Source organism: Lichenostomus cassidix, chromosome 15 (assembly GCF_008360975.1).
Source record: "Lichenostomus cassidix isolate B80296 chromosome 15, HeHo_3.0, whole genome shotgun sequence".
Classification (NCBI taxonomy): Eukaryota; Metazoa; Chordata; class Aves; order Passeriformes; family Meliphagidae; genus Lichenostomus; species Lichenostomus cassidix.
Window position 1 is genome coordinate 10,336,242 of NC_139496.1, and position 275,223 is coordinate 10,611,464.

General features: G+C 51.2%; 13 protein-coding genes and 1 long non-coding RNA gene across 25 annotated transcripts; 8 read left to right on the top strand and 6 right to left on the bottom strand.

Moving 5' to 3' along the window:
• Positions 1-1,094: 1,094 nt before the first annotated feature.
• On the bottom strand, positions 1,095-3,504 carry LOC146430417 (uncharacterized). The gene is made up of 3 exons (XR_014855364.1): positions 3,281-3,504; positions 3,038-3,181; positions 1,095-1,996 (listed from the first exon to the last, which is right to left on the bottom strand). It is a non-coding gene; the product is annotated as an uncharacterized LOC146430417 (long non-coding RNA).
• A 13,269-nt stretch (positions 3,505-16,773) lies between these two features.
• On the bottom strand, positions 16,774-34,087 carry SUDS3 (SIN3A corepressor complex component SDS3). Its single transcript, XM_085076136.1, has 12 exons — positions 33,849-34,087; positions 32,314-32,383; positions 31,328-31,383; positions 30,927-30,998; positions 29,179-29,198; positions 28,508-28,664; positions 26,540-26,635; positions 24,792-24,853; positions 23,869-23,890; positions 23,102-23,207; positions 19,161-19,245; positions 16,774-17,532 (listed from the first exon to the last, which is right to left on the bottom strand). The coding sequence occupies exons 1-12, from the start codon at positions 34,006-34,008 to the stop codon at positions 17,434-17,436; spliced, it is 1,005 nt and encodes a 334-aa protein (XP_084932262.1). The 5' UTR covers positions 34,009-34,087; the 3' UTR covers positions 16,774-17,433.
• Positions 34,088-37,684: 3,597 nt separating this feature from the next.
• On the top strand, positions 37,685-110,056 carry TAOK3 (TAO kinase 3). 2 transcript variants are annotated; one of them, XM_085076122.1, is made up of 22 exons: positions 37,685-37,951; positions 38,672-38,734; positions 69,594-69,683; positions 70,833-71,043; positions 73,154-73,225; positions 74,173-74,274; positions 74,567-74,612; positions 75,222-75,318; positions 77,046-77,159; positions 77,870-77,961; positions 79,671-79,764; positions 81,158-81,239; positions 83,669-83,836; positions 86,588-86,794; positions 94,704-94,838; positions 102,369-102,605; positions 103,126-103,254; positions 103,948-104,151; positions 106,357-106,596; positions 107,699-107,911; positions 108,280-108,462; positions 108,543-110,056. In XM_085076122.1, the coding sequence occupies exons 4-22, from the start codon at positions 70,924-70,926 to the stop codon at positions 108,702-108,704; spliced, it is 2,697 nt and encodes an 898-aa protein (XP_084932248.1). In that variant the 5' UTR covers positions 37,685-37,951; positions 38,672-38,734; positions 69,594-69,683; positions 70,833-70,923; the 3' UTR covers positions 108,705-110,056. The 2 variants fall into 2 exon arrangements, with proteins under 2 accessions (XP_084932248.1, XP_084932249.1); XM_085076123.1 differs by lacking the exon at positions 86,588-86,794 and having other exon boundaries at positions 37,686-37,951.
• A 907-nt stretch (positions 110,057-110,963) lies between these two features.
• On the bottom strand, positions 110,964-113,322 carry PEBP1 (phosphatidylethanolamine binding protein 1). Its single transcript, XM_085076138.1, has 4 exons — positions 113,122-113,322; positions 112,725-112,834; positions 112,030-112,130; positions 110,964-111,780 (listed from the first exon to the last, which is right to left on the bottom strand). The coding sequence occupies exons 1-4, from the start codon at positions 113,254-113,256 to the stop codon at positions 111,563-111,565; spliced, it is 564 nt and encodes a 187-aa protein (XP_084932264.1). The 5' UTR covers positions 113,257-113,322; the 3' UTR covers positions 110,964-111,562.
• Positions 113,323-113,581: 259 nt separating this feature from the next.
• On the top strand, positions 113,582-120,051 carry VSIG10 (V-set and immunoglobulin domain containing 10). Its single transcript, XM_085076131.1, has 8 exons — positions 113,582-114,233; positions 114,441-114,725; positions 117,302-117,580; positions 118,324-118,617; positions 118,739-118,849; positions 119,112-119,124; positions 119,239-119,399; positions 119,516-120,051. Exons 1-8 carry the CDS (start codon positions 114,167-114,169, stop codon positions 119,584-119,586), a joined length of 1,281 nt encoding a protein of 426 aa, XP_084932257.1. The 5' UTR covers positions 113,582-114,166; the 3' UTR covers positions 119,587-120,051.
• Positions 120,052-120,156: 105 nt separating this feature from the next.
• On the top strand, positions 120,157-123,086 carry CFAP73 (cilia and flagella associated protein 73). 4 transcript variants are annotated; one of them, XM_085076134.1, is made up of 6 exons: positions 120,157-121,355; positions 121,513-121,617; positions 121,685-121,885; positions 121,986-122,207; positions 122,446-122,604; positions 122,700-123,086. In XM_085076134.1, the coding sequence occupies exons 1-6, from the start codon at positions 121,086-121,088 to the stop codon at positions 122,751-122,753; spliced, it is 1,011 nt and encodes a 336-aa protein (XP_084932260.1). In that variant the 5' UTR covers positions 120,157-121,085; the 3' UTR covers positions 122,754-123,086. The 4 variants fall into 4 exon arrangements, with proteins under 4 accessions (XP_084932260.1, XP_084932259.1, XP_084932261.1 ...); XM_085076133.1 differs by having other exon boundaries at positions 120,157-120,728; positions 121,220-121,355; positions 122,446-123,086; XM_085076135.1 differs by having other exon boundaries at positions 122,684-122,873.
• An 86-nt stretch (positions 123,087-123,172) lies between these two features.
• On the bottom strand, positions 123,173-128,717 carry DDX54 (DEAD-box helicase 54). 2 transcript variants are annotated; one of them, XM_085076129.1, is made up of 20 exons: positions 128,589-128,717; positions 128,119-128,254; positions 127,963-128,033; positions 127,695-127,880; positions 127,547-127,596; positions 127,410-127,451; positions 127,070-127,165; positions 126,835-126,956; positions 126,600-126,661; positions 126,342-126,473; positions 125,844-126,054; positions 125,396-125,530; positions 124,964-125,185; positions 124,801-124,874; positions 124,517-124,720; positions 124,212-124,357; positions 124,025-124,138; positions 123,834-123,938; positions 123,551-123,654; positions 123,173-123,462 (listed from the first exon to the last, which is right to left on the bottom strand). In XM_085076129.1, the coding sequence occupies exons 1-20, from the start codon at positions 128,628-128,630 to the stop codon at positions 123,239-123,241; spliced, it is 2,478 nt and encodes an 825-aa protein (XP_084932255.1). In that variant the 5' UTR covers positions 128,631-128,717; the 3' UTR covers positions 123,173-123,238. The 2 variants fall into 2 exon arrangements, with proteins under 2 accessions (XP_084932255.1, XP_084932254.1); XM_085076128.1 differs by having other exon boundaries at positions 128,119-128,299; positions 128,589-128,637.
• Positions 128,253-132,111, top strand: RITA1 (RBPJ interacting and tubulin associated 1). The gene is made up of 3 exons (XM_085076137.1): positions 128,253-128,940; positions 129,131-130,027; positions 130,474-132,111. Exons 1-2 carry the CDS (start codon positions 128,534-128,536, stop codon positions 129,663-129,665), a joined length of 942 nt encoding a protein of 313 aa, XP_084932263.1. The 5' UTR covers positions 128,253-128,533; the 3' UTR covers positions 129,666-130,027; positions 130,474-132,111.
• Positions 132,112-133,335: 1,224 nt separating this feature from the next.
• Positions 133,336-174,083, top strand: TPCN1 (two pore segment channel 1). Of its 4 annotated transcripts, XM_085076127.1 has the most exons (27): positions 133,336-134,081; positions 148,094-148,192; positions 150,796-150,920; positions 153,308-153,484; positions 154,315-154,428; positions 154,659-154,789; positions 155,310-155,398; positions 155,956-155,990; positions 156,568-156,626; positions 157,314-157,413; positions 158,325-158,441; positions 159,311-159,435; positions 160,588-160,636; positions 160,835-160,898; positions 161,716-161,760; positions 162,504-162,560; positions 162,652-162,705; positions 163,056-163,128; positions 163,365-163,472; positions 164,713-164,784; positions 166,025-166,114; positions 166,825-166,940; positions 167,600-167,646; positions 168,080-168,233; positions 169,549-169,685; positions 170,395-170,475; positions 171,512-174,083. In XM_085076127.1, the coding sequence occupies exons 1-27, from the start codon at positions 133,940-133,942 to the stop codon at positions 171,632-171,634; spliced, it is 2,583 nt and encodes an 860-aa protein (XP_084932253.1). In that variant the 5' UTR covers positions 133,336-133,939; the 3' UTR covers positions 171,635-174,083. The 4 variants fall into 4 exon arrangements, with proteins under 4 accessions (XP_084932253.1, XP_084932251.1, XP_084932252.1 ...); XM_085076125.1 differs by lacking the exon at positions 148,094-148,192 and having other exon boundaries at positions 133,923-134,051; XM_085076126.1 differs by lacking the exons at positions 133,336-134,081; positions 148,094-148,192 and adding an exon at positions 137,600-137,618.
• A 941-nt stretch (positions 174,084-175,024) lies between these two features.
• SLC8B1 (solute carrier family 8 member B1) lies at positions 175,025-180,542 on the bottom strand. Its single transcript, XM_085076130.1, has 15 exons — positions 179,945-180,542; positions 179,367-179,519; positions 179,216-179,268; positions 179,052-179,110; positions 178,722-178,826; positions 178,435-178,602; positions 178,232-178,339; positions 178,094-178,150; positions 177,753-177,883; positions 177,485-177,626; positions 177,127-177,248; positions 176,779-176,932; positions 176,611-176,691; positions 176,053-176,117; positions 175,025-175,969 (listed from the first exon to the last, which is right to left on the bottom strand). The coding sequence occupies exons 1-15, from the start codon at positions 180,065-180,067 to the stop codon at positions 175,772-175,774; spliced, it is 1,719 nt and encodes a 572-aa protein (XP_084932256.1). The 5' UTR covers positions 180,068-180,542; the 3' UTR covers positions 175,025-175,771.
• A 1,643-nt stretch (positions 180,543-182,185) lies between these two features.
• PLBD2 (phospholipase B domain containing 2) lies at positions 182,186-186,101 on the top strand. 2 transcript variants are annotated; one of them, XM_085076141.1, is made up of 12 exons: positions 182,186-182,461; positions 182,592-182,685; positions 182,780-182,938; positions 183,346-183,446; positions 183,837-184,051; positions 184,120-184,214; positions 184,284-184,444; positions 184,547-184,642; positions 184,888-184,959; positions 185,037-185,189; positions 185,300-185,462; positions 185,584-186,101. In XM_085076141.1, exons 1-12 carry the CDS (start codon positions 182,223-182,225, stop codon positions 185,749-185,751), a joined length of 1,716 nt encoding a protein of 571 aa, XP_084932267.1. In that variant the 5' UTR covers positions 182,186-182,222; the 3' UTR covers positions 185,752-186,101. The 2 variants fall into 2 exon arrangements, with proteins under 2 accessions (XP_084932267.1, XP_084932265.1); XM_085076139.1 differs by having other exon boundaries at positions 184,120-184,444.
• Positions 186,102-186,516: 415 nt separating this feature from the next.
• Positions 186,517-190,549, top strand: SDSL (serine dehydratase like). Its single transcript, XM_085076145.1, has 9 exons — positions 186,517-187,714; positions 188,434-188,480; positions 188,745-188,930; positions 189,034-189,073; positions 189,161-189,300; positions 189,536-189,624; positions 189,729-189,956; positions 190,038-190,162; positions 190,260-190,549. Exons 3-9 carry the CDS (start codon positions 188,763-188,765, stop codon positions 190,451-190,453), a joined length of 984 nt encoding a protein of 327 aa, XP_084932271.1. The 5' UTR covers positions 186,517-187,714; positions 188,434-188,480; positions 188,745-188,762; the 3' UTR covers positions 190,454-190,549.
• Positions 190,550-193,730: 3,181 nt separating this feature from the next.
• On the bottom strand, positions 193,731-200,891 carry LHX5 (LIM homeobox 5). Of its 3 annotated transcripts, none has more exons than XM_085076143.1 (6): positions 200,638-200,891; positions 198,645-198,868; positions 197,916-197,969; positions 197,181-197,458; positions 195,896-196,061; positions 193,731-194,968 (listed from the first exon to the last, which is right to left on the bottom strand). In XM_085076143.1, the coding sequence occupies exons 1-6, from the start codon at positions 200,808-200,810 to the stop codon at positions 194,601-194,603; spliced, it is 1,263 nt and encodes a 420-aa protein (XP_084932269.1). In that variant the 5' UTR covers positions 200,811-200,891; the 3' UTR covers positions 193,731-194,600. The 3 variants fall into 3 exon arrangements, with proteins under 3 accessions (XP_084932269.1, XP_084932268.1, XP_084932270.1); XM_085076142.1 differs by having other exon boundaries at positions 197,916-198,101; XM_085076144.1 differs by lacking the exon at positions 197,916-197,969.
• A 5,567-nt stretch (positions 200,892-206,458) lies between these two features.
• On the top strand, positions 206,459-210,710 carry LOC146430430 (uncharacterized). Its single transcript, XM_085076340.1, has 4 exons — positions 206,459-206,524; positions 207,761-207,932; positions 208,255-208,362; positions 209,732-210,710. The coding sequence occupies exons 1-4, from the start codon at positions 206,464-206,466 to the stop codon at positions 209,988-209,990; spliced, it is 600 nt and encodes a 199-aa protein (XP_084932466.1). The 5' UTR covers positions 206,459-206,463; the 3' UTR covers positions 209,991-210,710.
• Positions 210,711-275,223: the final 64,513 nt, after the last annotated feature.

The following is a 275,223-nucleotide window of genomic DNA, read 5'->3' on the forward strand; positions in this document are numbered from 1 at the left end:
CCTGGCTGCTCTGCAGGCTGATCTCTCCTCACCCCCTGCTAGCCCAGACCCTGAGCCAGTGTGGGACATTCCTGCCCATGGCAGGGGGTTGGAACTAAATGGTCTTTAAGGTCACTTCAAACCCAAACCATCCTGTGATTCTCTTGATCTCTCCCAGCCCACTCCACAAGGAGATCCCTACCCAGGGCAGCACACAGGAGCTGCTCTGTCAACCAGCCCTGGGTGCAAAAAAGCCAAAAAAAAAGAGAAAGAAAAAGAAAAAAACCTGAAAAAAATTAAAAGCAGAGCCTGGGATTGATGAAGATGCCAGAGGGAAGGAGCAAGTCACAAAGGGAAGTGGAGGAACAATCCCTGCACCCAACAGGGATGTTACAAGCGAGAGAGACAAGCTGACAAATTAAAACAGACCACGAGAACCCCTGATATGTTTTAAAGCCTTCTCTCAGCTTTCTTCTTCCCTTTTGTATGTTGAAAATTCATCTTCAATTGCAATCGTAATGCCCCCAGAGGGAAAAACACCCCGGCATAAGGCAGACTTCCCTCTAGGCAATGTGAGTCTGTATTACCAGAGCAAAAAGCCTTTCATCTCAAAATCATTCCTTTCCAGAGCACTTGACCCGAAAGGAAAGCTCCTTTATTTCTCTAAAAGTCACTTTCTCTCCCACATCCCTCAGAAGGGAGCTGGTTGGCAGCTCCCTGCCCTCCCCAGTGCCTGCCCCATGTCCCTGCACAGCCCCACTGCCACCAGGGCACTGCTGGGACAGGGACAGCAGCACCAGGATGGCAGCAGATCCCAAGGCCAGGAGCTCAGGAACATCCCCTGCTCCCCAGAGAGCTCCACAAGCTTTTTCCCCCAGAGATGGGGTGAAAAGGGGGATTTTCTCCAAATGTTTCCATCCCTCAGCGAGAGCCAACACAGCAGCCATTGGCATCTGCCTCGTTTCTCCACAGCTGCTCCAAGCCAGGAGCTCTCCTTTCCCAGCAGGAAGGCACAGCCAAGGCTGCATTCACAGCACCAGGGTGGGTTTGGACAGCTCAGGGGTGGCAGCAGCCCTGGCAGACAGAAATCAGCTTGTGCAGGCAGCAAGGGAGCTGTGGTGACTCCGTTGGAGCCAGCTGTGATCCATATCTCCAGGAGTTCCCAGAGCTGGAGGTGTCCCTGTGATGGCTGAAATGGAGGGGAAATGGTACCAGCAGCTCAGCAGGAGGGAGGGGAGAAGCTGTTTGCCACAGGCAGGGTGCTGGTGCAGGTGGGACAGGAGCTCCTGGCCCCACTGCCATCTGAGATGTGGGGAAATTGCCACCGTGGACAAGGATCTCTGAGCCAAGGCTGCCAGGCCAGCTGTGCCCTGGGACAGTGCCAGGAACACCTCTGCTCACACGGGACACAGCTCAGCAAAGCAGCCCTGGGCTCAGAAAGCCCAAGCCCAGCACAAGTCACTGTTTCCATGCTGAGTTTTGCAATGGATGTGCAGCTAATGTCAGGAATTCCAGCACATTTCTACCCCTCCAAGCTGAGAACTGCCTGAATCCCAATGTGCTGGAAAAACCCAGGGCCTGGCTGTGCAGAGCTCTGCTAATTCCATGTTTTTGAGGCAGCCCTTGGGGCTGTTGGAAGCACCTCTTGTTGGGATCCCTGCCAGCAGCTCCTGAGCACACACAGGTCTGGGCTGCTGGCTGGGCTCAGCCATCCTGGAGGGAGCAGATTTATCAGGAAATAAAGATAACAGTGCCGGTGGTGGTTCCTTGGGCTAAATTGCTGAGTTCTAGAGAATAAAGACAACCTGCTTCAGTTCCCACAAACCAGCCCCACAGAAACAGTAAAAAACTGTAGGGCCATCAGCTGTTTCAGGCTGGGCTGATTTCTGCACACCTCTGGCAGCATTTTTGGGAGGCTTTTTTGAGGCTCTTCCCTTCAGCTGACAAGTCCCTCAGCCCCTCTTTTTCTGAACACCCCAAGGAGAGCGAAATCCTTGAAGGAAAATAACTTCCAAACCTCTCAGAGATAAAAGTCCTATTAGACTAATTTTTAGGATGCAGGGAGGAGAAGGCTTAAGCTAAACAAACTAGTGGAAAAATTGATTTATTAAAGCGCTGGATGCTATCAGGGAAGCAATTTCCTGCAAGCACCATGGCCCATTGTAGTAGAACAGATCTGTCTCACCTTCCTGGCAGTGTTCCCTCCACCTGCCCCTCTCCCAGAGCAGCTCCAACACTGTGATCCCCTCCAGTGACCCATTAGCAGCCACGGCACATTTGCCACGGTGTAAGTGGCAGCAGCAGCAGCAGCAAACATAACACTCTAAATAAATTTTCAGCGGCTGCAGAGCGGTGTAATTAATCACAGGGTGTTCCACGGGCAGCAGCAGGCAGGGGAATGCACAAGGCTGTGGGAAAAGGGACACCAGGTCCCCTTTCTGCTGCCTGTCCCCACCCTGCCCTGCCAGAGGTGACACAGAGCCGAGGGCTGAGAGCAGGCAGCAGCTGGAGCTGAGGTCAAGCTCTGTTCCACAGCTCATCCCAGTCTGTGAGCTCCAGCAAGTGGCTGTGTCCCCAGCCTGCCTGGTTTGGGTTCATCCTCCACCAGCAAATGAACAGCCCTGGCTGCCAGTGCCTGCAGAGGTGTGAAGTTCACCCTGCTCCAAGCCCACTCCCTGCATCTTCCCTTTGCCACATTCCCTGAGGATCAGGACCTGCTGACACAGGGGAAGGAACAGCTTTAAAAACCCTCAAGTGGCTCCCTGACTCCTCCCTTGGCACACAGGCATCTCCCTCCCTGCCTTCCCTGAGAACACACTCCTCTGGGATGCTGCTTCCTGCTGCCCACCCAGCAGCTCAGTCGCTGCACCAAGGGACACAGAAGTCTGGGGATTGCTTGGGAAACCTCAAATGTTGCTGAGTTTAGGCATAGCACATTCTGTCAGCGTGCCTTGCTGATCCCAAGGTCAGCAAATGGAACAGCTTGGTCCTGGGAGAAACTTCACGTAAAACTTGCACCACCACCCTTCAGAAAGTCACCAGGGACTCTTGGACTCACCAAGATGGCACAAGTGGCAAGCTGGGAGCCAGGAATCCTCCAGGAGGAGGTGGCAGATGCCTTGGCCCTTTGCTTCTCCCATCACATCCTCCCTCATCCAAGGACAGTGGCCACACTCCTGCTTCAGAGGGGCACTGCCCTCACCTGTAGAGACAGAGACAAAAAAAGAGGTTTTGTTTCCTCATGCTGAACAGAAAACTAAAGTCCTAGAGGCTGTGGTGGAGTTGAAGGGTCAGCACTCACCCTGAGATCAGCCCACCTGGGACAATCCTCCTCTTCCTCCCTCGCTTCAGCCCCACTCTGCTCTTTCCTGAATTCTAGCACCCCTCCTGCTCTGACTGGCTGCTGCCTCGCTGAGCAACCCCAAAGCAGTGCTGAGCAGAAGGAAAGAAAGATAATGTATATATATAGCAGCCTTTGAGCCATGCTTTTAATATTTCATCTTGCTTTTTCTGCCAGAGGAAAGGAAATTCCTTCTGCTGGCTGGGCTGCAACCTCAGCACCACACCCCTGTGCCTCAGCCAGCCCCTCCAGGCAGATGGGGAGTGCAAGGCTCAACTCCCACCCACCCCAACCCTTCTGCTCAGGCATCCCCTGGTGCCAGTCAGGAGGTGGCACTGAGGGGACAGGGAGGGCTGGGCAGCTACAGAATTCAAGATATTGCAGAGAATCCCTGCACCGAGCTCCACAGGGCACCCAGATGCCTTCATGGACTGATTCTGATGGAAAACCTTCCGGGTGAGGTGACAGGTCAGGTGTCACCAGGTCACCCCGAGTGACACCCGCCAATCCCTGCCATCATGCTCCGTGTCAGAGCCAGCCACCATCCCACCAGCTATCCATCAACCATCATCTGTGTCAGGCCAGCTTTTATTTTTGAATTTCATGTCTGTGGAGTATTTTGGCTTTAAATTATTCCGCAGCCTCCCTCGGCTCGGCGGCGCTTCCCCGTCTAGACAGAACAATCTCGTTGTCAGTGAAACAGATTCGCCCTGACATCCCCGCCGAGATGCCACTGCTGCTTTGGGGAAAGGAAAAGGCCTAAAAAAGCTCTTTCTTTACACTTTTGGAATGTGATTCGTGTCCATTCAACTTCAAACAAACACCTCAATAAATAATCCCGCTGTCTCGGGTTTGATCTCTCTGTGTTTGGGAATGGAGAAAAGGATGGCTCAGCATCAGTGGGATCTGGAATCTCCTATTTCTGCTGCCAGTGTGCCTCTCCTCCTGGGAGCAAGGGATTCCTCCTGTCCTTCCAAACCTACCTGCTTTGGCTCTTTTCCAGGCTGCAGAGTAAGGACTGGAATGTGGAGATCCCTGTGGCACCAAAATTCCTGCTCCCAAACACTGAGCTGGATCCTCTGTGGCTGCAGGACAAGCTTTGGATGGCTGGATGTGAGATGAAGGAGAGGCATCAGCAGCCTGAAAGAGACATTAAACCAAGTCAAAACATGTCTTTCACACCAGTCTGGTTGCCAGGGCTCTGCCAGCATGAAAGACTAGAAGTACTTCCTTTCTAATTAAAAAAGCACTTTTCCCCCTTCTTCACCAAGGCAAAGATAAACCAGAGCGAGCATTCGGCAGCACCTCGTGTCAGCCTGTGGTACTTGGAGAGAGAAAACAGCCTGATCCAGCCCAAAATAACATTGTTCCCCTTTAGCTCTGCCGCTGACACATCCTTGATGTCTGCAGTCAGAAGTGACAAGTAGCAGGTGGGGATCTTTCCATCTCCTCTCCCGGTGAGACAGCCACCCATGGGGCAGCAGGGAGGTGATCTCCACCTTGTGAGAGGCATTCCCTGCCTGGCACCACCCAGGGGAATGGTCCAGAACTCAGCCCTGGAGGAGCTGGACATGCACACAGTCCCACAGGAACAGAGGGTTTTCTCTCTGAAGGGAAAGAGCTCAGCCTCAGGGATGTTTCTCAGGGGTACCTGTGCCTGGGTAGGGGGCTGGAGAAGAGCTGAACACACCAACAGACACATCTATAGGGTGGCCAAGAGCCACATTAGCTTGTTTTAGTCCCCAAATGCCTCTAGACCCCCAGGAGGTGCCCAGTTCAGAGCAGACTGTATCAGTCCTCCTGCGTTAAGATTTAATCCTAGCCCAGAGCATCACACCATAAATCAGCTGCGAAAGTGCCTTACGCAGAAGGAGACACTTGTCTCTAAATATTCAAGCAGGAAAAAAACTGCCTGTGAATATTCAAATGGGGAAAGTGAAGCCGTGAAGCAAGGAGGGCTCTGTGTGCTCTCTGCACAGGCACCCACGTCCAGCAGCGCAACGAGATGAGCTACAGAGGGAAGAGCTGCTTCAGGGCAGCTCCACGCCTGCTTCCCACTCTTCCTGTAGTCTGTAACCTCGTGAATTCATCCCCATCCTGACCTCCATGGAAATATGGAAGTTGCCTTCCCCCAGCTCTGGGGGCAAGCTGGCTCTGTCCCACAGGGAGCAGCAATCCTGGCTGTGCCAGAGCCAAATCCCCACATTTGGAGCAGCCCCCAGCACTCCCACCCCAGCCAGGAGCAGATGGCCCCAGGATCCAGAGAGGCAAAGCAGAGCGGGGGAAGCTCCCACCATCCCAGAGCTGTGCAGAACCAGCCCCAAGGACTGCCTGTACCAGGGAAAATAGCACCAGGAAAACATGGCAAGCAGCAGATGGATGTGGCCTTTCCTGGGAGCACAGAGAGCATCCCACACGAGATCCTCCTCAAGCACAGAGCCCAAGGATGGCTGAGAGCATCCCGCAGCTCAGCTTCCAGTTTCTGCCTCCCTCTTCACCCACAGCAGTGTTCCACCAGCTCATTCATTCAGTGAGAAGGTTTTGCCCCAGATGTGGGGGACCAGCGATTGCTCCTTTGAGGTGCCTTGAGGACCTGCTCTCTCTGCTGATGGAGAGCTGAGCAAAGTCCTCTCCTCAAGCCCTCCACCCGCCAGCCCTGCTGCTGCCCAGGTCCCTGATAAATGGAGTTCCAGCTCCCCTGGAGTGTTTGCTGTGCTCCCGGCATGGAGGTGTTGATACACAGGCTGAGCCAAGGGATGCAGTGCTGGAAAATGATGCAGGCAAAGCTCATTAGCACATCCCTAATGGCCCTGAAATTGCTGTGAGGGCCTCTGGCAGCTCTCCTCCCCTGGATGGAAGGAGCCATTCCCATCAGGGCACCTCCGTGCTTGGAGCCAGCATCTCCATGCCAGCATTCCCAAGGGAACAGCACTGGCTCAGCTCAGCACATCTGCTCCAAATCCAATGGCTCCAGGAGGGGCTGCTGGCATCAGGCATCCAGATTTTACTGCCACATGCTGCTTCTGCTGTCTGGGAGGAGAGGCAGGCTGTGCCTCAGTTTCCCTGCCTGTATGGAAGAGCTGTGACACCTTCCACCCACCTCGGTGAGTATCTCCTGCTCTTGATTCTTGTTCTGCACTCACAGAACTTCATTGATACATTTTGGAGGATTTTCAGCCAGTTCAGAGGTGCTGACTGCATTTCCAAGGTCACCCAAGCACATAAACACATCAGAATCCCAGGATGGTTTGGGTTGGGAAGGACCTTAAAGCTCCTCTCATTCCAGGGACACCCTCCACTATCCCAGATTGCTCCAAGCCCCATCCAGCCTAGCCTTGGACGCTTTAACACATCCTGGATGTCCCAGGATGAGGGGATGTGGACCTGCTCCAGGCAGGTCTCCTTTGCCACACACCGAGCAAGCTCAAAGAGCTCAAGGATTGATGAAAGGACCAATTCCTGGTTCCCCAGACCTGGGGCAGAACCTCCTGTCGGAATTAACGAGCTGCTAAAATGCTAATCCCTGGGCAAAGGAGGGAGCACAAGGCACCAGCAGGAGGCTGCACCTTTAAGCAGAGCACCGCAGTTCCACTTTCCATGGCACCTGCACCGAAGGGATTTGATGGCTCCCGGGAAATGCCAAGCCGAGAAGCTTTTAAGAACTCCTGAACTGCCTTTTTGAGAGGCAGGGCACATGTGCAACTAATCCAGTCTTAAAACTAATGATTTAATTTACCTCAGGAGAAGCAAACCAGCATAAATTAATATCTCCCAGTAGTATAACATAAGCATGTTTTATCTAGAGATTATGTTGATTAAATCGTCAAGTGCCATAATCTTCCCTTCGTACCTCAATAAGTTGGAGAGAAAAAAAAAAACCCTAAAAATGTAGATACAAGCCACAGGAGGGAAGTGCAGATTCAGCTCCAAGCAGTCTCCTGGCTCAGGAGAATTCCCACCCTGGGAGAAGCTGCTCCAGCAGGTGGGGTACCAGGAGGCAAAATAAAGCTCCTGGAGGAGGTGCCCGGAGCTGGAGGAGCTCAGAGGCAGCACAGGAGTGGCTCCTCTGAGGTTTCACTCTGCAAACGGAGCTGAAGAGGTCAGATGTGGCTGCTCCAGGCCACGGATCTCCTTTCAGGATAGGAGACACCAGGGCCATTAGCCATGTGAGCTGGAAATTCCAGTAGCTCAGCCCCAGCACGCAGGGAGACAAAGCCTCGGCAGAGGGGCAGAAAGCACAGCAGCCCCTCCAGAACACCTCCCTCATCTCACTCCTGCCTGTTCCCACGTCCCTCACTGAAGTCCAGCCCTCCCTGAAGGACTAAACCACCCGCCCTGGTGAATCAACAAGCCCTACCTGGACTTTTCCCACCTGCCGGGGGTGGTTTTGCACACAAAGGCAGTTCCTGCGGGACTCAGCTGCAAACCTCTCCAGGTAATCGTGCCCAGGCACTCCAGGTTGAATGGCTTTGTGTGCTGCCTGTTTGGATTGCTGGAGAGCCCTCGGGTGGGCACTTCAGGAGCACAACACCTTTTATTCAGAGCCAATTCAGCGGTGAGTTTGAGAGCTTCCCTGGAGAAGGACAAAGGAGCTTGTTAAGAGGAGGTGTCCAAGGCCAAAACAACACCTCCGACAACAGAAAGTCCCTCCCGTGAAACAGCAAACTAGAAAGGCTGCTGGTATTGATCCCCAGCTCCAGCAGCAGGGCTCCAGCAAGAAAACTAGATTTACAAGGTCAAACTTCAACCTGAGCAACACGTTCACCCCTCCTAGTCCCTTACGAAATAAGTAATTTTGCAAAGAAATGGCAATTAACAGACATTGTTGTGTTTGGTTGTTGGTGACAACCTGCCAGCAGTGCAAGCGCCACAGCTCAGTGCCTGTTTCCTCACAAACAGGGTAATTTCTCCACTCTTGTAAGGGCTTGAGAGCCTTCAGAAGAAAAACTGCGTTATTTCAAGAAACATTTTAAAAACAACGTGAAGCTGGCAAGAGGAACACTCTGCTAAGTGTCACAGGCAGAAAACACATCTCTGTCCAAACACTCTGTCCTTGGCAGGAAAAATACACATTGTAAAGGATCCATTTTCAGGTTCTGAAAGGAGGCACTTTCTGAACACAAGGTTTTTTCCTCAGGGAGGAGATACTGTGTGCTGGCTTGCAGCATTACAAACATGGAAGCTTCAAGAAGTTCCTGACTTCGGGTTTTTTGGGATTTTTTTTTTTATTATTACTCATCTCAGTGGTCCTGCAAACCTGCCTGATGATTCAGAGAGCGGAGGAGGGTTGTGTTTGTTTCCATGAACACCTTTAAACTAAAACTCAGACCCGAGCCCTTTTCTCCCCTCGAAGCAAACCTCCAAGTCTTACTGGATAAGAACTGACTTCCCTGAACTGATCCAGGCAGAGGAGTGCAATTTAGGAACAATTCTTCACATCCTTCTGCTGCTGTTTTACAGCAGAAATAACCTATCTGACCCTCTCCCCCTGAGAGTGTCTTTGCCTGCCCAGCATTTCCCTTCTAGGCTTTATAACCTCTTCAGTTCAATTAATGGGGCCCCCAAAAGCCTGGGGACTCCATTACTCCTAAATGAAACATCTTCAAAGACATTAATGCCACTTGTCTTCTGCAGGACCCTCGTTCCAGGCAAGCCTGACATTTTGACAGATCTTCACACTCCTTTTCACCGAGGAAATGCACCATTACACAAGGTTAATTTTTTTTAGGGTTGATAGAAAATCTCTTCCTCTAGGTAAACGCAAGACAAACATCTTCACACTGTGTGGAATTACATGTCAAGCCACTCGGTAAAACAACTTATCTGCCAGGAACAAGGCTGACAAATCCTTGGTACAGGTGTCTTTCTTCCCCCACTTTAAATTGCACACAGAGGCCTCAGAGTTCAGGGGAAGGGAGGGAGTTCCCCTCATGGATTACCATGGATCACAGTGACCAGCAGAGCTCTGTCCCTCTGCTGCTGCTGCTGCTCATTCTCCAGGAGAAAACTCAGCTGAGGGATTTGTTCCTTACAAACAGGACCTCTCTGGTTTTGAATTCATTTCCCTCTTCTCCAGCTGTGGGCAGAAAGCTGTGGCAGCAGATCAAAGCCCACAGATGCCAGACAGCTTCTCTTTTGCAAGCCTTTAGCTGCTTGAAGCCCTGGTGGAGCCAGAGGAGGCAGAGACAAAGCCCACAATGGCTACAAGATGGACTTCATTGCCCTTAGCTAATGAATCCCACCTTGGAGGGAGACATCCTCCTTCCCAAGGGTCTCAGGTTCTCTCTGAGCTTCACCTAGAATCTGTATGGACACTGCCATTCCACACTCAGCATCCTGGACAAACAAATGATTAATTATCCCCAGGGAGCTGCCATCTGCCAGCCAGCCATGGATGGATCTGATTAACAGAACAGCCCTGGGATCTCCACCTACTGCCAAGGGAAATGTGCTCTTTTCCAATGGTTTGTGCAACCAGCTTTTCACACTCAACTGCCAAATGGAGCTGCTAAGCTCATTTTCCAGAAATCATCCTGTCCAGAGTGAGCCTTGGCCTGTCCAGCTGTGTGGAGAAGGGACAAGAGGGTGACACTGAGGAGGTGATGCTCTCAGAGGTGTAGGTGAAGGTCTGACATCGCCAAAAACCTACTGCAAAACCTTAAGAAAGGTTAAGCTGCTCTCAAGCCCAGAGTACAAGCTAAGTTGAGGAAGGAAAAGGTAATTCCTAGCTGAATTACAGAGCCAGCTCTCAGTCTTCGGCAGATCACTGCTCTCCTGTGCCTCAACCTCCCTGGCTGACTCCTCAAGCTTGTTCTCGTTTACTCCTCTCCGCAGAAACCTTTGAGATGTGTATTTCAGAGCCACTCTGGGGGTGAAATTAGTGGTGAGACAGGCAGCAGCAGGCTCTGGATGCCCTTGCCAGCAGTGCCCATGCAGGAGAGGAGGAGAGGAGCAGAGGATGCTCTCGCACTGATGCTGGGCTGGCTCCTCCCGCCCGCTCTGCTCAGCAGCCTGCGATTGCCACAGCAACAGGAGACCGAGAGAAAAGTGTTCCTGCGGAACGGATTCGGCTGCTTTCGAGTGGATGAACAGAGGAGAGTTTGTTTGATAGCGTCAGGAGCAGGGCGGTGTGAAATTGGAAAGGCGAGAGGGGGTTTGGCTCGGGGTGGAACAGCCAGGTGTGGATCCGGAGAGCTGCGGGGCTCAGCGCTCAGAAATTTGGCACTAAGGCAGTGCTGGGGCTGCTCAGCCCCTCTGTCCCCAGACCCCAGCACACGGCTGAGCTAGAGGGATGTGCCTTCCCAAAAATGTCCCCAGTGTTGGTGTCTCAGCCCCACTGCCAGCCGAGCTGTGTGAGCAGACAGCAAACAGGGGCAGGAAGGTCGGCAGGAGCCTCTGCTCCGCCCCAAAACCATTAGAGAGGCTCATTAAACCGGTTAATGGGGCAGGAGCAGCACTGCCACCAGCGAGCTTCCTTCGGAACAACAGGACTCCAGCATTTGGGACACATCAAGGGTGCAGCAGAGCTGTGCCGGGAGTGAGAGCGGCCAGCTCACCCCGAAAAACACAGAAGGTAAAAATCCCAGTTTGGGCGAGCAGCGAGGCTTTCCCCGTGCTCTGATGATGGTGATGGCTGGGTTAAACACCGGGCAGCACAACTCAGCACCTTCCTTCAGAGCTGTCCCTTCCAGCAGGCATTGGGGACACAGCTGGTCCCAAAAGGAGCCCCCGGGGGAATCAGGGGAGAGCTGAACAAGCCCTTTGAACAGTCACGTTTTGGTGATTGTCCTGGCAGCCCTCAGCTCTGGGGACAAGTGCAGCCAGACAAGTGACAGGCAGGGTCGAGGACCAGGAGCCCTCCAGGTCAGAGGCACCACATCCTGCAATGCCAAGTGACAAACAGAGCACCCAGAGCCTGCCTGGCCCTGCACCACATCCCTCTTCATCCGAGACATGGATTCAAGCAGGGATTTGCCAATAAAAGGCTGCAGAAGCAGTGGAAAGGCTCACCATAATACATTAATTAAATAAAGAAAGGCAGCAATGGCTCAGAATTGAAGGGAATGTGCAACAGCCCACTGAACAGGGTGTGGAACACTGCATGCTTGGGTGGCTGAAGGAGAAGCCTCTTGCCTCTGCTCGCCTGACTGGCTGCAGCCATTAATTACAGCCCCATTAGGCAGGCAGGAAACACTCAGAGCAGCAGCACCTTGCTGCTCTGTCACTCAGCCCAGCAACATGACAGATCGAGCAGAGCTGAGGCATAATCGAGATGGAGCACCTGCCAGCAGGATGGATGGGGAGAAAGCCCTGTGCTGGGAGGCTGGGCAGGTGATTGATACCTTGGGCTGGTGACAAGATAAAGAGGCACTGCAGCCTCAGGAAGGCCACAGGCAGTGTCTGAGGCTGTTCACATCCATTACAGGGCATGTGGGTGACATGTTCCCCAAGGCCCTCAGCACTGGGGAGCAGAGATTGGCACAGGCCAGCCCAGCAGGTTCTGCTGCATCTTCCATGCTTCCTGTGGTGCTCACTGTGGGATTTTGGAACAAATGAAACCTTTGGGCTTCTTGGAGAAAGCCAGATGAGCACTGAGAGGAGCCCAGCCAGGGGGCTAGGAGATGATCTTTAAGATCCCTGCCAATGCAAACCATTCTGTGATTCCTTGATTCCCTCCAAGGACAGTCCAGGATCTGCATCCCTCAGCCCACCTCCCTCACCCAGACACAGCAGCCCAGCTGTGAGAGCACCAACACTGCAGCTTTGCACCCCAAAACATCTGCCAAACCCTCCACAGCACCTGGAAATGGCAGACAAGCACCTGTCTGCTCAGGTGGATGAAATCCTCCAGGAGCAAAGCCACGCACTGGATTGCCTCCAATTGTCCCTTCCTGGTGACAGACAGGGGTTTATCCATCATCAGGGGACTGACACTTCATTTCTGTATTTCACCCAGGCTTTCAAAGCTCTTCCCAAAATAGTTATTTCAATGAAAGAGGAAACAAATCAATAGTTTTGAATTCTCTCAGGGGAGAACGAGACCAAGAGGCTGAGGCAGGGCTGGTAACAACCCTGCCATGTTATTTCCCTTCCCTGAGCTGCAAAACTCCACACTTGCTCCAAAATGAGACCTAATCAATACTCAGATCTGCAATACCCTTACAGGCAGAGCATCTCTGAGTCCCAGGTTACAGGTCAAACTCTATGTCTCAGTTTTCAAGACAGTCAAAACCAATTGTTTTAGCAATTCTCCATCTCAGTGGATGAGATTTTTACTGCCCCAGAAATCCTTTCCCTACAGAATCTTTGCCTCCTGCATTTATTCTCATTTTGTGCAACTGCATCACATGATTTACTATCATCAGTATTCAGAGTCTTCCCCATTATGTGATGCCTCATGATGTGCAAGGTTTGGAATGTTTCTTCTCTAATCACATCAGAAAAAAAAAATCTTCCTGTGGCTATTAGGCAGTGTTACTAAATTTTAGTTCAGGGGCAAAAGGCTATTTCTTCTGCAAAATGAGTAATTCTTCAGTGTTAACAAGAACTTGACATGACCAGCAGCTGCCTTCAGTGGTATAACAGAAATTAATGAATTATCAAACACCCTTGGGGGAAAAAAAAGGAAAAAATGCAAAACAAACAAAACACTTGACTTACCTCCTCCTTTAATGATGGAAGCAGACGTGGAGCTCCATCCATGTGTCCTGAGCTGTCCTCCAAACCCATGCCAGCCAGTGCCACCAGTCTGCTCACTTTCAAACCCTTCACTCACCAGCTCCAAACAGGATTTAAACCATCACGCAGAAACCTTGACTGAAGACACCAATTTTTATCCCTGGATTTGCATTTGTATTTTATTTTTGCTAAAGTTCATCAGCTTTCATGAGCTGGGCTGGCCATTAACCCTGCAGAGATCTGCAGGCAGTGACCACCCTCAAAAGAACGCTAAACTCAATCAAAATAAGGAGCGTTAATAAAGTGAAATGAAAAATATAGATTTCATCACTATTCTGCTTTTCCCCCCCCTCAAGATTTGGGGCAGAACATGGGGATGCAAATGAGAACGAAATGAAAAATGACAAAGCTACCTGAGGCATCCAGAGAACTGATAGCTTTCAAATGTGAGATGGATGGAATAAATCAGCAGCAGCTTCCCGTGGGTTACAGCTCTCAGTTCCAAAGCCCTACAAATGCCTGGCTTTGCTCAGAGCATTGCTATTTTAGAACCAAAGGCTTAAGGAACTCTTCCTGTGCTGCTGTTCAGCATTTTAATTATGTGAGGGGAGTTGAGACACCCATCCTGTTTAGATACACACCATGGAGAATATTCTGCAGTTCTTTTGTCACCTAAATGTTATTTAAATGTTGGCCCCAAGGTTTCTTTAAGCCACTCACCTCTTCTGCTTATTTATTAGCATCACATTGGAGGGGAAAAAAACCCCCCAATATTTTGTGGTGGTTTTGGTTCTCATAAACCCAAACTGTTCTTTTAGCCTATTTAAAAATTAAAATCAATATTTTACAGAAAAGCATTCTTGCATAAAAAGCAGGAATCTAAATAAACAGAATTGCTCCACTGTAAAGTGATAGGTACTTAAGTATTACAAGATGTTTTGGCATCCCCAAAGTCTGAGCTGATGTTAAATATTAAAGGTGTGTTCCACATTCAGCAGAATGTTACAAGAGTGGAATTCTTTAACAGTAGGAAATTTGAAGTTTCAGTGACAACAGGTTCTCAGCAAATCACAGAAAAACAGAAGCATGCATTCTTTTGTTTTCTAAATATTTCACTATATATTAAATTCTTAGCTTTAGAATTGGGCAAACTAAAAATACTAACAGCAAGCCTTAGATACCTATTCAGATTTTCTGAATCTTTCAGTGTTTGCTTATATGGAACAAGAACACAAAACCTGCTTTTTCTTTTCTCTGAAGGAAGAAGAACCTCATTTATTCACAAGGGTCACAGCTGTTTCTTGCTCTTTTAGGCTTTATTTTCTGTAAGTTCCCCAGAAATTTACAAAAAGCAAGGCAAACAATGAAGGTTTCTGTCATTAAATCCCTTTGTCTCTTTACAAAATTCCAGGCAGAGCACATAAACTAAAAAAAAAAAAAAAAAAGACAATTTTGTTTATTAGCATTTGTCCTTGGAAAAAGCCTCTTTGGAAACCTTTCCATGAGTATGATGTCAAAAAGCCCCTGGAATTTGGCTCCCTGATCTGACTTCCTTCCATTGGAACATCTAATGGCTGGGGGGAAAGTCTTTTTTATTTTATGCATATCAACATCACAGTCCATTTCTCAAGGCAATAAAAAAAAAAAAAAGCTTAACATGAGTCAACAGCCAACTGCAATTTAACCCTCAATAAAAGTCTATTTTTGGCAAAGGTTCACCTTGCTTTAAAATGGCTGTAATGACGAGTTAAAGCCATTTCCTAAATTTGCTTTGAACGCCGTTCATAATGAGGATTAAATTGTTTCATACCTGCAGCAAAGCTCTCTCTCTCTTCAGAGGGTTGGGATCCTTCAAGACTGATGATAGGCAGGCAAAGAACAGACAGAAAAGCCAATTTTCTCCTAGAATTCAAGCAAGGCCTTGTCCATCTCCTTGAGTAACTTGTCTCTATTTTTCCAACCCGTGGCAGGAAATCTTCAATTCTTCAGCTGATGTCTCTACTCTTGATCTCCACATGCCTCATCCTCGCCACAGAATTACTTGTGCATCCTTTTAGGATTAAAAAAAAAAATGCACTTGCTTCCCTGAGTGCACAGCAAGGCACTGCACTTTATCACTTCCAGCCTCACAAATGGCTCAGGCCATTACAGAACAGCCTGCCAGGATATAAAAAACCAGGATACAAATATTCATGTACTCTGAGAGACAGATCTACTCTTTATGGTGATCGACAAAGGCAAGGCAGACTTTCATTTCATTAAGAAACTGAGGATTAAGTGGCCTATAAACAAAATTCCTTCCGTGTAGCAGTTAAGTTTGAGCTATTTACAACAGAAAAAGCCCATTCTCAGCACTGCTAAAAGCAGAAATTAACAGTTCAAAGGTTGATCCCGGGGGCACTGGGGAAACTGGCAAGGAATTCTGAACCTCATATATCCTTCCTGGAGGCCCAAAATTGATGTGAGAGAGCAAGAGAATCCAACATACATCACTGGGATGCCACCCATCCACACTTTTATTCATGCCCAAAATCTCCCCAAAACAGGGAACACCATGGCAAAGTATCTCCCCAACAGTGAACCCAAGTCCTCAGCCTTTCCCACAAATATAGGTATTGATAAAGTGATACAGACAGGAAATAAATCCTGCTACTTCCTCAGCACTTTTCATTATTAGAACGATGCTCATTTTAAGACTCAGTGACAAATCCTGTCTGGTACATCAGCACCTTATCAAAAACCTGTGACATGTGCAGAGAATGTTCAGTTATATTAAGTAAGCTGTTAACTTGCCAAAATGCAGCCTGCTGCTTTCTGCCTGCCTGCGCTGCAGCAGAGATGGCACATTGTCAAGGGGTGGGAAACACCCTCTCCCTCCTTGCCAGAGCTCCAGATCCAGTCCAAACTCCAAACACAGCAGGAATCAAGTCAGGTGGCTCAGTCACAGCAGAACTCAGCCATCACACTCCAATCCAGACCCACGTACAGGCAGCAGTTTTTGGGGTGTGACTGCCACCCAACTGCAGGAGAGAAATGGGCACAGGAATTGCAACTCCCCTCCCTTGACTGCATTTATCCAGACACCAAAGAAAGGCTCGACTGATGTGGAACAGAAAGGCAGCTCAAAAGCAAAACCAAAATATGCCTCAAAGTGACAGATATTGAAAAAGAATTTACAACTTTTTGACTAGTATCGAAAAGGAGCAGGAGGTTGTTCTGCACTGAAGGCAGAGAGGTGACAGCACTGCCAGGGCACCATGTGGCTCCTGCCAAGGCAGTCACACGTGCCATGGGTGGTTCCAGCCATCAGCAAATGACTGGGGATAAGACAGGAATGCCAGAGTCGGATCTTTGAACACCTTGGGAATGCCTTAACATCATTATTGGAGCATTTTCACTTGTGCTGCAGGAGGGCAAGAATAGAAACCCAGTGTTAGCTCAAGTGATAAAACAACCTTCAAGGGGAGCCCTTGGCACAGCATTTTAGGGAATGAAGGTTCCAGATAACCTGGCATAGCAATGCCACCTTCCACACTGTACCAGGCTCCTTGGGAAGATACAAGAAATCAGGATCTCCTGTCAGCAGGATCCACCATAACCTGTTATTCTGAGCATCAATGAACAAAGTGAAATTGATCTTTCGCCTCTCTAAATCTCTATGTGTAAACACAGACTTCATACAGCCCTGCTATCTGCAAAAATCCAGGTAATTACTCCTTTAATTTAGTCATCCACCTATTCCAGGTGATCTGTATCAGCAAACAGACATACTCTCCTTGTTCATTGAAGGGCTTTTTAATGTGAAGAGAAATGGAAGCTTCTGACTAACCACGCGTGACTCTGAGCTACATTAAAATCAGTGCTTTCAGCAGTTTCTGAGCTGTTCACACCATCCTAGAAAAGTCTCAGCACTCCAGTCTTTCAACAGTCCATCCAATAGAGCTGATGTCGTGCACCAGGTGTTCTGGAGGCATCTCTCAGCTGCAGCTGAAACCTGGCAGGAGTCATCTCTTGCCCAAAATCCTGAGCCTTGCAGGAAAACAAGGCCAAAAAAAGGATGGATAACCTCAGGTCTTGACAAGCAAAGCTTCTCCCACTGGTCTGACTTCCAACAGAAACATGATGATGATGTTTTTGACACACAAGTCCCATCTGTGCACCACGAAACAACAATGAAAAGGAGGATGATGCAAAGTCTTCTCAAACAGTCACCCAAAATACAAAGAGAGCGTACAGAAGCTTGATGCAAAATCCAGAAATAGTCCAGGGCAGTGCTTGGGCATCACTAAAGGTTTAAGGACTACTGGGGATTATGTGGCCAGCCACAAATTGTCTCATCAGAGGTCAGGGCTGTTCCCTGCTGCTGGGAGGAGTGAGCAGCCTGGGAGAGGTTTGGTGATTTGTTAAAAACCAGGAAAGGGCCAGGGAGAGCAGAGTCAGGCAGCTGATCGCCGGCGGATCACAAACACACCCCGCTGCAGCTGCCCCAGGTAGATCCTCATCTTGGTGCTGTCGCTGGTTTTCCTCACCCAGATCTGCAGGAGAGAAAGGGCAAAGAGAATGGGGCAGGGAGAGGAATTAGGGGAGAAAGAAAAAGGCAGAACTCACAGCAAGCAATACCCAGACAAATTAACTGCGTATCTTTGGCCTTAGAGCTAAACACCTCAGGGGGCACAGATCAGTGAGGTTAATCCCTTCCACTCCCCACATGAGGCATTTGCAACCTGAGTAGAAAATGAAATAAGGTCTCTAACTTCACCCCCTTAACTTCCTGCTCAAAACAGTCCTCAAGAAAAATTACCCTTTCAAGCACCATCAGCAAAGCAGGCTCCTCCTGCTCCAGCTCACAACACAACTGAGGCACTGAGCTTTGCCTAATCAAGAATAAGTCTCTCTAGATCCACAGATCATAAAATAATCTGTCCTGGGATTTGCCCAGACAGGTAACTATTAGTCAAATGAAAAGCTTATTCTGACTCTGTTCTGTGGAGCATTTCCCACAGTGTGCCACAGAAATTGTGTCTGGAGATGGAAGAGTTTCTCTCTCAAACACCTGCCTGGAAGGGTTCATGTCACGAGTCCCAGGGGACAAACTGCTGCCACCAAGGCAGCCACTCCACAGAGATTTTGAAATCACTTTCAGGGTGTTTAGATCTAAAAACCTGTGCTTTAAAAATCAAGTCTGAGCAATTTCCTCTGCATTATATCCTTCTAATGCATATCAACATAATTAAATAAATACTTAAACTAAGAATTATCCAGCTTTTAGCACTGGAGCATTTTAGGAGGGAAGTACAGTATTTCCTGCTGCAAAGGATTATAAAGTTATATTGGCTTGTGATTTACCTTAAACTATTTTTTGGGGTATATTAGCTGACCTGGCACAGTAGATTGATTTAACTCTATTATTTTAATTATAAATTTACTTTGTTAACAGGACCCCTCAATATAAAGGAAATTTAATATTTGCCTTAGTTTCTACTTTAATTATTTCTCCAGAAAAATTTAAATCAACATTCACTGATAATTATCCTTCAACTGCAACATCTCCAAGAATTTGGCATGTATTGCTTGCCAAAAGAATTCAAAAATCCACAAACTTTGAGCAACTGTAGGAAAAAAACATGTCCAATTTTACATTCTACCACAGTATTGCAGAATGATACATTAGTTTTGCTAAATTACAGCAATAACTTTTAACAAATTTTAATGCATCCACAAGCACACTACCACTGCTTTATCTGATCAACCACTGAGTGCCACAACTGCCACTGTGAGGGAACAGCTGTGACACACACAGAGCCCACATGCAGCTCATTCTGGGGAAAATAAAGTGTTTTCCCTTAGCTGCCACAACAAATTAAAGTTCTTTTATTGGTTGATTGAGGAGAAGTGCACTCAAGTCTATTATTTCTCTCCCTGAAGTGTCTGGAATCTGCAAGCAGAGAACAAAGTGCTCCCTTTGCCTGAGTGCTGCAGGAGGTTGCAAAATATAGGATCATCCTTCACAAACAGAGCAAGTCTCTTCCCACCTCAAAACCAGATTTCTCGAGTCAGTTTTATCTTGGATTCTTTACACACCAGACAGATATCCATCTATCTTTAGCCCTTACTAGAGCCATGTCTTTCCCCCCTCTCTGGATAAATAAAAGCAGCTCCCCACCTCGTTGGCACCCACAGAACTGATCACACAGCTGATCTTCGTGTTCTCTTTAGACTCCAGGTAAATAGCTTGGCTCTTGTGGTACCTGCAAAAAGAAAATAAAATAAGAAAGTTTAAACAAGGAAATATGTGAAACCATTATTGATAAAGCCAGACAGAATAAATCTGAAGTCTGCCTCTCTTTGCACACCACTTTCTCCATCTTCACAACACAGTGGGTGAGCTGATCACACACACAGACACACTTTGCATTTAATGGTATTTTGAAATACAGCAGGGTCTCAATTCACATTCAACTCTGCCCTGAATGTTACTGAAAACAGATTTCACATCTGCTGCAAGGGGGAGAGGCAGAGCCCCAGCCACAACCCAGAACAGTGACTGACAACACACTCGTGCTTCAAGGGTTAATCTGAGCAGCCTTTCCCATTTCAGACACAGCATGGAATTCAAAAGGCAACTCCTTACTATGCCTGATAAAATATGGCAGAGAAAATCACAGATATTCAAGTTATTCCCCAACACAGAATTGTTAGAGCACCACCAAAAGTGAATTGCCCTCAATCTGTGCATTGTTTAATCAGACCTCCAATTTCTAAGGCTGTCCTGTTGTGTGAAAATACCCAAAATGGTAACTGATGAGTAACTGTAATGAGCTGTAAATATCTGCCATAAGGAGACCATGACTAAGCAGATAAATTTCTCCCCATTTTAGATCATATTTTAAGCTCTGTATTGTTCTTAATGTGTTGTGTATAAAACAAAGCCTTTGAAATTCATAACTCTGAATTCATTCCATGGACTTGCCTCCTTCACAGCCCACATTTCTCCCAGTGCTGCAGTGTGCCAACCCCAAAACCCCAGTTTCTGTTCATTCTGCCTCATCCTGTTCCATAGGCAGAACTAATTACACTGAAACATGTAATTTAGAAGTAAATCATCTTAATCAAGCAAGCACCAAAATACCTTACAGTTCTAAAAGCATGACTGTATTTTCACCTTTACTCTAATCATGATTTTATCTGGGCAATCCAAGCTGCAGAATTCCCTGCAAAGTTATTCCTTTAGTAAACACTCAGTGCAACCCCCTGCAGCCTGACTGCCATTTGCAAAATGCATGGATTTATTTAATCTTTACAGTTATTTCCACAATAACCATACTGTACATGTGGAAGTCTTCCAATGGTTTATTCCACAATCTCTTCTGACTGGCTCATGCACTCAGAATTTTCACAGTGCTTGCCAGTAACTGAAATGAGTGTCAGCTTTGAGCCTTCCAAACATACACAAGAGCTGGGTGAGGGAATAAAAAAATCCCTAAATCCTGCAACCTTTACACACATGCCCAACCATTGTTCTTTTTCCTTCTTTTTAGGAGAAAGGATGTCAGTAGTTTCCAGGGCAGTGCAACAGCAACTATGATCTGAGCCAAAAAAATCTCAGTTTAGAGAGTCCAGATGTCATTAAATGATACAAAGGAACTCAATGAGCTACTACAAACCCCAGGCCTTACTAAGATGAGACAAAAATCTCAGTCCAGCGGTGCTCATGCCATGCTGTGAGTGCTTAAGGAAGGAGAATTTTGATCCTGATACAATCAGGAGGAGTGCAGGAGATACCAGTGCAAACAACAGCTCTCGAGTGTTATCTGTGCCCACACAGAGAATGGAGTATTATTTCCCCACTTTCAGTTTTTGATTACCAGCAAATTCCAAAGCTGATGACACACATGTCAGAGGCTTCACTCAGCCCTTGGATTTCACATCATGAATTACTGTCCATCAGTAAATTAGTGTTAATTGTGCACAGGAAAGGCAAAGCACCGAGTCAGCAGTGTTTCACTAAGAGGTGTCTCAGCTGTCTCACGCTCCATGCCCACAGAGACAGGGCAGCTGAAGGCACAGCACCCTGGTGCATCAGTCACCTGCTCATGCCTCACCCTTTTGCAAGGTTTATATATCCAAAGAGACACAAAATTGAAATTACCTGAGATGAAAAATGCAATTGGTTTTAAGCTGGCTTTCAAGAAAGCAAAGAGCCAAACAACTCTCGCTGTTGCAGTAGGTAAAACACACCAAGTGAGGCAAGCAGAAATAATTCCATTTCCAATATTTTGCTGGAAGGCCAAGATTTCCAACTAAAACTCCATCAGGAGACTGAAAGAAATCCCTCTGCATTATTGTATGCAGCAAAGCTAAAAGCACAAAGATAGTTGTTTTACAGTGCATTGGGTTTTAGGATTTGATGGGGGAGCACAGAGCTCTGAGGATAAAAAACCCTGAGTCTTAATTCCACATTCATCTGAAACACTCCACTTTGGAGACGTGTGTGAAATGTCTCTGCAAGACTTCAGGGGGTTCATTACTGCCCTTAAACATTCCATTTTCAGGTAATTGTCCTGAAGGGCTGCATCAGAAACAGAGAAAAATCACTCCTGGGCTGTCAGGTTTAAGATTTCTGTGCATGCCAGCATTCTTTATGCACCTGAGAAGGAATTACCCTCCCACTACCAAAAATCACTTCATTATTTCAAAACACCAGCTACTTTGCACAAGTACTATTAATATATATATACATATATATATTTTAAATCTAGGCAGGATTATTACAGAAAAAAAAGTAAAATACTGATCGTAACGTAAGAACAAGGCAGCCAGGAAAGGCAACAGCTGGAATTCCTGACAGCAAGACCCCTGTGACAACTGAATTCAGTAAGATGAAAATAGATGTAAAATGTTTTATGTCCCAACTAGATACCCTTTAGACAGAGGTGGTGCTTTTGTGAGGTTCATCTGGGCTCACTGAAGCTCTTCCAGGTATAATTTAATGGGAAGTTTTGATCTTTACTGACAGATTACTTCAGATTCCTTGGATTTTTTTTTTCTTTTTTACTCATGAACCCTTTTCAGTACTCCATATGCTTCAAAATTCTGAAAAACAGTTTTTACACAAAAAAAAAAAACCCAAAACCTTGATGAAATAAGTAACCTATTCAGTTCTTATCTGCTTTATGCTTCATGTTTAAATTTCATGTTTAAACTGAAGTTTAAACTTCAGGCAGCAGCTTTTATCAGAGCTGTGTACACTGAAATATCAATTCAACTTCAGTCAGAAGGAAAAACTGACCAACTGACCAATGCAGTGGTTGTGTAGAAAACTAGCTTCACACTTCTGTGATAAAATTACAGCCTCACTTGTTATTTTGAGCCACCAGAACACTGAAGGAGGCTACAAATAAACAGACAATTTGCAAATTGCTTTCTGCTCAAGGAGTTCAAGATTGCCCCCTTGATTATCCAGGTTTGCAAGTCTCATGGATTCAGTTTAAGACCTACCAAGATTCCAGTGCAGAATTTAATATTTTCCTTGTGTTTTGTGAGGCTTGTACAGCTGTATGGCCATAAAACTCAACAGAGATAAATCCAATCAGCAATTCTGAAGTTGCCTCTCCCAGGTGGGTTTGATCTTTAAAGGTTATTTGGATTTATTAGAAGCATTTTTCATCCTGAGCAGCTGGTGGACGACGTTTCTCCTGCCACCTTGTGGAACGCTGGGAAAACTGAACCTCAGGAATGTGAGTTTTGCCGGCAGCAAATCATGGAGTGTTTGTATCCAAGCTGGGCAGCTTCAGTCACATCCCACCGTGGCTGCTGCTGCCCCTCCCACCTCATATTAGGTTTGACTTCCTGAGTGCCACAGTGGGCCAGGGAAAAGATTCAAGTCTCCTTTTATTGGAGCCACCAGTTATCTCTGAAAGCCTGCAGGGTGTAAACACTCCATCATCACCTCTGCCTTACTGGAGCAGCGGAGGGAGCAGCAAACCTCTGCCCAACAGCATTTTGTCCACCAGCTCTTTGATCAAAGCCATTTCTCTTGGCTGGCTCTGCCTCCTCACTGCACAACCCTCAGACTGATTAGAACACAAATTCCCCAGGCCTCACCATCTCTTGTCATAGTAGAGTTTTCCATCTTCTATCCGAGCTTCAAAGCGCTGTGCTGGAGACTCTGCTGGTGTAGCTGGGAGGTGCTCAGGAGAGGAGGGGGAGGCTGGGGACAGGAGAGACATTCTGGTTAAAAACCATCATGTGTCCATCACACTGCAGCACATCTGACTGCAAAACTACTGTAATGAGGTCATATGTGCCGAAATAACAAGCACAGAAAGCTGCAAACTCAAATATCTATCTGAAAAATATTATACATTGTGATGAGAGACTCGCCCTCTGCCTTGAATTAAAACAGTCACTGAAATACAGCCTTTATCTGAAAAAACATTCATGGGTAAGTGATGGACAGTATGTCCTTGATTTTGTTTTAGTTATAATCTACAGTAGATAAATAGGGTGAAAATTACTCAGGCAAGTTAGTCCCACTCTGTCTTGAAATAAAAGTGTACAGGGCACAGCTAGAGAGCTGCAGGCACAAAACCACAAGTGCTCAATCCCTCCATGGACTTGGCAATCATGCAAGGTGCCCAGATGCACCTGAATCTAATGGAAAATCCCTGTCCACAGCTGGATTGTCCCATAGCAAGTGTTTCAGCCACCAAAGATGCACATTCCCCCTTCCCATCCCTGACAAAAGAGTGCTCATTCGCCCACACAATGAACAGCAATTTCACAGCCAAATTCCACAAGCAAACATCTCCAATACCACCCTCTGCTCAGAACAGCCCCCTGGGAAGAAGTTCCAATGACCTGTAACTCACCTGGTCTCTTGGGTGATTTAAGCTACATGGGGAGAAAGCAAAGCAGAGTTAGAGATCTGACAGGAGCCACAGAAGCTGCAGTGATAATTTCAAATGTCGTACTTTTCAAATGTCTTACCATGCTCTGAATATTTCTATTTTAAATGCCCTGTTAAGTGGCATAGCACATAACCACAGCAGTGTGCTGGAAACAGCCAAAGGTGCAAATAATCAGGGTAATGAAACAAAAGGCCAAAAACCTGAACTTCAGAGCATTCAGATAATCCACACAAATAAGTCAATCCCATTTAACACACTATTTTTGAATGTGATCCAACATTTCTCAGGGTACACAGAATACAGGAGATAAATCATTAGAGACACCTCAACAGCTGGCACAAAACCAGTGTTCCACTACCATCCTCAAATGACTTAATGAGCAGCTTATATTCTGAGAAATTAGATAAGCCTTCAAGTGCTCAGCAAGAAAACAATATGTTAATCAAAACTAGAAAAACTATAAACATGCACACTGCCCCCTATTCAGCTTGCTGAAATATTGTGACAGCAGGGAGAAAAAAAAAGAAATCAATAAAAAACCCCACCCAATACTAAGGCCTAAAAAAGCCTGTGATCTCCCAGAAAAATACACTGACATCTGTTCAGCCACGAGGAAGAAACTCCTTAACACAGCTCATCCCTTGCTTCAGACAAAAGGTAACATTTTTAGATGACAGTCATTCTAATTAGGTTAATTAAACCTAAATAAAAAGGAGGAGATACCATCTTGCTAAATCTTTTATTGTGCTACTTCAGAAAGCCTAGGGGGATGAAATAGTCCCAACATCTCAAAAAAGAACATAAAAGAGAGCTCTGTTCTCTTCAGGGGAAAGCATTTGCCTTCTCTTTAAAACAAAGAAATACAATCAAGCAACAAGCCCTACCTTATTCAGAGTTCTCAGGTCCTCCATTATTTGCTCATCAGTCAACAAGTAATTTAGCTGAGGTATCCCCAGTTAAGGTTTCCATAAGCTCTTGACAACAAGCAAGGCTAAAAATTAAAGGTCAATGACATTTCACTTGACTAAAGTAAGCCAAAAGGTTTCCAGGATTGTAATAAATGTCTTACTTGAGCTTTTTTTTGGTCATAGGAATTATTACAAGTGCACCCCCACCATCTTAGCAGCAGAGTGCAAAATCATTTGAACTTACTAAGATACAACCATCAGTGAAAAACCTTTAGTGCACTGACATTTACTTCACACAGGCATCAAGCACCAGCATTTTCAGTGTTTTTCACTTCGTATTTCTGTGGAGAACAATCTGGGAGCTGAAAAATACTCACTTCAGGTTTTCTGCAATGAATGAATATAAATCCCACCTAAACCTAGTTAAATAAAACTTTGTATGGATGGGGATAAATAAGAGCCTACAATGCACCTGAAAACAAAGCCAAAACCTCAGAAAATAGAAATTGGTGTATTAGAGTCTTATTAGAGCTCTGCTGTCCTTTTGTTTCTTCAAAACAACTGTTTAGCCAAAAGTATCCAAAGTATTAAACTAAAGTTAACAATTGCTGGGCTGCATTTGAAGGATTTTGGTTCTGATGGACTTTAATCCTCTCCCAGTGAGCAAAGGCAGAGAGTTTCACACTGTGGCTGCTGTATCATGCTCAATTAGCAGGTCATGTTCACTATGAAACTCATTTATTTTGGATGAGATAGGGGCACTAATAAATGACTTTTTTTCTTCCCTGAAAGAGTGAACAGAATCTCCAACCAGAAAGAGGTTAATTGAAACTGGAGGTGCTCATGACCATCCAGCCTGAACTCCAAAAGTTCAAGGTTTGATATTGCCTTCAGAAAATGAGAGTCACTCAGGCAAGTTTTTTTAATCTAAGACATACAAGTTTAGAATCTAATAAGAAGCCTCTGGAAAGCAAATATCTTTGCCTTCCTCTCCAGGTGAATTTAATACACAAATAGAAAAGGTGCCTATTATCACAGAGGAGCTAAAAACATATTTCCAGAAGCCAAGGAACATTTTAATTCTGAGACATGCAGCAAGGCAGATCCTAAGGATTACGTAGAAATGTTTTTCTGTCTCTTGTGATACATGAAAACAAGATGAATCTTCATCTTTTCTTATTCAAAGAACAAATCTAGCTCTCCTTGCTTTTGCTATGCATCTCTGGATTAGAGATCTGAAGCCTTTATCAGAAATAGAGAAACCAGTTTGATATGATAAATATGATCTTTCTGGCAAATGCTTTGTCACGTTTTGAAATGAGAAAAGCTTTGGTTCCTGTAAAAAGCCATTTACTACCTATGGAATCAATTATCTCAGGATATATATATATATAAAATGTTCTTTTAAAGTTTTTATTTTATGAAATAAATTGCCTGTAGAATTCAGACTGTTCTCACTGACCAAAAAAAAAAGTTATCTCATGATACTGTAAGGTTTAAGTAAGGATACCAAGGGCTCTCCAAACCCTGGTTTCTATGGATGTATTGTATTATATAACTGCTATATTGCTTTAGCACACATTACACACGACAATCGTGCTTCAGTGTTTCCCAGGTTAAAATCTGATCCAGGCATTTAATTTCATTTTCCTCACTGTACAAAACAACAAAAGTGTTGGCCACAGAGTGGCTGCAAATGCAACAGTGACTCCAAGAAAGGATATCAGGGGCAGGTTTCCTCCTCTTGTCTGGGATGGGAACTGGATCATTTGGTCGCCGTCTCAGTTTCCTTGTCATAATGGGCTTCACTTCCATCGAATCTGTAGAGTAATGAAGTTGGAGAGCTGATAAGACCACAGAGAAAGGAGTAAGCAGCAGCAGCTTTCTACACAAGGCACAAGGAAAATAATCTCTCCCCTTTCATACAGCAAATTGGATTTCTTTTTTTTTTTTGGTGATAGCTTCCAGCATGGAAGTGCTGACAGTGAATCCAAGTTCTCTCTCCCATCAGGTCACTGTTGCAATGCCATGGTTACAGCTGCTCCAGGTACAGATAAGCTGCACAATGATGCTACAAGGATTCAAGGCAAATTCCTTTCATGCTAATGCTATCTGCTTGGGAACAGAGCATTTAAAAGGCCAAGTTCAGCGAGTTCTTTGCCAACCCAACTTGGATCGTTAATAGCATGTAAAACATCAGCCACAAATCAATTGCTTTCTCATCTTCAAGGCAGAAAAACAGCTTTGTCAAAAGATTAGAGAAAATTCCTGCATGGAAGACTGATACAAGTCTGCTGGAGTGATTTCAAACAAACAGTGTTTAAATTCAGATTATCTAAGAGTGATTAATGAAATGAGCCTAATTAATAACATGCAGAGCAGCAGCTGACAGGAAGCAAACTGCAGCATATGCACTGGGGAAAAAGAAAAAGTCTGCTTAAAACCTAAACACCAATCTCATCACCAAGTAATTATGTGAACTTACTTGTCTAAATGTCTACAGGTAACCTTTACTGAACAACTTCACTGAAACTCTCACAACTCATTCCTCAATTCATGAAGATATGTTGAACTGGCAGCCAAGACACCACATCATAAAAGCCAAACACCTCATCCCACCTCCCTTTCTATGTGCTGAGATTTATTTGCTCATCTCTAAGTACCCCCAAATCACATCTTGGGTAGCACTTCAATCTCTGAAGCCCCTTTGTCTCCCTCCAGACATTTAAACCTTGAGCTGCTCTGCATGTGCAAAATACACCAAATTCCTTCTCTCCTCGTCTCAAGAGTGAACAAGGATGACCATCAGACCAGACTTCATAAATAATTCAAAGAAGTTACCAGGGGAACAGCATAACTCAAGCTGATTTCCAGTCCACATCAGCCTAAGAGTTTCTACTAAGCCAAGAGCACCACTGAATATGGCAAAACAGAGTTTAATTCTGGCTTCTGAGTATTAATTATTAGTTTATATAAAACCTGTAGATACTATGCAAGAAATACACGGAGGGTGTAACTCATGGATAAGCCTCAACAACAAAACCAACACTATCAGTCCATGAAGTGAGGGAGTTGCTCTCAAAAACAGCATCAAATCAGACTTTTGGTTCAGTATACAGCAACAGAATTCTGCAGGAATAATTAATCCTTGTCCACTACCACAGAGCACTGCAAGGCACCAAGAGTACCAACTGCCTCAAAGAGATCTGTCCATTTAATGTTAATTTTACACAGTCTAGACACAAATGTAACCCACAAATCTATTCCTCTGGCTTTAAGCAGTGTATTTCAAACTTTATTGTTTGGCTTTCTTCACCTACTTGACCACCTATTCCTGTAGGAAGAAAAGGACACAGCTTTACAGCCTGGCATCACTGGTTGGGTCAGTATTGTGACATATCTCAATGGTTTTATTGCCAGGTCACAGGGACTAAAGCAGCCTCTTTCCCTGCTCATCTCTTTCAGAGAAGAAAGCCCATCTGCTGCTCCACTGGCACTGCTTGATTCACCTGTTAGCAATTCAGGTCACTGAAGTTTATTTTGAGCTGCTTTCTCCATTAAAAGACCATCAGTTTGTGTTCTGCCCCCTTGGCACTTCCCACTTGCAGAAACCAGCATTGCCACCCTTACAGCTTTCTTCCTAAGCAGTAGCAGAGTGGATAACACAAAAATCAGGTGCTTTTCTCATTTACCTCCTGTTAATTCCATGGTTAGCTTTTCATTCTCAATCATCTTCTTCTTCTCCTCCAACTCTGCAATCAGATTTTCCTTAAGCTCTATTTTCTTATCTTCAAACTCCTTTGCTGCTGCTTTCTTTTCCTTCACGTAATTTTTCTCCACCTGATCTGTCTAATGCAAACCCAAAGAGCAAGAAGGTTAATTAAGGACTCAAGTTAATGATATCCCAACAGCTTTTCAAACAGCTGTATTGATCAGCTTTTCAGTTCAAAACCATTGTGAGTTCTAAAGATTATCAATATTCCTCATCTACAGAAAAACATCCAAATATGACTTAGTGCTGTTATATTGGCAAAAGAATTATTTGCAAGAAGACATTTTAATGTTGTGTAACAAATCAAGTCTCTAGCAGAGAGATCTTCACTATCACTTATCACCTTAAACAACCTTTTTAGACCAGCCCAACAGCAAATATTTAATTCTATTTTAACAACAAAGTGCAGAAGTTACTTGAGGTAATACCAGCAGTAAGCTCTACTACATCTCAAGTGTAACAAGCCAGCTAAAGGAAGAAAATTTCTTTTAAGCCTTCTGGGAAAACAAGCCCAAATACTGGTTGATGAAACAAGGTTTATGTCTCTTCCATCTAATTAATGTATATTTTTGATAAATTAAGAGTACTTACTTCCAGCTGCAGGAACAGTTCTGAAACACAAGAAAGATTTAATTTACTACCTTCAAAGCTGCACAAAATTACTTTCTTAACATTTTAAGCCATTGAATATTGCTGCCAAGACAGGCAGTGAACCAAATAATGCATGTTTAATTATCCAATCCATGTTTTTAATTACCCAACCTCTACTCTGACTTCAGAGTTGTATGCTGACTATGAAAAAGTTCCACAAAACTACACTGTTACTAAAGGTTTTTTACACATTGTCACTGCCCTGAAAAGCTTCCAATAAAACCTTTAACAGCTTGAGGTTAAGCAGGACAGGACCCTTTTGAGTTTCTTGGATGACATAATGCCCAAAATAAAGTTTTTCCTCAAGACAGTGGCAACAAAAGCAAACTAAGGCACCTGACTGACCCTCAAGTCACCACATATTAAGCTCTGGCAACAGCTGAAATAGTAAAAACTTCTGTAAAGGTCACAAGCTTCAAACATGTTCTGGAGAAGGCTGTAGTAGCAACACTGTACAACTCCATTACTAAAAAAATATTTTAAAAAACAATAACATATATACCAAATAGGAGAATAATGCAATAAAACCCAAACTTTCTATTTGCAAAGCATGAAAGCTGTCTTCTGTAGATACTCAAATACAGGTAAATCTAAACTGTGATTTTAATAAACCTCAACATGGCACAGATAAACATAAAAGACCCTAATTCCTGTAGCACAAGGCAGTTGGATTTTTTAATCATGAAATTCCAAGCGATCACCACCTGCCCTCCTGTGGAAGAACTCTGCTGCTGCAGCACTGCTCGTGGCCAGCCAGAAACACCAGTTTGCTGGTATTTAATACTTCATTTTATCAAGGCAGTCCAGGCTTGCAGCTCTAATGCATATGAAAGGTCTTTTTGGAGGTCTTTTCCAACCTAAATCATTAGTGAAATTCATCTCAGGAGACAGAGTCCTCTTAACAAGAAGTTGTTCAAACTACTTCATTTCCTCAAGCAAATCCTTTAACTTCCCAAGCACTTTCAGAAATACAGAATTCATTTCTTTTTTTAAGGAGGAGCAGCTACGTTTCCTATTTCCACATAATGCCTTCTCTAAAGGCCCTGCTTCAATATCTAAGGTAAGAAACTACTGGAAAGAGAATGGGCAGGCAGGTGGATCTGATTCCCAAGCCATTCCTCTGCAGTACCACAATAAAACCACCCAGAAGGACAAGCACTGAGCACTTTAAAAATTAACTTGGGCCTTTGCTCCTGAACCAGAGCAGGACACAAAGTCCAGGCAGCCCATTCCATGTCACAGCCATGCAGAACAACAGTTCCAGCAGCAAATCCCTCTGCATTCCTTGTTCCATTGCACAAACAGATCTTTGTGAATGCAAGTCCTCCTGACTTTCCACTCCTGAAAAACTGAAGGAGACAGGGCACCCAAAGGAGCACAAAAAAGCAAACCAAAGTGGGAGACTGGCAGATAAAAAAGAAATTATCTTCTTACTTGTGCTGTTTCACACAAATGAAGACTAAAACTGTTTGTCAGCCAGCAAACAATGCTGATCAAGGGAAGAAAAACCAGGTAGATCCTGTTGTGTTTGGTGAACTCTGAAAAAACTCTACACTGTACCCAAAGAGCCCTTTGCTCCAGCAAGTTCCTTTTCTTTAAAGGACACAATTACCTCTTTTTTCCTTCAGGTGTTATACAAAGCACATATTTAAGTTAATTGCAGTGTCTTAGAGAGAGATTCCACTTACCTGCATTTCGTATCCTTTCTTTGTATTGCTGGTCCAACTTTTTCATCCTTTTCTGATATTCCTGAAGAGTTCCTAGTATAAATAAATGAACTGTAGATTCCCATTGAAATTTTTCTCCAAGTATTTAATATCCTCAAGGAGCCATATACCACTCAAAGCACATTCCCTGCTTTGTAAAAAGTACATTTCTCCTTTTAAGAAATGTTTTAGCACAGAGGCTTAACTACAAGTGGAGTTAAGATGGAGAAGAGATGGGAAGTAGCTGACATTTTTAACTCTGCAGCACAGCTGAGAGCCAACATGCAGCAAAGGCTGCTGCTCACATCTTTCAAAACCCCCATCCCACTATGACATTTGAAGAGTGCTGAAAATAAAAAGAAAAGCTACTCTTCAAAGCTTACCTTCCTGCAATTGCTGTAACTGCCTCTTCAGAGATGCCAGCTTGTCCTGATACATCCTGCAAACACAGCATGAAACTCTGAGCATCAAGCACATGTAGTTTATTCCACCATCTCTTGAAGTTAACACGGGTTTACAAAAAAATTAAAAACTTTTCAGAACCTCAGGAAACAAACAGCAAACTAAAAGAATTTTATTCAAATGAAATGTTCTCATTCTGTCTTAAAAATTCTGGCACTTCTTTGGTTCTACAATGGGTTTACAATTTGGGATAAAAGAAGATTCATGGTTTTTTTTGCTGCTGAAATCTAAAATGATATTTAGATTTACAAACACCAGAAACTTCACAGCAGAATCATTCTGCTACTTTGTCAAGTCTTATTATCTGTGTGTTAGCTCCCCACATTATTTTTAAAAAACCACCAAAGTCTATTCCTGGTGCTGCTGCTGCAAACTTGCATTTCTTTTACCACATATCTGTGGTTTAACACTGGCCAAGTCTTCCTGACCTGAATAAAAACAGGTCTCTACTAGCAAGAAAGAACTCAAAATACTGCAAATGCTCCTAAACATTATGGGGAAACTATTTCAAATCTCCAAAAAGTCCATTTCTGGTTCAGGACTAGAATTGTTTTTATCGCATTTGGATAGGCATTTTGCTTTTCCTTAGCTTATCTAAAGCAGAGTCTTTATTTTATTTAAAGGATCTCCCTGCAGCAGGATCCATTTGCAGCTCCTCCCAGAACTCATAACTATTTCTTTGCCCAAAACAGCAGCAGCTCTTAATTCCCTGAATTTATATAGAACAGAGAAAGCAACTGGGGACAGCAGAAATACAATGTATGGAGTCATGAGCTATTCCACTGGGGTAGGCACTTAAAACCCCCAATCCTGGCCCAAAACTCTGCCAAGTTTTAGGCAATAAACACCCCCATACCCACAAATGAATGGAATATCACCTTACTTGTGAGTGAAATGGGTTACTTACTGTTCTTTCATTTCTACAAAGTCCTCCTCCTCGTGCTTTGCCAGGTCTGTTTCGCTGGCATCCTCAGTGTCTGAATGAGGCAAAAAAGAACTCGTTTAAAATGAAAAAAAGTATTTTAAAAAATCTAAGTAGTAAATTATTTAAAAACAAGGGAACACGCAAACAAAAAAAATCCCCAAACCTCACGCAATTTAACATCAAAGACACAACCTGAGAGATGAATTCAGGAGTGAAATAAACCATTTCATCTCATTCCTGAAACGTTACATCAGGTCTGAACACCACCAACATCAGAGAGCCTGGGAATTTATTCCCATTTAAGACAAAGGGCTCTACATTAACACTCACACACACACAGGTGAGGCACAAACAGCCCAAAGACTCTGAAAAAACATTTCACAAACTTGTTACTAGAGTTCCACCCACTCAGTGCTGCTCAGGGTGACCACAAAGGTCTCACCAAAGAGAGGAGTTACTGACTGGGATCTGAACTTCTCAGCTACACTTCACTCAGAAGTACTTCAACATTTAAATACCAGCACTGCCATAAAGATAGCTGCATTTTATTAATAGACAGTATAAAGTACAAATAAAGTAAGCCACTGTGGAACTGCTAGTTTTCTGCTAAGACTTTTCAGGCTTCTATTTATAACCCATGGGTAGCCAAGAATTCGTTACCTTTTCAAAGAGGGGTCAGTGTCTCCAGACTTTACAGGGTGCAGCTGAGAAACCTAAACCACAGCTAATTCCCTACACATGGAAGGGGGACAAAGCCCTTAAACCTTTCTCAGATTTTTCTTGAACTACATACAAACAGTTTAAGCTTAAGATAAAATTTAATGCAGCAAAACCAACAAAAAAGTTTTTTAACTGCAGTGAATACACTTACATGTCTGGGCCACCACAAAGGACTCTGTTGGGAGAACCTCCAGTGATCTGTATCCTGTCAGATCATGACATTATGAGGCCTCTTAACCTCATCCCATCCATAACCAGGCCAGAAGGGATGGAGAGCTCTGCTGACAGCAACAGGCACTGCCCAAGGGTCCTTCTCAATCACCCTTATTTGTTATTTTATGCACTCTGCACTTCTGGATACGCTGCGTTATACTTAATTTCCTCTTCGTCCCTGCTCTCTGGTTCTTCTACTGTCACATCCTCCTGCACTTCTATACTTCTGTCCACACCGTCTCCTCCGTCAGCTGCCTCCTTCCCACTTCACACCACGGAAACAGAACCAATACACTACATTTCTCCGCTGTTTTCCCCCTGCTGCTCCACTCAGTCCCCCTGCTCAGTGCTCTCCCGTCTCACCTGGGAAGCCACAACTCCACGTCTCTGTCCTGCTCTCCAAAGGAACCGCTGCAACCCGACAGGTCTCGTTTCCTCCGGCTGTTCGCGCCGCTTGGGACCCTTTAGCCACACAGCCCTTCCCCAAACACGGTGCGGAACGGTCCCCTCCACCCACAGCGCCCCGAGAGCCCCCCGCTGCACCCCGCGCTCCCAGCGCCCCGACCCGCCCCTTCCCCGCTCACCCTCGTCCGAGTCGCGGGCCCGGGCGCTCCGCTCGCCGTCCTCCTCCTCGGCGCTCTCCAGCTCCTCCTCCTCGTAGTAGTCGGGCGCGGGGGCCATGGCGGGGGCGGGCGGCCCCGGCGGGGCTGCGGGGGGCGCGGAGACGAGCCCGGCAGCGCTCATGGCCGCGGGCGGGACGGGACGGAGCGGCCGCCGCTCGGCAACCGCGGCGGGAACCGCGGCCGCGCTTCCGCTTCCGGGGGGCGCCGGGACCGCCGCGCCCCCGCCCGGCCAGCGCGGGGAGGGAAGCACCGCGGGTTCGAGTCCCGGCCCCGCCACAGCGGGAAGAGGAGGACCAAGGGTTCGAGCCCCGGCCCGGCCAACGCGGGGAGCGGAGAGGAGAGCGGCGGGTTCGAGCCCTGGCGCCACCCAGCCACCGTGCGCCCTGAGGGTGAGAGGTTGCAGGTTCGAGTCCCCGCCCCGACCCGGTGCACCGCCCGCGCTGGCGGTGGGGTTGAACTCCTCAGCGGATTGTGGCCACCTGGGCTCGCGTTCAGGGAGCAGGCTCTGCTTAGGGGTGCCAAGAGATAGGAGAGGCAACGGGCAGAAACATGCACAGGAAGTGCTACCTGCACATGAGGAAGAGCTTCTTCACCGTGCAGCGACCGAGCACCAGAACAGAGACCAAACAGGGTGTAGAGTTTCCCTCGGGATATTCCAGACCTGTCTGGACACAATGCTGTGCCATGTGCTCTGGGGTGAGCCTGCTGGAGCACATGATCCCACCATGGTACCTTCCAACCTGACCCATTCTGTGATTCTATAACGCAGAGCAGAGCTGTTCCCCAGGCATGGAGCAGGACCTGGCCGTGCTGGGGATGGACTCATTAGGACACTTTTATTCTTTAGAATTTTATTATATTTTAATGCAGAAATCACTTCCCTGTTGCTCCATACTCTCAGCACAGCCCCACCACAGCACTGTGATCTGTCACTGAGGTGAATCAGTTGCTTCCTGCCAGTGAACAGCAGCTTTTGCACAACACGTGCCCTACATCTGCCGGGGACAGGTTATTCTCCTGACTAGACACTGCCACAAAATTAGGGACCAAGATACATATCCTGTGGTGAGAGTCATATGCACGATCCCACTCCATCTGAAAATGCCTCACACACTGATGTCTCAGACTGACTATCTCGTGTATCTTATTTCTGCAGCTCTAATTCACCTGGGAACGACTAATTAATCTCATTACCTCCAGAACAGCCACACTAATGGCTCACCTTCAGCTGTGAGGTGCATTCCTCACATGCACAGCTTATTGACTCACTGAGGCACTACAAACACCTCACCGAGGGGAAGGAAATGGGTTTGATCTGAAAGCACTGAACTCCAAAACCTGCAGCACATCACCAAACCCGCCGATCCGGGTGCTCAGCACCCAGAGCAGCACCAGGTCACACTCTGGGTTCTGAAAGGAGCTGCAATAATGCAGCGCAGCCACTTGGCTTTCCTGCAGCTCACCCCAGAGGTCTGTTTGCCCAGACTGACAATTTTTAACTCGGAACACCCATGCCAAGTATGCTCCGTGCCTCTTTCCATAAGTCAACATTGCCTCTTAACAGGGGACTAGGCTGAGGCACGGCCAAACGTCGCCACCACCCCAAGCAGCTTCCAGAACTTCTGGGAGCGTTTTTGTCTCAGGGGAGAAACACCACCAGAGCTGCTTACCACCTCTCCTTTTCCAAGGAATGCGGGGGGTTATCAGCACTTTGGAAAGCTCTCCTTTTCCCTTCTCCCCACTCAGGCAGTGAGGCTGGCAGGGCTGCCCGCGGCCACGGGGTGAACAGGAAAGGGTGTGGCGGCCGCTGCCACATCGCATGAGCTGCCTGGTGCCCACGGGTTTGTCCTCTCCGCACACTCGCACCTGGCTTGAGCTCCTCAAATCGCTTCCCAAAGCCATCTAGTCACTGAGCTAAAAATAGAAACGGGACTGGAGGACTGATGAACTAACCAAAGCCCCCTTAGAGCTTTACAAACACTAATTTTCCCCCTTTTCTCCCCCATTTCCTGTCTGTATCTGTTCCATCCGTCCACATGGTCGGCTCACCAGCTCTCGCTGCAAGCCGGGTTTGTGCTGCTGGGGACACCAAACCAGTTTTAAGTGTGTCTGAACCACAGCTGCTCTCCCAAGGATCATCTGCCCTGCCTCACTGCTGCCTCAGCACTTTCCGTTCAGAGCTGATCTGCCCTCCCAGCACTGCCCTTCACACACTGGGCAGGTGCACACACCAACACGAGGGCACAGGAACCCCTGAACAGGAGCTGTGTGCAGCCAGGGGCTAAAAAACCGGCAAACTGCTGCTGTTGCAAAGCTTCTCAGCTCGTTCTGTGGTCAAAACTGGTGTCTCGCTGTTGCTCCCTTCGTGCTAATTCCTGCTGTTTAATAGGAGCCTTCTGGAGACACCCTCTGCTGTCATCTCTCAGGCATTCAGTGGGAACCCGAGGGAGGAAGCTCAGCTTTAAGGAATGCCATGTTTCCCTTACAAACGCAGAAACTTAACTGTCTCCGCCCCAAGGAGTTGTCAGGGAAAGTGTAAAGTTCCCTGTCGAGCTGTTGTTCTTGGCTCGTGCTTCCATCAAGAGCTGTTGTTCTCGTCACAACTCACTCAGTGCTTTATACACGCTCAGTTTGGGGAGAGATCTCTGCCTCCTGCTTGGTCAGCACCAGCTTTTCACAGAGCTGCTGACAGATGAGTCGTGCTCACTGTGCTCTTCTTTCCACTTGTAAGATAGAGAGGGGGGAAAAAATGGTTATGGAGCTCAGCTTATAAACAGGAAACTCATTGTGTGAATTACTGGACCAAAATGAGAAAACCTGGTATTGTACCTTGTCCTCTGAGGAGCAGGACACACCAACACCCCTCACCTGGAACTTGGGGTTCTCAGGCTTCTGTAGCTGTGGTTTCACACAGCTCTCTGAGGATGGTTCTAGAAGCCCAAGAAGGGGAACAGCTGTCAGGAGTAAGCTGGCAGAATGAGGCTGCACGAGGTACTAGCAGATAAAGCTCTGCTCCTTCAGTTTTATTTAGGAAAATAAAGTAATTAACCCCCCCACCCCCATCCAAAAAGCCTCTGCAACAACAAAGCCGTTAGGTTCAGAGGCTGTGGGGAACCACCAAGTGTGGCAGAAATGGCATGAGTCCACCTTACCCTGCCTGTGCCTTGAGCAATTCCTAATCCAGAGCTCTGAACTCCTGCTACAGCTCCTTCCCCTTTGGGGCTTTGCTGCCAAATCACAGCTGCTCCTGTTTAGTTACCAGGGGCTTCTTCCTGCTGGGACCTGCCACAGGACACAGAGTCCTTGTCAGGGCTCCTCCAACACCTGCAGCAGGGGCTTGATGGCTCAGAGCTGCCTTTTTACTGGGCATTAACACTGTCCCTGACACACCTGAGACCACTATAGACCCTGACAACTCACACACCCCACTGAACCCAGTGTGGACCCTGGCACCCCTTCACTCACACACACCTACCTGAGCCTGCTGTGAGCCCCAACACACCCCTTTCCCACACCTGAGACCAATACAGACCCCAACGCACACCTGAGGCTTCTATAGGGTGCCCTCACCCCTCTGAGACCACTATGGGTCCATGTGTCCCTCACATACACTCACCTGAGACCGCTGTGGGCTCAACCACCCCTCACACACACCTGAGACCACTATGTGCCCTAAGATCCCTGACACACAGCTGAGCCCCGACACAAACACTCCCGCCTGAGGCTCCTTCAGCCCGTAATACCCTCTAACACCCCTGGTCTCGCCACAGCCCATCCCGCACAGCCCATCCCGCCCTTCCCTCCCTCAGCCTCCCGCGGGACCGCGCAGGCGGCCCAATCGAGCGCCGATGGTGCGCTCCGTGAGGCGGCGCCGCTCAGCGGCCCGGCCTGAGGCGGCAGGCGGTGCAGCCGAGCGCCGAGCGGGGCCGGGCAGGAAGCGGCGGTGACGGGCACGGCCCGGCGGACACGCTCCGTGCCTCTCCTCCTCCTTCTCCTCCTCCTCCTGCCCGTCCCTCCCCGCCAGGGCCCCGCGGACGTGGCCCGCTGCCGCCGGCCGGCACCAGGTGAGGCACGGGCAGAGGGAGCGGCGCCGCTGACAGGCGGGTGGCGGAGGGCAGGGGGCAGCGCCGGGGCTGGCAGCGCGTGTGGGCTGCAGAAGGCACTTTGTGGGCGCTCGCTGCCGGGCCGGGGGTGCCGGGGGGTGCCTGCTGTCCCGGGGTGTCTCACGGCGGGGCCCGCCCGGGGCTGCTCGGGGACGGGGCAGCTCCCGCGGGGCTGCGAGTGCGGGGTCTGGGGGGTCTGAGAGCGCTCGGAGAGCGCGGCTGGGGGCAGGACAGGGCTGGGATGGGGACGGGATGGGGCAGCACGGCGGCAGGATGGGGACAGCTGCCCCGCACCTCGTGCCGGCTCCGTGGGACAGCCGCTCCTTCCTTCCCTTTTCCTTCGCTCGCTCCTTGCTTCGCTCCCTGCCGGGTGCCGGGAGCTGTCCCCGGGAGCTGTGTGCGAGTCGGAGCGGACGGGAACGCCCCGGTGGGAGCGGGAGGAGAGCCGAGCAGAGCGGCCGGCTGCCTTCACCCGGAGCCGGGCACGGCTCGGAGCAACGGCGCTGCTCCGCCGGGATTACCCCGGGAGCCGTCTGGGAGCAGGAACGTGACCTGCTGAATCCAGGGGAAGAGGGAGCTGCGTTTCTGTCAGCTTTGAACGGAGTTGGAAGCAATGACGTAGGTCTGGTGCGAGCAGATGTCTCTGTCCTCTTAATGACACGGGGAAATGATTTGCTGTAGGTGCTGGATGCCATCGAGCAGCACTCGTACTTGCGTGGGAAGGAGAAGGAAGGAGGACACGAGGCAAGTACTAAGCCTTCAGAATTTTGTTTTGTATGTGTATATATCTCCTCGTGTTTCCTCATTCCCCCTTCCCTGGGAACGTGAGTGGAATGAACTCCCTAATCCTATAACTATGGCAATTCTAAACTTTGGTAGCCACTGAGTAGCCCTGGTAGCATCCAGGTTTTCCCTGGTCACTTCCCGAGCCTGGGCAGAACTGAGCAGCTCAGTGCTGGGTTTGCTGTCCTCAGCTGGGCTGTTCTCCCCAAGGTGGGGGAGAATCCAGCGGGACACTGCTCTGGGAGGTGTGTGGAATGCTGGGCTCACACACAGTCCTGCAGCAGCCCCGTGTTTGTTTAAAAACAGCAGAAAAAGCACAGCAGGTTGTGCTGATCTGGCAGGACCCTACCCTGGTTGTACCAGAAGGATTTGGAATCCCCCTGCCCACCTTTGTGGATAGTGATCCACACAAGAAGGTGGAAGCAGTCAGGGCTCTGGATCCATCACGATGCTGTTCCATGATTTAAAGTTACCTGGGTACAGCAGTGCTGGCTGTGGTTCGTGGTGCTTATGTTGTTTGAGGGTAACTGGGCTCTAGTCTGTTCTCCTAGGTCTGCTGACATATATTAACAAACGTTTAGAATGCAGCAGTGCTGACAGTGATGCAGCTCGTTCTGCCAGTGGTCATTACTTTGATGTATGCTGGACCAGATTTATGAGAGGACACATGTTGGTGTTTCTGTGTTGATAGTGGATTGTTTGTGGAGAGAGATAATACACCATGCTTGTCCTCTCTGTTTATGTGCTTAAAATTGGGCTGTTTCTGGTAGGTAGCTGTTTCTGAGTTCTCAGGGGATAATACAACAATTTAGGGTGTGTTTTAAATGTAAACACCTGTCTGCAAACTCTCTTTTAACCCTGAACTTCATACAAATATCTGACGATTCTTTCATGCACCCATAGTGAGGCTGCAAACTGTTCCTATCTACATAAATATCTCATTTATCAAATCCAGATTTCTTATTTGCTCTCCAACTCATCATATAACTTCCTCTGACATCTGATTTGAGGAAACCTTGAGCTGGGTTATTTCCATCCACCCTTCTCTGTACTAGGGCTTTCAGATTGCAAACTAATTCTTGTTTGTGTGTATTACTTACAGTGATTCTCTGCAAGCACTTCCCTTTTGCTTAGTTGCATCATTATCAGTTTAAAAGGATCTTAGCAAGTCAAAGCCTTTAAAGATGAGGTATTTCTACTTGTGTGCATTCTAAATGTGGCTCTTGCATCAACAGGGTTTTGCTGTTCGATTTCTTTTCCGTAACATGTTGCAAGATGGGGGAGATCTTTCAGCAGAAATGAGATCTGTCCTTTCTGAGTAATCTGCTGCCTTATCTTAAAGGAAAAACCCTGTTTGTATGGACTAGAGTTTGCTAGACTGCTGGGGAGCAGAGGCAGGGCAGTGGTCAGTGAGTTTGGACCAGGACACAGACTTCTTGTTTTCTCTACTTGCAGGTTTTTATTCTAGGTTGTTCTGCAGCCTTGTAAAATGCTGCAACATCAGGTTAGGAGAAATGGCAGGGGAGGAGGTGTTTGGGGAACACTGGAATTTATTTGTTGCCTTTACATGAGAAAAAGTGTCTGAGGTTAATGTTTTAAAATAGGAAACAGATCTCTTGTTTTAAGACAGAGCTCAGAGTCTTTTAACAGGACCCCTCTACAGTACAGTAATAGCATTTACAGCAAACTGAGTTGGAATATAAGTGCAGTTTTGGCATCGAAAGTATTCAAGGAGTAGATTTCTGTAAAATTCGGTTTCAGCACACACTCAGCTTTATTAATAGAAGCGCTTTCACGCATCAGGGAAAAAATTCAAAAAGTGAACCCAAAAGAGTGTTTTGTTTTATGCTTATTATTTTCAAACTACTTCCTTATTTGAAGGCCATTGATTAAACCAGAAGGATCTGACTGCCCTCGGCTGTGTAATAAAGGTGATGCAATTGCTTGGTGCCTGCTTGGTCATCACTTCTTCCAGGGGCAGCTCAGTGAGCTCCTGACAGTCTTTTTATCACTCCCTGAAATCACTCTGGCAGCTTTGTTTTAATTTTCTGAGTGAAGTGTGTTTCGGAAGGTATTGATCTGGTAAATTTGGGTAAAAAGAAGGAAATTTTTCTTGATTTTTAAATGGGCAGCACAGGTGTAGTGGGCATCACTTAGAAGTCATCACTGGCATTGTGTGCCAGGAGCTCTCATCTGTGAGAGCCTCAGCTCCTCATTAACCAGGAGGAAAGTTGAAATAGAAATTAAATTAATTGGGTGTGGTCATCCATCTCTTGAGCTACTGAAGGATGTTGGATATCCGAGTTATTTATGGTATCATGGCAGTTTTTGAGTCTTTATAAAGCCCCACTTCCAAAATTAAAGAGGAATGTTACTAACATGACATCTTGCCCTTATTCTGTAGAACTAAACCATGGGAATTCACTTTTAACTTCCTGTTGGAAATATGAAATATATATATTTTTAAAGTTCAGGTTTTGCTCTAAGATTCAAGAAACATGGAGTACTGCTAGTATTCGTTTTTTTATTATTTTAAAAAATTATTTAAATTAATTAAATTCTGAAATTAGGTTGGCTAATAAGCTTGTTCTCATTGAGGGTGGCAAAGAACACATTGGATTTGAGCAGGTTGGAAGATTTCTTGTTTATATACTCGTGTTTGGTTGCTTTATTGGACTTTCCCTTTGTGTTAGAAATCATTAGTTTAATTTGTAAGGGCAGGGAAATTTCAGATTTAATATAGGGAGCTTACAAAACAAGTTTGTCTGAGTTGCTAATGAACTAGGCACTTATGCCCTTGGACAGGTAATAGCTCGATGTTGATGTAATTAGTATTTTTTTCCCCACCCTGACTATTAGGTCAAACTGGACTCTGGTTTATTTCGAATTTAATGAAACCAATCATTCTGTGGGAGTGTGTGGTTGCTCCTGGTCCCTCCTTGGCTACTAAAGGCTTTCAAATAGGGACATTATCACACTTTGGTCTCCAGTTGCACCTCCTCCTGCTGTCATTGTTAATTATGATGCTGAGTTACCTGAGAGCCCAAGAAATTCCTCAAAAGTAGGGCAAATGATGACCTTGATGTGCCATGACTTTGATTAGGGTTAAGCAGGTTTGTGCTGCAGGTGATGCTGTGTTTGGAAAGAGATAGAAAAAGCTGTTTGGACTTATCTAAGAAATTGTCAGTGTAAGAATGGAGATGTTAACCCAAAATCCTGGGTAAACTGTGCACTTTCATCTGCATTTCCCTGGAGTGTGAAACACACAGGTGGGTTTGGTTTGGGTTTTTCACTTTTCCACAAACTAGTCCCCAGGATCACTGTGGTGCAGAACCTGGCACTATGAGGAATGAATCCTGTGTGCAGTGTATGTATTTCCACACATATGAAGCAGTTTAGGATGAAAGGTGTTGGGACTACCAGATACCATCAACATTTTGTGAGCAGGATGTCATTATTAGACTGGAACTGATGAATGTGTGCCAAACCTCGTGTGCGACGAGTCTGGTTTTGGAGAGATGCAAACCGTGCTCACTTCCTACATTAAACCTCATTTTTCCTTGTGTTTTTTAATATGCGAGCTGCGATTCTGTTGCACAGAATCTGGCAGAATATTGAGCAGATTTATTTAGGGTTGCCCTTGAACGTTGTGAGTGTTTAAGCCAGATTTACAGGAACGCACTCAGTGATGATTCATGTTGCGATGATGTTTCTCTCCCTTGTAATGGAACATATGGGACCACGTAGCATATGGTACCACTGAAAATTGTTAAACGTGGAGCACTGATTTATTACACAGCAAAAAGGGTTGGGGTTTGCAGGCTAACACTGAGCAGGAAGCTTGTAAACAGCTCTGCCTGTTGGTTTGTATTGGGTGCACTACTGTGTCGTGTGGTAATTTCAAAGGATTCCTTTAAATGGAAAACAGAATGCTTCCAAAAGTTGTGTATGTGCCCTTTTGCTATGGTTAAGTGTTGCTCTGTGGGATAACAGCTTAAAAAACATGTAAAAAAACCTGAAATACTTTCACATGGGAAGCAGAGGTATTAAAATGTGTCAATAGTTTTCTTCCAGTCTTACTACCCAAAACACCTTATTTCTGTGTTTTCTTTGGGTTTGGTTTGTTTTTTTTTTTTTGTCTCTATGTGACTTCTGGAGGGTTGTTTTGTTGTTTTTTTTACTGAGTCAGGGAGAGGAAGCAAACACACACCTTGGTCCTTCCACTGCACAAGGGAAAGTGGACTAAAGTGCAGCTAGAGAGAACATAAATTCCAGTCACCTATTTCCTTGTGCCCTCCTGTGTTTCTTAACTGTTCATCTTTTAGATGATTGTAATCTCTCCAGAGCAGGCATCTCTTCTGCTCTGGCTCTGTAGGGTCTTGCTACAGAGTTACTGAAGCTCCTGGGTCCTGTGGTCATGCAGGTAATTAAGAGTTGGTAACAAAATTACATTGATTAATCTTTTTCAGAAATTATTTAAGCAAGAAACTTCATTTAAACCTTAGAATGGTGCTTGTGTTTGTTGTGGGGTTTTTTTTTCCCTAATGACTTCATGCTGAATTTGGTACTGCTTTTGTTAGGCCAAAGAGACCTAATTAAGAAAGAATATATATTGTAGATTTTTGGCATAAAAATCAGGTGAGCCTTATTCCCTTCATACTTGGTTAGTGACAATCTGCCTTTCAGCTCAGGGTTTTTGTGTATTTCTGCTTGGCTCAGGTGAAGTCTGTGTCCTTTAGAATGGCAACAGATATTTGACATCATTAAAAAGTGCTGTTATTTAATAAAAGGAAGTCATATCTATCCTTGAGGGAATTAAATAATGACCTCTTGTTACCATCGCCTTCAGGATCTTAGATCCTCCCTTTGCTTGCCTCATTCTTAGTCATAGATTGGAAGAGGAAAACAGGCTTTTTTCCCCTCCCTCCCAGCTCTTGAGCAGTTTCTCAACTGGAGATGAACTGATGGTTGACCTAAAGCCTGTGAGGAAACTGAAGTGGGCAACACACTCCCTTTCCCCTTGTGGAACATTCTGCTGGTGGTAAAACTTACACACAGCATCTCAATTAACTCTAATTCCCAGCCTTAGCCTGCACATAAAATATTTTTTTTAAAAAGCATTAGCCCAAATGAATTTTAATTTATAGCATTTCTAATCTCAACACTGGCAGTGGTGTCAGTTTTAGCTCTTCAAAAGAGGGGGAAAACATTTCTTATCTGGAAAGTATGCGAGTGGCAGAGCAGATAAGATAATTGAGCCCTAAATGTGAGCTGGGATGGAAACAGGCTCTGTTGAGAGTCAGGTCTCATCCGCTGTGCCACAGTCCAGTGGTGCTTTAATGCATAATAATCCAGGGAGTCTGCTCTTCCTGGGCAGGACACAGGGAATTTTCTCTCTGCTGCTTTTTCATTAAGAGACACGAGCCCTTAGCTCCAGTGTGAGACGTTCATGTTCTCAGAGTCAGGAGTTTTCTGTCATTTGGGAAGCAGGCAGCCAAATATAGGATTTTATGGCTCTCCTGCCTGTAACAACAGTTAGCTGCTAAAGTGAGGAATAGAAATAAAAAAACCTTCCAACTTGTTCGGCTCAGGCAGCTTTTTGTCCAACTTTCTTGTGTGTTTTTTAGCTGTGGTGTCTTTCCTCTGTGGAGGATCCCCACAGAAGATAACTAGATAACAAGTATTTGGCTCAGTATTTTAGCTGCAGAAAATATAGATGAGGAGTTAGACCTGCTGCAGGTATTGAAGCTGTAGTGCAGAAAAAGATCTGCTTCTTTGTAGTGCCATATGGAAATGCCATAAATCAAGATCTACCTCATTCAGGCATTTGAGAGCTGCAGAAATTACAGGTAAATACAGTTTGAATACAGTTTGAGCAGTTTGAATGACCAACTTGGACAAGTGCTGCAGATTTTAGGTGTGTTGGGGACCTTTTCTACGCTGCAGCTTTCCAGTTCTTATGTTCCAGGGAGATTTCTGCCACTCTGACTTGATGCCTTAAAGTAGCAGAAAGTTGCTGACTCGGGCTTCTTGTTAATTTGCTTTTTCCTGGCTACCTGAGTATTTTAGAACAACACTTCATATTTTTAGAGCAACCTTACATTTTTTTGATATGCTGAGCCCAAACTGGAGGCAGTCAGATAGGATTGTGGTTTATCTGTTGGACAGTTCATGCTGGATCCAGGCTCTGGGGACATCCAGGCAGGCAGAGGGACAGGATGGATCCCTTTTCCTGTGCTGTGCAAGCTGCTGCTTGGAGCCCCAGGCTACCAGTGCAGCTCTGCTGGTGTTTAAGGTCAACTCCTTGCAAATATTTTAGCAAGGCTTATATTCAAATGCTATTTATAAGACCAGACTAATTTCTTTCCTCGTAATGATGGCCTTTTGGCTGATGACAGAGCTGGAATCTGGAAGATCTGGATTCTGTATGCCACTAGTCAGCTGTGTATCCACAGGGAAGTTGTTTGCCAGCTTTCTGCCTCACTTTTTATCTGTACTTAAATGAAGAAAAAAAAAAAAATAAAGGCTGACTAATACCTGCCTCACAGGCTGCGAGAGCACAGTTAGTAACCTCCTGCTGTAAGATCTTTGGAAAACACTGCAGGAACGTCCAAGGGGTTTATTATGGTTAAGGTCCTGCAATGACAGAACTGGTTAAGCCTGGCTTATTGTTAGACCCTTCATTAAAGCAGCCTTAATAGCTGAAGCTCTGATAGTGGCTGTTGCCTGGCTTCACCTGCAATCACCCCGGGCAGATCCAGGCTGCTGCAGTTCCAGAGCTCTGGAGTGGTGTGGAGCAGAGCTGGAGCATATGCAGGGATGGCTGAGGCTGCCTTGAGCGCTCCGCTGCGATTTCACGGCTGGCTTTGCATGCAGGTCATGCCGTAGCCTCAGTGAATTTTGGCAGCTCAGCATCGTGATGATGACTTATTCTGCCACTAGTGAGCCCTTAGCACCTTCATGCCAGAAGAAATGCTCTATAATCAGCTGGATTTTTGCTGTGTGCCTGCCTGACTCGGAATTTGCACTGCTTTCGGTTTGTAAATGGAACAAAACGGAAAAAAATCTTTAAAAAATGTATTCGACAACAGGAATTTTAGTATTAAAGGTGTAAACCAACCTCTTTGATTTGGTGATCTTCAAGCTCAGATCTTTTGATGATCTGTCAAACTTTTGTGTGAATGCTCATATTGTGGTTTTTAAAATTAATTTGATAGTATATTTAGAAAGTATCTATCAGAACTTTATCCCTTCTGGCTGCCATTATAATAACGTAACCATGCAAGGAAAGGAGGAATCCCCATTTTTGGAAAGTTTAGATATCAATGTTTTTTTCCCCCAACCAAGTAACCTTGTTAGTCATTAGCAATATTATCTTATTAAACTTTAATAACTTTCCTAAAATTCACACTCACTTAAAAGTCAAGACATAGCCTTGACAGCTGGAGGTCCAAATCCAGACAGTTTTATTTATCTTTGCAGTTTCATCTCTTTATTATTGTGTATATAAGTTGTTTTCTGTGTCTTGGCAGATTTGAAATGTATTGACTGAAAGAAAAAATAGAAACTTGGGGCTGGAGGAGGTTGAAATCAGGGACTGGGAGCAGGAAATGGATTGGTTGTGAATATCAAATCATGAGTCTGTAAATGAATATTAATTTTGAGCTGGCTTTAGTGCTGAATCAAAGCCAGCTGTTATTCCACCTCTCCTTGCTCCCACTGAGCTGGGTTGGCACAAACCTTTGTGCTACCAGAGGTTATTATAGATGAAGAGACTTGTCCAGCTCTGGGAAAACCATGGGTAGCAAAGCCAGAGGTTTGCAGATGGGAACAGACAGAGGGAGGATGAGGATGGGGCTGGAAGGTACAAACTTCTTCTAAATTAAACTGTATTTTTCTAAAAAAAATTATTTATTTAAAAAATAAACCAAACAAAAACCCTCTCATGCTACCGTTGACTTTCAGTTAATGAGAAAATTAATGAGTTTCACTTTCTGTTTCTTGGGCATGGGTTGGGTCCCGCAGCATTTGGGTTGTCTGCGGAAGACTTGAATCATTGTTAACACTCCCTCCTTTCACTGGGTTTTACCTTATTTCCTGAAGATTTTTTTTTTAAAGAAACTCATGTTTGATACTTTATATTACTGTTGTATTTAATATTTCAGGTATACAATGGCTTTTTTAAATGTCAGGCCATGGCATCATATGACAGGAATCACATGAAGGTGGAAAGTTACTTCTTAATATCCTGTTTGTTCTTAAAGTGTGAGAATTACTTGCAGCATGTAACCAAGATCCTAAAGTTAGAAAAGGAAGCACCAATTTATACTAATTGTCTACAAATAGACTGTTTCGTTAATACAAATGAGGAAAGTTTGTTTTTTCTTCAGGAAATCATTATTTTGGGTGAATGGTGGTGCAGCACAAGAGAAGCCTTTCTGAGCACTGCTAAGCCCACCTGGCTTCCAGAGCCATCCAGGCAATTTGTGGTGGGTTTCTAAAGAATAAAACACCTCAGTTGAGGAGAATTTGGCTCCTGGTGCCTCCCCATCCAGAGAGAGTTTGCAGCTGCTGTCGGTGAAGTTGTGGGTAAGAGCCTCAAGGGTGTGGAGAGAGGAAGTCAAAAAACTTTCATATTTATGATCTCTGTCTCTGCACAAAGGGGACCTTAATTGGCGTCATCGTTCGTAAATTAGGAACTCGCGCAAAGCAGAGCTGAAAGGCTCAGCCTCAGGGTGAAAACCCCTCTGTATCCTGTGCCTTTGTGTTCCAGCAGCTTGGAAGTTGTGTTGGGGATGGTGGGGCTGTGAAGAGTCACCACTCACCCTGGGCGCCTGGCAGGAGGAACTTCCGAGTGCTGACGGCACAGAACCACAAGGGTTTGCTGCTCCTGTTTGTAGCAGGGGGATGTGGGGCACAGTCTGCCTCCCCCAGCTGAGCACTGAGTGAAGAAACCCTGCAAAACTCATTTGCTTCATGAGTTGTGCTCTGTGCTGATGGGGGCAGCTGGGGGAGTAGTGATGGTTGGGTTGGTTTTTAATAAATTGGGGATTTAACCACCAAAGAGTAAAAGTTGGTGCTGTTGGGTGGCCAGGGAGCTGCATGTCTGTGCAGTGGGGAAGGTTTTGGTTCCTCTTTGGGGATGTCCACACCCTGGCCAGGCTGCTGTGCCCAGCAGGTAGTGTTCCCTCTGCAGCAGGATGAAACCAGCTTTCTCCTGGGCTTCCTGAGGATTTACTGGGCTTTTTATTGGCAGGATGCCAGTAGACAAAAAAATTATTATTTTTGAAATTTTGATTCCATAAACTGTCATATGATGTATTCTCTCTTCTCAGGGGAAAATCTGTAGGCAGTGTAGAGGGGTTTTCTTGTTCAGGAATTTGTGTGCTGCCTTGTTTTTAGGTCAGGTCTGGGTAGAACACTTTGCCTTTTTATTGGAAGCTTGCAAAGGTTTTGGAGGATCTTTGCAGCTTTTGTAGATTATTCTGATGTCTTGGACTACCTTTGAGTGGAACATCTGCACAACTGGGTTTTAGTTTCACATTATCCTACGTTTCCTTTTTTTTCCTCTCCTCCCCCCACTATTGCTATCATCCTTTATGTTTTATGTACGAAAAGTAAATATCAAATACACCTAAAATCTTCTTCTTAAAAGTTAGATATTACACCTAAAATGTTCTCCTTAAAAATTAGATATTCAGGGGTTTGATCCCTATATTGGCATAGCAGTGAGATAAATGAATATGCTGATGTTCTGCAGTGAGATTGGGGGGGGAAAAAAAAGAGTCAATGAGACATCTGGGTGGAGGGAGCAAACCTCAGCAATGAAAATTGCTTTTCTGTTTTACGACAAGTCAAAATATTTTGGAATTAAAAGCAAAACCGAAGCTGAGTAAATTGATTTTTTTTTTCTTTTTTTTTGGAACCACTTAGAGCTTATTTTATGTAATTACTGGGGCGTGACTTTAAGTTCTGGGCAGGACTTTGTGGCTTGTTAGCATCGGTTTGAGCCTCTGATGTTGCAATGAAGAAGGAAGTGAGTGTGTGTCTGCTTGGGGAGGAGGAGAGCAAAGCAGTTTTGCCTGCCTGCACAAGGTGGGAATTGCAGCTGGCTGGGTATTTTTAGCTTCAGAATACCTCATTCTGAATGTGGATTTTGTTTTTTTTCTTGTTAATCAGAATTTTTGGTAAATTAAGCTCTCAGTTACTGTTTTAAAGAGGTTTTTTCCATACCAAACTGCACTAAAGAGGTGAGTTCTTCACTCCAATTTTATTCATTAAAGATTTAAAGTTTTTCTTAAGCCTCCAGAACTGCAGGACTGGGTGTGAAGCTTTGTCACAAGTGTCTTTATCTGCTGGTGGTTTTTGCAGTTGGGCATCCATAGCTAAGGATAGAGGCATAGTAGGGGTTGCAGGGAGATGTGGGGCTTTATAGATCAGCCTCTGTTTCTCCAGCTTAATTAAATGAAAAGAAAAAGGGAAAGATAGTAGGGTCTGAGTTTGTTCCCTCATTGCAGAAACATGCAGCAATAAGGACTTTCTCAGGGCAGGAGGGAGAGGCAAGAGAGCCTCAGTTTCCATCAGTGTTTTCCAGTCATTTGCTGTAACAGTGATTCACTTCTGTTCAGTTGTTCATCCTGGCCTGAGGTGAGACATATAGAATGTTTCTATTTTAAGCTCTTCGGCATAATGGATGAATAAACTCACCCTTCCTATGCTGGTTTTTGCCACAGTGGGTGAGCTTTCCTTCCTGGGATCTCTGTTTTGCTGCACTGGCTTAAAATATTCACTCTCTCAAAGCTCTTGGTGTGCTCTCAACACCGGTGGAAGAAACCATTCTGACCATTTTGCTTCAGGGTTGCTGATCTTAAACTGCACTGTTAAAAATAACTTTTCTGAAGGCACACAGCGATGTTTGCCTGGTTCCCTGTCCCTTCCCCCCAATATTAGATGTGATTAAATGCCACCAAAACTCAGCAATCCTTAGGTCAAGTGCATGTGCATTTGTGGCAGCATTGATAGGGGTTATTCCAGCTTTCTTAAAGGAAATAAAAGATGTTTTAATAAATGGAAGTCTTCTGCTTGCCACAGTAAGCACCACACAAGCAGTTTACATACCAGGGCATAGAGTTTTGAAATTATTGTTGTGCTGCTTTAAACTGTCTCATGCTGACTCAGTTTGGCTGTAAAAGGCTGAAGTCTTGTGATCTAGAGCAAGGGTTTTTCCTGCTGGGAGAGCAGGTGTATCCTGGAGATCAGTTTTTCTCTATTACCAAAGCATTTTTTTATGTTGATCTTGAAGGATCTGCTTTCCCCGACGCTCATTTCACTTGCTGAGCTTTGGGATCAGCCTGTCTTTGCCACTATTTTTGGTGGCTTTTTCACATTTTCTGCTTAAGGAGCTTCATTGAAGTCTAGATTGTCTGCTCTGAAGTCAGACAGCCCTGATAGGGAATGCTGTCAATTATGGGTTCAATAAAACCACCCTGGAAGGAAGGACAGGGCAAAAAGACATTTCCAGGGCAAAGGGGCATTTCCAGTCTGATCGTGGCAGAAGAACTGTAGCTGTCTAAATTCCTTGTAGCTTTTCCAGGTTTTTTCTATAGTAATCTGGGCATATTCCACTGTTTTCAGAAGCAGCTTTCAAATTTTATCCTCCCTCTTAAATGCCAAATGATGCATTTACTGAATTGAATCAAGAAACCTCTGACGGTTCAAATGGAAATCTTGAGCCAATGTGTAGAGCTGCCAGATTTATCTGCTGAGGTGTGGAACTCAGAGCAGGTAGTGAAAGAGCTTTGCTGCCTTTCTTGGGACTGACTTAAACCCAAATCCCAAACCATACCAGAAAACAAATCTAATTTTGCTGTGGAATTTGAAGAGCTTTCCAGCATTGGAACATTTGCTGGCCTGTATTTAATTTTAATGATGCTATATTATAATTGGCTGTCAAAAACGTGCTTCAAATGAAGACAGTGCACTCCTTTTTATGTGGTGGTCATCTTGTTCCTTGTCCTTAAAGTGCTGGGGCTCTGTGTGTCCCTGTTTGGGTAGATAATGTAGCCTTTTGAAGGACACATGTTCTGTGCAGCCTTTAAAATCTCCCAGGTTTGTTGGGTGTTTGCCTTGGGTTACCCTTTGAGATTTACAGGGCCGTTTGTGTTTGTTTTGACTGTTAGTTATCTCACTTTCTCAGGAAGTCCAGTCTCTTCTGGCCATGAGTGATAGGAGGGGAGGATTAGGAAGTTCTGGGAGCCTGAGTTTGGAATGCTGCAGTTCAGGGTGCATGCTTGGATTCTTTTCCTTAGCCTTTGTGTTGATTATATGATTGAAAGGACTGTAAAGGTACTGTGATGATGGAAATGAATTAAATGGGTAAATGTCTTAATCACTCAGCTGTGAAATGGCCTTTCTGCTTGCACTTGCCATGGTGTTCTTGGGCATTGGCCCATCTTTGGTGACAAAACACTCCAATGTCCTGCCCTTGCACAGAGAAGGACCTCCCTCAGCTCATTCTTTAATTTTTAAGCTTGAGACTGACGTTTGACTTTCAGGTTTGGGAGCTGTTTTACACTGCAGACACAGCAGTCAGTGGTCATATTTACATTGTAGTGGTTGGTTAATAAATGTCCCCGTGGCAGGCTGGGGGATGTTTGCCTGAGTGGTGTTCTGCACACGCTGAGGGAATGGCTCTGTCTTCCTGAGTAACACTCACAGCAGTAATGCACATGAAGTGGGTTTTAAAACACTGTGGAAATATGGCAGTGCTCACATTCAGCTCTTTACCAGAGCTATGAATGATGCAGTGCTGAGAGCTGGTGGTCTGGACATTGAAGGATTCATGCAGATGTACTCCAGGGAGGGCTGCTGGTTTTTTCAGAATCATTTTGAAGCTATACATGTTCTCTGTGTGTGTAGTGGCGTAGCTGAATCATTCTGTGTGGAAAAGAGCATTTTAAATCTACTTATTCATCCAGTGCCAGCACAGGTAAAATCTTGGGATCTTCCTTTTAATCCAGCCGAGGTGAGTGCAGAGCTGTAAAATAAGATTCCTGATGCCACCTGAGTGTCATTCAGGCTGTGCAATGCAGTGCAGAGAGCTGAACTCCTTCTGCATCCATCAGAGCCCCTCAGGGATGCTGTGCTTCGTGGGCACTGGCAGCTGAGACTCAAACTGGGGCAGCCAGGTCACTGCACGGGCTCTGCAGATGTTCTTGGCATGGAGCTCCTGGCCACAACTGACCTCGTGTGCCCAGCAGCCCTTACAGCTTGGAGATGCTGCTGGATCTTAAACCTGTGTTGGGAAATTAATTTCCTGCAGTTCATGGGAGCAGCAGGGCTGTGCTTGCCTCCATCAAACAGCTGAGCTACTTAGAAGCCACAGTTTTAATCTTTATGGAGAAGGAATTGGGGGTGTTGCAAGCACACCTTATATAATGCACATAATTACTGACATTGCCCACACTTCTGGTACAAATACCAACTCCTGGGCATGCAGCTGGCACTTCACCAGGAAGGTGACACATGACAAATGTGTTATGGCCATTCTGCTGAGCAAGTTTCCTGTAACAGCTGCCCAAGAGTTGCTCTTCAGACTCCCAGAGATCTCTGACAAATCTGGTTTGGTTTGTGTTTCAGTAGTGCTTCCTGTGGCATAACTTAAAATGCATTAGGGCAGATGGTTGCCATTGTATGCACAGGGCTGTCTATGCACTTTCCTGTTGCTTCAGGGAATTTGGATTTGTGGTTTTGGGAAAGCAGCAGGGACCTGAGGATTGAGTAGACTTGCAAACATAGAAGTTTTGGTTGTAGTATTCAGATTTTGCGTCTTCATCTCATCTTGATAGCACCGATTGCAGCTAAAAACAAGACACTATATTTATATGATTGTGTTGACATCTGTTGACTCTGCTTTGGTATTGAATGAATGCAATTGAAGGCCATATGATGTCTGAAAAGGGAAGAAATTTTGATAAAATTGATACTTTCCTTCAGAACCAAAACCAGCTACGAATTCCTGCAGTCTGGTCAGTGCCTTACTTTGCTGCTGCCATCTATAATGGTGTGATATTTCAGCACAAACCCTTAATTTCATGCAAATATTTGCAAAGAATTCCAGCTTCACATGAGGTGTTTTCTGAAAAGCCCCTGACTAGAAATCTTCTAAAGAAAATTCAGCATTTGGGAAAAAAAATCCATCTTGGGTGATGTCTCATGCTGGCAAGGGGGTTCTGGGAGTGCTTGGTGAAAATGAGTGAATTTTGTTCTGTGTCCATGCTCCTATGTAAGCAGCTTTCCTTCCAGTTGCTGCTTTGTAGTGGATTTGTTTTAGGCTCACTCCATTGATGAATGAGGATGTGACTTTCAGGTATTCAAAAGTGAGGTGGAATTTCTCGTTTGTCCTCCTGGATTTTTATCAAGAGTCCTGGTAATTCAAGAAGGCCATGGTGTACTCCCTGAAGGTGAGCCTGCTGCTGTTTGGTAATTCTAGGAGCCCCAGGCCTTATCTGGAAGGGTTATTAGTTGGCTACTTGCACACAAATGTCTGAGCTCCTGTCAGATTAGAAGTCAAACCCAAAAATGTATCTTTAGCTTGAAATACATAACCAGTGCTCCAAGAACTGTGTGCATCTTCATTGCAGTCCTGCAGCCACTCTCTTTGCAGTTGTTTTCACTGTGGACTAAAAATATTAAAATTGGTCAAAACAATATAACTTCCTAACTTTGGATTGGACCTTGAACTTATGCCTAGCCAAAGACTTGGTACCTGCTGAAGTGAAAACCACTTCTGTGCTGTCAGTGAGGCTGCATTCCTTTCCTTAGAAGCCATCTGGTAATGTGACCTGACTCTTAAAATCCAAATTATTCCGACTGACCAGCCACAAACCTCAGGTGAGTTCAAATTTTGCACGTCACAGTCCCTCTGTTACAGTGGTAACTTGTTTGGAAGGGAGAGGTGGACATGAGCAGGATGCTTTGAAGCTCAGGGTTTACTCCAGAGGCAGCAGCTGCTGTGGATGTGTCCTCAGAGGGGATTTTGTGGGGCTGTCACACATCTGAGCGAGGGGACAGTGACAGATCCAACTGTTGGCAGAGTGAATAGCAAGTATCTCCGTGATTGGGAACATCTGGGGAGGCAGGAAGTAGTGTGGCTGTTGAAAATGAGGCATTTCTAGTCTGGTGTTCTGGAATGGAGAGAAATCAGAAGGTGAGAAAGAGTTTGATCCTCTGTAGTTTTATCTAAAACAGGAGGTGCAGGGGGAGAAATGAGATTATTTAGAGTTCGGGGAGGGACAGATGTGGTAAGAGATTATAGAGTTAATGATGCAGCACTTGAAAATGGAGGCAAATGCTGTGGGGTGTTGCTTTGTTGCATATTTACTTCCCTTCTTCAGAATGTCCTCAAATTCCTGCAATTTATTTAAATTAGTTTCTCTTCTTCCAGTCTCTTCTGACCTTTAATGTTTCTTGGCAGAATTTACATGGCATTCAAATTAAACTGGGGAATATTTTCCCAAAATAATCATTCTAATTGTAATCTCCCGCTTGAAATCTGCAGTGAGTATGTTAAATATAATGTACATTTATTGATAGAAGTTCTTTCTTCTCATTTGTGTGGGTGTTATATATAGTCACATCACTGTTTCAATCACTGGCTGCCTGACTGGTTCCTAGAAAATACAGGGGAATTTCCTACCATGACTCATCTTGGAAGTAGCAGATGCTACATGCTCTCAAGCTGTGTATGGTAGCTCTGGAGTCTCAATAAATTTAATTGAGTGTTGGGGACACAAAAATATATTGGATTACTGTAATGATTACACACTGCTACTATTTATCCCTTTTTAATGAGGATGCTTAAGTAAAATCTTTATAAAGGTGCTGGTGCTTTCTTCCCTTTCTGTCCTTCAGCACTGCTGTGAAAACGGGTTTCTGCTTTGAAATTTCATTTTTACCCTGCTGTCCTTGGGGGAGTGACTCTGGTTTTGGTACTTTACAATTCTGAGAAACCTTCCCCAATTTTTTCTTTTCCTTTTCGTTTGGTTTTTACACTCTTGAAAGTGACCCCTGAGCCACATGTCACTCCCAAGCCGTTCCAGTCCCTTATCAGCAGCAGATTGTGTCGCTGGCAGTGGGTCTGTGTTCCTGGGGAGTTCCTGGCTACCTGCTGACCCCAGATATAAAAATGAGTCTGGGAGTGCTGTGCCACGGCCAGCAGGCTCTCTAGGGTCTGTGAAGGGTCTGTTATGGTGCAGGTTCATGTGCAGATCCCATGTTCAGTGGGATCATGTTGGATGTGCAGCAGCACAGGGAGGATGGGGTTAAACTTGTCCTGGAACTGGGATGTCCATCTTGCTGGGATTTGAAGAGACAAAGAAGATCTGATGGGGATGCCTGGCATGGAACACAACTCCTGCCGTGGGAGAGGCAGGAGGGTGGAGAAGGCAGAGGTGGTTTGAAGGGATATGGGAGGAGTGGCTCCTCCTGCAAGCTGAATGTGTGAGATGAGCTACCCAGCTCCGGCTTGCAGACTCTAGGAATCACTTCTCATTTCGGCATTATCCAAATAAACCCAACCTGCTGCTTCAGCAGCTGCTGTGCCTGTTTCTGCCAGTGTGGAGGTCTGGATTCCCATGCAGGGACACGTCTTGCCTGGAGGCACATGGTGCTCCAGAAGAGCCCTGGAGTGTCAGTGGAATGCTGTTGTGTCCAGATCCACTTCAAATCTAAGAAATCCTTATGGTTTGCTTTTTTCCACAGTGAAGTGATGGTTGGCTTGCTGAGGATAAAATTTAAAGCTTTAGGAAGCAGTGGAATTCCAGGCTATTGCTGTGCAGGCTCTGTGGGATGCCCTCATCCAACTCCTTTGTGTAGAAGCTGTAAGACTTGGAGACACAGGGCTGTCTCATGCTTGGGGAATATTCCCTGAATTGACTCCTTTGGCTGCCCAAGATGTGTGATATTTGTCTTCCTGACGTGTATTATGGATATATTTTAATGTGGAGCTTGTCAGGTTGGGAATGTTGCCCATCCTGGTGTTGGGGGCTAATCTGGAAGGGACCAGAAAAACGCTGGCTGGGCTTCTCAGCCCTGGGTTTTGGGTGGCAATTTCTTTGTTCAGAAACACTAAATGAGCAATGTGTGCCTTATCTTCCAGGACATGCAGTGAAATATCTGAGGAAGGATGGAATTTCGTTGTTACTTGAGGTTTTCCTGGGAAAAGGACAAGTCCTTAAGTGCTTTTCCTACTCTGGTGCCTCTTCTGGGTTGCAGAAATGGCCTTTTTCTGTAGTGCCACTGGAGCAAGCAGCAGCAGCTCTCCGTGGGGAACTGCAGCCTTGCATTTGGCTGAGGAGTCAGTTCTGCAAAGCCAGGCCCAGCTGGTGGTTCCCTGCCCCACACTGGGGTAAGTGGGACAGGGAGGGGACCTTGTCCCTGCCGTGCCTGGAAAAGAGGAAGCCTGGAGCTGAACCTCGCCGTTCTGCACTTCCCTAGAGAGCAAGATGAGGAGAGGCAGTTCCTCTGCTGGGCTTCATGTATGATTAATGGAGAGTTTAAGCACAGTATAGGCTTGCTCTGTAACCTTGCTGTGCTCCTCATATTCTCTGGGAAACTTTGCTTCTCTCCAAAGAAACGTGTGCCTGAGTTTTTCTAACAGTACCTGCATGCAGCATCATCTCAAAGGGTTGGAAGCTTCTGTGTTTGAGTTTGCAAGATAAGTTCTGCAGTTACTTCTGACTTTTTTTTTCCCAAATTCACATAATATTTAAATTTGGCTGGGTTTGAAATACTCAGTTCTGGCGTGTGTTGTTTGTATACAAATATTCGGTGTTTTTCTCCTGTAGTTACACTTCTGAAAGTGTTGATTCTTTTCAATACTATCAAGAAAAATGACAGAACTGTGTGGTAATTTAATACAAAAGGGTTTAGCAGAAAAGTTCAGTGCAGCTTCCCCTGAAGGCTTTCCCTCCTTGGAGGCAACTGCTTTAAAATGTTAAGTTGTATGTGTAAAACTCATGGTAGCTCTTCTAAGATCATTCTTGTTGCCATATTAGCTTTAGTTATACATTTGTTCTAGGTATTGATTAGTTAGAAATACCCAAAAAGGAGTTTTTTCCCCATTCTTCCTGCTTAGAGTATCCTTTTCTACTGGGAGGGATGCCTAGAAGCTCCTGTACAGTAATGACCCTGATACAGGTAACTTTCCAAAGTCCCCTGAGCCCCCTTCAGGATTTTGGGCTGACATGACCATACAGTAAAATATTAAACTGTCACCAATTTATTAGTTAATACCAGAATTTTTTTCATTCTTTTAATTAGTGGCAATATGCCTCAGTCTGCCAAAAAACACATTTCATTCATAGAGTGTCTTGGCTGTGCTTAAAATTAACCAGAACAAAATGATGAGAAGCTGCCCCCAACTAAAAATATTCCTCACTTAGACCGTGGGATTGCATTCTTTCATAGTTTTACTACAAATATCCCCTTAGGTTCATTATGCCTTGGATGCTGAATCCATAAAAAAGGGCTGTTAATATGTACACCAAGTAGTGCTGGAGACTTTCAGAAACTGATAATTCCTTGATTTATTCATAAAGCAGGGAGCATAACTCTTGAAAATTTGATCAGATGCCAGTTCCTTCAGTAGCCACTCGATCCAGAAACCTTTTTATAGCTGTGCTAACATCTCTGAGGACTGTTAGGCTTAATTAATGTTTAAGACTCTTGTGCAGAACATGTCATAAAAAGGGAAGTTCTTCTGAGGGAGCATGGGGAGGCAGGCAGGAATTTGGCTTCAGGGAATGGGAAGGCAAAGGATGTAGCAGCAGTTGAGTAAGTTTGTGTCTATTCTCTCCCTTAAAAATACCTTTTCAGTGGTTTTTAGAGAATTACTGTTATTTGGGGTGTTGAATTGACAGGTGTGAGTGCAGGATCCTTCACAGGGACTTGCTTTAGGTATTGAAAAGCAAGGCTAGGATATAAAAAACACAGAATGGCCTTGTTTAAAGTGTGCATCTGTCACAAAAAAGGAAGGCTCTATTTTGTGGGATGAGGAGGGCTAAGCCTGATCAAATGGTCCTGGAAATGTTCGCTGTCAGGCAAAACACTTTAATTTCTCCCATCTGCAAGACAAAATAATATTTATATTCTCTCAAGGGTCAAGTGAGGGGACGATTTCTCTGGGAAACTGAACATCTTTTGCTTGTACATGAACTTGTTATGGGTCCAAAAATGAGTATTTTCACATGAGCACTGACATCTCCCTGCACAAATACTTTTGGGGCTATGCAGAATATTATTAAACAGCAGAAAGTCTTTATCCTGTGGGCATGTCTGGTGCTTCTGGGGCTGCAGTAGGGTTGGGTGATATTCTTTATCAGGAGAAAATTTGGTTTCTTCTATTGACAACTTGCTTAACAAAGGAATCAACCCCCTCAAACCTCATTTCCCTGCTCTCCTTCCTCAACACACACTTCCCCAAAATCTAAGTTATGACAGGTAAAATATTAAATGGGAAAGAAACTGTAATCACAAGGTAGGAGTGGTTGCATAAATGTTTGTATATGCTTACCTGGGAAAAAAGTTGGATTATTTCAGAAGAATTTGCCTTAATGCTGTGAAGGGTGTATTTTTGGAATTCAGAACTCTGTATCTCACATAAATACATTTCTTAGAGGATTTTAAGCTGAGTATCCAACCCCAAACAGGTGAAGTTCACATTGTGATCTGAGAGGAGAGTGAAGTGTGGGAAAACAGGAGGTTTATCCAGCCCTGGTGGTGGGGAAGGACTTCAGTCTGTCTTAATAGAAAGCAGAACTGGAATAAACTGACATAAACGACTGACTTTTTTCTGATTTAAGTCCAACAACATTGCCTGCAGGGGAAAACACTGTTGGCAAAGACATTCCTGGTGATGAAAGCTTTACTGGAGCAGTTAAGCTTAGTTGTCTTTAGACACAAACCTCATCTTTTATTTAATCTCCATTCAGGCTTATTTTTTTTCCCTGGTTATAAAGATAACAAGTAGGGCATCGAGATCATATCAGTGAATGAACTTTAGATGTTTTATTCAGCAAAAAGACCATTTTGGTCTCTCTTCAGAAAAGTTTAATTGCTTAATTGTATGAGATTTAAGATTACGATACTGAAATTCTACTACAGTCTTCAAAGCCTGCATTGTTTAGCATTGCTGCCAAGGAAGGGTTTGCAGAAAAAAAAAGCAATGGAGCATTTTTTTAATAGAAAATGGGGAGGTTTTGTCTAAAATCAGGGATGCCCAGCCTTATCTGGTGGTCTTGAGCTCTGTTGGTTTTTTTTTTTTTTTTCCCCTGCCAAGACAGCCTTGCTACAGCAGAGGATGTAAATAAGCACTTGTATAACCAGGGCTTTGCTCACACAGTCTTGTTGGCCTGGAGTTATTTTATCTCAATATCTGTCCAAATAAACAAAGCTTTAAGTGGTCAGGCGATGCCTGAACATCTCTCTCTGGAAAGCACTGGGCTGTAGCTGCTTAAGTGGCTGGGAGAAAGTTGTTTAGATCAAATTAGGAAATTGTGGAACACTGGGATGCTTCATGGCAATATTTGTATTGTTTTAGCTCTGGTCACGGTCAGATGGAGTTGTTTTCAGTGTTTTCAAGTCCTGGGGCAGCCTTGGTGGTGGCAGGATCCACGGAATGGTCGATGTTTTATATGCAGTGACCATACTTCAAATGGCTCTGATTCCCAGAACATCCTTGGAATAAGGGTGATAGTTCCAAAGAGCCCTAGAAAACGTAACTGGAATTCGTCTGTTGGATGAAAACAAATCTACAGAGAGGGAAAAGTGGTTTTTCCTCTCCTTGCTTCAGAAATTTGCCACAGAAATAGGAAACAAATCAAGAGTTTTTATTCATTATCTTCAGCTGTCACTCTCGACATTGTTGGAATGCACTGAAGTATCACATCAAATAGATCTACAATATTTGGTGAGGATAATTTCTTACCAGGAGCAATAAATGCAGCTTAAAACAGTTTTTGTGACTTGTCAGGTTAACAACAGGTTTGGAGTCAGATGGTTTGAGCAGTTGTATGTGAAGAAAAGAGTGAAGTGAGGAGGGAACTGCAGGATTGCTGTGGGGGTCTGACAGGGATTTACTGTCAAATTCTGGATCGAGAGAGAGAATTCCTGAAGTTAAATCCATTGGGCACTGGTGTGTGGTGCAGTGGTGTGTGACTGAGGGGATGCTGAGCTGATCTCCTGAGGGATGGGGACAAAAACCCAAAAAGGGCTGGGAGTTGCTGCTGGGATTTGGCCTTGGTAGCCAATGTGATCTCCTCATTGAAGTGCAATTTTTCTGTTTTCCATGTCAGTTATCAATTACCTGAGCTCTTCATTCCAACTGTTGCAAACTGGTGAATTCATTGATTGAGAAGGTTTTGTTGCTATAATCAGAATAGAAACCTGTAATATTTTTATAGCCATCCATACTTTTGGCCATGGATTCCTGTCATTGCATTTATCCCAACACTCCATTTGCCTGTTTTTGACTGCCTCTGCATGCTGAGCAGATGTTTTCAGAAAGCTGTCTACAGCAACCCCCAGGTCTTTTTCCTGTGTGGTTACAATTAATTTGAAATTCAGCAATGTGTAGAGTAGCTGAAAATATTACTACTGCTGTCTGTTACCCTATTTTTGTACCAAATGAATTTCATCAGCCCCTGTTCTGCTGCTGAGATCTCTCAGGTGTGAGTCACTCAAGGTGTACCTGGCTGGGTGTTTTTAACATAATGATTTATCACCTCTGCTATGAATTAATGTTATCTACAAGATAAGTGACCGAAACCCTTTTGGTGGTGCTAAATTTAATATACACAAATCTGTGTCATTACTCCAGCAGCCTGGCTCAAAAATAGCAAACTGCTAAACGGCTTTTTTGGTGGCGATTCAAAATAGTAAATTATCATTAGAGCAAAAATAAAGCTCAGTCATATCTTAGAGCAATCTCTGCATGGTTCTTCCTGTGCAGTGTTTGCCAATAAGCCTGGATATCTGTTAGCCATGGAGCACACATTCCAGCGTCAGCTGCCAGTTCCTTGGCTGCTCTCATGCAGAAATAGAGATCTTTCGAAATGATGGTGGCCTTTCATTTTGCTTAGCTAACCTTTTCATTCTATTTTCTTGTTTTAATCATGTCTCTGACCTGAATTTCTCTTGCCTGTTCCTCTTGCCCTCAAATGCCAGCGTGTCTGTCACTGCCACCCACAGAAGTGCCCCTTTGTCCCTGCAGCCCCCCCACTGCCAAACGCTGTCACTTGGTGTTTTTGTGCAGTGATCTGATGGGATTTGGGGACTTGACAGAGAAGTTGGGCCAGCAATTAGGAAGTTTGACCCTCCCCTCATGATGGCTCCCTTTCCTGGGCTCTGTGAGGCTTCAGATACCTCCATCAGGGAGCCCAGAGAATTGAATTTTAGCTTTGATAACAATTTCTCCAGCTGATATCCGTGGTGCCTTTTGCAGCAGCCGTTTTTCATTTTTGGGAATTCCAGCAGACACAAATGCACTCACTGTTTGTGCTAAAAGCTTTTCTAGTGGGTTGGAAGGGAACTGCTGCTCGCCTGATTATGTTCATATCACAGCAAATTGCACTGCTAAAGTACCTCATAAAATACTTGGTTTCCATGGTGATCTACTTTCCACTTTTCCTAAAAGGACCCACTAGGTCCTGGGAGACACTCTACTTTCTTTGCCTGTGAGAAGATTAGTCACATCCCTTATTTTCCCCTTAGTTCTGCCTTGTTTTCTTGAGGACACCAAGTTAGAGTTTACTGATCTTTTTTTTTTTCTCTCTGCCTTTAACATCCTGAAATATTAAATCTCGGCGCATTAAAGCTCATCTGAGGATGTCCCTCTGCGCGAGGATGCGGCGCTGAAACTCACAGTTGGAATTTCAAGTGGAAAAAATGAAATTTGAGCAGAGATTATTTCAAATGAGAATTGAAGTCAGTGAAAACGGTGTGGTGACTCTTCAGTGCTGCAATGCTAATTAAAAAAAATTAAAAGAGAGAATGCTGAGGGGACGGCAGGTACTGCCAGGTGGCACATCCTGAGCCAGGTGGCTTTGTCCTCTTCCCTGCCTCTGCCAATCTGCCTTTGGTGCAGCCGAACCTGGATTTGCCTGAAGAAGGCTCTGCCTTGACCTGCGATGTTAAAGTCATCTTAAACATCTGATTCCAGTGCTCAGTGAAGCACATTTTTGTTTTCCCTCCAGTTCTAATTTAAAAATGTGGTTTTTCTGCATGAAAACAATATTAAGGGCCTTTTCTGACCTGATAAATCCCAAGAGGACAAAACTTAGGGCTGAAACCACAGACCTGGACCTCGCAGTTTTCCAGTTATTTAAAGAGTCTCTGGGTGCTGCATATTCTCATATAATGGGAATGATGACATGGAGTTGTGGCTATAATTTCAGTCTCAACTCAGAATTTTTTATCTGCTAAAGCAAAGTAGTTGTTTCAGTTCAGAATTCAGCAGGATTTTGGTTTGGGTTTTTTGTTTGTTGGTATTCTTCCTTGGTTTTACTCTGGAACTTGTTATGGATGTATTTGACAATATATTGAGGTTTTTCTTTCTTATTTTTTTCTACAATTTTCTAATTTTCCTTTTCCCCCCATGATGTGTGATCCCTTGGAAGGAGCCATTCATCATTCCCAATTATACCCCTGCCTAACCAGCATCATTCACTGTGGGTTTTCTTTCCATCTCAACAGTCTGTGTCATACTGTTTGGGGGTGGCTTGCTGTGTTGTGGCAGGTAAAAATATATTTGTTGCTGTCTAAACCATGGTACTTTGGTACTTTCATGGTAACTGTGATAACCTGTGCATGCAAATGAGTGCTGTAATTGTCATAAGGATGTTCAAATGATCCTGAAGAAGAGGGATCCATGAGGGGGCTGTCTGGTAAATACGTATTTTAAATTCTTTGTGGGCTTTGAATAAAAGCAGCACATGATCTTTCTTCTCCCTAGACTTTCAGCCAGCCAGTGCTCTTTTCATAGAGGATAAACAGTCTCTTCTTGGACACAGTTGTCAGATGATAATAAGGACATTTTGGATGTTAGCCACTCGTATTTCACATCTATCCATGTCTTTTATTAGTGGTGGCCATAAAAATTGCAAGTTATAAAAGAATAAACTTAGAAAGCCGGTGGGTAAGTCATGTAATATTAATGACTGATATTTCCTTCACTGGTACCTGCTAGACTAAGTCTATCATCCTTTAATAATAGTATTTCCACGGGAAACTGTGGTTTTGGGTTTTCCCAAATAAGCTTTTTCTCCTTTAACTCCACTCCTGAAGCTGGCTCTGGCACCTGAATGGAGCAGGTGTAGCCATTTCTAATGGTGGGAGCATGGAACAAATTCCTGTTATTTATGTTAATAGTTGTAGTTTTTCCTATAAACAGGGCAGGAGGGAGAGCTGGATGTGCTGCAGTCACTGAGGGCAGGCCGAGCAAAAATGATAAAGTGAAGTAGTGCAAAAAGCTGTTTCCTCCAGTGTTATCTCTGGCTGGCACAGAGCAGGCAGGAAGGAAGGAGAGCTGCGAAAGGAAAAGTTGTAGCAGGAGAGGTTCGTGGGGCAAGGAAAGGGGGAAATACAACACAGTGAAAACGAGGTGTCTTGGGGGACTTATAAAATCATGGAATGTCGTGTTGGGAATGTTGTGGACATGTGCTGGAGTGGCTTTCTCTGTGTTTTAAACCAGCAGCAGCAGCAGGGCAGGATGGAGAAACCTTTCCCATTTATCCGTGGAGAGGAGGAACACCATCCACAGCACTGTGCAACTCACTGTGTAAAAGTGATGTTTGAGGTTGTTTTATTAGGGCTGTTTTAGTCATAAGAAGTCATGATGAAGATCCATGGATTTTCTTAGAATCATGAAGAACATACTTGACACATACCTTCCCCTGTCACTTCAAAGAGAAGAAAAAGGTTAAAACCCTACAAATTGGCTTGTTGTGAGAGGTGATCTCACCCTCCATGACCAGAGAATCTTTTTTTTTTTCCCTCCTCCATACACACAGCCTGTATTTGTTCCCTTACTTTTTGGAAGCACCTCCTGCATGATTTCTTCTGGCTGATTTTGCTGTGGTGCAGCTTCCAGAAAATCAGTACCTGAGTTTACGTTTTCTTGCGCAAAGAGAATAAACAGGGTTTTAAAATAGAAAACTCCTTTTTCAAAGTCAGCTAATGTTATGACAAAATCCATGTAGCTACAGCAGGACACTTACTCATTGCCTTGCACTTACATAATGAAATCACATTTTGCCCCAAATGGTATCACAGTCTTTTTTTATGTAAATATGTTCATGTGCCTCTCCTAAAACACACCTTTTCCTTGACTGGCACACAGTAACTGTCCAGTAACACAATTATATCTTAACCCCAGGGAATTAAATCTAACAGTTCCTGTCTGTAAAGGACAAATCAGAAGTCAGGCCATCTAAGTCATGATAAGGAAACCCCTTTTAAAACACAAAGAACTTTATTGTGTTCAGAGTCATTGTAACAATCGCTTCCTACACTTCAGGAAAACTTGAACTGGGGATGGAGATGAGGTTTCAGCCTCGTTTGCTCTTTAAATGCCACTGTGGTGGCTTCAGTGTCCCCCATGGGGATCCCACAGCTCTGAGCTGCAATGCAGGTGAGTAGGAGCAGCTCACATCTCACCCTGGACACTCTGGAAAGCTCTGGGAATAGATTTGTCAGTTGCTGGTGGGTTTTTTTTTTTGGTTTTTTTCTTGATTATGTGATAGTCAAAATATAAACTCTTCTTTTAAAAAGTGCCTAAAAATAGCTTTAAACCACAAAATGGATCCAGCTCTTTGGAAGCCATTACATTAATAGGTAGGAAACTCTGAGCATGCTGGTGTCTCTTGAGGCTTCCCCAAACAAATCCAATGACTTATTTGTGCCTCTGAGTAGCACACGCAGCATAATACTCATCAATTTATAATGGTCTGGAGTTTTGAGCAACATGATGAAGAGCCTGATAAAAACGTTAAAGAGAAGGAAAAAAAATGATGAAAATAGAGGAGCAATTTTCTCAATTACATGACCCATATGTGATGCTTTTTAGAGATGTTTTGATGAGAAGATCTGATGAAATTTGTATTTCTGTGGATGATGTTATTTGGGCTTATGTATGTTAGGGTTTAAAATGATTCATGGATCTTTCCTCCTTTCCAGATGTACTACTGAATTATTTCAAGTGTGCCATGATGAAATATTATGAAATGTTGTTGCTGGGAGCAGGAAGCCTTTTTTCTTCCCTTTATTTTTAATTAGGCAAGGTTTATTTCATGACTGAAAGCATTTAATCTTGTTAAATAAATCTGAGAAACTCTTAATAATGCTCTCTAGATTTTTATGATAAAATACAGGTTCTAATCCAAGACATGTTAATTACCCTTAAACTTAACAAGGGCATACATATTTAATTACATTGTTTTAAATTCAACAGGAAAACTATTGGGAAGCAGCACTCTTGCTTTTTCATTATATATCTATTGTGAGAATGATGCTGTTTGACTTTTAAACTAAAGCCCAGGCTGCACCCCATGATTTTGGGTAATTATGATTATACATATTTAGCAAAGCAGTGGAATTCCAGAGCACAACTGGGACTATTCCTTTGGGGAGGGCTGGCCTGTGGCTTGACTGCATACTTGTTGAAACATTCCCGATGACTAAAACTGATTCTTCCTTGACTTTAAGCCCACTGATTTTATTTTTTAATTTTTTAAAATGTTTATTGTCATATTTTAATTTTTTTAACAAGTTTCTCTTTTGCTGCCTAAATAGTGGTCATAGGGGAGCTGTAAATTGAATATTTCCTCTAAAACTATTGCTCCTCATCAGGAAAAATAGCTGTTTTTATTAAGGTATTTATCTCCAACAAGCCCTGCAAGTTATTAGCTGGATTTCATACCCCAGGGGCAGCGTGCAGTGATGGCCTGGGTCAGAAGAGTTGTGATTCAGGGTTTTATTAGCATGAGTAATCTGTGAACTCCCCATGACCTGATGCACACGCGAGCTCTGGACAGCACTGAACCCAGGGCTGGGATGGAATTCCAGGTGCATTGCTGAGCTGAGCACTCCAAAGGCAAATTCTTGCAGTTCTTTTTAGGAGCTGGAGGTGGTGAAGAGCTGAGGATATTAATAAGAATGGTGTGTGGCATTGACTTGGATGTTCTGGGAGGTTATTCCTTGGAAAAGCCGAGCAGCAGAGGTGGTGTTTGAGGAACTGCTGCTGGTGCCACTCGTGTGCTTCTGGTGACATTGTCCAGCTTTCCTGGCTGCAGAATTCCTGAGCCTGCTCCTCCTGCTGGGTGCCCTCAGGGAACACTGCCTGATACCTGCAGAGCCTCAATTGCTCAGGAATATTTGTCTTTCCTGCTGAAGGTCACTGGGTACCTTCTGTTCTGGTTCTGTACCAAGTGAATCATTTTGCTTCGGAGAAATTGGAGGGAAGGACATGAGAGGACTTGCTGCTTCTAGAGCAGAGTGAAATCTTCCCTGAATGTCTTGGAATTGGTGATTAATTCAAACAAACAAAGGCTGTAATGGAGGTGCTTTCTGTATGCCCTCTGTATGTCAGTAGCTTGAGTTTCAGTGCCAGATCTGTGGCTCTGACTGGTTTAAGCATTAAAATAAGTGAAATGCCTGGAAAAAAACCATGTATGTTGTGTTCACTTACACCAAGTCAGCTGGGAAAATAATTCGTAACAATCAAAGAAATGACACTGAAGAGCTCCAAACGTGGAGGAGGTTCAACAGTGTTCTGCAGAAAGCTTCTCTAAAATAATGGGCTGTTCATCCAAGGTCATGGTCTTCATGTGAGGGAACCAGCCCAGGATGAAGTGTTTGTGTTTGGCCTTGCCAGCCACCCCTATGTACCAATTGAAAAGAAGGGGAAGAGCTCCAACTTCTTAAAACCAGCATGAATCCCCCAAATTAAACCAACAAAACCGTGTCAGTTTGTGTGTGAGGACTGCAGGGGAACTTGAGCATCTGCCTAACTTCAAGCTCGAAAGGTTTCTTACTTAGGATGGTTGTTATCTGAATTTATCTCAGAATTTCCCTCTTTACCTTGTCTTCCAGACTTTGGAGAGACTGAGATGATGAAAGGGGACTCTGTGCTTGCCATTCTTAGGAAAATAATTCTGGTGTGAATTTATTCCCCTCTAAGTACTCCTCTAAAAATGGGTGCATGAGCCATGTCATGTTGCTCCTCCTCTGAGTGGAATCTGCTGCTGGTCCACCCTGTTTCCTGTAGTTTGTTTTTTCTGCACGAAGTGGAAAACTTTGTCCTTGTTTTGGGAAGTACCCTGGTGTAGTTAGGAACTAAAATTAATTTTGTGTATTTCTGGGCACATTTGAAACAGCCCTATGGTGCTGTGAGATGCAATTCAAGCTGGTTTTTTATGAGCCACACTGAGTTCTCAAGTTTATCTTATTCACTGGCATAATTTTAAATCTGTGGATTATTTGGAAATATGGGTAGTTTAGCTGCTCTTAAAGGTGCTTCCAGTTATGTTTTGCTCTCTCATTTACATTCAGGTCAAGATATTTTCTGTATCAATACAGCACCTGGAAGTCGTAACTGGTAGGAGAGAGTCTTTATGCAGACACCTGTAACAAAAGCAGTAATTCATGTTTCATAAATGGGAGAGTTGCTTAGAATTGAGAAAACTCTGTTGTCTGAAGAAAATACAGATCTTCCAAACCCTCAAAGTCTGGAGTCACTTGTCACTCCCCTAAGTCCCTGCCAGTGTGATTAATGATGTTTCCTTTTGAGGTCTTAAGGACATGCAGAGTCTCAAGCGCTGCTTTACAAGGATGAAAAGCAGAAATCAGACTTCTAATAGAAATTGTTTCTTGCTGTGTTAATTCAGCACTTTGGTAATGAAAAGAACTTGCTCAAATTGACCATACCTTGAACTTGAGTTTTTTCTGCTAATGGCATTTGACTCTTACAGTGCTCGGCCTTGATTTAAACCATTTTTATTTCAGTCTTCACACATCTAGAAGAGAATTGTCATATTAAGGATTTGTGACCTTGCCAGCCTGAATGGAAGTGGTTTGTTTGGAAGTGGTGTGATGTGTGTTTGTTGTGTTTGACACTCTCCAGTACCCAAATTGTGTATCTGGGGCTGCAGTGGTGTCACACAGAGGATCACTCCATGATCGTGTTCAATCAGCAGCACTCAGGTTACCATTGATACACTTTCCACCCTAAGGTTTTTTTTTTATATTCATTAGTGGAAAATAATAGTCCTGCTGAGCAGATTCACTCACAAGATTTACTTGCCTCACTACTCATGTCTGCCCTAATTGGAAAATTACATTATTACTTAGGGCTTAACTCTGAGTATTGACATTTAGCTTCCCATTTTAAATACCTTGAATGCTGGAGCTGCACAGGCTTTATTAATGGCAGAGAGGCTCATTTGACTGGAGATGGATAAATTGTTTTCTCCGTCGGTTTGTTTTTATTGTTTGAAAGCCAGATGGATTTTTCTGTTGGCTGAAGAATACCAGACCTGAAATACAGCATTCTTTGCCCTGTCTGCAGGGCTGTAGTAAATATAGCACCTTTGGGTGAGGCCAATCAGCCCAGAATGAATAATCATTTCATTCAGCTGGCTTTTGTTTATACTTGAGTTTGGCTTTTTTAAGCAAAACATTGCAGAACCTTTTTTTGGTGCTTTTCAAATAGCCATTTAACAGCTCAACAGCATTGCCCTGCAGTGAGATAAAATAACAAAAATAACAATTTTTGGTAATGTTAGCTATTAGCAGGAATATTTCTGCTCCTTTATTTTTTCTCTAATAAAGGAGAGGATGAGTTAGTGCATTTGTCATTAAATCAGGTGCCTATTAATTCACATTTTGGCAATGTAACTATTGCAGTATGCTTAACTTGGAAGCATTTCTACTGTGAATGTAGCTACATAATAACATTTCCCATGAATTCAAGCTGATTCCCAGCTCTCCCTGTGTCCCACTGCCCTGAGGGGACAGCAGTGGCTCTTTGGGGGTGTCCCTACACCCATGGGAGTGGGTGGCTGCAGTGAGGTGACATCCTTCTCTGTGACCAGATTTCAGCTGATGGATCTCACTGGTTGGCACTCCTTTTCCATTTTTTTCATTGCTCATCTTCTCCCTGGTGGAATTCATCAGTGTTTGACTTACTAATGCCCAGGACTTTCCCTGGAATCTTGTGTGTCATCAGAGCACACAGAGAGCTAAGTGATGGACTCAGCTTTCTCAGCTTGTCATGGAACCATGGAATGGTTTGGGCTGGAAGGGACCTTAAAATGATCCAATTCCACCCCCTGCCATGGGCAGGAACACCTTCCACTATCCCACGTGGCTCCAAGCCTCGTCCAGCCTGGCCTTGGACACTTCCAGGAATGGGGAATTTTGCTGAGCTTTGTCTTTTTTATAGATTATCTAAAAAGTGTAATCAGAGAGGGAACTTCCTGTGCCCTAGCAGACTTAAGAGTCTTCATAAAAGCCAAAGAACTTGGCATTTAACCTCTTTTCCTGGTTTTCTGTCCTACAATGATCTACATAGTTCAAGGGCTATGGAGCACAGGAAGTGTTTATTCTCACCTCACACCATTAGCATTCCCAGCCAGTTCTCCTTGTGCTTTCCAGTGGGGCCCTGTAACCTCTGGCCTTCGCTGGATGTTGGTATTTTTTATGTTAGAATAAGATGTAAAACTTAAAAATCATTTTTCTAAATGCCGCTATTTGTTTTTCTTTGCAGAATAGGAGAGTCTGGAGGGCTGGGAGCAAGGGACAATGCTGCTGGAAGGAATGTGAGCCACAGAGCATGGTTGGTGCCACAGTTATCCAGGTGGGCTCCTCTCTTTGCTCCATCACTGATCCTGAGCCAGGGAGGCTGGCTCAGCACCAGGCCAAAATTCTACTTTCTTCCAGAAGTCCAAAACCTTCGAAAGCCCTTTATGTGTGTTTTGGTGTTAATTTTTATCTGATTGTTACATTTCAGCTAAATCCCTCATTAAATATTGCCCTGGTTTCTATCAAGGCATAGGCTGAAGGTTCTAGCATGTGTTTGCAGCAGTCTCTTGTGCCCAGACAAGGTGTGGCCTCAGTCAGTGAGGTGCTGAGGTGTGAAAGCAGCTCTGAGCCTTGCTCCAGACTGATGGAAGCTGCTCCAGCTGACTCAGCTGCAGCTCATCTGCTGTGTTTCACCAGCCAAAAGCAGATGGGTAAGGTCCCCATCGTTGCTTTGCACACCACTATTTAATGGGTCAATGGAGATTTTTCAAGGTGTTTTGATAAGAAATAGAAAACTCTCTATTTGGGTGTTTTTTTTTTTTGTTCTTCACACATTAATAAAGTGTTGGGGATGAATACTAAAAATCTTCATTTAGATGCAGTTCTGTGCTAAGGAAAGATGTTAAGGAGGCAAAGATCTGTCTTACGTGATGGAGTTTAGGATTCTTCAAAAGCAATTCCATGTTCTGGGAATGATCACAGTCCAGCAGCACTGGCTGTCATGCAGCTCTGAGTAAACAAATAGAGAAATAACAATTACATGGCTGCAAAGTGATGCTGTGAAATAGCAGCTGACTTTTCTACGAGCACCAGCTGGCAAGTGGGAGTAGAGAAACAAAGCAAACAGCCCAGAAAAGTAGGAGGAACAACAGAGAGAGTCTAAAAACTGACACATCAGGAGCCCGGCGTGAAGAATAACAAACTCCTGTCACAGGATGTTTTGCATAGCAACAGGACTCTTGAATTCAAGTGGACTTCAGTGTCACTGCAGCACTTGCTTCCTGTGTGAGATAAAGAGCTGTTGTACCCTGAATGCATTTTAATCTCTCCATCTAAATAGGACTAATAATTAAAAAGAATTCGGTGGAGGAAGCGATAGTGAAGTCTATTGCTGCTGGAAGTGTTTCCTCTCATTTTGCTGTCAGAGGAGTGTGAACAGAAACACGTGGAAGGGCAGCAGATTAAAGATGAACTTTCCCAGCAGGTGCTGAGAGCTGTCTGCACACGGCTTTGTCGATGAAGGAAGCAATTGGTTGGGACTCAAGAGCACAAACCAGTTCCTAACACACTTCACCATGCGCAAAGGGGTGCCAAAGGACCCAGAAATAGCTGACCTGTTCTACAAAGATGATCCTGAGGAAATCTTCGTGGGTTTGCATGAAATTGGACATGGAAGTTTTGGAGCAGTTTACTTTGTAAGTATAGTTGGTTTTGGTTTTTGGGAAACAGACCTTTTGGAGGTTTTTCATCATGTGGAGAAGGAAGTGTTCTTTGAGTTTTTAGTGCTTTGTGTGTGTTAGTTTTCTGATAATACATCTCAAAAAATCAGTGTTTCCAAACCATTCCTGATCTCTTTAATGTTCCTGTATTTACAGTAGAAGTTGTCTATAGTCTCAATAGTGCATCCAACCATCCAGGCTAAGGATAGGCAATTTTGTGCTGTTTGATGATGAAGTTGAATTTAAACAGCTGGAAATTAATTTGCCAGACTGGAATTTCAAGATACTTGGAGTTCATGTGCTTCAAAATCACTGCAAATTCCTACATGGCAAAAGCAAAGAGAAAGTCCTCAGAGGAATGGGAATTGAAGCAGGAAGGATGTATGGCATTCATTGATACAGTCAAGAGCATTTAATCTGGAAATGAGAAAAATGGTGCTTTCACAGTTGGTATCAAACAAAGCCAAACACAAAATACTGGGTTTGGAAATACTTACAATCCAGTTGCCATTAGTGAAATGAAAATTGAATCAGTGTTAAAGAAAAACTCAATTAAAGACAACTTAAAGCTACTTGGTAACATGGTCAGCCACTCAGGAGAATCAGGTTTACTGGAATTGGGGTTTCTGAATGTCAGACATTGAAGTATTCAGAAGATCCTTTACACCTCTAGCTGGCAATAGGCAGCATGAGCTCTTTTAAGCACTCCAGTTCACTCCTTGGAGTTGTGTGAAGTAAATGGAGATGTTGGTGGAGCTATTGTTAGGAGAGAAACCTTAAATTTTGTATCATACAAGTATTTCATGTGTGTTTTGAGGGATAACAATATAATTCCTCAAGGTATAATCTCAAATATGACCAAAACTGCTTCAGCAAGTGGCTGTTGCTCAGCCAGGAGCATCCCAAACCCTTGGTGCAGCCAGAAGTTCCCCCCCAGCTCTGGGAAGGTGGCAATGTGTCCTTCAGTGACAAATCCCAGCTGGTAGGAGAGATACCATGGTCAGGTGGAGCTGCTTGGAATTAATGTGACAGACAGAAATAAAGCATTAATGCATCTGTTGGAATAAAACACTCTTGATCTTTTCTGTGCTGAATCAGGGTGGCAAATAGTTGGGGAAGGGCTTTGCCTTATCCCCAAGTTCTCAGCTTTCTCTGTCTCATTTGAGGAGGCTGTGCTGTGTCACCTCCCTCCAGTAATTCCTGTGCTCCACTGGTTCCCCCAACACAATTTTTCTTTGAAGTCACCACATGCCTCCAAAAATGTCATTAGTTAATACATTACTTGAAAGGAGGATTTACCACATTTAGCTCCTATTATAGTTTAAGCTTTTAACTGTCACTAATTTTTTGTCCTGAGAATGGTTGGAAGTACAGAGATGTCAGCAACTGTTTTAAGACCAAGAGCTTTAACATGCAGAAACGAGGGCAGTGCCAGTCCAGACAAGGAGTCTGGCTAAAAACTGAGTTTTTAGCCTCCAGTCACCATCCCTGCATCATCCAGGCTGCAGAAAAGTAGAATTTTGATGGCTACATAATATTCATTGCAAAACTAAGAGGTGGTGCAGTGAAAAGAAAAGCTTTAATTGAGGTAAATTCTGGATTGAGTCATCTCCTTGGACCTGGAAATCAAAATAGCTGTTTAAGAATATCAGTGTTGTGTGGAGGTTTTGGATGAAATTGTGGAGATTTTTATACACTTCTGTATTTGTTTCTTTGGAAAACATTTTGCCAAAGGTGTATCTAAAACTGTTTCCTACTGCAATTCCAATAAAACTGTATTTTGCATGTTCTCAGTAAGTGCAATATTGGACCTTTTACATATCAGTAGAGAAACAGCACGAAGTCTAAGGGGCAACAGTGGATATAGACAGATAAAATCAGGGGAAAGTTTCCTAATAATTTTCTGGTAAATCTTATCCTGAGGAAGATGTCTCTGAGGTGTAGGAGCTTGCAAGGATATAGGAGAAAAAAGCCTGCATTTGCCACAGGCACAGCTCACTCTGTGGAGTGAAGGGAGGGGGGAAGAAAAGGTTTTTTCCAATCTTTTTCTTGCCTTTTTCAGTCTTTTTTTTTCTCCCTACTCCAGGCTACAAATTCCCACACTAATGAGGTGGTGGCAGTCAAGAAGATGTCCTATAGTGGAAAGCAAACAAATGAGGTGAGAGTGAATTGTGCATTCAGGAGCTGTGGCAGCTCCAGTGTAAATCTGAGCAGTGAAATGAGCTGCAGGTCTGGTCTGACCCCAAGAGAACAACTTTTAATGCAGGAGCTGCTGCTCCTTTCCATGGGAATCATGGAGGTTTGGGGAGGGAGAATGAGTTTATGCAAATTTTGACAAATAGTGCAGTTTAGGAAAGTGAGTGGGGATTCAGAATGCCTGGATGGGGCTGGTTTCAGAAATAATTCCATTAAAAAGTGCATTAAGAGCACCCTGGCCACTGCAGCACATTTCTCTGAAACGTAAGAAACGCTCTTGAGGATCTATAAACTAAAATTGCACAGACCTGCCAACATCAGTCTCATTTCAATTGTTGCTTGTTAATTCTTCTCTTCTTTTTGTGTTGAGCTTGGCCGCACTGTTCCTTTGGCCTGATGTGTGGAGGGCAGTGCAGGGTGTGTTTGTTTGTGAAGAGCAAACAGGGATGGTTTAAAGTTATTTTTCCTTGCTTTCCTGTTGGTCTCCCAAATGTCAGTGGTTTTGTGTTGTGTTACTGGAACAGGAGGTGAGCAGCTCATGCTACTCTCTGCAGCACTTGTGGTGTCTTTTGGACTGATGTTCCAGTTTCTTACTAAATTTGAGATCACTGAGCAGCTCAATTTGCAAAGTAGCAGCATCTAAGTAAAATGTATTGCAATTAAAATGAGAAGAAAATTATTTTTGGAGTCCTCAAGCTGTTAAATATGTATTGGAGGAGATCTCTGTGCAGTAGGGACCCAGACAGCTGATTTACAGCTGTGCTTTTGCACCTCTGACTTACCATCTTCATATTGTAAAACAGTTTTATGGTCACTTTTCAAACTACCCCACAGCATATGGTGTATGAAAGGATGCAAAGGATTAAGAAGACAACTGTATTGATACTTTTTGCATTGTTTTTTCATTAGAAATGGCAGGATATCATCAAAGAAGTCAAGTTTCTCCAACAGCTGAAGCACCCCAACACCATTGAGTACAAGGGCTGTTACCTGAAGGAGCACACGGCGTGGGTGAGTGAGGGAGGGAGGGGAATTCAGAGCTGATGGACACTGCAGCACTCAAATCCTCAGCACAGGCAGGGAAATAGCTTTGGCCTTGTGGTGAGCAGTGCTAAAAGAAAGTCAAATTGTGCTTTTTCTGATGGGAAACTAGCAAAGCCTACTACTTATATTTTTTTTCTTAATCAGGGCGTTAAAGCCACAGTGTGATTTAAATTTTAAATGTAAAGATACTTTTTAATTTCAAAATGCTTCAAGTGATGCTTAAAGGTGTGATTTTTTTAAAAAAAATTTTTTTTTGCAGTTGGTTATGGAGTACTGTTTAGGATCAGCTTCTGATTTGCTAGAAGGTAAGTTTTATATATCTTGGATTTTCTTTCTGCTAGTGCCCCACCTGAGTGTGATGGGAGGCTGTTTCCCCACAGAGGTTTTGCAGATGGTAGAGGTGGTCTGTCTGTCCTGCTCCATTCTCTAGGTAGAATTTGAGGCAGATAATTGGCATGCAGGCTCTTATTTTGTCAAATAAAGGTGTGAAAGCGTACAGGTATGTTCCTGTAAGCTGTGCCTTTTTAGGCTGCCTGTTTTCTGAATGTCTACGATAAAATCCTGCAGAGATCACCCTTGTCTTTGCCTTGCAGTGTGCAGGAATAATTGCAGATGGTTTTTGGAGCAAGAGGTTGATGTGACCACAAAGCTAGAACAGCAAAGAAACAGGGAATCTAAGTCAAAATAGGGAATTGAAGCCAGAGTTTATAAAAACTAATGTGCCTTGGGGGCCAAGATTACGGGATGGTTTGGGTTGGGAGGGACCTTAAAACCCTCCCAGGGAAGAATTCTTCCCCAATTTCTCTTTGTAGCAGGTTGGTGGGATTCCATTTCTTAAAAAAAAAACCAACACTTTCTCAGGAAAATCTAATTTATTTTCTTTTTTTTTTTTCCCCCTTGATTTTCCCCTGTAGTTCACAAGAAACCACTCCAGGAAGTGGAGATTGCTGCCATCACCCACGGTGCCTTGCAGGGGCTGGCCTACCTGCACTCTCACTGTAGGATCCACAGGTAAGGCTGGAGCTCAGTGCTGCTGCTGCCCTTGAGTCTCAAAGCTGCTTCACTGCCTTTAAACAGCCTTGGGAAAAGTTATTCTGTCCAAATTTTCTCTGCCTTGTTGGCAGTTGTTCTGTGCAGAGCAAAGTCTGCACAGGAATGTTGCACTAAACACTAATAGAAAAACAGCACCCTAAATTTGCTGAATAAATTGGAGTTCACTGAGTTAGGCTGTTTAAGACTAGATATTTTTTCATATTTATATGCGAATAAGTAAAACTTTATGCTTTCAGAAATCAAGTTATAGAAGTGTAATTCAATAATAAAATTACCTGAGAAGAAATCAAAGCAGTTTTTCTCATGGGAGGTGGCAGAGCTCTGGAACAACTGCCTAGGGAGGGCATGGATTCTCCCTTCCAAACCCACCTGGACATGTTCCTGGGTCCCCTGCTCCAGGTGACCCTGCTTTGGCAGGGAGGTTGGACTGGGTGATCTCCAGAGGTCCCTTTCACCCCTAGTTTTATTCTGGGCTTCTGTGACCTGGATTTCACCCAAGGGCTATTCCACCTTTTAATTTCTGAGCTGGGAAGGCAAATGTGCTCTCCCAGAAATGAGGACCAACGACACATTTCTGTCTTTGTGGCAGAAAAGTGAGAGAGAGCGAGCCTTGGCTTGGCAGGGAGCAGAGCTGTGCCAGGGAGAAGTTCCTGTGGCAGCAGAGCGGCGAGACTGAGGGAGAAGGGTCAGAATTTTGGGATAAGGGACAGAATTTTGGGATTGGGGACCGAATTTTGGGAGCGGGGACCTGGCGCGGGGGTGCCACCTGGTGGCGAGGGGGCGGCACTGCAGCCCACTGATCCCGCTGGGGTTGTGCTGGGGGTGGAAAAGGAGGGAATTATCGTTGCTATCATTGAATTGCAGGCGCGAGGGTAGCAGATCTGTTGCTGATGCCTGATGTGGCTGTTGAGCTATCGTGTAGAATCACAGCATGGTTTGGGTTGGAAGGGACTTTACAGTTCATCCCAGTCCAAGCCTTGTCCAACCTGGCCTTGGACACTTCCAGGGGTGAGGTAGCCACAGCTTGTTGGGCTCCCTCCCACACTCTCACAGGGGAGAATTCTTTCCTAAATTCCCGTGCTTTTTTTTTTTTTTTTTCCCCTAAAAACCCTGCACTGTGTCAGTTTGAAGCCATTCCCCCTTGTCCTGTCTCTCCAGGCCCTTGTAAAAAATCCTTCTCCATCTTTCTTCTAGGCTCCCTTCAGGTACTGAAAGGCCACAATTAGGTCACCCTGAAGCCTCCTTGTTTCCAGGCTGGGCAATTCCAGTTGTCTCAGGCTTTCCTTGCAGGAGAGGTGCTCCATCCCCTTGGTTGATGGACAGGGAAGGTCACAGCCTGTTCTGTCTCTCTTGTACCTTTGAGGTGTTCATTCTTGCACACACAAGACTTCAGCACTTGTCCTGCAGCAGAAGTGTCAGGATGTACAAGCAGCACATGTGTATGAAATACTCTGTAATATTAGTTTGGAAGCAGTGCTCTCCTGGGAATGGGGGAATAGAGGTTACTCTGGGCTTGCTGCTGAAATAGGCAGTGAATTCCTCTCTCTGTGTCTCCCTGTCCCAGCGTTGCCTGCCCTGTGGGTGACAGGATATCCTGTACTTGCCCTTTGCAGACAAAGGCAGCTCACCAAAGTTTGTATCATGCTAAATTACTATTTTTTTCCTCTTTTTTTTCTCTGTTAAAGGGATATTAAAGCTGGAAATATTCTTCTAACAGAACCAGGTCAAGTGAAACTCGCTGATTTTGGGTCTGCATCCATAGTCTCCCCTGCCAACTCTTTTGTGGGAACGCCTTACTGGTGAGTGGAACCTGCATTGTTTCAGTCCTTTACAAAACTGCTCTCTTCCCTTTCCAGTGCTTCACAATATGAAAATTATAGCTGGATAAAATCTTCATTTAGCTGAGTAGTTTTCTTAACATCCCTGCATCCAGATCTTCAGGAAGTGTGTCCATAAGTAGAGGTTTAGGCTGTGTAGTGCTGGGAAATGGCTGCACTGTTGCAATGACATTGGCTTAAAAATAATTCACTCTTGCCATATGTGATGGGACTGAGACATTTATGGAGAAAAGGGGATCTGACTGGAAGTCACAGAGCTACTTAAATGCTGTTTTGAAGGAATTGCTGAAGGGTCACCTGAGTTCCTTGGCATTCCCAGCACCGAGGACCAGCACAACTCCACACTCCACTGGTTTTGTGGCAGAAGCCCCAGGGCAGTGCTGGGAGGTCACCATGGCCCAGCCTTGGAATGAGGCCGTTTGGCAGGAGGCCTGGTTTTGGAAGAACACAGTTTAAGAGGCTGATTTTTTTCTCTCCCCTCTTTCCTCTTGCTTTTCCCTTTTCCTTTGACACATTGCTGGTGTGGACAATCCATTCCAGCACAGTTTTCCTCAGCTCCCTGCTGGCTCTCCTGGTCTGTAGCTCTGCTAAAGGGGGTAAAACCACCTCAATTCGTGTTGTGGAGTCACCCCCCATGTCCCCTAACCCAGCCTTTGCTCTGTGGTTGGCAGGATGGCACCAGAGGTGATCCTTGCAATGGATGAGGGACAGTATGACGGCAAGGTGGATGTCTGGTCTCTGGGGATCACGTGCATCGAGTTAGGTGAGTCAACACACAGCAGCTGAGATGGATCATTAGCTCTGCAGTGGATTAGGAACTCCTGCAAAAAGGGAAGATCCTTATTCCTTGTAAATTTTCCCCTTTAAAACGCCTGACTTGGAAAACTCTGACAGTTGAGTTAAATCTTTTGCTCTCTGGCAAATCAAGAGCAAGGCACTAACACACTGTGTTTTCATGTTAGCTTGGTGTGCTCAGGTATTCCCTGAAGAACTACCTCTGTCCTCTCTGTTTTCCAAGCTGGACTCTGAGAAATCAGTTGTCCCAACTGTTGAGTCAAGGGAATTGGTGTCCTAAGGATTGTGTGTCAGAAGGGACCCACATTTATTTTCAGTTCTTCTCACCTCCCTGCTTTCTGAAACAAAAATCTTCAGTCTCAGCTGAAAGTTTGTGCCATGAATCATCGTGGACAGGTTCTTCATGTGAGGAGAAAAGGGTTTGCACTGCAAAGGGCAAATGATGCACATCCACAAAGCCTGGAGCAGAGGTGGATGTGATGGCAGGTACACAAAACAGACTCTGTGTGTTTCAAGCCTGAATATTGACACTGCATGTGCTGAGTAGATCATTTTCAAAAATTAGTCTTGATTTGGATTCTACTTACCTTAACAGCAGTACATCAATAACTTATTGTGGGGTTGAGTTCACTGAAAATGTTATTGATAAATGTTTAATCAGTAGAAATGTGTGTGAGATAACAAAGAGTGTGCAGAATAGGAAGAAATGTCTTTAGAGTTGAGATGGTGTAGATAACTAGTAACTAACAGTGCTGTATTTCATGTGCCAGCATGTTGACACTGTGTATTTTGATATAAAGGATGCCAAAATCAGAAGTTTTAGACTTCTGTTCTTGTGCATGGCCACTGATTTTTTTTGTTTGTATGGAGTTCAGGTGTATCACAACCTCTCAAGGAGTAAATCCCAGCAGTAGGAGAGAGACTGTCCAACCCTATGCAGACACAGTCTTGGTACCTGAATTTCTGTGGAATTTTTCACTCAGGAACCTTAAAGCCCTTTTACAGAATTGATGGATTTGCTTTCTTTAAAATTACCCTTTTGAGAAGCATTAAGCTTTTAAAAACTTTTTAAAACTTCGAACTTTGCATGATTCCCTATCTGAACATGAGGTCAGGCAGCAGTGGAAGGAAATCTCTTGTTGAGCAGCACTTGGCTTTCTTTGGATGTTGATGTCTTAGTTCCTTGTGTAGCTGAAATAAGTAGTGGTTAAGAAAAAGCAGATGTGGTGGTTTGCCTGGGTGCTGCATGGCAAGGACAAGGGGCTGCCCTGGCCTGAATAATCCTGGATCAAAGATCTGTAGGGGTTGATACAGCATGTCCTGGCCCTGAGCTGTGCCTAAGCTCACTTTTACTCAGTTTCAGCTGGTTTTGCCACAGCAGATCAGGTGGGAGATGTTGCAGTTAAAGTAAAATCGACATCTCAGGTGGGAGATGTTGCAGTTAGGGTAAAATTTACTGCAAACTCTTCCTTATCATTTGTATCCTGCTGTCTTTGGATTTTGTCATCCCTCTCCAAGTGAACAGCAGCTTTCCTTGAGTGGGTGTCCTGGTGTAACCCAGAATATTAAAATAATTGGCCTGAGTGTGATGGTGACAGCACTGAGTATTGATTTAGCAGTGACACCCTGCTCCTTTCTTTCCAGACACCTTATCACACCTCTCTCTTCTCTTTCCAGCTGAAAGGAAGCCTCCACTTTTCAACATGAATGCAATGAGTGCCTTATATCACATAGCCCAGAACGATTCCCCTACGTTACAATCAAATGAATGGTAAGAGAACCATTAATAGCTGATTTTTGTTGTTTATTTCCCTGAAAATGCTCTGTGACACCGCTCAGTTCAAGCCTGCCAAGGAAAGTGTTGGTTGCAGTGCAGAGATTTGCCTCACATCATGCTCCTGTGTAGGCTGGCTCAGTTTTGACCTTCTGTCACTCTGGCTGTTCTACAGCCCAAGAGTGTGGAGGTGTTAATTCTGGGGCTGTAGGTGCTGTAGGAATTAAAATATTCTTAGATGCAATAAACCAGCCGTGGCTTGGAATCAGCAAAGTTTCCAGCTGCCAAAGATCCCTGGCAGAAGAGCTGTTAGCATTGCTGTGCAGCTGAAATGTAGAGCAGGGGAGGAGAATGTGGAGGAAATTGGGTATTTTTGTCAGTGGGTGACTCCAAAAGCCCTCAGAGCTCCATGGCCAGTGAATACTCCCTGATTCCTGTTCCCTGTACCCAGGAGTGGAATGTTGCTGTGGGGTGATGCTTGGCAGAGTCTGCTTGAAGCAAATGTTCCTGGAGAGCTGTGAAGTTCCCCCATTTCTCTGCTGGGCGTTCAAGCAGCACAACTCTTTAATTGCTGATAATTTTATCAAATGATCATTTTATCAAGACCACTCCAGCTTCCTTATTTCATCCACTCTGTTTTGCCCATTTCCCACAATTCCAAGAGCTTGCTCTCCTGCCCATGTTGTGTGCAGGATTTGCAATGCAGAGCAGAGACAGCTGTAAATAAACAGCACCAGATCAGCATTCTTGATTGCAGGCACTTTGTTTATAGTGCCCTGTTTGCTCTCCGAGGGCTCAGGCAGTCAGCAAGGTGCCTTTTGTGCTGCTTTGGAGTTCAGTGGCACCTAAAAGATCAGTTTACTTCTTTCCAGTTGTGATAAAACCTCAAATAAAGCCTCAGGTGTTGCTGAACTGAGCACTGAGGGGCTCTGCTGAGGCAGGGTTACCTCTGGGGGAGCAGCATTGCAGTAAGTGCATTTCTGGAGTTCCCAATAATTTCATTGTCATTTGTTTTTAAGTAGCTGAAGCAAAAATAGTAACTGGTGCTATTACAAAAATACTAAATAGTGACTGGTACACGTAGTTCTAACTGGTAAATAGTGTAAATTGTAAATAGTGAGTGGTACACGTAGTTCTGGCTTGGTTTTCAGTGTTTGCTTGGGGATAGTTTTGTGTCCATGTTGTTTCAACAACCTTTAATTGAGGAAGAACTGATGGGATCAGCTTGGAAGTTAGAAAAACCCAGTTACTTTCTCTGCCTTAGAACTTAAGAACAAATCAGTCAAGGTTTTTCTTTTGCTTTGCACTAATAAGTTTGAATATATTCCAAATATTAAGCTTCTTTTTTTTTTATTTAGATTTTTTTTTATTTATTTATTTTTATTTGCAGGTCAGACTCCTTTAGGGGATTTGTTGATTACTGCTTACAGAAAATACCTCAGGAAAGGCCATCCTCAACAGATTTGTTACGGGTAATTTATCAAATCTTTTCCAGAAATTTGGGGGGAAATCTGTTTGTCTACCAGAATAATTGTAGAGATGGTGAACAAATACTGTCCATACAAAAATCCCCTTTTTGGTTGGGTTTTTGGTTTTATTTTTTCCTCCATTCATGCATCACACTTAGCAGTTAAAAGCAGCATTAAGGGCATAGGCCAAGGCTGACTTCCTGCCCTAATTAAACCACCAAACCCAAAAGTTGTTTAAATCCCTTTAATGGTTTCTTTACTGAACCCAATTAATTAAACTCATTTTGGAAATAACTGGATCGTTTTGGAAAGGGTTTTTACAGGTCCATAATTGCCAAGAGCCTGTAGGAGGGGAACCTGGGAGTGATGTGTGTAGAGTTTGCCAAGGTTTTGTCAGTGAATCATAAATCAGTTCCAGTTTCAGTCATTTGGTTTCAGTTTACCTGGAAAATACAGGAACTGTTTACAGCTCCAAGGGCTTTGCTTTTGGGAAATTCAGGAGCAGCCTTCCATTAGAAGGTAGGGGGGTGTGAAATCCTGTCCAGCCCCTTTTCCATCAGGCTTTGGCTTTTCTGTTAAGTATTCTTTAAAATTGATTATTAGCCCTGCTGTCCCTCTGGCTCCTGGTGCCAATGGCCTCCCTGGGTAAATGATGAAGGAGCTGTTTGTGCTCCTTTTGGCACCTGGTATATTTTTTATTTTTTCCTGTGATCCATTTGTGCTGTGCAAATAATCAGTGTTTTGTTCCCTGGTTCTACTTGTAGCACTCTGACCAGCTAATAGGTTTATGGTGTGGGTTTTGGAATGATTCATTCCTGGGGATTGGCAGCCTTGCTGCTCTCTAGGAACAAGCTGAGTTCATTGAAGGATGTGATTTCAGGAGTACCTTAGGTTGGAGTCTGTACAAACAATTAGAGCTGAGGTCTGAGTCTGAAATCCTGTATATTCAGTATTTTATATTTTATTTGAATTTATGTTTGCCCTACGCTTTCCATGTGGTCACATTTTAATATTTGAGTGCACACATAGAATGGATTTTGGTTCAGAATTGTTGTTCCAAATACATTGCTGCTTTCTAAAAATGATCTACAATGAGATAAAAATGGGTTCCTTTTCTTCCTAATCATAAATAAGCTGCAGATTGTTACTGTTCACAGTGAAATAAATGGTGGTTATCTGTGTTGAGGAGCAGAAATGATTCATTTTGTTTCTGTGTGAAATGATGTTTAGAACTTTTAGCTCTGATTCAAAAATAAACACCATCACTACGAGCAAAAAATGGGTACTGAAATGACTGGCTGTCCCCACTAGCAAAACTCAAATGCACAACAGTTTGAATTCAATTAAAAACAAGAACTCAGCTTGTGGCATGATGCTTTCCTTGTTTATTTACAAATCATTAAAGGATGATTAGCCCATCCTTTTGGCTCTTTTGTTGAAGTCTTCTGTTTTAGGGAGGGCTGGAGCTCCATGTGTGGTTATTCCAGCTCTGGGGGATGAACTCACTCTTGAGCTGAGCCCACAGCAGAGCTCTGAGGCTAAGCAGACACATGTCACCCTCCTGAGAATTTCCTTGCAGGTGGGTCCAGCAAAAGGAAATTTTGCTGGAATTTTTGTGGAGGCTCCAACAAAAGTCCATTGTGCCATTTGCAATATTCAGTAGAGAACAATTGTTCTTTCTTCCCCCAATTTAATTGTAAATTTTTCTATTCTCACTGTCAGTTTTTCTGCAACCATGCAGAGGATGTTTGTGCCCTAAAGCCATCCCCCTTGGGGCCACTAAGCAACACACCCAGCTGTAGTGATTCCATATAGATTATTGGCAAGTGTGCACTCAGGTTGTCTGCTTTAGCCAAGGTTAAATGGGAAAGCTGGAGGTTTTTATATTCTTTGCCAGCTGTACAGTTCAGGAGAATGCATTTGATAAATAGGAGAAGAGGCTTTAATCATGTTCTTAAATACCATTAAAGAATTTATTAAGTCTGCACTTAAAACCTGTGCAGGAGTTGGCAAGAGCCTGGTTTTATTTCAACTCTGGCTGCAAAAGCTTTAGGTATAAATAAACCTTGTGGTCTCCTTGTTGGTTTTATGTGTGAATTGGAATAGATGGATGCAGGATAAATATTTGCAGGTTGATTCTTCTTTGTCCTGGATGCATTTTGTTCATTCCTGTCAATTGAAGTGTCACCTTGTGTCTTTTGAGTGAACCAACTGAGGGAGGGACAGATTATCTGTGTGACCTGGAGATCTCAGGAATCCTGACCCCAACCCAAGCTCAGTGTGTTTGGAGTCCTTCAGGATGAATAATAGCAGTTATTGAATATGAACAGATAAATTCCACAATGGGAACTGTCACTTGAGGGGGTCTCAAAAGTCCCCATGCCCCTGGTTTTACACATCTGAGATCAGATGTTTGATTTCGTTTGATTCAGCACGATTTTGTCCGCCGGGAGCGACCGCCCAGGGTGCTCATTGACCTCATCCAAAGGACCAAGGATGCAGTGAGGGAGTTGGACAACCTGCAGTACCGGAAAATGAAGAAAATCCTGTTCCAGGAGACACGGAATGGCCCCCTGAACGAGTCCCAGGAGGAGGAGGAGGTACTTGTGATGTGTTACCCCATTTGCACTCTTACAAGTGATTTTAGGGCTGGGGGGATGTTCCTGTCCTTAGGGTGGCAGACCAAGCACAGCCTGGGTAAGGAATGTTGTTGGAATACCATCTGGATCAGCAGAGAGACAGGAGAAGATAATGAGTGGTAGTAGCCCTTACTCAGTGTTAAAGCTGCCAATTACTGTACATGTAAAACTTTGGATTTTTTCCAGTGCTGGCCTTTCTTCTGGAAGCTTTAGGGAAGAAACTCATTCTGAGGGAGGTTCTCTGTGAGAAGTGGCTCCCAGCCTGTGTGGAGGAGGGTCTTTGACAGCCCAAGCTTTTCTTTCTCATCTGCACAGTCAAAACAGCTCCATTAATGTTAATATTTTTTCAATTACCATAACTTTACTGTAGAGTAATTGGCCTCTCATAAGCTGAAAAGCAAATCACCGAATTAGTAAGACTTATTTTTTAAACTTCTTTAATGTTAAAGAAGAAAAAGGTTAAAGACCTAAAATGCAGCTTCAGTTTAAATCTTGTAATAAACAACCCACTTAATCAGTGTATGATAATTGACCCTAACTGTGGCTGGGAGAAGGAAACCAGTCATTTTTCAATTGATGAGCTTAGATGGAAATTAATGTCACTTGGTGCAGGCACAATGCATAAATAAATCCATGGCTGCTTCTCAATGAAAAACACTGACAGACAAATTGATGTCTGTATTCCTTTTGCTGCAGTGGAGTGAGGCAGTAACAGACAGTGAGGTGCCCAAGCTCAGAGTATCTTCAGGGGCTTGGGTTTGAGGTTTGGGTGTGTCCAGTGCTTCTTTAAACTGAAGCTCTGGTTTAGGAAATAGGAGCTGCAGGAAGAGGGGACTGGCACTTTGTGCTCCCCTTCCCTGTGAAGGAGATGCCCCAAAGGAGCAAGAACAGCAAGAACAGCCACTGCTGTGATTAAAGGTACCCTCCAGCTTCCAGACCTGGAGCTTAGCTGGGGAATTGGGGCATTGTCAGACTTCTGCACTGAATCCTGTCAGCAGAGTGGCAGTGAAGTGCCAGGGAATGAGGTTCCCACTTGGCTGTTCAGCACTTCCAAGCTCAGCAGGAAACACGTGGTAGTGTTTGACTCCAAGGTGTGTCTTCTGTCCTTCCTGTCCCCACTCCTCAAAAAACCAAAGAGCTGTTGTATGGGCAGGGATCAGCTGACACTCTGCATGTGCACAGCATGCTCTGCACTGCCCCTGAGCCTGTGTCCCACCCGAGGAGGTTTTATTGCTCGTGTTTGTCACTAACTGGGCAGGGAAAGGACAGCCAGCACGTGCTGCAGTTCCTGCTTCACTGGGGACACAGCCTGCTCGACTGGAAATGCCACCAGGCAGCTCCTTAGCCTACCTTGGACTCTCTGAGGTGGAAGAGGAGCCTTGCAGTTCTTTAACATGCACAGCATTACTAATGCTTTCCTCAGAGCCCTTCCAAGAAGGTTAAAGTTGAAGTCAGAAGTCAACCCTAAGGTTGCACTTGCAATCTCATCTCTGTCCTTCCTGCACAGACATTTATTAATTACACTGCCTCACCTCAGATCCTTCATTATGTGATTTCTGCAACTTTATGTAAGCACCCTGAAAATACTTCCAATCCCCTGTGCCTGTGTTCTCTGTACAATAGTATTATTCTGGATTTTAAGTGCTCTCATGCAGGCTCTGAATGATCTGCTGATTGCTCAAAAAATAATCACACAATCAAAGGCAAATCTGTCAAGTCTCAATTTTATCTTTGTGTCGGTCTCCAGCAAAATGAGTTCCCTGTTAATTGATTTGTAATGGAATTCTCCCCAAGCTCCCTTCAGAGGCCAGGGCAAACTGGATGCAGCAGCAGGCTGCTCATTTTAGTGAGTCAAGGCTGCTTCACACCAGGAGCTGAAGGATGTTCAGAGTTCTGTCCTCACTGTGAGCTCCTTGCAAGCCTCTTCAGTGCCACTAGTTAATTACAAAGGACTCCATAAATTCTCTAAATCAGTGCAGACTAAGTGCATACTCTGGGATGACTGTACTCCTGTGAGTATGGAACAAGAAAAAAGGCTGCTAACTTCTGATATTCGTCTGTAGAATCAAAAATACCTCATAGATGAGGAATATTTATTTATGCTTTTCCAAGTTTTAACCCCTGTAATAATGCAGCCTCATCTGAGTCAGCTGCTAAGATTCTTCACTCACCTTTATCTTGGCTGCAAACTCAGGTTAAAGGGGGTTTTAGCTTGATAAAATAGAATTGCTGACTGCTTGGGACATGGAGGTTAAAACCTCTACACCATGTAAAATGTATCAAATAATAAATAACTGAGTTTGTTGTCTTATGTGTTATCTGATTCAGGAAATGTGTTATAGGATATCCTGGCTTGGAGCATTGTTTGAATTCAAACTTGGATAATTTCTTTTAATTATGAGGCTCCTTCCACCAGCCATCCAGCATTCCTGGATGGCTCCTATCAAGCCAAGAGCCATGCCCAGACTTAAGGATATGTGGAAAAAAACTGACTTGAAGCCTGATGAAATAAGATTGCAGGGGAAAAGGCAGAAGCTGCCTGCCCCATATAGAGCATTCCATAAGCCAAACAGCCCTTTGAGATAAGCAGTTGGCAAAATAATGCCCTTGAAACCTGCAGAGTCACCTTTAAAACAAACTTTGGGCATTGCAGGCACGTGCTGGGCAGGTGATCTCCTGCGGGATCTGTAACTGATGCCCCTTGTTTTATAGGACAGTGAGCATGGATCAAACCTGAGTAGGAAGATGGACAGTCTGGGCAGCAACCATTCCATCCCCAGCATGTCTGTGAGCACAGGCAGCCAGAGCAGCAGTGTGAGCAGCATGCAGGAGGTCCTGGATGAGAGCAGCCCTGAGCTGGTCATGATGCATAGTGACGAGAGCACCATTAATTCCACCTCCTCCGTTGTTCACAAGAAGGTACGTGTGCCCTGGTGCTCGTGTGCTGAGAGCAGGAGCTGCTGCTGGGCTTGCCAGAGTCAAGTTCTGTGGGGTTTTTGTCTTTAAAAGCATCTAAATAACCACTGCCCATGACAAGAAGTTGCTGCTGAAAGAGCTGTCAGTGCCTAGGCAGGGTCACCCAGACTCCCTGCATGCTCAGCCCTGCATGTGCACCTCTTCCTCTGTGCTTGGGACATCCTTGATTCCTTGGGAATGCCTGTCCTGTGCTGTGCTGACAAGTGCTCCTGGCAGCCAAGCTAACACTCTGCCAGGCCCAGTGTGTGATTAAATCCTACCTGCACCCAGATTTCCCTCAACAGGAGTGCAAATGTGCAGAACTTTGGATGCTTCCCACGAGGTATGTTTGGAGTCAAGTTCCACTCAATGCATTTCTGCTCCTTTGCTGCATGCTGTGATCTGTTGCCTTTTGTTTTCTTAGGGGTGGATATCAAGCTAAGGTTGTCTTAGCTGTAAGTCAGCATCTCCTCTCCATTGTTTGACTCAAATAGTTTTGGCTTGGCCTTAGCAGTGTCATTTGCTAGTGGGCAGCAAAATGTAGGTTGGTTGTGTTGGTTTCATTTGCAAGGAACTTCAAAGTGTACGTTTGCTTTTTGCCAGAGGACCTAAAACGTTGCAGCAGCATGAAAAGTATGAATTTCTTGTTTGTGAGGTTACAGTAAAGCTGGGTTGTAACTAACTAAATATTTGTAAGCAGTTTTTCCTCCTGAAGTGCAAGATTTGTGTCACTCAGTATTGAGAGGTCTTGAGAAATTTTGTCTTCAACAGAATGTGATCTTATGTATTTGAAGGTACTGGCAGAGAAGTTGCAAAGGTTTTAGGGGTTTGCCTCTTTCCTAAATACACTTGACAGCAGCTTCAGAGAAGATTGTTTATTCAGAAAGGTGAAAATAAGGTGTTAGGTGCCAAATGCCAGCCCATGGAACTGTCCTGAAAGAAGAGCAGCACCACCAGTGGATGTTCTGGGTGGTTATAATTGGACCTCTTCCTTATTTTGTGTAGGTGTCCAAAATGGATGTTAACTTTAATCTCACATTGTTAAATAACCATATTTATTTGTGCATTGAAAGAGAAGTTTGAGAGACTGATTTACACAGAAGTCATAGGTTATAATGTCTGCTCAGAGTCATAACAGTTGATTAAAACAAAACATGAGCTGCCTCCACCAGACATAAATGGCATTTGAGAAAGGAGTGGAGTTCCTGCTTATTTTAAGAATTCTATTATGTTTTATAATGGTTTTATGACGCTGGTAAAGGACAAATACAGGGTTTCTGATGCTGTGAATTCAGTCCTCTTAGACTTGTGTAGCTGTTTGGTTGAGTGGGATACACAAACAGGACACCACATGGAAGGTTTTATCTGGTTTGAAAAAAAACAGGATGTCTTGCACACTTGTAACTGAAGTACTGTAAAAGAAATCACCTCTAGATCACTTAACATAGCTGTTTTAGGATAATTTTGGGTGCAGAAAGCCCAGGTCTGCACTGATGGTCTTCACAAAACAGGTAAAGATTGGCTGGGACTGCTGAGCCTTGCAGTGGAGTAGATTCCTTCTCCACTGGAAAATATTCCCTTCTGCTGTATGTATTCAGAAAGCAGATTTGGACTCTATCTAGCAGGATGTATTCCAGTCTGCAAATACATTGTTTTAATTTAGTGCACGATTCTTTATTCTCTGTTACTTTGGGAAATGGAATTTTAAATGGAAAACTATTTCATGTGTGTATTGTGTGTGTATTAATACATGTGGAGGGATTAAAACTGGAGCAGGACACTTCAGGGGGTTTATATCCACATACATCCCACTTCATTTCCAAAGTAAAGTTCCTTGTACTGCCAAGATTTCAGTTTGTGCTTTAACTGTCTTTCTGGGAACTGTGATGAAGCTGAGTTGGCTTTCACCCTGGAGCTCCTCACAAACAAAATGGGAAGAACCTGGGCTTCAAGTTTAAATTAAACTTTTGTTTTGCATTCAGTTAGCCTTTAAAGGCTAAAAAGAAAATACTGATGAGCATCATGTGGGTGTAGGGTCTCATACAAGATGGTTTTGACATGGGTGAAATCAACAGTGTGGTGTAAAATTGTGGTGTTCCACAAATGTGTTAGTGAACAACCTCCAGATTGTGTAAAGAGACCAAGATGGCAAAATGGCCTTGGAATGTTGATATTTTCAATGGCTCAAAGCTCTAAAGTGCCAGAGGCCTGCTGGTGTTTTGAGCCACAGCCCCAGAACGTCATGTCCCACTCAAATGTAGGATGGAGGAGTCTGTGCTCTTGGGAGATGCAGTTCTCAGCCTTCAGTGCTTGCAGCTGCTGCCTGGTGTGGAGAGCCAGGCTGGGGTGGCTTGGCCTGGAGGAAATCAGGAGCAGCCCATCCCCTGAGTGGTGCTGGGCTGGGAGAAGCCTCAGGCATCTCCATGGAGCACTCCTGGCATGTGTGTGACCAACCACCCTGAGGCAGAGGCTTAGGGAAGGCTGATGTAGTCAAAGCGCTTGTAAACAACTCATTTTCTTTCTTTTTTTTAACAGCTGCTAGTTGGCTGTAACTTCCAAAAATGTTTTGTGGTCACAGGGTAAGTGAAATGACCTGTTCTGATCTGGTTAATTTTCACTGGCTATGCTGGTTCATGGCAGCCAAGGTGTGCTTGGGGTTTGCCTGCATTTGGGATAAATCCTCCCTGGAAAAACAGGCACAGCCTTATCCCTTCCACAGCACAGTAGAGCTCCATGGTTTTAAACTTGTGCTTAGAACAAAGGGTGACTCCCACCAGTCAGAGTACACCCAGTAGGTTGGAAGAAAAAACACTGAACGGGAAGAAAATATTAAAAATTATAATAAGCCATAATTGAATGTAGAGCTTTATATGTTATTTAGTTTATAGCTGTGTCCTGAACTGCTGGGAGGAAAAAAATGGCAATAATGTGAGCTACCCAGGCAGGAAGCCCATCCTTGGGACCTAAGCCTGCTCCCTCAGGAGAACACCTTAATCACCAGCATATTCTTCTCAGGAAATTCAGATGTCTGGCTTGGCAAGGAAGTGTTCCTTGCCCTTTTTCAGGTTCCAAGTTGGTGACCTCCTGCATGTATATCTCAGTATGTTCAGTGTAAGTGCTCTGGGTCTCTTCTGAAAACAATCAAATAACTCTGCTACTCCATCCAAGGATCATTTTGCTTATGGGTACAAATTTTCATATTTATTTCCTTTTAGGAGTTGTTCAGCTGCACAGGTTGAGAGTTGAAGACTAAATGACAGCTCTGATACAAACCCAATTTTATCTGAGAGCCCCAAAAAAAGACAAAATGGGGCAGGGAGTTAAACTCCAAATGCACTGTGCTTCAAAGACACATAACCCAGATTTTAAAAGCAGATAAATATCAGTTAATTCATCTTCAAAATGAGGAGAAAGATTTTGGCTCCCAGGGTAAGACAATAAAATGAGTATAGGCATCAGCTGGTGCATCAGAGATGCTTTTGTCACCTGCTTTGTTCAGCTGCTGCTAAATGGCAGTGTGGGCACAGGTGGCTTCCCAGAAGTATTATTTCATTATCCTCAATGAATTTATTATTATTTTATTTCCACAAAACTGTAATAGGAAGATGTTGTAATCTTTTAATCTAAACAAAAAGCCAGTACAATACTGGGTTTTTTTCAACTGCAATACTCAGTTGTTGCTGTTTCTTTCTTCAATCTTAACATCATCAGTGCTTTCTGAAACTTGGGCAGTAAAAAGCCAGGGAAATCTTGTGATTAAAATCTAGTTTATAACAAAAAGATGAAAAGGGGATGTTTGTAGTTGGTCATCACAAATCTCACCCAATGTCTGCAACAATAAAATATCTTTTTATAACTGCTGCAACTTGAGTGACTTCCCAGATCCTCTAAATTAACCTGTGCACAATGAATGTGCAGCATTTGTTGGGAATTCTGTGCATGGAGAGAGCTCTGGGGTGGCTGCTCCACAGCAAGTGTTGTCCTATGTATCAAAATTTATGATTTGTGCTTGGAAAAGATGAGTTTTTTGAGATGTAAAGGATATTTAGGTAATGGCTTGGGTTTGTCTTGCATGTGCTGGCAGTGGTGACCCTCAGGTGCCTTCTGGAATCATGTCAAGCAGGCTGGGGACAGGAAGCTTTGTCTTGAAAGACTTTTGAGTCTTAAACCTCTCTGTAGATTATCAAGGCACTCAGTGCAGAGTATTAACAAAAACCATGCCACACTGTTGTTTTCCTTGCTGTTTAAATTCCTAGAAGGCAGGGATTTGCTGCAATTCCACTGAAGTCCTTACTATGGCTTGGAAATGAACTTTCTTATTTGTGTAGGAAACTGACAGCCCTTCCAGTTGGTGAGTCCTGCCAATAAATGCCATGTAAACAGCATTTGTGAAGGTTTTATTTGGGGTCCATAGCCAAAAAAGCCAGTTTGAAAGGGAGTGTTCCTTCTGAGGAGAAGGTGGAAGTGTCCCAGCTCTGGGCTGGGCAGAGTTGGGATGGTGTAAAAGCCTTTTTTCAGTGAGCAGGAGGAGGATGAAAAGGCAGTGTGTGATAGAACTGGGATGGGACTCAGAGCAGAATCCTGTCTGTAGGGTGACCTTGGGCAGAACTCATGGTTTGAGCACAAACTCACTGTGAGATGCTCACACGATACACCAGGAGTAACCATTCAGATCCACCTGGAAGCACCACTTTAAACCACTGGAAGCTCCACCAGCTCTGGTCAGATACTGCTGTGGAAATATTTGAGAAGTTTTGTCCTGGCAATGTCCCAGCCAAATTCCCCTCTTTGTTGTGATCAACCTGAAAACTGTTTATGAGGATGATACAGTCAGGAGAACACATTATTCCTTCAGTAGGAAGTTGAAGATTCTGGGTTGTTGGCCCTGAACAGAGGAATTCTAATGATTTCACATGACTTGTGAGCTGAGAGTGCCCAAAGTTGCATCCTTAAGGCAAATAGTGCAAAAAACCACAGAAAACGGATGGAAAATGAAATGTATACAGAAGATACATTGCTTTAGAAACAAACCAGGGTTTGAAATGCAGACTTGAGAAATTCCCTGCCCCAAACTTGATGAGTTTCTGGGGTGCTTTCAGTCAGATTTTACTTACTGAGTATCTTGAGCTGAGGTACCCATTTTGTTTCTCACACATCTGAAGGTAAAAGTTGAAAATAAAAATTTCCTTATCTATGCCAACAGTTACAACTGTGGTGTCTCTTAGCAAGTTTTTGGGGAGAAGAAGAATTTTATTTTAAAATAAAAGCAGCAAAATTGTGTTTTCTGGGTTTGCAAGTAGATGTTTGTGTTTGCCATCAGTCACACCATCTGAAGAGGGCTGGTGAAGATGTGGCTACTGTTAGATTTATTTCTCTACCAGCTCTCCCTGGGGCGGTGTAACCTGTGAGATTTGGTAACTCTCCGTGCCAAGTGTTTTTATTTCTGGTAGTGGGACAGCTTTTCCAGAAAATATTTTGCCTGTTTAGGCTCCCTGGGCTTAGCTGAGAGTTAGTGGTGGGTGCTGGTCTGCTCCAGAATCTTCAGATCGTGGATCAAGGGGTGCCAAGGACAACCACTGAGTTTTTTGCCCCCTTGAAATTGGTCCTTTGGCTTGTTCAGTTGCAAAGGAATTTTCCCATTCCTTGCCCAGCTCAGTTTGAAGTGCAGAATGTGGTTAATTCACATTCCTGAAGGGCAATTTAATTCTGCTCTGAGCTTCTTGTGTGCACTGAGGTAACCAGAGATCCCATAAACCAGGGTGACACTCTGTCCTCTAAAAATCCACCTCTTGGATAACAGAAAGTAAATCACAGATTAATTTTCCAGCATACAAAGTAATTACAATTTAAACTTGTTATTTTAGGTGGTGTTTTGGAGCATTCTGAAAAATCTGAATGCCCATTTTAAAAGTTGGGGGGTTTTGTTTCTTTTTCCAGTGATTTGCAGATTCTCTGGATTTAATATTTCCCATTTGCCCAGCCATGGTAATGTAATGGAGAGAGGGAAGATGTGGGCAAGTCCAAGAGCCCTGCCCATCACACCAACATGCACAAGTTGGAAATCTGAGATCAGCCCAATTTTCAGTGATTTCTCTTGTGGTCTCACTGCCTTCCCTGTCAGACAGTGCCATAAATGCCCAGTACAAGGATGACCAATTTAAAATGGAACCAATTTAAAATGGAACCAATTTAAAACTCCATGTTTCTGTGGAGGACTGTCCTTTTTAGCTGTTTTGACTCCTTCTGTGTCCCTTGTGTGGGTGTGGAGGACCTCTGTGGTGGCCTTGGGCACCATTCTCCCTGTGCAGAGGCAAGGGAAGGGTGAGCTTATTCAAAATGAAGGATAAGGAAAGGTTTTGGGCATAAAGCACTTCTAATCAATGTGTTGTTCAGCTCTTGATATCAGCATTTCTGCACCTAATTGGCTTCTGCTTGAACTCATTTCCAGAACCCTATGGAAAGGGGCTGAATGTGTGTGGGTCCAGGCGAGAAGCAGCTGGAAATTGAGGCCAGCAGAGAGAGGAAAACCAGGTGTCTGCAGGGTGGGAAAGGAGCATGGGGATGACAGCAGTGTCCTGGTGGAGCCACCATTCCATGGTGGCTGGTTTCTCCCTGTGGGGCTCTCTGACCTTCCTGCTGTCTGCTGGGCATGGCAGGGTGGCAGAGCTGCTCCTGCTCGTGGGGGCAGCTGTTCCCTGCAAGGGCTTTCTAGGCACTGACAGCCTTTATTTTGCACCCCTGAGAACTGGAAACTTGATTTAATTCAGGAAGAATCTCGGTCCCCCTTTGAGGTTTTGGGAGCTGGAGGTGGAGGAGGGGAGTCATGGCACTGTGGTGGGTGACAGTGTGGCCCTGCAGGGCCAATGTCACCAGACAGGAGCAGGGTGTGCCTGGTGTCCAAAGGCTGCTCCATCCCCAAGGTGCAGCCTGCAGGTGTGCTGGCTTTTGGCAGTCACCATTCCAATTGGGAAAATCATGGTGGTGGGGTTGGTTTTTTTTTTTTTTTTTGCTTGTTTTTCTGAGGAGGGTTTCTCCTGGAGCTTTGTTCCACTGCAAAATCTGCCTGTGCCTTTTGGGGAGAGGCACAGCTGCTGCTAGCCAAGCCTTGCAGGGAACAGGAGGGAAGGCTGCACCGGGAACCATTCCTGCTAAAACCTGGGAGCTGTTGCTTTAAAAACGGAAAAAAAAAAAAAAAATCCTTTGTGGGCTGTGGAGAGAAAGTGCTAGAACTGTGCAGGATCATGACTGGAAAGCAGGATCCCTGAGTGGTCACGGAGGCTTTCCTGGTCCTCTCCAGCCTGCCGTGGATTTAGCCAGGATGCTCGTCCCCCACAGCAGATAGCAACCGAGGGACAAAGAAACCCTATCGAGGACACACGGCTCGGCGAAGGGAATGAGGCAGGATGTCGCTCTGGTGTTAAAAGGGAACAGCATCTCCGTGGCTAGACATGGGAATCACGTTTTCACCAGCATCGCTGGGTTGCAGTGCTTGAACCCGACCTTCCCGAGGACTCCGATCGCCCTGCTCCGCTTTCTGCTCCCGGCTGGCTTTTTTCTGGCACATATGTAATACTGGAGGTTTAAAAAAAAAACAGGAAAAAAAAAAAAAGGGAAAGGAGGAAAAAAAAAAAAAAAAAAAGGCAGCCCGATCCAGGGATTCGGAGGCATCCCGCTAGCGATCAGCTGACGCGCCGAGCCGAGCTGCAATGTGTTGCTTATTCATTTTGTACGGTGGGAGCTGCCGGGGCTAAGCAGAGAGCTGAACTATGCCTCTCCTACAGCCGCGCTTGTGCAGACAGAGGGGTGAGAGAGAGGCAGCCGCCGCGGGAAGAGCACAGCCGGACTTTCTCCTTGTTTTTATCCATTTCTGCAGGATCATGTATTTATAAGGGATGAGGTGGGCCACAGGGATCGCAGGCCTGAGGTGCGGCCTACCCAGTCAGTGCAGAATCAGGCCCTCCACTACCGGAACCGAGAGCGCTTTGCCACAATCAAATCAGCATCTTTGGTAAGAGCCCCCATCCCATCCCACCCCACCCCATCCCATCCCACCCCACTCCGCGGCCCCTCGCTGCCATCGCCTCCCCGTGCTGTTGGTGCTGTTGGCATAGCAACTGGATATGGCACTGAAAGGGATTTTACCTCTGTGTGTGTGTGTGTGTGACAGAGAGAGAGATGTGGATGTGAAATAGGTTTAATTTCTCTGTGCATTTCCAGTGGGAGATAATCCACCTTCCTGGGTGAAGTTAATACCATCTCATTTCCTCCCCCCCACCCGTCCATTTCCCACCTGTCCCTTTTGTTAATATATTTATCTGCATGTGCATAAAGTGTGTGTGAGGTGTGTGAGAGCTGCTGGAACGCCGTGGAGATGCAGATGCAGATGGGTTTGGGAACAATAAGATCGCTGCTGCCCGCCCTGAGCCGCTGCCTGGGTTGTTTTTTTTTTTTTTTTTTTTTCATTCATTCATTTATTTCAAGCAACTGTACCGTGACTGCATTTTTCAGCCTGATCCCTTGGAAGGATTGCTGGGCTGCGATAAGGGAGAGAGAGAGAGAGGGGGCTTACAGTGGGCTGTGGGCTTACAAAGGGGAGGGGGATGGGATGAATCCATCAAGATTTGTACTATTGCAAATGTGATTGCTGTGGATGCCTTTGTAGTAGGGAAAGGGGTGTGTGCCGGAAGAGTTAGTTGTGTGCCGCCTCCCCCACCCTGCATCCACCCGGGCTGCGAGCAGCCTTTTCCAGGGAAAGCGCTGAAAAATGGCCCTTCAGAGGTAAAATGAATGTCCTATTAAATATTTCAGCCCGCTGGTATTAGAGGTCAGATGGACGGGGAGCGTTAGAAAGTCCCCACGGTTTGGCCATGGCACTTGCTCAGTGCTATGACATCATCCTGGACCAACCCCGAAATTACACCAGCAAGCCCTCCCCTTCCCGCTTTCTCCTGCCTCCGCCGTGGGGGTTCTCCTTCCAGACCACCATTTCTGGATCCCCAGAATCTCTTCCCATTCTTGCATGCCCAGAACACGGGGTGTGTGTGACCACAGCGAAAGGTGGTGAGTGGAGGGAAGCAGCAGCAGCAGCAGTGCCAGCAGCCCAAATTTTTCTGTGTGATTGTTGCTGCTGCTGCTGTTAAAATCTGAAATGATGCTGTAGCATTCAGGCTTTTGCCCAGATGCTTCCTGGGAGCATCTGAATCCCATCTTGTGCAGGTGTATTTCTGGGTAACCATACCCTGAGTGCTCCCCATGTTGGTGTCCCCTGCTCCCCCCAGTTTTAAGAGTGACCTAGAAATGTGTGTGTTAGAGGACTTCATGCAGCACACCTTACAGGGGCAGGATCCCTGCTCTCCTGGAGACCCTCTGCCCTGGAATTTTTCCCTTTTTCTGTGTGTGTGTTTGCACCCAGAGTAGTGCCAGCTCTTCTGCTCCCTGCACTGAGCAGATAAAAGCAGAACCCAGTTAGGTTGGCTGGAGGGAAGAAATGATGAATGACTCATGTATCATACTCCAGACATACAATTCCATTGATAAATTGATATATGTGATGAATATATTCATGTTCTTTTACTCCCTGTGCAAAGCTGCTGCACCTTGTGTCCTGCCTTTGGCAGCAGAGCCCATCACTCCTGTCTGCCTTGGAAATGTCACCCCTGGGCTTCTTGGGTGGCTTGAAGGGATTGCATGGCCAGGGAACTGTGGGCTGTGAGGTATTCCCAGATCCCTGAGCTCTGGGGAAGGCAGCTGATGTCCCAAGGTCACTCTGAAATCCCATGGCAGCCTCCTGTGGGGCTGGGATTGTGTCTGCCTTAATTCCTTAGTCACTTGGATTTGCTGAATCTCTCTGCTTCAGTGACCAAGCGATGATAAAATTAATTTTGGGTGGGGAAGGTGGAAGGCTTTTTGGAGAACTTCTCTTTTTTGGGTTTTCTGTGGAACATGCTCTGTTATCCCCATCCTACACACACATATCCCCTTCCCAGTGTAGAAGGAAGTTCCCAAGACACCACCTGGGCACTCCAGGAGGTGTTGGTGTGTCCTTAGTTCTGAGGTGACCTGGTGGGGCAGAAGCATCCCTGTGTTTGCCACCAAAATATTCCATTGTGATGAGCTTTCCCTTTAATAATCTTGCCTTCCCACCTCTTCATGTTCCAAAATGGAAATCTAAGAGGGGAAAAAAAGGTTTAGACCTATTGCACAGAACCTGGGTGGCAGTGCTTGTGTCAGAACACTTTTTATTGCTGTCACCAGTCAGTGCCTGGATGATGTCAGTGGGGAGAGGTGCTGAATGCTGCTGCTCCTCTGGCCAAGGGAGAACTTCCTGCTCCCTGTCCAGGATCTGTGGGAGGGTAAGATCAGTCATGGAGATGATATGGGGAGAAAGACCTAAACACACCTAGAATTCATGGTGTGAACCCAGAAATTCAGGCTTTATTCATCTCTCCCCTGTTAATTCACTATTTCAGTGGCAGCTGGAAGAGATTTTTCCTGTCTGAATGGGTGCTCAAGATTGCACAGTGGTTAAAAAAAAGCAAACCAGCAAGCTTTGATGCTTCCCTACATCCTGGGTGCTGCTCATTTCCCATTTCTGTGCCCAGATGGGAACATCTTCCCAGGCACAGAAAGGTTGTGCAGTTGGGAGCATCAGGTGGCCTCTTCTGCAGAGAATCAAAAATAGGAGTTCTGGCCCCAAATGCAATAATACAGGATGATATTTGAATGTAAAAACTTCCTTTTGGGGGATTTCCTGAAAACCAACCCAAACATGAGACCAGGGCAGTGTTTTTAGAAGAAAAGCACCAAGTCTGGGGCTGGGCACACCACAGTTGTTCTGCTGGTGCTGTCCAGGGTCTGGGGTCCTCAAGTCCTTGTTGTTAGGATATTAGATCAGGATATTGCAGATGGAGGTAAGACTGGCATTCCTAAAAGGAATCCAATGTACAAGTTGGATCTCTTTCCAAAAACAAGCTGAAGAAGTTTCAGGGAGTGTAGAGGTCACAGGAGAATTTAGATGAGACAGCTCAACCCTCCAGGTGATCCAGTGATTTTAAGAGTGATTCCCCTGCCCTGTTACTCTGCAAAATCATGTGAATATGAAGGAAACTGGACAGACATCCGGAGGAAATACTCAAATGAACTATCCACAAAGAAACAGGCTGTGAATATCCCTTTTTATTCTTGCAGTAGTGCTTTACTGTTACTCAGGTTAAAGGAAATAATGAAAAGGGGCAAATGTGGGTAAGAAAGATGAAGGAGCTTAATTTTGATCATAATTCAATCAGCAGTTTTAATAGTTGGTTTTTTTTTGTGGACCACCCTTCTATTCAATCAGTTTTGTGTGGTAACAGTAACCACCACTCACCTGGAACAGTGCTGGAAAATACCCTGCATATTTCTGCTGTTGGAGTAAAAGTTGCCATCTGAAATGGAGACCAGGCACCTGCAACTCCATGTTATTTTGCAGACTATCAGTGATCCATAAATTAAAAGTTACAACCAGAAATCTCTTGAAGCTCAGCAAGCTGTTGTTTGAAAAGAAGGGCAGAGGTTCTGCATGTTGATGAGACTACACCTCTCCACATTTTCAAGGGAAAGCTGTTTTTTGAATCTCATCAGAAATGCATTGATCTGCACTTCTGGGTGTCTTTCAAGCTTGACCCCTCAGGTCTCCCCTGCCTCATGCATCTCCTCAACAGCTGCTTTTCCAGCTTTCAAAGGCAATGATCAAGTAGTTAAAACTTCATACAATCCCAGAATGGGATGGGTTGGAAAGGATCTGAGAGCTCATCTCATTCCACCCCCCTGCCATGAGCAGGGACACCTTCCACTGTCCCAGGCTGCTCCAAGCCCTGTCCAGCCTGGCCTTGGACACTTCCAGGGATCCAGGGGCAGCCACAGCCTCTCTGGGCACCTTTGCCAGGGCATCACTATCCTCACAGGGAAGGATTCCTTCATCACATCTGTGACATCTCATTTTATAGAAAGATCAGACAGTGAGGACTCTATCAAAGGCCTTGGTGTTCTCTTTGAAATCCAAATGCCAGCAAAAGAATGATGTGATCTCATCCAGGGCCTGCAGAGCCAAGTGTCCATGTGGGCAGGATTCCCTGGATATGGCCAGGCAAATAGCACCAGGGCAGCCTGGCTCCCAAACCAGCTACCATCACAGGAAGCTGGTCCCTTGCACCCTCTTCTGCTGAAGCACTGATGTTTTATTCCAGAGGGTTGAGTTTTTCCCAATGAACTCACCTGGTTGCTGCTTTTGTAGACCTTTCCTCTACAATTTTGGACTTGTTCTTTCTCATCTCCTCTTGCTGTGAGAAGCAGCTGGCAGGGTCTTGCTCAGAGCTCTGCTTCCTCCAGCACAGAGGAGCTCAGTGTTTTGGTTATTGAGAGGTGAGAATTCCTGTCCTTCAGGAGAGGGTTCAGTATCTTGGTTAAACAATGTAGAAAAGGGAACTCTAAACAGCTGCTGATTTGGGGAAGTTGGGAGCTCAACTTCCTTATGTAAAGCTAAAATCTTGGAGGGGTGAAAGAAAGTTTGGATTTTATGGCAAGTGAACTGCCTGTGGGAGTAGGTTGGAAAAGACATCTGTGTTCTCAGTTCTGCGTGTGCCAAAGATGCAGAGAGATAAGAAACTGAGAAAATGTCATACCTTAATAAAAGCTGTTCTGGTTTATACAGGTTTTTGGTTTTCCTGATGACCTGGTGTGTGCTGCAGGGAGAGTTCTAGGAAACTGCAGCTTTCTGGTGTGAAGGATCCTGACATTTCCTGTCAGATTTTGTAATTATCACCTTTTCCCCCATGATAATCCATGGGGTTACATTTGGGAGCTTCCTCCAGAGGGACAGCTCTGATCTCTGCTCTCTGGGACCAGGGACAGGACTGAGGGAATGGCCTGAAGTTGAGGCTGGATATCAGGAAAAGGGGCACTGAACAGCTCCCCAGGGAATGGTCACAGCCCAAGGCTGCCAGAGCTCCAGGAGCATTCAGACAATGCTCTCAGGGATGCACAGAGTGGGATTGTTGGATGTCTGTGCAGGGCCAGGAGTTGGACTCATGATCCCTGTGGTTCCCTTCCAACTCAGGGTATTCTAAATAGTACATGGAGTTCCAAGAGTCTTTGTCTAAGAACACCAGAAAGGTGATTACTGGAACATCCCCAAATTTTCTTGTTAAAGTGGGTTGTTGGAGCTGTTCATTCATTAGGGGCTTAATCTTTAAAACCATAATCCTTTCTTCATTCATAGTCTGGAGGACTTCTCTGGTACTGAACTGGGCATGTTCAGTAACTAATGTTAATTTCTTCCACATTCTCCCATCCCTGAGATCACCATGTTGCAGCCTTTGTCTTTGAAGAGAGTCCTGAAGAGTGTTGGGCTTGACTGGAGATGATGATAAATTAAGTCTTTATCATGAGTTTGCTGAACACAGGCAGTAAATCCACGAGATGTCCACCAAGTCTGCTGCTCTCCTCTCTCATCTTTGGGATGAAACACTGTTTTTGTTTTCTTCTGACTTTTTTAATGTCTCATCTTCTGCTGTGACTGGAAGGCTTTATCAGCTAGGCTTGTAATTAGCAATTGCATCCTATTGTTAGGGATAAATATCCCAGATTTCATGGGAAATCTTTCCAGGATGGAATCCTTGTCATGATAAAGCTGAGCAAAATTGGAAATGGGGTGCAGAGGAGCAGGGAAAAGAACAAGGATAAAAGTTAATGAGTTTTGCTGTAAATAAAACAAGTGCACGTTGTACATCTCATTAGAGATCAGACCAAAGGGGAAACTGGCAAAGTTGCTGGAGGATCCTTAGATCCATTTTTTTTCTTAGGCTCTTGCTGTTTGCTTTGTTCTGCCAGCATCTGGGAACGGAGTGTGCCATGCAGAACATCCCATTGCCCACAAAAGGGCTGAGCCCCAAAAATAGCACATCCTGGAAGATCTTGTACTGCTGGTGGCTCCCAGATCTCCCTCTCTCCACAAGTGCCTGACCAAGGCTGTTCTCTCCCAGCTGGATGTCACTTAATGTTGTCAATGGCATGTGTGAAGTGCTGGGGGTCTGCCTGTCTTACCTGACTTCTTACCATTAGTCTCTTATCATTAACTTGGATTCTCAGAGGAATTTCCTTACCTGGAAGCCTCTGGCACAGATCTTACTCTTGCTGAACTTGCCTGAAGTGTCCAAGTTCCTACAAACACTTCCCAACTCCTGCCAAGTGTGGCTGTCCTTGGAATGCTTGGGAAAACCAAAAGCTTTTTGAACTGCAGCAGAACTCAGGACTAACACGCTGTTTGTGTTTCCATGGTCATTCCTACAATCCCACACATTCCTGGTGGCTGCCTTTGATCTGTTTGGGTCTCAGGCATTTACAGGCTGCTCTGTTACACCAGTTGATGAGGTGTAAATGGGTATTTAATCCAGCCAGCTTCAAAATAACTTCCCGAAATTTCTTCCAGGAAAGATGTGGTTCATACATCATCACTTTTGGGCTGCTGTGGAGGAATCATCAGGAAAGCTGGGCTCTTGCAGGCCGCAGGAGGGACTCTTGGTCCATAAAGCTTCAGTGATCACCTTTCAAGGACTGAGCTGTTCACACTCAAGTGTGAAAGCAAAGGTTCTGTTGCACAGTATCAGGGGCTGCAGTTCCACACACGTACCAAGATTTTGATTCTCAGGCCATACAAATTGTCATAAGTGAAGTTCTTGAGACTGTCTTTAAAAAAATCAGTCTTGGACACTTTTCTTCTTTTGAAATGGAAGTATTACCATTTGCATTTTCTTCTGAACATTTTTGGCACAGCTTGTTGGGCTTTTTTTTTATTTTTTTCTTCCTTTCACATGGATACACTTGGGCACGGAAATGAATGTGGAACTTGTGAGTTTGTTTCAGCTGAGCAGAGTTTAAAAATCTGCTTAGACCATCTGATCAATCTTGTTAAGAGCACACAGTTCCAGAACAGCATTCCCTTGTTAGAAAACTTTCAATTCTGGGAGGGAATGAGCTCAGTCTGCCATCATCTTGAATTTTAAGGGGGAATTTTGAAGGAGGCTCCTCGTAGCAGGAAATAGATGTTGAGGGATTGATTTGGCATGGGGTGTGACTTGAGGAGGAAGGAAAGAATGGGTGGGTTAGGGGTGTTCTGGGTGCATCTTGGGAGTCTATGTTCCCCTCAGGATTTGAGTCCTGTGTCTGAAGAAGGTTGTCCCTCAGCCACCTTTGTTTCCAGATCTCCTCCAGTGTTACCTGGAGTGATAAATAATCAGTCACTTTGTTTGTAACATGGCATTTTCTGCTGTACTACTGCAAACACATAAAAGCCTCAGGAAAAGATGAAGGCTAAAAGTTAGGAAAGAGAAACCTTGTGGCTTTGTGAAATTTAAAAGGTGAAAAGGTGAAAAACCTCCAAAACCCGCAGCAGTTGATTGCTGAGAGCAGAGCAGAGTCTGGGTTCCAGGTGAGCAGCCAACATGGAAACTCTCGTGTGGGACTGAAGGCCATGAAGCTCTTGTCACCCTTTTCCTGACCCCAGGTTACAAGACAGATCCATGAGCATGAGCAGGAGAACGAGCTGCGGGAACAGATGTCAGGATATAAGCGGATGCGGCGCCAGCACCAGAAGCAGCTGATCGCCCTGGAGAACAAGTTGAAGGCCGAGATGGACGAGCACCGCCTCAAGCTGCAGAAGGAGGTGGAGACACACGCCAACAACTCGTCCATTGAGCTGGAGAAGCTGGCCAAGAAGCAAGTGGCTGTGATGGAGAAGGAGGTGAGTGTGGGGAGCTGTCCCTGAGGATCTGAGGGACAGGAGAATTTGGGTCTCCATGGGGGTCTGTGGGAGTTGCTGCTCAAACCCATGGTCTGAGGTGTGCTGTGTGCTCCTGTGTGCTCAAGTCACCCTTCTGGATGTGGCACTCCATTGGCATCCACCAGTGCCACAGCTGGATGAAAGGGGGTGTGGGGACCTTAGTGGGAGCTTTGCCTCACAGCTGAGGGGCTGACAAAGCTGTCAGTCTAAAAATCAGCACATTAATCCACATAAGGGAGGGGGTTTTTGCCCTCTGGGGTGGTTTTAGTGGGGAGATGAGAAGCACAAGGAAGCCCTCACATTTATGTGAGCATTTCCTGTGCAAGCAGCTTTCCTGTGGCTGAGTGCTCATGGCTTTATCTAGCACAGTCACCAAAATGACTGACCAAAAATCACAACACTGATTTGTGCTGGATTCTGCAGCTGCTCACTCACCCTTGGTTTTTGTATTATTCTTTTCTCCTCTCTCTGTACCTTGCAGGCAAAGGCAGCAGCAGCAGATGAAAAGAAATTCCAGCAACAGATTTTGGCTCAGCAAAAGAAAGACCTGGCGACCTTTTTAGAAAGTCAGAAGAAACAATACAAGCTTTGCAAGGAAAAGATTAAAGAGGCAAGAAACTGTCATTTTCGGGGCTGAAGGGGTGTGGAATGAACACGAACCAGTCTTTGGTTTTGATAAACCCAGGCCAGCCCAGGAGTTTAAGGGATACTGTCAGGCTTGGAAGCAAATCTGGATTCTCAGCCAGTAAATTTTCAGGAAACTGGGAGCATCTGGCAGCAGTTCCAGAACAATTTGTGAGGGTGGCTACAGGTGCCTTCACAATTTGCTGTAGAGCAGCATCTTTGAAACCAAGGGTGATGAGGGAAAATGGGACTTCACAGAGAGTTCTTTTTCCCCCTTTCTCCTCATCTGTTTTTTTTTTTCCCTAAGTAATCAGAGCAGCCATTCAATGTCCCTTGACTAAAAGCCCTGTGATCACTTATATAAATTAGGAAGAGAAGTAACTTCACATGTAGCTTATCTGTGCCAAAATGCATTGCTGAAGTGGTGTCCCACCACATTACACAAATAATCTGCTGTTAAGAAGGTAAAGGTGAGAAAATGAACACCAAAGAGCTCAGTGGCCACATTTCCTCTAGGGGCAGCAGGGCTGGGCATGGCCAGGTGATGGGTCTGGCTCTGTTGGTGTTGTAGTAGGATTTTGGTGTCCTTTCATGAACTGAATGGCAGAGGAGGAGCCAGGAAGGTCCCCAAGACCTGTGTCACTGTGGTGCTAAGGGAAGCCTTGTTTTAACCCTGCAGGAAATGAATGAGGACCACAGCACGCCCAAGAAAGAGAAGCAAGAAAGGATATCCAAACACAAAGAGAACCTGCAGCACACACAGGCTGAAGAGGAGGCCCAACTTCTCAGCCAGCAGAGACTCTACTACGACAAAAACTGCCGTTTCTTCAAGAGAAAAACGATGATCAAGAGGCACGAGATGGAGCAGCAGAACATTCGGGAAGTATGGCACTCCTCACTTCCTCTCCCAGCATTTCTGTAGCTGCTTTAGCTTCATGCCTTGGCTGAGGTTAGGTTTCTAGGTGCTAAATAGAACTGAGAAAAACGTAAGGAAAAAGTTTTGGGGAATGGTTTTCTGTGCAGCTTCTGGGTGGCATTGTTGGCTGCAGACAGAAACACCAAGTGGGCCATTTCTCCTGGGCCTGCTGCCTCATCCCAGCTCCTCCAGGCAGCATAGGAGGTTCCTGCCCCTGTTTGGGTTGTGCTGAGGGCCAGGGAGAGCTGTGGGGTGAGGATATGGGTTGTCAAGGAGCAGCTTTTCACATGCTGCCTCCCCTCGTTGGTTTTTGCCCCTTGCCTCAGGGCTGCCTGTGGTCATTCACCACCTTGGAGAAGGAGTTACCACTTGGAGATGTTTCCATGGCCATCACTGTAGTATCTGAATTCTTCATTGATGTTAATTTTGGATAAAGGCTGTCAGATGAGAGGGTGTTCTAGTGAAGACTGAGTGAGGAGTGCTCAAAAATTTCTAATTCTACTTGGCCTGCTACCCTCAGGTTTTCCAGTATATTTTGTACTTGTTCAGAGCTTTGCTGCCCTTGAGTCCAGATGTGCCTGGGGCTGCTCAGCTGCTGTGCTGAGAGGCAGATATCTCAACCCAGGCACCCTGAAAATGATTGACTCTGAAAAACCAGATTTGGGCACCCTTATCACAGTATGTCAGCTCTGTGGCAGGGATGAGAACAGAGCTCAGTTACCTAGCATGGCATTTAACTAGGAAACAAACCTCTGAGCTCCTGCATTTAAACTTTTATAAGAGACCTAATTTTCAGAACGATCTGAGTATTTGTTTCCTGAAAATTACATCCCTACTAATTCTAATGTTCCAGTACTAACTACTTGGATTACTTGAAGTAAATAACACTTTCAAAGTGTGTTTTCCATGGTATTTTAAATAACCACAGACAGCTTTTGTGCAGGTGGGGAAATGTTGGAGGGAAGTGGAGTTACTGTGTGTATTCCTGCTGTGTGAACTGAAATCGAGTGTGGAATGGGCACAGGAGAGCCTGGCTGAGCTATCCTGAGTTGAAGGCACATGTGCCACAGCTCCAGTGGGAAGTGATTTCAGCTCACCAAATCAGTAAATCTGATTTTTAACCTTGGCTGTCAGGAGTCAAGTTTTGCTTAAATATAAACATGTGCAACCCCTTTATGGCCAGGAGGGCAAAGAGAAGCCCTGGCCCTGTTTCCTTCCCCATCCTCTCAGCTCAAACCTGTCCCAGGTGTAGCAGCCAGAGGGACTGAAGTGCCTGTTTGCACCTGCTCCTGGTGAGAGTTACAACAGGATTACCACATGTGAGCAGCAGCTCAGAATAATTAGATTTTTTTGCATCTCCTGCAGAAACTCGTTAGGCTGAGGCAGCACTGGGCTCTCCCCGTGCTGGGCACGATGTGGGGTGGGGCAGCCCTGCTGTGCCTGCCTGATCCAGTGAGGCTGTAACCTGAGCCTGCATCTGGGATGCACCTGCAGCCCATCTGTGGAGGGGAGCAGCTGGAGTCAGCTCTGTGCTCCACAGGGTGTGGCTGACACCTGGAGACACAAATATTTGCAGTCATCAGGAAAGGAACTGCTGTCTTCCCGTTTCTGGGCTTGTAGCTCTCAGGGAAGGCTATCCCAGATTGGACACCCTGTGCAGGAGCTCTTGGTGAACACTGCAAAACCCTGTGAGCCTTGAGCTCCAGCCTCATTTTAAAAATGTGCTGCACCTTGGGCCAAATCCCACCGGGAGAATTAATTTTCTCACCTGAGCTGGTGTTAGAGCCATTGACCTCTGCTGTGGCCACTCAAGTGCAGGTGATCCAGGAGAAGTTCATTCCCAGTGCCTACCAGGGGAGTTTAAACAAGACAAGAGCCCCCTGTTCTGTCACCCCAGCCCTGTATGGCTGTGAGTCTCAGCAAGCACAGAGGGCTTGTATGGGGTCCCAGTGCCACCTGCTGGGGACTCCTGGGGCCATCCTAGAGCGGATGAATGGATGGATGGATGGTCGGTCGGTCACTAGGTGGTCACTCTTAGCATCCCCGTGGCGCTGCTGGGTGTTTCCCCGTTCCATGTGAAAGCCCTGGTGTACAGAGCAGTGAGCAGGACCCTCAGGCTGGTGAGCTCCGTGGGCAGGGATTCCCCTCGTCAGCTGTGTGTGTCTGGCGCAGGAGCTGAACAAGAAGCGGACGCAGAAGGAGATGGAGCACGCGATGCTGATCCGGCACGACGAGTCCACGCGGGAGCTGGAGTACCGGCAGCTGCACACGCTGCAGAAGCTGCGCATGGACCTCATCCGGCTGCAGCACCAGACTGAGCTCGAGAACCAGCTGGAATACAACAAGCGGCGCGAGCGGGAGCTGCACAGGAAGCATTTCATGGAGCTCCGGCAGCAACCAAAGAACCTGAAGGTGCTGCAAGCTTTTCTTCCTCCTCCTCCAGCTTCTGTCCTCCTGTCTGTGCCTCCTCCGTGCAGCATCTGCTGTGGGACCGCTGCTGTCCACACCCTGTGCTCTCCCTTGTGTCCCTTGCCTTCGCACAGGGCTGCTCTGGATAAGAGAAGTTTGGGCTGGGATAGCCCAGAGCTCACAGAGGGTTGTTGAAGTGCTGTGCTGATTGAGGCTGTTGGGTAAAATAGTCCAGTCCTGGGCAAAGTGTCACAGAAGTTGTTTCTGATGTGTTGTTCAGGCCTGGCTGGTGTCAGCTTGGAATGATGAGGAAAGGGTTGGGTGGTTGAGTCCAGAGAGGAGACAGAGTACACTACTAGGCTGAGAGCTGTGCACTGCCCCAGCTTGGTTACAGACCAGGCCTCTGAGCTGCTCTCTGTAGGACAGGCCTGCTCTTCCTCCACAGAACCATGGAACATGAGTTGGAAGTGACCTAGAAGGATCATAGAGTCCAACCCCTGGCCCTGCCCAGCACCCCAACAATCCCACCCTGGGGATCCCTGGCAGTGTTGTCCAAACACTGCTGGAGCTCTGGCAGCCTCAGGCTGTGCCCATTGCCTGCACCCTCTAGGGAAGAACCTTTTCCTGATATCCAACCTCAACCTGCCCTGATGCAGCCTCATGCCATTCCATGGGGTTCTGTCACTGGTCACCAGAGAGAAGGGACATTGCTGCCACTCTGTCACACCCTTGCTGGTTCTCAGATCTGCAGCCTCCACATAGTGCAAGGCTGAGGTGGGAAGGAGATGGAATGGGAATGAGGCTGTGAAAAAGCAAATATGTTTCAGGAGGCAGGTGATGGGCTGGGTGATCTGCTGGAAGCAGGGGCAGGAGATAGAAGTGCCCTGGGCTGAGCAGGGCTGAGCAGGTGCTGTTCCTAGCCAGGCTGCAGCAAGGCCTGAGCTGATGCTGCTGGTTAATCCCTGTGGGAAGCACACCTTGAGCACGGGGTGCAGGAGACAGCAAAAGGGAGCTGTGCTTCCCACCACCCCACCCATGTGGATGTACCACAGCCTCTCCATTCCCAAAGCCCTTCACGCTCTTCACATCATTCCTTCCTTGGCAGGCTATGGAAATGCAGATCAAAAAGCAGTTCCAGGACACATGCAAAGTGCAAACTAAGCAGTACAAAGCACTGAAGAATCACCAGCTGGAAGTAACTCCAAAGAGTGAGCACAAGACAATTCTGAAGAGCCTGAAGGACGAGCAGACGCGGAAGCTCGCCATCCTGGCCGAGCAGTATGAGCAGAGCATCAACGAGATGATGGCATCTCAGGCGGTATGTGCAGGGGGCTTGGGGGGCACTGGGGCCTGGCAGCACCCTGGGGGTTCTTCTCCAGCCACTGAATTGTAAAATCTGTTTAAACAACTCATCAGGTGGTGCTTTCCCTCTTGGCATAGGCATTCTGTAGAACATGCATCCTTTCCCTGCTCCCCTCACGTGCTGGGGTTTGGAATTGGATGTTCTGAGGCTCTGCCTCAGTGTGAGCAGGGAAGCTGCTGTTCATGAAGCCCTTCCTGCTTCATTCCTCTGCCACCAACACCAGCAGCTCCCAGCTTAGGGAAGAAAGAATGGTGTGTGATTTGTGTCAGAGCAGAGGAATTCCCAGCGGGGGTTTGAGTGTTGTTTTCCCGATGCTCTCACAGCTCCGGCTGGACGAGGCCCAGGAAGCAGAATGCCAAGCCCTGAGACTGCAACTCCAGCAGGAGATGGAGCTGCTCAACGCGTACCAGAGCAAAATTAAGATGCAGACAGAAGCACAGCACGAAAGGGAACTCCAGAAGCTGGAGCAACGGGTGTCGCTGCGCAGGGCACACCTGGAACAGAAGGTAGGTGCTGGGGGAATTGCAGGGATGGCTGGGGCTGGGCTGGAGCTGTGCTGGGGGGCTGCTGACTGTGCTCCTTGCAGATCGAAGAGGAGCTCGCCGCCCTCCAGAAGGAACGCAGCGAGAGGATCAAGTTTCTGTTGGAAAGGCAGGAGCGAGAGATCGAAACGTTTGACATGGAGAGCTTGCGGATGGGCTTCGGGAATTTGGTCACGTTAGAATATCCCAAGGAGGACTATAGATGAGGTTCAGTTTCTTTGCCATTTAAAAAAAAAACAAAACAAAAAAAAAACCCACAAAAAGCAAACAAAGTAAGGATAAAACTTGCAAACCCAACATTCCCCATGTTGACGGGCGTGCTCTCTCTCTTTCTGTCTCTCTTACTGACATCGTGTCGGACCAGTGCCTGTATATTCTTACTCCATCAGGGGCCCCTTTCCCCCGTCACGTCCCGGTGCAGGACAGCTCCTGGCAGTCTTTTCCATAGTATGTCACAGTATTGATGTCTCTGTGCAATGATTAAAAATGTTTCAGTGAAAACTTTGGAGACAATTTTAATGGAGAAAAAAAAAAAAAAAGTTGAAAAAAAAAAAATAACCAAGTGGATGTATGTTGCTTTTGAGCAATCACTCATTTTACCACCAATCAATGAAAGTACAAGCAAAAAAATATTAATAATTAAAAGATATCTACGATCCCAGGGGGAGAGAGACTGAATCCGCAGCCTTACCTTAACTAGCTGCTGCATAATTTTATTTTATTTTTATTTTTTTGGTATTTATTCATCAGGAATAATTAAATAATAAAAAAATTTTATTAAAGATTGAAAAAAAAATTTGATACATTTTACAGAAAAAAAAAACTTAATCGTGCTGTACATATCAGTGGTGACATATTATTACTTTTTTGGGGGTGGGGAGGGGCGGGCGACGACGTGGTGATTTTTAGGAGAACCATGCCAGGGGCAGCAGGGACGAGCCCTGGTCCCTCGGCATATTCTTGATTGTATCATAAATCATTTTCTGCTGTCGCAGAGAATGTGAATACACTTAAATGAGCCCACAGGATCCCAGTAGCACAAATTGGGCTTTGTCAAATCGTGTATTTTGTGTATAGAAGGAATTTAAGGAGAGCTTTTACTTATTTTCATATTGTATTTTAACTGTTTCTCTGATCAAAAATTTTTTTACTTCTTTCCCCCCCTCCCTTTCTGCTCCAGCCACCCCCCACTCTCCAGTTCCGTTCAGGAGCTCAACACTGTCTGTTAGATCATCCCAGCCCTTTTCAGTTTTTCTTTTATTTGTTTTTTGGGGTTTGTTTTGTTTTTTTTGTTCCTCCCCCAAGTCCACCCCCAATCCCATGATCTTGGTCATAAATATTGCATTATTCACACTTTCAAACTGTGTATTTTCTTACAATAAAAAGAGAAAAAAAAAAGGCTTTACTTCTTTTGCATGCACTTTAAAAAAAAAACCAACAAAAAAAAAAGGACAAAAAAACCAACAAAACAACAAAAACATTTTTCAGGTTCCAGGGAAGAGCATGAATAACTGTCAGAGCTTTTAATTATATTTGTAAATAAAAGTGTTCATCACAATGCCTGGCTGTGTCATTGCGGGAGGGGCGGCTCGTGGCCCAGCGCAGGTGCAAGGTGGGGACGGGGAGGTGACACATTCCACAGGTGTCCCTTGGCCTGGGGCTGGAGGAACCTCAGGGCTCGGTTCCAAACCTGGTTTCCTGACAGTGGATGTTTTTAGAGTAATGGATTTTATGGATTTTTAATTTTTTTTTTTATGTCCTCCTTCCAGCCCAAGTAGTCCCAGGATGGATCAGCCTCATGAGCACTGCTCCAGCCCTAACTCGGGTGAGCCTTGGTCTGGAGCAGCTGGGGATGTTTTCCTGGAAAACCATCAATCCTGTTGAAATGTTTTAAGGGCTGGGCTGAAAAACTCCCCCAGGGGAGACACTGAAATCCCTGATTTTCACAGGGATGCTGCTGATTCCTGTTTTCAGACCACATCAGTAGCTTGGAAGAAACGGGAAAGGCTCCTGATTCCATGGTGTTGAATTGCATTGGCTTCACCTTTTTTACCCTTCTGTAGTCACCAGGCTGGACCAAAGGCTCATTTCTGCTCTAAGCAGGTAGGAGACACCCCCAGGCCTCACTGCAGAGCTGCTGGAGGAGCAGGACGTGCCTGGGACCTGCAGCTAGGCTGGGAAGTGGCTTCAGGTCAGTACAGCTGGTGCTGCCCAGAGCTGCTGTTGGGGTTCAGCTGGGGTGGTTTGGGGGCTCCTGGGAAGGGAAGAAGCCACTGTAGGGCTGGGAGATCCCTTGGGAAGGAACTACAGGTAGATAAAGTCTGTTAGATACAAAAGACATGGCTTTGAGTTGTGTCCCAGGAATGGGAGCTCCTGGCTCTTCCCAGCAGGACAGGAACCCTACACCACCCTCTGCTCCCCAAGCATTGCCCTCATCCCCCAAGAAGACAACCAAGCACACCAGGTACCTTGGGAAATATTTAATTTCACTGTGAGCAAAAGGCAGGTCACCACAGGACTGAACAAAGCAAAGTGGTCTCAGCTTTGAGTGGCAGCAGAAAACAGAAGGTAGTGCTCTAGGCCAGCTCCTGCCTCCCCCTCGAGCTGCACCTTCACTACTGTAGTGGTGACATGGAGGCACTGGCCAAATGTTGGGGGGAAAACCAAAAAAAAAGTAAGGGGAGGAAGTTTCCCTTAGACTGCCCTCTCATCTCCTGGAAAAGGGAGTCTCCACAGCCAGCACCCACCCCAAGTGGTTCTGTACCCACACCTCTGCCACCTAAAGCCATCCCAAGACAGCAGAGACCCCCTGAGCTGACAGATTCACAAAGGCTTTTGATTCCCTTAAGCAGATCAGATTGGAGGGAGTGGCCCTTCCAGGGACATTGATCAGCAGCTCTCTAGCTAGGATACCACAGGCATCAGCACAGGCCTGGACACAGGGACACAGAGCAGGGACAGCGACAGGGTGACATTTCCAGCGGTCAGAGCAGGACATTGGGTTCAACTCATTAACGAAACAAAACTACAGTGCCCAGCCCCACCCCTGGGTGCTGCAGTGCCCCTACTTCCCCGAGAGCTGCTCGTACAGCTTGGGCACGTAGTCATCCCACTCAGCCTGGTAGCAGGTGCCTGCCACCGGCGCCCCCAGCCCGTACTTGCTGCGGAACGCGGCCACCTTGAACTTGCCGCGCTTGTCCCCGGAGCGGTTGGACAGCACGGGCTCGTTGCAGGCCAGCTGCTGGGGCTGCTCGTACACCAGCCACACGTAGCGGTGCAGCCCTGCGGGGAGGGACAGCATCACCACCTGTGCTCCCAGCTGTGTGCTGAGGTGACCCCCAGAGCTGGCTGAGGAGCTTAAGGCAGCTCAGGGAAGATCCAGATAGGCTGGATCCCTGCTCGTGCTGGCTGTGGCCACCAGCAACCATGCATGGATTATTTCCACAGGCACGGTCCTGCAGGCTTCCCCCCACCCTTCTGCAGCAGGTGTGATCCGTGCAGCAGCACGTGGGAACTGCTGCAGGTACCAACCTGTTCCCTTGGGAGGCCCGGAGCCAACGTAATCGGACATCACGGTCCCACTGCTCACATTGTTGCCTTTCATGTTGGTCACCAGGAAGTGATGCCATTCCCTGAGAGGAGAAGACAAAGAACAATCAATCTGGCAGAGCCCCAGATAAGACCCTTTGTCACTCCAAGCTGCTGTTTTTCCACGAGGCTGTCAGCGTAGGGTAAACAAACAGCTGTCACTCCTGGCTTGCCAAACCCAAACAGCATCAGTCCCAGAGCAGGCACTGCACCGTTAGGATGTACAGCTTGCCAAAACCAGCTCCACGTGGCTGCAGCAAACCCACAGCCTGACCTTTGACAGTGGGTATTGCACATACTGCTGAGGCTGATTTGAGGAAGGTCAGCTGGTCCCAGATTTAATATCCTGCTATCAGCAAAGACCTAATTACAGCTCATACATGTAATAAATTAAATAATAACTGCTGTGTTGCTGCAGCTACAACAGACCTTTGGACACCTATGGCAAGAGCAGTTGGTCCTCTCCATGCTGTCCCTGGCTCAAGGAGAGATGCAAGGACACCGTTTCTATGCCAAGCCACAGCCCCACAGTCCCACTTAGGCAGAGCACAGTCCCACCTCGTCCTAAGCCCCTGCTCAGCCCAAGAGAGATGCTCCATTTTCCCCACGCAGGACACGGAGTTGCCCATCTGCATTACCTGAACTTTGGGTCCTTCCGACTGGGCGCATCAGGGTCTGTGAGGACCAGGGTGTAAAGCTTCTGGGGATCGCAGCCGTCCCACTCGATGCTGGTGGGGCGGTGCTGGACCTGCAGGTATGACCGCGTTAGCCCCGACCCGACTGGCAGCGCCACTCACCTGCCCGAAGGGCTTCAAGGCCATTCGGGCCAGCTCGCCCTGCCTGGGAGAGCTACGGGCCTCCTCCTGCAGCACGGCCACCCCCGTGCCAAGTCCGACACCAGAGCTCAGCCCCTCTCTCCCCCTCCGCACCCGGCGAGGCTCCGGAGACAGCTGCCGGAGCGGCAGCGCGAGAGGCCCGACCCCATCCCGCCATTTTGCCGCGCCAGCCCCCGCGCGCAGGCCGGGCGCTGCTCACCTGAGTGGGCGTGAGCACCTTGCCAAGCTCGTCGATCTCCACGGAGCCATACTTGACGCGCAGCGGGTGCGCCGGCTTCTGCTCCACCTCGGCGAGGCTCAGCGGCCCGTCCCACTTGCCCAGGTCCACCGGCATGGCGAAGTAAGTGGTTGCGACTGCGACGGCGGCTCCGACAGCTGCGGCGGCGGCGTCTCCGCGCTGCCCGCCCCCCGCGCCCATTGGCGGAGGTGCCGCCTCGCTCCGCTCCCATTGGTGGAGACACCGTTACGCTGCGCTCCCATTGGTGGAGACGCACCGCTGGGCTCCCCCGCGCCAGCCCTTTGGCGCCCCCAGGCGGGGCCAAGCGGAGCCGGCCGAGCTCCGGTTACCTGGGGCAGCACTGCCGCCCCTGCCTCTAATTAGGTTAATTAATAATTAATGTGCCAGAGCCTAGCGGAGCAGCCCTGTGGGTTTCAGCGCTCTGTTTCACGCACGCCTTGGTGCTTCCAAGCTGCTGTGTGCCTTCCCCAGGTGTAAGGTGTCCTGGAGAAACCCGAGTATAGTTGCGTGGTAAAAACCCTTGCTGCGGGGTTACCCAGAGGAATAATCGCTTATCTCTGCTCTTCCCACTCCGCTGCTTGTGGGGTGTCTCTAAGGGGGTGGATCACAGCAGCTCTGGACGAGGGGTTAGCTTATCACCCAGGGAACACCACTGAGGGAACACCCCTCTTTCTTTTAAACACTCCCAGTCGGTGGGCGGCACCGGAGGGCAGCGCCAGCCCTGCTCTGAGGGGACGCCCCAAAGGCGGGGGGCACTGAGGTGACCCCAAGATGGCGGGCGGGGTCTGAGGGGGGGTCCAAAGATGGCTGCTGCGCAAGATGGCGGTCCTGAGGCGGCGGGAGCCGACCGACGACCCCATCATGGGCCCCTCACGGCTCCTGGCGGGCGGATCCCCCCGGCCGGGCACGCCCGCCTTCCCCTGGCCTCTCGCCGGGGCGGCGGCCGGGCAGCACCGCCTCCGCGGGGCTCTAGCAGCGGCACTCAGCCGTGCAGCTCACCGGCGGGATGTCCCCGGCGCGGTTCTTCCTCGCCCTGTGCGTCTGGAGGCTGGTGCCGCGCCGGGAGGCCGCAGGTAGCGCGGGCTGAGGGGAGGGGAGCAGGGAGCTGAGTCCCTTTTCCTGATCCTGGTCTGCGCTGGATGTTTTTACTCACCTCAGAGGTCCCTCAGCGGTCCCCTAACAAGCACCTCAGAGTCCAGATCAGATATCCACGTGTTCGCTAGCAGAAGGCAGCTTTGCCCATTCCTTACATCCCTAACACCATCCCTTCTCTCTTCCAGGAACAGACGAAGTGGTCTTTGGGCAGGTGGGAGGAAGCATCCTCCTGTTATGCCGCAACGTGTCCAAGGAAGCCACCGAGGTGGTTTGGTTCCAAGGGGATCCACACTCCTTCCCACCTCTCTTCTCCTCGAGGGTCTCCTTCCCTCCGGACGTCCGCTTTTCCCTGGTGGACAACAGCTCCCTGAGCATCACAGGGCTGCGTGTGCAGGACGAGGGCAACTACACCTGCAGGGAAGTGCTGAACCAGACGGACCATGAGCACAGGGTGCAGCTCCTGGTGGCCAGTAAGTCGTTCCCACAGCTGAGCGTCCTCTCCTCGTCCTGCCACATCCCCAGATTCACCTGGCGCTGGTGGAAAAATAATATTTCAAAAGTGCGAGGTGGCTTTGTCATGCAGGATCTCACAGACACCAAACTGTGTGTCCGAATGGCCTGTCACAGATCTGGCATGTGCAGAGGGAATGTCAGCTCTTAAGTCCTCACCATGTCTCTTCTTCATTGCTGGTTGTAAACGAGTTTTTGGGCAGTGCAGCCTTCTGATATTGATGGAAGCAGCAAATTCCTCAGGTTAATGTGGGAGCAGTGTCCTGAGAGCATGCCTATTACCAGCACAGGCCAGTTCTTTCAGCCTTATTGTGTCTTCTGGTGCTCTCTCCCCTTTCCATTTCTGTTTGGTTCATTCATTCCCTTAGAAATGTTCCAAGCACAGGTGGAAGTTCAGGCTGGAAAGTGCTCAAGCCAATTAGTTCCTTTCTGCTTCTGACAGGGAACCATTCTTTTGCTCAGGTGCCTCATGTATTCCGTGGGAGCAGCCCCCCTCAGGATCAGCAGGGAGCACAGCTCCTATGCCTGGTGCCTCTCTTGGACCATCCAGGACTGAGAAGAGGAAAAATCCACTGCTTTTCCCATTTTGACCCTCTGTACTCCCTTGGCTTGTTCCTTTCTTGCTGTTCTTCCCATGCATGAGACCTGTTTGCCTTCAGGGTGTTCCTTCCTTCTCTCTGTGTGTAAACATTGCACCTCTTCTGTACAGACTAACCTCTTGAAAGTTTACAGGAACAAAAAAATCCCTTCCTGCAGCAAGGAACATGCATATGGGGTGTGGAAGAATTAAACCCCAGACTGCTTCAGGGAATAAATATGTAGGCACTGGTCTTAGGAGGGGGGAGCCCCAAATCTGGAGCACTGGGGCAGAACACTTGGGAGCAAAACATATATGTGATGTTCCAAGTGCTGGTGCTGCACTCTGAACTTAATTTATTAGCCCAGAATTAATGGTGTGAACTAATTTCCAAATATGACACAGGTGATGAGGGCATGCCCTTCAATAGGTGAAACAGAGCTTTCTGGAGGTTCTTTAGGTCAGCAAGAGAAGCATCAGCAAAAGTTGGAAGTTGAACCTCTGATGTGTAGCAGGGTCCTGGTTTTTCACAATCCCAGTTGGTGTAACATCTTATCCTGGGCTGGAGCAAATTTTGGACACAGATTTGGCACTGCTGTAGAGGCTTTGTGTGGGAATAAGCAGCTGATGCCTTCAACCTATCCCCATGGGTGACACCAAAAAGTTCTCTTAATGTTTAAAACAACACTTCAAAAACCCCACAAGCAGTAGAGTAAACATTCTAGTGACAGGACAAAGGTGCAGCCCTGCCTTGGGCTGTGATTCTTTGTTTGTTTTGGATGGGAAGCACCTGTGAAGGAGACATGCAGTTCCACACCTCCCTGGCATTCCTTGGCACATCTGTGTTGGCTCTTCTGTGGGCCAAACCACAGCAGGTCCTTTTTGCTGGTGTTTTGGGAGGTTTTATGGTTTGGGAGGATGGAGAATTTTAGGCTTTTGGTTTTGTGAGAGCAGATTTCTTGTTTAGACAAAGCTGTGCTGGGGGAGCCTGGGAATTCAGGATGTAAAGGTGATGGCTTTAGGAGGCTGTTCCTGGGGTTAGCACAGAAAATGCAGCTCTGGCTGGACATCCTGGAAGGACAGTGTCCACCTCATTGTCCTGGAAATGGCTGTGTCCCCATTGATGTGGGGCCGTTTCTGCTGGTTCAGGCTGACAGGATGCCCTATTAACCACAGCTGGCATTTGGGATCATTTTGATCCTCCTTTTGTCCAGAGCTGGGACAGAGGGAATGTGGCAGAGAACTTTCTTTCCAGAGCTGAGTGGTTTCAAAGATCACCCGAGGTGTGTTTACAGTTCCTTGGGAGCCAAGCCCCAGGAAGGTGTGTTCTTGCAGCTCACACAGGGGTTTGCCATGATATTTATTTTATTAATTCAAGTAATTTGAAAGTCCCTTGAATAAATCCTCCCCAAAATAAGCCTCAGAAATCCCTCTGACTCCTCTGGTGTGGAGCTGGCTTTGGTTTGATCTCTTGTCTTGTTTGGCATGGCACACACAGGGGCACAGGGTGTTGATGTGTTGATTCTGCCTGGATCAGAGTCCAGAATCCTCTGCCTGTGGGTTTCAGCACGTGCTGGATCTATGTGTGGAAGGAGCAGCTGGGAGAGAGGCAGGACTGCCTTGTTCTCAAGAGGTGACTCAGTGTCCCTCCCTGGTAGCTGTGCCACAAGGATCAGGGCAGTGGGATTCCATTTGCCCTCTGCATTTTTAGGTGTTATTTCATTTCCATTGGGTAAAGCTGTGGCAATATTTTTTTTCCCCTCAAGGCTTGCCTGTGGGGGCTGACAGCCCCTCTTGGTCCCTGCTGGCTGTCACTCAGAGCTGTGCTCCCCTGGGGCTGTGGGGTGCAGGCTGTGGAGCAAGACTACTAGGGAAACCAGAAAGATATTCAAGGATAGTGATGACAAAGGAATTCCAGTCCTGGAACTGTTTCTGATCCTGTGCTGTCCTTGCTGGTAGATCCACCACAGGCAACCCCCAAGTGCTGGGCTGAGACCTCTTCAGGGCTGATGCTGCAGCTGTTCTGCCACTGGCCCGGGGGTAACCCCCACCCCACCCTGCACTGGAGAGAAGAGGGGCAGGATCTGGAGAACTCCAGCTGGGTCATCAGCTCCAGCAGCTCCTCAGACACCCACGTGGAGACACTGAACAGCTCCCACCTCTCCCACCGAAAAGTCTTCAAGTGCGTGGGCAGCCATGTGGTGAAGCAGGAGCAGCCTGCGTGCACTGTGGAGATAAGTGAGTGGATTTGCTGCCTCATTAACTGTTTATTAGGCTGCTGAAAGGGGTAGGTTGGTCATTCCTGCCCTCTGGAGCACTGAGGTGGTCATGTTAGCATGGCAGGACTTGGTTTGTGCAGCATGAGCACAGATATCCTGCAGCTGAGGTCCATAATGGCACAGTTGCAGCTGAGCTGTGTTTTGGGCCCGTCTTCAGGGGCCAACAAATCTCACCACAGCAATGTTTTCACCTTTGGAAAGCTTTCACACACCTGAGTGAAAGTGAGAGGTGGTTTTGGGGGCTGTGGGCAGCTTGAAGTTTGGTAGGGCTGGATTTAAGGGTTGTGGGTGCTCTTCAGGCATCTCAGGGATCTGAGGGGCTTATGGAAACCTGGGCTGTATTTGTCCTCCAAGTGTTGTCAGGGCTTCACAAGAGCTCTGCTGATCCCGAGGGAAATTCCTGGGCTGCTCTTCTCCTCTCTGCCATCTACCTGCTGGCTACCCTCAGACCATTTTTCCATTGGGATATGAAGACAGGTGTCAAAAGGGACTGAGCACTGGGGAAGCTTCTCAGGTCACTCCTTGGGACACTCCTTAGTAAGCCAAATGCCAAACCCACAGTGCTCAACTCCCAGACTCCTGCCTGCCTCCCTTCTGTTAATGATTATTAATCAGCCAGAAGCTTGATTGCTCGTTATGTTAATTGCCTCCATTCCCTCCTTGACTCCTGTTTTGGTTTTCTTTTCCCCTCGGGCTGTTCAGAACTCCCTTCCCTGGAATCTGAGCCCCCCAAGACGTGCTTTGTGGGTGACAACGTGACCCTCACATGCCGGGTGACCGAGAGCACTCCGGCAGCTCGGCTCAGCTGGCTGCGGGACATCACCCAGCCCGAGGTGGAGATCCAGCCTGGGGGCAGATTCCTCATCGCCCAGGAGGGCAACGTGTCCCGGCTCACCATCCAGAACTGCTCCCAGGGCACTGATGGTGGCTGCTATGTCTGCAAGGCCCAGAACCCCGTGGGGCTCAGGGAGCTCTTCGTCTGCCTCACGGTGAAACGTGAGTGGGGCTGTGGCAGGAGGGCTTGGGGACACAGCACCCCTGCTCTTTGGCTTGCGCTGAGAATTCCTCATCCATCCGTGTCCCGGTGACAAGCTCCTCCTGTGTCCCCTCTCCGCAGAGCCGGTGAACATCGTTGGGGTCGTGGGTGCTGTGGTGGTCCTGTCACTCCTGGCTGTTCTCACCATCACTGGGGTTGTGTTGTACTACAATCCCCTCCTGTGCCTGAGAGGTAGGGATTGGTTCCTCCTGCCTGGGGGTTTGTCCCTAACCTGCGTGTCCCTCCTGGCGTGCTGGAGTCAGTCAGGGTTGCATGTGCCACGTGTGGCAGGTCACCTCCACGCCTGTGCCTCTGCCCGAGGCTGCCACTGACCATCTGGGGGAGGCACAGACATGGAGGCAGGGTTGGCAGGGGTTGTCCAGTCCAGTAAAACCAGTGGCACTGCCAGGGAGGGACAGTTTCTAACGCTGTCTCTCCCTTCTTTCCCATTCAGGTGCTGCATTCAGGTGAGTGTTGACATTCCTCAGCCCCATCCTGCATGGCATCACTACTCTGCCTTCCTATAGGGCTGGGAACAGGCTCTCCTCAGCCTCTCATCCAGCTTGCTCTGCTGTTCCCAGGAGTGCAGACTCAGGGGATGTCTTGGTTCTGGTGGACTCTGAAGATGATGAGGAGGGGAAGGGGCCCGAGGAGGCCCTGAGCAGCTGCACTGAGCACGAGGCCATGGCGCTGGTTGGTGGGAGCAGAGCCCGGGCTGCTCACCTGAACCTCCTCACAGAAGGTGAGGAGCCATCTGCTCCCTGCTGAGCTGTGCCTCTTCCCAGAGCAGCTGCCAGGGAGGGAGGAATTCCTGATGGCTGTTCTGGCTGAGGTGCTGCTGCTCTTTGCCCTGTGTAGGTGATGATGATGAGCTCCACGGTGGGGTCTTTCCTCAGGAAGTGAGAGGAGAGGAGGCACAAAGCTCATAGCTTCCATTCCTCCTTGAGGAAGCACAGAGAGTTCCAGCTGGAGTCCAGCATCAAGCAGGCCCTCATTGTGTATGGCTGAGCACAGGCCCTCAGTATCCTGCATCAGGCTGGTTTGGGCAGAGCCTTCCCACCTCTCTCTCCCTTCCGCAGTTTCACTCCGTCCTTCCACAACCACGTTTCTCCATTTCTTCTGTTCTCCTCCTTGTCTTGGGTGTCCTTAAAACAAGCTGACACCCAGCACAGGCAGAGTGTGGGAACAGCTGCTCACCTTGATGCCTGTGAAAGACTCGAATTCCAGTGTGGGATTCTGGCTCAGCCCCATGAGCAGCTCTGGGATGAAGAAAGTCACCACAGGGCCACAGTGGTCCCAGGACAAGGGAAGAAACAAGGGGTGTGCAGGCAGGACATGGGTGACGCTGACTCTGGGGAGGCTGAATTGTTTTTATTATAAATATTTTTCCCCTATTCCTTCTGCAGTGTTGCTCTGTGTCCAAGTCGGGAGTTAATCTGTTCCTTGTGGGGTGTGTGTGGAGGGTAATGGCTATGTGAGTGCACACATGGGGGGACAAAGGGGACCTGACAGCACATGGAGGATTGAAGGGGATCTGGTGGCACATGCAGTGGGAAGGGAAGCACTCCTGGGACATGCAGAGAGAGGCAGAGTGTGCACTGTGGGTAAAGTCAGGATGCCTGAGCCATCCCTGGGATGTCAGAATAGTGTGAGCTGGAGCAGAGCTGAGGGGGATAGGGGTGGGGATGGTGGTCTGAAGGGCCGTGGAGCTTGCATGGAGGGTTCTGAGGGGCTGGAACAGGGTCTGAGGGCAGGAAGGGATGGAGTGTGAGTGGGAGGATGGAGTGGTTTGAGTGCTGAGAGTAGGACCTTCCCTTCAAGAAGCCGTGGTGCATTCCCTGCACTCAAGCACTTCGCCCTTGCAGTGGCGCTCAAAGCCAAGCCAGGAAAATCCCCAGGAGTTGCGGGAGCCTCCGGCTGCCCCTGGCAACAGTGTTGTGCTGCCACCACCTCGGCTGGCCTGGTCCCAGCTCCTCCACAGGCTCCTGGGCGAGGAGGAAGCACTGGCCGAGATGGACTCGGAGCTGGAGAAGCGTTTGCGAGCGATTTTCCGGGACAAGCTGCGGCTGTAGTGAGTGAGACCCCTCTGTCCCCGCCATGGTGGGCACTGCTGGGAGGTGACCCAAAGGGTTGGCAACCAGACCAGCATGTCCTGTGTGCCCGATGGTCTCTGTGTTCCCATCTCCGAGCCTCTGCCACGGTGGGTGTCACTGGGTGGGTGCTATGTCCCCAGGGAGAAGAGGATATCCCAGCTGTGGGCTGGAGAGAGACAGGGGGACTCCCTGGGGTCTAACCAGAAAGCTGAGCTTGTGATGTGACTTCTCCTTCCCTGGGGAACAGCGCTGGTGCTGGGGATCTCCAAGGGGGAGGCTGAAGTGGGAGGGATGGGCAGGAAGGAGGGTGGACAAGAACATGAATTCAGACAGGGATGACCCAGTGTGTTCCCTGCACACACGGGGCAGTGGGCCAGACTACCCACGCTGAGCCCTGGGGACAGCAGTGTCCCATGGGGGTCCTGCCCGTGCGGTGGCAGTTCCCCCTGCCCAGGCTTTCCCTCCCCAGCCAAGCCGAGCTCCACGCAGCCCGTGGCAGGACGGTGCCAGCTCGGGACGCCGCCACGCTGCTGCCATCCACTCAGGTGCTGCTGAAGAGGCGGGAGGTGGCAGAGGTGGATCGGGAGCTGCAGAACCACCGGCAGGTGAGGGCGGCCCCCGGTGCTGTGTGTCCCCTCGCCGGGCACTGCGGGTTTGCCACGGGGACGGGCAGCTGGCAGGCGTGTCCCCAGCCATCCACGGGCTGGCACCTTCGGCTGCACAAGCGTGGGGCGATGCCCTCAGCACCCCGCAATCCCGCAGGAGTTTCAGCAGCGCATGGAGCGCCTGGCGCAGCGCCGGCAGCAGCTGGCCCAGAGGGAAGAGCAGCACCGCGACGCCGTCCTCAGATTCGACTCCTTCCTCAAGGTGCCGGGCCGGCGGCAGGGGCCGGGCTGGCCGGAGGGTCCCCGCTGACCCGCTGCCCACGGCGCAGGCGGTGGCGGCCAGGCGGGAGCGGGCGCTGCGCCGGGAGGGCGAGGAGCGGGCGCGGGAGGCGGCGGAGCGAGCGGAGGCTGCCCGGCTGCAGCGGGAGCTGGAGGGGCTGCTGCGGCACAGGGAGCGCCTGGCCCGGCGCCTACAGAGCCTCCGGCCCTTCGGGGACTACCTGCGGGCCGTGCTGGCCAGGATAGGGCAGGTGAGCGTGGGGTCCTGTGCTGTCACCCTGAGTGTCCCCGAGCCCCTTGGAAGGGTCACCCCTCCAGCCCTGCGGCCTCTCAGCCGCTTCCACTGCCCAGTTCCAGGACGTGCCGGAAATGCTGGCGCATTTTGGGGTGCTGGCGGGAATGCGGGCGGTGCTGGCCCGGGAGGCAGAAGCCGGGCAGGAGCGGCTGGCCCAGGGCAGGGCACGGCTCCGGCGGTACCGACAGGAGAGCAGCACGCAGCTCCTGGGCACCAAGAACGAGCTGGCCCGGCTCCACACCCGCCTGGAGGCTGCTCGCCAAACCGCGCTGCAGTGGGTAAGGGGGTGGGGGTGCCCAAGGACCCCCCCGGGGAGAGGGGCATCAGTCTGGAGCCCAGGTGAGCTGAACAAGGGAGATGCCCAATGTGGGGGAGGTGGGAAGTTGGGCTGCAGGGTCCCCCCCCATGCCCAGAAAGCAGCAGCTCTGCATGGGGGAGACACAGCCAGGACTCCTGGGTCTGTCCTGGAAAGTGCAGGACACAGGGCAGTGGCTGGGGGGTCACTCTGTTTGCCAGGAGTCCTGCTGGACCCACATCCAGAACACAACCACCCAGAAGACCCTGCTGCTGGGGCAGATCAAGCTGGCTGTGCTGAACCTCTTCCAGCTCACCACTGCACAGCTCAGGATCCCCATGGGCAGAGCCCAGGAGGACACCAAGGCTCAGCTGGACATGGTCAGCACAGCCTCATCCCTGGGCAGCACGGCTGGGGACATATGGGGACATTTACAGCCCTGGATGGCCGTGGCATCAGGCTCCCCTCTCTGCAGGTGCTGCTCTGCATGCAGGCCCTGGCTGACATCTGCACCTCTGGCACAAACTGACCACACCACAGGGATGCCAGGCTGCCTGGGGGCCGGGAATAGCCCTGGGGACAGCTGCCTGTTCCTGGGGCTGGGGAGAGGCTGCCAGGGCCAGCATGCAGCCACAGGACCCATGGAGATGGAGATCGTTCCCTGACAAGTCTGGAAACCACATAACAAGAGGCAACATGGATGGCAGTGGCACAGGCACACTGGGGTGACACTGCACTGGGGCAGGGCCAGGGCACTCCCAGGTACCTTCCTGCACAGAGCACTTGAGGCAGGGGGAGGAAGAGGGAGCTGCTGTTGGTATTTCCAAAGGTGTTTCCCATCAAAATATATTCCAGCCATGGAGCTACAGCACCTGCTTCTTCTTGCGCCTCAGGGTGGCAATAACGACCCCAGGCATGATGCTTGGAGCAAGCATAGAGGAGTCGGGATGCAAAACCAGGCAATATTTACTGTCCCATTCCCCAACTCCCAGCCCAGTATGGGGGGAGTGTCCCTTACATCCTCTTCCTCAGTTTGCCCTTCTTGGCAGCGCCCACGCGGCGCCCGAAGGCCATTTGCCGCAGCTCCTGCACTCGCTGCCGGTTGCGGGCCTTGAGGCGCTTCAGGCCGCCGCTCTGCAGGAAGCGCTGCTTGGCTGCCTTCTTGCGCTGCTTCATGATCTGCTGCTTGTTCTTCAGCTCTGAGCGCACCTTGCCCTGCGCCGGGGGCTGCGTGGGGCCTGGGGGGACATGGCCATGCTCAGGGAGGGGACAGACAGAGGTTGGGGGGGACAAGGCAGGGCTTTGTCACTTCTTCCAGGTACTCACCGTGCCCGCGCCTGTGCTTCCCTCTGAACTGCTCCCTGCTGCGTGGCCCTTCCTCATCCTCATCCCGCTCGTCAACCTTGTACTTCTGCTTCCACTTCTCGTAGCTGGGATGGGTGGGTTAAGGAAATGTGTGGTGACTCCTCACTTGACCCTGTGCTGTGGTGTCTGACTATGCTCCCTCCCCTGGCTGCTGCCCTGGCAGGGATGGATCCCTGACACGTGGGTCCAGCCCCATTCCCACAGCCCCCGGCCCAGGCAGGCAGCAGTGCCCATGGCAGGATACAGGTTGTTCTTGTAGGAGCTGCTGATGTAGCGCCCGCTCTCTGTCCGCACCTTCTTCTTGTCCTCCTGGCCCGTCTGCCCCACGAATCGCTTCTTCTTGCGGTCCCTGGAAGAGAGGGGAGGGTGGTGGGACCAGACAGTGGGACCTTCAGCCCTGATTCTCCCTCCAGCCCATGGGCAGACCCCACTCACCATTTGAGCAGCTGCTTGTTCTTGTTGAGGTTGTGGTTCTCGTCGCCCATGAGATCCAGCACGGCCCCGGCTGCCTGCTGCTCGAAGGCGCTGCCCTCGCCACCCACGCTCAGCCTGCAAAGGCGGGTGATGAGAGTGGCCCCCACAGGCCGGGATGGGACAGCAGCAGGAGCTCCCCCAAACTTACCCCCGCTCACTCTCAAAGTCCTTGGGCCGGTATGGTATGTAGAAGTCCTCGTCCTGCTGTGCCGGCTGCTGGGGCTTTTTCCTGGGACCATCTTCTCCCCCTCGGCCCCGTTTTCGCTTCTGGCCCCCCACGTTGGAGAACACGTCCTGGATGGGGACAGTGGAGGGGTTGGGGGAGCCATGTCCTCACAACATCCCTGCAAGTCTGTGCCAGCCCCAAAGCCCCAGCACAATGAGGGGCCCTGGTGCTGCCGGCACCGGGCTGAGGCCGTTCCGCAGCAGCTCCTGCGTCCATGACTCCATTACCTGGAGGTCTTCCTGCTCTCCTTCCCCTTCTCCATCCTGGGGCTCAGGGGGGCCTGGGCACAGCCCCTGCCCTTTGAGTGCTGCTGCCCGCTTCTCCTGCTGCCCACGCTGGAACTTCTCGATCAGGGCACGGTCATGGCGCCGCTTCGATCGCATCACGGTGCTGGCTTGTGTCCGGGACGTGGCGTTGATCTCAAAGATGGTCTGTTCCCAGGGTAGGAGCATAATTCCCAGTGAGCCACATGAGCCTCCCCTGCCGCCCCATCTCAGAAATCTCAACTCACCGCCTTGGACTTGTAAGTTTTGATGCTGTCCACAAACTTCAGCCTCTCCAGCTCGGTGTCTTCAAAGCGAGCGCCTGGGGAAGGTGGACAGGGAGAGGGGCACAGGTCAGTTCCCACAGGAGGGGAGCAGGGTTCTCTCTCTCAGCACCCCCTGAGCACTCACGGAAGAGTGGGTGCATGCCCAGCTGGGACACATCCAGGTCCTTGGCCCTCTTGATGGACTCTGCTGAGGGGCCAGGCCGGGAGCGCAGGTACTGCTTCTGGGCGTTGTCGGCGATGCGGCGGAGGCTGCGCAGCTCCAGCGATCCCTCGTGGTCTGTCAGCAGCAGGCACTCCTCATCATCCACCAGGCTCTGCGGGACACGCCCAAGGACCCCACCAGCATCTGCAGCCCAGGGGACACTGTGTCACCTCCCCAGCCTGGATTCATTAGAGCCGAGCTGACAGCCCCAGGGAGCTGGGCACTGTTCAGTCAGCATCCCTGACACACAGGTGTGTCACAGCCCCCAACACCCCATTTTCCCCATTGCCCCTCTGTGTAAGGGCCACCACTGGCCAAGGGTAACACCCCAGTGGCCACACAGCCACCCCTCACCAGCAGGCATCTCCTGGGTTCCAGCAAGGATGAGTGGGCGCCCCAGGAAAAGGTGGAGGTCGAACACGTAGGGCATCTCGTCGGGAGCCACCAGTGAGTAGGCAGTGCCACTCCGGCCAGCTCGGGCCACACGACCTGGCAAGGGCAGGAGGAGAGTGGGAAACCACACTCAGCCAGCCCAGCCTGTCCCCACCCAGCCAGGGACACACTGGTGTCCTTGGGAGTCCAAACATGTGACATTTACAACAGGGGCATGGCAGGCAAGGGGCTGTGGGTGACTGGGGAAGGGGCAAGAGGGAGCCCACAATGGTGCCATCCTAAAGGGAAGGTACCAGTCCTGCCCCCAAGAGCCCCCACAGTCCAGCTGGGACATCAGGGACACACTGACGCTGCTTTGTCCCCAGTCTGTCCCCCAGTGTCATGACACAGTGAGGGCACTGGCACCCACCAACACGATGCAGGAACAGCTTGGACTTGGCAGGGAAGCTGAAGTTGATGACATTGTCCAGCATGGGGATGTCCAGCCCACGGGCAGCCACATCAGTGACCAGCAGCACTGGGCACTTGCCCTGGGAGAACTTGGCGATGTTGATCTTGCGGGCAGTCTGGTCCAGAGAGCTGTAGATGTGGGTGCAGCGGATGCCCTGTGCTGTCAGCAGCTGGGCAGAGGGAAGAGAGATTGGATCCCACCTGGGCATGTGCCCTGAGCCAAGGGACAGGGCCAGAGATTCCAGGCCCCCCAAATTCCAGGACCCCCAAATCCCACTGTGCTCCCCCTTCTCTCTGAGGGTGAGTGGATGCAGCACCTCCATGATCACACATTCTGGGATTTCTCCTTGAACCCAGCAAAACAGAGGGAGGGATTCCAGCAGAGATCTGCCACAGTTGCAGACCCTACATGGGCACTCCCAGAAGTACATGCTGGGCACCCCCAAATGCCACTTACCTCCTTCAGATACTCTGTGTGGTGCTTGGTGGCCACGAAGACAACTGTCTGGTCCTGGGGCTTCACCACGCTGCGGAGCAGGTGGAGCAGCACGGCCGGTTTGTCGTCCCCACGGACGTGGAAGAATGCCAGCTGCAATGGGAGGGCAGAGCTCAGCCCTGTGTCACTACTGCCACCCATGTCCCCTCCTCAGGAGCAGGTGGCTCGCGGGGGATAGGGGGCACAAAGCCCATCTTGAGCTCTCCCAGTGCATCTCACCTTGAGCTGCTCACTCAGCTTGGACTCCACATCCAGGCGGATCAGCATGGGCTCAGTGAGGCCTGTGGTGACACACAGGACATGGGTCACATATGGGATGTGCTGCTGGGGACACCTGCTTGGTCCAGCATTAATCCAGCTTGGTTTTCCCAGTGCTGGGCTCAGCTGGGCTGAGGGACGGTGCCGTGTCCCTGTCCCCAGGCTCCCCCAGTGCCACCTGCCCCCCTCTCCTCACCAGCCCGGGCAAACTCGACAAGCAGCTTTGGCAGTGTGGCAGAGAACAGCACGGTCTGGTGGCAGTCTGGGAGCCGGGCGATGATCTCCTGGAGCTGCTCAGCAAACCCCATCTCAAAGAGCCTGCAGGGGAGGGGAGATGGGACATGGCAGGTCCCTCCCCAACACCTCTGTGGCACCTCACTCCACAGAAGGGGACACTGCCAGTCCCAGGGATGCCCCTGTGCCCTGCTGACCTGTCTGCCTCGTCGAACACCACGTACTCCACGGTGTGCAGCTTCAGCTTCATCTCCACTGCCACGTGCACCAGGCGTCCAGGGGTGGCAATGATTCTGTGGGGACAAAGGTGGTGACAGGACTAGGCTGGGGGAGAAACAGTGTCCCCACACCATCCCGGGAGCAGGTCCCAAATCCAACCCAAAGAAGACACAATAGAGGCCCCATTGTCCCACAGGGAGATGCGCCAAGGGAACATCAGGACATGCCCATCAGGCACAGTGATTCTAAACACCAGTGACATCCCTGGATGGCTGGTGGCCATTTCCCCACCAGGTCCCCTCCCTATGCCCCACTCACATGTCAGGGTTCTCGTGCAGGGCAGCAAATTGGTCCTCCATCCTGCAAAAAAGGGGAGAGACTGGGTTGGCACAGGGCAGTAGGTTTTGGGGAGGATCAGGGAAGCAGGGACTAGAGGGGACATGGGGACAGCTTACTTGTCTCCTCCAAGGATCAGGGCTGTCTTCAAGCCAGTAAATTTACCCAGCTGGCGGGTAAGAAAGAAACATGGTGGTGGGATGTTAAACCAAAGCCATTGCCCCTGTTGTGCCCATCCACCCCCGTTGTCCCCATTGTCCCCTGTACCTCCTTGGTGAACTTGAGGGTCTGCAGGGCCAGCTCCCGGGTGGGTGAGAGGATGAGGGCGCGTGCCCCGGCCTGGCTGGGTGCCTTCAGCCGCTCGAACATGGGGATGAGGAAACAGGCTGTCTTCCCGCTGCCTGTCCGTGCCATTGCCACCACGTCCCGGCCACGCAGGATAGCGGGGATGGTCTGTGAGACACCACTGTCACTGCCATTGTCACCGTCCCACTGCCACCCCCCGGGGCAGGGACCCACTGCTCCCCATGCTCACCTTCCTCTGGATGGGCGTGGGCACCTTGTAGCCCTTCTTCATGATGCCCTTAAAGACGGGGTAGCTGAGGCCTGAGGGGACAGGGACAAGTGAGGAGATGTGGTCAGGAAGGGACAGCCCTGTCTCAGGGACAGCTGTCCTCTGCCCCACACTCACCCATGGACTGGAAGCCCCCGGATTTCTTCTTCTTCTGGGTCTGGGCCCGCACCATGGCCTGAGTGTCCAACTCGGCGTCGGCACCATCATCCTCCTCGGCAGCGGTAGGGAAGGCAGGCAGTGGGGTCACAGGGACCTGGGGACAGCGAGGGACACGGCTGTGGTGATGGGTTTCAGGGCACTGCTGGCATGGCAGGCAGGGACACCAGTGCTGGAAACTGTGGGTACTGGGGACACCGGTACTGGGGACACTGGCACTAGAGACATGGGCACTGGGGACACTGGAAGTGGACAGCCGTACCAGGAATATCAGCACTGGGGACATTGGCACTAAGGATACCGGAACTGGGGACACCGGCACACGGAGACCGGGAACCCCAGTACCGGGTGCAGCGGGGACAGCAGCCCGGGGTACATGGGGTACTCGGGGCCCTCCCCGCTGCCCTCCCGTTCCCCCCGTCCCCCCGTACCGGCGCTCCGCGGGGCTGGCGGCGAGAGCGCGGCGGCGCCATGTCGGTACCGGCGGCGGAAACACGTGCTGGGGCGGAAGAGGCCGGACCTGTCCCGCGCCCGCCCCGGGGCTGTGGCCATGCGGGCGGCGGGTCCGGCTCCGGGTTCAGCCCCGGGCGGTGGCTTCGCTGCCACCGCTGCCCGCCCTCCTCGGGCCCCCCGGGGCCGCCGCCGGGCGCGGCCGTCCTTCGTGGATGAGTCGCTGTTCGGCCGCCCCGCGGGGACTCACCCGCCGCCGCCCGCCTTCCCTCCGCCCTGGGCGGCTCCGGCGGCTCCCGCTGCTGGCGGCTCTCGGCCCAGGACTCAGTGCAGGTGAGCGGCGTCTCGGGGCGCTCCCTCGGCCCGGATCCCCGCTGCCCCGGGGTTCGGGGGTCACTATGCGTCGCTGTCCCCGGCGCGCCCTGCGTAGCGCCTCGACTCTCCCAGCCCGGCTCTCGGTCACTCCCTCTCTGTATTTCCCCACTCTAACGAACACCTGTCTCTCCCCTTGTCGCCCTCCAAGGTCCCGAAGCCACGCTCCGTCCTTCTGTGACGAGTCCCTGTTCGGTGCCAAGCCCCAGGGTCCCGCCTGGGCAGCTCCGCGGATGAGGAAAGAAGATGTAGCCAAGCTCCATACGCTGCTCTGGAGCCCCCCGCCTGCCTCCCGAAACCAGCCTGGCCTTTCCCCACGCACCAGGGGGACACCCCTTAGAGCCGTCCACCCACCGGCCTCCGCACCTCCGGCCACATCTGAGCCCGGCCACAAGGACAAGTCGTGTGGCTGGAGGCATCCCAGGAGCAGTGCTTGCTCGGAAGGCTGGGATGCTCCTGGCAGAGGACGTTCCCAGTCTGTCAGCCGGCTGAGCACTCCCCCAGACAGGATTCACCTGTCTTCCGACCTCGGCACAGGAAGGTGGAAACACCAGAGTGCTCCAACAACCCCTGCTGCCCCCCAGGGCCCTCTGATGAGGGGTCGGTCCAACAGTGTGTCTGGATCTCCTGTGCTCAGGAATGCCAAGGCAGCAGGTGGCAGCAAACCCAGACCCCCCTGGAAGTGATACCAGATGTCCCTCTGGATGTACAGACAGCCTTAGTCTACCTGAGGCTTCCTCGTGACCAAGCCCTGCACTTTTCCATGGCTGGAAGTAAAGGATGGGGCTGTTCCACGCTAGAAGACGAGCCAGGAGCCAAAGGTGACCACAGTGCTGGGAGCAGTGACCTCCTTGTTCAGGGCACAACCTCACAGCACTGGAGTGGGATAACCTTGGTGGGAACAGCTGCTTCCCTTGATGTCCAGTAGTTCTCAGAGGAGGTGTGGTTAACACAGCATGTTCCTTCTGTCTGCAAAATGCAATTGAGAAGTTGGAGCAGGAGGAGACAGGAGCGCCCACAGTGTAGTCCAGGGCTCATCCAGGCACAGGTACATGGACAGTGTAGCTGCATGGGGACAGGCAGGGGCTGAGCTCCATGGAGCTCCCAGAGCAGGGGGTGCTGCTAGGGTGGGGGTCCCAGGTGAGTCCGGGGGGCAGTTGAGGTCTGAGGGCCCTGATGGGTGTCTTTGTTAACCACGTGTGGTGAGAGGAATCCTCCTTCATCCTGTCTGTGCTCGTGTGTGTGGGAATGCAGGAGATCCCTAGTCCGACCTCCTGCTCAAGGCAGATCCAGTCAAGTGGTGGAAACCCCTAGGAACAGAGGCTGCACAGCCTCTCTGGCCAGCCCCCTTCCTGCTCCTCCACTGTCCTTGAGGTGCAAGATCTCCCTTTATATCCAATCAAAACCTTTCTAGTTTGCTTTTGTGTCTTTTCTGTCATTCTGCACCTGAACACAAAGCTTGGCCCAACCCTCACTGTTGCTTCCTCTTTGCAGGTGTTGAGAGGCTGCTCTGAGGCCCCCAAAAGATTCCCTTCTCCAGGAAAAGAGCTCCATTCCCTCTGCCTCTGTGCACAGGACGTGCCTTGGTGTCTCCCTGCTGTCCTTGCTCCGTGTCATCAGCACCTTATGGACTCCCCTGGCAAAGCAGGACAAGCACAGAGGTGAGGAACAGCTCTGCCCTGCATCCTGCTGGCAGTGGGATGATTCCAGGCTGGATGGGGTTTGTGACAGACAAGGATCTGTGCACGGATTTCGGCAGCTCGTGGTGATGAGGAGATGCTGAGTGGATACATAATGGTGTGGCTGGTGCTGAGGGTTGTGAGGTGCTCACAGCAGTGCCATGCTGTCACCAAATAAATGATCCGAGGCACATCTGGGATCTGTGGGGTGCTGCTGAGTGATCTGGGCACCTCCAAAGCTCCTGCATTTCCTTTCCTGAGGTGGGGAAAAGCAGCTCTGTCTGTATGGAGGCAGAAAAAGGACGTGGGGTGGGTGACTAGGGGTTTGCAGTCACTGCTCCCTGGCGAGGGAGGCTGTAGTGAGGAGCTGCTGAGGTTACTGGGAGTTTGGTAACTCCCATGCCAAGGGAAGCACTCAAATTCACCCAAGGACACACCCAGCCCACTTAAGAACACCATTCAGCCCCCAGAAATTATTTTATTGCACCTTGAGCAGCAGCAGGATTGGGCATTGTCCCACTCCAGCATATGCTTATTTCTTGCCTTGTTAGGAAGAAAAAATAACCCTTATTACCAAAAGCTGAGCAGGTGAGTGAAGATCCTTATGATTAGCTCCAAGCTCTCCAATCTCTCCCTACACTTCCCATTGAGGTAGTCCAGCAGCTCTTCTCCACCTGGGCAAAAACTGGAGAGACATGGAACAATTGAGGTCTTCTCAGAGAGAGGGTTGGGGGTACTGATGTCAATCCAAGCCCGATCAGCCTTATTTGGGATGTGGGCACAGTGATGTGCAAGCTCTGAAGGCTGCAGGTCTTGCTGAGCTGGGAGAGAATCTGAGTGTGGTTTGGACACTAGATGGAGACAAGAGGGTTGAGGATTGACACAAAAGCAGGAACGCTCTTCCCCAGCAGCAGGTGGATGAGGCAGATACAGCCAGTCGAGTCGTGGGCAAACTGGGGGAACTGCCCTGGAATCTAAGGAGCAGAGAACTCAACCAGTGCAGTCTTGGAGAGCTGGAGTCCTTGAGAGATGAAGCCTCTTAAAATGAAGAGAGATGTTATCTGAAAAACAGGTTGACAGTGGCCTGTGTGGCCAGGATTGGCCACTTTTCCCCAGCTGCTGGGTTCAGGCTCCAAGGAATCAGAGCCCATCGCATCAGCCATGCACTTTCCTGTCCTGCACTGGCCCAGGTTGTGATCAATGGCTTCCAAGAGGTCAGAACTGTCACTTCCTTGCTATTTACACCATGAGGACAATGTTGGTTAAGTATAAATGGATTGTTTGCATTTTGTTCTGTGATACTCACATTGGTGCTTTTCTGCTGCTCTGTCCTCTTGTTCTGCCAGAGCTCTGCAGCCCAGCATGAGAGGAAAAGCTGCTCCGTTACTGTTGGAACTGGTGCCTGTGTGGAAAAAACCCCACATTAAACCTGAATAAAATGAGGTGGAGGAAATGTTCAGTTGTTTCCTAGCTCTAGATCTAGCCTGTCCAGTGTCACCAGTGCTCAGCTCAGGTGAGAGGTGTTGATACAGAGGCCTGAATCAAGCTGTGACTCCTCCCTGCTGCTGCTCTCGTTTTTCTGCCTGCTCAGCACTGACATGAATCTCACTCTCCACCTTTGACTCCACCCTGGCTCCTTGACTTGGGGGTTGCAGTTGTGTTGCTGCAGGGCTGCTTTCCATTGAGATCCTTAGAGCATTGGGATGGAGCAGGGACTGTCTGAAAACCAGCATAGCTGGCAGGAGCCAGGTGATAATTAGACAGAGGCAGCAGCCTGATGTTAACAGGATTAATCTCCTGCAGGACCTTTCTGAGAGGCAGTGCTCCTGGGTGCCCCTCACGGCACCTACTGTGCTCGGGGCTGGCCTGGGCTGCACTCAGCGCCCGACTCATCCTGGCAGCCAGCGGGGCCTGGCAGCAGGAACCTGGGAAAGGGAACGTCTCCTCCCCGAGCGGGAGAAGGGGTGGCCCATGCCAGGAGCGGGTTGGGGTCCCGGGCCCGGTCCCCTCAGGCTCCCCGAGCCGCCCCCGCCCGCGTCCCGCCGTTGCCCGGCGACAGCTCCTCGCCTCCCTGACCTGAGGCGGGGCGTCGGTGCAGCCAATGGTAGCCCGTTCTCGGCTCCCATAGAGCCCACCCCTGCCAGCTCGGACCAATCAGCACCCCGGTCTTTCCTGATGGACAGTGCATCCCTCCAGTGGCGAGGCGAAGTGCGTGAGGGGAGGAGAAGAGGAGGGAATAACACATATCCCCTGGCAGGGGGCGGGAACGGGCGCGACGCGCGGATTGGCGGGAGCGGTGGAGGCTCCGCCTTTTGGGGCGGGGTCCGAGCTGTGGCAGCCAATGGGAGGCGAGGGGCGGGGCGCGGAGGAGTCGCGTCGCTGCGGGCGCCGGTTCGGCGGGGCTGGGGCGGGCCGGGGGGTTCGGGGCGTCCCGGGACGGGCCGGGCGGTCCCGGCGGGGCTTGGGGGATCCGGGCAGTCCCGGGGCTGCGGGCACGGGGGGCTGGTGAGGAGCGGGTTCACCCCGGGGAGGGAGGAGGGGGCGCGGGGCCGGGCCTCCCCTGCGCGGTGACAGCGCCGTGCCGGTGTCCCTCTCCCGGGACAGGGACAGCGGCTGTGCATCGTCCCCGTGGCGCTGTCCTGGGCCTGCTTCATCTTCCTTTTCCATCCCGTTTTAGGGAAATCCGTGACCTTGTGGCATCGCGCAGTTAGAAAAAGCCCTCCGGGAACTTGATGAGCGCGGACTGCCGGCGGCCTGCGCTGCTCCCGCGCTGCCCTCCCCAGCCGCGGCCGAGGCGCCTGGGCACGGCGGGGCACAGCGCCATGGGTCACCGGGACACCTAGCACCATGCTGCCCGCGGATGCGCACGGCCGCCGCTCCCGGTGCCCAGCGGTCGGGAGTTTTCCAAGGATCAGCTCCTCCCGGTTCCGTGCTGTCCTGCGAGCCGTGCGCCGGCTGGGATAGGCAGCCGCAGCCTCGCTCTGTGACTTGAGCTTCGGCAGAAATCGAGCCCGGTGTCCTGGGTGTCCTGCGGTGTCCTGGGTGTCCTGCGGTGTCCGGTGGAGCCCGGTGTCCTGCGGCGCTCTTGGGAAGCGGACAGCTCGGTCCTTTTGGAGCTGCGGTGTCCGGAGATGGGTGAACACACTGCTGTATCCGTGTGTCCAGCAGGCTGCCCCGGTGGAGGACTTCCCAGGGAGAGCTTCTGACACAAGCGTTTCCCAAGTGGAACTGGGAAAGGTGTTACTGAAAGCTCCGTGTGCAGGAGCCTCAGGAGGGCCGGGATGGCTGTGAGCATGGACGATGATGTTCCCCTCATCCTCACGCTGGACGACAGCGGGAGCAGCGCCTCAGCCCCTCTGGATGAGCTGGATCGGGAAGAGCTGCCGAACGAAAGTAAGAGCACTTTGCCATCCCCTGCCCGCTGTCTGTCTCTTCCCGGCGCCTGCCGGGACCTGAGAGTCCCAGAGCTGTCACTCAGTGTCCTGGGGCTGCCTGATAAAAGCAGGTCAGGGAGTCGCTTGTTGTGCTGCTTGTTTGCTCTCAGCTCCGTGTGACACCACGCGGGCCGGATGGCTCCTGCCAGCGCTGTTTCTAACACACTATTTTGTGGTTTTCCTGTAGTAACCTGTAACCTTAAGCCCTTTCCTGCACGTGTCCTTCCCGTGGCAATGTCCCACTGCAGCAATCTCAGGTGGCGTTTTCCTAACACCATAAACACCTGCCCTTTGTACTCTGGTCTATTTGTAGTTTACATTCTGATTTTTGCAAGAAGGGAAGTGTTGATGAATCCCTTCCACATCTTTATGTGCTCTCCTCAAAGAACCTGCAATACTTTTAGACAATACATTCATGTTGGCCCCTGCTGTGCAGTGGGGCAGAGCCAGCACTGGGAGGGGGAAAACAACAGCCACCATCCCTCAGAATCCTTGCTTTTCTCCTCGGTGTGTCTTCATTAAAGCCCTCACCCTGCAGCAGGTTGGATGTGGCCAGCAGATGTGTCTGAGCGTGTTCAGACGGTTCCTGGTTGGTGTTGCACCTCGCTGGATGTGTCTGAGCAGTTGTGTCCAGCACATCCCCGTGACTTCCAGCTGACATTGCAGGTGCACACACACAGATCTTGTGATCCTGTTCCAGCCCTTGCTGCCACAGGCTGAGCATTTGGAACAAATGCATCATTTCCTGGCTGGGCATCTCTTTTTTCCACATTATACCTCTGTGCCATACTGCCTCAGGTTTGATTTCTCTGGCAATAGGATGGGTTCCCTTAATTTTCTCCTTCTTGACTTCCCCAGTCAGGCATTAGTTTTGGATAATCAAGATTCTTCCTCCCTCCTCTTCCTCCTCTCCACCCCTCAATATAGATCCCTAACTAAATTGCCCAGTTGACTTTCTTTAAGCTCTGCTGCATCCTTGCTTCATCCCATCTGTTTGTCTTTTAAAGTTTAGCTCTCTATTTTTAAGTTGAATAGAGGAGAGATTTCTTCCTCCATCCACGGGGGTATTTATAGGATTCCTTGTGACTAATTTTAATCACTCTTCCCTCTTTTCTTTCCCCCGCCTCCCATCCCTTCAAAGAAGAAGTTGGGTGAGGCTTAACAATTGCTTGAAGCCAGCACGACTGTGTTAAAGCACAGGCAGGAGAATGAATGTATTAATAAATAAAATTCTCCACATTGAAATACAGGGGAGTTGTTTAGGGACCAATTTTGTGCTTCTTAAAAAGACTGCTGTGTGGTTTTTGAGAACTCATTTCCTGGGATCCTTCAAATGAAATGCATTTTGCTGCATGTTTTAATCACTGTTAAAGTTGGATTTGCTGCAGAAATATAAAGCTTATGCTGTGGAAGCGATAGGGAATGATACAGAGCCTTCTGAAGTCAGGGTGGGATGAGGGATTAGGAGGGGAAGGCTGGCATCAACAACTTGAAAGGCACATTTATCTCTGGGAAGCGGGAAGCTTAAATCAGGGAGTGAGCACACTGACACCAGCACTGGCAAAAGTAAGCTTGTTTAAAAACCAGGACGTGGAGTCCAGCTTTTCCTCTTTGCCTGCATGGAAAATCTGCTGTGAAATGCAGTGAAAGTTGTGTCTCATGGAGGCTGTGAGGAATCAAATGTGTCCCCTCTGCTCTGCCCCCCCTTGGCATTAACAGAACTGTGTGATGTCACGTTTTCAGTCAGAAGCTTTTCTTTTCCAGGGAAAAAGGGTGTGTGAGAAGTCCTTGTCAGGGGACAGAGAGCCTGCCAGGGTGATGATGAGGACATGGGGACAGGGAAGGTCAGGAGGCTGTGTCCTTCTGGCTTTGTCCTCCTTTTGCCTAAACTCTCCTAATTGAATGCTCAGGCAGAATTTGGAGGAGCAGTTCCCTCGTTACTGTGCCTGACCATCAACTCCTAGGGATTCAGTGGCAGCTTAAACACAGAGCTTTTACTGAAGAGTGTTCCCAGAACAGGCTGGGACTGTTTGCACTGAAGGACCCACAATGCTCCTCCAGGTGACACTGAGGGGAGGACAAAGTGGCTGTAGCTGCCCTTTGTTCAGTCACATGTCTGAGGCTGACAATAATTAAGTCTCACTCTTCCTTTGTGTTCCTGTGTGTACAAACTCCTCTAAATTTTAATCCATTCTTCAGCCTGTCACAACCAGTGCTGTCTACCTGTGTGGTTCAGTGTATCAGCTCTTGTATTTTCTAAGGAACTTCTTGTGCTTTTAAATTTTTAAAAAAAAAATATCCATGGTGTGGCTTTGTTGCAATCAGGTCTTCGGATAAATGAATTTGTAGTTTGGGATGCTTGGTGTTGATTGTCTGGAAATGGAGATGAGTTTCTGGGTTGAAATAAGTAGATTCAGGGTTTTCTGAAAGCAAGCCTGTAGCAGATGTGAAAAAAAGGACTGAAGTGGAGAAGTGAATTCCTTTCCAAACCTTGCAGGAGAGTCCTCTCCTGGGTGAGTGGATGTCTTGGGGTTAGAATAAAAGAAAGCTAAAGGAGAAAATTGTGTGGAAAATTACAGTCTTAAAGAAAATGTCCAGCTGCAAAAATTAATCTCCCAAATCCTCCAGCTCTTAAGCATTTAATGAGAGAAAATACTTGCATGGGGAGGAATATTAAACTCTGCCTTGCTTGGCTTGTGCTGGGATACAGGGCTTCCAGGGAGCTCCCATCTGCAGCCACCACAGAGGGTCAGAATCCTGCAAAGTTGACAGGAATTCAGGCCACATCCAGAAAAATGTGGTCCCTGTGGTGCTGCTGGTTTTCTGGCTGCACTGGGTCGGGGCTGAGTGATTTTTCTTTCCAGCTCCAGCAGCTGAAGGAGACAGGGAGAAGCTCTTGCATCACCTGAATACTCAGTAATGAATGTGACGCTGCCCTTCCCTAGCTCATCTTATCTGAGCATCTCCACACCAACTCCAATTAAGCTCTCCAGCACCTGCCTGAGGGCAATGACTAATAGGAAACTGAATTTCTGCAGAAGGCAAGAAGGGGGATGTGAACCTGGCGTGGCCTTTCCCAAAATCCTGCGCTGAGAGTGATGAGAACCTGCCAGGGTTTAGTGATTTCCCATCCCTCCTGAGCTCCTGGGGAATGTTGGAACAGAGTTCTCAAAATATCTCCCAAGTGCAGTGTCTGTTTTCCATCTACAAAGGCAGCATGGATAGCCTTGAAACTCTAGGACAGTGTCTCTCCTTGAGCTGCTGGGAGCTATAAACAATAAATGAGTGCACATTGATTTATCCTGTATTAGATCAGATATGAGATTCTCCTTTGCCTCCTGCATGGAAATTGCTGTAGCCTCAAGTAGAGTTTCAGTGTGTTCAGAGCAGAAAGTACAGCTCTGAGTGTTGTACAGGGAACAATGGGATATTGTCTGTTTTCCCACACAATGGGTGATGGCAGGGGGAAAGAAGTCATCTTTCAACTCGGGGTTTTTACGAGAAAGCAACTGCATCTGCTATTGAGGTAAAAACTAATTATTAGGGAGGTGGGGGAGCAACTGCAGCAGCCAAGAGTGATGTTTTCTGGAAGGATTCGCTGGAAAATGGGAAGTTATAACTTTGAGTGAGGTGCTTTTGGAATCTCACTTTCTGCTGCCTGAGGGGTGAATTGACAGGAAAACCAGAGCCAGCCTGGCCTTTTGGGAAGGTGAATTATTTAAACTCATGCCCCTGTGCCTGGCACTGCTGGGAAGGAGCAGGTGCCTCCAAGTGTGTGAAGATAGCAAGGTTTCTGTGCTGGTGAGGTTGGAGGGGCTGTCCCAGGGGTGCTGGGTGAGGAAAGCCTGGTTGTGCCTGTAGAACAGTGTATGGGGTGTGCTGGGCTTCCCAGAGGGTTGGAAAGGCCTCTGCCCTTGCACTGGGACAATTCCCTGATGGAATGTGTGAAGGGGCTTCCAGCAAAGCTGTTCCTTGTGTAACTGGCTGGTGGAGACTCGTGTGATGGTTCTGAACACAGTTAATTACAGCATTAATGGATGCTGTATGCACGAAACTTGTCTTTGTTTCTTAAAAAATCCTTTACTAAGCCCCAGGTAGACACCTGCCTTTGGGAGTGGTGCAGGATTTGTGGCAGTTAATGGCTTTTTTAAGGCGTGTGAACCACCTGGAGATTGATGTGTTTGGTAACCAATGCAACCTGAAGGGATTGAAATCTCTTCTGGGTTGGATCTGGTTCCAGGACAGGTTTGTATTGGAAGTGAGAGAGTTAAGCCTGTGCATGTCCTGATCCACAGCTTCAGCCCATCTGGCTGTGGAATCATCTCAGACAATCCCTGACTGGTTTGTGTTGGAGAGGCCTTAAAGCTCATCCCATTCCACTCCCTGCCACGGGTGAGATTTCCAGGTGTAAAACATGTGTCAATTCCTGCTGGGCTGAGGGGACAATAAATCCCTGAGATTTGGGAAAATACTTCAGCCACACAAACTCTTAGGTCCTGTGCTTCTTGTGGAGCTGCTTGAACTGCACTGGAAGTATTCTGGCTTTGCTACCTTTGGAGGAAAAGAGGCATTTAAAATGTCAGCCACCTGGTGGATTTAATAAATCCTTCAGGATCTGCAGGTTTGGATCCTTGTGTGGAAGCAAGGATTTCAGAGGTGGCTGTGTGGAGTGGGGCACTGGGTGTGAAATGCTGTAGCTAATTAAGGTGAAGAAATAGGGGATGAGGGAACAAGCAACTGCTTGCAATGGGCCTGGCAGATTCCAGGATTTCTGACAGCCAGGCTCTTGAACAGCCTTTTGGATTATCTGGTGGCTTTCTTGGATGCTGTGCAGGATATTTCCTCACGTCATGGCCCCTAGTTCTACCAATTTGCCTTTAATTAGTTCCAGCAGCAGTGCTTCTGCTGCTGCCTTTAGAGGTGAAGCATGGCCAGAGCACAGGAGTGGGATCTCATTTTGGGAAGCAGTCAGGTTCTGCTGCTGGAGCAGCTCCTCCTTCTACCTGGGGTGAATCAGTTCATGCCACTGTGGGTCACAATCTGCCCTGGAAAATGCTGGTTACACCTGGGGTGGGAGTGCATGGGTAGGCTTCATTCCTTTGTTATGAAGAGGTGTTGTTCTGCATTGCTGTGCATGATTCTTTTTTCTTAATGTGCACCTGCTTAAAATTTATAGAGAGAGGATTTTTTTCCAGAGCATGAGTGATGATTTTGTGGTGGATTGTTGTTTATGCCTCTGAAAGTCTCATTTCTCTGACCTAACAGCCTTGCATTCTGCAACTTCTGCCAGGGCTCCTCTAATCCTTTCCTGGCCTAGATGACTTATAATGAATGTTTTAAGCAAGCAAAGCGAAGCAAAACTGCCTCCGATATGAGCGAGGGGTGAAAATCTTGGAAAGGGAAATGAACACCCAAAACATAAGGAGATTATTGTTTTCTCCTTCAGTACAATTCGTTTCCCTGGGTGATGAGCTCTGTAAGCTCAGGGGAAGGAGGGAAATGCTGCTTTTTAGAAGATGTTGGGTATCTTTCACAGCGATAGAAATAGGGAAAAATAAGTTTCTGCTCTGAGCCATCCTCTGGAATCTCACTTGGCCTGAGAATTGAGGTTTTATGGCAGGGCTGTGCATAAATCCTTGGTAGAGCTGGTGCCTTTCTTTCAGGAGATGTATTGTCCAAAAGTCAGAAGCATTTGTGTGGAGACATTCTCACCGTGGCTCTGTGACCGTGGAGCCTGTGGAAGAAGAACCACAAGCACAGTGCAGTACCAGGAGGTATCGAGGGCTGCGGTTATTGTGGGTATTTTTTCCAAGCCTCCCTTGTTTTCTGAGCTCTGCAGGAGTGTGGTTTGCACAATGCACACATTGTGTGTCTCACAGTAGGATGCTCTGTCAAACAGAATCTCTGCACTGTTGACTCTTTCACGCAGTGGGGGGAAAAAAAATTCCCAGTGATTTTTGTCTTGAAAGCCCCATGCTGTTCAAATCTGAGCGGGTAACTGCGTCTGCAAGGTGGGGAAGACTTGAGTTAGTGTTCCTTTAGCCTGGAGTCAAACGGTTCTTTCTCCTTTGTCATCCCCTGGAGCACTGGGGGTGGAGATGTAAATCAGGGAAGATGCTGCAGAGTGGGACAAGGAGTCTGGAAGCTCCTCACTGCCTCCCTGAAGATGGGAGTGATGACCTTGATGCTTTGAGGGAGGAAACCTGTGCCCTTTGTGTCTCATCTCCAGCATACTCCCATCTTTTTGGGGTGAGAGCAGAACAGGGTAGTCTTAAGTGTTTCCTCCCTGAGCTGATTGCTTTCACTGGAAAATGTGGGATAAGGGCACATGTCATGCCATCAGAGGGCTCTGAGTTTTTGAACAGGTGGTCCTGGCACTATAAAAGATGTTAAGGAGTTTGAAAGTGTTCGAGCTGCAATTTTAAACCAACAACTTTCCAGCTCTAACCGGTCACTCCTCAGCCACCACAGCTGACTTGGAAACATTTGGCTCAGGAAGCGGAACAACAGTTGGAAACAAATAGTGATTAGTTTTTTCATGGCTTCCCAGGGAACGCATCAGTTTGTTCGCTTCCCCCCTCATTTTGTGGTTCCTGTGGATTTTTAAGGCACTGTAGATGCAGGATGTTCAGTTGAGCCAAGCCTGCGTACTGGCAGATTAAAATGAGCAAAGGCTGAGCACGCTGAGTTCACTCATCATAACCAATATGATGCTTCTCAGAACTTCCTTTGCCCTTGGTGTCTTCACCGAGGAATCCTGCCTGCTGCCGTCAGCCCCCCTGCGTTGAAATCCCATTTTACCCATTTGAATGCTGTAAGAAGTGCTGTATAAACTAAACAGGAGCATCTGTGAAGTGGTTAGAGTTGTTGTTGATTGCCTTTTCCTTATTGCCTTCAGGGGATTTAGGCTTGAATTTGCTGGAAGTAGAATTTATGAGCCAGAACGCTCCATTTCTGATCCTTAAGCTGGGGAAAGTGCGGTGAATTTGATCGGTCTTTCTCTTGCCTCCCATGTCTCTGGCTTTTGATCTGGACCTCGCAGGGCTCTCTCTCCCCGTGTCTTTCCCATAATTGCTTTCTGCATGTGGAGAAGAAGCCTGGTTTTCACATGGCTGCTTTCTTGATGGGGAGCAGCGTCAGGGTTTCATCCATCTGCTCGCGGTGAGCAGTTCTGCAGGAAGCTCCTGCACCTGGGCTGCTTCTGGGAGGCAGGAGAGGTGTGCTGGTGATCATCCACAGCAGCTCTGGGGCTTGGGGAAGGATGCTGGGGATGACAAGAGGAGACTGCTGTGGTTTGAATCATGCTGTGGGGGTTTGGAGCATCCAGTGCTGCTTTTACAGTCACGATCCGGTGGTGTCTGTTTGGAACAAAAGGTTTTTCTTTTCCTGCTTGTGTGGGGGAGGAAAATTTAGGATGTATCTCTCTGCACAGCCACGTTAAACCCCCTGATTTTATAGGGCTGGACACCTCAGCTACACTTGTGTTTCCCTACATAAGGTGTATTTCTGTATTGTCACCTGGGAATGCCTGTGTTTTATTCCAGCTATAACTGTTTTGCTGAGAACACTTTCACTATCCCCTATGTCTTTGGGAAAGTTTATGGCACAAAAGCAAAGTGGCCTGGGTTTCACTAGAAATTCCATCCATTTCACACATTGCTGCTCTTTGTTAGCCAAATGAAGAAATTGGAGAATTAATACCGAGTGATCAATCCTGCAAGTGGGAGCACTGAGGAAAATTTTGGCATTTAGGGCAGGGGAATGAAGTGACCAAGTCAGAGCCCCTTCCTTTCAAATACAAGGCTGGTGGCAAGACCTTATCTCTGATGGTTGCAAAGGAGAAGACTTTAAAACATAAAAAGTCATCTACACTTTGAGGCAGTGCAAATGCACAGAAAACAAAGATGTGAATGGAAGCTTTAAAACAGTTGGAGAGGCAGCAAAAAGTCACAGTTCTGGTATGCCTGGGCTGGCTAACACAAAAGATATATAGGTATGTAGATAAATAAATGTCAAATGAAGAAATAGCAGCTGGGAGTGGAGGAAAATCACGAAGGGAAATGTGTCAGCAGAGTTAAAGGTGCTCTAAATGACTTGAGAAATTTAAAAAAAAAATTAAATTATTCCAGCCTGCCAGGAGTTCAGGGTTTAACACTCCAATAGTCCTCCAGGAAGCTCACAAAATACTGAATGTATTTTGCTGAAAAGCCAGGTGACACAGTCATTGTATGACCTATTCTTCTATTCCCACAGTAAACAGAGATTAAACAGTTGATTCTAAAGGTTGGCATTTAAAAATCAGCGGATGACTTTTGATTCCTAAGGCTGCAGCTGAGGCAGTCTGGATGGTGCTGTGAGAGTGAATTCCTTCCAGCCCCAGAAGGTGTTTTGCACCAGACAGGAGATTGCAGGCCAGCCAGCCAAAATTTCCAGGCAAAATAATGGGAAACCAGCAAAAATCTGGATTTAAAGGACAGTTTTGTGTGTGTGGAAGACTTTTGAAGTCAAAGTTGTCCATTTTCTGAAGATGTGGTTCTGTCTGAGGGCTGTAGGACTTGAAGTAAGGACCAGCTGAGGGAAAATCACCTGTTCTGCAGATGTCACATTAATGATTTAACTCCTTCCTTCCTCTCCAGCCATTAAGTGCAACCTCCAGTTCCTGCCAGCAGTGGTTTCCACCAAATGTGCACAAGTCTTTTATTTTCTTAATGGAGAACAGCTCCACAGCACTTGAGGCTGGGGTTTTCCCTGCTCTTTTACATGTGTCTTCCTCTGAAGTTGGCAGCTTCTCTTTCCTGGCTGAGGAGATGTGGCAGTGTTGTATTTCAAAGGAATCAGAGTGCTGGAGTCGTGTTCTAACACTACAAAACACAATTACCTCCTTATTATTGCTGCACCACAACAAATAACTTTAATTGGTCTCACCCTGTCGTGGTAAGATGTTAAGAGTTTGTTATTTAACTTTTAAATTTACGTTGTTTTCTTGCTATCCCTCTCTCTTTCAGGGTAAAAAGGTCAGTAAGGCACATACCTTATTACTGCCTTCTTCATTCTGGTGCTGCTGTGGCCATGCTGGAGGTTTGTTACCCAAATTAATCCTGGTTTCTCCCATAAGGGAAGCTCTTCCTCTCTGCTTCCCACTGCTAACTTCGTGACTTCCCTGGAGAGCTGCTGGCGGCTGGAGCTGGCAGTCAGTCCTGGCAGCACACTGCTCTCGTTAAAAAGGCCAGATTGCAGCTTAATCAAACATCTTTCCAAACTGCATCAGGGAAATCCAAAGGCTCTGCTTTGGAGAATTGAAATGAGGAACGTGCTCTTAAACTGCTGACATTGTGTTGTTACCGACGCCAAAGCAGATCTTTAATGTGTTAAAAGCAGGAGGCATTGGTTTCCCCTTTTTTGGAACAAAAAGAGGAAATTCCTTCATGTAACAGGATATGTTAAAGAAATGCTATAGCTGAGGGACTCTGATATTGTCTCTTTCCGTTACTTCCTCAAAAATTATGAATTAGACATGTGCATGTGTGTGCATTTCGTGTCTGCCTCCCTCTCTGCCTCAGGCAGAGTTTCTCTTTTATTTTTCCTTTTTGGTTCGGTTCAGCAAAACCTTAACTGTTTCCAATTGTTTTTCCCATTCATTAGCTGTTCCATGGAGCCCCTCAATGACTCAGATATTTAATTCCAGTTATGGTATCATTTTATCTCAGTGTGTGTAAAGCCTTTGTTGCCGTGATACGATCAGACTGATGAGATTATGGAGCATATTGGCTGCTGAAAGGATAGATAATGTGAGTTGTAGGTGATCCTTCTGTTGTGGCTTTGGCTTCTCCTTTTTGTGGTGTCGTGGTTCATTTGTTAAGATAAGAAATGAAGGATCTGAAACTGGGAGCAATTTGGCTTGGCACAAGTGAGATTCTTGATTATCACTTCCTAATGCAACCTCTCCTTTTATGGGGCTTTTACTGAATTAAAATGCTTTGGATTGACTTTGCAGCTCTGTTGAGAAGCAGGAACTCCTGTGTTACACAGTTTTGTATTGAAGCAGTGCCTGGTTCCAGCTCTCCCTGTGGTATTTCATGGACTCTCACATGCAGGAAGATTTAATCCCACATCTGTCAGGAAGTGGCTTTGTGGAACAGGGCTTAGGCAGGGGGTGGTTTGCATCTGTCAGTTCATCTTCTGCCGCTGAAGTCTCTCGCTAACCTAATTATGGATCCCAAACATCCCAAAAAGGAGGGATCTGCCCCTCTGCCTCTTGCTGCTATGAATTCAGGAGTGAAAGTTGTCCCAGGATCAAACACTTCCTGGCCAAAACTTCCCACATAATATTTCAAGGGGGAAAAAAAACCCCAGAGTGACTCTGGGATGAGATCAGAGGAGAGCAGGTGTCCTGGGGAGATGAGGCAGTGAACTCCACAGATGAGGATCTCCAACCCACCAAGCCTGGCTGCTGTAGATGGGTAAAATTATCCTTATTTTCCTGGAAGTCTTTAATTCTATTTTTGAAGTTCTTCCTTACAGATGTCTCTGTCTGTCTCCAGCAGGGTGGTACAGGAAGTGAATATCCAAATGAATCATCATGGCTCTTCTCCTGAGCCGCAGAGCAAAGGGTTAACTGGCTCTGCCTCACTCAGAGCAAGAGCTGGATGGAGCCAGGGCTTCTGCTGGGACTAAACCATTTCCTACCATGCTTTAGCTCTTCTGGCATCGTGTTTAGCTTGTGCATCGGGGGTTTTACATGTGTGCAGTGCAGATGTTAGCAAGGATACAGCGATCCCCTAATTAAACAATGCTGGGCTTAAGCTGTCTTCCAGAGAAGAAGCTCGGCAGCATGACTGAGAAGAGGCAATGATATATAAAATGTGACTTACCATGCTGAGGGACATCTGCTCCTCCTTCTCAAGGATTCAGCTCCCTGTGGTGATGAAGGCACGATGTGAGCTCGTGTTGATGCTGTAGGAACTCGCTGGAGTCAAGGCGAGGACGCTCGGCTCGAGTCGCCTTTTGCCGCTAACAGGAAGTGGCAACGTCCGTATTTTTTTTTAAACTTTCCTGTGTTAAATAAGAAGCTGAAGTGACTTTATTTGTTGAGCTTCACAGCAAGTGAGTGCAGTGAGAATACAGCAAGACAAAGAGCCCCGAGGCCTTTGCATATGTTTCTGCTGCGCTGTTGTCTCTAAGGAAGAGCATGACTCAGTTGCGCTGGCTCGAAATATTCCGAAGTAGATTATTTCCCTTGCAACAGAAGGGCTTGGCACTGCTCTCAGTTGGAGATGCCCTTTTTTCCTAGGCAACAAACTGCCAGAAAATTGTTTTGACTTCCCTGTGGCTGTTCTCTGCCTTCCCACAATGTCCCCTGAAACAGGACAGGTGCCAAGACGTTTTTGGGCTGCTAAGACCAGTCCTGCAATGCTCCCCTTGGCACGGTGCTGAACTGGCAATCAGGCAGCAAAGGCAGTGATTTCCCTGTCTGTCTCTCTCACCTCTGAGATGTGTGGCCAAGTGCCAGACCAGCTGTGCTTTCCAGGCAGCTTCCAGCTTTTTTTCTCCCGGGTAGGTGAGCCTGGCCTTGAAGAGATGAGCGCACATGTGTTCACGCCTTGGTGCTTGGAAGGAGCACTTTCTTATCAGCCTCCTGGGAGCAGGGAGGGAAGATTAATCCTCTGGAGGTGAAGCTACATGGCATGTGAACCCTTGGAAGGGAAAATGCCATCATTGGTGCTGGGACAACTCCAGTATTTGACTAAAATCTTAGGGGCTGATGGCACCTGCACAGCTCGTGTTGGGGAAGAGCAGGCATCTACCTTGTTTCCATGTTTTTGCATGGATTTGCATCTTCTGTAACAAATGTTCCATGTGGTTTGGCTGTGGAGGGCTTTCCAGGAAAGAGGGTAGCTTCTGGAATGCTGTCCTTCTCCTGCAGCCTTGTCCATCCTCACCACAGCCTCAGGGAGCTTTGGCCAGCACAGGGATCCTGCACTGGGACAGGTCTTGGATGTGAGATTGTGGTCTGCCTCTCAGGAGGTCCAGAAACACCAGGTTTTGATCCTGCTGGGATCTGTCTTCTTCCATGGGCTCATGTTCAGTGCTGTGGGATGCCTGGTGATGTTTGTATTAAACTGAAAGCTTGGGCTCTGTGCCTGAGTTTGGGAATTGCAGATCTAGTGAAGATGGAGGGTGTAGGAAACACAGGGGTTGTGGCAGTGAGGAATGCAAAGCCTGAAAAAAGATGGCTCCAACTGAATTGTGCCACAGTTATGGAATCATAGAATGGTTTGGATTGGAAAGGACAGACACTTTCCACTAGGCCAGGTTGCTCCAAGCCTTGAACACTTGAACACACTGGTGGCTGGAGCTGCCCAGACCTTGTGCCCTGGACAGCTTGACCTTTCCCAACTGCAGGAGGTGATGCCTTCCTTCTCTCCTGCTGCTCTATTTGGTGAATTAGGGACCTTGCAAGGCCATGTGAATGAAGATGTGTCCTTGGCATTTATTTTGTTGCCTGTCAAGAGAAATATTACTCACACATGGAACTCACTGGAGCAACTTGCATATTGCATCTTGCACTGACTCCAGGCGTGATGTGTAAACAGTATGAATGACATAATAAGGATATTTTTGCTGATTTAAGTCACTTCTGCCTTCACACATTTTGCAGCGTTCTGTCATCACAGGTCTGCTTGCTAAAACAGCAATATCTGGGCAGGATGGCAAGCAGCATCCAACCATCCTCAACCATTTAGGAAGAAAGCCCTGGTAAGTCCAGGAAAGGCTTTGGAGTCAGCTAGTGAGCCAATTAGGGAATCTCAGTCTGTTCCAGTGCAAGGCCATAAAAAGTGTGTGCTATCTGGAAAGCAGAACATCTGGCAAACAGGCTAATGAGAGCCAGGCTGGGGGAGCTCCGAGGCAAATGGAAGAGCTACCCTGTAGAGTTGGTTTATAACTCTTTGAATTTGCAGGAGGTTACTCGTTTGTTGGCATTTTTTAAGAATTATTATTTATTTAAACAAGTGCAGGCACCGAAAACCGTGGAATTCCAGAGTGACTCCAGTTTGAAATATAATAGCTGGCTGGGAAGGATGATTTATTCCTGGCTCTTTTGGATGTTTTCTGTCCCTTATTCCCTTCTCAGCTCTGCCCTGGAGATCCCCCATGGCTGCACGAACTCCTCCGAATGAGAGGAGTTTGTTTGCTCTCAGCCCATGGAGAGTTTTCCCTTCCCCTAAGCAGGGAATTTGTTTTGCAGAGGGAGAGGTTTGGGCTCTGGAAAGTTTACGCTCCTTCTCTTTTCTTCCTTTTTTTTTTTTGTTTTTTTTGTTTTTTATTGTAATGATGACATATGGAAACTATTTACACAGGAGCATGCTCCGCTGCACTGAATGGAAATGCTGGAGTCCCGGCAGTCTCGTTCCGGATGCCTTGTGTAAGCAGCCAGCTGGTTTTGCTTTTCCTTTTTTTTTTTTTCCCCCCTTTTCTTTTTTTTTCCCCTCCCTCTCTCTCTTTTCAGGGAACAACTGGGATAAGTCACACAAGTGTAAGGAAGGAAGCTTTGCCATCTGTGACCGGCTCAGTTTGCTTCCTTTGCCGTGCCCCTTGCGCCGCGAACTTCACGAAATATCTGTTTTCTTTTTGTGCTGGAGATCCCTCGCTGTGCCTACTCAGCACTTTGCCTCCTTTCCCGTTAGCCGATCGCGCTTGCTGGTGAGCAACTTGTGCTAAATGCCAAAACCCGAGAGCGCAGCGCACGAATCCCTGCCTCTCCAGCACCACGCTTGTGCCTGGCAGCTCCTCGTCCCGCAGCCAAACCTTCCCAAAACTCACCCTGGGAAACACCCAGGGAAAGGAACTCACTGAGGTCTGAGCCACCTTCCTCAGAGGGGAGGGGAGAAAGCGCTCAGTTCTGCAGCCGGCAGAGCTTTTGTGCGGAGCTGCGAAATCGAGGAGCAGCTTTCGGAAGGGAGGCAGGGAGGAACTCCAGCCGTGCCAGGCTGAGAGCACCAGCGGCTGCCATGCAGTGGAGGGAGCTGCCTGCCATCTACTTCGAGGATTCCGGGAGCCCCGTGGAGAGATCCTCCTATCTCATTGAGCTCCATACTGATGGTAAACGCCGTCGGGGATGCGGTGCAGCACGAGCGGAGCCGAGCTTGCATTAGTCTGTGTCATTGTTATCATGGGAGCAGCTGAGGAAATTAGCTCGCTGGAGGGCTGCCAAGCACACAGTCAGAGGGCTGCTCTTCAAATTTAGTATTATTTTTATTATTATTTATGACCCAGATGATGCTGTTGCCTCAGGGATGCTAGATCAACCTTCTGGTACCTGATGGGGAAGGAGCTGATCCACAAAATGCAGCTCCCCACCGGAACACTTCAGTGCGTTTTCTGTTGGCTCTGCCTGCTCTAGACAGCAGGAGAGCATCTTGATTTCTGGAGTTGTTTTCTGGTTCTGATTTGCATCTCTGAGTGCTGTTTTTTGTTTGCAACCTCGGTCTCAGAGCTGGGACAGCTCTTCTGTTTCAGCTTCCGTGGGAAGCGCTGAGAGCGGTCCTGGGTTTGTTCTGGGGTGTGTCTTTTCCTAGTGTTGGTCCTTTCCAGAGAGGTGAATTTTTGCAAGAGATCTGTTTCAGGGTTAAAGGTGATTGTGGCATCTTTTGGCAGTCTCCAGTGTGGTTGGTGTTTAGGTTAATGCTGCAAACCTTTGCTGTTTTGATGCTCTTAAATTCTGTGTATTCTGTAACGTAAAGTCCAGGTTCTGATCAAGTTGTCCTCCTCCTGTAACTGTTAAGCACTAAATATGAAAGGGTTTTGCTCTCAGGCTGCAGTGTGAGGGAGTCTGTCTTTCTGAGGCACATCCCCAGCAAAAGCTTTGTAAATAATAGCATTTAAGAACTTTTTAGAGCTCGCAATATAGCGCTTCTGATTTTTGCATATGGCTGTCATCTCTTAGTTAAAAAGCAGACAAACCAGAAGGCTGCCATTCCAGCTCCGTGGATAAATAAAAACTCCATCATTCAGTTTTTTTCAAGAACTGTGCTAAATCAAGGCCTGTGGGGGAGGAACCGGCCTCATTCAAACATTTGTCCAGATTTTGAGTGGTATTTTAAGGGTGTGGGGGAAGCAAGGAAGAGAAACAGGCTTCGTGCTGCAGAATGCTCAGCAACCTGAGCGTGCAATCTGGAAGGTCTTCACAAACCCCTGAGAAATGTTATCTTAATTTGATTTGGGGGTGGGAGAGGCAGCTGTGGCTGTGCACTGGTGAAGGGGCTCTGATTTCTTCCCACTCCCTGCCTCTGCCAGGAGCACATGGTGCCATTTCTCTTGGCGGCTGCGGAGTTTTTTGGCATGGACTCTCTCTCCACTCCAGAGGGTGTTCTGGAGAGACTGAATCAGTAATTCATCCAGGATTATTTTGTCACAGCAAAGCTTCAGCAGGCTGTCATGAGAGAGGAAAAGAACCTCGTGGTGATTTTTGCCCACTCTTGGATAACAACTTCCAACACAGAGAGAACGAGCTGCCACACCACAGCCCCTGTGCTCATAAAAGGAGGGGGAAATCAGCACTTCTCTGCTGGCAAGCTCAATTTTACATGTACCCACTTCAGGAGCACGAGGCACTGGGGGAGGGAAGTCTCTTCAGAGAGCAGGAACAACCATGTGCTGTGGGAAATGATTGAAACTCTGGAGAACTGAGAGTGTGGCCAGCTCCACCACAGGCCCTAAGCAGCTCTCACTGCTGTGGGGTCTCTGCTCAGTATTCTTTGTGAAAGGTAAAATAAAACCTCCAGTCCTAGAAGAAGAAACCAAGTGACATTGCCCTTTTGTTAACTAATTGTCTTCTTGCATATTTTTCATGTGTCTTAATAGCACTGAGGCTGCTGAATGCAAAAATGGTAGTTATTTTGGAGTTTATATACATGCCCTGTATAGCTCTCCTGTGGGGAGGGCACTGTGTATGTGTTTCTCTGCTTGGGAGTTGCTTTTTTTGCAATTGAATTGTTTGGGGGTTTTTTTGAAACAAAACCCTTGGTTATAAAATCTGGTTCAAATATTCAGTATGGCATTGTTCTGTAGTGCTTTGCTGGCGAGGAGGAGCTTAGAAATTCAGAACTCATCTGTGGAGTGTGAAGAGAAAATTCATCTCGCAGTTTGTTTGCATCAGAGGGGTGTTGGTACTTAGCAGCACCTCAGAGTGCTGTGAGGATTATTTAATGTGCTGTGAGAAATGGGGCTTTCTGCTCAAAGTACTGACAGCTTCTCTCCTCACCCTGGTGCCCTTGGCAGGGGCAGTGCTGTATCCATCCTTCCATGGCCTCTGCTCCAGGGAAATGTGCAAAAAGCTTCTTGCTCCTTCAGCAAACCCTCTTTCCTTTGGTGGGCTGCACATCCTCAGGGGCTGGTGGTGTTACCTGCCTGGTTATGGTTTATGGTGCTGATAGAAAGCTTCAAGCATGACAGCACAGCCCTCCTGAGCCAGGAGAGCTGCTTGCTGGATTAAATAGGATGCTGTCTCTTTTGATGACCTTCCGGGAGCATTCCTGTGTGGAAGTGTTGGGTTTGAGTGTCTCTTAAAAGCTCCTACCTGCGAAGAGTCAATTTGTCAGTGTCCAAGCTGCCACTTCCCTGGCTACTCTGCCACCTCTCTGATCCCAGAGCCTCCTGCTCCATCCCAGCTCTCCTAATTGTCCATCCCTGTTTCCCTGCTGCAGATGGAGGCAGCTATGATGTTGTCAACGACGCCTCCAGCCCCGCGGCCGGCGACTGCTGCGCCCAGCAGAGCTCTGCCCGCCACAACTGGGAAATGAACTACCAAGAGGCAGCCATCTACCTCCAGGTGAGCCCTGCTGGATGCTGGGGAGAATGGTCTGCAGATATTTCAGTGGTTCTTGGTTGTGGGAAACAAGCAGCTTCCGTTTTGAGGCTGAAAATTTGGTGCTTTGCCAAGGGTTCTGCTCGAGGAGTGGGGCAATGCTGGATTACCTTCAGATGGGCTCTGGGAAGGTCATTTGGGAGCAACTGAGCAACAAAATGCCCACCCTCTCCCAGTGCCAGGACTGTGGTGGTTGGGGGATTCAGCACATGTTCCGTTCTGCCACCTTGCTGTGGAGGTTTTTGTAGCTCATAGATCATCATTTCATCTCTGCACTCGCTCCAGGGAAGTGGGCAGTGCTCTTCCAGTTCTGGAAGTGCAGGTCCCAGTCCTGCCTTGGCCCAGTTAGTGCCAGTCAAGTCCTGCAGGTCATGTGGGAGAGAAGGCAGAGGTTTTGATTTCTGCAGGAAGAAAGGATGCTGGGATTAGGATTAGCCCAGGAGTGAGATTTTCAGTATTTAGAACAACAAACAATCAAACCCCACCTGTGCTCCACTTACAGAAACACCATCTTTACTGCAAGAAAGATGGTGTTTTTAACATTGCTGTATGTTTGGTGTGAGGAATTAGCCACCAAAACTGAGCTTCTCCCAGAACTGTCCAGTCTGAAATGGTTGCTGGTTCCATTGCTGTCCATCCTTCTTCCTTCTCTTTGCTCTCTTTCAAAGCTCTGAGGTGCTTTGGACCCACTTTTGGGTTTGTTTTTTTTGTTGAAGCCACTGCAAGGTGACAGAAACGATTTTTTCCTCCCTGCTCTGACCCCACAGGACTGAGAAACCTCACTTCTCAGATATTTTAAAACGGTGTGGGCTGTACCTTGGCAATCCTTGAGCTCCTTGGTGTGCTGGAGCAGCCCTGACAATGGCAGGGTGGCTCCAACCCCTCCCAGGCTTTCGTTTAAACTCCTGATTATCAGAGCAGCTCTGCAAAGGGTCATTGAGCTGCTGGTAATGGGCACAGCAGGCCTGGCCCTTCAGATGGGGATGATTCCTGCTGCTGCCTTGACCAATGGCCACGATGCCACTGTCCTTGAGATGAGGTGGAATCACTTACAGAGTGTCCTGTGAGCAGTAGCTGCAGGCAAGTGTCAGCTCTGGATCAGAGGGCTTTGCTGTCCAGCCACGTTTGGGATTGCTTGGCTACCAAGAGGCAGGATTTAGGCTGTTTGTCATTCTGCAAGTGTGTCCTGCCAGGCGTGGGTGGGAATTACCCTGCTGATGTCAGCCTGAGCTCTCTGGGGGGCTGGCTTTGTCCCACTGCAGCCTGGCTCTTTGTCCTGGCAGTGTTTGTTCTGAAACCCAAAATGAGCTGGAATAAATGACAAACGTTGGGAGTCTTCTCCTGAGCAAGTCTGGAGAATGCTTGACTTCTTGAAGGAGAATTCCCTGACCTCGTTATCCATTTGCAGTCACAGTTATTCTGCTTGGATAGTAATAGCTTGACTGTCCTTACAGTAATTGCCTACTTGGAAAGATGTTAATTTAAATAAAATCTCACCAGTTCTTGTGCATCCACGTGGCCCTGCTGGGGAAAAGTGATCTCTTAGGACAGTTCCCAAGAGGCAGCAAGTTTCCTGTGAGTGACAAAGGCTCCCTTGCCAAAACTGTTGACTCAAGAAAGAGAAGAAGCTGTTGGGTGATTCTGCATGAAAACCCTCTCAAATCTCCCCAAACTAAGTTTCATCCTCAGGGTAAAAACAGTCACAAAAAATAGTCAACTGATTTGAAAATCAGTTGTAGGCAGTGTGTTAAGATGGAGTGTCTGACCTTTTAATGTTAATTAAGCTTTCTAGTTTAGAGGGAATGACAAATCAGCGTGGAGACTTGTTAATTTTTTATGGAGTCTGTCTTACATTCCTGAAGCAGAAAACGCTATGTGTGCTCCAGTGTTTTCTCCCAGACATTTTGCAAGGCCAAGATAAGGAGGAACAACTGTCAGCCAGGTGCCCTGGAGCTTATCTGGGTGTTTTCTTGTTCTGTCCTGGAGAAGTTTAATCAAATAACTCTGCAAACATGTGGAAGTAGTTGCAAGTCAATGAAGTGCTGTGTTTATGTTGGGATGTTGGCTGAAGTTTCTTTGCCTGCCTTTATAAACTCTCCCAGCTCTCTGCTCCCATTGTGGAAAGGCTCAGGGGTTTCTGGAACAGGAGTTTGTGGATATTAAAAAGTTTCATTAAGGGGATGTCCCATGTGTGTAGAGTTCATTCCTCAATAAACACGTCAAAAACAGGCTGTAAATGGGAATAGTCTATTGGGAATTGTGTCTAATCCTTACAAAACCCTGCATTCTTCACTCTTTTACAGCACTGAGAATCACTAATGCTATTCTCTTCTCTACTCCTGCTCCCTTAGGAAGGAGAAAATAATGATAAGTTCTTCACTCACCCCAAAAATGCCAAAGCACTCGCTGCCTACCTCTTTGCACACAACCACCTTTTCTACCTGATGGAGCTGAGCACGGCCCTGCTGCTGCTGCTGCTGTCCCTCTGCGAGGCTCCAGCGGTCCCCATGCTCCGGCTGGGCATCTTTGTGAGTATTTGGGGGCTCAGTGAGGAAGTCTGCTTGCTCTGCAGTGTGGGGAAGAGGAAAAGGATGGCCAGACAGAGAGGAAGGAGGAGGCAGTAAGAGGAAAACGTCCACCTGGCTTGTTCTGTAAATGGTTGACAGCAGATAGGCCAGCCAGCAAAACTTCCTTTTTCCATCTGATCTGGGCAGACCACAATGGAAGTGATACTCATTTTGTGTTATCAATTTGTGCGGTTTTTCATTTTGTAACAGAAATGGGTGTTTTTTTCCTTTTTCTTGAGATAACTCAGCGATCTGTGTGCTTTGATGGGGTGATTTCAAAGCCATTGTCAGGGTTGGTGCCTTTAGCCCAGCACCACCACTGCATCCTAGAACACAGATCAGGACCCTCCCTGTGGTTGTCCAGAAGGTCTAATTCAAGAGAAAACCCTTCTCTGTGTAAAATCTCTCTGCCCAGCAGCTCTCCTTCCCGTGTTTCACTAAAAGAAATTCCAGTCTCTGTCTTTTTTCAAAGTGTTTCTGCTCAAGTTGTTGGTGTCTTAGCCTTTTGTTTCAAATGTTTCAATATGTTTTTTCATGTGTTGCTCAAGCCCAGAAGGGACATGGATTTCAGGAAGCTGCAGCCTGGTACTACTTATAGAAAATTTGCACAGGCTTTAATAAAAGCAGTTGATACAGAAATTTTGAAAACCAGTGCTACGTTAGCTTTAAAAGAGTGGCTTGGGTTTTCCAGAGCTGTGCTCGAACTGTTGTCCAACCCTTCTGTTCTTGAGAAAGGAGGGCAGCAGTGTGGTCTCTGCTGCTCTGTTCTCACCACCCCTGTGTTATGACAGGTCCACGCAACCCTGGAGCTGTTTGCATTAATCGTGGTCGTCTTCGAACTCTCCATGAAGATGAGGTGGCTGGGCTTCCAAACCTTTATCAGGCACAAAAGGACTATGGTGAAGGTGAGCTGTCTGCTTGATTGTCAGGGTTTCTCCTTCAGCACCTCCAAGAACCACAGAGCCAGATTAAATACTGGCCTGCACTGCTGCAGGGATGATGTAGCCATCACATGATTCATGCGAGACCTCTCAGCTCTCAGGGACACCTCCCATCCTTAAAATGTCCAAATAACCAGGTGATCAGCCTTTCCCCAGAGCAGACTGCAGCTCTCACCCCCTTTTCTTTCACACAGACCTGTGTGCTGTTTGTGCAGTTCATCGAGGCCATTGTGGTGCTGGTGCGCCAGACCTCTCACGTGCGCATCACCCGCGCCCTGCGCTGCATCTTCCTCGTGGACTGTCGCTACTGTGGGGCTGTCAGAAGGTGATGCTGGGCTGCCTGGGGCTGGGCTGGAGGGAAAGCACTCAGATCCTGCAGGAAAATCGGTTTTTATCCCAGGAAAATCAGATTTTATCCCAGGAAAGTCAGTCTTTCACTGGCGTTTATCCTGGAGATCGTTCCGCGGTGACCTAAGTGTGGATGTGCTGATGGTGCACAGGGCTTGGGTGGATAAACCAACCCAGGGGTGTGGCTGCACTGGCTCTGCTCCTTGGCTTGCCTGTAAACTGCACAATGAATCAGAGCTGGGCTTCAGTCTGGAGAAGGAGAGTTGACAGCGTGACATTAGTGGTGTTTGCAGCACCTGAGAGCTGACTGCAAAGGACAGATGGGTAGCTTGGAAACGATCTTGATTTAGCAGGATTTCTACTTTTAATCCTTGGAGGGAGTGGGAAGAAGGCCCTCAAGTGTGGTGTGGTGGTGGTAGTGGGTTTTTTTTTCCCCCTGACAACCTGGAGGAGTAAACGTGCAAGTTTTAGTTTATTAATGTTTTCTTACTTCTCAGAAATCTGCGACAGATCTTCCAGTCCCTCCCACCATTTATTGACATCCTCCTCCTCCTGCTTTTCTTCATGGTGATTTTTGCTATTCTGGGTGAGTTGTATTTATGGAAGGTGAAGTGATGCTCTTAACCAGTGATTGTCCAAAAGCAACACGAACAGCCTGGGTGAATATAAAACTGATCACAGTGTTGCCAAGATCTTCCATTTATCTTATTTCATCTGCAGTCAGAAACAGGAAGTCAGAGTTAAAACATCAAAAAAATCAGAAATTTTGAGACAAATGACCTTTTGACCTCTTCCAGAGCACAGTCAGTGGTGTGTATTTTCAAGTTCTGCTTCCACCAACTGCTCCTCAGTTTAGCCAGTTTAATCTACATCCCCACAAATGCACATGTCTGCAGTGTACCTGCTACAGTCCAAACCACCCCCAGAAAATTCATTTCCCAAAGGGACCAATGAAGTGCCAATGACATCTATTGGCAAATCCCTATTGGGAAAGTCCTCCAGATACTCCCATTTTCAGAGTGTCAGAGAGGATTTGCTGTTAGAGGGACCTTCCCTTTGGAAACTGCTGCACATTGAACTGACTTTGGTTTTGTTTTTTTCTTTCTGCTTTCTCTTCCTCTGTTTTCTCTGCTGTTTCTCTAGGTTTTTACTTGTTTTCTCCTAACCACTCGGACCCGGTGAGTCTCTTGATTCTTTCATTAAGAATCCAACATTCCAGTGCAGACATAGTTTATTCCATCTGAGGCCAAATTCTGGCTGCTCTGAGGCTGCCTGGCAGTGTCACCCTGCTTTGCCCTCTGCTGGGAAGAAGACTGTGGAGGGAACTTCTCCAAAGCATGATGTCCCAAAGGGAACATTCACAGGGTTGTTCCTTGTTCTTCATGCCTTCATTCAGCCAAAAGAGCCACCTGCCACTGTCCCCAGGGGAGGAGGTGTCTGGGGGGAAGCCCAGCCACTTCCACTGCTGTGGTCAGAGTCCAGCAGCCATTGGTTCCTGCTGCTGCCCAGGCTGTGGCTGGCTGGGAGAAACTGGTTGTAAAAAGGTGTAGATGAGCTTTTGGTTTAACCCTGCACATGCCATCTCTCAGGGAACTTTTAAAAGAACCAATGCTGAAGTGTTTTTCCCTAGGGAAGGCATCAGGGAATTGTGGGAATGCCTGTATCCAAAGGGAGTGAGGGGATGGTTGTTTTTTTGTACAAAATGTCCCTGTGAAATCCTGCTTGCATTTAGTGATGGGCATTCTTTTCTTGCAGTACTTCAATACCTTAGAGAACAGCCTGGTGAATCTCTTCGTGCTTCTGACCACTTCAAAGTAAGTTCATGCTCTTCTAGCTCAGTCTTTGCCTTTGTCCCAGAGGAGTCTGGCAGAGCCAAGAGTTTATCTGCAGCAATGCTCTGTCTCCAAACGTGTGACCCTTTTCCTCTGCCTGAGAGAGAGAGATTGCCAGGGTCAGCCTGCATGGGAAGAACTGGGATTTCATTTTGCTTTAGGACACTGTGGCCTCAGCTGCAGAGTTATCTCTAAGGACTCAGACCTCGTCATCACTGGGAGGGCAATAAGGGGGGAAACAGCTTTTATTAGGCCTTGCTCTGAGAAGGGAAAGTTTGTTTTTGTACTCCTTTGGCAGGCAACAGTTGAGAAGTGACTTCCTATTCCCGTGCTGCAGTTCTCCTATCTGCTAGGAAATTGGGATAACAGCAGTGGGTAAATATTGATCTGCTGTCAGGGAGAGCCCTGAGGATTAGAAAATTAGCAAAGGGTGGAATAAATCTGAGGTTGTAACAACACCAAGGCTGTACTGCTGTATCAAAGCACAGCCCTTAACCACATCACAAATCCTGTTTGGTGTTTGGGATGCCATATTTACTTTTTTCACGTGTTTTGCACTAATGTGCAGACCTTTACGTGTGAATTTTTACACACACACCCCCCATGCCCTGTGCCTGGATGTGTAGCATGAGCTATTTGGTGTTAAAACCTGTGTGCTTTGGGCTGCAGTTTCCCTGATGTGATGATGCCATCCTATGCCCGGAACCCCTGGTCCTGTGTCTTCTTCATTGTGTACCTCTCCATTGAGCTCTACTTCATCATGAACTTGGTGAGTCCCCAGTGCAGCATTTAACTTCCCTCTGCCTGATTTTGGAGCTCATTGCTCAGCAGAGTCTTCCCCATTCCCAAAACTGCTCCATAATCATCTCAGACCCTTTGGCAGAATTCTAGAAATGACAGCCTGGCTACAGATAGAACTCTTTTAATGTCTAACCATGAGGAATTGAGCTAAATCACAGAAAACCAAATTATACGAGCATCTTTCAACTTCTCTCACATTAATATCGTGCTTGGAGTGACATACTCAGTTGCATGAAATTTATTGTCCTTCTCTGTCTTAATTATTTATCATAAAATGGCATTTTATGATCTGGACTTGCCCGAGATACTTTGTAAATCAGTTTGAAGGGGATGGAATTACTCAGTGTGGCAGGACTGGAGTGCTGATCACTGCAGAGTGAGAGCACAGCTGCTCAGGGGAGGATGGGAGTGGTGGGAAAAGGGTTTGCCAAAGGAGTTGAGGAATTCTGCACCCCAGGGGGAAGGATTTGATGCTGGTGGCTGGATTGCACTGCTTGTGTCCCAGATGGAGGGTTAGCTTTGATATATGTTAGCCAAAGCTCCTGTGGAAGGGTGAGTCCAGAGAGCAGCCCTCAAGCCCTGCTTTCCAGGAACAGATCAGGGCATTTGAATAAACCTTTTGATATGGCTTTCTGTTGGCATTTGTGTGGTTTAGCCTTAGCTCTTAAAACCCCCAGCAAGTCTGGGGAGGCCAGAAACCTCTGGACCTCCTCCAAAAAGTGGCTCAGTGCAGTGAGCTGGGGGATCCCTCTCTGGGATCCCTCGTGCCAGCAGGACCTTGCCAGCTCCATCCCTGCTGCACCCAGTGCCTCTCCTTGCCTCCCTGAAACCCTGCAGAGTAGAAGGATCAAAACACCACTTTCTCTCCTGTCTTCTCAGCTCCTGGCTGTCGTGTTTGACACTTTCAATGACATTGAGAAGAGGAAGTTCAAGTCCCTGCTGCTGCACAAGCGCACAGCCATCCAGCACGCCTACCGACTGCTGGTCACCAAACAGGTACAGCTGTGTGAGCAGCACCCCTGGGCTGGGCTGCCCAAACTGCACCTTCCAGAAAAAAGTGATTTATCTCTGTTAATTGTGATCAGACTCACCAGGGGCTGGTGGGTTTTTTGTCATTCATGTAATTTGTTGATGTCTGTTTCTGGAGAAAAAGCAGAATACTCTGAATTTCAGCCCTGCGTGAGGTTATGAATTGATAAAATGAGGGGAATTTGTTCTGAAGTGCATGTGATCATTGATTTCTCTCTGATTCAGCTTGGGTCATTTGAGGACTTGTTTGGCTTACTGAGCAGCAGTGCTGAGAGGAGGGATGGGTCATGCAATTGAAGATATAATCCATTTTCTAGATCCTACACGAGTGAACAGTGCAGAAACAGAAAGAATTCACCTACAAACAACTTTTTACAAGCACTTGGGGGAGAAGGTTGATTTCTCACTTAACTTGTTGGAGCAGCGAGAGAAATAAGACCCAAAAATAACTAACCCATTTCTAGTAGATTAGTTCATGTTTAGTGCACATAGCTGATGGTCTTAAAAAAGTATCATAGTGAGATCTGTCAGGCTGCCTGCTGATTTCCCAAGGAGAGGGGTTGAACTCTGCTTGGGGTGCCTGGTTGGACAATTTTCAGGTGATGGGACAGCAGGGAACAGTTCTGCATTTGCTGGAGGGATCAATTGCCAGGAGGGGTTTCTGATCTTTGTGCCCTGGGATAAGCTTGGTATGTTAAAGTAATAGCCTAGGGTACTTAGGGGGCTCTGTTAGAATGTATGAAATCCTGCTTAAAACAAACCCAGAGTGAGAATTCAAAGCCTCTGTGTGTTCCTGCCTGCTGCTGCTGCTTCTGACAGCATTCCTCTGTTCCCAGAGGCCGTCTGGAATTTCCTTCAAGCACTTCGAAGGGCTGCTGCGGTTCTACAAGCCTCGGATGTGTGCCAGGGAGAGATATCTCACCTTCAAAGCACTGAACCAGAGCAATACCCCTTTAGTCAGGTAGGATGGTCCCACTGCTGCAGCCACAGCAGGGAGGTTGCCTCACTCCCTGTGCCTTGGAGAGTTTTTCTGGGAAGCTGGGAGGGGTGGGTACCCTGCGAGCTGAGCTTTGCCTTGGGAGGTGATGGAGTTGCTGCGTGCCCTCTTGTGGATACAGCGCTGTGCTGGCACTCCCAGCACGATCTGCTTCCCTTTGCCCTTGCCCTGCCAGAGCAGAGCAGCCAGGAGCTGGGAGCAGCGCTGGAGCCTGCGAGGAGCATTTCCTCACGCGGCGCAGCCTCGCAGCTTAACAAGCTTTTTGCTTTTTCCAGCAGCTGGCTGTCCCCCCCAGGGTTTTGTTAATTAAAATCTGGTTCTGCTGGTGCTTTCAGGACTGTCATCCTCTGTGTTATGAGGCAGAGAATTGCCATTCTGGTGGGTGGGTGCAGCTAGCTCCAGCCAGCAAGGAAGCGGAGGGAATTAGAGCAGGAGACCTTCTCTTCCTTTTCCTTTGTTCTGGCCACAGACAGGCTCCAAGTGACTCTCCTCTGAAACTGGTGCTGATGCTTCTCCTTGAAGCCAAGTGCCACAGAGAAGGATTGAAAATGACATAGGGATAAAGACTGAGCTGTGAACTTTAGGCTCCCAATGTCACCAGCAAGAGCCTGAGAAGTTCAGCATCCTCACTTGCAGACACGTAAAAGCTGTTACAGGCCTGACCCTGAGCACCTAGACAGGCACTCATGTTCTATGAGTTCCTCTGCTTTCATGTCCTTTTTCAAACTTCATTTTTCCCTTGAAAAGAAAGTGTGCAAAGATGGTAGAAAAGGACTCTACGAGTAATTAAGACAGTCCGGGACTTCTTCATGAAGAGCAGTGCAACCTCTATCCCTTGGAGATGGCATCTAAGCCTCAGATCTTTCCTCTCAGTGATAAAATTCTGGAGTTCAGTAGATTCAGAGTTTCCCTTAAGGGCTGAAGCATTACAGAAAGGACATTCTGGCTATTGTCAGTCAGGAACCTTTGGCCAGGCTGGGAAGGAGGTCAGTGCTGAGTTCTGGCAGCTGTGGCTGCAGTTCTAATAAGGAGTTAATAACTTCCAGGGACTCTCTGCTGATGATGTCTGACAAGGACAGCTAAGGCTCTGATGAGATGTTTCTTTCTGTTTTGCAGTCTAAAGGATTTTTACAATTTCTATGAAGTTGTTGGCTTAAAATGGAAGGTAAGTGTTTGTTGGGTGGAGAAGAGAGGAAGTGTGTGTGGGAGGGAGAGAAAAGGAGTGGTCAGAGAGGAGCTGGGTGAGAAATAAAGGCAATCTAAGAGAAGCAGGTGCTGGGGATGAGGTGGGTCTCCATCCCTGCCCTTTTTTTGGTGTGGATGTAGCCCTGGCTGCTGCTGATGGTGGCTGTTCTGCTTCCAGGCCAAGCGAAACCGCGAGCACTGGTTTGACGACCTTCCTCGGACTGCGTTCCTTATTTTCAAAGGTAGCACACTGTTTACATGGCAGCATCTGTTCAGCTAGCAGGAACAGTGTTTCTGTACAAAGACAGGACACTCTGAAGGGATTTTCCCTGGCAAACAGCTGAGGGAAGGCCTACCAGCCAACTCCCTGTGTATCCAGAGCCTTGTATTCAGAGTCTCCAGGGGAGATTTCTGTCCTGTAAATATTCCTGCAGTGCTTGTGGAGTGGGATTTGGGTTGTCACAAAGGCTGTTAGGCTGCCTGATCCCAAGATGTGCTTGCAGCTCCCGTTCAGGTCAAGTGCAGCAGTTTGGGAAAGGAGAAGAGGCCTGAAACACCCATTGGAGTAATCTGTGTTGCCAGTGTGGTTTGCCTCCTGTGTCCCAAGGTTCCTGACTGGGCCAAATGTAGCCATTCAGAATTAAGACCTTGCAGAACCTGCAGTTCTTCTGAGGTGCTGTGTGCTCCTGGGGAAGAGCTGACACCCTCTGGTCCAAATACAGCTGTCCCAGGAGCCCTCAGAGCTCTGCTGATGCTCCCAACCCTCCTTGGTGCTCCAAACACAGACAGTGCTTCAGCAGCTGCATTCACCTCTGCCCACACCCCAGAATTAGGACATAGACACCAACCAGGGCATCCTGGGAGCTAAGGATGATGATTTCAATGCTGCTGAAATACTAAAGGATGTTTAAACTTGTTCCCACAAAGTGGAAGTTAGTTATCTGCTGATCTTCCGTGCTGATGATTGGTAGGGAAAATGTCTCTTGAGGGGAAGATAGAGGAATGTGTGGTGTGGAGGATGGTGTAAACATTGGTTTTGTCATCCTTTCCTTCACACAGGCATCAACATCCTGGTGAAGTCCCGTGTGTTCCAGTACACCATGTGTGAGTAGAAGTAATGAGCTGGCTCTGCCTGGCTCCCTTGCTGGCTCCCTGGTGTGCTGTGTCTGCCAGCCCTCCAAGGACTTGGTGTGGTCTGAGCCATGGTTCAAGGACAAATTTGGGAGTTTTGGTGGAGAGGGAGGGACCTGCTTAGTTGTACCACCAGCCTGGGCTCTCAGCTGTTGTTCTGGAGAGGCTCCCTGGCTCACTGCACAACACCCCCGAGGGGCTGCTGCTGTAGGAGTCAGCTTGTTGCATTTGGGTGGGTTGGTGATTAGCTTCCCCAAGCCTTGGGGGGTTTATCTTGCAGCTGAAGGATGCTGGATAAGGAACTGCCTTGCCAGTCAGCCACATTCTGTTTGCTCTCGAGGAGGTGTGAGCATCCTCACTGCCGGAGGGATTGCTTGGCAACTGAGCTGCCTGGGAGAAGGAGTCTCTGCTCCTCTTCTCTAGAGGAGAAAGAGTGCTTCCTCCTGGTGCTGCCTGCTGGCTTGTCAATGATCTATTCCGACTCAGTAATTTGGGGGTTGGTTTTTTTTTAGTTTTGTTTCCTTCTAATCATAAAGGAGCTGCATGTGTTAAAGGCCTGGAGAAAGACATGGTGGAAGATTCCCAATTTCTGAGTTCAGTTTGTTTGATTTGGAGCCAGTGACCCTGCCACTTGTCCTGTATTGCACTCTTTTGGTTAGCCCAGGAAATGGTTATCCAGGAGGGGTTTTGCTATGGGTTTTTCCCTTGTTTTCCAGACACTGTCGTGGCTGTGAATGGAATTTGGATTCTTGTTGAAACCTTCATGTTGCAAGGTAGGAAACATCACGGCTTGTTGCCCTGACTGTGGTGCTGGGGGATTGAAAACAAGGGAAGACTTGAGAAAGCTGTTCTTGTGTCTTGCAGGAGGGAATTTCTTCTCCAGGAACGTCCCGTGGAGCTACATAGTCTTCCTCACAAGTAAGCTGATGCCTCCCAACAGAGCTGTGTTATTTCCTGAGGAGATGGGAAGGGAATTGAAGTTCTGACTGAGCCATGGGTGTAGAGTCTTCATCCAGAACAATGCTGTGCCTGGCAGGGATTGTTTTGTAGACTTTTCCGGAGAGAAACCTCCATGAACACAGGAAAATGTGTTTATTCGGAGGGGAAAAGTCTCTTTGGCACCTCACTGAGAATCAGGAGGATGGGTGGGGTCTGTTAAACCCCTGTTCAGAAATCCTGTACTAAAAACACCACACATCCACTAGGACAAACCTTCCCCTGAGCCTTTCCTGTGATGCTGCTCATTGCTGATTCCTCTTGTTTTGCAGTCTATGGCGTGGAGCTGCTCCTGAAGACCACTGGGCTGGGGCCTGTGGAGTACCTGTCCTCAGGCTGGAATCTGTGAGTGTTTCCTGTTTTGGGGTAGGAAACAAAAAACCAAAAACTTCCATATTGTTGGGTGGAAACACCAACTTCTGAGCTGAGTTGTAGAGAAGGCCATCAGCGAGCTCTTGTAATTCTTCTGCCCCTGGCCTCGTGTTAGGCTGGAGCAGCACCAGCCCCTCTTCTCTGTTGAAACACTGCTGATAAATCACTGCTCCTGTTTTATTATTTTATTCTTTTCTTTTTCTTTGCAGCTTTGACTTCTCAGTCACCCTGTTTGCATTCCTGGGCCTCATGGCCCTGGCGTTTAACATGGAGCCCTTTTACTTCATCGTGGTCCTGCGGCCTCTGCAGCTGCTGAGGTGAGGTGGGAAAAGCTGGGGAGGAGGAATTCCAGAGAGCAGGTGGAGGAAAACAGGCTTGTTTTCCATCAATCCCATTGGGGACCGAGCTCCTTAGCAGGAGAGGGCAAGGATTGCTCTGTGGGAATGTGACCATGGCGAGCAGGAATTGCGTGGGGTAATGAGATTAGCCCGAGTTATCAGAATGAATGATAACAAAAACTTGGGATGGGATATGAAAACCCCGTGCTTTGGAGCTTAAGCTGATCTCTAATAGAGATCAAGGGATTTACTGGGGGCAGATTATCCTGTGTCTGCCTTCGTGGGGTTCTTACACCTCCTCTAAATTGTCTGACGCTGCTCAGAGAAAAGCTCTTCTGGCAGGGTGAGACGGGCTGAGCCAGTTTAATAATTTCCATTGAATTACCAGAAATTACAGTTTTCAAAGGATGCTGCTTTCTAGGGTGAAGTGCTGCCCTGCTCTAGCTGCATCTCACCCTTTGAGGAACACCATGGCCTGTAACCTCTGTGCAGCTCAGGGAGCTGGGGCTGATTAACCCTCTCATGTCGAGGTGCACTCACCTTCACAAATACCCCCAGAGCCACAGGGGGAAGGGATTTGAGGCAAAACGTTCAGTTAAAAACAAGCTAATGTAATTTAGCTCTTCAGTGAGGATTTTAAGAACACTTCATGACACTCAAGAGGGGAAAAAAATAATGTTTTCTCTGTTCCTCCCCTGCCAAAGCCTGTTTGGCAGCTGTGTTTCTCTGTAAAGGCTGACGAAGTTGCCAAATCTTAAATTAGCAGGCACAGTGTAGTTTTCTTTCATCAATTTTTATTGGGTCATGGGGGAAACACAGAAAAGCTTGTGTCTGAGGGAAGCAGGAATGAATCCTGACCCTGTACACAGGACCAGTGCAAGTCCTTAGGATTTTTAGGTTTTTTTAATAGCAGTATCTGCATCATACTGTGTAAAAAGACAGCCTTTTTTACCTTGAGATCCTCAGTCCTGTGAACCCTTGGCTGAATGTGACATAAAGGTTCAGATGGGACAGCAGGACATTGTTAGGTGAGCAGAAAACCACTTGAGCAAGAGCAGTTTGGTGTCAGGAAACCTCACTGTCGCTGACCTGGGAGGTAGAGAGAGATGGGATTCTCCTTTGAACTATTTCCCCCAACAGCAGGAAGGCTGCAGGCTGTGGGTAGCTCCTTTCCCTCAACAGCAGGAAGGTGTGGCTAACTCCTGGCCTCTCCTTTCAGGCTGTTTAAACTGAAGAAACGCTACAGGAACGTCCTGGACACCATGTTCGAGTTGTTCCCTCGGATGGCCAGGTACTTCTGCTCTTTGTGTGGTTGCAGGGAGAGGGGAGGGAAGGTTTGGGGTCAGGACAGGGACCTGTCAAAGCTGCTAAAGGGATTTGTGCTCTGCTCTGTCAGTAAATCAGTACTGATTCCTCACTGTGCTGCAGTGGAGTGTTTACCTGCCAATTCCTTGGAGCAGCAGCACTCCAGCACCCTGGGCCTCCTCCTGCTTTTGTGTTAGGAGCATAACTAAGAGTCCCTGCTTGTTTGGATTCTTCTCCCCTGTCCCAGCTCTTGCTGAAAGAGGAAGAGCATTGGCACAAATCTGCTCAGCCCCAGACGATTGCCTGTCCTCATCAGAGCCATCTGACAGCTTTGTTATGAACTGGTGGGGCAGAGGCTGATGCCTTAAGGATTTTTAGCTTCTATTTTTCATGTATCTGTAGTTTTGGTGTGCAGCTCTAGGCTCCATATAAAGTGCTAAAAGCCTCTGTTTCCAGCATGTTAGACAAAACCATTGCTCTCAGTAGAAAATCCACGGACACTTTGCTGCCTCAGAGCCCCAAACTATGCAAACAACAGCAAATTTTGGGGAGCAGGCTTGGGGTAATTGACATCATCACCTGAAAGTGTAATTGGAGGATTGAGGCTGATATGATAATAGACAGAACTTATAAAACGTGAAGATCTCGTGACTCAGTGTCCATTTTGGGTGCAGCCTCTCAAGTAGGCTCTGTCTGCCCTAAATCCACCTTAAAGGCCTTTAATAAATTAATCTGCTTGTTATTCTCCTAACTTTGTCTGGCCCCCTGCTTTAGGAAGCTCTGTTTTAGGCATCAAGGCAGCCTGGTGCTTGCTTGGGGCACCCTGAGCCCTGTTCCCTTGCAGGAGGCCTGAGCAGAGCGTGTTGGCTGGAGAGCTCTGCTCCTGGCACAGCCCCTGCATCCAAAGAGGGCAGCCACAGAGTGTGGTGTTCATTAAAGGAACTGTGGAGAGATGTTTATTTAACAGAAAGGGACAGGCTGGGAGGGAATCCAGGCTGCTCTTTGGTTTCTCTCTTCAGCAAGTGGCAAACTCCTTGTTCAAGGACTCCCTGAATGAGAGGAGGCCAAGAGTTGCAGAGCCACAGCAGCAGGGAGGGTGGGCTGGGGTTTTCTGGGAATTTCCCAACCCTTGGAAATTCCTCCCAGAGCAACCAGCCTGGGATTTTGTGTTCCCCTGCCTTAGCAACTCTTCAGTAGCACAGTACTCTTTCTGTTTCTGCCTCCAGCCTGGGTTTAACCCTGCTGATCTTCTACTATTGCTTTGCCATCGTTGGCATGGAGTTCTTCGCTGGCGTGGTCTACCCGAACTGCTGCAAGTGAGTACCTCCAGCCCAGCCCCCTCCACAGGGCCTTTGGTGCTCAGCCAGCAGCAGGGAGCTCTGGCAGCTCTGTTTCCCTGTGGAGAAGTGGCCAGAGGATGGGGCTGAATGAGGTTTTGTAGCTAAGGCAACAAGTGGCAGAAATCCAGGACCTACTTAATGCTCTTGCCCCATCCCTGCAAGTGTCCAAGGCCAGGTTGGACAGGGCCTGGAGCAGCATGGGATAGTGGAAAATGTCTCTGCCCATGGCAGGAGGTGGAATTGGATGATCTTTAAGGTCCTTTCCTACCCAAACCATTCTGTTTCTGTGATGCCAGAGTTGCTTCTCCACGGATTTTAGATATTTAGACCTCCCTTTGTACCAATATAAATTCACCTGGTCCTGGAATCTAAGCTGTCCTGTGCCCTTTTCACCTTAAATGATGGCAGACCACTTGGAAATGCCAAGCTTTAAGGGTGTGAGCTCAAACTCTTAGTTCCTCTGGTATAATTTGCTGAATAATTAGAAAGACTCCATGTGCTCCCTTGTCTTGTGCTGAGCTGTGAAGGAGAGAGGATTCCTTCCAGAGAAAAAGGCGAGTGTTGGCCAAGAGGTAGAAACTGCCACCCTCCTCACCACCTTCTAGAGGAGTTGGTATTTATAACTTTTGAGATTTTCCTTGCTTTCCCAGTCTCTGCTGATTCTTTATCTTGGTTTCTCCAACCAGCACAAGCACAGTCGCCGATTCCTACCGCTGGGTGAATCACACAGTCGGCAACAAAACCGTTGTAGAAGAAGGTTATTACTATCTCAACAACTTCGACAACATTCTGAACAGCTTTGGTAAGGACACTTCTGTCCCTAGCAAAGATTATCCTGTGCTCCTGCAGAGCTGGCTGGCTCTGGAATGCTGGAATGCTCATGTGAGCCTGGGACTCTCCCAGGGAGTCCTGCTAATGCACCTCGCTCAGCATCCTGCTCTCTCTGTCTGGAGAGCTCCAGCTGGCTAATTGTGCTTTGCAAGGGAAGCAGAGGTCTCTTGAAGCCAGCTGGAAGCCAGCAGATCTGTTCTGGCTGCTGATGACACCAGAGGTGTTTGAGGAGGGCATCAAGTCACTGCCCTGCTAAAGGACCAACAGCAATGCCTCTTGTTATACACTGATGGAGAAGAATTTGAATGTGTTGAATACTGTCCATGATTTCTCTTAGTGTGTGAGCAGAATTCTTATCTCCTGGAGATTTCAGAGGTCTCCATGCTCTCTGGTGAAGAGTCAGGTCTGATTTGTACGAAAATCAGAGATGAAGCTGTGCTGCAAGTTCTGTGGGTCTGAAGCTAATGCAGTGGGGAGGGTCTGCGTTCTCTCTGGATTTGCTGTCTTTATTCAAACTTTGCTGTCTTGTGTCAGCCTTTCCTGTCAAATACTTCATCTAAATATCACTGTGGAATAGATCAGGGTGGCTAAAACAATGACCTGTGTGTGTTTTCTCCTCGTTCTGTGCAGTGACACTGTTTGAGCTGACCGTCGTCAATGACTGGTACATCATCATGGTGAGTGAGCCCCTGCAGGCAGCACAGACTGTCAGCTCAGCCACATCCCCCACAGCACCACTGCTTTCCCCCCATGGTGATTGGAATGGGCATTTGACCCCTGCCATGCTGCTGGGCACGTTTTCAGGCTTCACAGTGTGGGCAAATGAAGTCACCCTGTGCTCCAGTTTGTCACCCTGCTGTCCAAGCTGTGTTCTCATGGCTCTTACAGCCACAGGCTTTGAAGGTTCTGTGTGTTTGCCTGTAGGAACCTCTCTTCTTAGCTGCAAGGACCAGGTGGGGCATTGAGCATTGCACAAGCAGTTCCTGGAGCCAATTGTGGAGCCAGGAATGCGAAACAGAGTGTTTTTCCTGCTTTTTGTCTGCTGATGAGCACTTAACAGTGCCTCTCCCTTCTTTTGTGCACTCCTGACTTCTTCCCTCTCCCCTTTAGGAAGGGGTGACATCCCAAACCACTCACTGGAGCCGCCTGTACTTCATGATCTTCTACATTGTGACCATGGTGGTGATGACAATCATCGTGGCTTTCATCCTGGATGCTTTTGTCTTCCGCATGAACTACACTCGGAAGAACCAGGATTCAGAAGGTCAGAGCTGAGGGCTGCCTGACCTGCAATGTTGCCTTCTGTCCCTGGTGCTTTATGTCTGTAGGAGAGAATGGGATTGGCTAGGAGAAAACAGATTTTTTTTTTTTTTGCATGGCATCCTGAGCGTATTCTTTTGCTCTTGTGTGATATTTCTGTCTGGTCTTTCTGCTCTGCCCCTCATTTCTCCCCCAGAATTCCCTTAAAGAAGTGTGTGGGGGTGTATTTAGTGTGGGTTTTGTATATGTTCATATGTGTGTGAGCACACACACACACAAACTTCAACTGCTAGAGCCATCTCAACCAAATTCTTCGAAAATAGGAAGTCCATGTGGATTTCATGAAAGATTTCTAGGAAACATTGCAGCAATGATGTAGCAAAGCTCAACAAGAGACCTTACAGGCAGGGAAGATGAATAATGTGTTTTAAACCAGTGTCACTTATATACTCACTGATGGCAGAATGTGTCTCCAAGGGGTTTTTCAAGCATTCAGGCACCAAAACACTGCTCCTGGTGGTTTGCCAGCACTTTTTGCCATGCCCTGGAGGACAACAGACACTGTCTGTCCAGTTCTTTCCACATTTTCCAGTTGTACTTAGGCTGGTTCTGGACCTGCCCTTGCCTTTAGGAACTGGCAGTGACTGGGTTTGCACCCCTTCATCCCTCTGAGTCACCACTTACTCACTGTCCTTTCTCTCCTGAGCTGGGGGTTGGAACTGCAGGTACCTTCCTGACCTGCTCTTTCAGGTGCCAAAGCCACACTGATGTCTCACAGCCCTTCTCCTGCTATTCCTTCAGCTATTCCTTCCCCAGCCCCCCATTGTTTTAGGTGCCAGAAGGTCAAATTTGTGTGGCCCATGACTGTAGGAGCCAGGAGTTGATAATTAGGGAAACACTTGTGATCCTTCCTGCAGCCAGTTTGAAGGCAGCAGTGAGGGACATTGGTTAGCCCTGGACTCCCAAGCTCACTTGAGCAGGTGAAGCTCAAAAGGCAGCAGTTCTGTGTGATTATTAATTAATTCACAGGCAAGCAAAAAGCAAGATTTATTTCTTCATTAAGCTACCGAGGAACCTGATGTTTTAAAAAGCTGAGAGAATAGTTTGGGCCACAAAGTTTGGTGGCCATACACACTGGTTAACTTTTTCCCTGCCTTGTTGGGGGTCAAGCATATCCATGTTCTCAAAAGCAGGTACAGGCTGTACTTGACCTCTGGCTTGGTCCTGTGTGCTTTAGGCTTTGCCTTCCACAGCTGATGAAGCAATGCTCATCTTGGAGACAATTTTTTTCCCCCTCTTTCTGTGTCTTGCCTCTCCAGAAGATAATGGCATTGTGCTGGAGAAGGAGATCTCCAAGGAGGAGGTGATTGGCATAATTGAGTTGTACAAGAGGATTTCAGCTGCCACAGAAACAGCCCAGCTGCAGAAGATCGTGTTGCAGATGGACAAATATGGGGTAAGAGGGAGCACTGAGAGTTCTCACCTTTGGGAGAGGGAGGTGTGCCAGGGCCTTGGGCTGTCTGCAGAGAGAAGATCCACCTGCCTTTGTGGTGTTCAGGGCTGAGCTGCTGGAGGGACTCTGCAGCATCACAAAGTTTTGCTGCTCTAGAAAAACAGCAGCTGCTCCTTGAATAGCCTTGACAAAGTTTGTTCCCTGCAAACTTCCTTTAGAGCTGTTGTGTCCTGGCTGACTGGGAAAAAAGCACATTTATTTTTCTCTAGGGAAGCCACTGTCTTGTAATTCTCCTGCCTCTCTCTCTGTGCCATCACACACTTGAGGACAGCACTGTCCTGAACCATTATGCAGCAGCACGATGGCATCGATTTCAGGTCCTTCCTTTCTCCATAGCACTGCTTATGCTACCATTCTAAAACATTCTAAATTGGGAAAGTGAGCTCTTGTCTCAGAACTGTTGTCTCATGCACCTGGGGAGAGCTGAAGTGGTTGTTTTAATAACAGCCATTCTATTCCTGTGTCACCACAGCACAGGGCAGGTGCTGCAGTCCCTCAGGTGGCACCAGGAGCCTGGGGTAGCCTGAGCCCCTCAGTGGATCATGGGTGTCCACAGGAAGGATGCCTGAAGTTCCAGGACAGATCCAGCTGCTCACTGACTGATCAATGCCTTTTTCTGGTTTTATTTTTCCTCCTTCCTCCAACTCTTCAGCAAATGTCAACAGTGTTTCTGGGACGCAGGTCGAGGACCAAGAGTGATCTGAGTATGAAGATGTATGAGGAGGAGATACAGGTATGTGGGCCTGAGCTGGGGGTACACCAGGTCTGTGGGGAGAGCATTCCCTGGAATAACAGCCCATCCTTTCCAACCCTGGGCACTGCCTTCCTCTGAGAGCAGAGGAATCCCTTTGAGGGATTTGTTAAAGCCCAGAGCTGCTGGGTGAGTGCAGACTTGTCAGCAGTCACAGGAACTACAGTGCACAGGCACTTCTGCTTGGCTGAGCTGCCCTGTGCTCCCTGGCTGTCTGCTGGGGCTCTGAGCACTGCTTGGTGCTGCCTGGGCCTTGGCTGCTGAGCACAGAGCTCTTAAACCTCTGGAATGTGGTTGTGTTTGGGCTTAGGCGTGGCTGTCTGACACACAAACCAGGCTTGTCCCAGGCAGGGCTGCTTTGGAGGCTGGGCAAGGTGGGAAACACAGAAATCAGCAGATTCCCTGGATTTTTAGCACCTTGCTGCTAGTGCCCCCCGTGGTCAGGAGCTTTCTGCCGTGGGTTTGGTCACTGTCTTGCCAAAGGTAGTTGAAGGTCATGGACTAATGGAATGATTAGAATTGATCATGTAATTGTTTGAATCTGTCCTTTGTCCCTGGAGCAGACAGATCGGGGATGAATCTTGAGTCCCCCTAAGGAAAATAAATGTGTTATTGACCATGGGGCTGCAGGGAAGCTCCCTGCCTGTTCTGCTTGGAATGTGACTCAGGGCTGTGACATCCTGCAACACCCTGGGTGCTGCCCAGCAGCAGCAGCAGCTCTGCAAATCCCAGCCATCCTGGGAACAGCCTTACTCAAGCTCTAAATCAGGAGCTCAGGAGGGACATCCCGAGGGAGGGACTTCTCCAGGCTGTGGGTGGCAAGGTCTCGATGCATCCACCACAGCCATGCTGCAGTTCCCTGAGTTGTTCCCGAGGTTTAAACTGTGTCCAGGGCTTTGGGAAGAGCCCTCTGTGCCTGAAACAATGTGCCCTCACAAGGCAGAGGGACAGAAGGCCCTGCCCTTTTGGGGGCACAGTGTGAGGCCCAGCCTGATCCCTCTGTGCTCTCCCACTGCAGGAATGGTATGAGGAGCACTCCAGGAAAGAGGAATCTCAGACACCACTGCAAGAGCCTGCATCTGCTTCCAGCAGCTCTCTGAAGCCCCTGAGCCTCCGACAACGCTCCCAGACTGTCATTTAGGCCTAGCTAACGCGAGCCACCTTCTATGCAATAACCTAGAGAATTCCCTCCCAGCCTGTATTTGGGGAGGCTGTATATAGATCTGCCCGTGTACCAGTGTAGGGATCCAAGCTCTCCCCCAGCAGTGGGGGGCTGGAAAGCCAGAGGCCCAGGGGACTCTGCAAGGCTGCTGCACACAGATGGAGCACGAGGCTCATGCTCAGCACATCTGGGCAGAGCAGAGCCCTTGTCCCTCTGAGGCACTTGCCAGGCTCCAGCTCCTGCTGCTTGTTTTACCACTAACAGACCTTGGGGAAAGGGATGTGTAATCCATTAACAGCAGGGAATTTGCTGAAGTCACCTGCTTAATATTAAAACTTCGGCCCTTTTTGAAGATCCCTTTTGCTCAAAGGGTGCCATTAACCTAGGGATAAAAGATCAGGGAGTGAGTTTTTGTTTCTTCTCCACCTTCCCTCTGCAGAGAAAGGGGAGGTGGTGTGAAATCTCAGCACTTTTGGAAGGGCAGACTGCCCTCCCCCTCCTTTTCCCCACACCTAGATGCACTCCCTGTAATAGCTCTAGCCCTGATTACTGAATTTAGCTTTCCTGAGCAGTTCTGAGGCAGAACTGAGGGCCAGCACCTCATGTTGTTATGACCACAGGTGGGACAGGGCTTTGGGGACTCTGCTGGATCTGCATTGCTGCTGGTCAGTCCTGCCCATAGCACAGCTTGGGGTCACCTCTGCACACCCCAAAGCTCCTGTGTGTCCAGGGAGGGGAATCCTGCAGGGTGACATGGCTGTTGGGCTTTGTCTCTTGGCCACCAGCTCTGTGAAACCTCCCTGGCTGGTCCTTAGCTCAGATAAATGCCTGGCAGGAAGAGTGGAAGGTTTTGCTTTGCAGCTCCAAGTGTGGCTGTTTTCTGCCTGGCCCTGGGCATCACACAGGGCATCACACAGCCCTGCTGGTCAGTGTGAGACAGCTGAGCCAGTCCCAGCACAGAGTGAGGCTCCTCCCTTGCAGGAATGTTCCTCAGGCTGCAAAACTGCAGCTCAGTCGGGTCTTGGGAAGATCCACTGGAGAGCTCTGCTGTTCCCATGGATTTTGGATACAGGAGGGATGTGGAAGATGATGGTTCTTCTCACCCACCTGCATTTCTGCGACTGAGGGATGGGGAGGAGGGGGGAAAAGGGATGGTTTCTCAGTTCTGCCACATCTATTGTGTGATTGTGGCAGTTGTGCCATCACTTCTCTGGAGCCTGTCTCTCCAAGTCCCTCTTTGCCCTGTCAGTGCTGAGGGCTGGATATCCCTGGCAGCTGGGAGGTTCTCTCACCTCTTGCTGCTTGATCTTTCCTCAGGTTTGGACTAACAGCTGGAGAGGCTTCCCCCTTCCTCAGGTGCACCAGGCAGTGGGAGCTCTGTGTCCCCATTCCCTTTGTCCCACGTCCCTGGCTTTTCCTTGGTGGCCAAGGACAGCAGGAGAGGGCTGATCCTACCTGGGCAGCTCAGGAGCATTTCCTGGCTGGGTGAGACTTTCAGAAGGGAGGCAAGACAGAGCTGCTTCTGGAAAGCTCTCCCTCCCTGGCACGGTGGGAGCACTTGGAAGGAGTGGGTGAGCAGCTTTGCAGGCAGCACTCACACACCCTTGCCCAATTCCCCAGGTGCCAACTCTTTGTTTCCTTTCTGGATACTTGCAGGTATGAAACTAGTCCTGAGCTGACCCGTGAAGGACCTTAAAGGGCTGTTTTCCAAACCATAAATTCACCCACAAATTAAGGAGCAGCGCGGTTGTTGCTCTTGCAGTCGCTCTGTGTGGAGTGCAGCCCAGGAGCTTTATCCAGATTAGTCCTGGGGCTGCAGGAGATGGTGTTTATTGTGCTTTAAGTTGTGGGCAGGATGAATGAGCATTGTGAAGGTTCGTGGGGAAAAAAATGTAGCTGTGTTTAATCTCCACATTCCCCTACAGCCTATTTCTCCTGGCAGGGCTGTCAGTGATTTTTTTTTTTTTTTTAGGGGTTGTTTTCTGGGTGTGAAAGGAGCTGTGGCTTTAAGCTCTGTTGAGGGGGGCACTGAGCTGCTGATCATGCAAGAGCAGGGCTCCCTGGAGGGCTTGGGCTGGGGGTCAGGGTGCTGCCTCCACCGTGTTGATCCTCCCCCACATCCCCACCGTGTTCTTTATTTCCCTAACCCACGGAGGGCGGCAGGAGTTCGCTTCTTCCAGATGACTTTGGAAGGAAACCAAGTTTGAGTACGGGGCATCCCCTTCTATTTATCCTCCTCTCCCTCCCCTGACACACAGACTGACGACGGAGACAATCATTTTGTAGGGAGCACGGGAGGAAGCACTGCAGGATTTTGTATGCTGGCGTTTTGTTTATAAAAAACCCCACGATTTTATGGACGTGTCTGTCAGATGTTCTCTAGATTTTTTTCAGGCGCACTAATAAAGAGCATCCTCGGCTTTGTAAAGGCAGCAGCTTCCTTTCCTCCTTCCCGTGTTATTCCAGAGGTGGGGTTTGGCCGAGCTGGAGCATTTCCAGGCTTTGAAGAGGAGCCTGCAATCCAAGAGGATTGCTCTCGGGTGGCAAGTGCTTGTGTTGGGAATATTTTGCTTTCCTGCTCCAGGACATTACAAAGCCCAGCTTCCCTTCTGCCTTCCCCCTGCCAGGTTTTTCCCTAAACACCAAGATAACTCGTTCAAAGTTACATTTCTTAAAGCTGCCCCATGCAGTGACGAGGCCAGAAGGGGTGTTTGAGTCTGTCCCTCTGTCCTGGGCTATTGGCTGTGATTTGGATTGCTTTAGCCCTGCTTGTGGCAGGAAGTGGGGGTTGTGTCCCAGATCACGTTCAGGGCAGAGCCAATGGCTGCAGGCACAGGGAGCATTCGTTATTTTTTGTGAAAGCTGCTGGTGGCTGTTAGAAAAAGGAGAAATGCTGCAGGCCCGGCAGGAAGGGAGCAGGAACCAGGTCTGACAGTTGTGCTTGCACAACACCATCCCCTCCCATGGGGCAGGGATAGGGGTGTCCCTCTGGAATGCAATTTGTGGCCCCTCCAGCTGGGAACAGACCCACCAGCCCACCCATTCCATTCTCCTGGCACCATGAGCCTTCCCCCTGGGCAGCCCTGCAGGTGTCCCTGTCCCCAGGGGCTGAGGGGTGCTGACCCCGTGCCCTGCCCGTGCTGTGGCCCTTCCCAACGTGACAGCTCATGTGACCTCTCTTGGGACATCAGCTGCTGGAAACCACTTCCCCATCCCTGGGGAAAACCACTGTGAGAATCCCAGGGGTCCTGGGCTGGCTCAGCACTGGCTGTTCCCTCTGCCCTCCAAAGGCTCTGTGCTGAGTAAGGGCTGTGTCACAGAACAAAGCAGGAGAAATGGCCCTTGCAACAGGCAAAAGTCAAGGTTGGGTTTGTGTTTGTTTTGTTGGTTTTGTTTTTTTTTTTTATTGCAGTTGTTTTACAGTGCCTAAATCTAGTCCTGCCAGAGGTCAACACTGTGTTGAAACCTCTAAGTCCTTTCCTACAGCTCTGCCCACCCCAGGAGGAGGGGAAAAGTAGGATCTGAAACTCAGGTTGAAAAAACATTGCTAAAAAAAGCAGGGGAAACCAGCCTCCCTTGGTTTGGTGTTTGTTTTCCCTCAGGCTTTGCTTGTTCTAAACCCTGTGCTGCCCTGGAGCTTTGTGTCCCCTTAACCCTGTCTGTGCCAGCAGGGAGAGTCCTGCCCAAGGACAAACGTGTCCCTAGGCACTGCCAGAGTCACCCCTGTGGCATGGTGGCCCCAGCTCTGTCCTGGAGCAGCTGCATGGAGCTGAGGAGGGGAAGGTGCAGTGGCTGAGGAGGCAAAGCCTCTCCTGCTGTGCCCCTGAGCTGGAGCTTCCCCACCCTCTGCTCCTGCCACCGGCGCCAGCCACAGCCGAGGCCTTGATGTGGCTCCTGCCCCAAGTTCCTTAAATTACAGGGATGAAACAGAGTGAGGAGAGGATGTGGGCACTGACAGCTCCTTCCCCAAAGCACAGCCACCCCTCTCCACAGAGCCAAGGGCTGGGCTGGCACCTCCAGCAGCACAGCTGAGGTGCCCTCGTCCCCCTGCCAGGGACAGGGAGGGGACAGCCAGGTCCCGCTGTGGTGGGGAGGCACAGCGAGCTCCAGGGCTGCTCATGGCGGGGAGAAATGGATCACCCTGAACTCGGTGAGCAGGGCCACGCACAGGAACACCAGGTAGTAGGCAATGAGGCAGACACCGTAGGGCTTCCCCAGCTGGAAGCACTGCGCCGGCACCGTCACGAAGGAGAACACCAGGCTCAGCCCCAGCGCCCCGGCCAGCACCCACACCAGGGGGCTGTCGGGCTCCAGCTGCGGAGATGGGGAGTGAGGTGGGGTGACAGCAGGGTCCTGCTGCCAGCCTGACCCGTGTCACCCGGTCAGAACAGCCTTACCTTCACCAGCGGCTGGCTGCTGGTCATCTGCAGCAGGCAGCCCAGTCCCACACCCACCAGGATGTCTGGGGTGTTGTTCAGGATGGACACACAGCACGGGAAAGCTTGGGGGAGCAATAGCACTGACCACATCCCCCTGCCCCACATCCTCCTCCTTCCTGCACCTCACTTAGTCCCAGCTAAAACATTCCCTGCCTGTGGTGAATCCAACTTTGAGAGGAGGAGAGGCTTCAGCCTGAGCTGGGAGCCACAGCCTCTTCTCCTCCTTCCCTTTGGCAGATCCCAAATCTGCCCCACTCCAGCCCAAACTCCTGCCCGGTTGGGGTTGGAACAGTGTGGGGACAAGGGGTGCTGCTGGCTCTGTCCCTGCACCTCCCAAATACCTCACTGTTCCCCCAAACTGAGCACCAGGGAGATTGCCAGCACTGGAGGGACTCTGGGATGGATCCTCTCCGTGGATCCCAAAGCACCAGGGGTTCTCCCTGCGCTGTAGGCAGGGAAACTGAGGCACTTCCTGCCCCATGTGCCACCACCCCAGCCCTGGCACCCAAAGGATACTGAAGATGATGCCCCCAAAGCAGGCGGAGAAAGCCATGCGGGGATAGCCCTGCCGTGCCATGGTGAGGTCAGAAAACGTGTCTGTGGAGGGACAAAAGGAGACCTTGGGGATGGCTGGGGGACCCCAGGGTGTGCCAGGGGGACACTGAGGACCAGCAAAGCCCTCACCACCGATGCTGTTGCCCCAGGCCAGCAGTGTCAGGCCCAGCACGGTGTTGCTGAGCTGGAAGATGACGCCCAGGGTCCGCAGGATGTTCACCAGCTCCATGGCTGCGGCATTGATCCACATGGCACTGGCCAAAAACCCAAGGAAGGCAAACACCTGACAGGAAGAGGAGCAAGCTGGTCCCTGGGTGTATCCCACAGGACCCTGCACACCTCCAGCCAGTCCCTCCTGGGGACACTGGGGACTGGGGAAGAGGTCCAGCGTCCTGCTCTGCCCTCAGGACCCTCAGCCCAGTCCAGGGCAGGCTGGGCTGGTCCCCGGTGGGTGTTCAGGGCTGGGGGACACCTTACACAGTGGTACTTGGGTGGCTCCTCATTGCTCGTGGAGATGAAGACGATGAGTGCCAGGGCAGAGGCAACCAGTGTGACCAGTCCCCAGACTGGGAACACACCCTGGATCTGGTACAGCCCATCTGCAAAGGGGGGGAGAGGGGGCTTCATTTTCCTTCCAGGATCTGGATTCTGGGGGCCCAAGCCCCCCACCCCGTGGGGTGCAAATCAGCTGCAAATCAAGCCCCCAGCTTGGCTCTTCACTGCCTCCCTCCCCACAATGGGGACCCAGCCCTGAGGGGCTCCTGCAGTCCCCAGGGCTTTCGTGGCCACCTCAGTCCCATCCCTCCTGGCAGCTGGGACTGTCCCAGGCTCTTACAGGCTCCTGACTTTAGGGTGAGGACGCAGAGCAGGGGGCTGGTGAGGATGTGCAGGCAGTTCAGGGGTCTCTTCCAGTTCAGGTCATCCTTGTCGGGGTCCACAACGGGAACGGTGAGCAGCAGCACCAGCTCCACGGGCACCTGGGAGGGGGACACCCGTCTGGGACACCTTGGGAGGTGCCCCATGACCTGCTCCCAGCCTGCCTGCCCCTGTCCCACCATCCCCAGGGGGACCTGGGGGGCTCCTCCTGAGCTCCCCCTGCTCACCTTGAATGCCTTGAAGAGCCGCCAGTACCAAGGCTTCCTCCTCCACTTGCGGTAGTCCAGGGGGCTCAGGGCCGTGGCGAGGATGCGCAGGGAGCTCTCCTGGGAGGGCAGCAGGGGTCGGTACTCCTCCCCTGTGACAGGCCACGGTGGCTCAGCAGGCTGGGGGTCTCTCTGTCCCCCCACCCAGCCCCTCCAGCGTGGGGCTGCAGGTCCCTGTGTGTGTCCCAGGGAGATCCCTCTGCCCCAGGGTGGCACTCTGCCATGGCCACCCCACAGGCTGTTACACACGGGATCCCGAGGATGGTGCAGAGCCATCCCTGAGCCCACAGGGAGCAACATACCATCATCCCCACTGTTCGTGCCCAAGGACTCCTGCTCCTCCACGTCTGTCGGCATCTCTGGGGGGAGAGGAGCACACATGGGCAGTGGAAGGGGAACCCAACACCCCGGGGGTCCCATCCCAGCCCGGCAGCCCTTACCTGGCTCCCAGGCTCCGGGGGGGTTCAGCCCGTCCCCCCTCTGCCGCCGGTGAATCCAGGTGCAGAGCACCACCGTGAGCACGTAGAACACGTAGAGCCCCAGGTACCCTGCCGTGGGGGAGAGATGGGGGGTCACAGCACCCCCAGGATGATCCCACCACCCCCAGGATGATCCCACCATCCCCAATCCCCACAGCACTCACCCAGAGCCTCTCCCAGCCTGATCCTGCCCAAGTAGAGCACCACGAAGGTGAGGAACACGGCCACCATGTAGAAGATGACATCCCTGAGGAAGGGCCTGGAGGCAGCCGTGAAGGGCTTGACCAGGGCGATGCCCCCGGCCACCACCGAGGTCACGAACACACCGGCTCCTGCCAAGGCAATAGGACTCTCTGGGGACACAGGGACATCCCACAGCTCCAAAATAACACCCCAAACAGCCTGTCCCAAGCCAGCAGCTCCCCAGGAGCTGGCAGTGGGGTCACCTTACCAAAGACGGCCCCGATAGCCAGCCCTGCTGTCCGGGGGTCAGAGAAGGCCACCACAGCACTGAAGACATCGGGTGCCCCGTTTCCAAAGGCCAGGAAGGTGACACCATGGAGAGGGGACGTCAAGGAAAAGGCCTGGTGGCCCCATGGGGACATGGGTGCTGTGCACTCCTGCCCAGTGCCAGCACATGACCACTTGTCCCTCTGTCACCTCCAGCTCGTGCTCCAAACTGGTTTCCCCTGGCATGGAGCCGAGAGGACACAAAGTGACCCTGTGCCTGCCACCTCCCCTACCCTGTCCCCACATCCCTCCCTATGATTTGCCAAGGATACTGCCACGTTGTGGGACAGCTTCAGGTTGGTGGAGATGGCTGATAAGTTGGGGCAGAAGCTGGAAGGGCAGAGAAGGACACAGAGAGAGGTGATGGGGCTGCTGGGGGACCATGGCGCTCCTGGTCACTCTGGGGACAGTCCCCTCCTCTCCGGGGCCACTCACAACTTCTCCGCTGTCACACCGAGGATGATGAACAGGTACAGGAGCCAGAGAGCCTGCGGGGTCAGGGGTGCCACAGAGAGGGGTCAGCGGGGTCCCCACCCCCTGTCCCCACAGCAGAGCACCCCCAGCACCGCCCCGCTCCTGTCCTTACGTAGAGGGTGACAGCCAGGGGCAGCAGCTGGGGCGGGAAGACACAGAAGACCCCATCGAGGTAGTCGAGGAAGCCCCCGTCGAGGCGGCAGTCGGGGTTGCTCCGGATGAAGTGGCACCACTCGGAGCTGTTGTGCTTCCGAACCTCCCAGCACTGTGGGGACACGGCAGGGTGCTGGCTGAGCACCTGAGTTCCATCCCCACCCCAAAACCCACCGCCCTCCCCGTGGGGTCCCCTGCCCCTCCGTGGGGTGGCTTTTTGGCATTCCAGCCTCGGTTTCCCCATCTGTGCTACACGTGCGTGGATCAATGCAGTGCCAGGGCCAGCGAGGGTGGAACCCCTTGTCCCCACCCCATCCCTGTCCCCACACAGCCCACACCCACCCCCGGCCATGGGAAGGCGCCGGCCTGGCAAGCGGCGAGGGTTTAGGAGGAGAAAGCCAGCAGCGGAGGAAATCCTGGTGAGATCCCTGCTGCGATGGACAGGGGAAGCAGGGACAGGACAGGACCCCATCACCCCGGCAGCCCCCAAACCCCTGTCGGCGCCCCCACAAGCCCCACCGCAGCCCCTAGACTTACATCCTGGCCCCGGGCGAGGCTCAGAGCGTCCCCCCCGGCAGGGACCGTGAGTCCCACGTCCAGCAGCAGCGGCGTCCCGGCTGGCAGTGCCCCGGGCAGGCTGAGCACCCCGGCCAGCCCCATGGTGGGGACAGCCCTGGGGACACCTACCGCCAGCAGTGGCCCCCGGCGGGAGACAGCGGGAGTTGCCGCAGGACCCCCATCCCGAGCTCCTCGGGCGGGGCGAGGAGGGGTTAAAAATCAGTAATAATAAAAATGGGAGTTAAAATAAATGAAAAAAAAATAAAATAAAATGGATAAAAAGCAGAGCCCCCCGCGGGCAGGCTGAGCCACTGCCACCGCGCCACGTCCCGGCCGGGGGTCTCAGCCCCGGTGCCACCCGGGCGGACGGAGGGGGGATGATGGCACCCACCGCCACGGAGGAGCAGGGCCACCCGCGAGGGCAGGGAGGGGACAGGGAGGGGACAGGGACCCCGCTGGGTGGGCGATGCCGGGCGGGGCTGGGGGGCGGCAGGCGGTACCCGGGACCCCACCCGCGGCGCGCACCCACCGTGTCTGCGCGGCCCCGCTGCCGTGCGCGGGCAGCTGATCCCGCCGCCCCCCCGCCTTAAAGGGGCCGCCACCCTCCGCGCTTAAAGCGACAGCGACACTTTCCCACGCGGCCGGCGGGGTGGCTGCGCACAGGGGACACACGCGGCTCTCTGCCCCTCTCAGGCCGGGACACCCACCCTGAGTGCTGCGCCCACCTACAGCCCCTTTGGGGTGACCCTCTGCCACCATGGCCGGGGCTGGTGGCCCTGGTGGGGCAGCCTCGAGCAGCGGGGCCGCACTGACCCCCGTGCCGGTGGCCCGACACCCCGAGGCTGCTGCTGGTGTCCCTCTCCGCACCTTTGTCCCTAGCCCCAGGACGTTGCAGCCTCACCCCCGCCCCGTGCAAGCCCCTGTACCCTGTTAGTGGGGTGCAGCTTGCTCCCCGTGGCCGGAACCCCTAGATCCTGATGGAATTCAATGATCCATTTCCCACCCTGGACGGTTTCCCCCCGAAGTCGCGCTCTGCCCTTCTTCACGGGTGAGGGGAAAGGAAGAACAGTGAAAAATAAAGGCAGTGCCCAGCAGGATGGGTGTCCCCCAGGATCCCGGGTCCCCCCTGGGGAGTGCCACCACCGACGGCTGGTGGCACTCGCTGGGTGCAGGAGACCCCGCTGGGACATTGCTGCTTTCTCAGCCGGTTTTTCTGGTTTTAGGCCAAATTTGGGTGTTTGCCACATGGCGTGGGTCGCTGTGCACCTCCTCATCGGTTTCTGCACCCACGAGTGGCAGGTCAGGGTGCCCGGGGTGGCCTCGGGCAGCACCGGGTGCGACAGAGTATATACTGGGCCATACTGGTAAATGAACCAGCAGCAACTGGGAGCTGCTGGGGTGCGCTGGGCTGAGCTGAGCCCAGCTCCCCACACGAGCTGAGCGCTGCCTTTGGGGTGCCCCGAACAGCACAGGACATGTGGCACCTGGTCCAGCTGCACTGGGGGACACTGAGGGTGACTGTGCACCGCACCGTGACTCTGCCATGCGGGCGGTGGGACCAAGCCCGCAGCCCCTGCCACCCTCCGGCACACCCGGGCTGCAGGGGGACTTTGCCCGCCAGATGAGCAGGAGGAGGAGGAGCGGAAGGCAGTAAACAGGCGCCGGCCGGGATTGCACAAGCCAGGGCTGCCGCGGGGCTGGGGCCCAAGGGAGGCACCGCACCTCGTGTGTTCCCCTGTCCCGAGCACGGGGACACGCCGGGGGCTGGGGTGCCCACTCTCGGGGGTCCACGCGTGTTCCCAAGGGCGGGGCACGGCTGGGGCGGGGAGAGGGGAACCTGCGCACATCCCCCGTGCCGTGGCGTGGGTGGGGTGACGCGGGAGCGTGGATATGAGCGTGGGGTGGTGGGACAGCACGGGGGACAGGGGGTGATGGGGGGACAGGAGTTCCCACGGCCGCAGGGGGCGTGGCCAGGAGTGAAGCCACGCCCCAACCCTGCGCTGAGTTGTGTCCTTAGGGGCGTGGCCACGCTCATGCTCCGCCCCAACCAGCGCTCCCCATCCATACACGGCACTCCCACTGGGGGCGTGGCCACATTCTAGCCCCGCCCCATTTCCGACCCGCCCACTAGTACCCCGGGAACACCTCCTGGGGGCGTGGTCACATGCTAGCCCCGCCCCAAACCCGCCCCATTGGCGCACGGCAGCGCTGCCGGGGGCGTGTCCCCTCCCTGGCCCCGCCCCTCGGTGTCCGCGCCATGGCGGCCCCGGGGGCGCTGCTGGTGGCCTCGCTCCTGTCCCCCCTGCTGTCCCCTCTGCTGTCCCAGCTCCTGTCCCCGCTCCTGTCCGCCGTCCCGGCCGGCGCAGCCCCGTCCCCGGCGCCCCGCAATGTCTCCGTGCTGCTGGAGCCGGGATCCGAGCGGCTGCGCGTCCTCCCCGGCCGCCACCCCGCCGCCGTGGCCTGGGCCAGCCTCGATGACCGCATCCCTCACGTCGGGTAGGCACGGGCCGGGGCGGGATGAGGGTCGAACGGAGCCGGGCGGGGATGGGGTGGCGGGGGTTGTCCCAGCCGGCACGGCGCCTCGTCCCACCCGTGTCCGTGACCCGCCGTGACCGTGTCCCCGCAGCTGGGCCTTCCTGGAGGTGACCACCAACGCCTCCTACAATGACAGCCTGCAGGCCTACGCTGCCGGCCTGGCCGAGGCTGCCGTCACCGAGCAGGTAAGGGGATTCCTCCAGGAATGGGGTCCCGGGGGGCGTGACAGGGTCCCTCCCCTGGCTGACCCCGCCAGTGACACCACGGGCGTGTCCCCAGCTGATGTACATGCACTGGATGAACACCATGGTGGGCTACTGCGGCCCCTTCAAGTACGAGAGCGAGTACTGCCAGAAGCTCCGCAACTACCTGGAGGCCAACCTGGCCTGGATGGAGGAGCAGATGGCAAAGGGACAGGACCCCGAGTACTGGCACCAGGTGAGGATGGGGTCCCCCCACCCAGGGGAACCTCCCTGTATGCTCCTGGGATAGCCAGGGCTTTAACCCAAGGGAGGGGACAGGGCAGCGAGATGTCCTGGCTGGGCTCCAAGTAGGATGACTGGGATGTGGTCATCCTCCTTCCTGGGGTGAGTAGAGGTGACTCATGACTTTTCTCCCAGCCAGAGCCTCACGTGCTGCGGTTGGGGTGCCCAGGGGGTGACTCTGTGACCCTTGGCCACGGGTGCTGAGTCATGATCTTGGTGACAGTGACACTTCCCCCCTGTGCCTCTGTAGCGGCACTGAGATCCAACTGATCTGCTGTCCTCTGGGAGAATGAGTCCCCCAAAACCTCTCAGCTCGCCTCCTGGCAGGAGCCGGGTGCCAGCTCTGTCCCCTGTCCCCAGGTGCGCCTGGCCCTGCTGCAGCTGAAGGGGCTGGAGGACAGCTACAACAGGCGCCTGGACTTCCCCCGGGGCAGGATCAACCTGGCACCCTTCGGCTTCCTGTAAGCTCCTTCTCAGAGGTGCTGGGCAGTGGGGGATGGTTGTCCCAGGGTTTGCTGTGGGGACAATTCCTGCGCGTCCAGGAACAGCCAGTTCTGCTCCCAGTCCTCCTTGTCCACCTTCTCTGGGTGCTTGTCCTCTGCTGCTGGGGCGGGATGGAGCCAAGGCAGGTTCTCCTCTACCCACCATGGGCTGGGTGGTGGGTTCCCCTCGCAGGCCTGCCTTAGTTTCCCCACTGCTGTGCTCTGCCTTCTCTCCCTGCTCATGCTACCAGGGTGCTCCCAGCACCAGTGCCTGCACTGGGGTGTGGTGGAGATAAACAGACAGACAGACAGAGAGCTCTGAGGGCTGGGGTGTCCCTCGCCTGATACCTCCTATCTCTCTTCCCCCAGGCTGCTGCAGCTGGGGGGTGACCTGGAGGACCTGGAGTCTGCCCTGAACCGCTCCTCCCAGCAGCGGGTCCTGGGCTCAGGCTCCTGCTCCGCCCTCGTGAAGCTGCTGCCAGGCCACCGTGACCTGCTGGTGGCCCACGACACCTGGACCTCCTACCAGGCCATGCTGCGCATCATCAAGAAGTACACTCTGCCCTTCCGCGCCTCGGCCGGCGGTGCGTGCGCTGGGCTGGGGGGGCTGCGCCTCACACCCCCCTTCTGATCCCTCTGCATCCCCCTCCAGGCAAATCCCAGATCCCTGGGAGCGTCCAGGTGTTCTCCTCCTACCCTGGCACCATCTTCTCCGTGGATGACTTCTACATCCTCAGCAGCGGGTTGGTGAGTGGCTTTGGTCCTTGGAGCTCCTATCCGCAGGAGCTGTCTTCTCCATCGCTCCCTTCCCTGCAGGTAGCGCTGGAAACCACCATTGGGAACAACAACCCGGCCCTGTGGAAGTACCTGGATCCCCGTGGCAGCGTCCTGGAGTGGCTGAGGAACATCGTGGCCAACCGGCTGGCCCGCAGCGGGTCCGAGTGGGCTGCTGTCTTCCGACAGTTCAACAGCGGCACGTGAGTGGGGTGGGATGGTGCCTGGGAATCCGTCCTGGAGGGGTGGGATCGGTGGAGGATGGATGGAGGGATGAGGGATGAATTCCCTGCTCTCCATGCCAGGTACAACAACCAGTGGATGGTGGTGGACTACAAGGCCTTCACTCCGGGCAGAGCGAGCCCAGCGCCGGGCGTGCTGACAGTGCTGGAGCAGATCCCGTGAGTGGCCCCATTCCTCTGCTGTCTCCTCTCCCATCCCTGTGGCTTGGGGAAAGCCATGAGGGTCCTACCTGCCCCACTGGGTGGTCACAGGGTGATGGAGTGTGGCTGTGGCTAAAGGCTCTGGGGATGCTGATGGATGCCCAGCACCCCCAGGATGTGTTCCCCCCAGCCCAGCATGTCCCCCACTATCCCCAGTGGCTCTTTCCCCTCTGCTCTGACCGATGCTGTTCCTCCCAGCACAGGGGCCTGGTGGTGACAGCCGATAAAACAGAGCTGCTGTACCAGCAGGGCTACTGGGCCAGCTACAATGTGCCGTGAGTGCCACCTCTGCCCCTTAAAGTGCCACTACTCTCCTTGTCCCCCACCCCACTGACTGGGTCCCCCACCGCAGGTACTTCGAGCAGATCTTCAACACCAGCGGCAACCTGGATCTGGTGAGGAAATACGGCGACTGGTTCACCTATGACAAGAACCCTCGTGCGCAGATCTTCCGCCGCAACCAGACGCTGGTGCACGACCTGGACTCCATGATCCGCCTGATGCGGTGTGTGCCGGGGGTCCCCAGACCTGGGTGTTCCACCACGGAATTTTCCGTGATCCGCGGATTTTTTTTTTCCATGTCTTCACCGTGGCTCTCTCGTGGCCCTTCTGCAGGTCCAACAATTACCTGCAGGACCCCCTGTCGCGGTGCAAGGGCTGTGACCCACCCCAGAATGCCGAGAATGCCATCTCTGCCCGCTCTGACCTCAACCCTTCCAACGGCACCTACCCCTTCCCTGCCCTGCGCCAGCGCTGCCACGGCGGCATCGACATGAAGGTGTGGCAGCCAGGCAGCCCTGGGGGCTCCTCCTTGGGGGTGCACCACCCCAACAGCTCCCCCAGGCTGTGCAGCCCATTCCCAGGGCTGACTCGAGCCTGTTTTGTGTTCCCATCTCCAGGTCACCTCCTCGGGCATGGTCCCCACCTTCGGGCTGGTGGCAGTCAGCGGCCCCGCCTGGGACGATGTCCCCCCGTTCCGCTGGAGCACATCCCCCTGCAGCTCCCTGCTTCACATGGGCCACCCTGACCTCTGGACCTTCCCCCCAGTCAAGGTCCACTGGGACTGAGCAGGCACCACCGGGCTGGTCCTGTCTATCTGTCCGTCCATCCGTGGGAATCTGTCCCCTCTGGGGGTGCAGCTGGGTGTGGGGGGTCTCAGCTCTGTAATGCACCAGCCCCCCCTGCTCTTTCTGCCTCTCGGGGTTCAGGCTGTGCTGCAGGAGAGGCTGAGCACCCCGAGTCCCCTCCCTGCCACAGGGCTCTCCAGTCCCAGGACCTTTCCTTGGGTGCTGGTGCCTGGTTTAGGGGGCTCTTCCCAGAAAAACGGGGGTCCTGGGGGGCTGGGGCTCGCCCATGGGGCAGACAGGAGGGGAGTGAGCTGGTTTGGCTGTGGCAAATAAAGTGCTCTGTGCTGGTGGCTGTGCTTGGCTCTCTGCTGAGGTTCTCTGGTGGCTTGTATTAGGGTTGGGCTCACGCAGGGGTCTTGCCCCCTCCCCATTAACAGGGTGATCCTACTGCTGTGCTGCTGGGAGGGTCTTTTGGGGTGCAGGCTCTGAAGGATTCTCTGCTGCTGGAACGGGGGAGCCCCACTGCCCACCCCCCAGGAGTGGGAGACCATCCTCATCCCTTTTGTCTTCCTTTCCTCCGGCACCTGTGTGCCCCCATTCCCAAAACCCGCGGTGCAAAATCCTCTTAGGCAGCTCCCTTGATCCGCTCTGCCTCGTTAGGAATAACGAGGTCATTACTGGGGGATTAATGAGCTGCGGCTCGGCAGCGCTTTGAAGGCGCCAGGTTCCCACCGGGGCTGGGGGCCCCTGGGGCTCCCCGGGGGCTGCGGGGGGGTGGGAGGCAGCAGGTCTGGGCTTTTGGGGTGCTGGCACCCCGAAAACTGGGATGGGTGCCCCGGGGAAGGTTGGGTGTCCCACTGTGCTGGGATGGATTGCAGGTAAGGTGGGCGTGGCAGAGCCTGTGTCCCCTGGTGTCCCCATGACGGGGGGGCTGCTTTTGGGGTCCCGTGCCTCAGTTTCCCCTAACAGATCACAATCACTGAGTGAGTGAGCAGCAAGGGGGAACAAGGAAATGTCACAGTGTTGCCAATTCCCTTTTTTTATTCCCTCAAAAGTGGAAAAACAAACGAAAAGTTGTTAAATATCACCCCAGCCGCCACCAGTGTCACGCAGGGACCCTGGCCAAGGGAAGTGACCAGGTGACAGCCTGGCACGACCTTCCTCAGGGCAGGGATGGAGCCAGAGGGAAGGAAAAGGGGGACAGGGAGGTGAGTGTCAGGTGGAAAAGGGTTACAGTTAGGGTTACCCTAGAGCACCCCAGGGCTGAGCTGAAATGTGTTGTCCTCTCCAAGAGGGTCTCCAGCCTCATCCCTGTGAGCTGGGGTGGCTCCTTGCACCCCTTCCCCAGCTCCTGCCACTGTCCCATCTCCGGGGAAGTGGCTGCAGCCTCTCTGCCCGTTGTGAGGTGGGGAGGTGGCTCCAATGGCCCCCAGAGGGACTGGAGCTGTGCCCCCTCCATGCCCCCATTCAAAAAATCCTCCTCATCCCGCACCTTCCCAGTCCCCCCTGTCCCAAGAGCAGTGTGGCTCTGTGCTGACCCTGCCCGTGCTGTTCCCTCCGATGCCTCATGATGGTGTGGGATGTTTTGGGGATGTTTTGTTGCCACCAAAGACCAGCTCCATAGGGAGCAGGGCTGTCCTGGAGCTCTCAACCCACTCGGAATAGTGGTGCTCTGGGAGGTTTTGCAGCACAATTTGGGATCAGGGGGCTGAAATCCCATATTCTGCTTTCACTGCTGGCAGCGGGGCAGAGCTGGGCAGTGTGGGGTTCCCTGTTTGGCGTGTGTCTGCTCCAGTGCAGTGTCCCCTCCTTGTGCCCTCTGCTTCCAGGCTGCTCGGCTTGGCCGGAGGGACGGAGGAAGCCTCTGCGGCTGCGGGGCTGGGAGCCAGGGCTGGACCTTCCTCCAGATCCCAGCTTCCTGCTCCTTGCCTGCTGTGGACAGAAGCAGCCCCTCGGGGCAGAGGTAAGACTTTGCCCGTGGCAGTGTCACCGAGGCTGGGTGACAAGAAGGGTTCCAGAGGAAAGGAGGAGGCTCTGCTTGCCTTTCCTGGAGGCTGCTGGACCAGGCTCTGGCTGGGTCACTTGGGGTGACCCTCTCCAAGGGGTGCCCAGCATGGCCAGCTGGAGCTGGAGGGGCTGAATTACCCAGGGATGTGCAGCTTGGAGAGGATTCCTGGGCTTGGCAGGGTGGGCAGAGGGGTGTGATGGCTCGTTTGGAGGATAAGGGATGTCTTAGCTGGGGATTTGGGGTGTGCAGGCTGCCCTGGCTACTCTGAGGGCAAAATCCTAAAATCTGCTAGTGCGTGGTTTTGGCTGGACCTGATAACACGCACTGCAAACCCTTGAGGGCCCCCAAAATCATTCGGGAGCTGCCTCTCCTCTCCCCCCATCTCCCGGGAGCCCACATCCCATCTCCCGGGCATGTGAAAGCTGCTGGGATCTGGCTGGCCGGGCCACTCGTGTTTGTCCCCGCAGTGTCACCCGGCAGCACGCCCGGCCATGGCTGGGCGCCTTTGGCAGCGCTCCCGCCCCGTGGCTGTAAAATCCGCCCAGCGCCGAGCAAACAACCTCCCCGGGGCAATATCTGACCCCTGCCCCTTGCCCTGTGCCTGGCTCAGCGAGGGGACTTGGGGACAGCGGCACGGCCCCTCCGCCGTCACCTGTCCCCCTTGTGTCCCGCAGGCTCGGCGGTGGGTGAGGACACGCAGCGAGGTGCCACAGCACACCAGGTAATCGCCATCCCGAGTAACGGGACAGTGTGTGACACCTGGGGACACCGGGGGATGGAGGAGGGGGTGGCACAGCCTGGCCTGGGGTTCTGCCAGGGCGAGCCCGGCGGTGCTGCTGCATCCCGGGGATGGGAGGGAACACTGGGGACAGCCCTGTCCCTCCCGAGGAGCTCCTGTGCTCCACACCGAGCCCGCGGTGGGCATCAGGGCCGTGGGGGTGACCCGTGGGGAGCAGCTGGTGACCCCAGCACCTCTCCCCGGCAGAGCATCCCTTGTCAGGCCATGGCAGCCCAGCCAGTCGGGGGCCAGAAGCCCTTCCACGTCGTCTCGCCCGTCCTGGAGAGCCTGCCCCTCTCCAAGGCCGTGGGCACCAAGGTCTTCATGAAGCTGGAGAACGTCCAGCCCTCGGGCTCCTTCAAGATCCGCGGCATCGGGCACCTGTGCCAGGCTGTGAGTGCGGGCACGCTGTGTGCAGGGGGCTGCTCCTGCCCTCACGGGGGGCACAGCACGGGGACAAAGCCATCCCCTTCCCTCTTTCTCTTCTGCCTTTCAGGCTGCCAAGAAGGGCTGCCGCCACTTCGTCTGCTCCTCAGGTAACTGCATCCCGAGCTGCGGGGATGCTCCCGAGGGGTCTGGGGAGGTACAGGGGTCGAGCCCCGCCTGAGCCTCGCTCTCCACAGGGGGGAACGCGGGGCTGGCAGCGGCATATGCGGCCAGGAAGCTGGGGCTGCCCATCACCGTGGTGGTCCCCAGCAGCAGCGGCCCCAACCCCGTGCGCAAGCTGGAGGAACTGGGGGCCAAAGTCGAGGTCTACGGCAAGGTACCCCCGAAACTGGGATCTGGGGGTTCCAGAGGGGACTGAGGCTGACCTCAGCCTGCTCAGGGTTGCTTTGCAAACCCCAAGCAACATCCCAAAATGTCCCACTCCTGCCCCTCCGGCATCACAGCAGGGTCAGCCTGGGAATCCTCACCCGTTCTGGTGTCCCCCACCCTGCAGTGACAAGCCACCTCTGGTTTGTAATGGGGCCCCACTGAGCCCCTAATGTTCCCACCAGGTGTGGGATGATGCCAACAGGAGGGCCCAGGAGCTGGTTAAGACGGAGGGCTGGGTCAGCATCCACCCCTTCGACCACCCCTTGGTGTGGTGAGTGCTGCCAGGGCTCAGCTCCTGTCCCCGATCCCCATCCCTGCCGTCCGGGCTGGCTCGGGGTGCCCCAGACCTCATCCTCCTGCCCCCTCACCCCGCAGGGAGGGTCACTCCAGCCTGGTCCGGGAGCTGAAGGACTCCCTGGACGCCAAACCGGACGCCCTGGTGGTGGCGGTGGGCGGCGGGGGGCTGCTGGCCGGGGTGGTGGCCGGCCTGCAGCAGGTGGGCTGGCAGGACGTGCCCATCATCGCCGCCGAGACCCGAGGAGCTCACAGCTTCCACGAGGCGCTCAAAGCCGGCCGGCTCGTCACCCTGCCCGACATCACCAGGTGAGCAGCCACGCGTGCCCCGAGCTGGCAGGGCTGGCCGAGCTGTCCTCGCCTTGACCGCCTCGTCCCCTGCTGTCGCAGCGTGGCCAAGTGCCTGGGAGCCAAGACGGTGGCGGCGCGGGCGCTGGAGTGTGCCCGGGAGTGCCAGGTGATCTCGCAGGTGGTGGAGGACACGGAGGCCGTGCGGGCTGTGCAGCAGTTCCTGGGTGAGCTGTGGGGACACCGCCGCGCCTCGGGGGTGGCAGAGCCGGGGGAGCTCTGTGCGCGGTGCCACCGTCCCCTGCTCCGCTCCGCTCCCCGCAGATGACGAGCGGATGCTGGTGCAGCCGGCGTGCGGGGCTGCCCTGGCCGTGCTCTACTCGGGGAGGCTGCAGCGGCTGCAGAGCGAGGGGACGCTGCGGACCCCGCTGGCCTCCGTGGTGGTCGTGGTGTGCGGCGGCAGCAACATCAACACGGCCCAGCTGCGCGCCCTGAAGGAGCAGCTGGGGATGGAGTGACACCCAGCCCGAGGCAGGGGTGTGACAGAGCCTGGCTGGCACTCTCTGCTGGCTTTCCTTCCGAAATAACCAAAATAAAGCCTGGGGCGCGCGGGACTCCTCGCGCAGCCTTTTCCAGCTCGCAGCACCCGTGCAGGGATGGTGAAACTGAGGCACGGGGCTCGCACTGCCGGCAGGGATGGAGCCAGGGTGCTGCCTGTGCTGAGGGCAGGGCTGGGCTCCACACGTCGCACTTTTCCCCTGGGACATGCCAGCGATCCTCCTCTGCACCCCTCAATCCTCCACGCCCTCCCCCTGCTCCTCCCCAGGCTGCTCGGGCTGCAGCTCCCCACCTCAATTAGCAAGCGCTCCCTCTCTGACTAATTACTTTGCTACTGTCTTTATGCATTATTATTCTAACGATTATTAATTATTACAATCCTCTCCCGTTCCTGCCACGCTGGCTGCGGCCAGCCGAGAGCAACGCGCTTGTTACAGTGATTTATCCACGGAGATCCCCGGCCGGCTTGAACACCCGCGGGCTCCGAGGTGCTCCAACATTTGGGGGGATACACCCCATCCTAGACCTCCCAAGACCCCTTTTCCCCCCATCCCACTCTTTTCCCCATTCTCCCTTTCCTCCAGGCTCTCCTGCTCTCCCCCATTCGCAGCTGCAGTGCTGTGTTTGTTTTTAGCCCTTTGCTGTGGCGCCTCCTGGGGTTTTTTGTGTCCTCCCAACACTTCTCCCCCTTCCTTCTTCCCATTCCCGGGGTCTCGCCCCTGCTGGTGCTTCCCAGCCCCACCTGGTTTCCCTGTTAGCCCATGCCCTGAGCACCACCCTGTGATGTTGGGCAGCGTTTTCCTGCCCTAAAAACCCTCTCCTCCTCCCTTTTGGAGCAAAGAGGTCTCAGCCCCAGGAGTAGCTCACCAACATCCCCCCTCTCCCCTAACCTGCAAACCCCACAGAAACACCCTCCCTGCCTTCAGCCCCTCGGCCCTATACCTCCCACCGGCCAGGCCACCTCCCCAGGTGCTTCTTGGAGGCCAAACCCCCATAAATCAAAACTCTGCCGCTCCATCGTGAGCAATATCTTATGTAAAAAGGTGTTTCCAGGGAGCACCGAAGGCTGGAGAATCCTATTACGAGGCGCACTATTAATTATAAGGAGTCAGCCCAACCTACTCCAGCTATTTTTTATCCCAGGTCCAAAACCTGATTACTTTCCACCTTCTGCAGACCTTCCCCTTCCGAAAAGAAAAAGGCAAAAAGGTCAGGGAAAAAAAAAAAACAGCGTAGGTGTTTGCCCAACAGCTTTTCAAACGGAATTTATTCCTGGGATCCTGCTCTGGGAAGGCTGGGCAAGTCAGGAGCTCACGGTGGTGTTTCCTCAGCATGATCCCATGGAAGGGTCATCGCTGGTGGTGACATTGGCATGGCTGTGGGGTTTGGGGTGACTCCCAGAGCACCCCAACAGGGAGCTTTTCCCTCTCCTTGCCTCGATGAGGGAACACTTGGGCTTTGGCTGTGGGGATTGGGCTCTGGGTGTCCCTGGCAGGGATGTGGGGGTGCAGGGTGGCTGGGGGCACCCCTATGGGGGTGGCTGGTGAAGGGTCACCCGTGGTCACCCTGCAGCTGGAGACAGGCAGGAATCCTGAGTGCTGGTGCTTTCCTGGCACCTCTGGGGGGACAGGGAGGCCAAGTTTGGCTCCTGCACCCAGCTCGGAGCTGCAGGGCCCAGCCCTGTGTGCCAGGGGATCATCCCTGTTCCATGAGCCCCATCATCCTGCAAGCCTCCAGCCTTGGCTTGGAGCATCATCCACAATCCCTCCTGCAGCCTGTTCCCTCCACATCCCACAGACGGGGTGCCCCAGCAGCCTAAACACAACCCTCAGGGCTGTCCTTGAATTTTAAAATAATAACGATAATAATAATAATAATAATATCAGCCAGTGTTCACCCAGTGATTGACCTCGTGTTCCATTTTCTACCCCTCAAAACGATGCCAGGAGGAGGTTATTTACCAACATATCTCCCTATCCTTATAAAAGTCCCTGTTACCTGCTGCCACCGACAGCCTGGAAGGGCTGGACCAGGGGAGCAGCCAGCTGAGCTCTGCCTCAGTTTCCCCACTTGTGAAAAGGGGAGAAGGTGCATTTTTTTGGTGACTGAGGGGAGAGCAGTGTCCGTGCTGTCCCCATCTCCTGGCTCAGGGCTCCCTCGGGGCTCGGCCCGGCTCGTTGGCCACCCCGTTATTAATGCCAGTAATGGTATAGGAAGGATAAATTCCACCACTTGGCTGAACAGAGAAAATATGCAGAGAAGTGGCTGGCTTTCCATAAATCATCGGTGCTCCGTGCTACAACCGAGCCAGGACTTAAAATTCAGGTCAGGAGAGAGGGACTCTCGTAAGCCAGCGAGGGAAGGTAATTTATTCTGTTTATATCGTTTTACTGCAAGACAAGGAGAGGGTGGGGGGGAGCGAAGAGCTCTGCCATGATTTTGCATTTTAAATATTAGTTCAGAGCTGCAGCCTGCTTGGGACTTTTTGTGTCTCAGAGAGCAAGGGACAGAAATCGGGGGAGAGGAGGGAAATAAGCTGGGGTGCTGGGGAGGAAACCCCCCAGGAGTATCCTCAGGGAAAATGGGGCAAAAGCTGCTGATGGCATTGCTGAAACCCGGCTTGGGGTGTCCCCTCGGTGTCCCCCTCCAGCTGTCCCCCAGGGCTGCTCTGGGAGGGTCCCCCAGGAGAAGGAAATTGTGCACTGGGCTGTCTGCTGCGGGGAAAGGCGCTGAGCTGGGGAATGTGCCCTTTCCCAGTGCCAGAGAGCTCTGGGAATGGGCGAAATGGGGGAGACTGGGGTGGGAGATGCAGCAGCATCACCTCGTAAAGGTGAACGTCACTCAGCCGGGGGAGGGGTGAGGGCTGCACCCCCAGACCCACACAGGGCAGGGGGGCAGTGGGGGAGCCCGGCCAGCACCTCTCACGGTCTTGTGTTAAAACAAATCAAAATAAAGTAAAATGAAAGGGACCAGGTGACCGAACAGTAGGTAACTAAAGGGTTTTTTATTCACATTGAACAACAAGAGCCATTCACACTAACAGCCTCCGCAAGAGGCAGCGGGGACAGGAAACCCACGACGCTTTCAGAAAACAACTTTTTTTTCTTTCCTTTTCCATTCTCCTTCCTTTTATTTCCCCCCCTCTCTCTATCCTCTCACCCCCCCTCCCCGGTGCCATCCCCTCCCTGCCTTCAAAATAGAAAAATTCGGAGCCTCCGATGACTAAAGTACAATAAATAATCAGTAAACACAAAAACATACTTTATTTGTTTCTCCTTTATACAAAATAAAGAAACTAGAAGCAAAAACTATAATACATCCTTAAATTGGCGGAGCCTCTGGGGATCGTTGGGGTGGGACTCGGCGTCGAGGCTCGGGTGAAAATTCTGCCGCTGCAGATGGGGTGGTTTAGTTCTGGGGTTTATTGTTTGTTTTGGGTTTTTTAATTTTGTTGTTGGTTTTGTTGTGTTTTTTTTAGTGTTTCTGCCTCTTTCCGGTGTCTTTCCCACCACGTGGGAGCCCAAGCTCAGCCGCTCACCGGGGCAGCCCCGCACAGCCCCCTCCTCCTCCCCATCGCCAAAAACCGGGTCCGAACCCACCTTCTCCTCGGGGATAAAACGGGAACAATAAAAATAAGGGCAAGGAGGAGCCGGGAGGGGGATTTATTCCTGCTATTCCCCATTTCCCCCCCTCCTGTGGTAGGGGATAATTAAAAAGGATGCTAATTAGCAGGGGGCAGCCCTGCCCCAGCCCTCCCTCCGCCGGTGCCGCCGGGGCGGTGGGATCTGTGTCCGGGCGAGTTCAGCTTTGGTCCGAGAGGCGGTGGTCCCGATTCCGGCGGGGTCTTCAGGGCTGGGCACCTTTCCTTGTCCCCCCCGCGTGTCGGGGGGAAGGTGCGGGAGGGGGGAGGTAGCGGGGTGGCCCCGGGGGGCGGTGATGGGGAGGACGGGCTGCCGGGATGCGTTTTGGCACCGGGTGGGGGGTTTATCCGGCCGCGGGGACGCGGCGCGCCCCGGTGCGGGGCGTTTGGGGGGACACGCGTGGGCTGGGGGGACCAGGGGGGGTTTCCCCTGCACGCACACATACACACGCGTGCCCACGCCGGGCCTACCACACCGCCGCCTCGCTGAGCTCCGGGTTGGGGTGCGACAGAGCCCCGCTGTAGCCGCTATTGCTGGACATGGAGAAGGGCGGGCTCGGCCCCCCGCTGAAGACCTCCCCCGGGATGGGGTGCAGCGAGCCGGTCATCCCCGGCTCGGGGCTGGGGGTGTCGGGGTGCGAGATCATATCCGTGTACCTTTGGTTTTCTGAGGAGTGGTGTCCGCTTAGGGGGGGCTCCAAGGGTCCCAGGGGTGTGGAGCCGGGTCCTGAGTTCTGAAGGTAGCTGGAGTCGGCCGGGGATTGGGCTTGGGAGGGCGGCCCGTGGGGGAAAAAGTCATAGTTGCCTCCCGGCCCGTAGTAGTCACCTTGGTAATCTGTGGGGAGGAGGGAAGATAAAGGATGGATCTGGTCTGCTGGGGATAAAAACTTCCCGAAATCCCGCTGCACCCCAAACCAGCCCCGTGCTGTCCCCTCTGCTAGCTCCCAAAGGGGGATGTGGGAATTTGAGTCCAGCCTGAGAGAAATGAGCCCTTCCTAAGGGCTGCGCTGCCCATCACCTTCTCTCTGCCCAGCCTGGAGTGAGGGAGGACAAGGAATCCGGGCCCGGGAAAATGGGCTCAATTTACTGCTTAATTAACGGGGGAAAAAATAATATATATATGTATAGAGGGACAGAGATATGTAAAAAGGGAATGGGGAAAAGATAGTTGTAAAAAAAGGAGATAATTAAATATATAATGGGGAAAATAAATATACACCATGGGGAAATTATGTATAATAGAAAAAATACATATGTATATATGTGTATAAATTGAGAGATATATGTAACGGGAAAATCATATATGTGTTTAAGCGGCTTGGAAGGGATGTAGAAACTAACTGCAGGGCAACAAGGGGTGCCTGGAAAGCCCCTGGTCAGATGGGAGGCTTTGAACACGCAGCTTTTGGGGGGGCTCTGCGGGGAGCTGGGCCGAGGGGAGGCGCGGGGCAGCCCCGCTGAGCCCATCCCGTCCCGTCGGGGCAGCGGGGGGGCGGCACTGACCTTCCATATGCTGCGGGCCCGGGAGGTAATTGGAACAAATGCGGCCTGAAAGGGGGACAAAAGCCCCGCAGCTGGGGCTTTGTTCGCGGGAGAGGGGCCCCGCAATGCCGGGGGGGCGTGGGGGTGCGTGGGCCCGGCTGTGCGTGTGCGCGGCTGCGGCACGCCTGTGTGCGCGGGCGGGGGAAAGGGGGAAAGCCGCGGAGGAGCGGGAGGTGAGGAACAAAGGAGGAGAGGGGGGAACTGTCAGGCGGTCCCTCACCTCCGTAGTAGGTGTAGGGCGTGGAGCCGAGCATCTCGGACTCGTCGAGGCGGCCGCCGAGGGGTCTCATCCTGCGGGGGCTGCGGAAGAACGCGTGCCGGCGGGCGCCCAGCGCGCTCAGCTGCTTCATCCGCCTCTCCTTCGACCGACGGTTCTGGAACCACACCTGCGGCCGGGCTGGTGTCAGTGCCCAGCGCGGGTGGGCGAGCAGGGACCCCTCTGGGCCAGCGCCATCCCACCCCCCGAAGTCTGGGCAGGGACAGGGTTGGAAATCTTGCACCCATCTGGGTGGGTTTTAATGACACCACCCGCCCCGTCCTGCTGCTGATAACCTCAAAAAATGCATCCGGACTCGCACCCCACAAATAATCGGGTTAATTAAAATCCTGCCCCTCCTTCCCCCAGCTGCATCCCCACACCCTCAGCCTCTCTGTCCCTGCAGCTGAAAAATACAGGAGGGGGAAACTTCCCCTACGGATAGGGGGAAGAAGGGAGCAAACGTGGGAAGGAAAAAGGGGACAGGAGTCTGGATGATGGCAGAAGCAGGCAGAAAGCGGGGAGCGGGAGATGAGCACCTGCGGCGGCAGGCAGGTAGTGGGAGCAGCAGGCGGTGAGGATGGGAATAAAAGGGAAAGGGGAGCCGTGGCCGCCTCTCCACGGGCATTGCCTCATCCGAACCGCACGCCTCAGCAGCCTGGTGGGGCGTCGGGATTATAGTCTCACTCCCCCAGGGACGGGGCAGCTCAGGCGGACCAGCACAGCGTTCTCCTGCGGGATTTCTGCTCCCCTCTGCCGGGAGCCGGGAATCGCGGCTCGGCTAGCGGCAAAGCCGGCGAGTCCTCCCCTATTAATGCCTCTATTAAAGCCCATTAATCCCTACATTTCCGCAGGGATTTTCTTCACGGGGGCAGCGCGGTGAGGAAGCGCCGGCTGCCTGCAGAGCGCCATGGATGCTCCTTGATTCCGCTAGGCTGGAGCATCCATCTCCTGGCGCGCCGCGGATCCGCTCGGCCCCGCGGAAAGCCGGGCTGCCTCATGCTTTGGGAATGGGTTTCATCCCTCCCCACGGGCTGGGGGATCCCCTCTCACCCACGGGAAAGCGGCGTGGGCCTGAGGTGACGCTGGCAGGCGACAAAAGGGGTTCGCCTGTGCTCATTGCTTGAGGGGCCAACCTCGTTGTCCCAACCGCTTCCCGGCGCCTGGGGGAGACTGTCACAGCCTTGCACTACCCGGGCTCCTTCCAGGACCCCCTGTCCTCCCTCGCGGTGGGCCGGGGCTGTCCTACCTGGATGACTCTCATGTTGAGGCCGGTCTCCTGGGCCAGCTGCTCTCGGATGTGGCGGGTGGGTTTGGGGGTGGCGGCGAAGGCGGCCTTGAGGGTCTCCAGCTGCTTGGCTTTAATGGTGGTGCGGGGCCCCCTCCGCTTGGTGCCCGAGTTCTGCTCCTCGTTCTCGTTGTTGGTGGTCTCCTTGTCCGAGGAGGTCGAGTTGTCCGTTTCCTTGGTGTCGTCCTGCATGGGGTCCTGGAGATCCGGGGACAAACTCCTGTCTGTACATGAGGACACTGTAAAGGAGACCCAGAGAGGAAAGGGAGGGGGTGGATGACTTGGGGGAGATTTTGACCCCCCTCTGCTCTGCCCTCCGCGGCCCACCCGGCCCGGCTGCTTTCCGGGAGAGGGGCTGGGGGGTGCCGGAGAGCAGCAAGGAGAGCAGACGGGCTCTGGTTCCCCTAAAGCATCGCCCCCCAACAGCACGCGGAGCTCCGGGCAAGCGCCGCCCGCTCCAGCGCTGTGCACCGTGCCGTGCCGGCGGCGGGGAGCTGGGGAGGGGGCGATCCTCCAGGCCCACCGCGGCCCCCCGTGCCGGGATGCGCCACCGGGAGGAATGCGGCCGGTCCCTGGCGGGGTTTGGGCTGTCCCCGCTCACTGCCTCGAGCCTGGCTCACCCCCCGCCCCCAGGCACCGATTGCCCCCCCGGGGGACCCTGCAGCCAGCACCCCCCCAAGGCCAAGCTCTACTCGCCTCGCTCACAGCAGCGGCCCCACTGACTGGCGTGGCAGGATCCGGCCCCGGGTGCTGGACGGAGAGAGAGCCCACGGAAGGGGGTGAGCAGGGGCGCCCGGCACGGCTGGGACAGCAGGAGGGGGCCTGGCCCTGCTCTCCTGACGCAGAGACAGCTTCCAAGGAAGTCAAATGGGAGCTTTGCCTCTGGGTGAAAGGAGGCGAAGGATCAGGCCCACGGCGCGGGGGGACCGACCGGGCACACTCGCAGGGGGGCTCTGGGGAGTGAGGGGCTCCCAAACCGGCCCGGGGGGGATCTTGGTGCCCCCGCGCCCGTGTCCCCGCTGCCCTAGGGGCAGTGCGCGGGGCAGGAGCCAAGGCTGGAGGGGGGAGCTCATCCCACGCGTGTCCGCGTCCCACGTGGCGGGTCACAGAGGCTTCCGCCCTCTCCGAAGCCTTTCACCCCAAATCCCTCCCTCCCGCGGCGGATCGACTGGCTGCGGGGTGCAGCCCCTCATCCCATAAATCCAAACCTCCTTCCCGGCCGGGAGGTTCCTCCACCGGGAGGTACCGGCAGCTCGGGGCTTGTGCCCGGCGCTCTCCGCTCCTGCCGTGCCGGTGGCAGGGATTACCGGGGGGGTCGGGCTGGCCGCGGGGTGCAGCCCCTCATCCCACAAATCCAGAGCTCCTTCCCGGCCGGGAGGAGCCGGCAGCAAGGACGGAGCGGTGGGCGGGCTGAGCCGCTCGTACCTGAGTTGAGGCTGCCTTCCTTCAAACTGGGAGAGTTCAAATAATCCTCTTTGCAAACAAATTTGTTTTCGTCGATGATATAGAGTTCCTCGCCCGTGGAGAGCTGCTTGTTGCAGACCATGCAGGTGAAACAGTTCAGGTGAAAGACTTTATTCCGGGCTTTCCGGACGAGGTCGCTGGGGGAGATCCCTTGGGAGCAGCCGGCGCATTTGGTACCAAACCTCCTGGGAAGGGGAGAAAAGCGAGAGCTGGAGCGCCGGCGGCGATGGGCAGCGGCGGGGGGCTGTGTGCGCGCTGTGCCGAACCCCCCTCCTCAAATCCCACCGCGGGAGCTGATGCTGCAGCATCCCCCGACGGAAAATTCGGGGGAGCAGGCGATTCGCACCTTTGGGGTGAGGATGAGGAGAGCCTTCATCCCCGAGCAGCGCTGGGCTGCCGGCAGAGCGCGGCTTTGGGGTGTCCCCACCCGCGGGGGACACACGGGAGCATCCTGGCCCGGATTTGGCCCCAGGAGGGGCTGGCGGGAGGGGAGGGCGCTGGGGGTTCCCTCCGTGCTCCGCCGGGCAGGATCGCGTTCCGGCCGGAGCCTCCCGGGAGGGGAACGGGGAGCTCCGGCCTGAAAATCCCGGGCAGAAAAAGGGGATGGTCACGGGCAGAGGGACGGGAAAGGGAGCGGCGGGTGCGGGGATGAGAACAACGGGCGGAGGAGGAGGGGGCTGCGCTCCCCGAAACATCCCGGGGTCCCAAGCCCGGTATTCGGTCCCCAGCCTGTCTCCCCCTCTCGAGGGGGAATTTTTCCAGGTCGGGAAGAGTGCTTTGTAAATCTCCGGTTTTCCTTTCCTTCCCACGGTTTAGGTGTTTGGGTTTTATCTTTATTTTTCCTTTTTTTTTTCTTCCCCCTCCCCCCCAGGAGATGTTTTTTTTTTTTTCTTTTAAAAAAGAAAAAAAAAAAATCCAGGGAATACCAATCGGCTGGGAACAATCTCCCAAGGAAAAGAAAAAAGAAAAAAAAAAAAAAGGAATAAGTAACAAAAACAAACAAACAAAACCTCCCACAAGCCCCACAAAACAAAACAAAGCCCAAATCCCCACCAAAACAAAAAAGCAACAACAACAAAACATAAAAAACTCACAGCGAAATAAAACAACCAAAAAAATTCAATTTAAAAATCCCATAACCAACCAAACAAATAAAAAAGAAAATTATACAATAACAAATAAAAAAAAAAAAAAGAGAAAAGAAACAGACCAAACCTCTCAACCCACAAAATAAACAAAAAAATCCTTCACAGAAACAGAAAATTTACCCCCAGAGCAGGCAGCGGGGGCTGTCGCTGCCGGGTCCCCGAGGTCCCGGGGGGCTGCCAGGCCCGGGGTGCCCACGCAGGGTCCCCCCTTTTCCCCTCGGGCCGAGGCACAACTTCTGCCTCCCTCGCTGCTCCCCGTGACGTTGATGTAGTGCGAGCATTAGGAGTCATAAGTCATCGCCCCCCTTGCCGCTCCGGCCCCTAATTTCCCCTCGGCACCTTATCGCGGTCATTAGGGGCGTTTAAGGCGCGGAGACCCCCGGGGGGGCTCGGCGAGGTTTTGGCCACCGTCTGCACCTGGGCCTGTGGTCCCGGAGGGGCTGGGGGCGCCAGGCCGGCCCGGAGAGGTGGGGACAGGCAGCGTCCCCAATGCCACCGCGGCCTGAGGCGACGGGGCGGGAGGTGGCAGCGGCGGAGCGGGGCAGGGGCTGGCGGAGATGGGGAGGGGGGCACAGCCTGGCCGCCCCCGCCTCGGGCTGCAGCAGCCACTGTGGCACTACCGCCCGGTCCCCCCGGGGCTCTCCGGGCCGGGGGTGCTCCCCGACCGAGCCGCGGGGCAGGGAGGGACCGGAGGGGACACCCCGAGGGGACACCCCGAGGGGACACCCCGAGGGGACACCCCGAGCACCCCAAAGCTCCGGGGGAAGCAGCGAGGGCAAGGCGCGGTGCGAACCTGGAGGACTCACCTGAAAAAGTCATTTTTGCAGTAGAGTTTCCCTTCCCTGGAGAAGCATTTCTCGGTCAGGTTGCACTTGCACTCGCAGCACTGGACGCATTTGATGTGCCATGCCCTGTCCAAGACGTTCAGTAGGAAGCGGTCCAAAATCGGCCTCTCGCAGCCCGCACAATGCACCATCATAACCTCCGCCGGGGGATGGAGACGCTCAAAAGGAGAAGCCAACCCCGCGCCGGCACACGGCGGCCGTAAAAAAAAAGAAAAAAAAAAGAAAAAAAAAAAAGCAGGAAAAAAAAAAGCGGGGAAAAAATTACAACAATAAAAGAAAATAAATAGCAAAAGAAGGAAAGAAAGAAAAAAAAATAATAGCGGGGGAAAATTAAATAATTAAATTAAAAGAAAGAAAATAAATTAAAACGGAATAAAAGAAAGGAAAATAAAAATATTAAAAAAAAATTTAAAAAAAGATCCCCAAATAAAATCAAACGGAAGGAAATAAAAATTAACAAAATATAGAAGAAGGAATAACAAAAAATGCAGGGGAGGGCAGCGGGGCGGCTGTCAAGTTCTTCCCCCTCTTCTCTCCGGAGCCTCGGCGACGGGAGGGAAAAAACGATGCCCCCCCCTCCAACAATCCAAACCACCCCCGAGAAATAATAATAACAATAATACTAAACACCCCCTCAAATCGCCCTCCGCTGCCTGCGGAGCGGCCCGGGAGCCACCGGAGCGGCGGCCGCGCTGCTGGCGGGCTCTGCGGCAGCGGGCGCGGCGGGAGGGGTGCATGAACCCCCCCCTGCAGCCGGCAGCCCCGGTGCCTCGCTGTGCTCCGCCGCCGCCGCGCCGCCACTCTCATGCTGTCCCCATCGCCAGCTTTGTCCCCCGCCTTAGTAATTCGCGCATCCTTATTCAGATTTGGTGACGTGGCGCGCCGCGTCACCCGCGATGCGGCCAATGGCCGGGCGGTCACCATGGCAACCTCTTAATTTATAGCATATCTAAATTGGCTCCAGCCTTGTGCTTGGCACAGAGGGAAAAAAACAACGCGCCTCTATTGTTGAGGGTGCCTTGTACCTGGGCCGCGAAGTGAGTACGCACCTGGCTGGGGGGCCGGGGGGGCTCGGCCAAAAAACCGCGGCGCCACCGCTTTTCCTGGCCTTTTTATCCTGATTTGCGGTGGTTTCTTTTGAAGGGATGCTCGGGGAGGAGTTGGAGGGTCCCGAGCGGTTCTGGGCTGGAGCGTCACCTGGTTTTGGGGGGTTTCTGTCTGTTTGGCGCAAGGGGAAGGGAGGCTTTTGTGTGGAGGAGCAACAAGTGGGCGAAAGGAAGGGAGGTGGATTCGGGAGGCGGGGGAGGGGTTGGTGGGGATGGGGAGGAGGCCGGGGGCTCCTGCCCGCGGCGGAGCGGGATGAAAAGTTCCCCCGGAGGTATGCGGCCCCCCCGAGCGCCCCCCGCCACCCCGGCCTTTGTCCCACTGGCTCGCCGCCCCCTCGCCCCTTCCCCAGCCCGCGGGGGGACAGTGGGACGGGGACATCCCGGGGGCGGCGGGAGCTACCCCCTCCCACGCTGTGTTTTCTCTTTAATTGCAGGTGCGGCGGAGCTGTGACCCGCGGCAGGGACGGGGGGCAGGAGCGGCCCCGGCCGGGGCTCAGGGCGGGTTTTGGGGAGGAGGATCCAGCCTGGGCCCGGGGGGCTGCTGGCCCAGCCAGGGGGTCCTAGCAGGGTTGCTCCCTCCGTTTTCCGGGGATTTCGGGAGGGGACGAGGCAGCCCTGGGGTCTGGCAGTGTGGGGAGGAAGAGGAAGGCTGAGGGGCAGGTGAAGGCCGGACCTTCTTTCCCATTGCCAGTCGTTTTCTCCAGCCAAAATCCCTGATTTTTTACATTAAAAATACACTTTTTCATTTTTTTTCTTCCCCCCCCTTTTTTTCCTTTTCCCTCGCTCCGGCCCGAAGTAACCCGTGGCTGCGGAGCATCCTGGTGCTGGGAAATGCTCCCGGTAACGGCAAAAAAAAAAAAAAAATCCACCTCAAAATCCCAACAAATCCGCCAAGGGCATCGGCGGGAAGTGGAGCAGGTTTTGTGTGTAGGGAGGTTTGTGGAAAGTGGGAGAATCGAAATAAGAAAATGCAGAGGGAGAAGAGATTCAGGGAGAAAAAAATAAAGGAAAAGGGAAATAGAGAAAAATCATGGGATGAAAAGGAGAAAATGCGTGCAGAAAAAAATGAGGCAGAGAAAGGGAGAAGAAAAGAGAGAGAGGGGGAGAGTGAAGAAAAATAAATTAACGGAAACGAAGAAGGAAGGAAATAAGAAGAGACAGAGGAAAACCACAGAAAAACGAAGAAAAATAGGAGAAAGGCAAAGAAGCAAAGCAAGAAGAAATAAATAAACGAAAGAAAAAAAAATAGAGATTAAGAAGGCAAGGAAGAAGACTGGGGGAAAATGAAGGAAAAGAAGGGAAAAGGAAAAATAAACGAGGGAAAGAAATGAAAAGACGAAAAGAACGGCGAGGATGGAAAAGAATGGAAACCAAAAGGGAAGGGGGAAGGAAAAGCGGCAGAGCGAGGGAGCAAGGAAGAGGAGGGGGAAAAAAAGAAGACAAAGACAGAAGGAAAAAAGCCTGGGAAGAGAGGAGAAAGGAAATTAAACCGGCAGCGAGTTAAAACCGGGAGAAACGGGCAAGAAAGGCGAAGGCACGGGAAGGAGAAGGAGGAGGGACCCGACCCGGGGCCGATGGCTGCCGCGCTCCCGCCGGGCTCTGCCCAAGTTTGCGGGATTCCCTGGCTCTCCTGGGGAATTTGGGAGCCGCGGAGCGGTGCGGAGACATGCTGGGTGTGCGGGGATGCGCGGGGCTCGACATCGCAGGGTTTGGGGCAGGGTCCAGGCCGAGAGAGCGGACAGGGCATGGGGAGCACCGGGCAGGCCCCGCTCCCCGCGGCCCCGGGACCTCCCACGGCCCCGCACGGCGGAGACAGCCCGGGATGCTGATATGGAGGGGCTGCAGACCCGCGTGGCCCTGCGCGGGGCTGTGCGCTCCCTCAGCACCGGCTCCGCACGCACACGCGTGGCCACAGCCCCCCGAGGCCGCTCACCCCACGCGGGGTGCTGCTCACCCCAGCGAGTGAGCGCCCCGTCCCGCTCCCTGAGGGATAACCCTATGGATAACCCTAGGGACCATCCGGCTCCTGTGGATGGGCCGAGCAGGGTGCTGGAGCGGCGCCCGCGGGGTTGTTCTTGCCCACGCACCCGCGCTGCTCTCCCGCGGCCTTGCACACCCCCGTGGGGTCCCCCTGGCCGTCCCCAGCCCTGTCCCCACCGAGCCAGGACCCCCACCTGGGGACCCCCGCCCCATCCCCTGCTGCCCGGAGGCTGTACCGAGGTGTCCCCATCCCCTCGGCCGCGCTCGGCTCCTGTTTTTCGTTTGAAAGTCAAGGAATAAATAATTCCAAGGGGAAGGAGAGGAGGAAAAAACCACCCCGAGCCCCAAGAAATCCTCCCACCCCTCAAGCCGCATTCCCCCACGGTAACAGATGGTAATTCAGGGCCCAGAAGACCTCCTATATGTAACTAATAAACCTTTTGTGTTTTAACAGGGTAATGCGTGGAGAAGCAGCGTCGCTCATACAAGATGTTGATGGAATTTACTATATTATTAAAGGAAAAAAAAATCCCCTTTCAAGAATAAAGTGTATCAACTTACAACACAACAGACGGCAGAGGGATAAGTGAAACAGACAAAAGACAAACAAGATAATAATCTGTTTCCAATCAGTTAAGCCCTGTAGAATTTGTAATACGCGGTTTGCATATTCCCCCTGTGTTTTGTAATTAATTATCTATCCGTTCGGATGCACCGCCGCCGACTTTGTAGATATTTCCAACTATTTTTGGGGTTGCAGGCGGTGATCACGGCGGGCAAGGAGCGCGGAGGAGCGCGGAGCGGGGCCGAGCTCAGCCCCGGCCGGCCCGGGGATGCCGAGGTCGGGCTCGGTGGGAGGCTGCGGCTCCGTTCCTCTCCGCGCTCCTCTCCGCGCTCCTCTCCGCGCTGCTCCGCGGGGCCGCTGCCGGCGGGCGAGGCTGCTCCCCCTCCTTTCCCCTGGTAAGAGGGGGGACGGGGCAGGTTTTAACATTAAACAAACCCAGCAAGCATCTCCTCGCCGGGCCATAGGCGTTTCTGAGTGACTGCGTTACAAATTGTAAATTTAAATAGCTCACAGGATTCATTACCTCCCGCGTCTGATTTCACCCAGCCGTGAAAAATTGTCCTGGTGTACCACTGAGAAAGGGTTTGCTGCAAAGAGCCACAGTCTAATCACCAGCTTTCTCTCGCCAACAAAAGTGTAATTATTTTGTTTTGGGTGTAAATATAACCCACGGTACAAAAAAAAAAAAAAAAAGGAAAAAAAAGGAAAAAAAAAAAAATATAAACCTCCAGCAGCGTCTGAATGCATTACAGGGCTGTTTAAAAAGATCCGTCCTAAATTAATACCAAGGTTAAAAGGGGAAGGCAGCTGGGACATGGAAATTTCCGTCTTATTGGGGCGGGGGGGACACGAGGTGAGTGTGAGTGCGAGTGCGAGTGTTCACGGCGGCGGCGAACAATGCGGCCCCCCCGGCCCCGCACAAAGCCCCACGCAGCCCCCCCGAGCCGCCGAGCCTTCTCCCCCTCCTCCCCATCCCGCAGAAGGGGCCCCGGGAAGGTGCCGAGCACGGGGGGTGCCCCAGCCCTGTGCTCCCCACGGGTGTCGCTGGAATCGCCGGGGGGTGTGAGAGAGAAAACAAACAAACCGATCCTCTCCAATCTCTGCCCGAATGCAAACCAGCAACCGGGAGGGGGTTTAATTCGGGTTTTTCCCCCGTTTGCTTATTTTTAACGAATTTTTTGTTTCCTTCCCTCCGAGCTCCTGCGCGGGGTTTCGGTGGAAGAAAAGGCACGAAACGAACGGCGGGGCTTGCGGCGGGGAGAAGCCCCGGGAGAGGCGGAGCGGCCGCGGGACCGGGCTGTGCCGAGGCGGTTTAACGGGAAAAAAGCGAAACAAACACAAACCACCACCAAGGAAAAAAAAAAAAAAAAAAATCGCAACCCGAAGTGAAGACACAAAAATCTCGGGCGGGGGAGCCAAGCGGGTACCGCGGAGCCCGGAGAGCCGTCGGTGCGAGCTCTGTGCGGAGCGCGGTCACTGGAGCGCCCCGAGACCCCGCGGGACCCCGGCCGGGATGTCGCTCCCGGGTCGGGGACAGCCAGCGCCGACCGAGGTGCTGCTTCTCCCTGCTCCCCTCGACCTCTCCACAGTCGCTCCCCACCTCCCCACAGCCGTTTGAATCAGTCCCTGTTATTTTTTTTCCTGCGGTAATTGGCGAAGCTTTAATTGCACAGCCCCAGCCCTTGCTGGCTCCATCCAGCACGATGCCGGGACCCTCATCCCCACCTTCCCGCCGGCTCCCCGGGGCTAACCCGGCCCTGCCCGGGGTCCCGCTCTGCGCCGAGCCGGCCCGATCCCCCCCAGCTGCCTCTCCCCGCGATGCCGAGCCGCGGGTGGGCAAAGCCTGGCTGCGAGCAGCGTGTGCTGATAGAAACGAGCCGGAGAGAGGCGAACCCAGACCTTCGGAAACTTAGTGACTCGAGGGGGATGCGGCAAAGAACTCGCTCCAAAATTTCCTCGGGTGATCCCCCGGCCCGCTACAACCTCCCGTCGATGCGACCGCCCCCCCGGAGGGGCTGCTCGAGCCGTTCCCACCCGCTCCCCCCGCCGCCTCCCCGCTAATGAGCGTGTGTGTTGACACGGCGAGGCGATGCCCCCGTTTGCTTTTGTTTGGGAGGTGTGAAAGAGGGAATCTGCATGAGAAAAGCCGGCGGCAACCGCGGAGCTCCGCATAGCAGCGGCGGGACGGAGCGAGCCGGTGCGTGGGGAGTCCGCCCTGGCGGGGCAGCAGCCCCCGGAGCGGGGGGGGTCGGGGGGCACACGGGGGGCAGGGCTGGAGTTGGGGGCTGCGGTGCTGTTGGCGAGGCAGGGAGGGGAGGGGAGCTGTCCCCGTGCTCCCGTCGGGGGTCTCAGCCCCGCGTACCCCCCTCACTCGGGACCCCCAGAGCTGTCGGGGTGTGGGGTGACCCCCTCCGGCTGCATCCCTCCGGGTCCTCCCCCCTTTCCTTGGATTTATTTGGGAATTAGGGAGGGGGGAGCGCTCGGCCCCCACGGGTGGGATGAGGGGAGGGCAGCGCGCCCACCTTGCTGCTGACTCGGGGGGACACTGAGCGCCCCGAAGCCACGGGAACCAAGGGGGTCGGCAAGGGAGGAGGGGCAGCTCCACGGGAGGGGCGCGGGGCGGTTTTCAGGGGCTGGCGATGGGGGAAAGCGGAGCAGGAACGCCGCTCCGTCCCCTCCCCGTCCCGAGTGGAAGAGGAGTCCCGCGGCAGGACGGAGCTGACACAGCCCGGCATGGAGGAGCCCTGCTGGGATGGCGGCCCCGAGCAGCGCCGGCTCCGGCCGAGCCCCCGAGCCCTGCCTGGCCCTGCCATGTCCCCCTCGGTGTCTCCGTGTCCCGCCGGAGCCGCGGAGCTCTCCAGGGTGCTGAACCTCGCGGCCCGGCCGCCCCCAGCCCCATCCCCCGCCCAGTCCTGCGGGCACCGGGCACGGCTGCCATCCTCCCCTGTTCTCCACCGCCTGCCTGCTCTCTACCTCGATCTTCCCCTCTCTGCTGTTATTTTTTGTTTTGGTCTTTTTTCCCTTTTTTCCTTTTTGTTTTCTCTCTTTTTTCATTATATTCTTTCTGGTTTTCTGTTGTTCTCCGTGTTTTCTGTGGTTTTCCTCTCCTGTTTTTCTCTTTGATTTCTTTTTTGTTTTTCTCCTTTTCTCCCCCTTCATTTTTCTCATATTTTTCTCATTTTATTTTTTTCCTGTTTATCTCCTTTTGCTTTCTCCCCTCCGATTCTCTCATTTTCTTTTTTTTCTCCTTTTCATTTTCCTTCCCCAATCCTTTTTCTTTCTCTCCTCTCTATTCTTCCTCTCTTCCTCTTTCTTCCTTTCTCTCTCCCCACACCCTCTGCTGCTCCATTTTTCGTTTCCTCCTCTCATTTCACACACATTCCCTTCCGAGCTCCCCGTTTTTCTCTCACTTCCCGTTTCCCTTCTCCCACAGAAAACCTCCTCGGCCAGAAAGACCGGAAATTTTGCCGACAGCACCACAGAATTATCAGCCACCCACTGGACCCCCTTCACCCCCAATCTTTCATCCCGAGGGGAGCGGGGCTGCTGCCCTGCTGTGGCCCTTGGGATCCCAGAGCGGTTTTTATTTCACTTCACAGCGATTAAAAAAACCCCAAAAAGCCGGTGCCTGCGGGGAGCCGGGAAAATGAAGCGGCGAACCCCGAGTGTCACGGAGAGGCGACGCTCGGGAGTTTGTGCAAACGCTGCTGTCCTTACACACACATGGCAGCCTCGGGACAGCGAGCAGGGGTCGCCTGCGGGGTGTCCCCACCGCAGCTGGCCGGGAGAAGGGCTTGGGGTGTCCCTTTGTCTGCCTCCTCCTCTCCCGCCGCCCTCCCCGCGCATTGCCCGCATTCCTTCACCGCTGCCCACGTGAGGCACAGCCCCTGCTCCCCTACACGCTCCCCAAATCCTCGCTCCCCACAGCCCCGCGGCTCGGGAGCACATCCCCGTGCCGCGTTCCGCACAAAACCAGCCCTCGCACACGCACGTTCCCCCTGCAACACCCAGCGCCGTGGCCCTGCCTTCTCTGACGTACCCAGGCTCCGGGGGAGCTGAACCAGCCCTCAGCCCCATCTTTCCGTGCCGGGGGATGAGGTTTTTCTCTCCGTGCAGGTCAGAGGAGAGGGCCCTTCCTGGAATGGGGCTGAGGGTTTGGCTTGGATCGCTCCAACACCCGCTGCACACCCCGGGTGAGCAGCCCGGGCAGGAGGGCCTCGCCTTGGGCAGGGATGGGATAATTCCTCCTTTGCCTCAGGGAATGGGAAGATTTCGTGGAACCTCTCTAACCTCATCAGCTGCCTAATGTGCGGTTGTGCTGGGTGTGCCCGGGCTGTCACTGTCACCTGGGCACAGGGCCGCGCTGCTTTATCCCTCCTGCGTTCCCCTCTCCTCCATCCCCACTTGCTGCTGCTGACATGATTACACTGGAAATGCACACCCGACTCCCTTCATCACAAGCAGGGCCATGAAAACAGCTGTACCTGCTCTGACTGTGGGGGTATCCCGCTGACATCTGGCTATCTTGGGCTTTCCGGGATGTCCAGAAGCCAGGGGAGAAGATCCAGAAGCAGGGTGCTGTGTGGGGTCGTGGAGGGTTTAAAGGGGATCAGAGTCCCTGGGGACTTAGGAAGCTGTTAGTTCCTTTCAATTCTTTTTTCCCTTTTAATATTTGTCATAGCATTAAAAAAATTATAATAACAGGGAAAAAACCAGCAGGAGAGGAACATAGGTTTAGCTTTTCCATGGGAAGCAACTCCTCACAAAGGGAGATAGGGATGGCCAGGGATCAGTCCAGCCTGCGTGAGTCCCACTGCAGGGTCAGCCTTAACCCTTGCAGTGCCTGCGTGATGACAAAGTCGCCTTGTCCCCAGCACCGGGACCGACTGGACAATTGGAATAATGAGCATTCAAACAGTTGAGGACTTGCTGCTGTCCTGAATCCCTGTAAAGAGATGAACAGCAAGGGAGTTTGAGCAGGGAATTTGGGCAAGGCTGATGCTGATTTTGAGAAGACAAGGTATCTATAAATATGAAGATATTCCACACACGCACAGAGCTCTCACAAGCTACCCAGGGCGGGTGTGAGGTGCAAATTTTCCACACCCAGAGTACTTCTCTACACTTGCACACTCGCCCAGGTGTGGAGGGTGTGGAGGGAGTGGGGCTGGGGTGAGCTGCTGTTCCTCCTGTGCCCCCAAAATCCCAACCCGAGGCAGCAGGATCTGAACCGGATTGTGCCCTTGAAAGCTGCAAGGGGATTAAATCCAGCAGAGGCAGGCTCAGGTCTTTGGGTCTCAAGTGCTTGGTGCAACTTCTCTGGACTTCAGCAGGGACAGAGCTGGGAGCAGCACCTGCTTTTGGCCCTAATTTCTTTGCACTGATGCACTAGAGGAGATTAACGGGGAGACGAGGAGGCTACACCCCTGAACTCCTTGGGCACTCCTCACGCAGCTCCTCTCTTTGTTTTCCCTCACATCCCCATCCCTCACCCTGTGCTAACTGCAGGCACCAGTCCTGATTGTACAATTCCTTTATTTATTTTTTTTTCCTCCCCTCCAGAAACAGAAGGGCTAAACACAATCATTTCAAAGGAGCCAAAGCTTCCCGCTGGAGAAGCCAACAGGGACCCGCGTTGGAGTCCCGGTCCGGTGTGGCAGTGACACTGATTCCATCTGACACCTGGGTGTCTCCAAAGCCGTCACATTGTGTGCCGCAAATGTATATTAACATTAGTATGCATTGGCACAATATGGATCCATTATTCCAAATGCTTCTGAGAACTAGGTGCTGCGTAGGAGCAGCTGCTGCTTTTTAAGCCTCAGAGCATCAATAGATTCATAGATTTTCGGGCCAGAAGGGACCCCGACGAGCGTGGAGGCTGACCTCGCACGGAGTGGGAGCTGTGGGGAATTTCTGCGTCCTGCCCCACGACTTGTGGGCAGGCAGCATTCTCCCCTGCGGCTGAGGCTGCTCGTGAGGAGAGAGTTGATGTCTCCCTCTGTAAATTTTGTTCCCTTGTTTTATCGCTCTCCTCGTTAATCCTAAAAGGGCAGATTTCAATTTCAAAGCTTGGCTGGTGTAGATGAGCTTTTCCACCTCTTGGATTCCCTCTTCTGTATAAAAAAACCCCATTTTCCCTCTTTTGTTGAAGTAGCGGCGATGTTGGAGGAAAGAAAAAAAAAATCAATGTCCTGGAATGTCATCTGGAAAAAGGATTGGTACTTCTTATGGGTGGAAATGGTACCTGGCAAGTGTTCAAATTTTGGGTGATTCCCTGGCTGTAAGCACTTCAGCTTTAGTCTTTGTTTAAAAAAAAATAAATCTGTATAAATGCATTTCGCAGAGAGGGGTGATGCTGTAGGACTTTGGGTTTGTAGTGCTTCCAGAAAATGAAAGGAAAGCCAGAATGAAAATCCACTAAATCAACGAAATAAAAAGAGCTGAAAGTCCTACATTATGGTCACAACGATTCCTCAAATAAACACCTCCTGGGTGACAGCTGAAGATGGGTAATTATCATTCAAACCACCTCTGATCCCCAAATCCCTGGCAAAACCTCGCTGTTAAGTGAGCCAGGATCAGATGCTGAGTTTGCCTTTCTAGAGGAGCTTGTCCCTTTGGTTCCCCCCTTTTCCCCTCATTTTGGGGACAGCAGCTCTGTCCCCCACTGCCTTCCCCCCCTGATTAGTGGGGTGCCAGCCCCAAAACACAGCAGCACCCCAGCCTTCCTGGAAATCCCCTGGTGTGAGCTTGTGTCCAGCTGCAGCTCAGATTTTAAAGCAGAAACCAGCTGAAAGGGGATGTTTTCCAGGAATGTCACCCTGTGTTTGCTGCTGAGCATGTGGGAAAGGAAGGACTAGCTCATGGGTTGGTTTGAAAGGCGTTATCTGCTGGGAAAATGGGAATAATTTGGTGATCTTCAGGAGAAGTTTTGAATGGATGCAATGCTGTGGGCTAAAGTCACCTGAGAGCCATGGGGGAACAGACACCCTCAGCACTGTCAGAAATCCAGGGAGGAGAGGGATACAGGGATGGGACAACTTCCCTGGGTTGTCCAGGACTTGGGGAGTGCCTCAGGGACTGGGATGGGAGCTGAGGAGTGGCCTGGTGGTGACAAGCCAAGGGATCTTCCCTGTGTCCTCATTTGGGGTAACTCGCAGTTCCCTCCCCATGCAGGGCTGCTTTAGGATGGGAAGATGCCCCTGTGCATTCCCAGAGGAATGTCTCGGCTGACCTCAGGAGTTTTTTGCCTCCATCCTGAGGTTATGGGATGTCTTTGGCAGCATTCATGCCTTCAGGTGAATGTGGGACGAGCAAGATTTCAGACACACTGTGCTCCTTGCAAGGAGTTATCTCTGGAACTCCTGAGCTGAGTGGGTTGAGAGGGAACTGGGCAAGCTAGGAGAGAAATTCCTGGAGGATGTTATGAATGCTGAACCCACAGCTGATTCCCCAGAGCATCCCGAGGGACTGCTGTTGTGTCTCCTGGGAGCAGCAGTGTGAGGGATGTCCTCTCCTGAGCTGGACTGTGGCCTCTCCTCTGCCCTTGGCAGGTGTTTGTTGTTCTCCAGCTCAGTGTTTTCTCCTGATCTGAGAAAGCAAGGAGCACTTCTGCTCCTGGAAAGGTCTCTGGGATAACTCCTGCTGCTCCACCTGGCACCAACAGCTTCCTTCTTGGCTGCCAAGCTGAATCCTGGTTTGCCTTTTCCCTTCCACTGCTCAGCTCATGTCAGAGCAGACACATCCCTCACCTCTCCTGAGCTCTGACAATGAGGAGAGGAAATGAAAAAAGATTATTTAGTATAATTTTTTTCCCCTACTACGAGACGTTTCATGTAGGAAACACGTTCAAAGAGGAGGGATGAATCATGCAACCACAGAAATTAGAGATGGAAAAGACCTTTTAGGTCAGCCAGTCCATTTTCTTGTGAATGCAGAGAAGCTTCTGAGTACAGATAGATTTTTTTTTTCAAGGACTTTGTCCAGTCTAAACCAACTTTTTCAAGGAAGTTTCAACTTAAATCCATTCCAAAGTGGCTGTAGCTGGAAGAGGGATGGTCTTGGGGTGAGTGGGATTGGAATTCTCCTAAACTTTGAAGGGAGGAGTGAACCTCTGCAGAGCTTTCCTGAGGAGAAGCTGCAGAGCTGAGCGCATGGAGCAGCCAGAAGGTCATCTGGTCCAAACTCTCTGCTCCAGCAGGGCCATCCCAGAGCACAGGCACAGGGTTGTGTCCAGAGGGCTCTGGAATGTCCCCAGTGAGTGAGACTCCACACCCACTCTGGGCAGCCTGTTCCAGCTCTAGGTCACAGTACAGAAACTCTTCCTCATGTTCAGATGGGACATCTGGGCATCAATCCCTGCCTGTTCCTCTTGCCCTGTCGCTTGGCACTGCCAGGAGGAGCCTGGTCCCTGCTCAGAGCCTCTCCCTGCAGACATTTCACTGCTCCTCAGTTTCCCGTTGCCTTTCCGGGAGCCTGGGCTGGCACAACCCATGCTATGAATGGCAAAGCAACCATTCCCACCCCAGGCTCTGAATTCAGCATCCCAGGCCACCTTCCGAGCCGTGGAAAACCTCCCTGGAGGTCAAACTACAATTAACTAACAATGCAGCCGGAATTAGAAGGGAAAAGATCCGCTCAGACATTTCAGCTCCGAGCGGAGTCACTTCCCACCCAGCCCGGGGGATGAGCACTGCCAGGCAGCTCCTCCTGCTGCTCCCAGCCTAGGTGGGAGCGATGGGGGACATTTGTGCCCCAGCCGGGTCCCACAGGAAGCTGATTCCTTCCTCCCAGAGCAGGAGGAGGGTCGCAGAAAATTAGGGAAGGGGAGGTGAGTTCATAATGGTGTTGTTGTTCGAGGGAAGCTCCCCAGTCCAGGGATTTGCTGTTGAACACAGCCTTTTGGCCATGTGAGCTTTCCCTCGGTGACACTGCAAATCCTAATACTTACCTGTTTTGGGGGTGGTTTTCAAAAGCCACCTTGTCCCCGAGCATGGCACGCGGGCAGGAAGGGCCTTTCTAATTAACCCAGGAGGGAGAGCATCCCTCCAGCCTGCTCTGACCCTGCACCGTTGGGGAAGGAGCAGGATTGCCAGAGCTCCCCTAGAAACGGCGCCTTAATCCGCGTCCCCAAAATCCCCGACCCCTGATCCGCGCGGAGACAACCATTTTAAAGAGACAGCGTCACGATGTGCCACCTCCTTCTCATAAGTGGTCACCTGCCAGCTCCGACTGAAGGCGTAATTACCATCCTCGAGGCCTGATCCATCTTATTCCCCTTGAAGTCGATGAGGAAACCTCCCCGACTCTGCTGGAAGCGGTATTAAGATTCCTTCCACCCCCCCCACATCTCTTTTCCCAGGATTTATCTCCTCGTGAGGCCGAAGGATGTCCCCAGCGCTGAGGCTGGAGTGGCCGGGGATGGAAGGGCCTGCGGGGAGGCAGTGCCTCCGGGAGGGAGAGGGTGAGAGGGGGAGAGAAAGAAGAGCAAACACAGGTCCATTAATCCGCAGTTAGTCTGCCTTTTTTGTTAGGAAGATGAACTTGATGAGTTAATTAAGCCACAGCCTGTAAAACCAGTTTATTTGCATAGCAAACTCCTGGGCCAGTGTGCTGTGAGCGGGCATAGACGTGCAGACAATTCCGGGGAAATTACAGCCTCATTAATATGCTAATCTGGTTGCAGGCCTGGAACGAGTTTTGGGTTTGCGGTGCTTTGGGGGGGGTCGGGGGGAGGGGTTGCTTAGCAACCCTTTCCTCCAGGTAACCCTTCTCTTCCTTGCCCTTGATATCCCCCAAGGATTGCCAGGGGAGGGGGGCTCGGCGGCCACGCAACGCTGAGCAAAGCCAAAGGCAAACAGGGGGGCTGCAGGCCGGGGGGGGCTGCTCTCGCAAGGCATGCAGGCATCACCCCAAAAGGCGGGCAGCTCCCCCTCCCAGGGTCTCAGGCGCTGGATGCGCAGCCGTGGCTGGCACGGTTGGCACGGCGGAGGGTGGGCAGCGCTCTCAGCCCCCCGGCTCCACATCCCCCGGCCAGCGGCGCTCCCCGGCAGTGCTTTTCCAGCGGCTGCTCCCCGCGGAGGGTGCAGGACATTCCCAGCGTGGCCCCCGCTGCCCTACCCGCTCCCCTCTCCATCCAGCGGGGTTTCTCCAGCCTCCCCTTCCCGTGTCCCCCGATGGCCCCCGATGCGCTCCCCGCTCCCCGCTCCCCGCTCCCCGCTCCCCTCTCCATCCCGCGGGGCTTCTCCAGCCGGCCCTCCCCGTATCCCACTCTGCCCTCCCCGTATCCCACTCTGCCCTCCCCGTACCCCACTCTGCCCTCCCCACTCCCCTCTCCATCCATCAGGACTTCTCCAGCCTCCCCTGCCCACCTCCCCTGCCGGACCCCCAGCTGCCCTCTCTCCCCATTCCTCCCCGGGCAGCACAGACTCAATGCTCTTTGCCCATCCCAGCTTCCAGCGGCGCCGGTCGGGATGGGAGTATCGGGAATCTGAGCAGGGGATGCACACCTCTGCCCTGACCAGCGGATCCTGGATCACCCTGTCAGGGGCAGCACGGGGATTGTGTCCCTGCACCGGGTCTGTCGCACAGTCAGGACCTTCCTGACACATCCTGACACTCATCCCAGGGAAGGTTTGTCCCCTGGCTGTCCCAGTGTCCCACAGCCTGGGACTAAAGAGGAACTTGACAATAGGATTTCTGCTGGAATACTGGGGCTTTCCCAGCAAGACTGCCTGACCTGGCAGTCTGAGGCATTGTCTGTACCTTGAGGGTCAGAAGACAGAGCTGTAACAATGCAATCTGGGCTCCACATCTTCCATCCCAGGGATCACACTTGTGTTCATCCCAAGCCCTCATCTCCTAGCAAGTGCTCCTACCTGCCAGGTCTCCATGGAGAGATAAGCAATGGGAATTCTCAGTTTGCTCTCCCAGCACAGGGTTCCAACCTTTGCCTGGGTCACCAGACCTACCCTTTCCCTCCTGACATGGTCCTTGTTTGGAATTAGAGGGTTTTCCTCATCCTTTCTAGCCTGCTTCCCAGGAAGCTCACACGAGGTTCTGGGATGAGCTGGGGCACTCCTGTGGCACATGACTGAATGCCGAAGCAGTGTGACTTTGTCCCAAATCCCTGTTCTCTGTGTTTTTGTGATCCAGGGCTGATGTGCAGAGCTGTGCCAGCTCCAGTGAAGCTTTCGCCCTTCTGTTCTCCTGAAGGTGTGGCTGTACCCTGACAGACAGACAGACACCAAAGTCCTGTCATTTAGACCCAAAACAAGGCCAGGCTGGGAGCCTCGGGTCTGATGGTGACATCTGGGTCACCTCCATGCAGTGCTCTGTCTGTAGGACATTCCCTCAACTGGGAATTCCATGCTCAGCTCCCTCGCTCTGCCACCAAGCCCTGGCAGGCGAATCCAGACCTGGCTGCAGGAGGAATTCGATGCCTGAACAGCTTTGAGAGCTCTTTGCCGACCAAACCTGGCTCTTGTTCAATGGAAACAGAGTTTGTGCTGGGATGGAGGAGGTTTCCCTCTCTCCATAGTTTTGCCCTGGGGTGCTTGGAAACATCCACCCCTTCTCATTCCCCAGCCCAAACAGCTGAAGTGTGAACAAGTGTGCCGGGCAACAAGTTTTAATGTCAAACATTTCCCTGCCAAGAAGCAACTCCGACTTCTCAGGAGGAGGCAAATTCCCTGGCTCACTGCTGGAGACACTGACATGTGGAAGGGAACTGCTGCCTTCCTACCTGGGGAGTCCCAGTCTCCAGGGTTATCCATCCGTTAACCTTCGTGAGCTCAAATATTTATTATTCATATTACCCTGAAATGTGCTAAAAAGATGAAAAAAGGAATTAATGTGCCAGATCTTGCATCCACCTTTTAGCTTATTACAGTGCTAAAGCAGTATTAACATTTACAGTGTGTGAGCTCTGCTTTGCTTGTGCCTGAGGCCAAGGGGTTTAAGCCAGAGCTGAAGTTAACAGTGAGCGCTGCTTAGAAAAAGCCCATTATGTCATAAAGTTGGAATTTTACTTGGGCAGTGGCCACTGGCTCTTTCCAATTGGGATGCAGTGCCATCCTCTCTATCCCTTTCTGCTCCGCCGCCTTCTCCCGCCCGCTCTCCCTCTCACAAACAAAAACAGAACGGGGAAAATTGTGTTTTTCCTTTTGGCACTGGTGAATCGAAGGGCATCGCGTTTGCCAGAAGATAATTGGTTCAGACTGTGGCCAAGGAGCCTCTTGGAGTGATGCTGGAGGTGCCATGGGGTCAGAGGTGTTCCTGTGCCTCATTCCATCTGCTGGGTTCCTCAGCATCTCCTCCTTTACAGCTTGAACATGTTTTGACATCCAACCAAAAGCACTCACATTGCTTGGAGAGGATGGGACGGGCTTGCTGTGCCCTGGTAATGGGACAGCCTCATCTTGGACACCAGGGAGAATGTTCCATGGAGCCAGGAAAAGCCTCTTGCTGAGGAGGATGTGAGTTTGGCACAATTCAGTTTGTCTGCGCTGCACTTGAGGCTCAGCTGATTTTCTTCTGAGCACGGGGTGTGTTAAGGATTTTGCTATTTTTATAGCTCAGTGCTCCTCCTGTGTTCCTGGTAGCTTTTCCAGTGATCCCATCAGGGAAGGGTTTAAATAGAGAAGAGGGCCTCATCCTTTAGGAAATCAATATTCCTTCCAGCTCTCCTCGTCCTTGGTGTGTGACCCAGCAGCCGCAAGCTGGGGGCACTGAGTGTCCAGCAGGACAAGTGACAAATCCACAGCATTGTGTGCTGAAGAACTGGCTTGCTGGAGGCTTTGACATCAGGGTTTTTTAGCAGATGGCTGGTTTTGGACACGAGCAGAGGTGTGGGAAGGCTCGGAGAGCCTGGTGGCACTGTTGGCACATCAAGCTGACGCTTACCTGAGCTCCATCTCCGCTCAGCCTGGTTCTTGTTACCTTCTGCAGTTCCCCCTCTGGTGATGGCAAAGCCTTTAGAGCTCTCTCCGGTGCTGGAATCCACCAGAGGAGCTCTGTGCCCATGGGACACCTGAGCTACACTTGAACCCCTGTGTGAGGGGACAGCACTACCCTGAGCCTGCTCAGCAGGATGCAGGAATGCCGCAGAACCCTGGGATCTGGGGAACAACATTCCCTTTGGAAATGAAGCTCGTTGGGCTCTTTTCTCCAGCAGAGCCACCCAGACGATCAGAACAGAGCCGAGTGCTGTTTGAAATTCAGAGGGCACCATCAGTCCATGTCATTGGCAGGGAATAAATAAATACCTCTTTGGAGCGCGTCAGGAGTGATGTGTTGCTGGGCTCACTCAAGGTCACATCCGTAAACATGGAATGGGGAGGCAGGGAGCAAATCCAGGCTGGATCCGACCTCAGCCCTGCTTTCCTGGGGGACAGAAATCCCCCCTGGCTGCAGGAGCACCACCTGGCTCTGGGCAGTGCCCTTGTCTGCTTGGCTGACAATGCCACACTTGTCCCCACACCACACTTGTCCCCACACCACACTTGTCCCCACGCTCCCTTTCCCCATCCCTTCTGCTTCACCCATGGCAGAACCAACCAAAGAGGGACAATCCACCAAAACCCCACCCTGGCTCTGCCAGGAGCTCCTTCCCCCCGTGCCGAGGCTCACACCCCAAGTCCGAGGCTGCTCGGCTCCGTGTCGGCGGCGCTCCTCACCCTTTGACAAATCCTGGCATTTGCAAAGTTATTATACCTCATTATGAATTGGATTTTAATCTAGTGTAAATAGTCCTACCATTATAGTGTCATAAGAAGCAATTAGCCCCCCTGCCTGCTTCTATGCATGAGGGGAAAGCTCTAATATCACGGAGCTGTGAGGGCTTGATGGGGCTTCAGCCTCCATCCACACGTTCAGGCTTTGCTCTCCTGGCATCAACCTGTCCAGCCTGTGCTGAAGGTGTCCCCTCCGTGTCCTAGGAGGTCTCCAAAGCCACCATCTCCCGTGTTCTGGGGTTCCTTTTGGCCTGGCATCTCTGCCTGCGGTTGGGTCTGCTCAGCAGCCCCGCTGGAAATCATCTTGCAGAGGGTGGATGTGGTTCAAGCAGATGATAAATCGTGGTCTCCTCGCCTTGCCCTCAGCCCAGGCACAAAGGGGATTATCCTCCGCAGGGTGAGAGGCATCCGCAGTCCGGTCCCTGCCTTGCCTGGGGGTGATTATTTCCAATCTCAGCCGAGCTTCCCTGCGCTGCCTCGCGCAGGAAATTCATTATCCGGAGCTGGCGCGGTTATAAAGCAATCCCACCTTCTCCCGTGTCACCTGGAGCCGGGCCGGGGGAGCTGGCGACAGCCTGGGCACTCACACGTCAGGGCTGTCCCCACTGGGTAATGTTGCATGATTAATAACAACCCCAGGTTAATGGGGTTTTAATGTTCCTCCAGCAGCGGCGGGAGGGGGTGGCATCCTGAGCTCCGAGCAGGGGCTTTGATCTTTGCTTTAGGGAGGGACCGAGGTGTCTTTGTGCTCGGTGCTGCTTGTGTGCCTGGGGACACCAGGGGCTGAACGACACAGCAGAGCCAGGTGTGCTCCAGCCTGGGGAATTCGGGTGTCGGAGGGCTGGCTGTGGGGTGGACACGAGTTAAACGCTGTCCCTGGTGATCCTGGGGGGATTGCAGTGCACGGTGGGGCACACCAGAAAGATCCATCCTTGAGCTGTTTCACCAAACAGGGGCTCTGTGGGTTTAGCAGAGGAAAGGCTTTAACTCTCCCAGGGATGGGAAAAAACACAGTTTGTGCGTGAAGGGGAGTCAGGGCTGGGCAAAGGGGCCTGGGATCTGTCCCTCCTGTCCCTGGGCTCTATCCCTCCTGTCCCTGTGGTGTGTCCCTCCTGCCCCTGGGCTCTGTCCCTCCTGCCCCTGGGCTCTGTCCCTCCTGTCCCTGGTGTCCCTGCTCCTGTGAACAGCCCTGCTGGAACTCTCTCTCAGGGGATGGGTACAGAAGAACACCCACCCCCAGCCCTCCCCGTGCTTTCTTTGTCACATGAAAGAAAAGCTGGCTGCCTGTTAATTACATGAACCTTCTCATGGGCAATTGAGCTGGCCCTGTGTGTGTGTATTCATGCCGCCTGCAAGTTCTGCTCTGATTCATGCTCACAGGTGACTGAAAGGAAGCCAAATTTTCCAACAAAGCAGGGCCCTGCTGGCTGTGTCCAGCTGCAGCCAGGCCCTGTCCACACAGCTCCTTCTGCCAGGGCAGGGACAGTGGCCACCTCCACCCCAAGCTCCATTTTTGGGTCCTGCCATGTCTTATCCCCATGGCCAAGAATCTCAGAGCCCTGGAGGCGTGGGCATCCCTCTGGCTGTCACCTCCTCTCCCTGAACCTTCCCAGGGAAATCCTTCAGCCTGAGATTGGGCAGGAGGACGTGGTCCTTCCCTGGGGAGGATGTGGCTCCTTCCTCTCGGTGCTTTGGGGATGGATATTATGGGATGTGATGCCGAGTGAGGTTGGGGGACAGGGTACCTGGTGTGGGGATCCTGTTCATGTGTCCTGGACCTACAAGTGGGGCCCTGCTGGCTGGGGACAGCCCTCTGGTGGCACTGCCAGCCCTGGGACTCGTGTCCCCACTGCTGTGTGTCCTGTGAGCACAGAGGAGCTGCTGGAAGCCCAGAGAGATGCTGGCTCCTGGCTCTGCATCTCAGGTGCTCCTCAAGGAGTTCCCTCCCACTGGAATTTGCTGGGAATGTTGGCCAGCAGGGCTCCCAAAGCCTTTCTGTGCATTTCCACCAGGCACAGATGAAGTTTCTGGACAGCTCTGTGTCCATCCTGGCCCCATTTTGGCCCATTCCAACCAGTGCCCTCCCAGTCAGCACCTGGGGACAGACGAGGGTCAGCCCAGGACACACGAGGGGACACTCCACAGCCTTCCACCACCCTGCAGCTCATCTCCTTCCTGCCAGCTTGACTCCAACCCTTCCAACACCGACTTTCCAGGCCTTCATTTCCAGCTCTCATTGCTATTCATCGGTGCATCTGAATATTTTAATCCTTGGGGAGGGGGAACTGCAGAGCAGCATCCTCCCCCTGCTTTCCCAGCCACCTTCCCTGGCTTATCTGCTGCAGCCAGGGCCAAGCTGTCCCCGGCCTCGGTGGGTGAGACAAATCGTGGAAGAGGCTTAAAGCAAGACCAGCATCTCCCACCTTGCTCAGAGGGGGCTGGGGAAGGAGAGGAGGGAGGGGGTGAGGGAAGCAGCTTGTAATTACAGAGTAAGAGGCAGCGATAAAATGATAATGGAAGAGTTCTGACCCGGCTGAGGCAGTTCTGCAAAGCTGTGAAATAAATTTAGCAAAAGAGCGAGGGCACGGGGGGCTCCCAGGCTGGGTTACAGCTGAAATGCTGGTTTCACAAACAAGACGTAAATTGGATTGCAAACATCTAATTAACCTCTTTGCTTTTTTTTTTTTTTTTTTTTTTTTTTTTGGTGAGAGAGGCGACAGATTCCAGCTAAAGCTGATACTGTGGCTTGATATTCCTTTGCAGGAGAGAATCTGGAGGAGGGGAGATGTGGTGATTTCACCTGCTGGCTCCCTCCTCGCTGTCCAGGCAGCAGGGAAAGGAGAATTCCGAGTTCTTCTGGCCTCTCTGCTCTGCTGTCGAAGTTTGATGTCTGGGATAACCTCATCTTGGGAGGAGAAGGTGCTGGTGGAGCTTCTCCCCGTGTTTCTTTGTTCTTCATCCCACCCGGAGCTCTGTCCTTCCAGGGGGACAGGGATGGGGATCTCCCACGGCCTCAACTGGCTCCCCTCGGCTGCTGCTTTGCCCTGTGCCAAAGCCATTGACTTTTGGACCTGACCCAACCTCTTTGGAGAGCTGCAAAACAACCCTCTGCTCCCTGCCCGGGGCTCCGAGGGCTGCTGTTTATTTTTCTGGAGGGCAACCGTTCCGTGTGGGATTCGGGAGCTCCGTGACCCCCCTCCCTCCGCAGCCCCTCACCGCCTCCTGCCTCCCCCTCGCCCCAACCTCTTCTCTTTTTCACCCCACCTTCCCCCGGGGGCATCCAGCCAGTGCAAATGGTCCCTTGGCAGCAATGATGAAGATGGATGTCTGATTGATTCTCTCTCCTCTGTGCAGCCCCCTCTCCAGCCCCCCCTCTCCCCTCTCCCCCCCTCTCCATGCCCTTCTGGCAGAAAATTAAAAGGCTATTTGTTAAAGGGCGAAAGCCCTCAGGTGCAGCCCCCGGCTGGACAATTTGTCTCCATGAAAAGGATGCTATTATGAGAGCGGCTGGATCCAGGAGGAGGGGGAGAATTTGCCAGGAAGAGAAGGGAGAGGTGGGGAGGGGGAAGGAGGCATCTCGCGGGGACAATGGGGTTGGGCTTGGGGGGGACGGGAGATTGTCGGGGCTTGCCGGCTGGGCTGCCGTTCACCGGGGAGCGCCGAGGGGCGGCGGGGAGAGCCATGTGCGGAGGGAGGGGAGCCAATCCTCTTGTTGTGAGCCGCCGCCGAGCACAAGCGCCGACCTGCCAAATCCTGCCGCCGCTCCCCGCTTCAAAGGGAACAGACGCTCGGGCCGGCCGGGCACCCCATGGAGGGCGGGGAGCCCCGCCTGGCCTCCCCCTGCTCTGCCCCATGGCCCTGGTGGCTGCCGGGCTGCCCCAGGGCTGGCTGTCCCCTCTGCTGCTGCGGGGAGGAGGAGAAGGAGGGAATAATGCACTGCTGTCCCCTCTTGTCTATTGAATCCATCAGTCAAGTGGCTGCCTGCACCTCGTCCCGTGGAACCTTTCCCTCCCTCCCTCCACCCCGGCGTGTGTCTTGCCACTCCCGGTTCTCCGTCCTTGTGTTTATCTCCTCTCTGTCACCCAACGCCCCGTTTTCCACACCCTCACCTGTCTGTTTCTTTGATTTCAGGGTTTGATGTGAACATCTGTGATCCCCGAGGATCTGCAGCACCAACCCGGAGGAAGGTCCTCAGGGAGCCTGCAGCTCTTTCCCCCTGAAATACTGCAAAAACTCCTAAAAAAAAGTCACTGCTGTGAGGGAACGACTGCAGGAGTGAGATCCTCTCATCCAGGTTTGAATTGTGCTCTGAACTGGAAGAGTCTGAACATCACTGAGCTCCCTTGGGAGGAGGCAGAGCAGGGCTGAGAGATCACCAGCGATCCCTTGGAGCTGCCAATAGCCTGGCGAGGTGGCAGCAGTGGGAATGCTGTGGGAGCTGGGATGGCTTGGCTGTGCTCTGTGCTCAGCAGGATCCATCCACCACGAGGATGCTTTGTGTCCATGGAGGCTCTGCTCTTTGCTCTTCTGCTTTGCTCCCCCAAAAATGAGGGAAGCAAATGGTTCCTTCACCCAGGAGCAAGCAGGAAACCTCTCACCAATAGCCAAACCAGCCTGGGGTGGGATAAAAATGGCTCTGCTGGTGGTTTTTCCATGAAGATTGCTGCTTTCCAGCTCCTGGGAAGGCGATGCAGCTGTAGTGGGGTTGAAACCAGCAGCAGGGCTGGGTGGGTTTGGCCTCACTGCTCAGGAGGGAAAGAGGAAATCTGGGAAGGGTTGGAGAAAGCATCTCAGCAGGGACTCTTCCTGGAGGCCAATCCATGGCACAAGAGCCTCTGGCCATGGCCATGTGGCAGGACAGAGCTCTGAGAGCATCATCATCCTCCCCTTGCAGCTCACTCAGGGCTGCCTCCAGTTCCATCTCACTGGCAGGAGGCTGAAGCAGGAGTGCAAGGAGCTGTGAGCAATGCCTGCACCCAGCAGATTCCCAGGACAGGATCCCTCCGGGGTGTTTTGCCCAAGATCTTCTAGAATCTCACTTCTCCATCTGACCAGGAGGGAGAGAAAAGGCAGGCTGGGAGTAGGGAGAGAGCAGGTGCTGCATCTCAGTGCTGAGTTTTCCTCCTCATTTCCCTCCCAGCCCGGATAAAATGCATTTCTGGGATGCAGAATGGGGAGGATGAGTGCTTGTCAGAAGCCTCTGTGGCCTGTCTGGGTGTCCCAGCTGCTTGGAGGGACAGCTCACCTCTCCCTGTGTTGGTCAAGCAGGATTACACTAAGTGGGGCTCACTTTCTGACCTGTCTGACCCACAGGTGCAGCCAGAAAGCAGCTCTGAATTTGCATGATTCCCTTCTTGCCCTGACTGAGAATCCCCATTTAAAAAAAAAAAAAAAATTAAATTTAAATTTTAACTCGGGACAAACTCAAAATCCCCAGTTCTTCACAGGGGATAGGATTTTTACCTTCAGGCAGTGACTGGAGCTCCTTTGGCCACAGCCATGAAAAGCAGGGATTGCTCTGCTTTCCCTGGAGTGTTTTATTTTGGTTTTGCCTTTCAAGCCTGTTGCCTCCATGCACAATCCTGGATATATGTTCTAAACCCAGCTAAAATAGGTTACAGTGGAAGATTTAACGATTCAGCATTTCTCTTGCCACTGATTTACTGACTGATGCTCAACTTTTTTTTTTTTTTTATCAGTCAAAGAACTGCTTGGCCTTCGAGAGCTGCAGGCAGCTGCAAAGGGAATAAAATAATAATATCTTTGGGAGGTAAAAATGCCTGGATTGAATGGAGCAGCCAAGGAAAAGTCAGGATAGGAGCTCAACACCAACACCAGCATCTGTTTTTTTTTTTTCCCATCCACCTCCATTTTTCCCCCAATAAACTCCTGCAGATTTTCCCAGGATGTGAAAGCTGGACTTCCAATCCAGTCCCAAACCCACACCTCATCACCCAGTTAGGCCAAAAGTCCAAGATCAGCCACCTCCCTGAGTCCAGAGACAAGAGCTTTCTCCCTCAAACTCACTACGCTGCAGTAGTGTCAGAAACAGCAGATTTTCCTCCTTTCTTCTCCCCACAAACCCTCCAACCTTCCTGGTTCTCTCCTGTGCCATTCCTAGCAGTGTTGTCCCCTAATCCCTGCTGCCCTGGGTTTGAGGAGAGATGCTGGCATCGAATTTCTGCCCAACAGAGGAGTGGAAGACTTGGGCACACTGGAATTGAGAGGAACCATGGGGTTGTGAGGGACCATGTGGCTCTGACCCCAGCCCTGTTGGTGGGCAAGGACCTGCCCTGGGTCTGGGGTGAAAATCCCAGGAAATAGGATTGCTGGGGATACACAGCAAGGAAGGAGGAATGGTTTGGATCCAGCCAGGGAGATGATATGGGGAAGAAGCACTGCTCTGGTGTCAGAGGAGGTTCTGCAGAGTTTGGAGCTGCCTGAGAACACACCAGGGGTGCAATGATGGTGAATTGGAGCTGCTGGTGCATCCTGGAGCCTCTGGCATGGCTGGGCTCTGAGCTGACCCATGGCAGGGCTGTCTGAACGAGCCTGGGGGACACAAACAGCTGGGGATAGAAGGGGGGAAAAGGATGGCCAGAATCCGAGGGGAGAAGCTCTCTGGAGACAGCAGGAGCTGCTCCGTGGTGCTGTCTGGGAACCACGCGGAACGTGAAGCGGAAAGCAATGAACCACAGGCAGCACGGGGGAAATGAGGCCTAATTGAGGGACAAAACAGGAGCAGATGGGCAACCCTGCCCACCACCTTTCACAGGGTCTAATTTGCCCCGGGAGCTGGGAGAATGGCCATCCCTGAACGACTGAGCGCTGCTGCCCTGCCTGGGGCTGGCCTTGTCCTGGCATGCTCCTGGGGACACTGCAGGTGTCCGTGGGAGGGCAGCCAGCAGCATCCCACAGCCGCTGCCCCTCCAAAAAAAGCCTGGGGAGGGTGGGATGCTCAAGGCTTTTAGCCTCCTGGCCAAATTCAGTGACTCAACTGTGGGGAGTTGTGAGGGCTCAGCAAGCTGCACAGCTCCCTGAGTGAGCTTTGTTCTTCACTGAGACAGACAAATGGATGTTTCCTTGGACATTTCCTTTTTTTGCCAAAAACACAGGAGTTGGGAGAGTTGTTCAAACGTCTCCATCCTGCTTCGCAGTCAGAGAGCTTCTGTATTATGTTCTGAGACTCTCAGTGTTGTTTTAGGACAGATCCTGGCAGGTAAATCCCAGCAATCCCATCCCAAGGAACAGTCCTAAAACCCCTTTGGGGATGGTGAAAGTCTCGGAATTGTGGTTTTTCCTTTGATCCCTGAAAGATGCTGTGAGTCAACCCACCAAGGAAGCTTTGTGTCTGTCCATCTCAGCCTTCATCCATGGAGGAGAGCAGGGAATTCCCTCTGGAATGCTCGTGGAGACCAAGGGATGCTCTCTGGAAACCAACACCGACCCTTTCCTCCCTCCCACCGCGGCCTGGGGAAGCTTAATGAGTTAATGCTGATTAAGTGCTTTCAGATAATCAGATAAAGGTGTCATAAAAGTGCTTTGCGGTGATGATGATGTGTTTTATGGTGAGGAGAAACTGATGATCCCAAATAAAAAATCCAAATTAAATCGGGGGGGAAGTACAAAGGTGTCTCCAGATCCGGGGTGAACTTCACATTAAGGGCAAAAAAAAGCACTCAAGCGTTTGCCAAGTTCCCACCTCTCCTCAAACCATGGCTGGATTTGACCTCCCCCTCCTCTCCAGGAGCCTTTCTGCTCGAGACCAAGATTAATTACCTCCCTCACAGCCCTTTGGGCTTCCCCCATCTGATAAGGTGTGAATAAGGCTGACAGGACCTGCTAAGGGTCTCACAGCTTTCTCAGCACCGGCAGCACATCCCGAGGTCGCTGCATCCCTGCTGATCCCCAGCCTGGCTTCACTCCTGCCTTCTCTCCCTCAACTTTGGGTATCCACGGAGTGGGAAAGGCAGGGATGGAGCTCTGCCTGCTCTCCATACTGGGATAAGAGAGAATTCATCCCCAAACCTGAATCTGCTCACACCAACCGTGCCAGGATTGGAGAAAGGCCCTAAATAAAGCAGGAAACAGCATTTCCCCCACTCGGAGAGCTGCCTTTGTCCAGGCTGTCAGGGACCCCAGAGTTGAGGGACACATGTCAGGATCTACAGCAATTAAAAGGGGCTCCAGCCTTAATGTGCTCAGCTGAAAGCCCAGGTCCCCAGGTTGTGCACGGGAAATTGGCTGCTAATTTAGCGGCTGCTGCCAACTGGCCGCATCTGTCCAGCCTTGGATGGCTGTTCCTCTCCTTGCTCTTTTCCAAGCGCTTCTCCTGGCAGGGTTACAGCCCGGGGAGGAGGCAGAGCCATCTCAGACAGCCTGCTCGCTCCTCACACTGCTGCGGGTTTGTGGCAGTGTCCCCCACCCAGGGCTGTCGCCCTTGTGCTTCTCCCTGAGTTTCCCTGGGCACAACAAATTCCTAGATCCTGGCTCATCTTGGCTGGTTTATTGGGGAAAAATATTCATTCCCTTCCTCCCCACCAGATTTTTTTTCTTCCTTTATTTCAGTTGACTGAAATGATTGGTTAAAAATAAAGCGCCTCGCACTATTTTTAACGTGGTTTTACTCTTTTATCAGAGGAAAATGAAGGATCTGGATTTGTTTCACTTCACTTGAAAACATCAAGTAGAAATGATCCAACTCCTCCAGTGTGGTATCTCTGTTAAAAACACATTTATTTAGGCAAGCAGCTTTGCCAAATTTGGCGGGAATCTGTGGCTTTGAGCTGAATTTCCCAGTCATCCTGAGACAGCAGTTGGAAGAACAGTGGATTTCTCTGACAGTTTTTTCCAGGCTGGAGTCCATTGGATCTTCAGCCCAAAGGATGTGACACTGGAATCAACTCTTCTCATGTAAATACAGTGTTACAGACTTAAGCAGAAGGAGAAGCTGAAGATTTTGGTCAGTTTTGCCTTGGGGAAGTTGAAGGCAGGTGACCCACAGAGATCCACCCCAATCGATCCCTGTGTTCCTAAATGGATAACAAAATCATCTCCCCATTAGATCAGTGGACTCCACGTGGCCAAACCCACAGCTTGTGACAGTCTCTGTGACAGTCCAGCAGCTCCAGGATCCAAAACTGCTCCAGCCAGGGATCTTGGCAGCTCTGGCAGGGCTTGTTGAGCTGTCAATCTGCCCTCAGCCCGGCGGAGGTGACAGCGAGGGACCTCAGGAGGGACGCAGAGGATGGCCGAGCTCTCCAGCACCGTCAGCTCAGGGTCTGACTGGCTCTTGCAAAGCTCTGCTGTGTTATGTCCCATCTCTGCCCCAGCACTAATGCAAACCCTCCCGCAGCGCGGCACGAGGCAGGATTTGGGATCCCGGGGCTGGCAGAAGGAGCTTTGGGATGACTCTTTGCTGCCTTGCCGGCGGAAATGAGGGACTCAGCTAGGCGAGGCTGCTCTCAAACACCACGAGGAGCTCCAGGTGCCGGCAGGAGCACAGACAAAACCCGCGGGACTGTTCTCCTCCCTCAGGGAAAGCCACGGCGCCCTTCAAAGCTCCTTGACCCCTCTGCAGGGGAGGTCAGCCCCTCATTGCGGCACTCGGGACGAGCACCCAGTGACGGCTCGCCATGCATCACCCCGGCGGTCACGCTGGAGCTCGCGTGTCACTTCCATCCGTCTTTGTCCCAGCGCTCCCTGTCACCCGCAGCCCGCGGGAGACGCGGGGGGAGAAGGGGAGGCTGAGCAGGACGGAGGCAGGGAGAAGCAGGCAGGGAGAGGGAGGCTGGGAGGAACAGGGGGTGAGGGAGGCACAGCCAGCCACGTTCTGCTCCTTGAGGGCTGCTGCTTCTGCTGGAAGCCCCGAGGGCAGCTGCTGGCTGGGGAGTGAGAGAGGTGTCCATCCTTCATCCTCGCACGGCAGCGAGCAGGCGGAGAGCCTCGGGAATGTGCTGTGAGAGCATCCCAAACACCCCAAAGCTCGGGATTCCTTTGACTTTCGGACAGAGAACCTCGGGAATGTGCTGTGAGAGCATCCCAAACACCCCAAAGCTCAGGATCCCTTTGACTTTCGGACAGAGAACCTCGGGAATGTGCTGTGAGAGCATCCCAAACACCCCAAAGCTCAGGATCCCTTTGACTTTCAGGCAGAGGAGGCGATGCCCCTCAGGAATGCAGCACACCCTGGTTCTGCCTGGCTGTGACACAGAGCAGGAATCCAACCTGGCACCTCTTTGTGACCCCTGGGAGTGCTCGAGGCCAGGCTGGACAGAGCTCTGAGCAGCCTGACCTGGGGAGTGGCATCCCTCACGGCCGGGGGGTGGGAAGGAGATGCTCTTTGGGCACAGGTGGAATGGGAGGATGCGCGGCTGAACCAAGATCTCCTCATCCCTCAGAAATTCCGCATCCCTCAGAGATTCCTCATCCCTCAGAAAGTCCCCATCCCTCAGAAAGCTCCCACCCCTCAGCCAGGGACGGCTTGAGCCACAACCCAGCTCCCTCCGCGGCAGCTTTGGTGCTCTCCACGGGAACTTGGCCGCGCTGCCGCCGCCGCCGGGGCTGCCTTTGTGGCTCGCCGAGCTCAGCCCCGCGTTTCATCTCCCGCCCGCCTCCGCGGGCTGTGGGGAGAGCTCCTCGGGGTCATGTTTGTTATGTTTCCAGGAAGCCCCTCCAGAAAAACATCCTTGAAACACAGAGGTTTCCCTTCTGCCGGCATACAAATGAACCCCAAACAGAGCCCGCTTCAAAGCGGCCGGCTAATGAGCCGCTCTGCCGGCCGCCCCGCCCCGGTTCCAGGAGGGCCCTAACGATGCTGCGCTAGTACAAAGGCGTTTGGAGGCTGTTCAGCGGAGGAAAATAGAAGGAGAGGGGGGCAGGGAGCGGCGGGAGGCAGCGCGGACATGCCAGCACAGGCGGCTGTGGGATGGTCACCGGCACGGCGGTGTCGCTGTCCCCACAGCGGGTATGGGGCACACCAAGGGGGTGATGGTGGCCCTCGGTGCCACCTCGCCGCAGTGCGGGGCACAGCTCCGCACAGGGACAGCGGCAGGGGAAATTCCAGAGGGTGATGTTTAGGATTTTTCCCCAAGGACAGGGTGGGTGATGGGGGTGATGAGGTGGAGGAAGCACTGCTCGGACCACCCCAGTGCACTGCAGCAGGATTTTATTCTGCCCAGCCAGTCCTTCCAGCTTTCCTTGGAGCTGCTGCTGCTGGCTGTGGCCATGCCCAGTCCCTCCCAGTTCGATCCCAAACCCCCATGGAGTCGCCGAGTTTGGCTTTGCTGGCCCCCGGGGTGGCTGCAGCTCCTCCCGGCGGCTCTGAACCCTCGGGGGGTCTGGGGAGCTCAAACCCCCCCAGGTGAGGCTGCAAACACTGCCCTGAGCTCCCAGCGTGGAGCATCCATCGCTAGCAGGTGTGGGATCAGCGAAGGAAAACCAAGAACTGCACTGACCATCGGCTGCAAAGCCCACATGAGGAGCTGAGCTGGGAAACCAGGTTTTTCCCCCGAAGTATTCTGAGGTGGAAACAGACCCAGAAATTTCCTTTTGCCTTGTTCAGAAGTTTTTACTCTGTTTGTAACCAGTGAAAAGTAGCATTTTTCTGATTATTGCTTACCAAAAAAAAAAAAAAAAAAAAAAGGCGCGTTCACATTTTCATTTTATCCACAATTGTATTTTTGTCTGGCTGAGGAAGCATTTTCTGCCATAGAAATGTGAAACAAAACTAAAAATAAAGCCTTGCTGCACGTGAGCTGTGAATATTCACCGTGCTCTGCAGTTCCCTGTATCAGGTGGAAGTTCTTCCTATCTGGCAGCAGCAAGGACATTTTTCTCAGGATCATTTTCCTCTGTACACCCAGGATCACCACCACCACCATCGGACAAAGGTTTTTGGTTCAATCTCTTCATCTCAGAGGGTTCCTCCACCCAGGTCAGGTCATTTTTCAGGGGAACATCAGCTCCCTGGTGCAGAGCTGAGCCATCAGTTTAGGGCTGGCCTACCCTAGCCAACGCTTATTATCCAGAGCCAAAAATAATGTATTTATGAAGACCTTAAAGGTTTCACACTCTCTAGACTGGACTTTCTTAGATACTTCTATCAGAGAGAATTCAATGGACAATTTTGCATCAAAAGGACCAGATGTTCCTCTGGACTTTCCATCCAAGAGTCTTGCATCCCAAGGAGCTTCCTTGCAGCACGGATTGTGTTTGGAGCTTCACCTGCAAATTCCAGTAGATCTCAACATTCCTTTCCCCTCTTCACCTGAAGGATGCTCCAAACCCCAGGACCTTGATCTGCTGACAGTCAGGGCATCACTCTCAGGGGAAATACCTTTGGAAAAATAGGGGTAGAGCACAGAGGACGAAGCTCCTTCCCCTGTGCCACCAGCATCCCCCATCTCCCCGGTATAAATAAATAATCTGCAATCTCAACACATTCCCAGCCCCGGGGGCCGGAGCGGTGATGGATACACCCAGCCAGGCCATTGTTCCACCGCTGGATAATAACAAATCTTCGATTTCTGGCCGCAGTTAACGCTCGGCTGTGCCGAGCCGGGCTGGGCGCGTCCCTGCAGCCGCCCCGGTGATGGGGACATCCCGAGGGCAAGGGGACAGGCAGAGGGAGCCATCAGCGCCTTAGCCAGCTTGTCAATAGCCCTGATCGGCTCCGGCATCGATTGCCAACCCCTCCCGCCCGCGCTGCTCGCTCCCCTCTGGATTGCCTCCCTCCATCAGGGGATAAATCAACACCAGCAGCCTGTCCCGTGAGCCCCGAGCTGCCTGGGCTTGTGTTCTGAGCTGGCTCGGATTGCTGTGGCTCTCACGGACAAAACTCACGGATCGTGTCCGGGAGCTGGGCACTGTCCAGCCCCACATCCCACATCTCCACTGGGAGAGCACCAGGATGGGAGGAGAGGCCCTGGAATGGGCTGGGGAAAGACTTTCCTCGTTCCTCTGGCTGGTGTATCCCAGGGCTCAGCCTGCACTCCTGGGGCTGAGCTTGGAGCCAGCTGGTGACCAGGGAGCTGCTGGTTGCCCCTCGAAAAACGAGGAGCCAGGATTGGAGGCAATTCCATGTTTCCTGCCACACCCCATCCTGCTCTCCCCAAGCTTCTCCCTGTATCTTTCCCTCACACACGGCTGGGTGTGTGCGAAAACTGGGATCCAGTTCGAACCAAAACCCCCAAATCTCCCCAAAACCGGGAGAATTTCAGCACACCAGCAAAACCTGGTTTGCAGCCAGCTGGGCGAACAGCCGCGGGAATTGGGGAGCCATTCCCCCCTCCTCCCGGCAGCATCTCCGGATACCCAGGAGCTGCGGAGAGGAACAAACAAACAAACACCCCGACCCCCCTGCCGCTCCCCACCGCCAGCAGAGGGACAAAACCCTGCAGCGAAGAGCCCTCGAGTGAGTAATCTCTCCTTCAGATGTGTCCCAGCATCCCTCGCCATGCGCCGGCCGCGCAGCCACCACTTGAATTAGCACCAAAGGCTTATGGGAGCCAGAGTCATTAATCTAGGTGACAAACAGGACTCTGAAGGAATATTTGCACCCCGAAATTGAAAAGATTAGGCCATATTTGTCAAGGATTGGTAGGCTTTATCGCCTCCAGAGCAGATGCTGTTAAATATTCATGAGCTGCATAAGTGGGAGAAGACCTCGCTAGGCCTGATGACTTTCAGAGAGAGAGAGAGAGGAGGGAAGGGGGGGGACGAGGGCGGGGGGGACACGGTGGCATCGCCACGCGGGTGGGGAAGGGGGACACGGAGGGGGACAGCGCCGGCAGCCGGGGCAGGGTGGCTGGAGGGGATGAGGAGCTGTGGGATGATCCCTGGGGACATGGGGAAGCTCATCCACCTCCAAATTCCCAGCAGGTTCTGCCTTTCCCGCTCTGCAACAGGGAGAGGAGCCGGGCAGGTGGATTGAAGGCAGCTGGAAGCTGGGAGGAGGTCACTGTTGTCCCCCCAGTCCTGCAGACAGCCTGGAGAGGGGTCACAAAGTGTCCCCAAAAGGACTGGGATATGGAGCCAGCTGGGCTTGGGGCTCCAGGGCTTGTGGGCCACCAGGCTGGGACACTGGATAGCCCCACAGATGTCCCCCAGGACAGGTTGTGAGGTGGAGATGGGCAGATGTGCAGAGGAAGGAAGACGTGCAGAGGAGGAAGGATTCCATGGCAAGGGGAAGATGGAGAGGTGGGGAAATGGGGAGGAAGGAGTGGAAAGTGTGCTGGAGAAGGGAAATGTGAGAAAAAGCATGAGAATGATGATGATGAACAGATAGAGGGATGGTCAGAACGAGAGAAAATAATAAAGGAAGAGGAGAAAAGAGAGTAGGACACACAAAAAAGTAGAATAATGGTGCACAGACACTGTCCTCTCCTTCACCTCCTGCTCCTATCTTCCCTCAAGGATAAAAATGACCTTCCTGAGAGCTGGTGACTCCCATTGCAGACCCAGCCTGGCCCTCAGCTGGGGACAGAGGGCTGGAGTGACCACATGTCCCCCTGGACAGCCCCTGGCTGCAGAGCCACAGCTCCCCACAGCCCACCCCTGAGCTCCATCTCAGAGCTGCCATCAAACCTCCCATGTCAGCTGGAGTTTTCCAAACCACAACAGAACCTCCTGGGAAAAACCTGGAGTTTCAGGCTTTCCTACGAGGCTGGAGTCACAGGAAATGCCATCTGGGTCTTTCCCTCCAGCATTTGGCAAGGAGGCACCAGGAACACCCAAATCTGAGATCTCCCTGCTCTCCCCAAGCTTCTCCCTGTATCTTTCCCCCATGGCTGGGTGGGATCCAGTTTGAACCAAAACCTCCAAATCTCCCCCAAAACAGGGAGCATTTCAGCACAGCAGCGAGCTTGGTTTGCAGCCAGCTGTTTCCCCTCATGTCACTCAACTGATAAAGCGAAAAGCCAGGGCTGGCATTAGGAAAAGCAGCGAGTAAGCTGCAAAACCAGCAGAAAAAGGCTCCATTGCCAGGCTGGGGGGGAGACAGACACTTAATTTAGTGCAGTCCAGGGACTTTTTTTTCTAATGTTGGTGGAAAATCCTGATTCATCAAAAGCCTGGTTCTCAGAGAGAGCAGGTCGGTCCCACCAACGCCTTTGCTCAGTTTAAAGAAAACCCAAACCAACGAGGGTGATTCAGAAATTTTGTGCCTGACCTCTCTTGCTGGTGGGTGAGAGTGGATTTAAATGGTTTTCTGCTCAGGAGGGGATGGGTGAGCACGGAGTGGGTGCACCTGAACCCCTCCAGGCACAGCATCGTTTCCCAGGATGCTGAGAACAGGCAGAGGGAGAAGAAAATGAGAGTTCTCGAAGCTGCTGGATAATCCACTCCCCCAAATCCTCGTTTCCATCTCAACCTTCAAGAGATCTTGGCCAAGTCCTGGCTTCAATCTGCACTCAGGATCTCCTCCTCCTCTTCCCCGCTCTCCCCAGGCCCCCGGCAGCCCTCGCACCATTTAATGTCTTCCAGCTCTGTCCCTATTTGACAAACAGGTGATTTTGCTAATGAGGAATAAATGAGATTCACAGGATGAGAGAAAGGGAACAGCAGCTGTCGTGAGCGCAGGATGTGCTGGCTTTATTAAAATAATATATGGCCACATGCTCGGTATTAGGGATCGCAGTTTGAGAACTCCCATCTCATCCCTCCTGCCTCCCCCTCCCCTGCCTCGGCCCTGGAACATTTTCCAATCAGGGAATTACTGGCTGGAGAGCCCAGGCTGTCCCAGTCCATGCATGGGAAATACAGGGGGAAATGCAGCCTGGCTGGGCTGGGAATTTGTGGTCAGGGAAGAGAGAGGGAAGGGAAGGGGAAACAGAAGGGAAGGGCAGGAAGGGGGAAATGGGAGGGGGAGATGGGAGGGGAGGGGGAAAATGGGGAAAGGGAGGGAAAAGTGGAATGGGAGAAAAGGGGTGAAGGGGAGAAAGGGAAAAGGGGAAAATTGAAAGTAAGGGGGAAAGGGGAAAGGAAAGGGAAGTGGAAAAGGGGGGAAAGGGATAAAGGAGAATAAAGAGGGAAAGAAGGGAAAGAGGAGAGAAGGGAAGAAAAGAGAGAAAAAGAGGGGGAAAAAGGGGAAATATGGGGGAAAAAGGGGAGAAAAAGGGGAGTGGAATGGAAGGGGCATTGAAGGTGTTGTCCAGCTCCAGACATGCTTCCCAGAAACTGTTCCCCATCCCTGATTCCTATGGAATCACAGACTCTGGGAAGATTTCAGGGGCTCAGGCAGATGTGCACCCCTTGGCCTATTTGCTCAGGTGCCTTCCTGCTCCAGGGATAGGCAGGGAGCAGGAAGGGAGCAGGAAAGGAGCAGGAAGGGAGCAGGAAGGGAGCAGGAAAGGAGCAGGAAGGGAGCAGGAAGGGAGCAGGAAGGGAGCAGGAAGGGAGCAGGAAAGGAGCAGGAAGGGAGCAGGAAGGGAGCAGGAAGGGAGCAGGAAAAGAGCAGGAAAGGAGCAGGAAAGGAGCAGGAAAGGAGCAGGAAGGGAGCAGGAAGGGAGCAGGAAGGGCACCAGGCAGGCAGGGAGCCCCAGCCTCAGGTAAACAAGTGCTCAGTGAATAATTTACTGGGTGAGTGACAGAGGAATTGCCGTTTAACAATTTGCTGGGCAAATATTATTTGACCATTTCTAGAGCTGCTCGAAGAGTACAAATATAACCTCCCTCTGCTTTGGGAATAATTCATCGGGCACAAGCAGCCTGCAACTCATCAGATAAATTATTGAGAGGGGATAATGCTGCCCGGGGTGCCACAGCGGCCACCAAAGCCACCGAGGCACAGCTCCTTTGGTCCTTGTCACCCCGAGGAGGGGCTGGGTGGGACGATGGACATTGCTGGTCGCTGGGAGGGGAGCTGAGCCCCCTCTCTCCAGGACCCCGCTAATCCCGTGTCCCCACATCCCGGGAGGATTAAGCTCCCATATGAATGCTGCCGGGAGCCCAGGGAAGGAGGGGAAGCAGTTCAGGAGGGACGCAGCGGGTGGAGGAGGCGGTGGGATGCAAACCCCCCTGCCCGGCTCAGGTTTGGGAACAAAAAGTCGGAGCTCCATGGGGAGAATGCCCCGCTGGGGCCCTGGGGCTGCTGCCGCTATTGAGGAGGCTCTGGCATGCATGGCTCCAGGTGCTGCAGCCCAAATCCTCTGCCCGGCATCCCTGCATCCTCCCCGGGCCACCTGGAGATCGGGGAGTTGCGGGGTGGAGGGTGGGGAGGGGAATGGCACCGGGCAAATGCTGTTGGCCATTCGTGCCTCAGTTTCCCCTGGGGGTTTCCCAGCGCAGAGTTACTCCTTGCTAACTGCAAGGAAGAAGAAAAAAAAAACAATAATAAAACCTCACTCTTCTGTGGAGATCTTGAAGGCAAAATTGTCAGTGAAAACAGTTGTGGGAAATAGAACGACAATTTTAAGAGGCAATTTGAAGCTAACTCTTAAAAAAAATTTTTTTTGGAAACCAGAAAACTTGGGTGGCTCAAAGTGTGAACTCTTGGAAGTGAAATTAAAAGCAAGGCTGGCTTTCAATCAGCAGCACCGGAGGGGTCAGCTCACCTCTCCCTGTGGCTCCACGCAGACATCTCTCCACTCCTTCTCCATTCCACTGAGCGATTAAACCCACCATTATCTTATTTATTTTGGCTTCCCTCCTTGCCAGTCCCCCTGCTGTAAATTAAATGATTGCCGAGTTAGATTAGCAGAAAGCATATGTGGAAATTACCTTTTAATTTCTTAATTACATTGCACTCACCTGCAGCTCAACCTGCCAGGGTGAGGAAAGTGTGAAGTTAATTTCCATTGATATATTATCTGCATTTTTATAAATTAGGATCCTATTAAAGAGGAAGCGTATCAAGAATTCATTGTTCCTAATCAGGCCGTGGGACACGGATGGGATCTTCCTGCAGCCTCCAGGGATGTCTGACAAACCCAGGGTTGGCTGCAGGTCTGTGGGAATTGATGCCCAAACCTGGGCTGCTCCGAGGGGATCTAAGGAAATATATGATGGGATATAAGGAAATAAAATCCACCGTGAGAATTAATGAGCAGTGGAACAGAGGCCAAATGAAATTGTGGGATCCCCATCCTTGGAAGGTCAAGACAAATGCCTGGAAAAGCTGTTTTGAGCCCAGTGTTGGGCTTGCTTTGGGCACAGGGTTGGATTCCAGAGCTCCTGAAGGAGCTTACATCCAGTGTCCTCTCCGTGCTGCTGGAATTGTTCTCTCCCAAACCCAGTCCTGTATTTGTAGCTTCAAACCCTGCCCACCACACCCAGAAACCATCAGGAGGTGGCACAGATCACTTGCAAACCCAATAAATTCCCTTCAGATCAAAAACATCCGTTGAAATCCCGAGCTAAGGCGGAAGATCCCTGATTTTTTCCTCCCTGCACGGTGCCTTCCCTCACTTGACAACGCTGCGTTCATTTCAAACTCCTCATTCCCCACCCAGAGGTCACATCACCTATTAATCACGCTGAAGAGCCCCTCAATTATCTGCAGCCACCATTACCCCAACCCATTCCACGTCCCCCATGACATTTGGCTAACCGAGGTTGTTCTGTATTATTATTATTTTTCAATTGTGGTAATTATTGTACATTAAACCATTAGCATTCATTACTCCTACAGTGTGTAATTAGAACAATGGTGGATGGATTGCTACCGACTCTAATGAAGTTTTTATAATTGTAATTTATGGTCGTCAAATTACCTTTCTTAAAAATGAAGGCTAATATTAGCCTCTTAAGTTATGGGGAGGGGGTGGTAATTACTTCTAATTGATGCTTCTTGTTTGCTCTCCACACAGAGCGACGCTGATCTGATCCCAGAGAAGGGAAGGCTGGGAGAGGATCCTCTGGATTTCTGTCACTGTCTGAAGGAGAGGTGACAAGAGGATGGGCCAGGCTCTGCTGGGTGGGGCAGGAATGGAAACACAGCAAGTTCCACTGGAATGTCAGGGAGAATTCCCTCCTGGGTTGTCCGGAGAGGTTTGTGGAGTTTCCCTCTGTGGAGATGCCCAGAAGATGTCTGGGGACAATCCCAGGGTGCTCAGGGGACTCTGCTGGGGAAGGGAGGGTGGCTTTGGTGACCTCCGGTGGTCCCTCTCAGCCCCAGCCATGGATTTGAAGGTTTGGGGATCCCTCCAGTCTCCACCTGGCCCAGGATGGGAAATCATCCTTGCAAAGCAGCGTTCCTTGAGCTCTGGCTGTGACACTGAGCTGGGGTGGAGCAATCATGGAACCACAGAATGTCCTGAGTGGGAAGTGACCTCAGGGATCCACACGGATCATGGATCCAAGCCCTGGCCCTGCCCAGCACCCCAACAATGCCACCCTGTGCACCCCTGGGAGCGATATCCAAACACTCCTGGAGCTCTGGCTGTGCCCATTCCCTGGGGAGCTGTTCAGTGCTCATCCCACCCTCTGGGGGAAGAACCTTTCCCTGAAATCCATCCTAAAGCTGCCAGGCCCAGCTCCAGCCACTCCCCGAGTCCCGTCCCTGTCCCAGGGAGCAGAGATCGGAGCTGTCCCTGGGCAGGAGCTGCAGCCCCGCTGAGTCTCCCCTTGATCTCCTGCGGCCAGAGCAACCCAAGTGACCTCAGCTGCTCCTGGTACGGAGGAGACACCACTGAACCCGTGCTGGGAATACTGGGAATGCTGGGAATGCTGCTGGCTCGGCGTGGAGCGGGAGGAGCAGCAGCCCAGGCGGGCAGGGAGAGGGCAGGGAGAGGGAGAAGGCAGGGAGAGGGAGAGGGAGAGGGCAGGGAGAGAGCAAGGAGAGGGCAGGAAAAGGGCAGGAAAAGGACAGGAAAAGAGAAGGAAAAGGGAAGGAAAAGGGCAGGAAAAGAGAAGGAAAAGGGCAGAAAAAGGGCAGGGAAGAGCCCTGCCGCTGGCCATGGTGCTGAACGGCCCCTCCGCGTCCCCGAGAGCCCGAGCGAGAGGGCTGGCCATTCCCCCACCCCCGCTAGCCAAGCCTGGCTGGAGGGCAGGCGCTGCCATCCCGCCCTGCAATGATTCGATGTTGTTGTGGTTACGAGTTCGAAACCAGCCGCGCCTCGGCGTCCCGGCGGGGGGCCGAGTTTGGCTTTAATTGCCTCTGTTTGAATCAATTCGGGCTCAATTACGCTCCTCCTCAGGTGTAATTGAGATGTTTGCGGCGATCTCTCGGCGGTGCGCGCAGCCATCTCCCGAGCGCAGAGGCGGAGACTCCATCACCTCACCCATGGCTGGTCCTGGCTGAGCTCCGCAGGAGGAATTCCTTCAATCCACTCCCATCCTGCAGCTCCAAGGGAGCGGGGAGGCCTCTAAGCAAGTTAGGAAGCTCCAGGTGTTGGTGTTTTTGGGATGACTAAGCTCGTGCTAACCCATCCAGGCCCTGGAGGGGACAAACAGAAGAGTTGTCGCCACCAGAAGGCTCCAAAATTTGAGCTCTGCACTGCGAACACCATCAGGAATTGGTTTTTATGGACAAGGTTTGCTCTGTGGATGGGATGGGCAATGATGTCAAATCTCCAATCTGGAATATCTCCCATCAGGTTGTCCTCGAGCTGTAGGTCCAGATCTGCTTGGCTGCAGTAGGAAAATTTAGTTCTAACACATGAGGGACAGGTGAATTTTCACTGCTTTAGCAATAGTTTTAAGTTTGTTTTTTTCTTTAGAACTAGCAAGAGAAGAAAAAAAAGTGAATTGTGTTTGATTTTTTTTGGGGGGTGGTGTTTATCGGGTTGGTTTTTTGGGATTTTTTGCCAGCAGGAGGACAATTCACGGTCATTTTCCTGCCTTGTTGGGATCTAAGGCTCATCAGAAAACAAAAGGCTGATTCTGAGACCTCTGCCTCATTCATTTTCACAATTAGAGAAATGGTGAGCAGAGAGACTATTCAGAGGTTTAAAAAAAAAAAAGAAATTAAAACATTTCTCCATTTTTGCCTGACCTTCAGGAGGTTCATGTTTTCTCCCTCAACTGCAGCACAAACCCAACACTTACATCTTGGTCTTTTAGCAATGCACTGGCTGTTCTTCATCCCTGATCCTCCCAAAAATGGGAAAATATGGAGTGGAGGAGTATTGCTGAAAAGTGTCATCAGTGACTAGTGGTTCCTTTGAAAAGGGTGGTTGTGGCTTTTTGAACAACCCTAGTTTCCACTTAAAAAAAAAAAAAAGGGAAGGGAAGGGAAGGGAAGGGAAGGGAAGGGAAGGGAAGGGAAGGGAAGGGAAGGGAAGGGAAGGGAAGGGAAGGAAAGGAAAGGAAAGGAAAGGAAAGGAAAGGAAAGGAAAGGAAAGGAAAGGAAAGGAAAGGAAAGGAAAGGAAAGGAAAGGAAAGGAAAGGAAAGGAAAGGAAAGGAAAGGAAAGGAAAGGAAAGAAAAGGACCATCATCCATTTCCAGGAACACGAAAAAGCAGAGAGGATTGATTCATCTATGAGCAGCACTGAGGAAAGGCCAAACACTCTGGTGTCCTCAGGCTGTGGCTCTAAGGACACCTTGGATCCTGCAGCTCCACAGGATGGTCCTGGCTCTGCCTGGGGGCTCCACCCGCTCAGCCCCAGACACCTCCTGCAATGCCAGCTCTGCACTGGGACAGAATCCCATGGAATCACGGAAAGGTTTGGGTTGGAAGTGTCCTCTGAAGGCCACCTAATCCAACCCTCAGGTTGCTCAGGTCCAACATGACCTCGAGTGCTGCCAGGGATGTGGCATCTACCACCACTCCAGTGCTTCACCACCCTCAGCATCAAAAACCCTTCCTGATTTCCATTCTGAATTTACCCTCTTTTAGTTTAAAACTACAACTGTCGCTGTTCCCCTGGACTAAAAGTTTGTTCCCAGCTCTCTCGGAGCCCCTTCAAGCACTGGAAAGGCTCTGAAGTCTCATTTTCTCCTCCAGGCTGAACAACCCCACTTCTTTCAGACTTTTCAGAATCAGCACCTTCGCGGTGCGCTCTGCAGCCGCTGCAACAGGTGCACACCTCATTTCTCGGGGAGGTCATCCCCATCCAGAGCCAGGGCGGTGCTGGATCCTCCCGTGGCCCGAAATCACCGGAGCTGGCAGCTCCCGGAGCACCCAGCGCCCTGCCCGCAGCCCTCCCCGCTCCGCAGCCCCGCACAAAGGCTCCGAGCCGCTGGCAGTGCCTGGGCGCAGCCCTGATTAGATCGCTGTCACCAGGGAACAGGAAGGTTAATTGCCATTCTCTTTGTGTGCCGCTCGGAGAGGAGACCAATTTCAGCTCAGTAGCAACAAAGTGTTGCCTGCTTGCTTTGGAGGGGGTAGGGGGAGAGCGGAGCGAGGAGGGCAAGGAGGAGGGAGGGCAAGGGCCAGGGGGGTGTTGGACAAGCGGGCAGGATTGTGCATGGACTTTGAGCAGAGCTGTGTCTTGTCTGGTCTGGCAAAAGAGAAGTGCTTAACAAGTATTAAGAGACACAAATAATTCTCCTTTTCTCCTCTCGCCCATTCTTTTCTCTCTTTCTCTTTGCTTGTAAATCCTGCTTATCGCATCTGAATAGCAGAATGGTTTCACACCGGACCTTTAATCTGGCCCAGAGCAGCCCCCAGAGGGGCAAAGTGGCTGAGGATTACCTTTTATTTTATTTGATTTTTTTTTTTTTAGCTTTCTTCCACTCCTCCCCTCCCTTGTGGTGGTGTTTTTTTTTTTTCTTTCCCCTTGCTCTGCATTTGTTCTTGGAAGGAGTGAGGAGCAAAGGCTTAAAGGGGGGAAGGGGAAAAAAAAAAAAGAAGTGTGTAGGGGGTGTTACAAACTTAAGGGGATCTGGATCTATTCAGAGCGACTTGTCCATAGCCTTGCTGCTTTTGTTCGCCTGCCATTCTTTAGCTGATTTCTTCACTCTGCTAAAAGCGCTTTAATTCCCTTGTAGATACCGAGAATCCCTCCTTCTCCTGCTCTCCCCTCCTTCTCCTCCTGCAGCCCTGTGCACCCTCTTTCACTTTCTCAGCCTCTTTATCCGGTGTCCTCCTAACCACCAACAAAGCCCAGAAACCATCAGGTTTCCTTTCAGAAGGATGAAAGGGGCAGGAGGAGGGCGAGGAGATGGGGAGCAGTGTGAGCACACGTGCATCTGCACACACCTGAGCCATGCCGCAGGGCTTTGGGACCCTCCCTGCCTTTTCCTGATGTGGTTTTGAACCCCAGAAAGCTTTATTTATGGTCTCTCCAGCTCCAGATGTAGGCCATGCAGCAAAGCCCTGCAGGGGAAAAGGGCTGAGGAGCAAGCCAGCTTTGGAGGGTGCAGATGGATGTCACAGCCAGGGGCTGCTGGAGGTGGAGCTGGAAGTGTCCCCAGGGGACAAGGACAGGCTGGAGACTCCACCACAGCCCTGGGCGCTGTACAGGCACAGAGGCCAGCCCAGCAGAAGTCTCTCCAGCCCCTGGACACTGTGGAAGAAGTTGGCCTTCTCCCACGTTTAGCCAGGAGAGGTTTGCCTGCAGGGAGAACATTTTGGAGCAGCAGGCTGGGATCACCCTCTGCAAACCCCCAGTGAAGGTGCTGCCAGCCCAGGGCTGGCAATTCCTGCCCAGGCTCTCAGTCACCAGCTCTCTGGGATCAGAACAGCTCATTTCTCCATGATTTAGCCCCAGAAGCTCAGGCAGCTGCTCAGCTGCACGGCTGGAAACAAGAGCAGTGAACAGATGGAATCTGCTGGCCTTCACCTTTTCACCCCTCAGGGGTTTGGCCACGGGAAGCCTGAGGTGTGATCTCCGAGATCTCACAGCTGGTTGAGGTCGCTGGTTATCAGCCTTGGCTGGCTGATAAGAGAAGTGACCACGCTGCAGAAGGAACAATCTCCCAGCCTGGCACTGTGGGTTTTCCTGCTGCCAGCATGGTCCAGACCCAGCTGGATCTCCTGGAGACAGAAAACCTGGAAAAGGGGAAGGGATTGACACATCCACCAGTGTGGGGAGGAGCTCCTGCACTGGATTCCAGGGACAGAGGAATGTACAGCCCACTCCCAGCTGGGTTCTCTCTGGACCTGAGCCTGAGGAAAACCAGCACTGAACTGGCACTGGATCTGCAAACAGTCAGCAACAAAAACATTAGGACCAAACCTGGTGTTTGTGGAGCAATTCCCTGAGCTGGGATGTCCCTGCTTGCCTTGCAGGCACTGCTCCCTGGGAAGCTGGGAATGATGGAGGCATCAGGAGAGCCTGGGGAAGGCACAGGGAGAGGAAGAAGAGCAGATTAACAAGGCCAGCGGCTCTGAGCAACCTGCTCTGGTGAGAGGTGTCCCTGCCCATGGCATGGGGTGGAACTGGAAGAGCTTTAAGATCCTTTCCAACCAAACCATTCCATGATTCCATGATTTGGTGACCTGTAAAGGTGTTAGACAGACCACCACAACATGATTCTGCTCTGCCCTGCTCCTGGAGGTCACTGCTCCAGCACAGAAAGGGAGATGTGCCTTTGTGTCCAGCTGTGCACTGCTCTTGATGGAGCACAGGGAGATTTCCCAGTTCTGCTGCAGGAGGTGATAAATTCCTTCCTCTTCTGCTGTCCCACCTTTTGACCTCAGAGTAAATCAGAGCCTTGGGCTTGCCTGTGATGCTGAATCCATTGCACTGAATCAAAGCCATCCTCAGGGCCAGGAGATCCTGAGCACTGACCACACCACGAGGTTTTGATCTAAACACACCACACTCAGCTAGTGTGTGAGCTGAAAACACCAGTGCCTGTTGTCACAGCTCAGCTGAGCAGCTCAGCCTGGAGAGATGGCTCCAGCATTGAACAGTCAGGGGTTTTAGCTAATTAGTCCCAATAAACCCACTGAGAGACACAGCGACTTGGGTAGAGACCTGGAATGATCCTGCTTCCTGCTGCCCTGAGCAGTGATGACACCCAGGGAAGATTTCCTTCTCCCTGCCCCTTTTTGCCTGCTCCCTCAGTCAGTGGCTGTTTTTGGGACACCCAGAGCCCTGCCAGGTGTTTCTTTGGTGAGGAAGCATTTTCCAAGCCTTCCTGGAGCTGGGAAGGCTCAGTGTTCCTGGGCACGTGCTCCTTTGCAGAGCAAAGATGGGATCAGGACCTGCTTGCACCAGAGGGTTTGTTCCCATGTTGGCCTGGATTAACTCCCCCCTTCCCTGAGAGCAGGAGGCAATGGGAGAAGCTGAGGCATTTCCTGCAACCACTAATTAGATCCAGCTCCTGACAACAACATGCACCAGAGAAAAGTGAGGCATTAGCCAGGACAACATAATGACACTCTTCCCCTCCCCAACAACTTCTCCCACTAATCCCACACAGAGCTCCCAGTGCTGGACCGAGCTCTAAATCAGCCCTGCTCCACTTTTGCAGTGAAGATTTGTCACCACCCATCATCTACACCTCCAGAAAGCCTCATTTTGTGTATTTTTATTTCTAATCCCCCTCCCCAGGGCTGCCACAGGAGGTGCCAGGGCACAGCTTTTCCTTGGAGGCACATTAAAACCATCACCACCACCACCACGACGGGCAGTGCCGCTGCTGCCAGAGGCACGAAGGGTGTTCCTGCTTTTCCAGATGGCTGGATTTCTCCTGCATCCACGGCGGTGGCACTGGATTAAGCCTCAGGCCGAGCACACGAGCAGTTTAATAATGAATGATTCGCACGTTGCCAGCCAGGAGTAATTCAGGCAGCAGCGTGTGGAGCACAGCTGCTGTCCAAGCACCTGGCCTTCAAAGGGTGAATGAACATTAAGATTGTTCCATAAAAGCTGCTCCAGCAGTTGCTGAGGGGTGGGGGGGATGTTTTATGAATGGAGGTGGCAACCTGGCCCCAGCGTTTTTGCAGGAGTTGGGAGATGGTTTGTGTTGTGTGTTTGTTGGCCAAAGGCTGGAGCAGGGCAGAGTGATGTGGGAGGAGGTTTAGGAGCAGCCAGGAGTGGAGAGATGTGGGACACCAACAGGAATTTCAGGGTGGGCAGACTGTTTTCCAGCTGGAATTTCCAGAGATGTGTCTGGGCTTGCCTAAGAGTCAGAAAGCACTGGACAGCCCAGGTCCCTGCTTTTCTCCTTCTTGAGGAAAACCCATCAGATGTCACAGGCAGCAGGACAAATGTCTGCAGGGATGTGCTGAGGGTCACTCTGGAGGTCACCTGAGGGTCACCCTGACCATCAGGGTGTGGCTCAGCCCTGCTCCCCAGACAGGAATGGATGAAGATCACACTCGGTGTTCAGGCACTCCAGAGCAGATGAAATGATGAACTCCTCAAGAAAAAGCCATTTTGGCAGCTCCCTGTGAGTTGAGTGCTGCTCAGCCGCTGGCCATGAGGCAGAATCCATCTTTCTGGTGCCTTCACCTCCAGATTCCTGTCAGTCCCAGTGACAGAGAGATGACATTTTTCATCATGGACGGAGCACAAGGCACCTGGCCCTTCAGTTTGCCTCCAGCCAAGGGACAAGGTGAGGTTTAGGGTTGTTATTCCCACAGCAGCTCCAGAACAGCCTCAGTTACTTCTTCCATATCAACAGAACTGCAGCTGGGAGAGGGATTTGAGTTCAGCATCAGATCCCAGAGAGCCAACAGAGGCCAAAAATCCCCATCCAATCCCAACTTTCAAGCAGCAATTGTGTTCTGCAGCAGCTTCCCCCAAACCCCCGCGGTGTGCCTGGTGTCCTGCAGTGTCTTCAGCCAGAGCACAACCCTCGTTTGAGGTGGGAAACACAGCCCAGAAAGCCATTAAATACCTCTAAATACGTTAAACATGTCTCCTTAAATACGCTGGGCATGAGCGTATTTAATTATTTTAGAACAAAAATTCCAGCCTCAAACCACCCCTCTCCTCTCGGCTGCTCTGCTACAGGCAGGTTGGTGAAAGAAAATGCTTCTCCCACGGGAATTTCCCCTTCCTCCTCTCGGAAGGCATCGTCCAGCCCTCTCTGGAGCACAAGCTGGGGAAGGCGTGCGGGGGAGCAGGGGAGGGAGAGGAGGAGTTGGAGATGTTTGCTAGCAAATAAAGGACTGTGTGCTCAAACACTCCTGCTCTGCCTATCCCTCCCCGGCAGCGTTTGCTCAGCAAACACAGCTAATTCACCAGCTTCCCGGCGTTTGATTCAGTCTGCAGAGCAAACCTCGCATCCCACGTCCCCAACGGCCTCCTCTGCCCCCCTGCTTCACCCCCTGCTCAACCCTCTGCTCCTCCCCACATCCCCTGTCCTTCCCTTCCACCCCCCAAAATCCGGGAGCTGTTGGAAATCAGGCTGAGGAGCACACAGTGTCCCACACAGCCAAGCTCTCCTGTGCTGCCAGCCCTCGGAAATGTGGGAAAACACCAGCCTGGACAGTGTTTTCTGGGATTCCACCCATGCCTGGGCAACAGGCAGCTGATGAAGAATGAACAGAACCCTCAGGCTCCATGTGGGTTTGGTGATGAGAAGGGTCATGGGCCAAAAGCTGGAGTGGGACAGAGGCAGGGGTGGCTCTTTTTCCCTTTGGAGAAAGGCAGGAGGTTGTGCAGAGGTGGGAGGAACCTCAGCCCCGATTGCAGAAAGGGCTCAGAACCTTTTTTTTAAAATTTAAATGGTTATTTGTAACCAGTGGCCCTTGTAAGGACATGAGCCTGAGCCTTTGGCTGCACAGTGGGAAAAGGTGTTCTGATTCGACTTGAAGGTGCCCAGAAAAGGAGTGGCTGTTGGAACTTATCAAACCACCAGATATGAGGAAACAACCTGAAATCACCACATTCATCCAGCCCTTGTTTTATATCAGAGAGTCACCAGCAGCTGTGTGGAGGCACTACAGGGTACCATGGTCATGGCAGTGAAGAGGACAATATATTTAACAGGAAACACTCAGATGCCAAAATGCTTCAGCAACTCCAAAACGTTGAGTCTGAGTCAGAGGATAACACCCTTTTGGTTTTGGGATGGCAGTGAGAATATTCTGCTGAAATCAGAGAATCATTAAGATGGAAAAATCCTCTAAGATCACCAAGCCCAACCACTCAACTGAATGGCCATTACTTGCTGTTTGTGGCCTGGCCAGGAGTTTGGGAAGGTATTTTATGGGTCCTGCAGCACCGTGGGGAGGTGTTGGGGCTCCAGCTGTGCTTGGCCAAGGGATTTGCAGATTTGCAGGAGCAGGATGGTCCAGGTGCTGTGTTTCCATTGTGTTTCACCTTTCCCTTCTCCTGCCCAGCCTCGGCTCTAAATTAGTCCAATCAGAGCCAGGACCAAACCTGCTTTGGGTTTGCTGTGTTTCCATTGTGTTTCACCTTTCCCTTCTCCTGCCCAGCCTCGGCTCTAAATTAGTCCAATCAGAGCCAGGACCAAACCTGCTTTGGGTTTGCTGTGCTTCGGAGAGCAGCAGTTCCTTTGTCCTGGCAGCACCTCACACCCTGGGGACACGCGGGGCTCTGTCACCCTGCCTCGAGTCACAGGCCAGAGGCCACAGCGCTGGAACAGGAGACAGCACTGGGGAACGTCCCCGTGTCACCAAACCAGCCCCGAGCCCAGGCGGTGACATATGCTCCCTTCTCGCCTCCTCCGCCGCCCGCCTTTCATCGCAGGTCCTCGCAGGAGGCCGATTAACCACTTAGCTGACCTTGGACCTCTGCCGGCGACAGCTGCCCGGCAGCGCGACACCAGCGACATCGCACCGCGCCCGGCAGCGCTCGTGCAGCGGAGCGCCGGGACAGGGACAGAGGGACAGCCGCGGGGACAGAGGGACAGAGGGACAGAGGGACAGAGGGACAGCCGCGGGGACAGAGGGACAGAGGGACAGGCGCGGGGACAGAGGGACAGAGGGACAGAGGGACAGAGGGACAGAGGGACAGGCGCGGGGACAAGAGGGACAGAGGGATAGCCGCGGGGACAAGAGGGACAGAGGGACAGAGGGACAGAGGGACAGAGGGACAGAGGGACAGAGGGAGTGACAGCCTCTGTGGCACGGAGGGAGTGGAGGCACGGAAGGTGTCACAGGCGCGGTGGCGATGCCACAGGGCAGCGCCCGGCTGCTCTGTCTCTCCGCTGCTCTCAGTGCCCCTCCGGGCTCAGCCCTGGGTGTTAATTTTCCGGCTGGCTGCTCTCGTTTCTGGCAGGAGGCAGAGGGGAGGTGCAGAGTCAGGCCAGGCACGGAGGGAGAACAACTGGGCTGTGTTGCTTTGCACTCTCCTCCTGCTGTCCTGGAGAAGGTGCCCCGGGATTTTGGCAGGATTTTGGCCAAAATCCTGCCAAATCCAAAATTTTGGGTTTGGTTTCCCATCAAGAATCTCCTTCACACCATCAGTCAGCACCTCTCACTCCATCCCATCCAGAACACCTTTGGTTGTGCTGTGAAGCTCTTGCCTTGTTTTATTTTTTGATTTTTATTTTTTTTTTTTAATCTGAGCCACCACCCTGCTATATCCTGCTCAGCCTTTCAGGTGTCCTGCCCTTATCTCTAAAACCCCCAGCATTTTCCATGACAACTTATAAAAGGTCTCCCATGCTCTTAGCATCCCCCATCCCCTCCCAAGCATCTCAGGGATCCTCACCACTACTGGACCAGAACACCCCAGAGCAGGTCCTGTGCCCAGGCTGCCTCCTGGGGTGGTGTTTCTAATTTTATTTTTAGTTTTTAAAGTGAAATGCTGAGGTTTAGGCACTTCCTTGGGAGGAGAAACAGCCAAGAGCTGCCTCTGCCAGACTTTGCAGGCAGCTGGGAGAGAAGAAAGGAGGTAAGAGTGGAAAGTCCTTCACCAGCAGCAGAACTAAGCCATGACAAGCTGCAGAGCTGCTTCCCCTCCTTTATATTTGGGGAGAAATAGGGAAAACAGGGTATTAAAACATTTTTAGCTGTACCACCCCATTCATTGCACCCCCAGAGGCAGAAAGAGGAGTTCTGCCTTCACCACCTGCGCTTCTCTCAGGTCATTTTTGGGGCAGTAATTAGGTTTTTCTGGGAGCCTGGTAGGATGCAGTGAGCTTCCAAAAGGAGACGTCGCCTCTCTGTGTCCCAGGGGAAATTAGTATGTGGGAAAGGATGGAAAATGTGAATCTCTTTGCCAGGTGCAGGCTGGCTGCTCAGGGAACCTCTTGAAGAGATGGGAATGTTTCCCCTCCAGACAGGCTGCAGGCACCTGTTCAATTAAAGCTTCCTCTCCTCAGTGAACAGATTTCCTGCTCTGTAGTGAGGAGCAAACCCTCCTCGGAAGCTCTGATATCCATCAGAAGGGACTCTCACCATTTCCCCTCAGCTCAGCACGCAGAAACACCCCAGGGAGATTTTTAGAATGAGGGAAAAACCCCTAAAACTCCTATTTCTGCCACGCAGCAGACCTCCCCGTGTGCCTGGAGGTCAGGACCGGGCTGGGGGAGGCTGTATTTGGGATTTCTCTGCACCCAGAGATTTCTCTGAGCCGAGCTGTGATTTTCCAGCAGCAGCCTTTGATTTGGAGCGTGGCTGAGAGCAGAGCCTGGTGGTTCAAAGGCAGCTGGCACCAGTGCTGCCCTATCTCTGCTGGACACAGCACAGCTGGGCATGTGGAGCTGAGCATCTGAAACCTCGGCGTGCCTTTGAAAAAATCTTCACTCCAAACTTTGTTCGACACAGCAAGGAGCAAAAAGGGACTGGGAGCTGGGCAGGGGCATGGGAAGAGCAAGATGTGAAGGAGGAGTGCTGCTCCTGGTGTGCCAGTGCTGGTTTGGTGCCTTGACTGTGAAATAAATGCCCCAGCAGGTGCTGGGCTGAGGCCTCCTGGCTGTGGGAACCTCATCCTCATTTGCTTGGCTTGGAAAGGAAACCCCCTTGGAGGCTTTGGGGTTTTTTCCTTCGTTCCTACTGGTCGGTTTGTTGTGGGGAGTTCTGAGCAGGACATGCTGAAGGTGTGGCTGGGAGGTGCTGGGTGAAGGGGGGACAGGCAGGTGGGATCTGGTGTGGTGTGAAGCCCTTGCCTTGTTGGAGTTTTTGGTTTTGTTTTGTGTCTGAGCCACCACCCCACTCTATCCTGCTCAGCCTCTCAGACATCCTGCCCTTAACTCTAAAACCCCCAACATTTTCTAGGACAGCTTATAAAAGGTTTTTTTCCATAACACCACACCCAAAGGGTGCTGACCCGGGCAGCAGCATGGATGGGATGGTGTGAGGGGATTCCTGATGGGAAACCAAACCCCAAACCTGCCAGCCTGCTGTGGGTTTGCAGCCATCAGGAAGCCATGGAATGATTCGGGTTAAAATCCCATCTCGTTCCACCCCTCCTGCCATGGCAAAGGACACTTCCCACCAGCCCAGAGCCCCATCCAACAGCTCTGCATGGAGCACTGTGGTGCTGTCCAGAGCCTGGGCATGTCCTGGGGAGGCAGGGAGAGCATGGAGCTCATGGGTGAGCCCAGAGAAGCTGCACTGTTGCTGTGGCACTGCTGGAGGAACACCCTGGCTCGGGCTGGGATGACCTTTTCCCGCTGTCCCCAACCCGTGGGTGCTGGCCGTGTCCTCTGCCGGTCACCTCCTGCCCCACCCTGCCTCCCAAGTGCTCTGCCCTGCAGGAGGAGCCCTCCTTCATCCCCCTGCTCGCATTATTATTTCCCCCCTCTTTAAATTCATCTCCCTCCGCCAGCCGGGGCTGTCCCTGCTGGAAAATTACTCTGACAAAAGCTCCCTCAGCAGTAATTACCTAAATGGGGGGAAGGGAGGGGAGATCCATTTAGAATCCACTTCATTGCGGGATTAGCTAATTAATTAACGGTTTCACTGACAACTCGAAGGGGAAGAGTGTGTTAAATAGGAAGGCTCTGGAGCTTGATTTATGTGATCTGACACCCACGCTCCCGCCGCCAAGTCACCATCCTGCCTTCCCCCGGCCAAGGGGTCCCTCCTGCCGCCTCTCCCGGGCCGCCGAGGGGATGGAGAGGGACATTCTGGGGCTGCCGGGAGGTTGGGGACACGTGTGGGGACACAGGGCAGGGGTGGAGGGGAGCACGGGGTTATTGGCTGGCAGATGAAGCTGGGCTCGGGGGGAAATGTGGCCACCGAGCTTGCAGGGACACCCATCTGGCTGGCTGTGGCACAAAGAGCCAGGAGAGGAGCAGGATGGTCCTGTCCTGTGTCCCTCTCCACCTCCTGATCCCAGCCTGCTGTCACTGAGACAGAGAGGTTGGATCTGAGTCACCTCCTCTGGTCACCCTCCAGCCCCAACCCTGCCCGTGGTGGCTGCAGGGGGTCTGTGGGGGTTTGGGGTGGGATGAGGAGTGGGATTTGTGTCCCCTGGCTGGGAATGAAGCTGCTGAGAGGCCTGGTGGCCCCAAATGAGTCCTGTCCTCTGCCCCAGGATGCCTGGGCATGTCTGCCACCCCCACAGAGCAGGAAGGACATTGGGAAGTGTCCTGGTCACCAAACCTGCCCCTCACAGCACTGACTGCAGCCCAGCCTCCCCTCAGGGCCTGATCCCATCACCCAGTGCCTGGGGAAGGTCCCAGGCTGGCCAGGCTGGCTGTGCAGGAGAGGTGACCAGCATGGTCCTGTCCCCAGCTGGCCGTGCCCAGCCCGAGGGGACAGGGAGCCTGAGTGACACAGGAGAGAGCTGGCAGTGCTGCCCAGCCCAGGGCACCCCCTGGCAGGGCTGGATGAATTTTTTAGGCCTCAGAGCATGGAGCAGGAGGGTGGTGACTCCAACTCCCCTCTCCAGCATCCCTTGCTCTGCCTGTGCTCTGCCCACCTTCCCCTCTGCTTTATTTTTGTTCTTGGAGCAGATTGGGGTGGAGGGATTGCTCTGCCCACCACCCCAATTCCCCCCCCTCTGCTGCCTGGGGACTGTCACCCACAGTGGCATCTCAAGGGACAGCCAGCTGTGGATTCGGATGGGGAAAAACAAAATTCGAGAGTTTCCAGCTGGATGCGTTAATTTGAGGCAAAGGTTAAAACGTGTATTGGAAAAAAAAAAAAACCAACCCGTGCTTTTCCTGCTTAATTTGCATTTGTTTGTTTGTTTGCGTTCTGCAAGGGCTGTAATTCCCTTTGGAGGGAGCAAAACTGCCAAGTTTCACACCTTCTCGGGAGGTGAAAATTTCTCACGTCGGTAGCAAACCCAGGGATTGGTTTGGGGAGAGATAGGAGGGGGGGGGGAGAGCACTGGGGCTGGGTTTCCTTCCACTTTCATCTGCTTCTGCAGGGATGAAGGGGAAATATCGATTATCAGCTGCTCCGGAGCTGCAAAAATAGAGGGGAACATGGCAGGGGACAAGGACATGCAGAGGGGTGGCCATGGGGGACATGGCAGGGGACAAGGACATGCAGAGGGGTGGCCATGGGGGACATGGCAGGGGACAAGGACATGCAGAAGGGTGGCATGGGATGGGCACAGGGAGCTGGGAGCTGCTGCTCCTGCCAAGCCCTGGTGCTTCCAAACCCTCTCCCTGCTGACTTCCAGCATTGTTTCAGCCACTTGAGCGCCGGCGGCGGGGAGGGGGTTAAATCCAAATCAATGGTCAACGCCAAACAAATAAATAAATAATAATAAATGCAGGCGGTTCTGGGGTGGGGTACACCCGTGTCTGGCAGGCCTGCACCCCCCTGGATCCTTCCCCCCCCCGGGGAGCACTGGGATTGCTTTTTTTGATGGCTTCTAAATAGAGGCGCCCGCTTGCATCTGGGAGGAAAATGAAACAGATTTCATTTTTCACACGCGGCACAATGGCCGCGCTGACAAAAGAGGGAAGGCGGCCCATTGTCCTGCTCTGCATCTTCACATCCTACCTCTGTCCCCCGAATTAACCCCTTTCACCTCGGCCTTTGTGGCGACACCGCCGCGGAGCTGCCGAACAAAGGCGGCAGAAAGGCCTCGCCGTGGCCGGGGGTGGGCGGCGCGGAGCGGGGACGTGTCGGTGTCCCTCGGGTGGCTGTCCCTCGGGTGGCTGTCCCTCGGGTGGCTGTCCCTCGGCTCGCTGCCTGTCCCTTGCCCAGCAGGTCCTTCTCCATCAGGTCCTACCTGCCTGCGACCTGCTGGACCGAGAGCCAGAGCGGTGATGGTACTGTTAACCACAAATTTCATTTGCACGTGAAGGTTTTGGGTTTGTTGTTGGTTTTTATTTTTGTGTTTCTTCCTTAGCTTTTCATTCCCAGCTCCATGATGGTTTGGCTTATCAAGCTAAGGAGCCACCAAGCTAAGGAGGGGAAAAAGAGCAAAGCGCTTTTGGGCAAAGCTCTGAGGGGTTTGGGGGTTGCTGGGGTTGGTTTTGCTCCGAGCCTTGCGCCTACCAGGCCAGGGCAGGACACAGCCAGGCACAGCACGTGGGACAGCCGAGCTTTGGTTCCATGAGCAAACCATCTCAGACATCTCAGCATTCCCTGGAGCTGGAGGAACCTCAGCATTTGTCTCCCCAGCCTGCTGGTTTATCTCCTGGGGATCTCCTGGCTGTGTTTGTTCCCCAGGATCATTCTGGCTGCTGTCTATCTGACAGCTCTCCTGCTCCGGGATGACACGGCGGTGATGATGCTGAAGATAATTCCCTCTGTCCCTGCAATCAATGCCCTCCCCTGCCTTCAGCTGCAGAGGGATTTGGAGATGAGAAAACCCCATAAAAACCACACCCAGAGATGTGTTTTGCTCTTTGCTGCCATGCTGGGGTCCCACATGTCTGTGGGATTCCCTGCTGGGATGTAGGAATCCCCTTGGATCTGGGTGGGGGGAAAGGTCAGACCAGGCTGACATTTTTGGAGGGATTTTGCTGGCAGCAGGATTTCCCTTCCCCACCCAGAAGGTCACTGCAGAGAGGCCAAGGAGCTGGCCTGCCCTGTCCCTGGTGGCACGGTGGCTGTGCCATCGCTGTCCCTGTGTGCAGCTGCTTTGTGCAGCTCCCAACTGCAGCATCCCTTTAAATAGCGAGGGACTGCACTCCCACCCGGGGCCTGCAGAAGGTTAGATAAGAGAATACAAACCACAATGCTTGCCCTTTTTTTTTTTTCCCTTTCTTTTTTTCCCCTCTCTCTCTCTTTTTTTTTTTTTTTTTTTTTTATCTTTCCTTTTTTATTATCTTCTTATGGCTTTCGAATTATCTTCACAGACACTACATGAATTTAGTCAGGGCAGGTAAGGTCACTGGCAGACACAGTTGCTCATATTTATGTATATTCACCAGGCAAAGGAGATAAATGGGAAAACAGGCGCAGAGGGGGACGGGGAGGGAGGGAGGTCGTGGGGGAGGATGGGATGGAGGGACTGTGGGGTGGGGTGAGGATGAGGATGAGGATGAGGATGAGGATGAAGTGAAGATGATGAGGATGGGGATGAGGATGGGGATGAGGTGAGGATGAGGATGAGGATGAGATGAAGATGATGAGGATGAAGATGAGGATGAGGTGAAGATGAAGATGAGGATGAGGATGATGAGGATGATGAGGATGAGGATGAGGATGAGGATGAGGATGAGGATGAGGATGAGGATGAGGTGAAGATGAAGATGAGGATGAGGATGAGGTGAAGATGAAGATGAGGATGAGGATGAGATGAAGATGAGGATGATGAGGATGATGAGGATGAGGATGAAGATGAGGATGAAGATGATGAGTTTGAGGTGAAGATGATGAGTTTGAGGTGAAGATGAGGATGAGGATGAGGATGAGATGAAGATGAAGATGAGGATGAGGACGAGATGAAGATGAGGATGATGAGGATGATGAGGATGAGGTGAAGATGAGGATGAGGATGGGCAGTGTGTGGGCACAGTCACCAGGGCCATGCCCACGGTGGGGTCAGGCAGGGTGTGGTGACATGGGACACAGGGGACAGCAGCCAGGGGCAATGGCAAGGCCCAGGAGGGGAGGGAGGGCAGGGGATCCTGCAAGGCTGGTGGGACACCACGCTGGAAAGTGCTGGTGTTTGGGTCAAGCCCTTTCCTCTGCCCTTTTGGGGCTGCAGCAGTGAAGCACCATCCCAGGTGGGTTTGAAAAGAAGCTCCCAGCCAGGCCAGGCTTTGGTATCTCACTGGAGACACCCAAAAGTTGGGTGAGATGATTCCTGTTCCTGATCCCTGGCACAGAGGGCAGTGCTGCTGTGGTGGGTGAGGTGTCCAGGCTCTGTCCTGACCATTCCAGGTCAGATAACGCCACGGGGACATGGAGGTGACCACGTCCTGGAGAGGAGGAGGTGACCACAGGGATGGCACCTGAGGGGTGCTGCAGCCTGGGCAGTGCCTGGCGTGGAAGGAGCCCAAAGCAGCTGGAAGCTCTTTGCTCCTGAGCTTGGCATTTCCCAGGGACACTGGGCAGGCAGGGGGGAGGTGGTGAGGGTGGCCTTGGAGGGGACAGAGCCCTGCAGAAATGTCCCCTGCCTTGGGAAGCTCCATCCCTGCTGGGCGTGCAGGAGAGCAAGGAATTGCCACCTCGGGTGTGGCAGGAGGGACCTCCCACACGGGCAGGGTGACAGATGGCCTTGGTGGCACTGCTGAGGTCCCAAAACACCACCCTGAGCTCCGAGTGACCCAATCCTCACCCAGCCTCTGTTCCCAGAGCCTTTTTAGGAGAAGAACAGTAGAGTGAGAGACCCAAAGGGTCTGAGATTGGGCTCAGTCCTGCCTCAGGCCAGGTGACATCTCCCCTTGCAATGACAAGTGCTGGGGTCACCCTGAGCTCCAGGAGCATCCCGAGGGCTGAACATCATCTGCCTCCAGCAGGAAAACCTTTCCAAACTGGGCAGCTGGCATTGAAATTCAGCGATTTTGCAAATGTCTCTGTCGCTGGGATAGACCTGGATAGGTTTTCTGTGGTCCAGGGCAGGGAGAGGGGCAGGGACAGGGACAGGGATAGGGACAGGGACAGGGCTGGCCATCAAACTGTTAAAGGCAGGAGCATTCCTGGGAAGCTGGGGACCCAAACGAGCGGCGTGTGATGCTATTTCAAGGAAAATATATAATGCACCTAAAGAAATTGTACAGAAATTGCAAACAAAGCATGCACAGGAGGATATAAAATACCGAGCACAAGGGCACCCACCGATTATAACTTGATTTAAAACCACTTAATTCACTAAATAATAAATGCAGATTTACCAGAGGTGTCAGGACTAAAAGCATGCCTAACAATGCGTTTATTTAATAACTGTTTGCTCTCAATGTCAGGGCACTGTGGCTAGAAAATACAGGCAGCAAGCAAAGGCTGCGTTTTTTATTCTTTTTTCCCAAGGCCTAATATATCCAGGAGAAAAAAAAAAATATCAGGAAAGAGAAGTCAGAAATTGTAATGATCCAGCTAAGATGAAAAAAAAAAAGCCAGGAAATCCCCATGGGAAGTGGGAAGAAGAACAAATCCAGCAGGGGTGTTAATTCTGTGCTGGGGTGTGAGGGTGCAAAGGGTTTGGATGGAGCCTTCCCAAGGGAACATCACCCCAGGGAAATGGCCATGGAAATGGCTCCTAATTCCCCAGGTGGAAGGTGGCCAGGTGTGGAGATTCTGAATTGCCTCGACCAGAATTTGGGGAAAACAGGAGAGCTGGGAAACAGGGGTTGGTGTTGTCCTAGCAGAGCATTTCCCAGGAAATTCAGGATCATTGCTTTCTACATCCTCCTGTTTCCATATTTATATATAAAAATATCCATCAATGAGGTATAAAATACCAATTGATGATATATAAAATACCCATCAATGATACATAAAATCACCCCAGGTCACCACAGTGGACAGGAGCTGCTCCTTGCCCAGGTCCATCCTCTCTGAGCCTCACACAGGGACATTTCCAGTGTCTCTCTGGGTATACCCTGAGCACTTCCTGAGCAAGGTGATGCTGTCAGGACTGTCAGATTTTGGGAAAACAGCCCAGAGGTGACATTTGGAGGTGGCGACCCTGCTTTGGGGGCTCAGCACTGAGGGCAGGAGAATGTCCATGAATGAATTTCCCTGAAACCTCTGAAAAATCCAAGGCTTGTGGTTCACCCTGTGAGATATTCCATGGGAGGAACAACAGGTCTCTCCCAGACCACCTCTGCCCCTTGCTTTGGGAGAACAGGCAGGTGGGAAGCTTTGTTCCCTGCAGCACCTCTCCCTGGGGCTGGGGCTGATATCAAACCTCAGCGCGGGCTGTGGCCCTGCTGTGTAAATATTGGAGCAGGGGACAAATCCTTCAGGGGGCAGAGGGACTTTTTGGGATGTTTTGCCAGGCTCTGCTCCCCGTGGGGCTGGAGGGGAGAAGCAGGATGGGATAAAGAGAGGGGCTGAGCTTTTCAGGGGTCAAACCAGGGAAAATGGAGCTCTAAAATCAGATCTCATCACGGCAGCACTCCCTGCCCACGTGGGGATTTCTCTTCCCTCCCCAGCACCCCCCTGCTCCCGCTGGAGGTGTTCACACCATTCCCAGCATTCCCAAGGATCACAGATGATCCAAGGGGTATGGAAAGGTTGTCACATCCCCTTTCCCATGTCCCCCAGGGTGCCCATCACCCCCTTCTCCGAGGGGACACCCCAGCGCTGCCGTTTGGGGAGGAGAAAGACAACCCCACGCTCCTCTCCGCTCTTTCCCGGTGTCTCCCACCCCTGCACAGCCGCTTATCTCCCCCAAATCCCTCTCCTGCCGGGGCAGCGAGGCACAAAGAGCCCCCAGCCCACGGCGGAGGTCTCTGCTGGGCTCCTCTCCCTTATCCCCCCCTCTCCCTCCTCTCCCCCCACTGCCTCCCAGCCTTATCTTCTGTTGTCTTCTCGTGGAAGGAGAGATAAAAGTAATTCTTATGGATGCTTCTCCAGCGGAGGCTTGCCTCCTTCCCCCCTGCCTCCCCCAGCATCTCCCTGCTCCGTCCAGATAAAGGGTGAGGACCAAGCACATGTCATTTTCTTTGTGCAAAATCAATATTCAGCAAAGTTTATCTGTCCGACATAGCAGGAAGCGCTAATTTCATCCACGTCAATTACTTTGATGAACGCTTATACTGTTCAGGGTGCGGGAACAAGATAAAAGAATTACGGAAATAAAAAGCGTACACGGCAAACGCCCCCCCTCCCCTCTCCTCCCCTCCCCTCCCCTCCTCGGCCCTGCTCTGCTCTCCCCCACCCCAAACCGCCCCTCCCGGGGTCATGTGCTGCACAGCGGGGCTGGGGTGGCTCTGGAGCCCGAGGGATGAGGGGTTGGGATGCTGATGGAGGTGCCCAGGCAGAGGGAGCTGCCTGCTTCTACAGGAACAAGCCAGATTTGGGGAAAAACCCCACGGTTTGGGGTGGATGAGGAGCCAGAGTCACCCAGCTCCGGGTGTCACTCAGCGGCCATGGGGATTTGCGTTTGTACATGGCTTTTTTGGGTGTGCAGAGAGGAGACTGCGGGCAGCTCCGAGGCTTCCCGGCTGCTTTCTCCTGCTGACAGCCTCAAACACGGATGGAGGGAAGGGTGGATGCCCAAATCGTGGGTTTGAGGTCCACCTGGGCGGGGTGGAAGCTGTTGCTGAGCTTCCCCAGGCCAAACCCTGGCTGCGATGCTGCAGCACATGAGGAATGACCCCGGGGGGATCAGCCAAGCCCTCGCTCCTCCAGGAGCTGCCTCAGCCCCTGCCGGCAAATGGGGCGTGACGGTTTTACGGCAGCGCTGCCACAGACCTGAATAAGCAGATCTCGGGGCCCAAAGTCTTTAATTAAGCAGCCAGCCCGGGTTTTTGCAGCAGGGCTGAGTGCACACCCACGTTGTCACAGCGTGGCCCAGAGCTCGGAGATGTCAGCTGTCCCCAGCTGCAAAACCCGACCTGCTCCCGCCTGTTGGTGCCAGCCTGGCCCTGCCACTGCTGTCCCCAAGAACAGGGTGACGGGAGCCTTGGGACCCTCCCTGGTAGTCCTCAGCCCCTGAAGGAGAAGGACGTCCATTCTTCTGGATTTCCAGAAACTCATCCCATTAATTCGGGGTTTTGTTGAGTCCCTGCCACAAATCCCTTTCTCCTTCCATCCCTAGCTCAGTGGGAATGACTCCTGGCTGGGCAGAGTGTGATCCTGCCATGTCCACGGGCTCAGGAACATGGACAAATGGCTTTTATCCAATATCTCTGACGCTGTCTGTCCCAGGTCATTTGTCACCTGGTGCTCCCAGCCCTGGGTGCAGGGGACACAGAGTGGCACGAGCTCCCTGCTGAGGGGTGGGGATTTTCCATGGGGACCCCTCAGGGTCTTGTCTCAGGACAGAAAAACTGCCACAGCCCTGGGTAAAGCCTCATGATCAGGTGGATTTTGTCCCCTTTTCTTCTGGGGAAAGAGGGAAAGAGAGAAAGGAGGAAGGAAGGAAGGAAGGAAGGGAGGAAGGAAGGGAGGAAGGAAGGAAGGAAGGAAGGAAGGAAGGAAGGAAGGAAGGAAGGAAGGAAGGAAGGAAGGAAGGAAGGAAGGAAGGAAGGAAGGAAGGAAGGAGCAGCCCATCCCATCCCGTTATGGGCAGATCTCACCCCACTGGACAAATAAAATTCAGGACGGGGGTGGATCCTACAAAACCTTGGTGATGTTATCACACGAGGCATAAATAGATCCTAGAAAATCCCCAAAGCTTGGAGTGGAATGAGGCTTTTGCCAGGCTGCACGTGGCTCCCTGTGTGCCTCAAGGCGCTGGGGATGAGATGGGCTCCAGGGTAGGGTTAGGCTGGGCAGTCCCCACCCCAGGACAGTGCCCGGCTGCCAAAGGGAGGTGGCACTGGCCAGGGAATGGCTGACCGGCTGGAATCACCAGCCCCTGGAGCCAGGTGACCCTCAGGCGCCTTGCAAGCGGCGCAGGAAAGAAAATGTGGCTTAGGCAGCAAGCGCTGGCCGCACATGTGCAGGGGGCTGGGAACGTGCGCTGGAGCGATTTCCACAGCTCAGCTCGGCAGCGGGAATTTGTTAAGTCACGGCAATTTGCCAGCGCGGGGTGGTGTGATGGAGAGGCTGTCCCCGTTTCCAGCCAGCTCCCTGGCCCTGCCGTGCTGCCAAGGCTCCCCGAGCGTGCCGCTGGCACCTGCAGGGCTGTCCCTCGCCCGGGAGAGCTGTCCCCGTTCCTATTTGAGCACCGCAGCGCCCCACTCGCAGCTCCCCACCCCGGGAGCCCCCAGATGAGAGGTTTGGGGCGCTGGTGGCACCTCAGGAGCTGGTGGCAGTGGCCGGGCTGGCAGGGGGTGGGGAGCCGCGGGCACCCCTGTGCTGGGGGGGCTGGGGGTGCCTCTCTCTGCAGCGGCTACAGGGGGAGCCAAGACATCGAGCTACGCCGGGATGTGCCTTTTATCCACGGAGGAAGGTGGGAAAAGAGCCCGGTGAGGATGCGCTCCCACCCGGACCTGCTGCAGGGTGTGCGCACGGCGGGGGCGAAGCTGCCCGATCCGCGGGGTGTTTTGGGGTGACGCTGGAAGTGCAGCTCCCCAGTGTCCTGGGGGATGGATCCGAGTGAGATGGTCACTCACCTGTCCTGCCCGCCTTTCACTGCTCCATCCCTGACTCCTGCTGCGTGGGGAATTCAGTTTTGTTGGTCGCAGTGTCACCTGTGGGGTGACCAAGGAAAATATGACACAGATAATAAATGCACAGAGCCGGGCAGGATCATCATCTTCCATCCCCTAGACCCACTCCTGCTCCTCCAGCCCGATCCAGCAGCTCTTCATGGTGTCAGTGGTGTGTTCCTGCAGGTTTGTGCAACAAAAAGAGACCCCAAAAAAGAGAGGAACTGAGCTCAAACCAAGCTACACGAATGGCAAAGTCCATAAACCAACACAAAACTGCAGGATTCTGTCCTTTCCAACAACAAACCAAACACACAAACCACAGCCTTACAAACTGCCCAGTGAAAGATGATTTCATTTCGGATATATTTTCAAATCATTTATTTCTTTGCTCATCGGGTTTTTCCGTCTTTGTTAAATGAGTTGTTATAACAGCACTTCAAGGGTTTTACAAGTGACAAATAAAAAAAAAGTCTCTCTAATTAGCAAGACTTTGTTTGGGAAGAATAATCCTCCTTTGTTATTATTTGGAACAAACAGGCGTGGGTGGGTGGGATGTGTGTGTGTCTAAGTGGGTGTGAGAGGGAGAGACCAGCTGAATTATGCAACGAAATATTCCAGAGGGGATGTCAGGACATGAGGCTCGGATTTTAGTCTGAGCACGGTCGGGCTCAGCTCGAAGCGAGGCTGTCCAGCCGCTGCGAGCTGGTGCTGCTGTGTCCCCAGAAAGTCTTCCCCACCCCAAAGCGGCAGCGCCGGCTCGGGATGAAGGCTGGCTGAGAAGGGAGGGAGGTTTTTTGGGGCAGATCCATCCCCCAGCTCCGAGGCTGCCCCATCCCCCCGGCCCCCCGCTCCCTCCCCGCTCCCTCCTGGAGAACACAAAGCTGCGACTTGGATTATCTTCATTTCCATATGGAGAGCGATGTAAGCCCGTTCAATGCATGGCCGGTCATTTTGTTCACAACTTTGCGGCGAGCGGGAGCAAAACCCGCTGGGGAAATCAGCCATTCAGCTCCTCTCACCTTGTGCGCACACGCTCCGAGCGCCAGCGCAGAATAAAGCTGCCTCCCCGGGCTGCCTGCGACCACCCCGGTGCTTTTTGGGGTCCAGCTCCACCCTGGGGAAGCCACCTGGGCCCGCTGGGGGACAGCTGTCGGGGTTTAGCTGCGAGGAGCGGCAGCGCTGCCCCCAAATCCCGGGATGCTGTGCCCTGTGCGCCCCTCGGCTGCATCCCAGCCCGGCCCGGGTCCAACATCCCCCCCGCTGCACGGCCTGGCAGCCCTGAGCTGGCCTCTGCCTGTCCCCAGCGGTGTCCCTGCCGTGTCCCTGACGTGTCCCCGCTCCTCCTGACCTGCAGCCCCCTCTGCCGTCCGCCGCTCCCGCCTGGCCCCGGCGCATCCCGCAGGATGCATCCCGCAGGGAGCGCCGGCTCTCGATCGGCACCGCCTGGCTCATCGCGGGTGCTGTGTCCCCTCTGTCCTCACCGTGTCCTCCCAGCCCTGCTGTGTCCCCTCTGTCCTCACCGTGCCCTCCCAGCCCTGCCGTGTCCCCTGTCCCCCGTGCCGCCAGCGCTCCCTCCCTGCAGGCAGTGTCCCACTCGTGTTGGCACTGAGCCGCTTGTTGGCACTGAACTGCTTGTTGGCATTGAACTGCTGCATCATGGGGTGAGGGAGGGAATTGAAACCCCGAATTTCCAAGAATCCAGCTCACAATGTTGCTTCCTTTTCCTTCTCGCCCTCCCGGGGAGCTCAGGAGGACACTTGGGGTGCTGGGGGCGCTGACGGGGCTCCTGTCCCACATTTCCATGGCCTGTCCCCGTGTCCCTGCCTGGCTCGGGAATTACCCCAGGGCCACAGGAGGGTGAGGGCTCAGCCCCTGAGCACTCCCAGTTGTTGTAGGATGAGGATCCTCGATGTTTCTCTGCCCCAATATTTTCCATAGGGCCCTGAGGCCCCATTGCCAGCGCTGGGACAATTGTGTGCCATGTCCAGGAGCACTCTGCTCCCCCCTGACACCCCACTTTCCCCCTGGATGGGCAGTTCTGTCTCAGACCCCATTCCCAAACCGGAGCACTCCAGGGTGGATTGCTGAGCCCTGGCAGGGGTGAAGCTGTGGGGCATCAGCCCTTCCCTCCCCACTGGCCAAGGCTGGGGAAGAACCGGAGAAGTGTGGGGTGACACCTCCCTGGGTGACACCTCCCTGGGTGACACCTCCCTGGGTGACACCTCCCTGGCCACCAGAGAAGCCCAACCCCTCTCAGCAGCCTGGGACCCCAAAAGCTGGGACCCCCAGGGGTCTGGGCTGGATCCCACAAACCACAGCAGCCTTTGTGGGGAGCAGAGAGCCCCTGGCACAGACAAAGCTCCAGCACAGCCCCTGGCATCTGTAGGGAGAGGGATGGCCCAGCCTTCTCCCTTTTTTCTTCTTCCCCCCTTTTAATTTTTAAAAAATATTTACTTTTTCTTCTGTAGTCTTCTTATTTTTTCCCTACTTTTTTCTCTCTTTCTTCTTTTTCCTCCCCTTTCATCTCCTTTTAAATTCTTCTCTTCTTCTTCTATTTTCCTTATTTATTTCTTCTTTTTACTTTCCTTTATCTTCCTTTTCCTCCCTACTTCTTCCTCCTTCACTTTCCCCCATCTTCTGTCCTTAGTTTTCATTTTTTACTTATTTTTTCCTACTTTTGTTGTCTTCTTTCTTTATTTTACTTGGATCTTCTTCTTTTCCTTTTCTTCCTTCTTCCCCCAACCCACTTTTCTTTGGGTCTACTTGCTCTTCTCTTTCCCCCCCTTTCTGTTCTTCTCCCTTTATCTTTCCTTCTTTAGTTTTCTTTTTTCTCCTTTTTCTTCTTCTTTCTCCCCCTTTCCCCATTCCTTTTGATCTTCTTGTTCTTTCTTCTTCCCCCTCCCCTTTCTGTTTTCCTTTCTTTTGCTTTCTTCTTTCTTCTTTCTTCTTTTTCTTCTTCTTTCCTTTTTCCTCCCCCTTTTCTTTCGGGCTTCTTGCTCTTTCTTTCTTCCCCCCCTTCTCCTTTCTAGTCTTTCCTCCCTTCTTTTGCTTTCTTCTTTCTTCCTTCTTTTTCTTCTTATTTCCTTCCCCCTCCTCTCCCCGTTTTCTTTTGGTCTTCTTGTTCTCTTCTTCCCCCCACCCCTTCTTTTCCTTATTCTTTTTTTCCCTTTATTTCTTTCTTCTTCTTCTTCTTCTTCTTCCTTCTTCTTCTTCTTTTTCTTCTTCTTCCTTCTTCTTCTTCTTTTTCTTCTTCTCTCTTTCTTCTTCTTCTTCTTCTTCTTTCTTCTTTCTTCTTCTTTTTCTTCTCCTCCTCCTTCTCCGTCTTATTCTTCTTCTTAATCTCCTTCTCCCTCTCCTTCTCTTTCTCCCTCTCCTTCTCCTTTTCTCCTTCTCCTTCTCCTTTTCTCCTTCTCCTTCTCCTTCTCCTTCTCCTTCTCCTTCTCCCTCTCCCTCTCCCTCTCCCTCTCCCATCTCCTCCTCCCCTTCTATTTCCCCCTCCACCTCCTATTTATTTTATTTCCCCCCATTCCCAGCCCTTTCCCCGCTCCACGCGGCTCCGGCGGGGTGTCACGGCGGCACGGGTGACAGGACACGGTGACAGAGCAGCCTCGGCCGCCGCTCACAATGGCTCTCAGACACTCTATTAGTCAGCAATTGTGTGCGCGCAGCTCGGCCGGGCCGTGCGCCGCCGCTGATAATGGCCAAGAACAAAGATGGCAGCTGCTCCGGAGAGGCGCAGATTTGTGGCAAATCGAGATAAAATAAAGAGGAAGGAGAAGGGAGTGTAAAAGGGGGGGAAAAAAAAAAAGATAAAAAAGGAGAAAGGAGGGAAGAGGATGCTGCGGCGGGGGGAGGAGGGAGGATGCTGCGTGCGGAGCTGTCAGGCGGCCCGAGCAGCGCTGCGCTCCGGGCTGGGGCGGGCACGGGGAGGAGGGAAGGGAAAACACGGAGTAGGAAATGGAAAGGCCTGGTGTGCGTGGAAAAAGATAATTCCCAGGCTTCTGGTGTGGGAGGTGCGGATGAGCAGAGCCGCGGAGGCTGAGGGGGCTGTGACTGTGGGCTCTGCCCGTGTCTCCCGCCGGGAACGGGGTGATGCCCCAGCCAGGGGCGCTGGGGACACAGCTCTGCTGCCCGGTGTCCATATCCCAGCTCCAGCAGCGCTTGGAGCCTCCTGAGAGTGGGGTTAGTCCAGCTGGGGCTCACCATCCCACCAGTCCTGCCCTGGGCTGATCCTCAGCGTGGGGAGCAGGAAAGGGGGGATTGTGTCCCTCTGCCCCCTCAGGTGAGACCCAACCTGCAGAGCTGCCTCAGCCCTGAGATCCCAGCTCAGGAAGGACCTGGAGCTGCTGGAGGAATCCAGAGGAGGCCATGGAGATGCCCCAAGGGCTGGAGCCTTTCTACTCTGGAGCCAGGCTGGGAGAGCTGGGGATGTTCACCTGGGGAAGAGAAGCTCCAGGGAGACCTCAGAGCCCTTCCAGTGCCTAAAGGGGCTGCAGGAGAGCTGGAGAGGGACTGGGGACAAGGGCTAGAGGGACAGGACACAGGGAATGGCTTCCCACTGCCAGAGGGCAGGGAGAGATGGGATATTGGGAAGGAATTGTTCCCTGGGAGGGTGGGCAGGCCCTGGCACAGGGTGCCCAGAGAAGCTGTGGCTGCTCCTGGATCCCTGGCAGTGTCCAAGGCCAGGCTGGATCACTCCAATCCTGCTCCTCCTCTCAAATCAGACCCATGGATGTGGGACTGAGGGAAATGAAGCCACTGGAGGTGATGGACAGGCTCTCGAGGCTGGCCTGTCCCCAACTGGTGACCAGCCCCAGTGACCACAGCCACCCCCACGATGCCCCAGGACAGTTCCTTATCATTGTGAACAAAGGAGAGGGATCCAAATCGATTCCCAAAAAAGGAAGAAATGGAAACGTGGATGTTATAATTAAAAACTGATTTTTCATTGAAGCTGGACTTTTTAATTTAAGTGAATTCCATTTGCCTTAAAAACTTAATCGAATTAAAATGGAAGTTAACATTATGGTAAACCTGTGTTAAAGCCAGAAGTTAGTATAATCTATTCACATTGGAATTAAATATATATGTATAATTTCATATACATATATAAAAAGATAACTGTACATATTTGCTGCTGAAATTTTAAAGGAAGTTAAATTACTGAACCATCCAAAAGTTGCCTGCTAAGTACCTCAACCCCAAATTACCAGAGTGCTCCTTGCTAATAACATCCTACCTGTAAAATGCTTATTTTATTTCAATTTCCTTGATGAACTCCAAGACTGGTTTGTCCAAGCTGGGAGGGGAATTGGAAGGCAAAGGGCAGGAAAATGTTCTTTTGTCTTTCCACTTGTTCAGCACAGAGCTGAGTGAGGAGCAGCAGACAGCATTCCCAGTCTTCCAAGGGTTTATCCTATTTAATGTGTAGGAAATGCCAGATCTGTAATTCTTATTTATTCACCTTATAGAAAGTTTGGTTAATGTATGAAAAAAAAAAAAAAGTCAAGTCCTATTTTTGTACATGTTGACTGGAATAATTCCGATTCCCATCTCGGTGGTGGGATGGAAACCAGATGGTGGGACTCTGCTTCCCATCTCCCTGTGTGATGGAAAAATTCACAATTATTAATTACTTAATAATGATGACCCACTGGCCACCTCTGGGGTGGAAATTCCTGGACACTCGTGTCACCTGGCATGGAGTGGGGTGGCAGTGTTGGGGGACAGGGTGGGCACAGACAGGGTGGGCACGGACAGGTGACCACATGGACTCATCAGGTGACCACATGGACTCATTAGGTGGCAGACAGGTGACCACAGGGACTCATCAGGTGACCACAGAGACTCATCCCAGTGCTGATGGATACTCAATTCCCCATCCTCGTGGCTCTCCCAGTGACAAACCCCCTCCGTGCCTCAAACACCACCCCTGGATCATCCCAAAGTGCCATTTCGGAAGGCTCACGGTCATTCCTGCCTCGCTGGGGGGAATATCCCGCTCTGTGCTGCTGGGGATGGAGCAGACAGTGTGGAAATCCCTGGAAAACACCAGCATCCCTCTCGCCATCCCGGCCCGGCGCTGCTTTGTCCCGGAGCATCCCCCAGGGCCCGGCTGGGGGTTAGTTCAAGTCTAGCCTATTTAGATAACCTTCTGGTGGCTCTATAGAGAGCCCAACATCCCTGCCGGAGGATCTCGCTACAAATGAGCCAATCCTCCTAATCTCCTTATCGTTGTAGGCCTCAGCCTCAGGGCCTGGTTATCTGCGCGGATAAAAGAAAAGGGACACTGCACAGCACCTATCCCGGCAGAGACCCCTCCCCTTTAATCCTGCCAGGGTTGTTTCTCCCTTTATCCCCCTCTCGCAAATCCCCAGCGAGGAGCCCCCCGGCTGCCCTCCCTTCCCGGAGCAGGGAGAGGGCTGGGCAGGGATGCTCTTATCGCCAGCACCTGGAGAGGGGAACGGGGCTGGGGGCGCAAATCCCCCCGGCCCGGCCGGCAGGGAGGCTTAGAGGGGCGGGGGATGCTCGCTGCCCCTCCGGAGCTCCCTGCCTGATAAGTCCCTTAATCATTCCGGGCCAGGAGTCCCCCGGGGTGCGGGCTAAGCCCCGCGCATTCCTGCCGCACACAATCAGGGCTCTGCCCCCCTTCCCTCTGGGCGGTTTTCCCCCTCGCTTTCATTGCTGCCCTCCACCCTTTCACCTTTGCTGCAGCCCCTCTTCCCTGCTCGGTCCCCACCCCATCGCCGTTTCTTCCCGAGTCATCTTTTCCCCCTCTCGAATTTCCCTTATTTACCCATTTTTTGTCCCCATCCAGCCTTTCCCCTCTCCTTCCCCCCATCCCATTTTCACCCCTACCTTCTTCCCATCCCTCCTTCCCTCACCCCCTTTCCCCCTTTCCCCCTGTTTGCTCTTTGTCAGCCTTTTCTCCATCCCTCAGCCTGCCTCTAATTTCTGATTAATATGTTCTTAGCCAAGGAAAAGGGAGAGCAGAGCGCGAGAGAGAAAGGGAGCGGGAGAGAAAAGAAGGAATCTTCTAAATAAATCATTTAGTCATGTGAGGAGCTAATCTCCAAGTGACGGCCTGTGTTTATCTAGTTTTTAGCAGTGCATGTTAAATAGTGATATGGGACTAATTTTTTTTTTCCGCTGGAGCTGCTGTGAAGGGATTTTTAACTTCATTTCCCAGAAAGAAAAATGGTGAAGGCAGAGATAAGGCCCCCGAGCAGCTCTTCCCCTGAACCGGCAGCCAGTGCAATTAAACACGATGCCTCGGAAAGGGCAGCCCAGCCCACGCTGCCAATTGCCGGTGCCATCCCCCATGCCAGCCTCTGCCGTGCTGGGAGCAGCAGCCTTGGCACCCCTGGATCTCTCCACGCTCCCCTGGCGTCCCCCTCCTGCCCTGTGCCACCTGCACTTGGCTCCCCTGGGGCTCTGCAGGACCTTGGGGTCACACAGACATCACCACAGTGGCTTGGGGGACATTGGGGTTGGGTTAAAGGTGAGTTTGGTGAAGGAAACCTCTGGTTTGGTGGCAAGGTGGGCAAATATTGCTGCTGGAAAACATCCAAACCCCAACATCTGCTTTTTTCTGGGCTTTAATATTTTTTTTCCACTCTGCACTGGAACCTTTGGCAAGGCTGACCTGAATCTTGAGCTCTGTCAGGATCCTCCCCCTCAAGAGATGACCACACATAGTATTTTTTGAGATGTATTATTCCCTGACTATTTTTTTTTTTCCAGCTTTTCTCATTACCTCCCCACCTTCTCCCCTAGCTTGCTGCACAATCTCACCTTCCCAACATCTCGCTGTGATCCCTTGCAAGCCCCTCATCCTCTGGCTCATTTCCCAGAGACACCAAATTGTTCCATTTTGCTCCCATCTCCCTCCTTCCAGCGAGAGCTCCCTGCTCCCAGCCTGGTGCTTCACAGCCCCTTCCCATTTCTGTGCCTCAAAAAAAAGTCATAAAATCATAGAAACACGGGATGGTTTGGCTTGGAAGGGACCTCAAAGCCCATTTTGTCCCATGGGCAGGGACAACTCCCTCTATCCCAGGTCACTCCAAGCCCATTCCTTGGACACTTCCAGGGATGGGACAACTCCAGCTCTTGGTGACAATCTCTGGCGGCGAATCCCCAGGGGCAGAGGGTGGGGAGATGGACAGGAGGATAAATAGTGGGAAAAGGGAGGTGGGAAATGAACACCATCCCCCTGCTCAACTCCTTTTGGAAGCCATCTCCTGCCTCCAACAGCTTCTCCAGATGTTCTCAGATGCTCCCTGGGCGATTAGAGGGAAATTTTGAAATATATATAATTATTTTCAACCCTCCAGGCAGCTCCCTTGATAAGGAGCTTCTCCCTGGAGCCTGGAGAACCCCTTGGGATCCACCCAGCCCTTCTCCCTGGATGCCTTTGGAGGCTCCTGGGCTGGCTGGATAATGAGTGGGCAGGAGAGGCAGCTAATTCCCGTCGAGAGCTTGCAGGGGGAGCTCGCCAGCGATTGCAATTAAGCCCTGAGCATTAAACCCCTGGTAATAAGGGGCTGGGCTGAGGGGAGGCAGAGCAGTAATTTAAATGATGGCCAGCTCAAATATGGAACGTCTGAATGCTCTCTCTCAGAGATTTATACCAGCACGGGCCTACCTCGCTCATTTATTTCCTTAACGAGCTCCTTATTGGGGTAGCTGCCTGTGGAAGATGGGTGGGAACAGGGAGATGGGGTGGAATTATCCCTTTTTTTGCATCCTGCTGAGCCCTGGGAGCTCGGGGTGTCCCACCAAGGTTGGGCAGTGCTTCCCATCCTCAAAACTGAGGATGCTGGGGGATTTTCCTCCTCCTTTGCAGCTCCTTGGTGCAATCAGAGCCAAAATCTCAGAGGGTTTGGGGCTGTGGGAAGCTCAGTTTTGGTGTGGCCTCAGCCTGGCTGTGGCCAACAGCTTCCCATCCCGGGAATGGGGATCAGTGGGGAAAAAGCTGGATTTGGCCAGGAAGTAGGAAAAGGGAGAAGGTTTGTGATGCATCAGGGTAAGGGTGGGAGTGGGACTGCTTGGTGGGAAGAGGGAGCAACCCAAAAACCTCTGGAAAACGAGCCAGAGGATGAGGGATCATGGTGAGATCTTGTGACCGTGTTCAGTGAGATAAAATAATGAGGGAAGGTGGAATTCTTTGGGATTTGGACACGTTTTCCAACCTTTGGGACAGCAAACCCTCCTCACCCCCCCGTGCCAGGCATGGAAAGATAACAGGAAACATGAACCCCCAAAACGCTGGAATGGGAATATTTCACCCAGAAAGAGAAGTGCCAGTGCCAAACCCCTCCCTGCCCTCGGCAGCTCAGCCACCCTTGGGGACACAGCAGCGTGGGGACATCTCCCACGGCTGCCCCCTGCCACCTCCCGGCTGCTCCCCCTGCCGAGCATCCCTCGGGCGGGTGGCTGGGAACAGCTGTCGGAGAGCTGAGATCTAATGGCTGCCTGGAGAGCAGTTAGTGGATAATTAATATTTGCAGCACAGAGCTGTGATTGCTCTACATCTTCCTCCTGACAGCGGCGTGGGGAGGGGAGGGAGCAACTCTGGGAGAGATCCCAAAGCCAGGGCTCAGAGAGATCCCAAAGCCAGGGCTCAGAGAGATCCCAAACCCAGGGCTCAGAGAGATCCCAAACCCAGGGCTCGGAGCCTTGGGAGCTAGGGGGGAGCTGGAGCAGTTCTTTCACCCCAAATACTTGGGAGGTGGAGCATCAAAAGCCCCTGGATGCAGCAAAAGGGCATCACAGCACGGGTGTGGGGTCAATGGGGCTCCATCCCTGCATCCCATGGCAGTACTGAGGAAAACCTGCCCTGGAAAACCCCCTGGGTGGGATTTGTGGCTGTGGAAAAACTCCCACCCTTCACTCATTTCATTTTTTTTGTCTTTGGAGTGAAAAACCCAAGAGGAAAAGCACCTCTGAGCTTCCTGGGAAAAAAACCAGTTCTGTTCCCTGTGGGTTGGCAGGATGGGGATGCTCTGAGTGCCCAAAACCCTTGGGATGGAGGAACAGCCAGCCCTGCCTGGCACGGGGAAGGGCAATGGGAAACTCAGGACAACAAAATCCAGAGTGAGGAGAGAGCAGGGACAAGTGCTGGGGCAGGGGGATGAGCAGCCAGGGCACAGAGCCATCCAGGAGATGTTCCAGGGGACATTTGGGAAGGCCAAACCCCCAGTGCTTGGCCCTGCTGAGCTGAGCTCTGCCATCCTTGGGACAGACCCAGCCAGGCTGTGACCTTGGGCTGAGCCTGGAGCTCTCCCACCTGCCAGCCTGGCAAATCCCTGCTGGGCTCCCAGGGAAAGGCAGCTCCAGCCAAGCCACCGACATCCCCATCCCTGACACCTCCTGAGGGAGCATGCTGGGCTCTCCCAGCTGGGAAAAAAACCCAAGCAAGGCAAAAGAAGCAGGCAGGACTCTGTTATCCTCCTTTATTGGTGTTGTTTTCCTGGTTTTTTTTTTGGCGGGGAGCAGATCCAGGCTGGGTTAGCTGCAGCTCGTGGCACGCAGTTAATTCCCTGAGCTGTTTGGTTGAACAGGCTCCGGGCATGCAGACACAACACTGGCACTGGGCTCTTCCCGGAGCGGCCTCGGGACACGGCCAAGAACGGGGAAAATGCAAACGCTGCGCTCGGGAGAGAATCAAATCCCACTCGGGTCCTGCTCCCTCTGCCGGCGGCAGCTCCTGGGGCTGCGGAACACGTGGAGGGTGGCGAAGCAAGGCGTGGGTGGATCCCACAGGGAAGGATCCCGCTGTTCTTGGAGGGTGCTTGGGGAGAATTCCCCTTGGCTGGGCCTTTCCCTGGCTGCTTTGAGGGGCTGCGAGGGTAAATGCAGCTGGTGCTCCAAATCTATCCCCATCCCATCCCATCCCATCCCATCCCATCCCATCCCATCCCATCCCATCCCATCCCATTATCCCATCCCATTATCCCATCCCATCCCATCCCATCCTATCCCATTATCCCATCCCATCCCATCCCATCCCATCCCCATCATCCCCATTCCCCTTTTCCATGAGGATTTCGGGATCGTGTCTCCTCTTTGGCAGAGGATCATTCTCCACCACCTGGGAAGATGCAGGAGGATGTGGGAAACCTTTCCAAAGGCAATCCCAGCCCTGGGAAAGGGGGAAGGCAGAGAAACCCCTCGCTCTGGGGTGAGGGGAGCACCGTGTGATCCTACTGATGTGTTGGATCAGGGAGAAGACAATTCCCCAGGACAGTGAGATGCTTGAGCACAACATCCAACCCAGCCCTGACCCCAAACCCATCCCAGCCTTTTTTGGGATGCAGGATGGGCACTCCATGCCCTCCATCCCCACGCCTCCCCCCAGCCCAAGCAGCAGAAAAGCAGGCTGCCAGCTCCCCGGCTTACCCAATCCTATAAATAGCGGGGCGGCGGTGGCAGCACCACCCGGCCCCACAGCCGCCAGGGGCTGCCGCTTGATCCCCCCGCCTCCGGCATTATCCCCGCAATTTCTGCCGCCGAGCCCGCGCCGCCTGGGCTCGCACCCGCGGGACTTCACACCTAGAGAACAGAGCCTTATCTCGGCGCTGTGTGCAGGACAAGGCTGTTTTACTCCTCCCTCCATAACCCTCTTAGACTTAATCCCGTCTTTAATGCCGCTTGGAAGGGGGCTTTGAGCGGCTGTGCAGCCTAACTGGCTCTGACCTCTCCGGCTGCTCTCTCACGGCCATTTGGAGAACTCCGACTTTCAAGGAGATAACGGGAGCCCGGTAAATCCTCGCTGGGGAGCTAAAGCGATTGTCACACTCAGGGGAAGTTTAGTCGCCAAGCAAACTTGGAGCAGCTTCCCGGCCCCGGCGGGGGGGGGAGGGACGCGGTGGGCTTTGGTGGTGATGTTCCCTGGGTTGGTTTTGTGGCTGTGGGTTTGGGATGGAGCTGCGGAAGAAGGATTTCTGGTGCTCCAGACCTATTCCCATCCACCCGGGAAGGAGGATTTCTGGTGCTCCAGACCTATTCCCTGGAGGAAGGAGGATTTCTGGTGCTCCAGACCTATTCCCATCCAGCTTGGAATGAGAATTTCTGGTGCTCCAGACCTATTCCCATCCACCCGGGAAGGAGGATTTCTGGGGCTCCAAACCCATTCCCATCCACCTGGGAAGGAGGGTGGGCTCTCCCAGCTCTCTGAATGCATCCATGATTCTCCTCCCTCCTGGATTTTCCCCCAAAATAAAGCAACTGTGGGGTTTTGAACACCCCGCTGTTGTTCACCCCACAAATCACCCCCTGGTTTTGATATTCCCATCCACCCCACAGCCCAGGAACAACCATCTCCATGTTCATCCTGGAATGAAGGCTCTCCCCGTGCAGCCCCGTGAGGTCCCCTCAGCGCTGGGAATCGACACCTTTTCTGTTCCGCTTTAAATTAATCAAACCCACAGTCCCTATATTAATACTGTGGTGGGAATTAAAATCATGCAACGCATTAAAGATGTAATTTAAAATTAATAACTCATAATTATTTATCATGGCGTATCAGCTGGGCTATGAATTTTCTCTTCTCACTCGGCATTCATTTCCTTCCCTTCCCTCCTTCCCGCGCCTCTAATAGCTGCCGGACCATTATGGATATCTGTCAGGGATTTTGGGGAGATGCTGAGCTTGAGATATAAGATTCCTCATTTTTCCTGTATTTTTTCCTTTCCCCCCTCCCCGGTATTCCTTGGGGTCGATGGGAGGAGCTTTGCCGTGGTGAAGAGGAGGAGGAGGAGGATGCTGAGCCTAAATGAGGCTCCAGGTTTTGCCATGTGCTGATGCCTTTGGAGGAGCCAGCCGTGCTCGGCCATGGCATCCATGAAAAAGGCCTTGGAATGAGGAGGAATTCCCTGCTTTGCACCGCCAGGAGCTTCCTGGGCCCTTTCCATTGGTTCTCCAGGGGGAAACATGGCCACGAAGAGCAAGATGGATCCATCCCTCCACCCTGCTCCTGCTCCCCCAGCAGCCAGGAGGGACAGCTCAGCCATTTTTGGGGGCAAACATGGAAAAAGCAGCGCTGAAATCAAGGTGGGAGGAAGAGAGCAAAGCCCAGCATCCCTGCAGGTCCTGCTTCCCTCAGCGAGCTGTGCCTGAATCCAACCCCAAACAGCGGCTGGGAAAGCTCACAGGAAGGAAAAAAAAAGGAGGCAGGAGCAGCTCTGTCTCTTTAAAAATAAATAAATAGATAAAGACTAAAAAAAATGCAATAAGTATATGCAAATGTGTTGAGCCGAACATCGCTGTCTGTGAAACAGATGAGGGAGAAAGTGCTTGAAGCTAGAGAGGAATGAGGCAGCCAGCGCTGACCTCGGGGTTAATAATTTTTACTTCTCCATCTCATTCCGTCCATAAAAAAAAAAAAAAAATCCGAGGGGGAGGGAGGGGAGGAGGGAGGGAGGGAGGAGGCGGCGCGGGAGGGAGGGAGGGAAGGGCTGGGAGGCGAGGGGAGCCAGAGGCGCCCGGAGCTCGTTCCGCCCCTGGCAGCCACGGGGGCTGCTGAGAGGGGTGGGAGAGTGGTTTGCAGCTCCTCGCAAGGCACAGGAGACATGGAGATCCAGGCTGCGGCTCTGCTCCGGGTGGGGATGGCAATCGGCAATGAACCAGCGCGGCGAATCCCCCAAATATTGTGACTTTCCAAAGCCCCGGGTGGGGCAGCGCTGGTGAGGATGTTGGCACCCGGCGGGTGATGATGGAGGGGAAACGCTGCTGCTTCACCCAGCACGGAGCTTCCACAGGGTGGCAAAACCTCTGCTTGCCCTCAGGTCGATGGAAAATCCATCCAGAGGCAAAATTCCAGCAGCAGCACCCCAGAGCACTGCTGGACTCCCCCGTGCTGCAGCCAAAGGTGCCTTCAGAAGTGGGTGTGCCAAAGAGGGGAAAAGCTCCATGTGTGGAAATGTTTCTTATCCCCTTTGGTTTTCCACCAGGCAGTTTGGGAGTTATCTAAATGAAACCCTAAATTTTTCTGGGATGCCCCAGCCCAGGGCCTGGGATGGTGTTGCCACGTTTGGTGACCTGCAGCTGGCTCAGAGGGTTAGCCAGACCAGCATTCCTGGTTCCTTTCCAACCCAGGCTGGGTTTTAGCTACAAAAATCCTAAAATCCCTCCCTGGGTGTGCCCAATGATGACCACATTCCCAGGTGTTTGGAAGCACACCCTTGTTTTCCCTGCTTTTCCCCCGTTATGTATGACCCTGTTCCTCAAACACTGAACAAATGACAAGCCATCTGAAACCCCAAATAACCCCAAAACATCCCCTGCTGCAGCAGGTTGGTGTGGGACACACAGCACTGGAGCAAATCCTGCACCCATAGTCCCTCAAACACAGGGAAGGCTGAGCCCCAGGGGGCTGTGGGGTGCCCAGGGTCTCACTGGGTTTTGTGGGTGCTCCCAAACCTCAAAGCTGTGCTCCCCACAGCCTGTGTCCCCACAATTCCCCCTGGGTGAGATAACAGGAGCCAGAGGATCCCCACGTGCCAGTGACCAGGGCAGCCATGGCCTCCTCCATCCCTGCTGGAGCGGGAGGAGTGCAGGAGGAACCCAGCTCTGCTCAGCCCTGGGCAGATCCCAGGAGCTGCTTTTCCCAAGGGAACATCTGAGTGGAAGGATGGAGCCCAGAGCCTCCTGAGCTTGGCTGGCTGTGTGGCTGCATCATTCCCTGCATCCCTTCCTGCATCCTTCCCTGCATCCCTCACTGCATCCCTACCTGCATCTTTCTCTGCATCCGTCCCTGCATCCTTCCCTGCATCCCTCCTTGAATCTTTCCCTGTATCCCTCCCTGCATCCTCCCTGCATCTTTCCCTGCATCTTTCCCTGCATCCTTCCCTGCATCCTTCCCTATATCCTTCCCTACATCATTCCCTGCATCCTTCCCTACATCCCTGCCTGCATCCCACACTGCCTCTGCCCCCACATCCCCCCCATGCCCCCCAAGCACCCCCTGCCTCCAGGAACCCTTCCCCCACCATTTTGCGCCCCCCCAGCCCTCACCCCGACCCCTCCCCAGCCCCGTCCGGCTGTCCCTCGCCGTGACCCCGTGCTGTCCCCTCGGTGTCGCGGCAGCGCTCCGGGGTCAGCCCGGGGAAGCGCCTCCTCCCCCCCCCGCTCGGGCGCTAAATGGAAGCGGCAGATCGATCCCGAGTGTGCCAAACTGACACGGAGCCTCATTAGGGGTTAGTTTTCATCCTCCTGCTCCCTGGCAGCCTTCACATTATCCCATAAAATTTATTTACTATTTCATGAATACATAAGCAGCAGGCAAACGCCGGCTTTTTATATATTTACACTGTATATATTTCACGGGAGAGTTATGTGTGTCTCTGAGGCAGAGTGGAGGGAGCGAGAGGGGAGCAGGAGCAGAAGGAGAAAGCAGCTGTGAGGGAAGGAGCAGGAAAGCAGAGCCGTGGGGGAGGATGGGGATGGAGCACGCCGGGAGAGGCGGCCCGAGGCAGGGAATCGCTGGGAGCAGCCTTTGCTCCAGCCCAGCCTGCTCCTGGGAGCTGCGGGGGCTGGGGGGGTGAGGGGTTGGGGTGCAGGGTGTGGGCTGGGGGGACATGGGGACCGTGAGCTGAGCTTGCCAGGGATGACACCAGCACCACCCAGACCTGCCCCAAACCCCATTTATCCCAGTCAGCACCACCCAGACCTGCCCCAAACCCCATTTACCCCAGTCAGCACCACCCAGACCTGCCCCAAACCCCATTTATCCCAGTCAGCACCACCCAGACCTGCCCCAAACCCCATTTATCCCAGTCAGCACCACCCAGACCTGCCCCAAACCCCATTTATCCCAGCCAGCACCATCCAGACCTGCCCCAA

Coding starts and splice junctions, on each gene's coding strand:
- SUDS3 (XM_085076136.1), bottom strand. CDS start 34,008: ATGAGCGCTGCCGGGCTCGTCTCCGCGCCCCCCGCAGCCCCGCCGGGG. Junction 31,384..32,313: donor TTTGTAGAAATGAAAGAACA/GTAAGTAACCCA, acceptor CTGTGTTTGCAG/GATGTATCAGGACAAGCTGG. Junction 24,854..26,539: donor GAGGAGGAAACCTGCCCCTG/ATATCCTTTCTT, acceptor AACTGGGGATAC/CTCAGCTAAATTACTTGTTG.
- TAOK3 (XM_085076122.1), top strand. CDS start 70,924: ATGCGCAAAGGGGTGCCAAAGGACCCAGAAATAGCTGACCTGTTCTAC. Junction 79,765..81,157: donor ACGTTACAATCAAATGAATG/GTAAGAGAACCA, acceptor TTTTATTTGCAG/GTCAGACTCCTTTAGGGGAT. Junction 86,795..94,703: donor CCTCCGTTGTTCACAAGAAG/GTACGTGTGCCC, acceptor CCATTTCTGCAG/GATCATGTATTTATAAGGGA.
- PEBP1 (XM_085076138.1), bottom strand. CDS start 113,256: ATGCCGGTGGACCTGGGCAAGTGGGACGGGCCGCTGAGCCTCGCCGAG. Junction 112,835..113,121: donor AGGTGCTCACGCCCACTCAG/GTGAGCAGCGCC, acceptor TCATACCTGCAG/GTCCAGCACCGCCCCACCAG. Junction 111,781..112,029: donor CGGGCCTCCCAAGGGAACAG/GTTGGTACCTGC, acceptor CCCTCCCCGCAG/GGCTGCACCGCTACGTGTGG.
- VSIG10 (XM_085076131.1), top strand. CDS start 114,167: ATGTCCCCGGCGCGGTTCTTCCTCGCCCTGTGCGTCTGGAGGCTGGTG. Junction 114,726..117,301: donor GGTGCAGCTCCTGGTGGCCA/GTAAGTCGTTCC, acceptor CCTTGCTGGTAG/ATCCACCACAGGCAACCCCC. Junction 118,618..118,738: donor CGTCTGCCTCACGGTGAAAC/GTGAGTGGGGCT, acceptor CCCTCTCCGCAG/AGCCGGTGAACATCGTTGGG.
- CFAP73 (XM_085076132.1), top strand. CDS start 121,086: ATGACCCAGTGTGTTCCCTGCACACACGGGGCAGTGGGCCAGACTACC. Junction 121,356..121,512: donor AGCTGCAGAACCACCGGCAG/GTGAGGGCGGCC, acceptor GCAATCCCGCAG/GAGTTTCAGCAGCGCATGGA. Junction 121,886..121,985: donor TGCTGGCCAGGATAGGGCAG/GTGAGCGTGGGG, acceptor TCCACTGCCCAG/TTCCAGGACGTGCCGGAAAT.
- RITA1 (XM_085076137.1), top strand. CDS start 128,534: ATGGGGTACTCGGGGCCCTCCCCGCTGCCCTCCCGTTCCCCCCGTCCC. Junction 128,941..129,130: donor CGGCCCAGGACTCAGTGCAG/GTGAGCGGCGTC, acceptor TCGCCCTCCAAG/GTCCCGAAGCCACGCTCCGT.
- DDX54 (XM_085076128.1), bottom strand. CDS start 128,630: ATGGCGCCGCCGCGCTCTCGCCGCCAGCCCCGCGGAGCGCCG. Junction 127,597..127,694: donor CCCTCAAGTTCACCAAGGAG/GTACAGGGGACA, acceptor CTTACCCGCCAG/CTGGGTAAATTTACTGGCTT. Junction 123,939..124,024: donor AACAAGCAGCTGCTCAAATG/GTGAGTGGGGTC, acceptor CCTCTCTTCCAG/GGACCGCAAGAAGAAGCGAT.
- TPCN1 (XM_085076127.1), top strand. CDS start 133,940: ATGGCTGTGAGCATGGACGATGATGTTCCCCTCATCCTCACGCTGGAC. Junction 163,473..164,712: donor CGGCCTCTGCAGCTGCTGAG/GTGAGGTGGGAA, acceptor CTCTCCTTTCAG/GCTGTTTAAACTGAAGAAAC. Junction 167,647..168,079: donor ATGACTGGTACATCATCATG/GTGAGTGAGCCC, acceptor TCTCCCCTTTAG/GAAGGGGTGACATCCCAAAC.
- SLC8B1 (XM_085076130.1), bottom strand. CDS start 180,067: ATGGGGCTGGCCGGGGTGCTCAGCCTGCCCGGGGCACTGCCAGCCGGG. Junction 177,249..177,484: donor CACCCTAAAGTCAGGAGCCT/GTAAGAGCCTGG, acceptor CCCCCTTTGCAG/ATGGGCTGTACCAGATCCAG. Junction 175,970..176,052: donor GCAGCCAGCCGCTGGTGAAG/GTAAGGCTGTTC, acceptor CCATCTCCGCAG/CTGGAGCCCGACAGCCCCCT.
- PLBD2 (XM_085076139.1), top strand. CDS start 182,223: ATGGCGGCCCCGGGGGCGCTGCTGGTGGCCTCGCTCCTGTCCCCCCTG. Junction 184,445..184,546: donor CGACAGTTCAACAGCGGCAC/GTGAGTGGGGTG, acceptor TCTCCATGCCAG/GTACAACAACCAGTGGATGG. Junction 184,643..184,887: donor ACAGTGCTGGAGCAGATCCC/GTGAGTGGCCCC, acceptor CTCCCAGCACAG/GGGCCTGGTGGTGACAGCCG.
- SDSL (XM_085076145.1), top strand. CDS start 188,763: ATGGCAGCCCAGCCAGTCGGGGGCCAGAAGCCCTTCCACGTCGTCTCG. Junction 188,931..189,033: donor TCGGGCACCTGTGCCAGGCT/GTGAGTGCGGGC, acceptor TCTGCCTTTCAG/GCTGCCAAGAAGGGCTGCCG. Junction 190,163..190,259: donor GGCTGTGCAGCAGTTCCTGG/GTGAGCTGTGGG, acceptor CGCTCCCCGCAG/ATGACGAGCGGATGCTGGTG.
- LHX5 (XM_085076142.1), bottom strand. CDS start 200,810: ATGATGGTGCATTGTGCGGGCTGCGAGAGGCCGATTTTGGACCGCTTC. Junction 198,102..198,644: donor GGAAGGCAGCCTCAACTCAG/GTACGAGCGGCT, acceptor CCTTTCACCCAG/AGGCAAAGCTCCCATTTGAC. Junction 197,459..197,915: donor GGGCCGCTGCTGTGAGCGAG/GCGAGTAGAGCT, acceptor TCTCCTTTACAG/TGTCCTCATGTACAGACAGG.
- LOC146430430 (XM_085076340.1), top strand. CDS start 206,464: ATGAGAAAAGCCGGCGGCAACCGCGGAGCTCCGCATAGCAGCGGCGGG. Junction 207,933..208,254: donor ATTTCACTTCACAGCGATTA/AAAAAACCCCAA, acceptor CGCTCCCCACAG/CCCCGCGGCTCGGGAGCACA. Junction 208,363..209,731: donor GTGGCCCTGCCTTCTCTGAC/GTACCCAGGCTC, acceptor AGGAGATTAACG/GGGAGACGAGGAGGCTACAC.